This window comes from Phaseolus vulgaris, chromosome 6 (genome assembly GCF_000499845.2).
Source record: "Phaseolus vulgaris cultivar G19833 chromosome 6, P. vulgaris v2.0, whole genome shotgun sequence".
Lineage (NCBI taxonomy): Eukaryota > Viridiplantae > Streptophyta > Magnoliopsida > Fabales > Fabaceae > Phaseolus > Phaseolus vulgaris.
The window spans coordinates 18,133,159-18,421,516 of NC_023754.2; the positions used below are offsets into that span (position 1 = coordinate 18,133,159).

A 288,358-nucleotide genomic window follows, 5' to 3' on the forward strand; every position below is an offset into this window, starting at 1 on the left:
TTTTCTATTATCCGAATATATATATTTTTTTTTATATTTTGCAACGTATATGGGGACGTGTTTTTTTTCTATTTCTTTTGTCACAAGTCTTAAACATAATTATGCGAACTTAAATGTAGCTTAACCTAGTGGATTTCACTTAATCATCTTCTGTTAGTTAATTATTGCCAATTGATGAGTAGTGGAAGTAGTGGTAGAGAGCATCACATAAGTATTCCTTTTGCATCAAAATATTGGGGTTGAGTGCTAGAATATAGCAACTTGGTTTAATATTCATTTGATTATCATAAATTATTTTTTCTAATGATTTAAAATATTTACTGAAGGTTCATAAATTTGTAACTCAATTTTTAAAATGAATTAAAGGTTTATTTATAATAATTTTTGTTCCAACTTCACGTATGAAAGATAATATTGTTAGATCAATCTCCGCATTCGAAGTATGGTCTGTTTTAGAGGTCAATGTTTTACTATAATTTTATCCTTAAAAGACACTCGAGTGAGTTGAAGAGAAAATGAGTATATAAACCACCATTAATTATTTTAAGATCGAATTTAAGATGAAAAAAAAAACTTTAAAATCGAATTTACTTTATTTTACATTAGTGACTTTTAAAACTCTATTAGCATTCATTATACTTATATAAATAATGCATGGTTACTCTTCTTGATATATAAGTGGTAGTTGTTTATTGTGACTCTTCATTAATTTAGGAGTCATGATTGATTTACATATAACTTGGTGTTTTACTTTCATGGCTGGTCTATCTAAAATTCTTAAAAAAATAATAAAAATTAATTAAATTTTACAAAATGGATTATAAATGAAGTTTGTACAGACTTAAATACTATAAAAGAAATTATTTGTGATCAATATGAGATTTCTATCAACAACCTTAATTAAAAAGGATTATTTGTTCTTTTATTATAGTCATAATTTCTGAATCTATGTTGTGAGTTTTTCATGATATTAATAGTTTTTTCCTTTCATGATTCCATAAATCAAGATTTTCGTGATTATATAAATTCGTACCAAAGGTTTTATTTAGTTAGAATTAACACTAAGGTGTATAAGGTCCCACAATGTTCGCGTACCGCAAGATAATAATTGTTAAGCCATCTTTAAAATATTCGAACAAGGTTATTTAAACACTCTTATTAATTTTATCTTGAGGGTTACAATAACCTAAAGGCTAAAGAGAGAGAGAGTAAAGACTAGAACTAAATATATTTATTATTTTATTCATGTTGTCATAAAATCTATATTTAGATGAAAAATATAATAAAACTTTGAAATGTTAAAAAATTGATTTTTCTGTGTTTATAAATATTTTATAGTGAATAAATCAATTCAAATTTCTTATATTTTAATTTCCTAGTTTACTTTGTGTAATTTAAATTATATTACATAGTAGTTAGCTTCAAGTGTATAATGTTAGAGTAGAATGAAATATGTAGACGTGAAAAATAAGAGAATGTAAATAATTCAAAATTTACTAATTTATAAAATTGTAAATAATTAAAATATTTTCACATTTTATATATTTTATATATTTTACTTTTTTTAATTTCCAATTTCAAAAAGTATTTTAAATTCTTTATATTATCTAAAAAAGTTCATCCAAACCATATAATTGAACTTAAATTTTTTTTCTGTAAATAACACCTATGGATGTTTTGGTTACTTGAAATTAAATAAGTAATTAAGTTAGAGAGCTAAAATACACAAAAGTTAATAATGAGAAATTTCTCCTTAAAAGCTTATAAAAGAAAAAAAAATGAAACTAACTTTTACACATTAATAATAAAATTTTAGAAAAAATTATGCAGTATTCTCATCTCTAGTTGAATGTTTGATCTCCAACACATCATAATAACGACCCGATAGCGGGTGACACGATAGACCAACAAACACTCACTAAGATAGGTTTTAAATGACTCTGATACTATATTACGAAGTGAACTTTAAGTCTAACTCAATCCATAAAACCGGCTCATGGGATGAGGTTTGCACTCACTTATATACAATGAAATATTCTCATATTTAGTCGATGTGAGATCTCCAACTTTTTTCTTATAATTTTTTATAAAGAAACTAAGTTCAAACAAATTTAAAATAACACATAAATTGTGTTTTTTTTTTAATTTCAATATTCTCAATATTATAGATACCCATATGACATCACATTTAAGAAGATAAAAAAAGGAGTATTTATGAAAGAAAAAAAGAAAAGAAGAAGTAAACCTAAAGTCATTGTCCATAGAAGTCATCTACATAGAATGGAAACAATGGCTTGAGAAAACAATGTCTTATTTTGCATACAAATCTTACTGACTTTTAGAGGTTACAAAGAGTTGTTTTTGTTCTTAGTTACAATATACTTTAGGACTTTCGGTATCTCCGTAAGGTCGTGCTTCCATTGTTGTTTTTTTGCTATTTCCTAATCTACATAAGTGTACAAATTTCATTGACCATCACTTTTTAATAAAGTCATCTTTAAATTCTATAAATAACACTACTTAGTGTTTTTAACTAAATCAATAGTAAATATGTTTGTTTCTACTTACTTTAAAAGACCTTTGTATTCTTCTTCTTTTTTCCCTTGTGCATACAATACTATTCCTTAATTAACTTTCTAATTAACCAGTTTCTATTGAAACTATTTTTTGTGAGTATTAAATATTATACTCTCTAACTAAATTAAAGTATAATTAATTTAGTATCTCAATATACATATGATTGTTATAATTGTAGTTAAAGTTCGTTAGATGATTCTTAGGATTCAAACTAAAATGTTCAATGTGTTTTTTCATTCATCCATTTATCTATTATTTATAGGTATTTTAGTTTATTATCATTTTGATTTATTTGTTCACCATTTTATGTATATTAACCCTTGCTTATTTTTAAAGAAGCTCTCTAAACCTTTTCTCATCTTGTTGTTTAATTTTTTTTTTCTAAAAATATACAAATCAATAAAGACAAACATATCATTATAATTCTTAGAGATCATGTCGATTAGAGATAAGACTAATTAATAATATATATATATATATATATATAAATAAGTGTGTGTAAATCTCACATTACAATTAGTTTTTGTAAAATATTTAGTCTCACGTACGGGTTGACAGTTTCAACGTGAGGAGAATGAGTTGGAAATCCTATATTGATTAGAGATAAAACCAATTTATAATATATAAGTGGGTACAAATCTCATCTTACAAACTGATTCTGTAAAGTTTAATTAAACTTAAAGTAAACTTCTTAAAAATATTTTCACAAAAAATATGCATAGATCACTATATTTTTTTATTAAAATACGCATAAATAAATATAATTACTACAATACTACACATTGATCTCAAACTCAAAAAAAAAAATATAACCCTAATATAAGAGTTATAAAAGATATGGAAATAGATATACTTACTATAACGTTACAATTATTGTTAGTTCTAAACGTATTTGATTATATTATTGATTATACCATTAGATTCTAACGATAAATGGATTATATATGTGAGAAACTTGTTGGGGGACACAAATAATTTAATTTGGGATGGTCCTACTAATTATTGAAGCTAATGAGACAAGACAATGTTTTTTAATTAAGACACGTTAATTATTTTAATAAATCGTGTAATCTTCGCCTAAATAAACTACTACATAATCGCGATATCGTGAATAAAAGAAGCTAATACAACATATATTACTAACTCATCATGAGTGCATAGTTAACAACTACTTTTTAATACCATAGTTAATTAGTATATTATTTTTATTTAATTTTATATAGTATACAATTAAAATTAATTATGTAAGGACAGAAGCAGAAGCAAAAGATACCAATGACGGCTTTGTTGACCTAACCTCCAACACAAGGAACTCAAAGAAACAGGTACACCTCTTGGGAAACCCGTAATTTCCTCACTTGTTGATTATTTTTCCTTTTTTTAATATATATCATAATAATTTGTAAAATTAACATGTTATAGAAGAATCTTTTAATCAGTAAATAATAAATAAAATGAAAATAGATACTTTAGAGTTGTCTCAATCATTATACATAAAATGATTAGACCAACCTGTTTAACAGCATCAAACTCTACATATCAACAAATCAATTCCAAAAATACAAAATAGGTCACATTAAACGAATTCAACAATCCTTATAAAATATTGTCAAACTTCAATCAAAAGACACACAAAAACAACCTCTAGTAACAACCAAAAACTCACTATAACAATACTCCATATTATAAGATAATCACATACTTTCATCCAAAAACGTTTTATTCCTATGAAAATGTTTTTTTTTTCTGAAAAATGACCCTCTTAGGGATTTGGCTTCTAAAAATTCTGCATGAAAAATACATCGAATAGCAAAAAAAATATGTATTATATAAAATGTAAAATAATACCCTCTTAGTTAGCTATTGTACAGTACGATGGAATGAATTATTTAAAATAAAATTGTCGAAATGACATGATATTCATATTTTAACTTAGCTAATCATCGAATAAAAGTTCTATTTAAGAAAGTTTAAATAGACAAATTGCAACACCCATTTATACTTTGCTTGAGTCGGTTGAGAAAAAATAGAGAATAAAAAGTAAAATTTGTAATTGAAGAGAAGAGAAGAAAATAAAAATAAAATTTATTTCTTTATTATTAATTTTTTATATTTTAGTTTAATATTATTTTTATTATTTATTTTATTACACTAATAATATATATGTTGATTTTGGCTTAATCCCAAGTCCCACATCGGTGAGTTCATTGTTTGAGAGGAGGTTTGAGGGTTATAAATTAAACTCTCCTCCTTCACCGTTAAATATCCCAATTTGTAATATCTTCTCTCATAATAATAAAAGTGAGCTGTTTTTGGTTTTTGCTGTGCTCGGAGATTAGGCTAAACAGGTCGAACTCCGTTAACAATTTTCGGGTGTGTTTTTTCCTCTTTATCTATTTTATTATTCCGCTTTATTTATTCAATATTATTTGTCGGGTAGCTCTGTTAGGGTTTTGTTTTAGTGGGAAAATTACCCGTTTTTCCCAACAAGTGGTATCAAGAGCCGAAGGTTCGCCTTGGGTTGTTTGAAATTATTTGTAATATTGAATATTATATTTTGAGTTTGTAATGGCAAATCAAGAAGAAGAAGCGAAGAATGTATCCAGAATGTCGGGCTCCTCGTCATCATGGTCGAGGTTCCCGGTGACCACTTTGAAATTGGCGGTGGAAATATTTGATGGCACTGGACATTTTGGCATGTGGCAAGGAGAGGTCTTGGACTCTCTTTTTCAGCAGGGTCTTGATATTGCTATTGAAGGAGAGAAACCAAAAGAGATAGAGGAGAAAGACTGGAGCATCATCAACCGGTTGGCATGCGGAACTATTCGATCCTGCCTGTCCAGAGAGCAGAAGTACGCTGTAAAAAACGAGACTTCTGCACACAAACTGTGGAAGGCATTGGAGGACAAGTTTCTGAAGAAGAGTGGTCAGAACAAGCTCCTGATGAAGAAAAGGTTGTTCCGATTTGACTACCAACAAGGTACTACTATGAATGCACACATCACTATGTTTAATCAATTAGTAGCAGACCTGTTGAATTTAGATGTGAAGTTTGAGGATGAGGATTTGGCTTTGATGTTGTTATCATCTCTTCCTGATGAATTTGAACATTTAGAGACTACGCTCCTTCACGGGAAGGAGAATGTGTCGTTAGATGCTGTTTGTTCTGCTTTATATAGTCATGAATTGAGAAAGCAAGATAAGATGAGAACCAAATCAACGACATCAGAAGAAGCATTGGTGGCAAGAGGTCGTCAGCAAAGCCAAACAAATGAGAGAATAGGGATGTCTAAGTCTAAAGGTCGAGCCGTTGCCAAAGATGAGTGTGCTTTCTGTCATGAGAAAGGACACTGGAAGAAAGACTGTCCAAAACTGCAGAAGAAAGAGAAGGTTCCGCAAGATGCAAATGTTGCAGAATGCAAAAGTGATGTGGAATCAGATATCTCTTTAATTGTCTCGCTTTCAGCATCATCGTATCCAGATGAGTGGATATTGGATTCAGGTTGTACTTATCATATGTGTCCCATTCGGGATTGGTTCTTTGAATTTCAAGAACTCGATGGCGGAGTTGTTTACATGGGTAATGATAATCCATGTAAGACATTCAGGATAGGTTCAATCAAGCTGCGGAATCATGATGGATCCACCAGAATTTTGCGGGATGTACGGTACGTGCCAAAGTTGAAGAAGAATCTCATCTCATTGGGGGCTTTAGAATCTAAAGGCCTAGTCGTGACGATGCGAGATGAAATTCTTAAAGCAACTTCAGGAGCACTGGTGATGTTGAAAGGCGTGATGAAGAATAATTTGTATTACTATCAAGGTAGTACAGTGGTGGGGACAGTAGCGGCAGCAACTTCTAGCTCTAAGAAGGATGCCGAGGCAGCGAAGTTGTGGCATATGAGGTTGGGACATGCTGGAGAGAAATCCTTGCAAATTCTTACCAAGCAGGGATTGTTGAAATGTACGAAGGCTTGCAAACTGGAATTTTGTGAGCATTGTGTTCTGGGAAAACAACGAAGAGTGAAGTTTGGCACTGCAATTCACAATACCAAGGGTATTCTGGATTATGTGCATTTAGATGTGTGGGGACCTGCCAAGACTCCATCAATCGGAGGTAGGCATTATTTTGTCACTTTTGTTGATGATTTTTCCAGGAGAGTTTGGGTGTTTACTATGAAGAACAAAAATGATGTGCTTGAAATTTTCCTTAAGTGGAAAGCTCAAGTTGAAAACCAGACAGGAAGGAAGATTAAGGTTCTCCGAACAGACAATGGAGGAGAATACAAGAGTGATCCGTTCCTGAAGGTATGCCAAGATTGTGGCATAGTTCGGCACTTCACTGTTAGAAAAACACCACAGCAGAATGGGGTGTCAGAGCGTATGAACAAGACACTTGTGGAGAAAGTTCGTTGTATGTTGTCTAATGCTGAGTTAGGCAGAGAGTTTTAGGCTGAGGCTGTGACATACGCTCAACATTTCGTCAATCGTTTGCCATCATCTGTTATAGATGGCAAAACCCCGTTAGAGGTATGGTCTGGAAAACCTGCAACTGATTATGATTCTTTGCATGTTTTTGGTTCTATTGCATATTATCATGTGATTGAATCAAAGTTGGATCCACGGGCAAAGAAGGCTCTTTTCATGGGCTTTAGTTCTGGAGTGAAGGGATACCGTTTGTGGTGTCTAGAGGCAAAAAAGACGATTATCAGCATGGATGTTACCTTTAATGAATTTGCCATGTTAAGGAAGGTAAATCCAGAAGGAGCTGATAGTACTTCACAACAGGTGGAGTGTGCCCGGAAGCAGGTGGAGTTTGAGCAGACAGTGGTGATTCCAACACGAAATACCACAAGTGACTCTCCTTTGGCAGAAGAAGAGTCAGATGAGGAAGAGGTTCCTACCCAAGAATCTCAACAACAATCAGCGCCAATTGCAGTTAGAAGACAGAGACGAGATATTCAGAAGCCTGCTCGTTTCATGGATATGGTTGCCTATGCACTTCCAGTTGTTGATGACATTCCATTCACTTACCCAGAAGCCATTATGAGTTCAGAGAGTGGTAATTGGGCGGGTGCGATGGAAGAGGAGATGCAGTCTTTGAAGAAGAACAAGACGTGGAAGTTGGCACAATTACCAAAAGGTAAGAAGGCAATTGGGTGCAAATGGGTATTTGCAAAGAAAGAAGAATTTTCTAATAAAGAAGATGTTCGCTACAAGGCAAGGTGGTTACAAGGGCCAAGTTTGAACATTGTTTAGACTTGGTTAATATTTTGCACATTTGAAGTTGGCGCCCGGAGGCGCAAATCTGAAGAACTGCAAAGTTTGTTTTGTTATGTTTTGAGAAGATTTGTATTAGGTGGAACTTGAAATTAAGCCAAGGTGGAGATTTGTTGATTTTGGCTTAATCCCAAGTCCCACATCGGTGAGTTCATTGTTTGGGAGGAGGTTTGAGGGTTATAAATTAAACTCTCCTCCTTCACTGTTAAATATCCCAATTTGTAATATCTTCTCTCATAATAATAAAAGTGAGCTGTTTTTGCTGTGTTCGGAGATTAGGCTAAACAGGCCGAACTCCGTTAACAATTTTCGGGTGTGTTTTTTCCTCTTTATCTCTTTTATTATTCCGCTTTATTTATTCAATATTATTTGTCGGGTAGCTCTGTTAGGGTTTTGTTTTAGTGGGAAAATTACCCGTTTTTCCCAACAAAATATATATATATATATATATTAATAAATAATTAACAACATAATCTATTATATGTTTATTTAGATATAATAAACTATATTTGCCTACAATTTTTTTATGTCAAAAGTTTGATATTTGTAATCTTTTATATCTTTTTTAATAATTACATGTTTTATTTATTTTTTAAACTTTTTGTCTCTTCATTTTATAATTCTTCGTTATTTTATATTACTTATATATTATATCACATTCTTACATTAAAAATTAATAAAAAAAACAATCAACCGATATAAAACATAATAAATTATATAAACTATTTTTATCCCAAAATTTGTAAATCTTTTTTTTTTAAGTTTTCATGTTAGGCATCACTATGCAACTTGACATCTCAGCTAGGCTGACACATCTCAAGTAACAACAATCATCTACCATCTCATGAAAAAAGTATTATTAAAAAAAATGAAAAAGAAAGAAAATACAAAAATATGGGGGGACTAGACCAAAACCCACATGTTAACAAAAACGATACATAGGTAGACTATACCTATTCATAAAGAATTCTAAGAACAGACTAGATGAAAGTCTATTATACCAATGAAATGATTATCTATGAATGAACCCTAAATTAGCCAACTTATCAGCACATGCATTTCCCTCACGAAAAATATGAGTAACCCTAAACCTGATTGACCTACAGAAATTAAGACAAGTATTTCATCGATTACGAAGCATCCACAGAACATTAGTCCTAGCAGTAAACGCAGCACAAACCAAGACAGAATCACATTCAAGCCAAACATTAGTAAGTCCCATCTTTTGAGCTTCCTCCATAACATGTATAACTCCATAAAACTCAGCAACCAAAGCAGTCTGAACTTCAAGAAACCCTGAAAAAGCATCAATAAATTCTCCCATACTCCCAAGAAAAATACCTCCACAAGTAGCAAGACCAGGATACCCCTAGCAGCCCCATCAGTGTTAATTTTAACCCAGCCTGATGAAGGAAATTCTCATCTAACAGGAAGAGGACGAAGAACTTTCCCACTACGAGTCTTAATACCAAAAAACTTAATCACGTTGAAATCCAACATATCATTCTTCATTGAAGCTTTAGACGAATTTCCCACTAGACAAGTTAAATCTTTAATTACCGAAATAGCCTTTGAAACCTCAATCTTATCCTGAAATCTAGCATAATTCCTCATACGCCATATCATCCATATAGAAAATGTTGTCACAACAAGCTTAATCAATTTAACCAAAGGACTACCATCACTCTTAATCAAAGAAAGAAGATCATCCTTATTAGAGAAATGAGAAGTAAGAAAAATATGTTGAACCCAACTCCAAATATGTAATGCATTAGAACATTCAAAAAATAGATGTTGAATAGATTCTTCATGCTTTTCACAAAGCGTACACATAGAACATATATGCAAACCCTTATTCTGAATATGCAGATCTGTAGGAAGTCGCCCATGAAAATTTTTCCAGAGTACTAGAGTTTTGGAAGGCGGAATAGATGAAGACCAAATGAACTTACCCCAACCACATGGAACTCCTGGTTCCAAGAAAAAAGTCCTAGCCGATTTAAGAGTGAAACGACCAGACTCATCTAGAATCCAATTAGGAATATCTTGTTCTTCTCTAACCATGATATGATTAAAAAAATGTGGCATCTGCTGTAAAGATAAGGGAATATTCCAATCATAACCTGACCAAAATTGAGAGACTGTATCCGGAATGCTAGCCCCATCAGATAACCCTGCAATATTTGCTAAAGAAGTAGTAGAACACCATTTATCATTCCAGAGATTAATAAAAGAACCTGTACCAACCGTCCAAGAAGTATAATTAAGTATGATAGAATAAAATTGTGTAATTCCAAGCCAAAGAGAGGAGGATCTATCAACCATTCTAAACTCGTATTTTGATTTAAGAACTCTGGCTTTTAAGAGTAAAGACGCTATAAGCAAAGTTCCAAGCAAGCTTAAGATATGCATTATTTTCATGATGAAGATTAATAATATTCAAGCCTCCATCCTCAAGAGATGAACAAATTTTCGCCCAATTAACGGTAGCGAAAAAATCTGTAAATCCTTTAGTGCATATGAAATGAAGCAAAAATTTGTTACATCTAAAATATTTTGAATAACATATCTCACTGTATACTAAAATCTAACTTATTAGAATCATATTCTAAATTCATTTTCAACTTTTCTTATGTTAAGGTAGTTGATGTACTTATTTTGTAACAAAATAATATATAAATCTTTTTTAGTTTCTTATAAAATAATCAACGTAACCTAAAAAATATTTTAAATAAATATAACCAATCATTTTTAAATATAATAAATTATTTATAAAAGTATAATTTTTCATATTGCAATGAAGTATTTGTAAAGTTGTGAAAACTATTTTTTACCAACATAATAGATTATTATTAGAACTAAACGATTAATTGTGAAACTTTAAAAAAACATATTTTGATTAAGATAATTGATTATTATGTGTGATAATTGATTATATACAAATTAATTTAAATTCAACTTTGGTCTGTTAGATATAATCAATTATGGACTTAACATATGTTCATAAAAAATAGGAAAAAATATTTTTTATATCAAATTTTACTCAAGAAATTTTTAATTGATTGATTCATTTTACATTTTAATTAATCAATGGAAAATGTAATAATCTAACCATAAAGGGGTCAATATAAGGATCAAGAAAATAACCTTAGGTAGCAGTGGTACATTTTAAATGACATCTGAATATTTTATTATTAAAATGAAAAGAGCATATAAATAGAAAAATCAGTTATTCAGGTTTCATTTTAAAAGAACCACCATCTCTCTATATAAGTTTCATTTTCCCTTTTCACTCTTTTCTCTCCAAGATTTTAACCTCTTCGCTCATCAGTTTGACGATCGGAGTATGCCATTGGACTCCTGGAAGCTAAGACTAGAAGACTACCGATCAGAATCTCTAATGGACTAAGTTCATTTTTGTTCCTTTTTTCCTTTCCTTCTCCTTCTTTCTGAGTTTCTAACCTTTTTGCTTATCAGTTTGACGACCGGAGTCTGCCATTGGACTCCTGGCAGTGAACTGTACAAGATTGTCCGATCAAAATCTCAAATAGAGTAAGTTCATTCTTGACTCATTTTCTTAATTTTGATCTTATTAGGTTTGTCTTTGTCTATGCTTTGCATATGATTCTTTTAGTTTAGCTTCAGGGTTAATCTATGTTAACTCAAGGTCCTAGTTATATAGTTGGATTTTGATTAGGACTTTGTGGTGCAGGTTAATTACCTTTAAGCTTCTGGTACATTTGGAGCTCTTAGTGAGCATTTGTTATAGTTCAGGTAAGGAAAGTTAGTCTTATTATTTTCAATAAAATCCTAGGTTAGAAGATTCCGAATGTGAGGGTGACGTGGTCACTAATTCCAATTGTTTTTGCTTGCAAGATTGTCTCTTTTGAATAGTAAAGTAATATATTAACTGAAATAGTTGATTTTGAATATTTTATATTAATTTTAAGGTGAATAAGTTGTGGTGAATAAGTTGTTGAAGGTGTTTGTGATTGAGAATTGAAAGTGTTTGAATGAAAATATGAATGAGTTGAACTGTTTTAGAATATTTTGTTGAATTACTTAAATGAGATGTTTGATGAGAAATGGTTGTTTGATTTTAGATGATGAATGATTTAGAGAGTATATATTTAGAACTTAGTTATGTGTTTAAGTGAATTTGAGATATATTTGGATTGCTTAGAAAGTTTAAAATGTGATGTGATTGAATGGTGCATTAATGTGTTAAATGATGTATGTAATGAGGTGAAAGTGTGATAAAGACATAGTATTTTCAGGAAAGAAAATACCGTATTGAGATTGTTATTAGGGTGTATTGATTTGTGATTGTCCTGTGAATGAGACGATCCTGACTCTACTGATATAATGATATAATGGAATCACACATGAAGTTATTCAGTTGGTGAGAGTCGAAGGAGGTTCATTTGGCTGAGTCTGAGGTTTGAAAGAACTAATCAGAGCAAATCAAATGAATTTACCCTGTCATATGAGATGATGAGATATTGAGATTGATTATGCGCATGACTGTGTGGATAGTAGTATGACAGGTGCATGTCTTTGGATGATAATTTCAATACACGAATCTTCCGAAAGTAGAGTCAAGTGTCTGAGTATGCGAGTCAGTAGAAATATGACAGGAGTAATGTGGATGATGAACGTGATAGAACCTTGAAGAACTTGTGAAAATGTGTGAATATTGATGCTTTATGCTGATATTTAAAGTTTTATATTTGAACTTTTAAAAATATCTAGCTTACATTGTGCTTTGTCTTGTGTTTGTTTTCTATAATCTGTGATGATCATGTTAATTTACACAGGAGCAAATGAAGTTGCAGGTGATAGAGCTCTTCAGTAAGCAGTGAGATGAACAAATATTTTATGTTGAATGTTTTGTTTGTAAACTTTTGTGTAAATATTAAAATCCCTATGAAAAGGGATGTCTTTTTTAGATACAATTATGAGATAGTTGTATATATTCATATGTTAATTAGATATTTCTTGTTTTACTTTTATTTTATTATATATGAGTAAAATTAGGAATGTTATTCATTTTAATCATACATAAGTTCAATTATACTTATCAAAATCAATTATAATTGGTGCAACTTGATTTACTCTTCCTCAACTTCATAAGATCCTGGTTTAACAGGGAAAGGAAACTATCAGAAATTTGTGCTATAATAAAAAAATTGTATAATGAAGATATGACTTCTATTTATAAATTGCGTTTCCTATTTACTTTAAAATTTAATATTAAAATATTACAATTTTACAATAACAAAGTTATAATTATAATTAATCTTGAAATATGTTTAACATAACTTATTAATGTATATTATAAAAAAGTAATGAATGTACATGTTAATAAATATTCATGGAGGTTTACTAGTATACCAACAAGATATTAGTACAAGTAATACTAAATTCGATATTTTTAAATAAATTACTGTAATTTACTACGTATTTATAAGTTTATACGTGAATCAATAAATTATTATATATCATAGATTCGATTCCTTTTTGGAATGTACATTAAAATAATGTTTTACTAATATATATTAATATATTTCTTTAAAGGAATGAGTCAATAAACTATAAATAAGATTTATAGTATATATATATCCTTTTTACACCATATGTCACGAAAGGACTGCTTGAATCTTATGCAGGACCTAAATTTTAGTTATTCTATCTGTTTCGGAAATAGATGAAAAGAAAAAATGCTTTTGTTAAATTGAAAAGAACACACTATTTTTTATACATTTTGATCGGCTCGGTTAAATTTTAAAAAATATTTTTTAAAATAATTAATCAATTATTTTAAAATCAGATAAAATTTTCTTATTATTTATTTTTGAAATAGAAAATTAAATTAATAGGTAAAAAATAAAAGTTGTTTATTTTTAAAACAAGTACTTTATTGAATTAAATACAAACAAACTATAATCTATAGAGAAATAATTTTTTACATCTCATTTTAAAATATAGAACAATTTTCAAATTATATTACACTTGATCACATCTATATAATTTTGAAATTTTGAATTTGTACTTTGCATATCACAGTTATATAAAGTGTACATTTTATTTTATGTTGTGTTGTTTTAGTAAAAGAAATAAAAAATAAAATGAAGAAATATAATATTTGACAGGTGTATGGGGAAAAGATTTTATCCTAATCCTTTTAGTGGATATGCACTGTTTTCCTTTTTTCTGATTTGACATAGTTGAAGTGATGAACTCTGGTCTTACACGATTTTCCATACAAATGACAAAACAAGTACTTTTGCTTTGCATTTATTCCATACAAACAAATCCCCTACCCACTCCATCAATAATTTCACTCTATTATTCTCTCTTTATCTTTAAGGATAATCTTTTCCCAAACTAATTCTTTTTTAAATTAATACTCATAATTTACTTAATAAAATCATGTTTTTGGACAACTTTCTAAAACCAATTCCATAATGTAGTTGTTGTCTTTTCATAAAAATTAGTTACTAAGAAAACTCTTATCAGGTGAACTCGATTTTCAAGACAATCTTGTTAATGAATAATAAAATATGAGTGTTTAATGTTTTTTTCAATCTTAGTTCCCAAAACCAACACATCTAAACTTTTTTAAAATGAAAAAGACAATTCTTATAATATATGGCATTATTTTTTTAATCTAATATTTATCTGTTTCACTTAGAATAGTGAGAAAAATCCTTTATATAGCTGGTCTTATCAATTTGTTGTCCTCAGGAAGGACATGTGGTACAGTTACGTATGACGTGGAACATCACATTTATTAGCGTCATAAATACATGGATTTCACTAATGGTAAAAAAACTCATAAAAGGGATAAAGTCAAGTAACAAAATTTTACGGTTTAAATTCAATCTAATTATTTTAGTTTCAATCTATTTAATTTATAGGTTTATGAATCAATCCATACTTGTAAAAATAAATGTGTATTTGCGTGTCTGTCTGTACTAAAAAATTTGCTGATAAAAAAATGTCTGTATTAAAATATTGTAATTTGTAAAAATACTATAAATAAGTTTGTAGGGATAAAAATTGAAGATTTTGAGTTGAGTAGTTAAACAGTTAATTTTGAATTGAGATATTGTAGACGTATATATTTTATTAAATGATAAAATTATTTTAATTAAATAAAGACTAAAACAATATACTACAAAAGAAAATTATTAAATAAAAAATATTTTTAAAAAAAAATAATTAATTTTAATTAAATTAGATATTAATTTAAAAATTAAAAATATTACTATTTAAAATAGTTTCTATTATTAATAAAATTTAAAAATTAATTTTTAAATTGATATCTAATTATGTATCAAGATTTTATTTATCAATTATTTTAAATTCTAAATTTGATAATTAAAATTTGAATAATTAATTAAGATTTTATTTATCACTTATTTTAAATTTTAAATTTAATAATTAAAATTGAATAACTAATTAGATACTAATTTAAAAATTACTTTATAAATTAAAAATTATTTTATATATGGATAATTTTCTAATTTATAAATTAATATTTAATTTAGTCTGACTAATTATTTTTATTCTATAATTAATTTTTATTTAATAATTTTTATAATTAAAAATAACATAGAAATATCTTAAAAATATTTTTTCACGTAATGGTATTTATGTTTTTTTATATTTGATTTTCAGTGACATTTTATTGAATATTTGTTTATTTAATTAAGTGACTCAAAATAAAATATTTTGTTTAACACACATACGTGTATATATATATATGTTACAATTTATATATCAAATTATTATATTTAAAATTAAAATTGATTTCATTAATATAACTTAAATTTAAAAAATACATGTTTTGGTTTAAAATTTAATTTAATTTAGTGGATGAAAATAATAAGTTAAATTTATTTAAAATATGAACGAATACAAATTTATTATCCCGTGGAGGCATTTGACAGGTAACATGACATGCTCTGTTTTGTGGCCATATTTTGTTGGCTTCTTTTGAAGTGAGCTTCAAACAAAATGTGTGTCTGAAATGAATGAAAAGTAGCAAATAATGAAGAACATGCATATTCATAATTGCTTTGGCCAGAACAACCAAGGCATGGCAATATAAATAAACAACCATATCCCAATAACCCTTATGCCTCAATTATTTTAACTTATCCTTCATTCCTTTGCAACTTTTTCCCATTCTAATCCAACTTAAAAAACACAAACTTTTGTAGAAAAATTATTGAATTTGCAAGTTATGAAAGCACATTTGAAAAGGGGAAATAAATAAGTGAATTTGGTTTATTTATAATCGTTCACCTATGGTGATCAAAGGTGTAATTCCAAAGCATCAAGTGTGGCATCATTCTTAGAATAAAGCTATCAAAAATGGGATTTGATTATTGGAAATTGATGAGATAGTAGAAAATGAGGAGGAACCCAACTTGCAAAGTCTAATTGAAAGCAATGTGAGTGGAGTTTTTGGTTATGCCAAGAAGAACTTATCAATCTTGACATGTTCTATTCTGTTTTATATATGCCTAACAGGATTTCACCAATGAAGCTTGTTACTATAATAAACAAATAGTAAAGAAGAAAGTGGTTTGTGTGAATACTTGTAACTTTCTCTTTCGAATCAAAGATACTATACTATGCCAAATCCCCAATAATGGAGCACCTGGACTCTTTTTTTTATTTTATTTTAAAATGTTTATAAAAAAAACTAATAAACATCATTTTATTTACACTTATTAACTTTAATAATAAATTATTAGAATGTAATAATAATAAATAACTCCATTATTTTAATTAAGATTCATATAATTGAATTTATTTGGATCTTAACTATTATTTATGATAATTTTGTATTTTTAACTCAATTTAGTTTTTTTAATCAAAACAAGAAACAATTTGACATAAAGAATTAGAGAAATAAATCTGAAAATATCTCAGAAAAAGAATTGAATACAGATTTTTAAAGGAATATTCTCTTAAAATGTTGTTTTATTTTAGACCTAGTTTTTTTTTATTATTATTATTGAATACAAATTTCTAAAGAATATTCTCTTAAAATCCTGTTTTATTTTAGACCTAGTTTTATTTTCTTTTTTGTATTATTCTTGTTTTACCTCTGTAAGGAAGACTAAACCTTTTTTTTGTTGATTCCTTTGTAATTCTCCATTGAGTTATGAGGTTTTGATCAATAAAAGTTTTGTTTTTTAATTCTCTATAATAGTTGTTTTAATATTCTAATATATTGGAAAACTAAATTTTTGTGAGAGGTTGTACTTGAACGCTTGATTGAAAGTCTTCCTTATCTTAAACTTTTGTTTCTTAGTTAGTTCACATTGTCCTAATTATTTTCTTAGGCGCATGATTGGAGAGAAAGGAGATAAGCATTCTCATGAAGTATACGCATGAAAGAAAGTGAGTAGTGATTAAACCAGTAGACACATGCTTTACTAGTGAGTTTCAAGTTGAATTATGCATGTTCAATTTGATTTAGTTTTGTATGAGAATTGAAGGATGATAATCTTTAGTTTACCTATTGATGAATTTCTACAACAAATGCACCGTGTTGTTAAAAGTAATAATTATTCCTAAGTACAAATATCGATCTGACAAGAAACATTGAATTATTCTTTCTAAAATAGATTTGCAAATTTTTTTATAAAAATAGATTATCACATAATTTCCAAAAAAATCAAGGATGGATTAGTCAAACTTCTTTTCATCTCTTTGAGCAATAAATATATTCACCAAGTCCCTTTCTTACGGTGGCTTGAAGAATCTCCATTCCAAGCTTAAAATTAGAAATATCTACTGTATTAGTTTCTGCTTTTGGGCAGGTTTCAGGTTTTAGTTGTTTTGGCCCTTGCATGTTTTTTATTTCTATCTGTCCTTACACAACAATCAAAGAATAAGCTTTCTTTTTCAATCACTCTTTCTTTCTCTCTTTTGTGACTTATTCTCCTTCACATAACTTTGCTTCTAAAGTTTTTCATCATGCAGGTTATTGGTACCACCTTTTCTTGCAGCAACCACTATGTTACCTATAAAAACAACTTTATTCAATAAATAAGAAGAATATCGTATTATAATTAGAGAACATAAAATTTATTATAATTTTAAATGTAAGTTTATTTATGCATAATAACCCATGTTCCAAAAATCATAGATACTGGACAAATTGATCGAAAGGCTAATGAAAATTAAACTGGTCTAACACCACTAAATTATTTCTAGGAAATTGAACTAAGTTAAGCAAACAATAATAAAAGTACTGATTGTAAAATTTTGTTTTATTCATAAATTACTGAATTTATTTATTCATTTTAATGTAAAAATTCACTTACAATTATTATTAGAAGTATAATAATTATATATATAGCAAATACTTTTTGTAAGTTTTGAAAAATATTATATGAAGAATGTGTTTTATATAATATTTTTAAAAACTTAAAATATATTTACAATAAAAAATAATATATATATATATATATATCACTACAAAAAAATCATGAAATAAAAACTAATTTGTAGAAACCAAAATAATTAGTTGCAATAGTAACTAAATTAGAGACCATTTTAGAAACTAAAAAGAAATTTGGTTTCTAAATTAGTTTATATTATTGTTAAATAATTTCTAAATTGGTATCTAATTAGCAACCAAGGTTTTTGCTACCAAATTTAGAAACTAAATAATTTTTAGTTAAAACCTTGGTTTTATGACCACCATGGGGCTTTTTTTTCGTTTTTACTAAAATGGGGTCGTTTTCAAAAAAATTACAAATATGGGCAAGTCGTGCCAACTTGACACGACTTTGTCACGTGAGCCTGAAGTCGTGCCAAGTTGGCACGACTTCTGCCACGTCAACCCCTGAAGTCGTGTCAACTTGGCACGACTTTGTCCATATATATATATATATATATATATATTTATTTATTTATTTTTTCTTGTAAAATTTTCTTATTTAGATATTGACTAGTAAGTTATGTAATGTTTAAAATTAATTTGATACATAATTTTCTAAGGGTGTTAGTTTTAAGCAATAAAAAAATGAATAATTGTGTATGGATCATGTTTGACGATAATGTAATATATTAATTTGGTTATTAGATTAATAAAAAATATGAAAAAAAAAATGTTCATATTGCAGAACCGAAGGTCACAATAAAAGTAATTGTCCACACAAACAAGCTTGATAATAAAATTCAATTTCTAAGTTTGATTATTAATTTTCTCATTTTCTTTACCTAAGTATTTATACCTTCATAAAAAAATTTATTTATCAAATTAATTTCAAATATTACATAACTTATAATTATAATTATAATTAAATAATTATAATATATATTTATTTTAAAACAAAAAAAAATTAAAAAATATGATGTGGACAAAGTCGTGCCAAGTTGGCACGACTTTAGACTGACGTGGCAAAGTCGTGTCAACTTGACACGACTTCTACATATGAAGTCGTGCCAAGTTGGCACGACTTGCCCATATTTTTAATTTATTTGACAACAGCCCCATTTTGGTAAAAAAAAAAAAAAAAGACCCCATGATGGTCATAAAACCTAAAACCTTAGTTACTAATTAGATACCAATTTAGAAACTATTTAACAATAATAGAAAATAATAGAAACTAATTTAGAAACCAATTTTTTTTTTAGTTTCTAAAATGATTTCTATTTTAGTTTCTATTGTAACTAATTATTTTGGTGTCTAAAAATTACTTTTTATTTCATGATTTTATATATATATATATATATATGAGTTATTCAAAATGAAATAGATAATATGTTCGTGCCCTAACTTGGTTTTAAACGATTAATTATATTATAATCTCATTTATCTCATATTAAATCCAAATAAATTAACTAAAACAATTATATAATGAAATATAATGTATTTTTAACAAATATCTATAACGGCTTAAAGATATCTAAAGAATCACATACATATCCCTAATATCACATAGATCTAGGAATTATAGATAGATGTTCCTAACATCTATGAAGTCACGTATATGTTCTCATAAATTTAGAGAAAGTAAAAAAACATGTAGGAAATATTCTAAAAAATAATTTTATAAAATAATTAATTTTCTAATTTACATACATAAAACACAATTTAAAAATTTAAGATTCATTATTCAAAATTAATTTTCTTAAAGTCATGAAAACCATATTTTTACGAGAAGTAACAAAAGAATCAAGGCTAATGCTAACTCTAACTCTTTTATGGAAATTACGTGACTAAAATTGATACTAACTACAATTAAACTATGAAGTTATGTAATTTAAAAGAAATTGCTTTTTTAGCGATTATGTCACTTTAAAATAGTTTATCATCTATGTTTATATAATCAAGATTTGTTTTTTCATTCTAGAAATAAAAAACAACTATCTCACGTACATTGCTTGAAGAAACACAATAACTAATACTTTAAATATCTCCTTCTAATTATTTTGATGCGATTAAATTAGTGAATTTGTTTTTTAATGTTTTTGGGTAGTCGGTGAAATAATTTGGGAACTCTAATAATAGGTTAGATCGTATAAAACCAACCGTATAACGATATGTTGCGTAAGAAGATGCATTCCTTGTCATTGACAATTATATATATTTTCATATAAAAGAAAATGAAGTCATTGAAAACGAAATCCTTATATTTTTTTTTCTTTTTTTCCTTTAATATTTCCCCTCTTTTGTTACATTTATTATTTAATCTTGTTCTCTTTTTGAATGTGATGACCACAAGGGATGTGTTTGCACAAATTCATTTTTAATATATAAAAATTAAAAATATTATATATATTTGACAATTCTGCACATGTAAAGATGAAATAATTTTAATATTGTATTATATTACATTATAATTCAAATATATTTTGTTCATGTAAGGGAGATGAATCTAGAAAACTATTGAAGGTTTCGTCTTGTTCCTTCCTTCGGACAGGTTGCTAAAACTTTATTGTGATCCTTTTGGTTTTCGTGCTATGCCTTCGGCTCTCAATCTCTCAGTCTCGAGTGAATGGCAAATGGAGGAGGTACCTGCAGAAGACACTCCGACTCTCAAGGCAGTAAAAAGGGTATTCGGCACTCGGGTGAGTATAATAATAATGACGTACCTTTCTATTTGGAATGTGCGCTATTTATATTATTTTAATTAACTTACCTTATTGGTCCCGATTAGTAGAATAAATCACACTTATGATTAGTAGAATAAATCACACTGACTTTGGTTTGAGCGTTAATTGGTATCAATCGACCTGGTCGTCTGTGGGTATCAGTCAGCTCGGTTAGAGAGATCAAATCATGATAGTTACCGGTCAATAATACCAATACATATTTAAATGTGTATTGTAAAAAAATTATTGCTAAAAAAAACTAGAAAAATTGGTTGGTTTGACAAACTCCAAAACAATCTCTCTCGCATGGATCAATAATTCTACTAGCGTGCGGCGACACGATGCAGTTGCGTGAGCAAAACCACTCACATCACTCAAAAACATTGTAAGTAGATTAATTAGAGTTTTCCCTTTCTTTGTCCAAATACTTTTAACAATAGAATATAAAGCTATTCATGGTTACGTTAGATAACCCAATAGTGGGTGGTTGAAGTTCAACATCAACTTCATCACATTTGCTCTTATTTCATTAATTAACTCATCGTGACTCTTAAATAATTGACACTTGTGTGGATTAGATTGGTTAAGGTTTCTAAAGTATTGTATTAATAACTTTATTAGTGGAAAGGAAACAATTACTTAATTAATTGACAACAACTTCAATTATACTACACATCATGTTTTCCTTATTAGAGACCGTTTAATTGTACTTCTGTTCTTGTAGTAGGTTGCACCAAGATGCTCAAAAAATTGTAATATGTAATTCAAATTTGGATTATTTAAACGTCTTTTCGGTTAAACTAAATTATGTCATTTTCGATACCATTAACTCTTGTTTTGCTTGAAATAAGTTATATTTTTCAGAAAAAAATTACAACTTTTGATCTAAAACTATAAACTATTACAACACTTTTTACAACTTTATAATTTATTACATTTTATTTCGATGAAAATAATATTTTGATATTGAGATCCAAAGTTTTATTTGCTTTAAATTTAAAATTTTCTTTATGTTATATACGTATTTCTTTTTACGTCTTATCGACGTATTTTATTTAGATTTTTTTACAAGATTCTGAATGTTGTATAAGTATCTTTCACTATATATAAAAAAATCCAAATTTGAACTTAAAATTTCAATATTATCCATTATTTTAGATCTATCAATATTAAAATATAAATTTTAAACTTAATTTAATTTTATAAAACACGATTTTCAAAATAAATTTATATCTATTTATATATTATAAAAAAATTTATTTTTATTTGGTATGTGATTTTTAGCACATATTTTTACATTAAAATTGTCAATTCATATATAAAATTATATATTTATATGTGATAATAACAGGTTAACTTCAATAAATTATCGTTAAAATAATTTTTAAATAATTTTAATATTATAATAAAAAATAAACTTTAAATATAACTTAATTTTATAGAACTAAAAAGTAAAATTTGTATCATTTATATATATATATATTATAAAAAAAACTTGATCTCTCGATGTGGATTTTTTAAAAATAAATAAAAATAATTGGAGACTAATTTGTTTGGAGATGAAAAAACATGTGAAAGTAAACGCTCTTTTTATGAACCATAAGTATGTGATGCCTTTATTATATAACCTATAAAAATGTTTGGATAAGAAGGTTTGAAAAGGATGTTGAAACAATAATTCAACATGGGAGGTTTGTGCATGAGTTCCAGAAAATAAAAATTCTTGGAAAAATAAGAAGACATTATTATTGGTGGTATTTTGGAGGATAAGGTCAACATTTTTGGCTGACGCAATGCCCAACACTTTCTACTTTCTTTTAGATTTTTTCATTAATTGGTGTTGCCTGAGACAATTCACTTCAATTTCCAAATTTTAATAATTTTGACCACTCTTTTGGTTCTCAATGTTTCTCTGCCATGCATGTATATGAGTTGAAAATGCGTTTAGAATTATGCAAACCAAGTTTAGAAAAAAAACATATTGGATATTCCACATAAAATACCAAGGATACTTATTTTGTTTTCTTCGCTTCAAAGTCAATAAATTAATTATTTTTAAATTGGTTTATTTTTCTGCTATAAAAATAAGAGGAGTATCTTATTCACACTTAAACTAAAAACGATGATATAAATGATTTTTTAAAAGCCTTTAAATGATTTTAAAACAATTAGGCATCGTATAGTTTCTTGTTTTTATAGTATTTTTGTACCCTATTTATTTCAAGCTCTTTTTTTTGTTATTGTGAACTGAAAATGCCGAGTCGGTCCATTTGACAAAAAGATAAACATGTCAGCTCAAAATAATTTTAAAAGTATCTTTTTACATGATTTTGTCGAGAAGATTTTTTATTGATAGAATCTATTTTTTTTAATTATACAATCCATAAATTATAAGTTATAAATTGTGTAATCTATAATGTATTATTTGGTCTTTCAAATTAAAAAATGGTAACTACAATTTTTCTCTAGATTATATAATTTAAAATAATTAAAAGCCAGTGAAAAACTCACTATTATTTGAAATATATTATAAAAAAAAACACTAAATGCTTTCAACCTTTTAAAAAAAAATTATCTCCAACAACACAAAAGTAGAGTGTTTTTTTAGCTTCAAAGAAATATAAAACACACAGCACGAAATGGATATTTGAAAAAAATGGGGCTGTAGAGGAAAATACAGGGGTGTAGAAAGAAATAATCTATTAAGAGATAACAAAACTCAATCCAATATATACAGAAAACCCAACAAATAAATTAGCCAAAAAAAAACTTTGTTGACAAAAATGCTGTGGAGTGAACATAAAACCTACACATGTTAGACATTAACCAAAGTTCACACAAGTAAAAGTAACTTATATTTCCTAATATTTGATTTGTGTTAATAATATTTGTAGTATAAAATAAATTATGTTAAGAATGAAATGCTTATTTTTATGGTACCAATTATAGTAAACAAACATATAGGAAGTGAAATAGTTACTTTTCCTTTTTATAGTTACAAAAACAAACCATTAACCAGAGAAAAATATGTGTTAATAACATATCTTTAATATTTTTCATCCTGATTAAATTTTGTATTGTATATACTTTTATTTATTTATTCATAGGAATTTAACATATGTAGAGACTTCATAAAAATTCACACGTATGCTGAACCAGCTGAACTAGCATGGTGTATCTGCTATTTAATTATAAATTATGATGTATGATAATAATTTTATTTTTAAAAAAATAGTTCAACGAACATATTAATAAAAAAAATAATTGATTCACCACATAATTTTTTATACTAATAATACACATCAAATGAACTGTAAACTTATCCAAACATTAAAATATCTTAAAAATCTCTGTCTATATATATATATATATATATATATATATATATATATATATATATATATATATATATATATATATATATATATATATATATGACAGCATTAAATAAAACAACCACTTTAATAATGAACCTTTAATATATTAGCCTAAATTGTTTCGTTCATGATGGTTATATTTTTTTTATTTTTGTAAGCATAAAATTAATATTTAAAATATATTCAGAAAATAAATAAAATATCTACTCGAAAAAGAAATGTCAAATCTTTCGTTTGGGCCGAATTAATAATTTAAGAGAGTCAAAGCCCAAATGAGTTGGTTTGGTTAGACCCAAATATACGAGTTCTCTATATAAACTATAACTCGTCCCTTCAACAACTTCAACTCAAATTAGGGTTTTATGCGTCTCACCTTCTGTGCTTAAATCTTTTTGTATATTACGTTTGGTCTTAGTTCAATTTTAGCTGAAAATCCAAAGCTTTTGTGCTTTTTTTGTCTCTCCGAAAAGCCTTTTTGTTCTTCTTCTGTTGTTTTGGGCATCTCTGGAGCAGTTAAATTTCAATTTTAATTTCTGGGTTTGCATTTTTTTACAGATTGATGAAATGGGTGTTCGTTATTTTCAATTGTTTTTGCTTGGCAAATGTGTATGACTTTGTATTCTTTGTGTTTAATATGGGTGTGATGTTGTTTATGGGTAGCTTCAAATTTGATATATGTTTGTTCAATGAGATTTGCAAATGTTTAGAAATCGTGAGGTTATTAATGATTTGGGATCAATATAATTTAGTGATTGAGACTAGTGTTTTGAAACTCTTGACATTGAGTTCTTACTTATCAGAAGAAGATCCAATCATCCTTGGATGATTTCTTGAATGCTAGTGTGTTAATATTTGAGATGGGGTATTAAAGTTTTGTTTTGAAATACCATAGCCTTAGCAGATTGTGATGAAGCAAAGTATATAATCCAACACTTGATCTGAGATATCTCAGTGATTGTAAACCATCCTTTATGCTTCTGAATCTACCTGGTTTTATACTCTCTTTTTTCCTTTTTTTAATCTCTTTGATTCTCTATATTTGTAGCAGATAGATTTGCTTTCATGTTGCTTGTTTCTTGCATTTTCTATTTCAGCTCATGAAGTGAAGTGGCAACAAATTTTAAGGTTCGAAACTGATATTTTTAAAGTTTAAACTGATATGGGTGCAAGGAGAATTTGCCTTCAAACTATTTAACCATTCATCAAGGTAAAATTGCACCTAGTTCTCTTATTTAAATTTTATAGGTCCAAAAATGTAGTTAGAAAAGAAACACTTCCCAAATTATCGATGACTTCAAACGATCAATAGTTTCTTACAAGTTTAAAAAGTAGTAGGTAACAAATAACTTAATTATAAAAAAAAAAATCATATAATTTAGATGTGGATTGAATTCAACTCCAATTTATATCACTAATGTGCCTATAATTCTAACACTTCCAGTCACATAATCAAAATGTTACGCATTGCCATCATATACAATAAATAAATATAAATTAGGAAAAATAAAAGAAAAATAAGAGAAAGAAACACTTGATCCATTAAAACACAATTGTCAACTTCATTTAAAGTATGTGAAGGTGTAAAAAATAACAACATAAATTGTTTAGAGTGTAATTGATGAGATCAAGGTGCTGATTTATAAATTATTTTGAGCAATACAAAAGTGTTTGGTAAGATACCTTAAAACTAAATTAATTTTGGAATTTTTAACTTATAAGCTACAAGCTAGGTATGATAACGGAGGACAAGCAAACTTTTCCTAAATCTTAAATTATAAATTAATCCTAATCTCACATTTCTAAATAATTCCTTAATGCAAAGATTATTTTCTTTTTTAGTTTTGTAATCTGTTTTTACACCTCGCTAAATTATTTTTTTTGATTTTGTGAGTTATGAAAGAATGACAAAAAAATTAATAAGATCGAATGTTGATTTTTTTCTCAAATTAATAATAAAAAATATCTTTCTATTTTATTTTATTCAATTTTTATATTATTTAAAGATAAATAATTTTAATCAATATTAACTTATATTTTTATGACACAAATTAGCTCAAATAACTTAATAGTCTTATTTAATTTTTTTTTAATATTTAAACATAAATAATATCAAACAAAAAAATTAAAAGAAAAAAAAATTAAATATAACATTTTACTAACTATTTTTTTTTATAGAAAAAATTATTTAAGACATTTTGAGTTTTTAATCTCTTTTTATTTATATATATATATTTTTTATTAAAATAAAATTAATGTAAATTAAATATTTTGTTTATTTTAATTTGTGTTTTAATTAAAGAATATTATTGAAATTAAAAAAAATACGGAGTTACAAGAAAATGTAAGGAGCAGGAGGAAGATTTACCTCGAGGACTCTTAAGACACTCAAGCATGTTAGTCTCTACGCCTAGCTTGCATTTTTTATTTATTATTATTGTATAGTATGGTATCTCTGTTAAATATGTTTAAATATTTTTATTTATTATTTCATTAATATCATATATCTAAAAGTGTATACTTGCAGTAAAACATTACTTTTGTAGCATACTTTTGAAATTAAAAGATTACAAAAAGAAGTCTTTTATATTTTTCTAATTTATGTGCAAGATGCAAACTTTGAATTATGAGAGAAATACAAACTTATCTATACTTGTTACAATTTTAGGTAGCACAAACAAAAACTTTTGTCATGTCTAGTTGTCACGTTTTTAAAAAAAAAAATTAAAAAATCATATTTATCTAAAGAAGAATGTTTTACACGTGACGCATTGTGAGACTTCATGAGTTTTTGTGAGAAGCAAATGGATCAATGTTTCAGCTGGTCCAAAACGAGGGAATCGGCTCAATATGCGTAGGTGGTTTTTGAAATAGGGATTTTGAATATGGTTTTTCCTTTCCGTGTATGGCTGTGCAATGGTGATTTCAGCAGATATTGCATAACAATGATAGAGCACCCCTTTTGGTAATGGTTTTGAATTTGCGATTTGTAACACTTTTTTTTGCTATATATACGATGTTTGTGGCATGGTGAACCTCCATTCGCATTGCATTCAAATTCTTTTTTGTTTGTTCACTTCATTTCTTTATTGGGTTTTGATGATTTTTTTAAGGGTTTTCTTCTCAAACTTGCTTGCTTTTGCCTTTTGTTCACAGTTTCAAACTTTTATTTTTTTTCTCTTCATCTATTTTACATTAATTTTCTCCACTTTTCTTGATATATAATGAATTAGAAAGAACAGGAAGGTGGGGTTGATGTGCGGTAAGTCAATGTCAATGTTAATAATGGGCAAAATACCTTGTAATGGGAAAACACTTTCATGGAAGATGACATCCCGACTTGTAAAAAAAGTATCTGCATCTATATCAAATAAATTGTATGCTTTTTTATTGGGAGGATAACCAATGAAGATGCACTGTCGAGCACGCGAACGAAATTTTTGCTTAGGTGAAACAACAGTTGCATAACAGAAACAACCAAAAGTTTTTAAGTGAGAAAGTGAAGGTGGACAATTATATAGCATCTCAAAAAGGTGATTTATTTTTTAGTAAAGGTGTTGACAAACTATTAATGATATATGTGGCGTTTAAAACGCATTCTCCAAAATTCTAATGGTAAATGGGGCTGAAATAAGAGGGTTCGTGTTGTGTTTAAAATATGTCTATGTTTGTTCAGGAGTGTAGATACAAGTGCGTTGACATTCAATACCTTTTTTGAGAAAAAAATTATGCATAGAAATAAATTTCAATCTGTTGTCAACGCGAATGGTTGTAATAGATGCCTAAAATTGATTTTGTGTAAAAGTAATGAATGTTTATAAGAGATGTTGGGTTTTAGACTTCTTACTGATAGGTAGTAAGGAAGATGCAAGTTGTAGACACGCCGAAGGATGTCCGAGGCGCTTGTGCCAAATCAGAGTCGGTCGAAATTTGACATGCGTGAGCTTTGTTTGGAAGAGTGGACATGTAGTATAAGTCTGTGTGTTGTTTACCCGAGCCAATCATCTTCTAGTAGCGAAGTCCTGCAAAACGCAACCATGTGGAGTAAAAACGACACAACAATTTAGTGAACTGGTTATCTTACTCACGGACATGAGATTTTTAAATTAAAAGAAGGAACACAAAGAATATCTTTGAGAGTGATTTTGTCATTGAATTTAATTGTGTATGTAGATTAGATGGGCGCAGTTGAGTCTGTGGGCAAATTAACATTTGGAATAAATGATGATGAAATGTGTGTGAAAAATTGTGAATAAGATGCAATGTGATCGGTTCGGTTGCTCCGCTATCCAAAATCCATGGTTTCATAAAAGCAGAATTAGAAGACGAGTTATGGGCAAGCAAACCTGCAGAGCTAATGTCACTTTTACCGTTATTGTTGAGCGAGTAAATAGCCTTTTTCAATTGCTGAATTTGTTTGGCAGTGAATCCTTGTACATATCGGACTCGTTACTGATGTCTTCTTTGTCAGACATTATCTTTTATTTAGGGGATTAAAATTGAGAGGCTATCAGGGCACCAAGATCGGTGTTATGATACCATATAAGAAAAAAAAATTTATGTGTATGAAATATATACTAGTGTATGGAGACTTTCTCTATCCAAATTACAATCTAATTAGACAGGAATTCACTCTGTCATGAGATTCTATCATTATTAAATTAATTACATATAATTAGATATAATATCGAATTGCATACAATAATTGCGTGTAATTTCATAATTTATTTTCTTAATAAGATTTGTAGTATAGGTTGTTATTTGTGCTTTTATAGTATTATTATTATAGATTACATAGAAAATTATTATATTAACATCATGAAAAGTTGTAGGAAATTGTTAACAAATGTTGTAATTTTATACTCAATACACCTCTTCTATACTTATGATAGTCAAAATTTATAAAAATCGAAAGATTCGTCATGAATTTTTCTTAATGCAACTGTGTTTGATTCTCATTAAAATGTTTGATTTTCATATTCAAATCTTCCCTCTAAATAGAGTTTATTAAAAAATATTAAAACATTATTAGAATTCCTATTATTATGAGTTTTAATTTAAATAAAAGGAATTATGAGTGATTATGAAATTTATAGGTAGTTTTATTTCTTATTTATTTTTTAATTGATGGGTGGAATTATAATAAATTTTTAGCTATGTTTTTTTCTATATTTAAAGATTGTCAATATCAAGTGTGTAAACATTTTCAACTTTAAATTCTTACGTATCAATACCTAATTACTCATGATAATTTTGTTTTATCAGTATCTAATTAGTCATGATAATTTCGCTGCAATCTAATTTTTAAAATAATATATATTTATTTTTTTATTAATAAATTACATATTTAGATGTAGGTCATTATATAATTTCTAACAATAATTATCTCTTCAATGAAAAATTATTAGAACTTCTATTAATATTGTTATGAGGTTTAACTATAGGAATTATTAGTGTTAATAAAATTTATCGATAGCTTTATTTTTTATTTATCTTCAAATTAATTGATAAAATTATTATATTTTTTAGTTATATTTTTCCTTATTTAAAGTTTGTCAACAATCCAAATAAATTGTGTGAACATCTTTGAACTTAATCATCTGAATAAATTGTCTTCATTAAATCTTACTGATCTAGTTTATGAATATCATGAAATTTTTTTATTATGGCAATCAAACTTAATAATATTGGACAACAATAGAATAACTGTAGCAACCAATTTAATTCCTATAATTAAATTTCAATATTTTAATGTTAAAATAATATATTGAATGGAAATATAAAAACAAAATCTTAAATTATTTAATGTCATACTTAAATAAAAAAAATTACACTAAAAACCTCTTAAACTATTTAAACTTATAAATAAATACAAATCCTAAATTATTTAACATTGTCCTTAAATAAAAAATAATAAAAAATAAAATAAATAAATCGTTTAAAATTGTAATTATAATCAAATACAAGTCTTAAATGTGATCCCTAAATAAAATTTTACAATGAATAAAATTTTAAACAAATAAAAATGTAAAATTATTTAATGTGATACTTAAATAAAAATTTCTCAAATTATTCAAAATTATTTAATATCGTACATAAATGATAATTTGAAATAAATATATTTTTCTAAAATATTCAAAATTGTAAATAAAGACAAATCCTAACTTATTTTATGTCATATATAAATAAAAAATTTAAATAAATAAATTTCAAAGTTTTTAACTATTATAAGTAAATAAAAAAATCTGAAATTATTTTATTTCCTACCTAAATAAAAATATTAAATTTATAAGTTTTTCAAAATCCTAAATAAATGAAAATCAAAAAAATTGTAATATATTTTTAAATAAAAATAGAAAATTAATAAAATCCTTAAATTATTCAAGATTCTAAATATATCCATATCCTAAATTATTTAATGTCTCTTGGATAAAAATCTAAAATTAATAAAATTTCTAAGTTTTCCAAAATCCTAAACAAATACAAATGCTAAATTATTTTATTTCTTACTTAAATAATAATCTAAAAAAATAAAATTTCTAAATATTTTAAAATCCTAAATAAATACAAAATATAAATTATTTAATCAAACTTTAATAATAATTATATTAAATAAATACGTTCGATCATTTCATAAGATATTGTTTTTGAAGCAGAAATTTTTTTTGAAGCAAAAGTTAACGTAAAAAATAGTGAAAATTTATTTTTTTAAGTCCTTTTTTTACATAATTATTTATTCTAACTTATTTTTCTCAAATTTTGTTTGAATTTGTTGATACTTGAACAATTTATTTATTTATGTGTATTATTTATGTTTATATTAATTTTAGTATGTTTAGTTTTTATTTATTTATTTATATATATTGATTTTTATTTCTTATATTAATATTTTTTTATAATTTTTTTTATTTAATTCCTTATTTACATTTACACTTTTATATATATATATATATATTTAATTATGTAAACTGTATTTTTATATAAAATAGTGAATGAAAACGTGACAAATAAATTAACAAGTGTGATAGAATAAATCAAATTAAACTTAGAATGTGATGAAGAATTTAAGTTTATGAAACGATTTAAAAAAAACAATAAAATTATTTTTGAAACAGCAGTAAACATGCCAAATAAAAAAATTTGAGTTATTTACCTTTTAGGATGAATAATTTTTTACATAATTATTTATTTTTTAGTTACTATTCTTAAAAGATACCTAAACAAATTATTTATTTATGTGTATTATTTATATTTATATATTATTTATATTAATTCTAGTATGTTTAATGTTTTATTTTTCGTATATACAGATTTTTAATTTTTATATATTAATATTTACTATTTAATTTATTTATTTATTAATAAATTAATAATATTTCATAAATAATTAATATACAACATTCCTTTTCGTTTTCATGTATAGCACGGGTCGAAAACCTAATATCATTTCTATCAATCCCTCTTAATCCGTTTTTATCAGGTCAAGGGTCAAAATGTGAGACATAAAAAAATAAGATAGTATAATACATTGTTCAGTCTGTTTTTAATGCAACATTTTAATACAATTCTTTATTATCACATATTTTTGCTGATAAAAAAAAACAATTCTTTATTATCACCATCAATACAGTTTAATACATTGTTTTGGGTGTTTTCAATGGAAAGTTGAGAGTAATTTTAACATTTAAAATATTCAATATTTATTTTAATTATTATATTGTTTGAATATTTGTTGCGTTACATTTTAATTTTTTATGTAGTTCAAATTAAGAATATTTAGATTTTTAAAAATAAATAAAGCCAAATAATTTAAATAAATATTTTTTCCATAAAAAACATGCAACTCTTATTAAGATAATGAAAGTATTAAAAGTTTACTTTTTTTTAAAATCTAAAATTATTTGTACAATAATACTTTTTTTTCTAAAAGTTAAATTTTGTTTATATAAAAAAATTGATATAATTGCATTCTTTTATGCCGTATTACATTTATTAATTAATTAATTGTTTGATTGATTTATTAATTCATTCATTAATTAGTAATTATGAAACACCTTAGATTTATTAAAATTAAATTGTTAATAATAAAGTAAATTATAAAGTATTTTTCCATAAACACACCTGAATATTTGCTTGGTGCAGATGTGGTATCAGTTCAGAAACATTAATATAAAGCCACCACTCTAACTCTCAGTGAATTGAAACAACCATTTCTCAAAAAAATTACAAATGGCTGCTTCACGTTTTTTATTGCTCTGTTTCGTCTTTGCTTTTGCTGTTCCTTGCTTTGGTCGTGCCATTCCCACAGGTCTTTTCTCAACCTTTTCTTTCTCTCTTTCATTTACTATAGTAACCTATTTTCTTTTTAATCTAAAAAAACTACAAAAGGTCTTCAATTTCTACGGATATTATATATAACTGAATATAAATCTTATTTTATAAATTTCATATTATAAGTTTGATTTTATATGATTAAGTTTATTTTATTTTTTTTATGAACTTTCTGAAATTTTAATGTTTTGTATAAACCTATGAAGACACAGAGAAGAACAACCCATTGCCTCCAAGCATGGAGCAAGATCATCAATTGTTAGATGAGGAAGACAGAGTCATACACTCAATTCAACCACGTGTCAAATTTTCTGGTAATTCATTACATATTATTTTTAATTTCTTTTAATTTTTTTTTACCTTAACTACAACATGTGTTAGATTTTTAAAAAAAATTAAAAAAATTGTACGAGATTTATATCACTACAAGGAAATCATGAAATAAAAATCAAATTTAGAAACAAAAAATAAATAGTTGTTATAATGACTAAATTAGAAACGAGATTAAATAAATTTTTGGTTTTTAAATTAGTTTCTATTATTGTTAAATGTTTTCTAAATTGGTACCTAATTAGCAATCAAGGTTTTTCTACCAAACTTAGAATCTAAAATCTTGGTAGTTAATTAGATAAAAAAAAGTATTTAATAATAATAGAAACTAATTTAAAAATCAATTTTGTTACTTTGGTAGTTAATTAAATAAAAAAATTATTTAATAATAATAGAAACTAATTTAGAAATCAATTTTGTTTTAGTTTTTAAAATAATCTCTAATTTAATTACTACTGCAACTAATTATTTTGGTATCTAAAAATGGATTTCTATTTGATGATTTTCTTGTATATATGTAGTTTCTTTTGTTAAAGTATTTAATCCTAACTAAATATTTAAATAATATACTAATAAATAAGTTGAATCCTTAGATAACACTTTATTAATTTTTTAACGAAAAAAACATTTTGAATTTAAAAAAAAAAATACTAAAATTGAAAGTACAGAGTAAATAATTCCTCTTCTTTATCTTGTGCTCTTAAGTTTTATTTATTTATATTTGAATTTAAATGTCTATGTTAATATTGATTTTTTTTTTCATTGTGTGTTCATGGCTAAATGGCGTGAAAGTATTAAATTCGATTCATTAAATATATTTTAAATTACTTTGAAGAGTAAGCATTAAATACCCTTTTTTATGCGACAGTTTTTTTTTCTCAAAAATCATTTTTTTTATTCTAATAACGTACTAATACATATTTAATAGTTTAAATCATAAAGAGAGAGAAAATAAAGTTAAAAATAGTTTTATATTGATGTAAATAAGAGTACTAGTTATATTTATCACGCATTAAGAGTACTTTTTTAGAGAATGTTTGATACAACAAAAAAAAAATTTTATATGCATGAATTACAATTCCAGAAATTATAAAATCTAAAAGTTATAAATTTTAAGGAATAACTAAAAAAAAAATCGTTGGAGAAAATATTCATTAGTAATGAAATTTTTATACAGAATAACTTTTAAAACTTGAAAAAAATACCACTTCTCTCCCATAAAAAAAACATAGCTAATAACTAGTTTTTAATCACATTGATAGTTGAGAATGTGATTTTTTTTAAAAACCAAAAATTATACACCTTTTTTCTAATGTTAAATTTTCAGAAAACTTTTTCCCCTCTAAATATAGCCTTAACAATGGAAGGCATTGACTTAAAAAGAAAAAATAAAAAAAGGAAGATACTACATAACTTATTCTAAAATATTAGTATGTTTCTGCATTAAATAACGTTTCTTTTAAATCTTGAAATAGGTTAAATTAATCAATAGTTCTTTCAACTATTTCAAAGTTTTTAGTTAGATTTCTAAACTAAAAACAATCGATTAAATATGTTTTTTAACCCACAAAATTATGAATTTTGTATTAAAGATTTTATATTTGATATCTAAAACAAATTATTTGTATTTCATATCTACTATTATGTTTTTTATTTAAATAATTTCTGAGTTGTTTTAGATTTATCTTTTGATATTTTAGTTTTTAATCATAATGATAAAATATAATCCTGAATTTTTTATTATTAAAGTATTATTTTTTAAAACTAAAAATGTCTCCATAATCTTGGATTATTCGGCCCATGGCTACAGAGGATTGGGCTGGATAGAAGCTAGCCCAAACTGTTTCTACCGAAAACTCCTTTCTAAAGATTTCTTTATTGACTCCCATGATATCTTCCCGCACCCCATACTTTTAAAATTACCAAAATTATTTATTCTGGATTTCATAATCCATATTACAAATTTCGTAATAAAAAATTTATATTTCTTACAATATATTTGTAGAAAAAGATAAATAATATATTTTACAATAAAAAATTGTTTTTAAAATATAATTTACCATCTTAAACTCTTCTAAGTTGTTTGTTTTAAAAAAGTTCACATATTTTTATTTTTATTTTTTTGCAGAAAATTCAGAAGTGAAGATAGAGGGTCTAGATCTAGACTATACTGGCGCACATAATCACCCATGCCCACCAGATCACTGCCCTCCTGGTCAAAAGCCACCAAGTACTGTATAGTACTAAGCCCAATACTTTGTCTTCTTATTATCATGCACGAAATAACAGAATAAAAACCTATTTCTCTTTCATCATATTTATCTCAATTTTTTAATTATCTTAATTAGAGTTTCACTCTTCAATTAAATTTTGAGGTATTTTTACAAGTTAAGGTTTTTTGAATCAACTGTGAAACTATTTTTTATTTCTAAATTTCATGATTCCATCTAAAATAATAATTTCTAATTAAAGATATGGTATATGAAAAAGCAAACTAAATTTCTCATATTGTGGGTTCAAATAGTAATAAAATGAATATTTTTAAGTAAAATATTAAGTTGAATTGCTATAAACAGAAAGAATAAGATCTCATAAAAAATAATCAATCAGATTTTTTGAGCGAGATTTTTCGTGTTGGTAGATATTTCATCTTAATAAAAAAATCTTAATGATTTATTTCTAATAATAGTTATATAATATTTGGATTTTTTGGTTTATTAACGAGAAACTCCTACTTATTGAAACGAAATTTAACCCAAAGAGAAAATAATTAATATTCTGAAGGACAAAATACTCGAGGTCAATATGCTACATAAGCTTGTTTATTTTTAAAGCTATTAAATTTAAAATGTAAGTGTTTTTGTTGATAATGATATTAAATTAATTTGTAGGTTCTTAATGTTTTGTTAAATTTCTATAATTTTTAAACTTTTAACTGGATCCTTAAGATTATAATTTTTTAAATTAAGAAAGATTTATCAAACATGTTGTTAGTATCACGTTGATTTATATTTATTTTAAATTCATAAAAATACATGATTACGGTAATTTAAGTGATTATAATTAATCCTACATAAAAATATTTATTTTTGTATAATGTTAGTAATTTTTAAGTTTTGTGATCTTTTTTATAATATTTCATCTGTCCTTCAAACTTTACCTTTTAAAAAAAAATCATTTGAAGTATAAATAGCATGTCTTTTGAATTTATTATATAAGACATAATATAAGGAATTGCAATTTTAAATTTTGTTAGTCTTAAAGTATGAAAAAAATTGTCACATCATGCATAAGAGAATATTAATATATACAAACCTTTATCCAATTATTTTACTAAAAATACAATCAAAGTACGTGATTGAGTCTAATGAAAATCAAAATATTTTACTAAGAAATTTTACTTTGACAAGGAAGAATATGTACTTGCAAAAATGACCGCGATATTATAAAAAAAATGGTTAGATAATTGAACGTGAATGGGTAAAATCAAAGTTCAAAAAATCAAAATCCTTCACTTTTAAATAAGTTGATATCAAATTTTTAGTGCAGAATTAATCTCCTTAAGTACATGGTACTTTTAAAAGAACTTTCAACGAAGAAGAAGTAAAAAGTAAGAACACAACGTAAAGAAAGTGAAAGATAAGTTTATTTTGAGTTAAGGGAGAAAAAGTAGAAAATCAAATAAAACTTTACTGTAGATTTGTTTGATGAAATAGTTTATTGTAGATTTGGTTTATGTGATAAAATAAATTTGGTTGTATATTCGTATATTTAGAGAATAATTTATAAAATAAAATCTTAAAAGTAATTTAATGTAAAAAATAAATTTTCAAATATGTAAATTAAAGTTAAAATAAAATTAGAATTACAATACAAAATTATTATAAAACTTTAATAAATAAAAAACATATTTCAAGATAAAAATATATTAAAATAAATTATCAAATTTGAAATTAATTAATCATACTTTATTTATTATTATAATATTTATTTTAATTATTTATTTAATTTAATATAAAATATATATTAAAAAAATATTAAAAAAATATTAAAAAAATATTAAAAAAATATTTTAATAATTATTTAATAATTTATTTATTATAATACTAAAATATATTTATGCATATTTAATTATTATTTAAATTTATATATTTTAATTTAATGTTAAAATAAAAAAATTATTATTATATTTTATTTAGTTTTAATCGATTAACTTTTTTTTTTGAATTAATTATAATTGGCTAAACACTACAAAAAAAAATCACTTTTAGCGACCACCAAATTCGGTCGCTAAAAGCACTATAATTGGTGGCTAAACGTATCTGCGACCGAAACAGTCACCAAATAAAGATGGAAGCGAAAACCCTAGTCGCAAAGCCTTTAGCGACCGAATTATAAAGTGGTCGCTAATTTGCAACCGAAATTTCGGTGGCTAAATCGGTCGTAGAAAATTTGGTCACCAAAATTCAGAAACCAAATTAGCAACCGAAATTTCAGTGGCTAAATCGGTCGCAGAAAATTTGGTTACCAAAATTCGGAAATCAAATTAGCGACCAAACTTTTATAAACAAATCGGTGGCTAAATCGGTGGCTGAAATAAAAGGTGATAGCGACCACCATTTTCGGTCGCTAGTGGATTAATTAAAAAAAAAACTTTTGGTGGCTATTTCGGTGGCTAAATGAAGACCCCTATAACAACATATTTGATTTCGATGGCTAAATATTATTTTTAATTACAACGATCAATTCTTTTTTAGTAGTTAAAAATCAACTTTGTAGATATAGTCACAAAATCCGTTTCGGTAGCTATTTTTTTTATGTATTATTAATATCTATTTAAACTAGTATTTTGACCATTTTATAAAAAAATTCAAATATGCTTATAGATACTTGAAATTGTGGGAAGCTAAATAGGAATGAACTTCAAATACATAATTTAAGAAATGAAATGAAATTGATTATTTATATATATATATATATATATATATATATTTTTGTTGTGTAAAGGAACATTTAAAGGAATTAAAATGTTTAAAAATACAAGTATTCAGTTTTAATGGTCAATTTTGTAATAACTAAAATCATGTTAAGTCTTCATGTTTCAATGGATAAGAGATTATGCAATGTGACATAACAACAACACTAAAATAGTATTAATAAATCCAGGTTCCATATTTTTATACAAACAAGAAAGAGAAACCTAATTTGGATGATGAAGAATTACAGTGTCTTTGTATATAAAATGAACCAAGGCCTAATAGATGCAAGAAAATAATTAGATAATGAAGAAAAATGGTATGAGATTACACATTAAAACTGAATTAAGTAGCAATGCTACCTTTAAAACTCTAGACTCCATGTCATTGAGAACTATCACCCTATCATCTTTCCCTAACCCATTGAAAAACAACAGGAAAAATAAAACTGGATGCCTCACACTAACAACATTCTTCACCAAAAATAATGCAGGTGGCTTGTACTTCTCAAACATAAGCTCTGTTGTCCTGCAATAATAAAATCCAAATTATACGAACTGACACTTTAAGATGAGCTCATAATTCTAGACAATAAATTATAATAAGAATACCTTTCTCTCTGTTATTGAGAGTTTGAAGAAGGCTCTGCAAGGATCATAGGATGCTCTTTAGGATCAATAAGTAGGCAATCCCTACCAAAAACAGAAAGCATGGCCGATAAATAGGCACTCTCTACCATAAAAAGAATGTGAACTAGTGACAAATAAAATAATTTGCGGATTTCATAGTGACCATGCATGAAACTTGTTTTAAAGCATGCTATTTAATTAGAACCATTTGTCTAGACACCCCAAGGTAAAAATTGAAGCAGCAATTACCCTATTAACATTCTAGGGTAGGTTAAAAATTCATCACAATCTTAAAATGCAACAATAAAAGAATAGTAATGCATATTATAGAACTTGGCACCTGTAGAATTATATACATGAACAGAGTCATAGTAGCTGAGAGGATGAAACTAGCCTAAGGGGGTACTGCTGCTCCCCCATGGCATGGACCAGCAGGTTTGAGATCTGGAACTATAGAAAATAAGGTCTGTATATCATGTAATATGAAGCATGGCCTCAGTAGGATGGAAGGGGAAATGTGTCCGAAGCAACTACCAAACCAATGTTAAAGCAAAATATAAACTTATTGAATGAGGGGCGTGGTGCAATAGGGATGCAAAACCTATACATGCTTCAAAATGCAATGTGAACAATCAAAACTACATCTAGAAGAAAAAAAAGCATTATTGTTGAAAATAAGCATTACATGGAAGTTAGCCTTACCTTTAGTTGTCTCTGCTGAAAGAACAATTTAATATTGACAAGGGTCTAAATCTACAACTACAACAAAGAAATTAAAAAAAAAAAAAAAGAACCAAGGTAGCAAAATTGAAGTCAATCAGGAAAGCATGAGAGTAATTATATTAGGTTTAACCTATGAAGCTATAATGGGAAATAGTTGGTAAGAAAACCCAAATGATGCAATTGAAAGGTGTAAGCAGAGAAAATGTCACTTGGCATCAATGTTCATATTCAATATAGTTTATAATAGTCATAGATTAAATAATGTGAATGGAATCAGAAGCAAAGAATGGTGGCAGAGTAAACTTGCTTCTAAATGCAGGGTTTAGACAATCCAATTAAAGCTAACACATCAATGTCTATAAAAAAGATTCATTATTATTAAGAAAACTAAACATGAAATAAAGCTTCAACTATTATCTATGTCATTCCTTATCAATTATAGGAGCATACGATCCCAAAACTATTGTCACTGGTAAAGTTTGTGATACTTTAGTTATAGTTATATTACAAAACCAAAGCAACACCAGATAATAATAACTAAAAATATACGAGAAACTAAAATTAAAATTAAAAAAAAAATATTAACTAAACCAAGATGTTGAAAATATAATTATTATACAAGAACAAACACTTCAGAATTTAACTTGAATACCTGCAAGTTCATATACGAATTAATAGAAACCAGATAACCTGAAAAAAATAAAACAGTGAAGACAATAAACAAAATGAAATCCATGTAGTATTTGACCACCTTAGGAAACTAAAAGGAAGCATTTAGAAATGAAATAACAATAGAGAAAATTATCCATAACAAATCATCATACCCTTGTACTCCATTCTCCACTTGAGTTTCACAATTACAGGCTTCCTGGTCAAATTATTCAAGACAGGTTTGGGATTAACTGGTATAGTCTACAAAACACGAGGTAAAAAATAAACTTAAAAAAATTAGAAAATAAGGCACAATCAATCACACACTGTGATCTTTTATACTCAAAGAACATTGGCTAGTTCTAGATCTACTTCCATTACAACTCTTTCATTCCGATTAAACATCAAATAAATGCACCACAGTTCAGAAAATGCAGATCGGAGATCTAGGGCGTGAGAAATGGGAAAAATGAAAAGCAATTTTAAGAAACCAAATCGGGGCAAATTGAAAACGAATACCAAATAAGAGCTTCGATTGAGATGATGGAGCTTCGATTGAGAGATGAAGTAGCTTCGAATGAGAGATAAAGATTAGAATATATGGAGATGAAAAGCAAACAACTACTGTGTGTATAAAAACCACGAAACCCTATAAGTCTGTAAAAAACTGCGAGAAGTGTGTAAGAATATGAGAGTGTGTCACGGATTTGCGTCATTCTCGTTCGCGGCGCAGAGGCCCTAGAAAGAGAGAGAGAGGTGGGGGAGCAGTGTAGCGAAAACCTAAATCGTCGGCGTTCTCATCGTCGTCGTCGTTGGCGTCACTCTAAGAAGCCATGACCTGAGCGAGGCGCTGAGCAGCGGCTTTGCTTGCAACATTTAGAGTCCTTTTGACGGTTGAAATTCTAGTTGCAGTGAGGGTGAGTGAGGAAGAACGAGAATGGTCATTCCCTTTTTCCTTTATTTTATTATTATTATTAGTAGTAGTAGTAGTAAAATAAACATTTATATTTAGCCACACAAAAAAAATCGTGACTAAAAAATAAACATATTTGGTGGTTGATTTGGTGGCAAAAATAAACCATTACATTTAGCGACCAAAAGAAAATCGGTGGCTAAAATATAAACATATTTGGTGGCTGATTCGGTGGCAGAAATAAACAATTACTTTAGCGACCAAAAGAAAATCGGTGACTAAAAAATAAACATATTCGGTGGCTAATTCGGTGGTAGAAAATAAGCAATTATATTTAGCGACCGAAAGAAAATCAGTGGCTAAAAAATAAACATATTTGGTAGCTAATTCGGTCGCAAATATATTTTTTTCAATTTATTCAAAACAGCCACCACTTTAGCGACCGATGCTTTTGTGACTCTCATGTTCGATCGTTGATTCGGTCGCAAAACTAACTAAGATCATTAACAATTCATTCGGTCACTATTTCGATCGCAGATTTATCACTGAAGGTATTTGGTGGCTATTTCGGTCGCAAATTGCAACCACTTATTTTCAGTCGCTAAATTCGGTGACTAAATTGTTATTTTCTTGTAGTGAAAAGTGACTTTGTTCATAAATGAATGTGGAAAATCTGATGCAGAAACTTTTTTTGTTCTAGGTAATTTTATATTTCCTTTTCAAACTTTAATAACTTTTTTTTTATCTGTTTAATCAACATGAACATAACAAACAAAGTGCAACTAATGTAGTTCTATTTTTCAAGATATGCTGATTCAGGTTTAATAGTTCTTTCATAATTCTCGCATGCAATAGTATGATATCCACTACCATTCGCTCTTTTTTCTTTATAATACAATTTTTTTTTATAAAAGCTTTTATGTTTGACATTTTTTATCGACAATAAAAAATAATAAATATGAACCACAATGATCAAATTCTTATACATGAATTCAACCATAACCTCTTTCACTAGATTTACTATACAAAACTCTCATAGTTACCTAAAAAAAGACATTTGGGACAAACAATCATACAATTTAAATGAGATCATCCTCGTACAAAGCAATGGATCTATGCACCAATCAGAAAAGGAAAAAATACGAGACTGTGACTTGGATGTAACTTATGACCAAACCTTTAATTAAAACAAAGCAAAAACTTCGAGTAAGGGTTTTATGTTTTGCAATAACACAAATCTAAATATTTTGGATAATATCACAATAACATGTTGATTAGAGATATGAATTTTTTTCATAATAATAAATAAGTGGATGTAAATCTCATTTTATTAAGTTGTTTATTTCTTAATATGGTATCAGATTCATCTCATATAAGGTTTATTATAGCGATAATTTGTTGGATTTATTAAATCTATTACAAAGTGGACTTTAAGCCTAACTCAACCCCATAAAACCGGCTCAATGAGGTGAGGTTTGCACCCACTTATATACTATGAAAGACTCTAATCTCTCTAGTCGATGTGGGATCTCCAACAAAATCACCCATCGAACTACTATTAAATAATTCATAAATATCTAATTTCATATACAAATTTACAGGTGTCACTATGATAAGGTGTATTAAAAATATCACATTGACTAAATATAAAAACTTTTTTATAATATATAAGTAATATAATCTCTTCTTAATTATAAACAAATTTTATAAGATTAAATTAAATTTAAAATTTATTTTTTACAGATTTCAATGAATAAATAAAAGAACTTTTAGTTAATTAACTGTGTGAAAGTATATAATAAGATATGAATGATAAGTAATTTCTTAATGAAAATGATGTGGACTACACTGAAAGTTACAAAAAGTTGTGGCTTACTCCAGGTATGCCTAAGCAAGCTCATTCCACAGCTGGAATAAAATAGAAAGCCAAAGATTAATTATACACATTAAATTATAACTAGGCACATAGACATCGATGACTTTTTCATAAACAATAATAACCCAGTCAAAGAAACAAACAAATTCAGCAAAGGTAGTGATAGAAGTGACGGAGGAAGTTGGTAGCTAAGGGGTTGTCATTTGTGACGTTAACGTTGGGAATCAAACACTAAGTTAAGAATGTTTCATAGCCAAAAGAACAATTGAAAGTTTTACGTTGGAAAATGTCCACGTCAGTGGCCGGCAGAATGAGTTTGGAATTGACCTTGGCAACAGGAACCAACCCCAAACAATGGTTTTCACACCCAAAAAATAAATTTAGTTAGCCAACAAGGCAGTGCTTAAGTCAATTATCCAATCTAGAAAAAAAAAAGTGTTACTATAATTAATACACATTCAACACAATTTTATAATTACTATTCTTAGCCTCTATTTTTCTTCTAAAGAATTTGTCACTTGTTTCAGTCAACGTTTAATTGTTCACAGATTTTGATGCCGGTTTACATGCAATCATGCAAACCACTTTTTAAATTTCCAGCACTACTATTAGAAATTTAGTAGGCCATGCTTAACAATTCAGAGAGTTCTTCTTAATTTATTGCCTCTCTCCATTTTTTGACCAATTCTTGCCTTCTTAATTTGTCATCTATACTTTTTTGGGCTGTTTTCCTATAATGTTTTTTTTCTTTTAAAATTTAAACAGTGACAGGTAATGTTAAAATAGCAAAAAGTTTGCTATTTCAATGTCTCATTTCATCCTTACATGAATATAGTAAAGTACTCTTTGGATTAAAGATTAAATATAGTCAAGTACTCTTTTATATTAAAGAGTAAATTTAAGGGTTGAGGAAAATGATGAAATTGTTTGGATTAACGAAAGAAAATGGAAAGTAAATTTTCTTTATAAGTGATGTGATAAGTATAATTAATAAAATTATGAGATTATAAATTTATATTTATAAGGAAAATTAATTTAAAATTAAATATGATTAATGATTTATATACAGAAATCATGTATGATCAAATTACTCTTTTTACTATAATCAGTAAAGTTATTTAAAAGAATTCGGATTATGTAATATTACAGATCTAGATACGCATAAACAAATATTTTTGTAAATTAAAATAAAACTATGGTTATTATTAATATTCCATAAATTTATTTTAATTATTATTAAATTTATAATTTATATTTACTTTTATCATTATTATTATTTTAAGAATTTATTTTAATTATTATTCTTTTTTATAATATTATTACTTTCTTATTTATTATTATTTTATAAATTAACTTTAAATATCATTATCATTATTTTTATTAATATTTATATTATTAATATTGTTAGTTTATTTTATTATTATTATTATTATATAAATTCATTTATATTATATTATTATAATATGTTATATATAATATAATTGATATATTATAAATTTTATAACATCAATTATGCATAACATATAGTTTTATTTGTTATAAATATTTAAACCCTATAATATATAATGGATTCTATGTTATATATATAAGCAATTATATGTTACAAATTTCATAATATAATAGATTATGTTGTAATTTTTTTACAGTGATTATTTTATATCTCTATATTTAAATAATTAATAAAATTGACTTTTTAATATTTATTATATTTACTTTTTTATTTTTTTTATCATGTAGAAAATTGTTTTTATCTTTCTTTTTGTAATTTGGTATTTTTAAATCTTTATGCAGTAACAGAAACAAACATACTTACTTATCTCTTGTAGTTCTATTTGGGGAAATAGTTTTAAATCTTATTATTTTTAATTGAAAAACTTGAATAGATCAATATACTTTTTTTTAGGAGATTAGTGTGATAGAATTAATCGCCGACTTTGACAGCAGAGCATAAATAAGAAGAGGTCCATAAGATGGTTGTGTTGTGTATTGTGATGAATCAAAAAATCTAGAAAACCGGCCATACAAAAAATCTTAAACCATTGATGCCACCAAAAAGATGTGGTCAAAGTGTCAAACATCAAACACAGTTTAATGGCTACCTAATCTTTATTTTTTTATTCTTCTAAAATCTAAACTTATTAATTTTACCTAACAATAGATTTTGATTTTTGTTTGTAGATTCTTTTAATTTTCATTCTTCAAAAGTCTGATCTCGTTATTTCCAATTTTAATATTTGTTTAAATATAAAAGCATTAGAAATTTCATTATTCCATCTAAAACTGACATTTAACCATTCATTAAATATACAAATAAATAATATGGTAACAAAATTAAAAAAAAAGAATTAAAAACATTAAAAAAATTGCGGATTGACTACTAAAAAAATGTTTTCTAAGTCAAACTAAAAATAAAATCCTAAAAATGACTATTTAAAAGATATAAATTGCATAAGAAGAATATTAGTAATATATAGAAACAAAAAATTGAATGATCAAAAGAGTCCCCCTTTGACCCATCTTCAAGGCACACTCATTCTCTTCTTTAAATACCCTCTGTCCTTTCTCTCTCCCTCATCGTAACCCAAACAAAACTCAAACACAAAACACAAACTCAGTTTTCTGGAAGAACAGGAACAAGAACAAGAAACTCCAGTGCTAACGTTGTTATTGCAATATGTCTTGTTCCGTGGCAGTTCCCACTTCCCCCGTGTTCTCTCTCTTCAACAACACCACCAACAACAATGACTCTTCTTCCATGCCAGAATCTCTCATGCTTTCTCTTCCCATTCCCTCTACGACACCCTCTTGCTCCTCTCCACCTTCCTCTCCCATGTTGAAGCGAAGAAGACCTGCAAAGCTCGACATTCCCGTCGCTTCTCTTGCTTATACGCTCTCGACGGCGCCCGCGCCGTCTTCGGCGAGGGACGCGGTCGTCGAGCTCGACGAAAGCGGCTTTTCTGTGTTCTGCAAACGAGGAAGGAGGCACCACATGGAGGACCGTTACTCCGCTGCCGTTGATCTTCACGGTGAACCCAAACAGGTATAGCATCAAGTTTTCTGCAATTTCTTCCAAGATTTTGGTGTTGGGATTTCAACAAAAACAATGTTTGTTCCTGGGTTTGTTTGGCATTCACATTAGAACCACTTCAGAAAATCAATAAATTACAGAACAAATTTAGTGACCAAAATTGTTCTTTTTCACCAATTTTAATGTAAAAAGATTTATTGACAAAGCTTTTAGAATTACTATAAATAGTTGGTCAAATTAGTTTATTTTTTTGGCGACTTAGTTCTTAAGAATTTATATTATAGCAAAATACAAGGAGAAATAAAATAAAATAATTTTTTCATAAGTTAAAATTAATATTTTGCATTTAAAATTAAAAATTTAGAGAAAGTATATGAAATTATTTTCTAAAATTAATTATATATAATTTAATTTTAACTTATAAAAAAATCAATTTTTTTTAATATTTTTCTCATCTAAGTGCTTTTATAAAAAAAATCATTCAAACATAAAATTTGTCGTTTATTAATTAAATCTTAGGGGTCTTAAAATTGTTATATGTATGATAACTTTAAGCAGCTAGCTATAAACTAATTTTCAGCATCAATTATTTTCATTAATTTTTTTATAATCATGCAATAGTTATAAAATAACCATGAAATTTGGTAATACTTAAGTTCTTTATGAAAATTTGGCTATAGCAACTTTAGTTTGAAAATTGTTTTAATATTGTCATTAATTGTAATTTTGTTTGAAAATGAATTTTGCTTGATATATATGCTGATGGAAGTGCAAGAAGGAGTTTTTAACATGGAGTTTCTTTGTTGTTTATTTTTAGGCTTTCTTCGGCATATTTGATGGGCATGGGGGCACAAAGGCTTCGGAATTCGCTGCACATAACTTGGAGAAGAATGTGTTGGATGAGGTGGTTAGGAGAGATGAAAGTGACATTGAGGAGGCAGTGAAGCATGGTTACCTCAACACGGATTCTGAATTCTTGAAGGAGGATCTTCATGGTGGCTCTTGCTGTGTGACAGCATTGATAAGGAATGGTAACCTCGTTGTGTCTAATGTTGGGGATTGTCGTGCTGTGATTAGCAGAGAGGGGGTGGCAGAAGCCCTCACATCTGATCACAGGCCTTCAAGGGAAGATGAAAGGGACAGAATTCAAACTCAGGTAATTGATTAATCAACCAAGTTATTGAATTCTCTTATAATTTGAAAATTTTAACTATTTAACATGTATTGAATGGTCCAAACCGTGAACATGTGATAGTCTAGTTCTTCATTTGACATTAATTTGTATGTAGGGTGGCTATGTTGATGTGTGCCGTGGTGTGTGGAGGATTCAAGGGTCATTGGCTGTTTCTAGGGGAATTGGAGATAGGAACCTGAAACAATGGGTGATAGCAGAACCTGAGACCAAAGTTCTTAAAATTGAATCTCTGCATGACTTGTTGATCTTAGCTTCAGATGGCTTATGGGAAAAGGTATACACACATGTGCAGTGATTTCATTTTGCATGGTATTCTACATTACTCAGCTATTAATACTAAGCTTCTATTTTGAATGCTGTTTGATCAGGTTAGCAATCAGGAAGCAGTGGATATTGCTCATCCTTTTTGTGTAGGGAACAATAGTCAACAACCTTTGCTGGCTTGTAAAAAGCTCGTGGATTTATCTGTGTCGAGAGGCTCTGTGGATGATATAAGTGTAATGATTATCAAGTTGCAAAACTATGTTTGAAGTCTCATTGCTACAAGAAGAAGGTTGGGAGGGTAGTTAGTTCTTCATTCTTAGCCATCAACAGTCAGAAGATGATGATGAATGTGATTATTATGGTTAAAGGATAGAAGTTGGTAACCTGAGATTAAGAGTTTAATCTGTATATATCCGACGAATAGCAGAGTTCGTTGAAGATATTAGCACTAACTTTAAGCAATTTTTTGGTAGAATATTGATCTTCTTGCAATCAGCATCTTTTGGGTGTATAAAAGGGTTGAATTTGTATCCGATCCTATTTGCAAATTATCTTATTTATAACATATGTTATATCAAGTGTTCATTTATTTGTATAATTCATGTTTTCTCTTCAACTTTTACTACATTCTTTCTGTGTACATAGAGTGCATATATAGTTGAAAACAATAATTCAAAGAGGAATTAACAGCAAAATCAAGTGATCCTACTTTTTTACCTAACTATGTATCAATGACCTTGGACTATAATATTTTTTAAATCTTATATTATTTAATTTTAAAATTCTGACGACGTGATCTTTAATATCTTTATATTTTAATCTTAACTAATATTATTTAACTGTTGAAAATTCTATGAATTAATTTCAAGTATCACAAAGATATCCTTTTTTTTTTTTGTTAATTTTATTAATAGATCTTATAAAAGACATTTAGATAAATTAGATTATCTTTTAATAGAAAATAACAATAATTATTAAAGCTATAATTGAAAGAGTTGATGTTTTTTCACACTTTTACCATGTAGTTTTGTGTATATTTATATTTGATTGGTTTTATATCACATGACTAATTCCCTCGTCTCTTATAAGCATAGTCTTGTTTATATAAAAAAAATACTTTGGCTTTTAATGAAGTTGGCTCAATTAACAGGACATTGACAAAAATAAAATATATATATCGTTGACTCGATATACTTCTAGAAACGTAACAGATTTTGGAAAACAAAAATAACTTGGTACATAATTTAGTATAGTAAAATAATTCTAAAGCTTAAAAAGGCAGATGAAAAGTGTCTTGTATTTTGGTTTTTGAACATTGGATTGAAATTTTGGGAATGTGAAATTTACATGACAAATGGCTTGTGATTGCATCTTCTGACTTTTGTTTAACTTTCCCTCTCCCACGTAGGAGTTGACTTCGTAAAGCGTTGAAAATAGGAAACAATGTGATACACACATACAGTTAGGTTTTGTTTGGGTACGTTAAACATGCAAAAAGAATGATGAGAAAAATAATTGTTCTAAAAAGTGACGAGAAGTGGTGGGAACGCGATTTTAGAAATCATAAGCGTTTTTGTAAAAGGGATTGACCAAGTTTGTGGCATTTAGAAGCGTAGAAAATGTCCATTAACAACACCGAATAAAGAATAAGAAGTGATCAAATATGTTAAAAGGGAATCTGTGAATTATATTTTTTATCGCACTACTTATTGATTAGAAAAGTAATTGATTTTATTTTTACTGTCAAACAAGTAAATTTCGCAATTGTTTTTATTATGTAACTTATGGAAAAAAAGTATGTTAAACATAAATTTCACAAATTGGATCCTTAATTTTAACATGTGAATACTCATTAACATCATAATAATTTTTTATTTAATAAAAAATATGTTATAAATGTATTCATACATAAAAAATGACTCACCACTTTTTGTATGTATATGGAATAATATGGTAGAAAAATAATTATGTTTTTAAGTACGTAAATAGTGATAATTTTGAGCAACCATGTATATTGAATGAATTCGAATTTTAAAATAAATCTTAGTATTGTAAGAAATTAATTTATAACTTTGAATAAGAGATATATATGTAAGTTTTTTTTTAAAAAAAATAGTGGACAATGATGAAATGATGATGGGAATATGATATTTGGTACGGTTTGACTTGAGGTTGACCTAAGTTACATGAATATTTTCTATTTTATTATTATTTAATATTATTATTATTAACAATCTTAACAATTTGGTGGAGGAGGAAATCGACTAAATTACGTATAAAACATTTTAATTTTAATTATTAATACTAAATTTTAATATTAATAATAATTTATATATAATATTAATAATGACCTATAACAATACATAAAATAGATTCCCTTTCTTGGTGTACACTTTTTCAATTTTATCCTTTATAATATTAAAATATAATAAATTTTAAATTAAAATTTGAATTATAAAGAATACAAAGAATCCAATTCTTATAATTTTACCCTTTAAATAATTTTTTTTTTTAAATTCAAATAATTTTTCCCAATAAAAAGCAACCGACACAATAAAAAAATACACACAACAAAATGAAAAAAAAAATATTTTTATAATAAATATTCTTATAATTTAATAATATATTTCCTTTCAATAATTATTATAATAATAGTAACTTTTTGTCAAAAGAAAAAAAGTATAGTTAGTCATCTTTTAAAAAAATTAGTTATTTATTTAATAAAATAAATAATGGAATACTTTTTTATTTTAAAATAATTAAATAACTTTTTTTTCTATAAATAACGTTATATGTATAATTTTATCTTTTAATATATATAATTTATCCATTGAAAATATAATAAAATTTAAAATTAGTGTTTTCATTTTTATGTTTATTTTAATTTTAAAAAGTTATAATTATTATTAACATATAATGAATATGAGTACACAATAAAATTTTAAAAATATATATTTAAAAATTGAAAATACATATGTATTTTCGCTAGTTTAAAAATATAATCAGTATAAGTACACAATAAACTTTTAAAAATATACATTTAGAAAATGGCAAACACATGTGTGTTTCCGCTAGTTTAAAAATATATAAAGAGAATTTATCTTTAAATTAATTTTTTTTAAGTACACAGTTTTTTTTTATCTTATTAATTTATTTAATTTTATTTTTAAAATTTTAAAATTATAAGAAGAGACATTTCGTATTTTTAAGAAAAAAGAAACAGATTTTCATAAAGAATTACTTAAAAATAAAATTATTTTTTTAATTTTTTAAAACTAATATTATGGTCATTTTAACTTGTTTTCTTTTCTTCTTTTCTTTCTATAATTCTAAATCAAAGTTCTCTTATTCATGTTTTCTTTTTTCTCTCTCAAATTCTTTCTCTTTTAAGGATTTTATTTTTCTTTACTTCAAAATTAAAGTTCTGCTTCACTGGTATGTTTGTTGAATCCTCTATATTCAATATTTTCAGGTTGAAAAAAATTGTTTCACAGTGAGAAATTGAATTTCGTGCAGAATTTATGTTTCTGATGTTACTGAAGTAAGTTAAGATTGTAGAATCTAAATTCAATTTTTTAAATTTTTTATATAGGATTTTTGTTATCATAATTGGTTCACAATCACAAGTATTAAACAATGCTAAAATTGTTAAGAACCATAAAACATGGTAAAACACATAAGTGAAATTTTTCATCAAAAGTATATATGTAAAATCTTACTAACATAATCTTTGGTAAGATTATTTTATATCAAATTTCTGAATTATTGTCAGTATTATTATAAAAGTTACACCTCCATTATTATTATTTCAAAACATGAGTTTACTTGGTAAACAAATCCCAAATGTTTCACCTCTCAACCCAATTCAAAAAATAAAAAAATAAAAAATCCACGCACAACTAGGAAAAAAAACTAATAACCAAATAAGAAAGACCCACACAAGATTAATTGATAATTGATGGGAGAGAAACAATGTATAACTTTTTCATTCTCTTTTTTAATTTTTTTTCTAAAATAATAATAACAAAATCAAAATAATATCTTGTGCCCATTTCTATATGTTTTATTTTTGCTCTCTTTCCTTTCTCATCATCTCAAACTTTCGTTACAACTTTATTCAATTTTTTAAAAAAAGTTTTTTTTTGTCATATTTGATTACTTTTTAATTTTTATTATATTTGATTACATGAAGAACAGGATTTTAAGAATATACTATTTAAAATATTACAGTTTTTTTTTATAAATTAATTGCAAACACGGTTTAATTGTGAATACGATTTAAAGTATATAATGATACATAAAATTAACACTCAAGTTAAAAATAGGGCGTGTAAGTGTAAAAAGTAATTAATACCCGTCAATCACTAAAGGGAAATTTTAGATTATAATAACGTCTGTCGGAAAGATTATTTGAACTTTAAAAAAAGTAGTAGACATTATTGAAATGATAAGATAATTTGGTTGATATACTTCAACTGGTTTTTTTAAGAAATCTGAATGATTTAATTTTTAATTTGAATGTTATAAGAAAATTTATTTATGAAATTGAAATGGGTGGAGATCGAAATAAGAATGAGAATAACATATAGGTAATTGGTGTGTGGTTCAATTTAGTATGTGAAATGGTTTCGGAGTGGATAAATTTTTTATTTTTATTTTTAATTAGATAATTTTACTTCTTAATAAATAAAAAATAATTTTTTTTATATTTTAAAATAACTATATAATTTCTTTTTTTAGAAATAACGGCTATAAAACATTTTAATACTATTTTTTACAAAATTATATGCATATATCTATATATTAAATTATACAATTTTTTAATTAATTATTTATAAAAATAATTAAATTACAAAATTAAATATATTTTAATTTAATAAAAATACAAATACACGTACGTTTTTACTAGTATTAATGATATTAATAAAGATAATATTAATAATATTAATATTTTTAATAATATTATTGTTATAATAATAATATTAATAATATTATTATTGGAACATCCCTAAATTTATTTATATATAATAATATATTATGCATGTAATATCTCATTAACATCTAAATATATATATAAATATCTCATATTGTATCTCAAAATATAGGGATTTTAATATATACACAAAATATTAGAAACCAAACATTCAAAATAAGAACATTTCATCATCTAACAGCTCAGTGAAGAACTTTATCACCTTAAATTTTATATGTTCCTATGTAAACTAACACAATCATCACAGATCAAAGAAAACAAACACAAAATAAAAAACATGGTAAGCCAGTCATTTTTAGGAATTCTAATATAAATTTAACTTTTAATAATAAGTATAATTCATTAAATTCTCATAATTTGTACAAAGTCATCAATTGTCTATCAAATTCATCATCTACATTACTCTTGTCATATTTCTAGTGACTCACATACTCATACACTTGACTCTACTCTCGGAAGACTTGTGTATTAAAATTAGCATCCAGAGACCTACACTTCAATGAACCCCATTCGACTCTCACCAACTAAGTAACTAATAACTTCATCTATGTAAATTGCATTATATCAGTAGAGTTAGAATCGTCTTATTCACAGAACACTCACAAATCAATACACCCTAATAATAATCTCAACACGGTATTTCCTTTCTTGAAAATACTATATCTTGATCAAACTTTCACATCATTTCATACCTCATGTAGCACATCTATACATTTAATCACATCATATTTTAAACTTTTCTAAACAATCCAAATATCTCAAAATTCACTTAAACATATAATTAAGTTCCTTTAACCATATTTAAAAATAAAATTTAGAATTTTCACTTAAAAACAATAAGCAATAATAAACTAGGTTTTCATAAGCAAAACTAAAAATTTAACTTTTTTTTACATAGGGTATAGGTTGAGGGAAAATTTACTCGCTTGGGTGATACCCATCATTGCTTAAGTAAAAAATCTCTTGCTTGAGCGAGATCCAACCCGAGAGCACCCATAATTCATCCTAGATCTCATTTGAGCGAGATTCCTTCTCGCTTGAGCTAAAAGGGACACGAGAACACCTCATTTTTCATTTTATACTCGCTTGAGCGAGAATTGTCTCACCTGAACAAGATAAGGAGAAACATTTGCATAAACTTGTTATATTACTCCTGTTATATTGATGAACTAAATTGTCATTCAACTCATAATTTTAATAATCTACACATTAAAAATGACAGACCTTATACATATATACTTTCTAAATCAAACATCGTCTAAAATCAAACAACCAATTTCCATCAAATATCACATTTTAAGTAATTCAACAAACTATTCAAATACAATTCAACTTATTTATATTACCATTCAAACACTTTCAATTCTCAATCACAACACTTTCAATAACTTATTGACCTTAAAATCAATATATAATATTCAAAATCAAACATTTCAGTCAATATATTACTTTACTCTTTAAAATAGACAATCCTGCAAGAAATTTTGAGACTGGTGATCACGTCACCCTCACATCCAGATCTTCTAGCCTAAGGTTCTATTGAAAATTTAAAACTAGCTTCCCTTAGCTGAACTTAAGCAGATGCTCACTAAGAGCTCAAAATCTACCAAAAACTTAAAGGTAATTAACCTGCACCACAAAGTCTTGATTAAAAATCTAACCATATCTCTAGGATATTGAGCTAACAAAGATTCACATTGAAGCTAAAAGTGTCACATGCAAAACATAGATAGAGACAACTTAACAAATTCAAAATTTGACTCAAAGAGAAAAGCAAAAAAGAACTTATTCTATTAGAGATTCTGATCAGGCAGTTCCTTAATCCTCGTTGTTAGGAGTCTATTGGAGAACTTTGGTCGTCAAACTGATGAGTGAGGAGGTTAAAATTTTAGACAAAAGGAAGAAGAAAGAAAAAAAAACTTCTAAAGATATGGTGATTATTTTAAAATATAACATGAATAACTGAATTTTATATTTATATGTTCTTTTCATTTTAATAATAAAATATTTATATGTTATTTAAAATATACGACTTCTAGCCTAACATTATTTTCTAGATGTTACAATTATTATTAATATGATTGCTAATATTAATATTCACAATAACTTGTTGCTAATTTGATTATTTATAATTAATTAAGGAGAAGGTAAATTATATATATATATATATATATATATATATATATAATGCATTCACAACAACAAGTCATTGTTCATGTCATAGAGATTAAAATTGATAAAATACAATATAAGTAGCAATAAAATGATAAGTTGTTTAAAAATTTATATTTGAGAAGTTTAGGATTAGTTGTCACCCATTATACTCTTCTGTAACCTTATTATCTCATATATACATTGATTAGTCCTTTAGTATATTATTAAGGATGAAATTGAGTCACTTTTAATTTCTCGATAATGAAATTCTAAGTATTTTCCCAACAATATCAATTCCTTACACATTAAAGGGAAATTTGCAATAGAAATCATTTTTAAAATAATGATCTAAAAATACCCTCTTACTTAATTGTCACGTTACTATTTTTCAAAATTAATATTTAAAATATTCTTTTTCTTAAATAATGTTGTGTCATATAACTTAATCTTATCCTATTACACAATTGAATATGACATTTTACAACTATTTAAATTGTAATTACCTTATTGAAACCTTCATCGATTAACTGGTTGTTTAAAATGCAACCATGATATCTTTTTTCTAGGTGGTGGATAAAAATTTCACCCGTTAATTTCGTAAACTATATATAACTTTGATCCTTTATAATTCTTAATCCACAACTTTAGTCCCTTTATTTTTGTTTTCCACAGATTATTGCGTCACACAACATGCAAGTCAAAGTCATTAAGCACTTTACTCAACCCTCCTAACAACAACCTCATCCAAACCAAGTATGTATATCATACTTTTCCTAGTGCATATTCCAAACATATTCCATGTTATTTTCTTCTCCTTTTCGAACTCACGTGAAAGCCAAAATAAATGATAATCCAAATCATTATTAAATGGTTACTTACATAAGTTATTGAATGGAATCTAATGAAGTTCGTTTTCAAACTTTGTTTTCCTTTTGGATTTATAGTTTTTGTGTCAAAAGGCATGTTGTGTGGATGACCCTTTCCCCTTGGTTTCTCTTTCCCCCTGCGTAACGTTGTAGTTCATTGTTTAATAATGTTTTGGGTCAATTCATTCTGAATGTCATTTCCAAGCACCCACACCATGACAAGTGGCGCAATTACAGTACTTTTAAGCCACTCAACTTGAGTTTGCATGCACAAACCAATTAGCGCAAATAAAAACAAAATCATAGAAGGGCATGCTTATCTCCCTCAGTTACTACTTTTATTATAATTTGTCAAGAGGGAAAATAGGAACCTTGAGTGCTCCATAATGCCATCTACAAGGCTAAAAAAATACATGAAATTGGTTCAAATCAAAGCCATATTTAATGTTCTAAAACAATAATATTTTATGATGACAGGAAAAGTAAGTAAAGAGTGATACCGAGAAGCAAAAGTAGTGTTCCAATAACGTTGTCCAGGAGAAACAGAGAAGAGAAGGTGTATGATGCATCCTGGTTCAGATCTTAAAAAAGATACGAGTAGATTTTGGGACCTCGCCTAAAAATTAAAGTATCCACATGCACCAAAATTCTCATAAAAAATATTTTTGAACTTTGTGTGGCTAAGAGCAACAAGCATAATGGGATGGGCATCTTCTCTACTAGCCTCACTTGCCCACTTCTCTTTTACTGTCTTCTGTTCCATTCCCTTTGCCAAAACCACAAAACACCACATTCCTCACTGTAGCCACATCTTCTAATTCATACATAACATTCTTTACAATAAGGAACAAAATTTAATTCACTTCTCAATCTCGGTGGTTTTACTTTTTTTTTTTTGTAATTTGGGTTTTGATAGTTATAACTTCATTTATTTAGATTATAGTTCCTATAATTCTATCATATTTAGGTTCATTTTTCTTAATACTGTTGATTTCAAATATTACTTCTTGAATGGTACTTGACGTATTGTTGATGGAGTGGAGGCTGAAATAAATATATAGAAACTAAAAAGTTAAATCAATTAATGATAGAAATTAAAATTAACTATGAGAAAAAAAGGTGTTTAAGTCAAATAGCAAATATTTATCTGATTATTTATGCATCGATTATCATCCATAATAATTTCAACTAGAACTTTATCATTCTTTTTATCAATTAAGGTATATGTTATGTTTTGTTTTTATCAAATTAGGTTAATTACAAAAATTAGTTAAATTTTAAAAAATTATTGAAATGAATAAGTCGTATTATTTATAGCTAAATTTTATTAAAATTGTGTCATTTTAATACTATTTCAATTTAAATATATTAAAATCATGTCACAACATAACTTTTCCACAATTAAATCATACCAATATAATACAACTTATTTAAATAAAATTATCTCAAGATAACACGACTTATCTATTTTTATAATTTTAAAATTTTATTAATTTCAATAATTAACTTATAAAATTATTATATTTTAATATAAAAAAATATCAAATTCTTGATTTATGTTATACAGAAACAATATTAAATATATATAATAAAACTCATGAAACTTTAAAAACAAGTGAAATAATATACTTTCAAAAGTTTTTTTTTTTTCATTAGAACACATAATTAATCACATCTTATCACTCAAATAGATAGTTATACTCTTTCATGATAAATGCCTTTCTTCTATCTTGATAAACTTAAATTAGTTTAAATTACTTTAATAATTTAAATGACAATTAAGCTTTTATCTAAATAATTTATCTAACAAAAGTGATAACTCACCTAATTATGTTCCAAATATAGTGAATCCAATCTGGTTAAAATACAATGAAGGTCTCAATCTAGATCCTAAGCTAAATTTAGTTCAAATACATGGTTTTGGCTCTAGTTAATTCCAAATCAACTAGCTTAAATGAGTGCTATTGGATAAGCATCTCACAATCTTATTTTTGTATGCATACCATTAATAACAAATAATTAAACCACAAAAGAAGTAAAATGGGAAAAGTTCTTCAAACTCGAATAATAAAATGGATAACGATTAAAACACCCACAAAACAAAAACTCTTCCTTCCCTCTCTGTCACCACAACACACCATTTACGTCACTTCTTGCGACTACTTTCGTTAATTATCCACTTCCATTAATTCCACGTAGGACCCAAAATAAAGAAAAAAGGAACAAAATATATACGTTTTAGTGCAGGACCAAACAGCAAACACTCACTCCACTATATATACTCTCAAATGCACACTCAAAAACGCACTCTAAAATGGTTTCTACTTGGGTAAGAGGCAAGTGCATAGGTAAGGGCGCGTTTGGCACCATCAGCGTCGCGCTTCGAAAGCTTGAGGCTCAAACGCAAATTTTCGCGGTGAAGTCCGTGGATATTAAAACGGGTCTTCCGGGTCAGCTCGAAGCGTTGGAGAACGAGATTCGGATCCTCCAACGCATGTCCTCGCCGCACGTGGTAACCTTTCTCGGTGAAGACACCACGTCCGAGAGGCGGAACCTTCACATGGAGTATATGCCAGGTGGCACTCTCGCTGACCTGGACGCCGACGTGGAAGAGTATTTGGTGAGACAATACACGTGGTGCTTGGTGAGTGCTCTGAAGCACGTGCACGCAAACGGCGTCGTTCACTGCGACGTGAAGGGGAAGAACGTCCTTATTGGAGACGGAGCCAGCGGCTGCAGCTGCAAGCTCGCCGACTTCGGATCGGCGATGGAGTTCGACGGTGAAGGTCTCCCGGCGGCTTCGCCGCGCGGGAGTCCGCTGTGGATGGCGCCGGAAGTGATACGGCGGGAGTGTCAGGGTCCGGCATCGGACGTTTGGTCGTTAGGTTGCACGGTGATCGAGATGCTCACCGGAAAGCCGCCGTGGGAGGGGAACGCCGTCGACGCGCTCAGTCGAATTGGCTTCTCCGGCGAGGTGCCGGGGTTTCCGCGCCGGTTATCGGAGCTCGGCCGGGATTTTCTGGAGAAGTGTTTGAGGTGGGAGCCGCGGCGGCGGTGGAGCTGCGATCAGCTGCTGGAGCATCCTTTTCTGTTACCGTGTGGTGTGATCGTGGAATCTTCGCCTCGGTGCGTTCTCGACCGAGTTGACTCGGAGTTCGCTGAGTTCGACGAAGAAGATGAGGAAGAAGAAGAAACAATGAGAATTGAAAACGAAAATTTGGCGAGGGATAGAATTGGAAATTTGGCGATGAGCGTAGGGGTAGACTGGGAAACGCAAGGATGGGTGATGGTGAGGGAATTGGCTTTCGATGCGGAACCGGTGGCGGGAGACAGTTCTGAGGACGTTAGAGAAGGGATAATTTTGGAAAGTTTTGAGTTTTCGAGGGTAGAACGGGGAATTCAGGTAGGGACAAATTCGGAATGTACAAGATTGGAAAAGAAAATGGAAAAAATTGGAATGTGGAGTTTGAGTGGGAGGGAAAATGTTGATAAGAAAAAAAGAATGATAATGAAAATGAAGATTTACAAGTTGTACTGTAAATTATTGAAATCACATTGTTTGTTTTTGAAGCATTTAATCATATATTTATGTTTTGGTGTTATTGGGTGGATTAATTTTGATGGTATTATGAGTAAAGTATATTTGTAATCAATCGAGCACAACGCATGCATGACGCAACCATGCAAAGCAAGGAAACATCGATGAGGTTGGGATATTTGCGTGACCATCTACATAACTCAAACAATGTAGTTAGAGAAAAGAAAAGAAAAGAAAATAAGATAAAAACCTCATTTTAACTGGACCTTAGATGAAGGCTTTCTAGCCATTAATTGGGATCAGACACTCTTGCTTGTCCACACGTTATCCACAAGATACTCGAACACACCACGAAATGATCAATGACAACAGTCGTTAACAAAAATTAAAATCATCATTCGCAATTAATTAATTTACTAATGTCTAAATGGATGGCCTGGGCCTACCAGGCCCAAGGCCCACCTCTTCCTCCATCTTTCAGGAATCAAAAACAGCAAAAACAATTTTAGAAAGGATCCTTCCATTGTTCCATTTCCATTTCCATTTTCATTTCCACCTCGTTCGTTGTGGTGTGTTCCTTTCTGTTCCTTCCACACATTCTCCTTATTCTTCTCTCCCTCCCCTTTCTCTCTCTGTCTCTCTCTGCACTGCTTCAGATCTCGCAGCGCGCCACTAACACACCATCTCTCACTTTCGAATTCCCTTGGATCCACGCCCGCCATGGCCGCGAACGCCCCCATCGCCATGCGCGAAGCCTTAACGGTCCGCGTTCCCACACTATCCCGTCGTTTTTCCCGCAATGCCTCGCTGCATTGTCCATTTTCTCCTCGTTTTCTGACTCTCCGATACGTTCGTCGTTTTTGCAGTTGGGAAGCGTCGGCATCAACCCGCAGTTTATCACCTTCACGCACGTCACCATGGAGTCGGACAAGTACATTTGCGTCAGGGAAACCGCGCCGCAGAACAGCGTCGTCATGATCGACATGGCCATGCCCATGCAACCGCTCCGACGCCCAATCACCGCTGATTCCGCTCTCATGAACCCTAACGCCAGAATTCTCGCGCTTAAAGGTAACCACTCGCTGTCCGATTGCTTTACGTGATAGTGCGACGATTCCAATTCGATCAACGAATGTGACGGTTGTTCTCCGTGCAGCTCAAGTTCCGGGCACTACTCAGGATCATTTGCAAGTGTTTAACATTGAAACGAAAGCGAAGATGAAATCGTATCAAATGAGCCAACAGGTGAGGATTTGTAATTTTTTTCAAGATTTTGATTGTCGCACAATCTGTCAGTTTTTATCAATTAATTAGTTTATTAATGGAGATGTTCTTTATTTTCCTCAATTTCCTTTAGGTTGTGTTTTGGAAGTGGATAACTCCAAAGACGCTAGGCGTAGTGACTCAGTCATCCGTGTATCACTGGTCAATTGAAGGTAATGTAGTGCTGTATCATTTTACTGCTTTCTGTATGAGTTGGACTGCGGGTTATCTTATGCTCTCTTTTTGTTCTATTGATGGACTTTTTTTGGGCTGTGAGTTTAATGTTTTTATGGTTTCTCTTATCTAGGTGATGGTGAGCCGGTGAAGGTGTTTGACCGGACAGCTAATTTGGCGAATAATCAGATTATCAATTACCGTTGTGATCCTACGGAAAAGTGGTTGGTTTTGATTGGAATTGCCCCTGGTTCTTCTGAGGTATGCGTTTTTTTTCCTCTTACAACGTCTAGACCTTGCCCTTAGCAATTCCCCTTGTCTTATTCTTGTATTTGTTGTCAGCTTGCTGTCACTAATAAGATGCAAAATTTGTCAATTTAATTTCATAGGCTGGTTGTGAGTATTTGAAGGAAGACATTATAATAGTTTCTAATATAGTCAATGAGGTGCTATCGTTATACAATCACCTGTGTAGAGATTTTAACAATTGCAAGGTTGTAAGGAAAAATACAAAACCTACAGTTGGGTAAATTTTGATATTTTGATTTGGATTATAATGGATGAAGGCCCCTTAATGAGTTTTGGATTGTTTGAAAATGTATGTAAATTCAAAAATCAAATCCATTCATGCCCCATTTAATAAATAATCCAATCTATATATTTAATTTTTTATAGAAATATACTATATTTAAGAATTCATTTATACCTTTTTCACCCATCAAAGTTTCTGTTTAAAAACTTGTCTGTTCTTGTCTGGAATTTTGTTTTTTGCCACTTAATTTTCCTGTTAGGTTAAAGCTTAGGTTGCTTAGTTTACTTTGTTTTTTCTGTTTGCGAGAAATGCTACATATTAAGTGAAGGTTTGTCACTGTTTATTAAGAATCGTATTTCTGGATATTGCAATGGCTTTAGTACTGTAACACACTGTAAATTGTGGCCTGGTGGTGCCCATGCTTGGTATGAATTATTTTAGAGTTTGGTTCAAATATGTTAGCAAAATTCTCATACACACAACACAAACATATATATATATATATATATATATATATGTGTGTGTGTGTGTGTGTGTGTAGACGAAAGATACTTTTTTATTAACAGCTGCATAAACACGTTTTTTTATTAAGAATTGTATTTGTATACTGCAATGGCTCTAGTGCTGTAACATACTATAAATTCTGGCCTTGTTCCAATCCTCATTATGAGTTACTTTTGGTAGATTTGAGGAATTTGTCCAAATATGATAAGAAAATTCTCATATATATATGTATATATATATGTGTGTGTGTGTGTGTGTGTAATGTACACTGTGAGGAAGTCATTTTATATGAGTTTGGGTCATATACATGGAAGGTCCAAATTAAAAGTTTTTTACAGTCTCGTTGCTTAAACAATTCATATGACTGTTTATAATAATTACATGACTTTTGGGTATCTTGATTGTTCATGATAAGATTTAATGATTTTATTTGTCTCATAAAAAGGCCTTTTTTACTAGATACATGCCACACACACATATAACATTTTTTAAGGGGGTTAGATGAAGACATACTAACCCTTAGATCTTACATGAATGATTGGATTAAAACAATTATATGATATGAGTTTTTTTAACAAGTCATGACTTTTTTAAGTGGTCACTTGACTTCAATTTTGACCATTCATGTATGGGTTCCATATAACCCAAATTTACTCCTCTTTGCACATAAAAATGTCTCTTTCTAAGCACATCTGTGTGGGGCTGTATGGAATGCATTTAGTGAGAGAAGTAATAGTATCATACGGTGAGAGGTGGGGAAGAAATAACAATCATTCATGAACATAGTTAAGATTAAATTGTGAAGTCGTGTGACTTTTTTAAGTAGTCACGTAACCTTTTTAAGTAGTCACTTGATCATTGTTTATGTTCGGGAAAGATTACTAGTAGGAAATTAAGCTGATTTTGGGATAAAAAACTGTTTGCAATTTTAGTTGGATGTTAAGGATAATGGTTGAAATTTGTTAAACATTTTTTTTTCTGAAAAAATCAGCTATTTACCTTGTAAGCTTCGTACTCATTTTTTTTATGTAAAAGCGGACTTTTGTTGCTTCTAAACGATTTTAATTATTTTGAAACTATTTTTCAGCAAATTTACCCAACCAGAAACTGATTGTGATTATAACATTAGTATATAATATATTATACATACATATAACTGATCATTGAAATGATTCTATTTTCACAACTATCCCAAAACAACTTTTAATCTTAACCATCTATTTATGATCTAAATCTAGTTCTCTTGTACTACTGAGAAATAAGGACTATAAATCTGGGCCTATATACATGTGATTTACAATTACACACAGAAGCTGTCAAGAGACACAACATATTAATACTTCCTACTGTTAATTGTTAATGGTTTAGTCATTTAGTTTTACCTCCATTGTCTTTATTTCTGGTTGGTACTAGATTAAGATAAATAAATGTCAAAGTTTTCCTGATGAAATAAACAAGTCCTTGATTTTAATTATTCAATTGATGGTTCAAATTTTATATTTTCCTGAATACTTTTAATTTTTTGTATTATTTTTTACTTCTATTTAGTATGTATATTGGATACATTTTAGAAGGTTTTCCTTGCTATGTGTTGTAAATGTGAAGGTTTATAACTTAGGTTTAGGGTTACTCATGCTTTTCAATATTTTTGTCAAATGTCATCCTCCTTCAACTTTTTTCAATGCCTTATTAATGACAAAATGTTTTACAGAAATTAATGTTTTAAACTTATATTGTATGATTACAATTTTTTCTGTTGCTTTTTATATGAGAGGGGGATTAGTGAATGACCATCACTTCATATTTTTTATTGCTAATGATCAATTCTTCTGAAATTATTATTTGTTGAGTGATAGTATTTTGTTTTGTTGGTTACAGAGACCACAACTTGTGAAAGGAAATATGCAACTCTTCTCTGTGGATCAACAGCGGAGCCAGGCTCTTGAAGCACATGCTGCATCATTTGCCACATTTAGAGTAATTCTGTCTTCTTTGTGATTAGTTATTATGTATTTCAGCTGTTTGGCTTGTAGATTGAATACTGTTTGATATTTTTACTTTGAAACATGTAGGTACCTGGCAATGATAAGGATTCAACTCTTATTTGTTTTGCATCCAAGAGCATGAATGCTGGGCAGGTTGCATCAAAGATGCATGTCATTGAACTTGGCGCCCAGCCAGGTATAAGCATGTCTATATTTTTCCTTTATCAGCCAATAGACACGTCACCGCTCATTAGTATATAAACCCTAAATCCTAAATCTTAAAGAAAAATAAATTTTCAATATCAATTTAAGTTGTTAATAGAAGAGGAGATTATAGTATATAAAGTGATTAATAAGTTGAATAGGAGATAAACAACAGAAGATGTAATTATGGGGCTTCAATAGAGTGTCTGCTATTTGTAGTATATGTTCTTGCTACTTATGCCTTACTGGCTACCTTCTGGTATATGTGGCATTGGTTATCAGGCAAGCCATCTTTTTCAAAAAAACAAGCAGATCTCTTCTTCCCTCCAGACTTTGCTGATGACTTCCCTGTATCAATGCAGGTATAAGTGTAGACTTTATGATTCTCTATTTCCCAATAAACATTATGTTGAATATCTGACTTGTTTCATTGTGCAGATTTCAAATAAGTATGGTTTGATATATGTTATCACAAAACTTGGTCTTTTATTTGTCTATGATCTCGAGACTGCCACTGCAGTTTATAGAAATCGAATCAGCCCCGATCCAATATTTTTGACAGCAGAAGCCTCAACAGCAGGGGGCTTTTATGCTATAAATAGACGTGGCCAGGTGTTGCTTGCTACTGTGAATGAAGCAACCATCGTACCTTTTGTTAGTGGCCAGGTATTTATTGCTTTGTATCACGTTTTTGGCTCAGCGGACAGCTCTTTTTCTATCTACTTTTAATTTTTTGCTTGTATTTTTGACAGTTAAATAATTTGGAACTTGCTGTTAGTCTTGCTAAAAGAGGAAACCTCCCTGGTGCAGAAGAATTGGTAACTTGTGCTGCATATGATAATTTTATACTTCTATCTGTATTTTTAAAGTTCATGAACTCCATGCATTTAATTTTAAATTAGCTGACATTTTATTAACTGATGGATACTTGACTAGAAGATTTATGTTTGTATGCTTTTGTCTCAGTAGATTGTAGTTGTCATAAAAGTATTTCAGATGTGTCATCTAGAGTATCAACAAGACGACAATTAGCACAAGAGTGTGAGATGATGAGGAAAAATGATATTGTTTCTGTAGCATTTGTTTGGATATATGTTTTATTTTTTGACAGAATACCAGAATGAACAGGTAACAGTTTGTAAGCTGTAATTACTTGAGGCCCGAGGGGATCTTGATTAGAAGTATGTGCTGAGAAGTATAATGTTGATGTGAACATGGCAACTGTAACTTTTTATCCACTTCTGATTCAAAGACCATAAACTGGAGTTATTTTGGCATACATTTTTCTCGAACTATAATTCTTTTCTTCCTTGTTGATTTGATAGGAGGGAGGGAAGCTTGAGTTTCTTTTCAATTTTAAAGTTTATTTATTTTTACCCATTGTTGTTATGCTTGTCTTTTTTCTCTCAGGTTGTTAAGCGTTTTCAAGAATTATTTGCTCAGACCAAATATAAAGAAGCTGCAGAGCTTGCTGCACAATCACCACAAGGAGTACTTCGAACTCCTGATACTGTTGCTAAATTTCAGGTGTTTTATGCATCGAAATGCTGTTCCATTAATATTTCTTGGTTTTGTTAAGTTACCAAATTAGGGGTATGCATAATCACATTAATATATCGATATGCTCTTTATCTTAAGTTTTGTGTTGCCTTTGTTAATTTGCTTTCAGAGTGTACCTGTACAAGCTGGGCAAACGCCACCGCTGTTGCAATACTTTGGAACTCTGTTAACCATGGGAAAACTCAATACTTTTGAGTCACTGGAACTGTCACGACTTGTTGTAAATCAGAACAAAAAGAATCTTTTGGAAAATTGGCTGGCAGAGGATAAACTTGAATGCAGTGAGGAGCTTGGTGACCTTGTGAAGGTCCTGACAGAAATTTAATGTGTTATCTGTTTTTCATTTGAACTTATTTATTAATTTTATTTTATTGATGGTTTGGGGAAGAAAAATCCAAATTGTCTATTCCTTTTAAAGAAACTCATGGATCTGTTCCCTGATTTGTGTTTTGCACTTGTTTCCTTTGTTTTTCCTAATTTTTATGAGGCTTGCATATATGCAGACAGTGGATAATGATCTTGCTTTGAAAATTTATATCAAAGCTAGAGCAACACCGAAAGTTGTTGCAGCTTTTGCAGAGAGGAGGGAATTTGACAAGATCCTGATATATTCAAAGCAGGTAATTTTTTTTATTAGTTTAGTAGAATCATAAAACTATAGGTGTTGTTATTAAATGTTAGTATGTCTTTTGTTAGTTTTTTTACCACTACTATCTTTGTAATGCCATTCTTCTCTGTTCCTTTGATGAAGGTTGGATACACACCTGATTATATGTTCCTTCTTCAAACAATTTTACGAACAGACCCCCAGGTGAGAAGGTTTTGTCTGAACAACCATCTGATTCAATTTTATCTCTGACTTGCTTGACCTTCATGATGTACTTTATTTTGTTCGGAAGTCCGAGCATAGCTTGCTTAAAGTAGCATCACCTAATGAATGATAGTTAATGCATCCAAATGGAAATGGTTTCCTCATGCTTATGTTGCTTTCATTTTAAGAATATTTTCATACTGCTATTCTACACTCAAATCTAAATTGTTTATTTTTCTAGCATCCATATTTTTTTTGGGTTTATGTATATAGAATAATTCAAAACTTTTTTATTGCAGGGTGCTGTAAATTTTGCTCTGATGATGTCTCAAATGGAAGGAGGATGCCCAATTGACTACAACACAATCACTGATCTATTTCTTCAGGTTTACTTGCAGTTTACCCTTTGGATTTTCATGATACTTTGTTCTTTGGGTTCTCTTTATTTATTATTCAGTTGCAATTTTCAAAGACAGTATCATGTACATTCTTGTTTCCCTTGAATCTCACTGCGTTCATCCTGTATCGTTTTTGAAAATTTAAAATGAAAAATAATTATTATTATGTGAAAACAAATCTTCCTTGAAGTTGATTTTGATAAGGCTTTTTGATAACTTTCTTGCTTAGGCTAGTATGTTTTCCTCTAACTTATTCAACTAAAAATAATTTGTTTAAACTTTAATGTAGGAACCAATTTCATGCTCTTTTTGGTTATTTGTGAATTGGAACTCTTGTTTATATATTTCTTCTGTTACTTTCTAGAGGAATTTAATCCGTGAGGCAACGGCCTTTTTGTTGGATGTGCTGAAGCCAAACCTTCCTGAACATGGATATCTTCAAACAAAGGTTCTTTTATTTTATGTTTCATTATCACTGTCCCTGAACTGGATGGTGATATATATGGATTTTTTTATAAATAAAATCATATTTTTCTATGTGTTATACTTAGGTTTTGGAAATTAATCTGGTAACCTTTCCAAATGTCGCTGATGCTATATTGGCCAATGGCATGTTCAGTCATTATGATCGCCCACGTATTGGACAACTATGTGAAAAGGCTGGCCTTTTCATTCGGGCTCTTCAGGTTTCTTTGCTTCTTAAGTTCTGATGGCAGTATAATGTTCTCGCATTAGAATATATCCTGGGCCTTGTCTGTGTATCCTGAACCTTGTCTGTGTATTATGCAGCATTATTCTGAGTTGCCAGACATCAAACGTGTCATTGTGAATACACATGCCATTGAGCCACAGGTTTTAATTGCAATTTCTCAAATGATCCAATCTGTCTTAAAATTGTTTGATATTCTGATTTCTTACCGTATAAAATGATGTATTTCAGGCATTAGTTGAGTTTTTTGGTACCCTTTCTCGAGAATGGGCACTAGAGTGTATGAAAGATCTTTTACTTGTCAATCTTAGGGGCAATCTTCAAATAATTGTTCAGGTACTGTTTCTGGATAATGTTGCCGCAAGACTTGTTTTTTTTCTTCTTGAATTCCATAATTAATTTCTCTGAGAATCTTACTGGTACATGATTTGCAGACTGCTAAGGAATATTCTGAACAGCTGGGTGTTGAGGCATGCATTAAACTATTTGAGCAGTTCAAATCCTATGAGGGACTATACTTTTTCTTGGGTGCATACTTGAGCTCTAGGTATTTCTTTCTTATTGGGGATGGAACATGACTTCAGTTTACTCTTCGGCCAGCTTCCCTGTTCTAGTGTTTGCTTTTTAATTTATTATAATTGTTTTTTTTTTGTCTTGTAAAGTGAGGATCCTGACATTCACTTCAAGTACATTGAGGCTGCTGCTAAAACTGGACAAATTAAGGAGGTTGAGCGTGTGACCAGGGAATCAAACTTTTATGATGCTGAGAAGACAAAGAATTTTCTTATGGAGGCCAAGCTTCCTGATGCACGACCATTGATTAATGTCTGTGATCGTTTTGGATTTGTTCCAGATCTCACCCATTATCTTTATACTAGCAACATGCTTCGATATATTGAAGGTTATGTTCAAAAGGTAAATATGGGTGTCCTTCAAATCTTTCTTTGCAAATTTTAGAACCATGACCAAAACTTTGTACTTCTTGCTCTTAGGTCAATCCTGGAAATGCTCCTCTAGTTGTTGGACAGTTGTTAGATGATGAATGCCCTGAAGATTTTATTAAAGGTCTTATACTTTCAGTTCGTTCTCTTCTGCCAGTTGAGCCTTTAGTTGAAGAATGTGAGAAGAGGTGTGCTAGCTTTATCTCTATCTTTCATCTGCAATATCAAATTCATGTTGACTTCTAATATAAATTCTTATGCATAGGAATCGTCTCCGCTTGCTTACTCAATTCTTGGAGCATCTTGTAAGTGAAGGAAGCCAGGATGTGCATGTACATAATGCTCTGGGTAAAATCATTATTGACAGCAACAACAATCCTGAGCATTTTCTCACAACCAATCCATATTACGATTCTCGTGTTGTTGGTAAATATTGTGAAAAGCGGGATCCTACCCTTGCTGTTGTTGCTTACCGGAGAGGGCAATGTGATGATGAGCTTGTTAATGTTACTAATAAAAACTCCTTGTTCAAACTCCAAGCTAGGTGCGTACTTTGACCTTTATCAGGAAGTTTTCATTGTATTCCATAATGCTACTAGTCTGAGACACTCATGTTATTTTCTGATGTGTGTCAGATATGTTGTTGAAAGGATGGACTCTGACCTCTGGGAGAAAGTTCTTAATCCTGAGAATGAGTTTAGAAGACAGTTGATTGATCAAGTGGTGTCCACTGCTTTGCCTGAAAGCAAGAGTCCAGAGCAAGTTTCTGCTGCGGTGAAAGCTTTTATGACTGCCGATCTTCCACATGAGTTGATTGAGCTTCTTGAAAAGATTGTGCTACAAAATTCTGCATTTAGTGGAAATTTTAATCTGCAAAATTTGCTGATCCTTACTGCAATCAAGGCAGATCCTTCAAGAGTTATGGATTACATTAATAGGTTGGACAACTTTGATGGACCTGCAGTAGGGGAGGTAGCTGTGGAAGCACAACTATATGAAGAGGCATTTGCTATTTTCAAGAAATTTAATTTGAATGTTCAAGCTGTTAATGTCTTGCTGGATAACCTCCAAACTATTGATCGTGCTGTGGAGTTTGCTTTTCGGGTTGAGGAAGATGCTGTTTGGAGCCAGGTGGCTAAAGCCCAACTTAGAGAAGGCTTAGTGAGTGATGCAATTGAGTCCTTCATTCGTGCAGACGATTCAACTCATTTCTTAGAGGTTATTAAGGCTTCTGAAGATGCAGATGTATACCATGACCTGGTGAAGTATCTTCTCATGGTTAGGCAGAAGACCAAAGAGCCCAAGGTGGACAGTGAGCTCATTTATGCTTATGCTAAGATTGACCGTCTTGGAGAAATTGAAGAGTTTATACTGATGCCAAATGTTGCCAATTTACCAAATGTTGGAGACCGCTTGTATGATGAGACATTGTATGAGGCTGCAAAAATTATATTTGCTTTTATTTCTAACTGGGCTAAGTTGGCAGTCACATTGGTGAAGCTTAAACAGTTCCAAGGAGCTGTTGATGCTGCCAGGAAAGCAAACAGTTCAAAAACATGGAAGGAAGTCTGTTTTGCGTGTGTTGATGCTGAGGAATTCCGCTTAGCTCAGATTTGTGGTCTCAATGTCATCATTCAGGTGACATCATTTTCTAGTTTATATTTTAACATTTGGAATTTCTACTTGTATGGAATGATTGCCCCGTCCTCACTCAAAAAAACTGCACTGATGCCCCCTCCCTTCCTCATAATGGAAATCCTTTAAAAGGATCTACTAGCAAAGTACTAAAAATAAGTGACAAAAACAATTGATTTCTTTGTCTAACCTTTTTGCTGCTCTCTGACTACTTACTATCTGCTATATATGAAGGTGGATGATTTGGAGGAGGTTAGCGAGTTTTATCAGAACAGAGGATGCTTCAACGAACTCATATCTTTAATGGAAAGTGGGTTAGGATTGGAGCGTGCACATATGGGTATCTTTACTGAGTTGGGAGTTCTATATGCAAGATATCGAGAGGAGAAGCTAATGGAACACATTAAGTTATTCTCAACTCGGCTTAACATTCCAAAGCTTATTCGGGCATGTGATGAACAGCAGCATTGGAAAGAACTCACTTACCTATTCATCCAATATGATGAGTTTGATAATGCTGCAACCACTGTCATGAATCACTCTCCAGAAGCATGGGACCACATGCAATTCAAAGATGTTATAGTTAAAGTTGCAAGTGTAGAGCTCTACTATAAGGCTGTTCACTTCTACTTACAAGAGCATCCAGATGTAATAAATGATATGTTAAATGTGATTGCTCTTCGTGTGGACCATACTCGTGTAGTAGATATCATGCGGAAGGTCTGCAATTTTTATACCCTCTTTACAGCTTCAATCTTATTTAGTGATGTAACTTACTGGTTTCAAATGTCATTCTGTAATAATATTGCTTGTTGCTTGGATTTTTTATTGTTAGGCTGGCCACCTTAGATTAGTTAAGCCGTACATGGTTGCAGTTCAAAGCAACAATGTATCTGCTGTCAATGAAGCTCTGAATGAAATTTATGTTGAGGAAGAGGACTATGACAGACTTCGAGAATCAATAGATCTGCATGACAACTTTGATCAGATAGGTCTTGCACAGAAGGTGAATCTCCTTATTTCTTGTCTTATTTTGACAATTAGCAAAATTTGAGATCATAATGTTACTGGGAAATTTACCATTTTCAAATTATCACTGATTGAGATCAACAATGAGCATGTGCAGATTGAGAAGCATGAACTTCTTGAGATGAGGCGTGTTGCTGCATACATTTACAAGAAAGCAGGAAGATGGAAGCTATCCATTGCTCTGTCAAAGAAAGACAATCTTTACAAGGACTGTATGGAAACATGCTCTCAGTCTGGTGATCGTGAACTCTCAGAAGATTTGCTTATCTACTTTATTGAGAAGGTGTTTATCTGTTGTCCTTTTTTTTTAAAATATCCAACTCTGGTAATATAAGATTAGATACAAACTAAGCCCCTTTTGGTGCCAGTGTGCAGTTTGACCCCTGCTTCAGTTAGAAATAATTTTGCTGCTCCCTTTTTCATTTCCAGCACCAGTTCTTTTGTCTTAATTAACAAAGGGAATATATTGATTTCAGGGAAAGAAAGAGTGTTTTGCATCATGCCTCTTTGTCTGTTATGATATTATCCGGCCAGATGTTGCTCTTGAGCTAGCTTGGATGAACAACATGATTGATTTTGCTTTCCCATATCTCTTACAGGTATGCTTTTGTTTGTGGCTCTGGTATAATTATATTCATCAACAGACGTAGTTAACCATTTTAAATATTTTTTTGCTTGAAGTTTATTAGAGAGTATACTAGCAAGATGGACGAGCTTATCAAGGACAAAATTGAAGCACAAAACGAGGAGAAAGCTAAGGAAAAGGAGGAGAAGAATGTGATTGCTCAGCAGGTAACCCTTTTCCGAACCTCCTTTTACGGACAATCATATTGTTTATGTGATCATTAAATTAACAGTGTTTTCAATAATCTCCAGAATATGTATGCCCAGTTGCTACCGCTTGCTTTGCCGGCACCTCCAATGCCAGGAATGGGTGGAGGTTATGCCCCTTCCCCACCTCCAATGTCTGGAATGGGTGGAGGCTATGCCCCTTCCCCACCTCCACCACCTATGGGTGGAATGGGGATGCCACCAATGCCTCCTTTTGGCATGCCTCCAATGGGGGGCGGCTACTAATACCCCAATCCACATCAATGGAGAGAATTTTGCGATTTTTTTTACTGGTGAAGCTAGATAGTTTAGAATATCTCATTTTTTGCATTCAAGGTAACTATTTCTTAGGGTTAAAGAATTTCACGTGGTGGCACCAAGCATCATCCTTCAAGCCTAGCCTAGCCTGATACTACTTCCCAATGATTGCGGCTTTCTACAATGAAACTTTTCTGCACTACTTATTTCTTTTCCGATTGTGTCCTTTTGAGGCATTGGCTTGTTGCGACCTGTATAGTTTATTTTCTCTAATTATTTGTTTTCGTAGTTGTGAAGTCATAAATGTTTATTGATTAGGACTTAAAGTTCTTGTTCTTAGTATATAGACTTTCATATAATATTTTAAATGATCTCTTACTGTATGTTGGTTTCATTCTTTCAATGATATAAATTAGCCCATAATTTTTTAATTCGATTCCATAAATCTTGAATGTTCTAAACTAATCCATTTTAGTTTCAGCTCCTTTTTTGGATACCCATGCTATTAATTAGTTGCAGCACTTAAAATCTGAAGTTTAGTCATTACTTTTGACGAACCCTTCAGAGACCTTTGTTTGAGAAACAGTGTTTGGCATAATACGAAAGGTTGGTGCGTTATTGCCACTTAATTCACAGTGGAGTAAAGACGAGTGCTAATTGGCTGTATACTGGGCTTTTTCTTTGATGGAAAATAAAATAGGTAATGTTTAGATTAAAGACAAGGGAGAACAAAAAAAGTAAACAGATTGTAATCAACTGAGGGAGAACAAGGACCGGATAATTGATTTGCATACTATACGTGGACGTCACTTATCAAAAGAAAATGAAGATAATCAACTAATGATTGAAGATATATTGAGCCTGTCATCATGGATTCATACGAACCCATAAGTAATCCTGATTTAAATTTGTCTGAATAGAGCAAATCTAGATAGTAAATAAAATTACGGATGTTTTCCCCAAAATAAACCAAATTAAAAAAAGAAAACTTCAAATTGACCTCTCCACACTTTATTTCCAAAACTATAGTGTGCAAGCTTAAAATTTGATTTTCAGAAAATCGAATTCTTAATTTTGAATAATAGAAGCTGAATTCAAACTTGTTTTTTATTCTATTTAACTTTTTTTATCTATTTTTGAAAGGGAGGAATTTTAAGAAAATGTAATAAATATAATTTTGGATTTCTGAAAAATAAAATAAATATAGCATTTTTAAAATAAATATTATTTCGGGTTGTATAAATAAATGTGACATAAATTTTTATTAATTTAATTATTTTTTCAATTATCTATGATAATTAATTTTAACTTTTTGATGTTGAAAAATATCTGAAATGAGGTTTTAAAAATCAATAATAATAAGTCTTAAGAGTTTGTTATCGTAGTAAAATTGTTCTGTAATAAAATTCCAACAAATGGATGATAAAGTTGAAGTTTTCATTCTAATACTTTAATTTTTAAAAAATTCTTTGAAATAAAATTAAAAATTAAAAATTTCAAATATTTTATTCACACCAAATTAAATTAACATTAATTTTTAATTTAATCCTTAATCTTAGTTATATTTACATTAATTGGTTTTATACCCATCTTTTAATTTATAATTTTTAAATTTATTATAATAAAATTGTTAAATAATTTAATTCATTTTAGTAATATATTAGTGTTATAAAAACAATGATATAAAATTTTATATTTTTTTCTCTCTTTCATTATATTTTTGTACAAATTATAATAATAGTAAAAATATTATTCTCAATTATATTACAAAATCAAAAATTGGAATTATACTCAATTTTTTATAAAATTGATTTATGTTGGAATTATTTTTTATTTGGTTGTTTTCCCAAGTTAAATTAAAGTTAATCTCAACATTTTAATTAATTATTTTAAATCATTTTTCTTTACTATAATATTTTTTTAATTTATAATTTTTTTCTTTGCCTATTTAAAAAATTGGAAAAAAAGAAAAACATGTTAGAATTTGGTCGAGGGAGTCCAATTCTGACCTGTCTCATTGTACCAGAAATCACTATTCACATTTGAGAATTCGATTTTTCGGAAATCGATTCTCAACTTACACCTTAAACAGATCTAATTTGAAAAGTAAAGTGTAATGAGTCTATTTACTGATTCTTTTTAATTGGGTTTTGTACCGCGACGACTGATCACATGTCTCGGATCGATTAATGTCATGATTCACATCAATGGATCGACTGACATCTTAAATCTAATTATGCTTAAACATAATCAATGAAGTTAATCTGTGATTAAAAGCTAGGTAATGTATCCATAAAAGCGGTCTTAGCTCCCTAATTTGACCCAATAAGATAATATAAATAACACATATTCCAAGAATCAGGTACATCATCATATACAATAAGTGTCATATGATCGACCGATAAAGAAAGAAGAAGAGTGATCTCAATAGTTCTCTGACCTCAACCCCGTTCGAAAACAGATTTATTTTGAGAAATAGATCCAAAATTGTGTTGAATACCTTAACAAAATGCAAAGTGTAAACACAACGTTAGTGAAAGTGGTAAAAGGAAAAAAAGAGTGGAAAACTGAAACTGCAATAGGTTACTTATGAAACTGCATAAAACTTGAAATAATCCTTTGAAAGGAACGTTACTATATCTAACTTACCTTCAGTAAAACTGAGTTTAAATATTCCACCGAAGATAATTGATGTAAGTAAGAAGCATGCACATAAAGTAGACATTAACATCCTAACATTTTAATCATTGGGATAATGTGGTTGGCATTCTCAAGGATCATAATTCACAAGAATTTCCTTAACAAATTTCTACTTTTATCTTCTTTCAAACTGGAGCGGTTTCTCAAAATGATTGGAAACATTTTCCAAATCTTGTCAATGCATTCTTCACCAATCTAACCTTTGAAGGAGAGACTTTAAGGTCTCATGCGAAATGTGTGAACATGATCATTACTCCAGATGTTTGGACTGTAATCCCATAAGTTGGTAAAGGAAACACCAGTGATGTTGAGGATTTCAACAAGGTTTAATTTTTCAAAAATTGCTTAAGAAGTTTGAATTCATGTTGGGGTCTCAAGATAAATGAAAATATTTTTATCTTCATTATTGCATGGATGCTCACACCACAAGGGAGAAATCATATTGTGTTGATCAAAGAAGATCTTGTATTGATGTACTACATCATGACTAAAGTCAATGTTAACTGGATTTTTTCATGAAGGATCATATGCTGAAGTAAAACATTACGTATGACTACAAGTTTCCTTATGTTTCTAATTTATCAATATTTTGAAGTTAATATTGATAGGGAGTTCTACAAAATTGTAAAGTTAGGGATGATGTGACCAATGTGACTTTGAATAAGATGGATTTCTAAAAGTTGAAGAAAAACGGATGAGCATAGATGATGCAAGAAATTCATCTGGCCTAAGTAGAAATATTGAGAATGACGATGTTCATGACTAACGATAAAATAGATCACTATGAGTTCTGTGCTATCAGGTTTAACCACTTAGATGATGAAATTGATGTTGTTCATGAGTGAAAATATTGTTCGTATTAATCTTAGATTATCACAACTTTTTTAAATTAATCCCATTTTAACCTGACAACACAGATTAATTAAAACATTAATTAATTTTTAATCATTATTTAAACTAATTAATCGTTTTAGGTTGTCGAGATGATCTTAGTCTCAAAATATATATATATATATATATATATATATATATATATATATTACATCAACTACTATAAATTTAAAGTTCAGGATGAGATTCTTGATCTCTGTACGAGAACCCTAAATAAAATATAGTACAAATAATTGAAAAGAAATCACAATCAACATACCAACATAGTTTCCTAAAAATCTAAAAGTTGGAAACAATAAGTAAAATGGATAATTGTCTCTATTCCATCAATATTAGTTTTATAATCTTTCCTCCGCAGCATATAAAATATAGTATAAAAACTAAAATCAATATCTACTTTCCATTATATTTTTATTAGTAATACATTTTCTGTTCAATTGAATAGTTTGAACGAAAATTATGACTACATGATTTGAAAACTACACTCAAAATAATATATAAAAATCTGGTAGCATACACACAAGAAATATTATTAATGTAATTTTATTATTAATATATTCTTTAAAAGTCAATATACTTTAAAAAAAACTTAAAAACATATTTTAAAATAAGTTCTAAAAAGCATTTTTTACAAAAGATTATTTGTTCATAAAAAGTAATTAAATTGATATTTCAAAAGTAAAACTAAAAGTAAAGAATCATGCAAAATAATAGATTACTAAATCCTCCTTTTGCATAATAAATAATTTTTAAAAAAAGACTCGGACATGATTCATGGATATCCAAATGAAACATTATGAAATTATTGTCAAAGAAAAATAGAAAAGTCAACCGCCCACATTAAGGGTGAAAATCATATTCAAGAAGAGAAGTGTTTTTTTTTTTAGTTTTAAAAATGAATTACAAAACCTATCCCTGTTAACTTTAAATTGCTTTTGGAGTAGTAGATATAAAAAAAAAATGAAGCAGTTAGTTCAAACAAATAAGAGAACAATACTAAAATTAGTATCTTATTTATAAAGATAAACGGTGGAAGCATTGGATATGAAAGACTCTCATTATTTCTAGCAATTGAATTTGAGTGTTACTTTCTGAAGATTTAATAGAAGAAAAGTTATATGCGAAGACTTTGTTTTCAAGAAATAAACAGTTTTGTTATTCATATATAGCCTTTTTACTAGGGGTAGGAATGTTAAGTTGAAAATCAAAGAGTTAGATGCAATCACACACGTTTTATTTTTTAATAAATCATGAGTTAATTTTTTCATTCATTTGATAAAGTTGAGAGAATTTGCATATTTAGTTTACTAGTTAGAGAAGCACCACCTCCACCAAGGCCTTCTTCATGAACCAAAGACATTCAGTTTGCATTTCAAGAAGAGAAAATTGGCAATACTAGTATCATCACCCAAAATTAATCAAAATAGTTCAAATGGTCACATATGAGAATCCTAAATTGACTACACATAAATTGACTACACATTTAATTGATATGTCCGTAATTATATTCGGCTTTGTGTTTCATAAAGCAAGTTTTTTAAAGATAACTTTTAAACACCATTACTATTTATCCACAGCAATTTTTAACACTTTTACATCAACCCGCTAAATTCCTGTTCATTTTACATATCACTGAAAAGGAAACATCCTTTTAAGGTTGATAAAATATTACACTGCCAGTAAAACCAGCATTTCTAAGGTAGTAGTAGAAGTGATTAAGCAATGCATCAAAAACATCCTCCAAGGCTATTAGCTTAGTGCAGGAAATCTTTCATTGGATCATCATGGTGTACTTTCTTCATTCTGTACGCCTCCATGTCCTCCTCCGTAACCTCATCGTTCCATCTGACATTATACTTGCGTTTCCTCTCATCTTTCTCTTCCCTTTTCCTTAGATCTTCCTGTGAAAGTCAGAAAAACACATCAAATGACTAAATGCTCCACAAAAATATATTTTACACAAGAAACGAACATGCATGATGTAAGCCATATTTCTTACAAGAAATTATATACAAAATATAGTTTTTAAATATGTCGTGTGTCCTTGGTAAATTAAGATGGACAGAACTATTGGCAAAAAATATAATTAATTCCAGTGGGTACAATTACGACGCAGAATGACACTAACAAACATCAAGTACAAACCCGATCAAATGAGATTTACCTTCTTGAGTGCATCAGCAAGCAATTTCTCATCTAGAACTAGATCATCTGGGACATCAGTACCCCATGAAGCGAACTTTTTCTCCTCCACAGGTGCAGCATCCTCTATAGGTTCATCAAAAAAAATAATGATTAATAAAATAAAGACATGCTAAATACAATCAAACAAAAAGTAATTACAGAAATGGGAAAGAAACGAGGTAGGGGTAGAGACACAGCATAGATGTGGTGTTTGTTAGCGAACGAACCTGTAGCAGCCTCCTTACGGGCAATGTTAGCCTTCATAAGATCACTTGCAGCTTCAGCAGCCTCAATACCAGCAGCACCAGTGCAATAGCTATTTCGTATTGTTTGCTTGCAGCACTTAAAGCCCCACTGGTGATCCTTCCACCATGAGCCCCACACAGTCGTGTGGTTGTTAATGTAAACATCTTCTTCATACTTGCTCCTGGGAAGAGCTGCTTCCTGTTGGAAGCATCACATAAATAACAATTAAAGTCCCACTACCATGAATATTTAAGATTTATAAGAAAATTACAAACGCTACTCTAAACAGATTTAGAATGCATCTCACCTGGCCTTTTATTATTCTTCCAGCACGATCATACTCAACTTGCATTTCAGTTTGGCCCAGCAGAAGTTCTCTGGGAGGTTTGTCCTCATCAGCAGCATTTCCATACTTCTCAATAATGGTTTTCTTTGTCTGATGCTTCAACTCCTCACTCCGGATAAGGAAACTCTTATGGACTAATTCAGCTTGTGATGGAGCTGCTTGCATGTGAACATCTTGTCCCTTTTCAAATGCTTCCCAAGCATGGATGTTCAACTCCTTAAATTCCAAAGCTTGTCCACTATTTCTATATTGGTTATCACCCTACAGTACAAAAGCAGGTTCAATCTAAATATCTAAATACAAGACTACATGTAGCACTAGAAACAAGTTAAAGTGTTTCAATATTATAGAGACCATACCAAATAAAACTTTTCATTTGGATCAGCATCTGGAAGTGGATCCTCACGCATGGACCTGGTCTTGGGATCATAATGTGCAGAATTGACATCAAGATTAAGAAGATACTTTGCAGTATCCTCTCGAATACGTAGGTTCCTGAGGGAAAAAATATTTCAGCTTCAATTCATCTAAAATAAATAATGAAATAGATAACCTTGAATATAGACCAATTAAATTGGTCACATCTAATAAAATGATGGTAATTACCTCACAGTTCCTGTACTCCCACCACCTGTTGTACGTACACGCTTCTCAACCTTCGCAAAGTCCATTTGTTTGCTCTCATCAACCTTTGCCTCATCTACCCTTAGATCATCTTCCTCTTCATCCTCATCACTTGCAGCATCAGCAGCCTCTTCCTCACCATTTTGGTTGCTCTTCTCCAATTTCTTAAGCTGTTGTTCTTTCAGGTACTTCTTTCGTGCTTCATCCCTAGCTTCATATCTCTCAATGACTCGAGCATAAGTTGACGCATCATAACCATTCCATCTGTCCCGTTTGCCATCATAGTCAAGCTCAAAAGTTTCTATCTTTTCATCAGGGGCAATGTGAGTGTTTGTCCATTTTGCTCCCACTCTTCGTGGTCTTTCCATGCATGACTTCAAATCATGTGTCATAGCTCCACAACTGTAACAAGAAGATTGGAGTAGTCACTAAATAATGTAGTTTACAGGGCTTGAAAGATAATATTTAAAAAAATGTCTTAATAACCAAACATATCAAATAACATATTCACATACTCGTAAGTAATGAAGTTATAACGTAAAAACATAAACAACTAAGTCATCTGTAATGTTAAATAGAGTCCCACTCCCATGCATTATTGTGTAGCTTAAATAACAGTACAAAAACCAATTAAAATATTCAGACTTCGAAAACCAAAAATACACATTGAATAGCAGCACCAATTACCCAGTCAAAAGTTACACCTGGATACCTCTTAAATTCGAGAGGAAAATCAACTGATCATGCGAGTGTTTACTTAATCTCATTAGTTTGAAAGAGAATTTACCAGCAAGTAAATGTGATCTTTATTTATTATCTCAAAACCAATAAGTAGTACAAGTTAATTCAAGAGTTTACAAGTTGTTTGTCATACAAAGTGTATAAATCAAACACAGAAGTGCTCAAATATTTGACAAATAAAGATGACTTACTTTTCGCATGCACCTTTCCTATACTTGTCTGCCTGGTGGATTTTAGCACCTCTATCGTACCATGATTTGGTGTAATTGGGATCAGATTTCCATTTTCTTTGATGTTTCAAACTCTACAAGGGACAAAAGAATAAGTTAATTTTTATATATCAAACACCACAAATTCCTACCGATCTCAATAACTCTAAAAAGTAGACACACTTACAGGTCTCTCAGCATTAAGATACCAAGGTGCAGATGACATATACTGGGGAATATGAGGGTTGATTTCCTTTCCATCTTCATCAAGTTCAGCTGGCGCAAGCCCCGCTTTCCGGGCCTCCTCCAACTCAATCTGTTTGCGATGGTCCTCCCTGGACTTAAATGCCACTGAAATTCATGCCAAACAAGTTTAAAAAACATTGAGGTATATAAGGCAAATTGAGAAAAACATAGTCATGTTTAAAATTCAATTAAAATTTTAAAAAAATGAAAAATGGTGCAAACAGTCGCAAACCAATTAACCTAAGATCTATGAAGCAAACAGTACTTCAATTTTGTACACGTCCCTACCCAATTCGGATACTTGCCAACAATACCAAACTAATATGAGAAAAAAAAAATACCACATGCTCTCTAAACCTTGCCAAAAATACCATCATGTTTCTTTATCTATTAATTCAAAATGATGAGTATCGATTAATAGATTTGAATAATGATATCTGATTGGGACCTGGACATGAATGAACGAAACAACAGCAAATCCCGAATAAATAAATAAAAGTCCCGCATGCTCTCTAAACCTTGCCAAAAATACCATCATGTTTCTATCATCTATTAAATCAAAACATGATGAGTATGGAATTGGGATCAAATTGGGATCTGGACATGAATGAACGAAACAACAGCCAATCCCGAATAAAAAAAATAGAAATAAAAAGAGCGCTTCGGAATCAAAACATTGAAGTAGCGCATAGAAATCAGCAGGTTTAGGAAAACGAAATAAGAAACGAACGATTTAAGGTGGGACTGATATCAGAAACCCTAGAAAATGAAAATGTCCAGAAACCCTAGAAAATGAAAATGTCGGAATTGGACGGGAGAAAGGAGTACCTGAAGCGGTTGCCATGGTGTGAAGTACGCAGAATTGAAAATCAAAGAGGAAACGAAGAAGAAGAATCGAAAGTTAATTTGATTTAGGTATTTCTGCAGCGAATCCTTTTCTCCTGTTGCTGAAGGAATCTGAAGATGAATAGATGATATCTCGATAATAATCTTATTCTTCACTTCTTTATATAGATATATAAAGACTCTTAACTAAATAATCTTACTTTTTATTAAATAAAAGATATCTTACATATTTATTAAATAAAATAAAATATATAGAGGGGATTTCCTTTTTTTTGTACACAATTTATTTTTTTAATTTTATTCTTTATAATATTAAAATTAAATAAATTTAAAAATTATTTATTTTAAACTGAAAATTTGATTTTTAAAAAATTTAGAGAAATTTGAATTTGAAAAACAACAAAGAACCCATTTTTTAATTCAAGTAATTATTCTCAATTTTGGATTACTGTTTGCGATTTGTATTATAGAGTTATTGAATATTTTAAAAATATAAAAAAGTTTTTTAAAAATATTTTTTAATATTGAAAATTTGTCAAATAAAGAGATATGTTCATAATTTAAACTTTCTCTTATTTTAATAAATAAATTATATACAAATTTATTATTATGTTTTAATATGTATAAATATAAATGAACTATGAATTATACTATAAAAACAACATTAAAAAACCTACTAACATATATTTATTACCTATTAGCTAATTTCTTAACAAATAATATTTTATTTAAATATAATAAATGTTTTAGTTTAGATCTTTTATCTTAGTTTGAACTAAATAATTGAGTCTACAAATATATAGATAAAATATGTAAAAAGAATCCAGTTGTGATTAATTTTTAATTTTGTATATCTATAGTTATCCTTTTTAGATTGGTTATTTGAAGGAACCATTTAGCAAATTTGTTTATGATATTCTCAAGTGATTATTTTAAATGCAAAAGCAATCGTTAAAAATATTTTCATCACTTTTTTTTAGCTGGTTAATCATAAAATAAAATTTAAACAAATTAAATAAAATATATAATCTTAAAATTACTATTCATTTAATATATTTTACACCAGGGTCATTTTATATATTATTATTATTATTGAAAATCTTATCCAAACACAATTATAGATAAGTGTCCATCTAAATCACACTATTATACCATAATAGAATTGGAAAAATCAATACTCTTAAATATCATGGTTAAAAAATCATATATCTAGTAATAATTTTATATAAGATATCTAATTAAAAAAAATATCCTAAAAACTTTTAAATTAATTTGAGATTGAGTTTTGTATAGTACTAAACGTTAAAAATTGAATATTTTGTTTTTGTACAGGGTGAATAATGTTTTCTTTTTTACTTTGTTAAAGTTTGTGAAGTTAAAACTTGTATTTGATGAATCCATCCCATTTGTAGAATGAAGATCATATTGAAGATTATATCCTTGTATCATAGGATTTGTATATTTCTATAGTTTGTATGCTTCTTTATATCAAGGTAAATAATTCATGAGAATTCAAGAATAGTGTTAAAATATTTTTTTTTAAATTATCTATAACTTATTGTCAGTATTAAAAAAATTTCAATTAATTGAAATTTTGTTTCAGTATGTTAAAATTACTTAAAACTAAAACTAAAAAGTTATATAACCGTGTTTAGTATTTTAAAACATGTTATTTAACATATTGAATTATCTTCATTTTTATAATGTTGTTATTTGTTATGTTTTTAACAAATTAAATATTTGAATTAATCTATTGTTTTAATTTTAAGTGAAATCAATGGGTTGAATCAAATTTTTAATCCATTGTTTCCTTCTAAAAAATTATTTTGAAAATTTTATTAAGATCGAATTAAAACTAACTTGACCGTTGGAGTGTCTTTGCAAGTACATTCACCTATTGAAACTGAGATTTTCAAGTACTAGAACCCATCGAGACCGAAATTCTAGAGGACGAGAAACTACCAAGATTTTGATTATTAAAGCTTAGTAAGAGAAGTGATTTTATTAAGGCTATCACAAACTTCCAAGTACATCCTTGGCACCCCACCATGGGGTTCGAACCCACAATCGCACGGTTAAGAGTCAAGCATTGCCAACAAAAATACAAAAAGACCTTCTAAGGGAATCACATTCTCGCTCCCAATACCATTAACATCCCCACTACCAGCATTAGAAGAAGAAACTCCCTCATCTTCATTAGGATTTCCTTCATGAGAACTAACTTCTCGTTCAACATCAAAGTCACCCGGATTGATAGGAATCTTGTAGAAGTACGTGACTTACTATGGAGCTTTCAAAAAACCAAGCTCATGCTAATTAAGAACAAATTGTTGAGCCTGTTGTATGTATTTCTTCAACCACTCATTCCAAATCTGCTCGGCATGATGAGATAAAGTCATGTCAGTCAGGCTTTGCTTGCAATTCCACATGGAGCCTTTTTTGCTTTGCAGTCAACCTCACCACCTTCTCTAGCAATGCCTGCTTAACGAGATCGCAACAAGAATGCTCATCTTCTAAAGTCTCCACTTTGTTTCCCAACAAAGTGTTTGCATTCAAAGCCTCTTGTAGAGAGCCCCTCGATTCCGCCAACTCCTCTTTAAACCTCTCTTTCTTCTTCGAAAGAGCCCTCATTAGACACCTTATTCCCTATTTGTTTCTCTCGACAACATTGTCCGAGAGGAGCTCCATGAAAGTGTTTATCAACTCCCTATAGGAAGTTGACCTGTACAAATCTCGCTCAACCAACCTAAGCTCAGTTCTAAATAACCTTCAAGGAGTAAAGTAGATGTCTCTTCAAGAGTGTGATACTCCTTTTTGAATAACATGTTAAGGAAGACTTTTTATCGGTCACTTATTAAGTACTTACAAGTTTTACATTGGATTTATTGACCTAACCACGCATTATCAAAGGTATTTGAGTCTTGACCCCACTTATACACGTGAATCCCTCCCTAAAATACTTAATAACATCGTACTTAAGCAAAATCAGGACACTAACCAAAATTATCACACTAATACCATAATAAACTATGAGCCATAAAATATTTGGACTTGTAAAAAGCTCACAAGTACAAATCAATCTCAAAATAATATAGAAAGGACATGATCCACTATAAGTAAAGGAACATTTTTCCTTCTTAATTTTTTTTTGAAATGATTGTTAAAGTCAAACTAAAATTAGATTCTTTTACTAAAGAGGTTTAATTTCACTTATTAATTGTCAAAATGAATAAATTTTAAAAAAAATACCAAAATACATAAAACTTACCGTGTATTTAAACTGTGTAATCAAATCTCAAGTGAAGTCATACCACTTTGATAGGACTTATACATTATGATAATTTTTTAAAATTTTACCTATTTCGAGAATAAACGTGTGCAAAAAATTCCCTAAAACTAACTACATAAGTACCTACGTAAATACTCCCACCTATCACATCCAAAAATGAGAACTCAGCAGGACTGAAATTCCAAAGAACAAGAAGCTACCGAGACATACAGATTTTGAAGATGAAAACTTAGCAAGAGAAGTGATTTGATTAAAGCTACTGCGGCCTTGTAAGTAGAATTAAATACATGCACTTGATTTGATAAAAACAAGGGATGCCTTTATCCAATTGAACAGTGAGTTCATCATTGACAATGTTGATTGATCTAAGTAATTTCATGATAGTTTATCACACTATTCATGGATGAAAAATAAGTATATACTATTTATTTTTTGATGATGAAAGAAGGACGGAGAATCTGCATCAAAATATACCTTTTTTTTCAGGGAGAATCAGTTCCTAACGACTTACTGGTTGTGGTGCGACTTAGAAAGGAAATTATAAACATATGTGAAAACAAAAAGTACAAAGAAAGATGCAATTCGTTGAGTAACACGTGTAAATGTGATCTGATCACATAGACATAGCCAAAAAAAAGTGGCACACCCAAAAAGCAGAAGAAAGGGAGAGGTATAAAAGGTCCAAGAGCAACACACGACATTCTCTCTCTCTTGCATTTTCATTTTCCAATTCCCAAAACTCTTTATCCATATCACACCAAACCCAACACATTACATACCCATCCCTTTTCTTCTACCTATCCATTAATCCATTCACATCCACACACACCACAACAACTTTCAAACACACTTTTTTGCTTTTGCAGAATCATCGAAGGAGGATTAGCGCAGAGATATGGGAACGGGGACATCGAAGGACGAGGAGGAAGGGGGCAAGGAAGAGAGTGACAGGCTCGACCAAGCGGGTGGACAACTCTATGTCTCTCTCAAGATGGAGAATCACAAGCTCACTGGAGACCTTGTTCCTCACGTTTATGGCTCTCTCCCTCTCGTCGGCTCTTGGGATCCTTCCAAAGCTGTAATTTTTGTCCCTGCCCTTTTCTCATTTCGCATCATTTTCTTCTGGGATGTCTTCTTTTTCCTTGTTTCTCATTCCTTTTTCGGTTTTGGTGTTAGCTTTTCATGGAGCGGGAATCGGTGTCAATGTGGGAACTTAGCTTTGTTGTCCCTCCTAATCACGGTAATACCTTTTACTCTGTCTTTTGTTTCTGTCTCTGTTTCCCAGTTTTTTTCTTTTAGTTTGATGGTCATCCAGTAAAATCAATTTTATACTATAATTCAATCATAAATTACGTTATCGAATACTTTTAAGTAGATTTTGTAGAAGTTGATAAAGAGCAATTTAGTATAATCTCATGGGGCAATCCCACAATTACTATTTTTCTTCAAATCTGCTTGGTAGTCAGTTACTGAACCATATTGCTAGAGCTTGAAGAGTTCAGCTTGGTCGTTTTCATAGGAGGGGCCAAAACGATTTTCCAGAGACTTAGTGAAAATATCCTAAGTTGTAAACTGGGAATTGTGATGCTTCTATTTAAGCCATCTGCTAATATAGAGGGAAGCCATATGAAGGCGTTGTTCAAGAGGAACGTGATGAAGGGAAAAAAACTATTCATCTTGAAATGAATAGTCAAGAGGTTCCGAGCCACCAAAAGCCACTAATTGCAGTTTTGGAGAGCGGAATGAAGGAGAAAGGGTGTGTGTGAAGAGGGTTGAAGGGCATAGTCAGGAAGGAAAAGGTTTTGTGGCTGTTGGTCGAGGAAGTAGGGGTGCAAAGGATGCATGAGGTGAGTGGTGAAAAGGGGCAATGGTCGTGGTAACATTACAGGAAGGAGGTGGAGGAGGTAGGGGTTGACTAACCATGGGGAGATAGTAAGTGGGGTTGTGGTGAGAGGTAAGGATAGGCCAATATTTTGGAGAAGGCATAATGGTGAAGAGGTTGTATTGTAGTGACGATGATGAACTGGGGTGGCGAAGTGGGGGTCATAGCATAGGTAGTAGAGAGGGAAAAACCTGGTTGGTGAGGGAGGTAATGAAAGCTTGGAGAATTTCATAATGGTTGTCTAAGGTTTGTTAGAAGCAAGAAATGCTCATCTTGGGCCTCCAAGCTAGTTTGTAAGGAAGTAAGCATCTCATGGACGGCTTTGAGAGGATTATAAGGATCCTTGGATGAAGATTTGGGAGGCATGTCAATAACTATGAAAGCACCAAAGTTGTTAGGCGACTGCTACTATATTCTAAGAAGGAAATGCTTTGCAGGGAAGATAGTAAAGAAAGTACATAGACAATTGATATTTTTCATTGCTCTAATTTTGTAAAAGTAGTCCTACGTATATTACTGGGTAGGATTGCAGTAAAAGGGTCCAACATATACAGCTCATAAGGGTTAAATAACCGACAAAATCCTATTCTAAGATAAAGTCTTTTGTCCATGGTGGTCTGCGGGCTTTTCTTTTAGGTGGTACACTAACAGATTTCTGATTGATGACTCAATATATAGAACTTTTCTCTCTTATTCCTCCCATTCAAATGTTGCACTTTCTAATCAGCTTCATTTCTATGCACTGTCAATTTAAAAATGTTTTACACTTTTAATCAATCTGAAACCATGTAGGACAAAAAGTTATCATAAAAGTCCACAAATTAAGCATATAGTCAGTTTCTAATTGAATGACAGTGTAAAGTATATATTTTTTCATTTTTAATAATACATTGACTTGACAAAGTGTGCTGAGTAAAACAATAGATAATGGTTAAGATTATTGGGGGGGGGAGAGAAGAAATGTTTGGCTCTCAGCAATGGCTTTGTTTCCATCACCGTATTAAGGTGTCTTAGTAATATTGGGAAATGAATTGATTTTGGTTATGGAAAGTGTGTTGTTCTTGATTGTGTAGTGAAATTAAAGAGGTATTGGTTTTTGAATTATGTGTGGGTTTAGCTTGGTTGTTCTACAATCAGGATAATGCTTGTTTCCTTTCCTTGCTTTGTTTGCTTTGAGTTACATGTGCGGTTTCTAAGTGTTTTTGCATTCAAAAGTTATAATTTTAATAATTTGTCTCTTGCTTTATGAATATGTATGTGTGCATGGATCTGGGATGTAGGAAGATGCTGGATATTGGAAGAAGGGAAAAAGTTAGATAGTGAGGGACTAAAAAATCAAGCTTCTTTAGGGTTTGTTTGGACAAACTTCTTTATAAGCACTTTCAGGAGAGAAAAATAAGAAGAAAAATTGAAATTAACTTCTCCATAAGTTAAAATTAGCTTATACATATTTCTACAAACTCTGTCATGTAAGTTCTCTAAATTTTATTTTAAATTTATGTATAAGCTAATTTTAACTTACAGAAAAAATTATTTTACCTTTTGCTTATTTTTCTCTTCTAGAAGTACTTGTGGAGAAACTCGTGCAAACATATCCTTTAGAATATTAAAATAAAAATTGTGGAAGTGCGTGCAATGAGATGTGATGTAGTCACCTCACCAATTAGTGGCAACTAGGAAGCAAAATGCAAAAGAATGAATAAAAGGACTATTTTAAAAATAAAGGATAAAAGGTAAAAAAAATGAGTATATTGTATGGGACTAAAATTTAAAAATAATGTTATTAACCCTTTGTCCCTTTCTTTTCCATATCCCATCCCCTTAACAGAAGTATGCTTAATAAAATAGTACATAATGTCTTAAGATTGAGAGTTTATTGGGAAAAAAAGGAAGGATGACGTGACTCTTAGCAATGGCTTTGTTGCCTTTACCATAAGAAGGAATCCAGAATTAAGGAGTCCTGGCAATTTTGTGAATGAAAGGAGTTAGGTATGGAAATTGTGTTGTGCATGATTGTGACATTACTGAAATTGAAGGGGTGTTTAGATTTTTGAATTATATGTGGTTTCAGAAACCTTGGATTTCAAATTCCTGTTGAAGCCCAAGGACAGCAATGCACCTTGTTTTGTTGAGGAGGGTCCAAGCCACCTGCTTGTTGGGGGAGCATTGCAAGAGGATGCCAGGCTTGCATTGTTTAGGCTTGATAGCGGTGAGGTTCTTGAGTATCAAGTGTTTGTCAAAGCAGACAGGGTTTCTCCATTTGACCTTGCTGCTAGTTGGAGGGCTTATCAGGATAATTTCCGTCCATCATCTGTGAGATGGATTCCTGATGTCAGCATAAATTCAGCACCTCAGACAGGTGGTGAGGTAAGATGAAACAAAAAAAAAATCCTTCTTAGCACCTTCATTTTTCTTTGTAATCCACTGTTTCACAGAATGTTAATTTTGTTCTGAGGTTTGAGATAGTATGCACATTTGGGATGTCTTGCACTTATTAAACCTCACCTTTTTCTAAACAAAACAATATTTTTCAAATAGTTCAAAAATATTGGTCAGTTTGATATTCCAGTTAATTTTTCCTTTGATTGTTCAATATGTGATGTGTAATCAGGCATTATCTTCAATTGCAACTTTGTTTGTGGTATTTTTCTAATCTGAGGGGGATTCTACGTGCAATGTTTATTGTCAAGCTTCAAGTGATTTAGGCTTACTTTATTTTTTGGTCCAGAATTGTTCTTCTGTGGGTTTGGAACTTGATCTTGAGCATTATGTTGTCCCAACTCCAGTAACTTCTGCAAATACAGCCCATGTATATTTAGCTAACTTGACAGAGAATCCGAGGTCACCAGTTAGTGGGTCTGGCAGCTATTCATCTCCCATCAAGGTTTTACTTTCAAAACTGCATTCTATAATTATTTTATTCTTTCTAAATGAACTATTAGTTTTACAGCTTATTGTTGTGAGGATAATTGACTAATTAAAAACATAAATCAGTCCATTGTTATCCCTTTACTAAATTTTTGCTGCTTACTTTCAACCTGTTCATTTTTTCACCATGAATCCTCACTCTTTTTTTGTAATGTATCTGCAATTGGATGTACATAAGAATTTAATTGGTTCAAGATTGAACATGTCTTCTGCGCTACGTTTTTTTTATTATCAGAAATATGATATTATAATAATGTGCAAATTTGATGCTTTCTCATGAAGTTTTATTTTTCTGTATTTGTAGTGGATATGTGATTGTATTTACATAAGATTTATGACTAGCAGGCAGATGATTAACTCTACTTGATTTGACTCTCTCTCTCTCTCTTTGATATATATCTTTTTATCCTTATGAGTAACAAATAACAGTGTATGAGATGTTTAAAATGAAAATTGGCACTTCAAACCTTTCTTTTTATCCTTATGAGTAACAAATAACAGTGTATGAGATGTTTAAAATGAAAATTGGCACTTCAAACCTTAGAGGAAATACATAAGGAAGTGAGCTACTAGGTTACTATTAAACTCTGGGGAAGAGAAAAACATTAAGCTGAAGACGTGTATTTCTAAGATAATAGGGGTGCTTTATAACAAAAAGGAATTAATACAATATATAGGGGAGATTTGATATCTCTAATAATAAAGATATAATATGAGATTAAATAAAAAATGTTATATATATATATATAATCTAGATATTCCTGATTATATAGAATCAACTCCTTGTTTACATCATTATAAAAGTTACATTGACTCTTGCTCCTGCCACACGTAATTCATTACATCTAATAGGTTATGCTGATGTTCCAATCAGGAGATGGAGGTTATTGTGCCTGATCCATCTAAGATGTTTCAAAGTTCTGGAATGGTTGAATCCAAGTCAGTTGGAACATTTTCGCCTCTGCAAAGGCAAGAGAGTCAGAAGGGACTTTTTGTTGATAGAGGTGTTGGATCTCCTAGACTTGTAAAATCTTCTAGTTCAAATATTTTCTCTGCTGATACTAAGGTTTGCATAAATGATTTCCATTTCTTGTTTATTGTTCAAATTTATTGCGTGTTAAGTAACTTATCATGCTGTGAGATTTCACAAATAATGTTTCTGCTCCTTTGCCTTTTTATTGATAGAATTCAATGCCAGCTGCTGCTGGAGCTGTTGCTGCTGCAGCTGTTGCTGATCAGATGATGGGTCCCAAGGAAGATAGACATTTGGCAATTATCCTGGTATTATTCTGGCATGATGAGTATTTAGTTACCGATTCAAATCTTGGTAATTAGTTTCTCTTTTGTTATGGGATGATTTGTTTCCTTGTTTCTATTTTGTTATGAGATAACTAGTTTCTATATTGTTTAGTTTCCTTTTCTATGTTATTTTTCCTATTTTCCTTTCCATTATGCATTCTACTTAAGCCTTTGACCTGTATATGCTTAGGAGCAATCTGAATAATATTTCATTGTTTCATATCAAAAAAATTCTTGAATTGTTCATTACTGTGCTGCACTATTTACCCATTAATATCCATAGTTTTTTGTAATTCTCGGTCACTGTTTTTTATTGCTTCAATGTGGAGTTCTAGTTGTAAGTTACTTTAGAATATATGCCAAAAGCTTGAATTTGGAAATTACTTTAATGTAGGTGGGTCTGCCTGCCCGAGGGAAAACTTTCACAGCAGCTAAACTTACTAGATATCTTCGTTGGTTAGGTCATAATACCAAACACTTCAATGTTGGGAAGGTTGTTCACATTCTTAAGACCATTCATTTATTTAATCAATATACTGTGACCTATTTATAAGCTGGAAATACATTAATTGTCATGTATGAACTTTGAAGATTAACAAACTTATTTATTTATGTCACAGTATCGTCGCCTTAAGCATGGAGCTATTCAGGTAATGTTTATGTGTGAAATCATTTATGCCTTCTCCTTTAATGATTATCTGCATAACTACATATATTTAATAGCACAAAAGTTATCATCATTGCAGAGAAATGTTGTCTCACTTACGTATTTATTATCTCTTTCATTGCTGTCCCTTTGGTAGATATTGATTTGTATTTGTGAGCCTTAAACCTAGGGAGAAATGTGAATACGAAAATGAGCATAATTTTGAAAGAAATAGCCCACGTGTTTCTATAGAAGAAATTGGAATTCAATTGAATAGTTGACCCAGCTCTGCCACCAATGAAATATTGTGTAGGAATGTGACATTTTGTGCCTAAATGGGTATGTTCGCAGCATTACTCATTTGACTAAGTGGGTCTGAAGGAAATCTGGTTTGAATAGCTAGGGAATTTACATTACAGAGAATTCCACAGTTGTTGATGCTTAGGGACTTCATGATGATTTTCATGGGGTGCTGGTTTTTGTGATTTTTATACCTAGTGGAAATAAGTGAGTACAATGCCAAAGGGTCATGCATAGGTAACATTTTACATTCAGACAGAAAAAATGAAAGTAATGATCTGTTCTATTATGTTCTCCTCTGTTCCATCCCTTTTTGATGGAACCAAAATGTAGGACTTACTAACACTCAAAACAAGTATAAATTGTTAGGACTTTAGCACAGGAGGAGAGCCCAACCCAAAAATAGACCTTTAGGTAGAGAGCCTTAAAGTTTAAGTACCACATCAGGAAGCTCATCCTAATCAATGTGGAGCTCCTAACATGATTCCCTTTCTAAATGATATGTTCTAGAAATCAAAATCTTGCACCATTAGCCTCAGGTTTTCTTGGGCAATCTAAATCATGTCATTCTTCTCTGCAGTCTGCTGATTTCTTTCGAGCTGATAATCCTGAAGGCATGGAGGCACGCAATGAGGTAGTTTTTATCTATTTTTTATTATTATTTAATTTTAGTAGATTAACTGCAAGTCTGTGATAACTGACCTAGTAAAACCTATAGCTTGCATGCTGGGCCATAATTGTTTATTATTGCTAATTATTTAAAATTCTGTGATTGTTTTGCTACTATATTTTGTTGAATCTTTCCATGGGACTATATTCTTTCTTGAATCTTTTTCATTTTACAAATTATTTTGTCATTGGGCGAGGAAACCAAAATAACTGTTTTTGTTTCCTGAATCATCCATGCCACTGTTTACTGGATAAAAGTAATATTTATCATGTTCGACTATTCTATATGATTGTTAAGTACAGCATATTGCAAGACCTCAAAAAGGATGGGAAATCAGACAGTGAAAAACAAGGGGTTGACATAGTTTAATCCTTTTTTCTATGTACAAGGGTTGATGTTATAATGCTAAGACTGATTTATTTTTAACAAGTTCGTTAATATAAGGTAAGATCAACCAGCTAATCTAGAATAAATGAACCAAAAGAAAAAATCATATTAGGAGGCATCAACATGTTTAGACCGTGTTAACCTTCAATATAATGTTACTTCAAATATTTGATTTATAATGTTTCTCATAAAGTTGACACCACGTTGACCCTTTCTCTGTGTACATAGTTTTAATATATCACGTGCCATTAGGTAGCAGCACTGGCTTTTGAAGATATGTTCTCTTGGATGCAAGAAGGTGGCCAGGTAAGTTCATTTTTATTGTATATTTTTGTTACTTTAATGTGTTCTTTCATATTTTATGCTAAGTTTTAATTTTGATTTAGGTTGGGATATTTGATGCCACAAACAGTAGCAAGGAACGAAGAAATATGCTGATGAAATTGGCTAAAGGAAGATGCAAGGTAGTCAAAGATGGAACTGAAATAAGAATACGATATTTAATTTTGAACTCTTCTGATCCATAGTTGTTTTCATTGTAGATAATCTTCCTTGAAACAATATGCAATGATGTAAATATAATTGAAAGGAATGTTCGTCTGAAAATTCAGCAAAGTCCTGATTATGCAGAAGAGTAATGTTTCTTTTAAAACCTGTGATATTTTGATGGCTATGTGTACATATGCAATTAACTTTCTTTTGCAGGCCAGATTTTGAGGCTGGATTGCATGACTTTAAAAATCGTCTAGCCAATTATGAAAAGGTACATGTATACCATACTGTGTTCTTTTAATGACTGTCCAAGCTGAGGTTTTTCCTTAAATAATATTGATTCCATGCACCAGGTTTATGAAACTGTAAATGAAGGATCTTACATAAAAATGATTGATATGGTCAGTGGACATGGTGGACAAATACATGTAAGCTCAATGTTTATTCCTTTGTTTCATCAAACATAATCCTTTTACGTAGTTGATTGTTGAGTTGCCTAGTCATAGATTGCATTTGAAAGTTTATTGTCCGTATAGTGGCTGTTATTTGATAGTTGAAAGTGATTGAATGAAGTAATATCATACAAGAAATCTGTGATGGGATTAGCATTGTAGATAATTGTAGAAAATGCAAAAATGTTAAAATATGTGTAGTTCAGCAGCATATTGAATGTGTTCTTTCCCTTTCCTTCATTGTGTTCCCTGTATGATTGGACATAACTGGTTTGGGAACCGGCTCTGTTCAGTCAGTGACTTAGGTCACGTTAGTAAGTATTACCAGACTCTAATAGAACCTAGATGTAAATTGTAGTTGCAGTGACATCTTAATCACAGCATCTTGGAAATTGAAATGGTTTAGTTTCACCCATATCTTTAAATCATTATATTCTTTTTTTTATTTCTCTTTGTCTTATTTATTTATTCCATGGTTGACTGAAAGCACAAAATTCAAGATGTGCTTGTGCTGTGAAGAATTAGTATTTGAAAGGAGTATTGCTATCTACAACAGGTCACTTAAAAGCACTAATTCAGAACGTTTTGCTTGTCTTAGAATTGGTTGGTTCTTCTTACTTTTGTGAACACTTGCTGAGATTGAATGTATAGTTTACTCGTGTGCATGTCCTTGAGTTTTGCTGGCTTTGATTTGTTAATTGTTAATAACTTCTGTCTTTTGGTCTAGGTGAACAATATTAGTGGCTATCTTCCTGGACGAATTGTCTTTTTCTTGGTAAGTTTTTTTAAATGTAGTCAAATACCAAAATTACAGTCCAAGATTGACATACATGCACAAACAAAATAAACAATTAAGTTGATTAATATATTCACCTGACCCAAATATTGACAAAATGTAAATGACCTATCACTCTGAACTTTTATCCTTCGAAGGTACAAAGTTCCGTAAAATTAACCCACATTATGTGATGTAAATAATTTGGTTGTCTTATGAGATTAAATGCATAATTGAGCTTTCACAATTGGCCTCTTGAAAAGCCAGGGTTATTTTAGGGTACAATGCTTTGTTTTAGTGGCCAGGGTCTGACTTTATCGTTTATATCAGATGCAAGAACAGAATCTTCTAAAAATCAAGAGAACATTTCTATGATACTTTCCTTATAACTCCTCAAATACAAAGTTCTATTAGCTGAACTCAAATCCTTACTATTCTACTCAATCTGAAAGAAAGAACAAAGTGTCTTTTGTTGACTGTGGAAAAGATGGATAGCTATTAATTATAAGCAGGTATTTCTTAAATTTTGTTTTAGGAATAATGCTGGCGACATGATGCAGGAAAGTAAAATATTAAATTTAATAGGCCAGGGTTAGGAATTATTTACCAGATTAAGGTAAAATATTATCGAATAAAACCATTGTATTTTATGCTTACATAAGGGAGGTTTACAATAATTAAGACGTAGCTAATATAATATCCAAGTTGACTCATGTTAACTTTATGGAACATGAAATACGCAAAACCCATGGATGCTGGAACTAAGTTAATTAACTAGTTTTTTATATTCAATCATAAATGCATGTGTATTTTCCTGAAAAATGTTACTGAGCTTATTGCACTGCTCAATCTAAATTTGACTTAAATGGACATGTTTTTCTTGGTGCATGGTTATGAAATGAAAATGGTTTTTATAGAAGATTAATGATAGTTGAAAAAGTTATATATTTTAGAAAACTAATATCTACGAACCAGAAATGGTAACTTTGTATTTTAGATTAATGATAGACTTTGTATCAATGGTAACTTTTTATGAATAGCCAGAAATTTTCTTCTATTTAATTTTCATACATTTCTATGAACCTCAATTTATGTGCTGCAGGTAAATACACATCTTACTCCACGCCCAATATTACTTACTCGACATGGGGAAAGTCAGGATAATGTGAGAGGAAGAATTGGAGGAGATACTGCAATAAGGTATTTTCTTAGTTTTGGTTTTTGAAGTTTCCATTCAATGTAAATATGAAGTTGAGGGTGATATTTTTGATGAATATAAATCAGTATACGAACAATCTGGCCACTGTTTTGTTTTATTAGCAAATACATTGTGGAAAGTGGGGTTTTATTATTTGAAAACCTTTAAGATTCCCTGTCTTCTTTTTCTTAAATCTCCCCCTCACCCCTTTCAATTGTAGAAATAAGGCTTGTGACTTCTAGTGTAATTTCACATTTGGTTTCCAAGGGAAGATAAAGCAAAGGGTTGTTAGATAATAAATTCAAGGACTTTCATGGATGTTTGAAATGGTAAAATAGTTATAATGTTTGATTGTTGGCTCAGTACTCTCTTTTCTATGTGACATCTGGCATTTTTTAGATTCAATTTTAATATTTGGCTGAATTCTAGAGCTCTATGCAATTTGTTGTTATAGTGAGGCTGGGGAACTTTATTCGAAGAAACTTGCTAAGTTTGTCGGAAAGCGTCTCAAATCAGAACGAGCTGCTTCTGTAAGCTTTATCAACTGTATAAATTTATTCTCTTTCATTTTCCTTGAAATTCAATGCTCAAACAGTTTATGCATGAAGCTATTGTCCTTCTACACTTATATGGCTAAGTCCTTGTCTGCTAAATCTGCATATAGCATTTATGTTGAATTGTGTTCTGGTGTCAATGATTATAGGAATATGCTAAACAGCATGTATAATAAGCAAGTTTAAAGTGATGGATGGTTTGTGATATTTTGTAACTGGTTGTCTAGATTTGGACTAGTACACTACAACGAACAATTCTGACAGCAAGTCCAATTGTTGGGTTTCCCAAGGTAAGTGTCAATCTTAAGCTGATTTTTGTGTACTGCAGTGTTATTTATTTCACAAGAAATAGTTTCTCAAGTTTACACATTATGACCTACTATCTATATGTTAGATACAATGGCGTGCACTTGATGAGATAAATGCAGGGGTGTGTGATGGTATGACATACGCTGAAATCAAGAAAAACATGCCAGAGGAATATGAGTACGTTGCAAACTCGTACTCTCTTTCTTCTTATGCAGCTAAATATATCAGATATCAAATAAGCACAGTGTGAAACTTCTATTGTTTTGGGGTTAGAAGATAATCAAGTCATGGCTATTATCCCACCCCTCTTTTCATATTGCAGGTCCCGCAAGATGGACAAGCTTAGGTATCGTTATCCTCGTGGCGAGTCTTACTTGGATGTTATTCAAAGGTGCATTTTATGTTATGAACATTATTTAGCTCCTTGCTTCAATTTGCTTGATACAAATAACTCCATTTTTACTAATAATACAGGTTAGAACCTGTAATTATAGAGCTTGAGCGACAACGAGCACCTGTTGTTGTGATATCTCATCAGGTTGTACACAAGACATTAAGCTAAATCCCTGCTTCTATGGTTCACTTGTTCTAATCACTGACGTTTTCAATACTTTTCTCATTGCAGGCAGTTTTGAGGGCACTATATGCATATTTTGCTGACAGGCCTTTGAATGAAATTCCGCATATTGAGGTTAGCTGAACTTCTATCATATATGTTTACTAGATAATTGACTTGGTTGCAAATATTTAAAGAACAACGAATAAGGCCTCACAATTCTTGATAAGAAAAGGAGAAAACACAATATCATTAGTCTTGATGTTACTATTCTCCAATCAGATTTGGAGTTTTATCTAGGTAAGTGTATTATGGAAGTGGAACTTCAAATTTGATTGGAGAACAATGGCTTATATTGCTTCTAAGTTTTCTTTATACGAATTGATGCATAGACACTTGTGTGCTACAACATGGCTAGAGAGACTCAAACATTTCTATCAATGTATACAATCTCAAGTATTAGACAGAAGAGTTTACAAAGCATAAACTACAGTTTCTGGTTGATAAATGGAATGAATATTGCCTTACTTTCTTATACTTATATTTACTTTTTGTTTACAAATTTTGGTGATGTTCATCATATCAGTTGGATAAATGATGAGTTGGTGAATGATGATGAATATGGTGAAGATATCTAATGTGAGATTTGTGATTTCCAGGTTCCTCTTCATACGATAATTGAGATACAAATGGGAGTCACTGGTGTCCAAGAAAAAAGATATAAACTAATGGACTGAAATGAATTGAAGAAAAGATGCTTTCCCTTAGAACCAATTATCCATTCTTCTGATTTCAATTTATTGGCAAAATGTAATATTGCCCTTAATGGACTACTTTGTTCAAAATTACCATTTTGAAGGCAATTTATGCTCTTCAAATTCAATATTGTTTCACTTCAACTGTAAATGACATATCTTTCACAAATATTATACACACGCCATACTATTATAAGTGTAATGTGATAATTCTTTTTTGTTGTTGTAAATACCACTGGGAGGAGGAATAAATGTTATTCATTTATGTTCTAGTTTTAATATTATGGGACATGTTTAAACAATTTTCTTTATATACAATTTTAGTTGAAAAAATGAAATGAATTTCTTTATAAGTTAAAAATATTATGTGAGAGAATTTTTTATGAATTAGTTTATAAATGTAAAAGTTTATTTCATTTTTCTTTTAATTTCTTATTCTAAAAGTGCTCCTGTTGAAAACCTTGAGTCCTTTAATAGAGTATTGTTCCCAGTTTTGCATATCTCCCTCCTCTTTTGATATGAATTTGTCTCCTCTAAACTAAAGTACTTTGCAATCTTTAAATGATTTTAAATCAATGGTTGATTTTGTTTGTATATCTTTAGTAGTTTTATATGGATTAAATATAGTAGGGATGTAGATTTCATTTTTTAATCATAAGCGTTAAAATAATATTTTTATGATATTTTTAGAGGTTAATATATTATCTTTTATAAAAAATTATTTAGTTAATATTTAAAGTAGTACATGAAGGTTATATTTACTCCTTCATATATACAGAAATAAGATACAAATTTCACACATGACAATAATTAATATGAATTTTTATTTTTGAGACAAAAAGAATATATCGTGTATCCCTAACTTCTATATATTATTTTAATTTTGTGTCTATTCAAACTCTAAACAATTCATTAATTACTATTACAAAGTGGACTTTAAGTCTAACTCAACTCCATAAAACTGACTCATAGGGTTGAGGTTTGCACCCACTTATATACCATGAAAGACTCTAATCTCTAGTCGATGTGGGATCTCCAACACACCCCTTACGCCGAGACTATATATTATGGGTGGTCCGATAGTGGCCCGATAACGGGTGACACGATAGGTCCAACAAATACTCACTAGGATAGGTTTGTACCCACTTATATACAATGAAAGACTCTAATCTCTAGTCGATGTAAAATCTTTCTTTTTCTTAGAAAAATGTTTTCACACCTATTATTGTGTCACACAGTTGGCACTCCCAGCACATGTGACGATGAAAAAAAAGTAATAAAAAAAGAAAAAAAAATGAGATTTTTATTTTCTCTTGTTTACTATGGTTTAAATACTCATACGATGAAAAAGAGAGATATGTAAAAACAGAAGTAATTTGGTCTTTTAAATACAACAAAATGTGTCCTTCTCTTTTGGAAAAATATTATTTGACAATTAAAAAAGTATGAATTTAAGAATAATTTTTTTTTTCAAGTTATTAATAACCAAGAAAAGGAAAGTAACATTTTTTTTTGCTTTCTTACCTTTTTCACTTTCTTAAAGATAATTGGTAAAAAAATTAAAAAAATAAAGACTTCATCTTATTTTCATTGTTTTGTTTTCAAATGACGAAGATCCTTTCCACTCTTCTCATCATGATGAGTTTGGTTAATCTGACAAATATTAGTTTATCTTATTTCTCATTTATTTTTATTTAATTAAATGTTTTTAATTTGACTTTATTTCTCATTAATTTTACTCATTATTTTTTATTTCACCCATCATATTTCTCTTCTCTGAATTGTGAATATTCCATACATACCCTTTTGCCACATCTGTAAAGACATGATTGGAAGAGTAGAGTGTAGCAAAGCATCTACCTACATCTTGACTTCTATGTTGTCTGCTCCCATCAAACAATGAATTCTTGAACTCATCCCCATCCTCACTGTCACAACACAACCTAAGACCTAACCCACCCTTCTCATCACTCCTACCATGCTTATATTTTTATCTACATAAATCTTAACCTATCCTTTCAAAATATTATTTAAACAATTTTTGTTTTATTTTTTAATAATTAATTTACAAATCATTATGTGTATCACATTTTTAATTAAGTTTCTTGAAAGTAATTAAAGTTACGTAAGTGGTCGAGAAGAACTTTACACACACTATTTGAAGGTTGAACACGGATCAAACATTTAAAGATAAATATCGTGTTAAGACCATTAAACGAAATATATATGTACAAAATCTTCTTTTAATCACAATATTAACTCAAAAAATCGTGTCATATACTGACCCACCTGATATTCGTATGAATACACGTTTACGTATATAAAACAATAATTAATACTCCAATCACTATATACAAAATTATAAATTCTGACTTTAACGTGTCTTTTGTAGGTACTCCACCTCTGACTGAGATCGAAAATTGTAATAAAAAATCAAACTATCAACAATTGTTTGAGAGACAACTCTTTTTTCTATAACAATATATTGTAAATATAGAGAGATCAAAGAAAGAAAGAATAAGAATAAGAGTGCATTAATATTAAAAATGCAGTACAATATGTATGGAAAGTAAACTAAAAGCACATTAGAGAATAATGAGTAGAGTGATGATGAAATAAGAAAAAGAAGTATGCAATAATTTTGAAGTGCATGGGAAGAGGTCATAGGTCCCTCTTGACATGATACAATAATTACATGGTGGCAGTTTGGGGTACGTCAGAGTTCACGAGCCTTTGTGATTGAATATGAACATTTCACACACACAGCATGGCATGTCTAAAATGGTGGTCGGAAGCATGCAGCATAAAATGGTGGAATCTATGCAAAGATATCTACTGTTGTTGCTTTTGTCATTTAGCTTCCGTTGTAGGGTGCTCAAGGTGTGCCAAAATAAGTGTAGAAAACAATGCCTCTCATTTCCACTCACATGGGACCCTTCAACATCCTTTATCCTTTTTAAACAATAATGCTCACCCCAACCCCAAATTCTACTCAAACAAATATCTCCTTATGTTCATATATTCCAAATAATTAAACATTATTCACACTCTCAAATATATGCTTTTCTTTTCCAAATCAAGAGGTCTCATTTTACATTTAGTTCATTCATTAATTCTCACAAGCCTCACTAGTGTCAACAAATTTTGTTTCTAAGCAAAAAATGGATGAACCAAGGTTACCTTTCCTTGGTGTACTTTGCGTTTGGTGCAACTTCTTGCAAAAATCTAAAGAATCTTGACTCGGAATTATATGCCTTGGTATCCCCTAAATTCGCCACATTAGTGAAATTACGTATGGTCCATTCTATTACACCAAAAACTTAATAAAATAGTAAGAAATTTTGATGAGTTTGTAGAAGGATAATTGATGAAAGAGTTAAAAAATGAGAGCACCGAAACCATGGTCTAGAAAAACCTATGTAGTATAAAGTATTAAGAAGAGTACACTGCTCCACATGAATATAATAAAATTCAGGCACCATCTTTCTGCTGCCGTCGCCTTCACGAGTCCTTCATTTCTGCACCTTTTTCTCATCACATCACTCTCTCGTCCTCGGCTATAGGGATTCTTCTTTGACTTCAATAACACCCCTTTCTAGTTTAATATATACAAAATAATGCATCAGAACACACAAATTTGTTGCTAACCACTACACGCAAGTGTATCATATGCAAGAGGCAACACCCCTAATTTATTCCATCATACAATACTAGCTTCACTCTCACGTAATCACTTTCACATGACACTAACAAAACACACCAACAACGCCCCCAATCTACTACTCTATTATGTATATTTTGTCTCTACAAGTGTCATATTAAAGTTCATAAAATTTGTTCTGTAAATTCAGTTTGTAAAATGCTTAACATGATTGTTTTAATAAGATTTTATCTTTCTCAAAATTATCTGCAAAATATTCAGTATCTGGTATAGTTTTTTGGAACAAAAATATGTTACAGAGTGTATCTAAAATACATATATATCCACCCACCCACAGAAAACAGACACCCTTCAAGTCCAAACCTTTGAGCCAAAACCAAACACCCTTTTGGCCACTCTTCACAATGCCAACCCAACCTGACTCACCCAACACGTTGACCCAAATGTTTCAGAACATCTTCTCAGACAACAGTAACATTATGCTTGCAGCCATCATTTCCCTTCTCCTTGTCATCCTTTTTGTCCTCCTTCTCCACCTCTATGCCAAATGGTTCCTTGCTCAGGCACAGGCTCAGGCACACGCCCGCCGTCGACGCCGCCGCCGACGAACGACGGTGACTGTCTCCGACGTCCTTGGCCCGGCAAGGTTCCACCACTTCCACGGCTTCAACATAGAAGACTCCTCACCCCTCTCAACCAAAGGCCTTGATTCTTCCACCATCAGAGCAATTCCTCTCTTCATCTATGAGCATAACAGGGCCAATGAAGATGAAGAACTTGATTGTGTGATTTGTTTGAGTGCCTTTGAGGGTGGTGAAGTGGGAAGGTGTTTGCCAAAGTGTGGCCATGGTTTTCATGTGGAGTGCATTGACATGTGGTTGAGTTCACACTCCAATTGTCCTATTTGTAGAGCCCCCATTGTAGTAAATGTTGTTGAGAGTGATTCTTCTCAGGTTGTGTCTTCAAGAGATCATGGTGATGAATATGGTGGTTCTGATTTTGAGATTGTGATTGATGCTGGTTCTGATGAGAGTAGAGAGAGTGAGACCGGGAGTGGTAATGGTAATGGTAATGGCAACGTAGGAGCAAGAACAAGTGTTTCTGTGTCAGAAACTTCTTTCTCATTTTTTGGGTGCTCTTTGGAGAGAATGCTTGGCAAGGTTTTCCCATCCACTAATTAATGTAAATTAATTAATCACTTGCTTGAGATGTATATTCTGCAAGATTTACCATGAAATGAGGATCATCAACTACAGTTCTGTACAGGTTTCTCTGTTTCATCCCTCTCAGAAATTATTCTAGGCCTTGAAGCTGTCAAAAGTTTTTTTTCTTCATGTTTTTGACTGCTTTTTTCTGCATTTCACCATGTTATACTATTAAATAGGTTGTTGAATTTCATTAAGAGCATGTTTGGAACACTGACCTCACTTCATATTTACTAAAAATGTCAAATCATAACAAGCTTAGTGCATGTTTAGGTTATTGTAAAAATTCTTGCAACACACATCCCAATGTACGCTTAAAGCATAAATTAAGATTGGGTTTTTTCTGAAAATGTAAATCTGGAGCCTCAGCATATTTAGTCAAACAGTTTTAAATGATGCAAAAACTACTTCTTGTTGCTTTTCTTTGACAGTGGACTATCTGAGTTGCAGAAGAAACTCCAACATGAAACATCATTTGTATTTTTATTTAGATTTGTTCTATGTGATACATTACAAAAACTTGTACAAATTTAATTTGATCTTAATTATTGTTTCTTAAACCATACTGAAAACTTGTACAAGGAACACCTATTGATAATTAGCCAACTAAGTTATTTAGAGCTCTCAATTTTTTTTTTATGGGGTAAGTTGAGCTGGCTGGTACTACCTGCATGCTTACATCATAGGTCAGTTAACTTTCACTGCTTAAGAAATCTTTTTGCTTAGACTAAATCCATGGCAATCTATGAGCATCACTTTATGCTGCATTGTATTTAAGAGCAATGCAGCTAGGAACTAGCAACCACACTCTATTGCTTCTTTTGAACATAGTAGAGGAGGAAAGTAACAAAGGTTCACACTAGGGTAGGTGCATAAACCAAAGGAAAAAGACAAAAGACAGTACTTACTAATTAAGCACTTAACTGTGCTGCATATATATATATAGACACACCTTTTATCAGCAATTGATTGTCCTGAAGACTAGAGTTGTGTTGTTTTCTGTCACTATCCTCTAGTCCAAAAAATGTGGCTCGGTTCATCATTCTGTCCTATATCATTTATTCAACAATTTAAACCAAATTAGTTCAGATAATTTGAATTTGAATTTAACTTTGTTTCAAGAGTCATGAATAATTAGTCATAATAACCTTGTCATTGTGTTTTAAGCAGAGAGTATAAAGTAGTCTTACTCATTTCTATACAGACAACTGTGTGCACTGTACAGGCTTTGATGATTTGTTGTCAGTGTTTGATTTGTTTGAATAGTTGTACAAGAAGCCAAGGGTGGAGAGGGTCAAACAAACTGTGTATTAAAAATGATGTATGCTTCACACAATTTAATGCACACCTCGGCCTGACCCAGAGAAAAATGTTTGGTCAATACTGCATACAGAAAACAGAACATGACTATATATACATTCACAGTTGGCTTCTTCTGCCCATGCTTTTCCCTTTCATAGCTACACTGTTTTCATATCCAAATATATGTTTTAAAATATTTTTAGTTTTGCAAGATAATTGACTTTTATTTTTCCTTTTCTTTTTTTTATATCTCTAACTCTCTTTTTTTTAATTTTTGTTAAATAATTTTTTATTTATTTTTGAAAAATATTTTTCTTTGATTTTCATTCTTACAAATTCTGAAGTTGTTATTTTTTTTCTTACATATAACATTCATATTCACGTTAATCTAATTTTTTTAGGATTTTTTTTAATTATTAAAATAGACAAAGTTTTAAAAATTAATAAAATTGGTAAATCATATTACATATTCAGATTTCAACTAATTTTACTGAAGTCGTGTTGTATATATAACTTCAATTGAAAACTAATTACATTTTAGTTGTATTATCTTCACATAATTTTTTTACAATAAATCGTGTCAATTTTTGACACGATTTATTCGTTTTGATAATTTTTTAAAATTTAATCATTTTATAATTAACATATAAAATTATCTTATTTTAATAAAATAAAAAATCAATCTTTGAGAAGTATTTTCAACCGTAATAATCTCACTTTAAGTTAAACACGTAACGAGTGTTATATGAGGAAATGGAATAAAAATGACAAATTTCAGTGAAATAAAAAAATATAAAGAGATCAGAACGTACTTATTTCACAGTGAATAAAATCAAATTTAAACTGTTTATATGTTTTCATTATAAATTAAACTTGATGTGAATCTAGAATGGTGTGACATGTATTTATTTTAATTTGTGAAAAAAAAATTACCCTTCAAAGCTGTTTTAGTTTTTATAGTATTTACTCATTAGTGATGGAAAGATGGTTGACTAAATTCGATGATGGGTTGGGGTTGGATCTTGAATATGTGGTTTTTTCCTTCAATGCATTTAATGGTGTATGGCCATGCCAACAACACATCACTAATTAATCTCACCCAGATGCCAAAAATATTTAATATAACACTCTAAGTTCTATTTTATCTATTCTTAAGCACTAATCAAATATAATACACTATGCAGTATTATATAATATAACATCTTGATAAAAAAAAACTATAATATACTGTGATACAATATTATTATAATATAATAAGATATATTTATACTTTGCAAAGGAGTGTAAAAAAATTCTGTGTTAGTTACTTTTAGTTCCATTATCAAGTACTCTTCACCAAATTTTCACAAGTCTCTTTGAATATACTTTTTATAAAAAAAATTTGAAAAAAAAATATAATAAGCTTCTCAAAAAGTTAAAATTAATTTATAAATAAGCTAGTTTCTACAAATTATCTGGTTCATTTTCTTAACTTTTTTAAAACTACTTTTTTTTTTTTATAAAATGGAGCTCATCCAAATATTCTTATAATAAAATTTAGTAGTGAATTTTTTTATAGATTGAATTTCACTTTTGCTCTTTAATTATTTCAAAATATCAAGAAAGAAATGGAATTACATAAATTGATTTATAATTGTTCTAGTACAGGTATCTAATATCAATTAGAGTTAATGTTAAAAGAAGTTTATATATATATATATATATTTTAATCTATAGAAATGTATTTTAAAAATAAAATTGTAACATAACACCAACTTTTTTAAAATAGAGAATATCTTCCCAACATGCATATGAGATGAACACTCTTAAAAAATATTCTAACAATAACATCAAATTAGACATGAAAACATTTCAATTTGTGTATTATCATACTATTATAAAATGCTACAATTATATCACTTGGTTGTTTTCTAAAATTGTTTTTTACTAGATGTTATTTTACCAATTAAAATAGAATTATATTATTTTATGCCATTATCAATATTCTATATACAAAACAAAAATAAAAGACTGTAATTTTCTACCTTAATAATTGTTTATTTATGGAAGTATGATTTTAAATTCTAAAAAAATTATTTCAGATAGGACAATTCCTCCCTTTCTATTTTATTTCTTAAAAAATCCTGAAACAATTTTAGGCTACTGATTGCTAGTTAATTTCTCATCTAAAAAATCTATCTATAATTATAAAATTAAGAGAAAGTATATTTTTAGTCTGAATACTTACGATAAAATTGATTTTTGATTTTGTCATATTTTTAAATTTATTTTTTAGTCTCTTAACCTTGAGAGACATTTAGCCACTATTTAACTTTGGAGTAGTAAAAAACCGCAATTTCTAATCATGAAAAGCAATTATTAAAAATTGGAAGACTTAATTCATCCACTTAAAAGTAGAGGAATTGAAATAAATTTTAAGAAAAAATATATTAAAACATATTATTTTTCTAAAATTAATCATTTGATAAAATCCTGTCCAAAATTGTTAAATAATTATTTGGTTAAATAAGTCAACGATGCTGTAACTCATGTCGGGGCCTTGGTTGAAAAAGCAACTGCAGTATGGGACCCAAAGTCGTGAATGAGAGTTGAAGTTTTTGGGCCTCTTTTTAATTGGGATGGGCCTCTTTTATTTTACTTTTTACTTTGTTTGTTCTTTTGTATTGTTTAGTTTCATTTTTAGTTGTTATTATTAAAAAGTAGAATTAAAATTTAACCTAATTCTAACAAATTGATTTATAAAATGAGAATTATATTTATATAAATTATAAAATATCCTAATTTCTAATGGATATAGAAACTTTAACATCTTTTCACACCTAAATTACGTATGAGATTACATGTTATAAATTATACTATAACAATCTGATAAAAGATAATTTCACATAAATTCTAACTCACTTTATTACCATACATTGATTATAAATATTTCAGCAAAAAAAGTCCCCTTCAGAGTCAGTCACGTCAAGTATATAAATACAATGTTAGAAAAAATATGTAGTAATTATTATGGAAATTAAGTCCTGTCCCTACTATGAGATTTCTTTAATGAGAAAAAAAAAAGGTTAGGTTTGAATAGACTCATCCACAATAATTTTTATAGGCAAAAAACTAATTCTTTATAATTAACTTAAAAATTATTTTAGTTACAAAATTTGTATAACTTTTTATATGGTGTCCTTTTAATTTTAACTTAGGAGTATAAATTAATTTTGTAAAAATATTTTTTATATATTTTATTCTTTTGAAAAACTTATTTAAACTAGTCCTAGAATTCAATTGAAGTACCTCAGTGTGATATATTTGTCTCTTCTTTAGAAAGATGTAGTGTTGGAGAAGATTAGAAAGATTTAGTAAGAAGAAATGAGGGAAAATATTATTATTATTTGTTGAGATTTTGTCTGACATGGAGTGAGGCCCTGCAGAGAGGACAAGAAGGGTGTGCAGTGAGCCACAAGTTTAAGCAGTGAGAATGAAAGACATGTTTACATTGAATCAAGACCTTCAAGTTTTCATTACCTTGGAAAAGACTCAAACATATGCAACATTCTTCTTCCTTCTGAAAACCAAGCATGGTGGTTGAAGATGGTAGCATGATGTTGTTTGTTAGCTCAATTCCAACCCAATGAAGATCGGGTGGGGGAGAGAGCACTGTGGTTGGTGTGGAGCTTCTTCCATGACGTGAGAAACAACGGCGACAGAAGTGGATGCAGAAGAAGAGCGAAGGAACAAAGATGAGAACAGCAAAAAAAAGGAGCAACAAGAACAAGGATTGGTGATAGGAGTGAAAAAAGGTTGAAGCATTGAGGTTGTTGTGAAAGTGCATTTGAATCAAGTGTTGTTGTTGAGAGGACATGTTTGGTAAGAGATTGAGGTGTGTATGAGAATAGTGAAATGAGATGAATGGTGAAATTAATAGTGTAAGATGAAATTAATACTGTAAGGTGCTTGTCAGCATTTCTGATCATATATCTCTATCTTACCAGATAGGAAAATACCATCTTCTATTCTACCTTCAAAAAAATTAAACATAATTCAAGAACATACTTCTTCTTTTTTTTAGGTTTTTTCACTTCAAAATAATTTTAAAACTAAAATCTTAATAATTAACTATAGTTTATAAATTTTATTAATAATAAAAACTAAAATAAATATTTTCTTAATATGTAAAATAGTATAGTCAATAATTAATTATTTTTTTCCCTAAAATTTATTTTTATTTAATGTTTTTTTTGTTAATTTAATTATTTATCTAATATAGGTTTTTATTTAATGATTAATTTATTCTTTTTTATTACAAATTTAATATATATAGAATGAGTAATTTAGAATGAATTTATTTTAGTCAAAGAGTATTCTTGAATTTGGATTTTAAGTATATAATTAGGTTAAATATATTGAGAGAAAATTTGTTACTCGTAATAATTTTATTTGATTTAGAATAAAAATGTCTTTTAATATATATATATAATCCTATCTTATAATAAATTAAGCAGGTAAAATAACTATCTTTAAATAAATTAAGAGACCTAAATTTATGTGTATGTTAGAAATTTAAAGATTTATATAAGTAAATAAATAATATAAAATATAATATGACCCTGCTTGGTGGTTTATCGTATTTTATTTGTTTAAATAGGTTAACTTATTTGATGTGAAAGATTTATTAGTAAATAGTAATACTACTATTTTTCTCATTTTTTGAAGTTTTACTTTTAAATGGGAAGTTGAATTAAATACTTTCTAAAAAATATAAAATATTAAGCAGTACAATTTTATAAGAAACTTTCTGAAAAGAGTTTAGTAGTTTTTTAAAAAAATTAAGTTCTTATCTCTTTCCGCATTGCTGTCTTTCTCTGTATTCATTCTCATCTCTTTCCCCTCTCTTTTTGAAGAACATATCTTTGTTCTTGTTCTTTCAATTTCACATGGCTTTAACTAAATGTATTTTATTTAAAAAACGGGCTTAGTCTATTCAATACTTTAAATAGGTTATTGAAATTTAAATAAATTATTATTTTATTATAATATAATATTTTATTTTAAAAAGTGATTGTAAAGTGTTTGTTTTTATTATTTGTAGTTTCAAACAAACTTTATTATTCAAAATTTGAGTTTAAATAACTCATAATATTAATATTAAATGATAATTAATTATTTTTTAGGAGTTTATATGTTATGAAAAATTTGAATGCAGTTAGTACTTTTTATGTTTATTTTTACATTATTATGGAATATTTTATATGAATGCATCATTTAAATATTAAGCATTTTGAAGGCTTGATTGTTTAATTTATTTTAAATAAAATATTCAATTGATTAGATAAACATTTTAAAAAATTGCATGGATGAGAAAATTACCAGTGTATATTACATGGAGAATTAAATTTCGTTTTTAAATTTATATATATATATATATATATATATATATATATATATATATATAATGCTATGTATGGGCATGTGGGGCTATTAGAAATTTGGTATTGGATGAGGCATGGCATGGGTTGGTGTGGTTGCATGATACTAAAGCTAATTTTAATTGACTGCATGATAGTAGTTGGTGGATATTTGTTTTAATGCTATTTATTTACTAATATTTTATATCATTCTTCTTGGAAAAAATGTTTGAATTAGGGTTTGATATTTAATGGTTGGAAATATTAATTATTACTAAATATATATATTTATTTTATTCTTGAACATATATTTATAAGAATAATTGTGTATATGAATTTCGTGTTGACATAATTTATGAGTTAATTTTTTTATTAAGGAAGAATTTTGTATATTATATTTAATTAATTATCTTAAAATAAAATTTATCTTAGACTGATCTGTGTTGGATTTACAAATGACAATAATAATAATAATTATTATTACATATTGTTTGATATTTAGAAAAATGATCATATAGATGCTTTTACTCCAAATTTGTTTCAAGGCTACACAGAAATTTTAGAGTCAAGAAATAAAGAAAAAAGTACGAAAGATGATAAATAAAAAGTAAAAAAATAAAAATAATGAAAATAAATTAACATATTAAAGTTTCAACATAAACGTGGAAAAATTTGTGTATAAAAATAAAAATCAGTTATATTTTAAGATATAATTAATTATATTTTTTTACATAATTTATTATATTGTAGATATATTTATAAAATTTATGCAAAACTATGTCAAATAATTAATTAGATTAAAAATATAATAATTATGTTTGGCATGTCATTAATATTTTTCTTACTATTTATATTTGTAGCCACTTAGAAAATTAATTGAAATGAGACTTAAATATTTATAATTAAGTTTATATAAAATTATTTATTTATGTTCTATTTTCAAATTACTCATGTTCACTGTTAGAATTATACGCTTTGATAATTGATAAAGGAGTTGAATTTGTCTGAAAAATATTTTTTCTTCCAAAGGCATTATTCATAAAATAAAACTTGCATAGAAACACCGGAACAAAATGGTATTGTAAAACGCAAACATCAACATATTCTCAATGTAACATGTGTTTTGCTTAATCAACCAAGGAGGTCCACTCGGATTAGGAGAACTCCAACCTACCTTAAAGAATTTCATACATACTTGTCATCAACACATACTATAAGTTCTAAGTACCCCATTAATAATTTGTGTCATATCATGTTTTATCTTCTAATTTTAAACACACTATTGTTTTTTTTTTCTTCCTCCATTGAACCCCATAACTATAAGGATGCCTCCAAACATGACGGTTGGAAATAGGCAATGGCAGATGAACTTGCTACTCTTTCTACCAACAACACATGGACACTTGTGCCTCTTCCTTCGGGAAAGAAATCTGTTGGATGTCGTTGGGTGTACAAGGTAAAACACAAATTAGACGACACCATTGATTGCTACAAAGAACGCCTCGTCGCAAAAGGCTACACACAACTTGAAGGTCTAGACTTTCTCGACACCTTCGCTCATGTTGCCAAGCAGACCACCCTGCGCCTACTTCTTGCCCTTGCTGCATCAAATAACTGGGACCTCAAACAACTGGATGTTAACAACGCCTTCCTACATGGAGCCCTTCTTGAAGAAGTGTAAACGAAACCACCTCCTAGAGTTGTCATCCCTAATCCACACATCGCCTGCACACTACAACGCTCTCTCTATGGTCTACGCCAAGCTGGTCGACAATGGTATGTCAAACTATCCCAGTTTTTACTTACTAATGGTTATATTTTATTCGTTGTTGATCACTCATTATTTTTAAAAACACATGATGTTCACATCACTGCTCTTCTTGTGGATGTTGACGACATCGTTCTCATTGGAAATAACATTGAGAAAATCACTCACATAACCACATTGTTGCACCAACACTTTAAGATAAAAAATCTAGGTGATCTTACTTTCTTTCTGGGATTAGAAGTAGCTCGAAGCAGTGCTGGAAGTATACCATGGATCTTTTACACGAGACAGGGATGCTTGACTGTGCTCTTGTCCCAACACCTATGGTCCATTCTTCGTATCTTTCCAGTAACCAAGGTGTCCTCTAACTGATGCAAACTCTTCTTCATACCGCCGACTGATTGGAAGAATCATCTATTTGATAAACACCAGACCAGATATTGTTTTCAGCGTGAACAAACTCAGTCAATTCGTTTCAGCGTCCACATCAACTCATCACAAAGCTGTTTTTCGTATTCTTCGATATCTCAAGAATGCTCCTGGTCATTACGGATGGCAAAGCGGGCCAGCCCGCCCCGCAAAGTGAGTGCGAGCTAGACTTTCCCTCCCGCCCCGCATAAGGGCTGACCCGCGGGTTTGCGGGCTAGCCCACATTCAATCTTTTTTTTATTTTATTTAGAAATTCAATGATTTTTCTTTTCTTTTTTTTACCTTTTCTCTTGAAAAATTGTTATAAAAAACAAAGGCATTAGGATTAATACAACAATAAACATTAATTGAATGTTACATAATCCAAATATCAATCTTATAATATTCTTGACTTACCCACTACCTAACATATTAACTATTATTTATTCCAAATTACATGAAAGATATCATATCTGTATTTTCATCTCCAAAACTAGACCAAAAAGGAGTCTTAAGGAAATTATAACTTCAATGACCCTTGTAATTTTCTACCCCAAAATGAAAAGGAAGAAAAACAAACATTTACTCCACTGCTGCCAAAGTTAATTTTTTTTTGTTTGCGAGCTTGCAGGTCAGCCCGCCCTGCCCCGATGTTGGCCTGCGTGGACTGCGAGTTATGCGGGACAGGCTAATGCGGGTTAGCGGGTTGAAAAGGTGAGCCTGCCCCGCTTTTCCATCCCTACTGGTCATGGTATCTTTCTGTCAGCAACAAGTACTCGTAAACTAAAGGCGTACAATGATTCTAATTGAGCCACTTGTCTCGAGACAAGAAAATCTGTCACTGATTTCTCTATCTATCTTGGTGAGTCACTCATTTCTTAGAAATCTAAGAAGCAACAGACGATCTCAATAAGCTCTTTAGAAGTCGAGTATAGAGCACTAGTCGCCACCATATGTGAGATCCAATGGCTTAGCGATTTGTTACAAGACCTCCATATCCATTCCATCCAACTTGCCATCCTCTACTGTGATAACCAGTCCACCATACAGATTGCATCCAATCAAGTATTTCATGAATGCACAAAACACATTGATATAGACTGTCACCTTGTACAGGAAAAACTCAATGTTGGACTCCCAGCTTGAGGGGGGTAATAAATTATTGTACTTTGTATTTTTATTTGGGCTACATATGAGCATTTATTTTATGTTTGGGCTTTTCTATTTGGCGCCTTTTTGGGTTGCCTGTTATTTTTCTGCTTTTTATACCCGCTTGTACCACTTGTAATACACACTGAAATTCAATATTCTTTTTCTTGTCGCAAGTTCCTCTTACGTTCTATCATATCTCTTCTCCATTTCTCTTTAATGTATTAGGGTTTTATGAATTCTTGGTTCTCCTCTTTTCAATCACAGAGTGCATTATTCTTTCTCTCTACTCTTGCTTCCATAGAATCGATCAATCACTACCAAAGGTCCGCAACTACTTTGTTACTATTTTTTTTTGTCTTTATACCTAAAGCCTATTCATTTAACTATAAATTAATAAAAAAAATATATTTTTCTCTTTGTTGTAGTCAAGGTTATCAGACTCGAGAGTCTACTGTGACTCGTGGGAGCCCAATAAACCCAACTTGTAAACTCGACTCGTAGACTCGTAAGAGTCTACTTCAAATAAAAAATTTAACAAAAAAATAATAATTTATGATACCAAATCCATAATATTGAAATAAACAAGTTCATACACCAATAAAATAACTAAAACAACACAAATGTTATAGTTTAAAAGTCTCATTCATCTAATCCTCTAAGGAAAACATCTCCAAGATCTTCATGATCATCTCCATCTTCATCACCATGTTCATCATCATCATCATCATCATCTTCATCACCATCAACATTATCATAAAAAACTATCTTGTTCTGGCAATATGATGTTTGAATCTGAAAATTCATCCATTAAATATTTTTTACCAGTAATTACATTTCATTTTTTTTTCGTTCCCTGAAGCATTAGTACCATGCTTTCATCCAATATCTGTTCTATTTCCTACAACATTCTTACTTCTAGGTGGTAGTGGAAATGTTGAATTTGAACCAATTCCAGACATCTTATTATATGCCAAATTTTTTATAAAAAAACAATAAATTAGCCAATATGCCCTAAAATTAAACAAAGCAGTAAAAAAACTTCAAGATGCCCAAAAATCTGCCCCAAACCCAACGAACAAAAAAGTCTCAACCCATTTTAAAAGCTCAAACCTAATTTTAAAAACCCTAACCCAATATGTTTGAATTTGTTCTCACCGCAGTAGAGGACATACCTATTAAAGTGCAACGAGCATCGCGGCGAGGTGCCAAAGAAAAGGAGCTCGAGCCCATTTCTTTTTAAATTTAAAGACTAAATAAGTAAAATAATTTTTATTAATATAAAAAAAAAATTATATTCACTAATTTGGTCCCGGCGAAGCCGGGACTCGCGAGCTTCGGCTCATAAGACCAACGCTCTAACCAACTGAGCTACGGGACCATTTTATTTAAATTTAAAAATAATTAAAAATTACAGAAATAACTTTATTTGTGTTATTTTAGTTTTAATTCAGTTAAAATTAAAGAAGTTAATTTTAAAATTAGCAATATAAGATTTTATAATTTTTTATATAAATTAAAGTGATATTGTTTTATTAAATTTAAAAGATATATGTCATCATTTACTTTTGTCAATAATAGTTTTTGTTTAGTAAAATTTATTAAAATGCAATTTTAAACTAATTCATTCCTAAAATCAGCTTGTAACATAAGAATTATTTTTATTTATATATTATAAATTAATTTTGTTTATAGTTATATAAGATTTTAATACATTTATATAAGAGACTAAATATTTTTTCAGTGATTCGATAAATTCGTAAATTTTTTATTAAAATAAATTTTAATATTATATTAAAAATAAATTTAACTCTAATTTACCCTTAAAAATAGTATATAAAATAAATAAAAAATTATACATTTATAGATTGATATTAATTTATAATATAAGAAGCCTCACTCAACCTCATAACCAACTCATGAAACATGATTTAAGATTTACGAATGAAATATCTTTTTGAAGTCATAGATGCATATACAAGGTTGGAGATTAAACTGGATACCTTAATTAAACTATACAAACATTAAACTGCTTATGTCACAAACTTTTGCTTTTTATCACTTTTTTTTAGCTAACCTGCTTCTATGAAAGACTTAGGGAAATGAAAGTAGAGAACACAACACATTACTTTATCTAAAATATAGGTCATCAAATAAAAGGTTTTCAAACTAATTTAAAAGGGTAGATGGTGGAATCAGGAATCTGTCTTCATGCTTTATAGAAAGTTTTAAAGAAATTGAAGTGCAGAAAGAAAAAAGGTTTGAATACAATGGAATGACACTTCAGAATCCATTAGGATGAAGTGGCACAGAGAAATTTCAAGTGCATTCAAATGCATTTAACTTGAATTCGTTAAAGGTGAAGTTTTAAAATTTATTATTTGACAGATAAGTTTGTATATTTTCTATCATTTTTTAACATTAGTCTTTTTTAATATTCTGAGTGAAAAATAAAGTTATATCTTTTAATACATGTACTACTCATACTAGGCTTTAAACAAATACTATTTTTAGAGTCAAACATGAAATATATTAAGGTGAATAAGTTAGTTAATAGTTTATAAAGTTAATTTGATTGATATAAAAGTATATGATAAATATTTTAAAGTAATTTATTTTGTGATAACAAGGGTTGGATCAGTCCATTTTTTAGCAAGGCTGACTTAGATTTCAACACATTTCTAATCTCCTTGTTTGATACTTTTATTGTGATATGATACTAATTATTTCATTATGTATTTACAATTAAGCGATTATATTAAATGACTTATATTTGTAATTCCAATGGTACTATACTACGTGAGACTCTTATTTTTTAATTTCTAATTGAATAATATTTAGCTATCTTAACATTATTGTTAAAAATTATAATTTCAAATTTTGGAGGAATGAAATATTATGTTACAAATACCAAAAAAAAAAACATTAAGAAATTACATTAATTTTTTAATGGAAAATTATAAAAAATTAAAACTTATGTTTAATCCTTTGGTATTATTTTGCTTCTTCCTTTCTCAAATTCACATAGGCGGGGATAATGCAAAGCTGGTAAGTTACTAAGGTGGAACACAATTTGAAAAAAAGATAAATGTTTTGGAATATAATTTTTTTAAATGTGTGTCTTTAGGAACAAATGTAAAAAATAAAGATAACTCAATAAATAAATCACTAAATATGTTTAAATTCTAAAAGTATTTGATATTTTCTCAAGCAATTAATAAAAACAGGGTTAGTATATATATCCCTGAAAATATCATGATTTTAGTTTTATTTCTTATCAAAATTATATTTATTTTTTCATCTTTATGTTTAATAAAATAATTAATTTGGTTAGTCTTTCAACCATACAAAATGTAATTAAGTATTTAAGTAAAAACTTTATGGAATAATAATTATTGAATGGTAAAATGTGTAACTAAATCTTAAATAATTTTGTTTATTGAAGTTTAAAACCAATGCACCAAATATAAAAAGAAGTTTGAAAAGAAATAAAGTATAATTAGGAGCAGAAAGTTACTTCCTTTTAGTAATATTGTATTTACTCTTGCACAATATTATTTGACACAGGGCAAAATGTTTCAAGCCCAAAGTGCTAGAATAGACATTGAAGCAGAGCCAAGAGTTAATGCAAGAAAAGAGAGTTTTTTTAGCCACAAATTTGAGTTCATAAGCTTGTTATGAAAGAAATCAACTGCTATGAGGTCAACAAGAGCCATGTAAATTAGTATCCCTGAAGAAACTGAACCCAGTAACCCTTCCATGATCAAGGCTTTAGGGTTATTATCATCATAACCAGTCACTGAGAATAACACCATCCCCAAAATTATCCCCATTGGTGTTGTCACTGAGAACATGAAACACATGTATGCAGTTGTTCCAAAGCTAAACCCTGCCTGCAATTGTAACCCCACACAATCATAATCAACATCATTTCTCACCACTCATTTCGCAATTTTGATTAATTCATCATTAAATATTTTATCCACACCCACTTGATGTGACCACATATTATGTGAATGATTCATAATATCAGAAAACAGAATACTATTCTGTGAAGAATGATTCATAAACAGATGCATTAGACTCTCTACAATCCTCTATTGATTTGTTAACTAAAATAGCTAGCTTTGTAGATATGAATATAAACATGTACTTAACTAAAAATAAACGTGAATGGTAAAATTTGAGAGATTGATTTACCTGAGCAATGCAACCACCAAGACCCAAGCCTTCGAAAATCTGATGAAATGCCAAAGCAGCAACGAGTGGGCGAATGGAGCAAATATTCTGTGACATTCCCATAGTGACTCCGATGATAACAGAGTGAAAGATTATCCCTATCTCCAACACCTGCGACACCAGCTTCTGCTTCAACCTCGTCAATTCTTCAACCCTCTCCACTTCACCGCCACCACCACCACTAACCAGCTCAATACTCAACGAGCCACCGCCACCCTCCTTCTCCTCCGTTTCCACCGGCGTGTAGTGCGTATGCTCCACGTGAGAGCTCGCAACAGTGTCCACCAGCAGAGCCAACAGAACCCCACCCAGAGTCACCTTTCAAGGCATGAGAACAAAGATTCAACCCAGTATTTAAAAACAACAACTTTTTTTGTGTCTAAGTGAAGCAAAATTACCAGGCCAGCAAAGGGAAAATCCTTCCAGGGATGTTGCGACGCCACCTGGCAATCGAAGAGCGCGGCAAATGCATCCGGCAACACATGAACCAATGAGGTGGCAAGAATAACACCAGCAGCAAAACATTTGATTACCAAGATAGCTATATCATAGAGAGACTTCCCTTGAAAATATCGTGCAAGCATGACGGGCATTGACACACCCATCACGCTGGTCACAAAGATTGTGAAGATGGAGATCACTTTCAAATGTGCTGCAGCGATACTGTTGCGGCACATAGCAGCCTGAGCCATGTCCGTTACACACTCCACCATGGTGTGAGGGAAGAGATAGGATTAAGAGTATTTTACAGAGAGATGAAAGGAGATGTTTGAGTTTAGGTTTTGTGTGTTTTCCTTTAGTGAAGAGGTCCCATGCCTTCAGTCCTCCACCAACACTGTTTTGAATTGGTGGGTGCTTTCGTGTGCTGACTCTGAAATCCATCAAGCTTCATGGAAGTGCATGCCTTTTATAAACTGTTCACTGTTCAATCTTTCGTCACGCATTTTAAAGGCTACACGTAAAGATGGAGATTACCAAAGTTGTAACTTGTTGGTGCTGGTAGCTAGTGCTGTGGTGGTGATGTTTTTCAATTCAAACCCCACATTTCTTAATGCATGTATCTTCAACGAGAAAAGCTAACTAGAAAGAGAGAGCAAAAGTGAAACTCATACGGTAGGAAAGTTGGAAAGGTTTAATGATAAAAATCAAAATGAAGATTTTGTGATTGGAAAAATAAAATAAGCAAATTTATAGAAGTTGTGTGTATAAATTCAAACACACACCAAAGTTGGTTATAAATTTAAAAAACAATTTTATATATTAAAGTGAAGTTTTCATATGATTTGAAAATTAAAGATTGAAATAAAATTTTAGTCTCAATTTCGATCTTCTTATTTTAAAATTGAGATTTTGGTTGTTCAATTTTTTGTAAAGATAGTTTAGTTCAACGATTGAAATTAAAATTGACTCATCTGTGATATACTGTGATTGGTGTTATTCATTATATTTAATTTGTTGTCACAAAAATCAAAAGAAAAATGATGCTAGCAAGTGAAAGTTAACGTTAAAATAGTTATATGAAAGTAAACAAATAATCTTTCTATAGACTCAATTATATTAGAATGTCATATATAGAAATCACCATTAAAAATATTGAAAAACTAAATGCCTGTATTTCGGAAGTAGATCCAAAATTGTAGCTTAAAAAAATAGGAGAATTTTGATTTTATTTTTCAAGTATTTCTATTTTTTTATTTATTTCTGTATCTCATTTATCTACACCAAACAAGCCAAGAAAACTAGTCTCAATTATTATCTACCTTTGTCGTCTACACTCTTTTTTGTTTCTTTCTTATCGCGCTGCCATTTTTCCATCATGTTTCGTTTCTATTATATCCTTATCCTTTTTATCCCTTTTATGTTTTTCTTTTTCTTTTTTCTTTTGTATTGAACATTCATCATTTCACCTTTTATCTTACTCTTTTTCTTCATCACATCCTCTTATCTTTCTTTTTCTCCTTATTACAAACACCAATTTGTTGTTTTTATTTCATCATCCTTCTCACAACTTTGACAAAAATAGAAATCATTCAACATGATTAATCCATTTGTCAAAGGAAAACAAATAGATAGAAAAGATAAATGAAATAGGTAAAAAATTCATATTACAATTGCTAGAAATTCATATGATTATGTGATGCGTTATGGGTTATAAAGATCAATATGTATATAAATGTTTATTCATTAGATTAAAACTCTTTTGACAAAAATTGGTGTAGAACTAAGTAGTTTAGGATATTTGATGAGTAAAAATTCAACTGAGTTTTTAAATTCTGAGCAAGTTCAATTATTTAATCATTAAACATAAATACACAAAATAAAAAAAAACAACCGATTCAATTAGAATAACATAAGTCTATTTTAACTATTTTTAAAAAGGTTGATAACTCCATATATGGACGTGCCTTACATAATTTATGTAAAATACTTGTCTAAAACTCAAGATAGCATCAATAATCTTTCATAATATATAGGTAGATGTAAACCTAACTTTATGAACTAATTTTGTAAGGTTCAATTAGACTTAAAGTTCACTTCTAATTCTTTTCTCGGTTCTTTTACCATTGGGGGGATATTTTTTTCCTTTTTTACCAAAATGGAATCCGTTTAAAAAAAATACAAAAATGGGGCAAGTTGTGCCAACTTGGCACGACTTCATATGTGGAAGTTGTGCCAAATTGGCACGACTTTGACACGTCAACTTGAAGTTGTGTCAATTTGGCACGACTTTGTCCATGTCATATTTTTTTTTAATTTTTTTAAAATAAATATATATTATAATTATTTAATTAGAATTATAATTATAAGTTATGTAATATTTGAAATTAAATTGATAAATAAATTTTTTACGAATGAATAAATACATAGGTAAAGAAAATTAGGAAATTAATAATCAAACTTGGAATTGAATTTTATTATTAAACCTGTCTGTGCGGACAATTACTTTTATTGTGGCATTCAGTTCTATAATGTGAACATCTTTTTAGCTTATTTGGAATTGAATCATCCACAAAATAATTCTCAAAAACACCCTTGAAAAATTATGTATCAAATTAATTTTAAATATTACATAACTCACTACTTAATATACAAAAATGACGTGGACAAAGTCATGCCAAATTGGCACGACTTCAGGTTGACGTGGCAGATTCAGGTTGACGTGTCAAATTCGTGTCAATTTGGCACGACTTCGGCATATGAAGTCATGCCAAGTTGATACGACTTGCCCCATTTTTGTAATTTTTTTGAAATGGACCCCATTTTAGAAAAAAAAGCCCCACTGGGGAAAAAAAACCTATTTTCTCATATTGCATGAACAAGATAAAAACAAAGAAGTAAGAGTACAAAAGCAAGAAAGAAGTGAAAATAAAATACAAAAGAAAAAGAAGGTCAGAAAGTGCAACAAAGCTCTTCAAAAGAATAATTTTCATACCATAACAGAGGCAATCACATAATAAAACGATTAATTCCATGAAACAACCCTGTCATGAAGACAACAACAAAAACAAAAGAACAAGAAGTAAAGAACCCTGATCAGTTAAGGAAGAAAGAGGTAGAAGAATCAAGAATATGAGTCATAGAAAAGAAAGAAAAAATTTCATTAAGCATTTGCAAGTATACATTGGGGTGATAAAAAAAAGTGTTAATGTCAAAGAGATAATCTGAAGTGATATAAAATACAGTCAAATTCTATCTGCACCTCCATACTTTTTTTTAATTCCAACAATATGTTTTTGAATATGGTGAAGAGTCTGGTGCTTTCTTTTTCATTTTCAAGTGGTGGTGTTGGCAGTGAACGTTGGTAGTTAAGATAAGTTTTGTGGTGTTTTTACTGGTGATGACTCTATTTTCATTCGCTTATTGTACGATCCATAAGCCACAAAATCCAATTTTTTTTTTATCTTCACATTATAGAAAAAACTTTTGGTTTCGAGAGTTCACAATTTGCTTCAGGTTGTAATAACAGTCAATTTCATGGAATCGTTGCAAGTGCAATAATAATAATTATTTTTTTTATAGAATTTTTGTGATTTTGCCCGAGGAAAAAAATTCTAACTACAAGAGACTCAAGCCCTCAGGTAAATGTAGATTTATCTTATGCAGTAAATTAAAACATGTCAAATAATGAAATTACTCTATCAAATATTGCGATTAGAGAAAAATGTAAGTGTTGCCTAAAATACATACAACATTGGGCCAGAAAATAAAAGGGCTCAGAACAGAAAAAACAGTCCAAAAGCAAAAAAACATAAAAATAATCTCATATTTTATCATGGACTCTTTCTTCCTACACCTCCATACCTTCTTCTGCCACCCCCATACTAAATGTAAAAATACCGTTTTCTCCTTTTTTGTGCCACCTCCATACATAATCTGGAAGCCGTTATTGAATCCAGAAGTGCTCTTGAGATTTATAAAATCCGGAACTCTTTTTTACATTTGAAATAAGCCTATGTCCCGGAAGCTAATTTTATGTATAGAAAAGACTTCCGGATTATGTAATCCGGAAGCTAATCACAAAAGGCTTCCGGATTACATAATCCAGAAGCTAATTCTGGATCTAGAAAAAGACTTCCAGATTATGTAATCCGGAATATTAACAAAGGGTATTTTTGGAATATAAAAAATATATGGGGGTGGTACAAGAAGGTATGGAGGTGCAGGAAGAAGCAGCCTTTATCATGTTCATGGTTATCTCCACCATATCCATTCAGTCACCGTAATAAGATGGTTGTTTCTCCCTGCACCTTCATAGTTTCTCCAAGCACCCCCATATGTTATTCAAAAAAAATGTTTTGTCCTTAAAAAAAAATTTGGACTCTATAATTTGAAAATGTTATTTTTTCTATTTACACCTCCCAAATTTTACAATTCAATATATATATAAAATCATTATAGATTGTAGAATTTGAAAATAATTTTTAAATTGTAGAATCTAAAATGTAATTATAAAATGTATTTCGGACAATGTAAAAGATATATCTTAATCTATAATTACCTTCTGGATTTGAACAATCCAAAATATATAGCAAGGATGTTACAAATATTATAATATGGTATACATAGAAAAAAAAATTACTCATGGTTGAAATTAAAAAAAAAATAATAATAGTAAAAAATATTAAAAAAATTAAAAAAAATAAAAATAAAATAAATATATATATATATATATATATATATTTCAATGAAAATTGAAATCAAGAGTAAAGAGAGAATTATTGGAAATAAAATCTTAATTAAAAAAACTATATTTTAGAAAATATAATTCATTACGAAAGTAATTAAAAATATTTTTATTACTTATAAGTTCTGTTTGCGAAATTATATAATGGATATTGAGTAATCTTTAATCATTGGATGAGATCTTTAAATATTCTCTTATAGCAATTTAGTCTAACATTTGCGTATGTAACAAAATTATTTTATAAATAATAATAAAAATTTATAATTAATAAACCGAATTCATTTATAATTTTTTATTTGTTCAATTTTCTTTTTGCGATTTTCAGTTTTTAAATTTGATTTTCTGGGTTTAAATAAGGTGAGAATTTAGTTTTTTCATGCGAACAAACGACACCGTTTTTTTCTTCAGGTTGGAGAATTTTTACCCTTTCAGTTCGTTCAATCAAAGAAACCCACAGTAGCATTAGCACCTGCTCCTTCATACATACTCCGTGTTGCGCACTGTTTTGATTCTGTTCCAAGGCGCACTCTTTTGATTTTGATTCTCTTGCAAGGTACTCTAATTGCTTTCCGCTATTTGATATTCTTTTAATTAATTCCTGTTACTGTTCTTTTTCATCTCTGTTTCTCTGCATTTATTCGAACACCGAAGTTTTCACAGATATTCAAATTGTTTTTCTCTTTTTCTGAGTGATTTTTCTGAACCCTAATTGTGTAAAGTTTTCTTTTTTTAATATTGAATGCATTTTGATTTTCGAATTTTATTCTTGGGTATAAAGATTTCAGAAATGGGAACTTTTCTTGAACGGAATTCTTGCTAATGTCGTTTTCTTTATTCTTTTGTTTGAATTTTGAAAAAAATTATTTCTGTTTCTGCTCTTGATTTTATTTTTCAAATAATTTTGATTTTTTTATACATAATTCTGATTCTTTATTAATTGCAGGCTTGTCACTAGTTCTTTCTTGTACTTGTTAGTTTTTTTCTCCACCATCGAAGTTATGGCGATTCATGGAACTATCTTATCCTTCAATGTAAATTGTCAATTTTCTTTTAATTCAAAAACTAACTTATTTATTATTTTACAAATTTTCATATAGAGCATTTATGTGTTGATCAATGTCATATTAGATAAGAATTCTGAATTACTTACTACTGGACACAGAACTTCGGAAAGCAAATTTTCATATAGAGCATTTGTGTGTTATGTTTGCTTAGATTGATTTCTAACTCGGTTAGAAACTGATATATGATATTTGTATGCGCTTATATTTTCTTCTACATTCTTGTAAATAAGATATACCATGGATTCCATGAATTCAGCCTACAGAAATCGACTTTATGGATTGGTGAGGAGTGAGGATGAAGTTATACTTTTCCTCGTTTTTAGTAGATTGTAACATAGTGCATTGATTTTTTTTTTTAATGTAGGGACTTTTTTCTACTACCAAGGAGTTCAAAACGAGATTGTAGTTCAAAACGAGATTAACTGACAATTATTTTTTTTCTGCCTCATGACTGGTCGGTTCAGCATTGACAATAATGGAATCGATAGTGAAAAAATTTCAGTCAAAATTTAGAAAAGTTAGGGAAGAGATAAATCGATGGGACGAACTTCAATCTTGCTTAATTTCACAGTTTAGGAACGCTTCTCATATTGTTGATAGGTTTCAGGTTATTTGAATTTCCTTATACTTTTACTGTATACTTTTATTTTTTTTCTACCCTATTTATTACTGATTTGACCTTGATATTGCCAATGTTGTAGTTGCTTCAAAATACCAACAATCATGGTGTTCTAAATTGTGTCAGTGGCATGAGAGATGCTCTTTTGGACAAGCAGATTGAATCGCTCAGCAACATTTTGGTTTCCATGAGAAAGACTTTGTAAGTTTCTATTGTTATCTAGTGATATGTAAAACTGATGGGTATTTTAATTTAATTTTATGGCTAATGCAATCATGTTTTCAGTTTGGAATTGTTCCCTATTTTTTTTATTTTTTTGAATGGCATAAGTAGCAAACGGTTGTTTAAGAGTGTTTAGGATAAGTTTTTCCTTAAACATTTATAAGAGGAAAACTTAAAAGTAAAAATGAAACAAAATTTCCGGATGGCCAAAATCTTATGCAGATAAGTTTAAAAAAAAACTTTTAGCATATGGAATATTTCATTTTACTAGCAGCTGTTGATATGGATTGATTATATCACTGTATCAAGTTTAGCCTGAGAATGCTGTGTAATGTATAAATACAAGTTACATATGATATCTTTTATATGAATGAACCATAGAGATTAGATTAATGCATAATGGTTTTTTTTTTATGATGTTGATGAAATGGTAATTGTCTTGGTTTTATTAGTTTTTACTTACTGTGGTTTTATCCTTCTTTCGGTCTTTAGGTGTACTTAATAAAAATAAGAAATTATGAAGTGTTTTTCGTTCAGCTTTTATGATCAAGGTTATGAACATTGATGTAGGGGATGGTTTGTTTGTTTTGGTGACTAATTTCTTTAAATTTTCAGGGAAGAGTTTCATTGTATTGCCTTATCTCTTGACAAAATTCACCGAGACAGTAGACAACTAGTGAATGGCGGTTCTTCTCACCTGAACAGGAAACAATTGCAGCAGCAAGTTGGCATGAAACCCAGTCTTATTTATTGCCTTGATAGCCTGATGTTTATACATGAGATATATAACTCTGAGTAAGGAACAACTTTTTCTTAATGTATATTATTGTGCTTCTTGATTAACCAGAAATGCAATTACTCTGCTTCCTTCACTTAATGTTTGTTCTGCATCTACTATGGATACTGTATATGAACATATGGCTTATTTCTGACCAATTAAACTAAGTCTCGTTGCTGGGCAAGAAGTTCTTGAAAACTAAAAAATGTAACAGCTCTTCTGTTTTCCTTTCCTTTTAGTCAAGATTGTTAATCATTAATCTTTATTATTTGTTGGGTGAAACGACTTCTAAACTCTCAATGTTATTGATGATGGAATGCAACTTTTTCCTTTTAAAAGCTTTTCTGTAGAAGTGTTTTTTTCCCCTTTGTTTCTACTTCGGATAACACCATGTTGATCTGGTAAAAAAATATTTACTATTTTTTTTTCTGTTGTATTAGGTATTTATTAAAATCATCAGTGATCTCCGCACTATCAGAAATTGCGTTGAAATCAAGGTATGAATACCAATGGTACTGTTTAGATATTCAAATGTCATAATTGTGTATGTGTATGACAGTGTGTCCATGGCCACACATGCGTTTGTGTATATTTTGTTGTTTTGATCATGTGTGTGTGACTGTCGGAAAGTAAATGAGATGGTGTTGTGAGCCTGGAACATTTAGAAGCAACCTCAAGAGCATGTAAAAGAATTTTGTTATCCCATTCAAATCAGGTGGTCTTTTTTTCAGTCAAACTTTAAACAAAATCAGTCGCAACGTCTTAGTTAACTTAATATACCCAGAAGTAAAACATTCTCAAAGGCTTCATTATTACTCCTCCAAGAAAAAGATGAGTCGTCAGTGAAATGAAGATGTGAAACCTCAACTTCCTTTAAACCAACTTTGATGCCTTTAATGAGCTCTCTACTAATGTTACAGAATACAAAAGTAAAAACCATTCCCAATACCTAAATTCTTATTTTTTAATTTCCCTAAGCCAAGATATACTTTTGTTGTTATTCATAGTCATAAAAAGTGTAGTAGGAAATCTACCTTCTACATTTAACATCAAAATCTTTCTATCAAGGAAAGCAAAGGCAACGATGCAAACTAGTGATATGTTTCTGCTCTTGCATCCAATTCTATGTACATTGAGATAGCTACATTAATCATGTACTTTATTCATGAAAAAACTTGCCTTCATTTTCCAATGCCTGTACTTATGTTACTAATGTTTTATTTTGTACTTTGCATTTACTGCATTGCAGTGCCAGTGACCTTGGTGCACTTCAGCAACTATTGGTTGATCAACCCAATATCCAAACTGAGGAAGGTATGCTAGAATCATCTGTGAGGTAGTAAAAGTGATGTTTTGGTCATTAACGATAAAAAATGTATATGCATGTCAACACCATTAATTTCATGTAATGTAATGCTTATGATAATCATTAGGAATGCTTCATTTTGAATTAGACCTCCGTATGCTTCTGGGACCTCCTATATGATCTTTAGATCAGTGTTGGAGCATTGCTATTGATTTTGAATTTCACATTTACTCTGTTGTTAATGAATAGAATATACTATTATACTGTCTTTACTTAAGAAATCTGGATTGCTTTATTTAGACATTATAAGATGTCAAATTTGATTCAATTGTTTTAAAGTAAATTGGGGTTCGTTAAATTTCTGAGACTTGGGTAACCTAACTTGGCCTGCAAGTATAATTGTTGTGTGGAACAAAGCTGTTGATTACATGAAAGCTCTAAAAGAACTTGTCTCTTTAAACAAAGTTGTTTATCTTTTCTCTCACCCCCCTCCCCCCTTCCTTTACCACTTGAGAGGACAACAATGGGTTTGGTTTGAAATAGTTTATACTACGGAGATTTTACATGGTTTTGTTTAAAGAATCTATAAACTAAAACTCTACAAGCCTGGTGGTACCCCTTATTTTTAGGAAAACTAAATATGTTAAACTAAGAGATGGATATTTTATTAATTTGTTTAGATGATCTAGTTTCTGGGGTGTTTATAGCACATTCTTTTGGGGTGGGGGTGTGTGAGGAAAGGGGAAGCAAGAAAATATATAGATACTCTAGTAACACAAAACAATTTAAATTTTAAGATACATTGTCTTTGGTGTTCTATAATGATAGGACAACAAGATAACTAAGGTGTATGTAAGAAGAATCTGGGTTATTCCTTATCTGAAAGTAATCGCTTGAGATACTGATATCTATTTGAGAGAGAGTGACTGGATACTGTCAAATTACCTAGAGTTGGTTTCTTGTTATTTTTTTAAGCATTTTCTGCGTTGTTTTAGAAACACAAGACCTGATATCACCTTGATGCAGGCCTGAGTTTTTCCTAATGATATATTACTTGGGAGTTGTGCACTTTTTATTCATTTTATTCTCGGCTAACTATCATTTAATCTGTATGTGGCAAACACATGATATGATGATAGTATGAAAAAGTTTTTACATTAATCATTGCCGAGTGACACACATATACTAATGTCATTTCTTGCTGTTTGACTTTTGGCCGCAGTTCAATATGTATTTGATATGATATTTGCCGAAGAACTGAGTTGATGATCCTCTCTAGTATGGATGTTGACTAGGAACAGGGTTATGCCTGAGCTTTTTATATTTTATCTTTATTTAATTTTTTGTTGACAGTATACTATCATATTTGGACTTCCAAATTGCTTAATTGATTAGGATTTTAAATTTTGGAAACTAATATAACATCAGGATTTGGGTTAAATATTGTTTCCAAATATAAGGAAGCAAAAGAAGACAGTCTTTTTGGGGATTAAAAGAAAGTATTTGTATATTTAGATTGACTAAAAATATAGCTAATCCTTGAAATTTTTATATTTGATTAAGGTTTCTTTAAGATTATCACCTCCCGATTTTGTGGTCCCTACACGGGTGTTAATTATAATTTGTAAACAAGTAAAACAAATATTACTAGAGTAGTCACATATGATAAATTAGTTCTATGGAGGACTATCTGGTTGAAACAACAAACAGTTATTATTGTCCAGATACTGCAAAGCAATAATTGAGATATACACCTGATCTACTAAAGCTGATAAATACACTTACTGCTGTGATAAGGACAATATGATAAGGCTGGTGAGGAGCAGTGAAAAATGTAGCAGAAAAAACTGGATGTCCATCATGTGTCTTGCAATCTTCCCACATCTTTATCTGTAACATTTGATTTTAAGTGACAAAAAAAATTGAGACATCTATAATAAATTAAACAAATAAAAATGCAGCACAACATAAGCATGCATGAGAATGTTACTGATAGGAACTTGGTTATTATGGGATGCCCAAGTCCCACATTGAGTAGCATGGGATGTTCGGCAGAGTATTTAAATGTTTGGTTCTTCGTCTCTGACAGCTACCTTTGAGAGTGGGTTCCACAAATGTTGGGTACTTATCAATTACTCACTCTTATAAAGAGAACAGTATGTAGTTTTCTGTTGGTATTTTTTCGGAGTTTCTAAAATATATTTCGGATGATATAATTAAAAGATATTTCTTGATTTAAAATTACCTTCTTAATTATACAATCAAAAATACATATTATAATAAAATGGGTTACAAATCTTATAATCTAATATACAACAAAAAAAAATAAACAAATAAAGAATTCTAATATATATTCATAAAGGTATGATTGAAATTAAAAAAAAAAAATATAGAAATGTGAAAAGAAGGTATAGAAGTGTAATTTGCCTTATCGTCATCTTCAGTATCCAATAATAGAGCCCTTCACGTACCGACTTATATATCCATGTTCATAGTTTCTTTCTGGTCAATTAAAAATTTACTTAATATTATTTTATTCTATAAATCATTTTATAAAGTTATCGTTTTCTTTAAAAATTGACATCAAGAATAAAGAGTGAATTATTGAAAATAAAATCTTAATACACTTCTATACCTTCTTTTCACATTTCTATATTTTTTTTTTAATTTCAATCATACCTTTATGAATATATATTAGAATTCTTTATTTGTTTATTTTTTTTGTTGTATATTAGATTATAAGATTTGTAACCCATTTTATTATAATATGTATTTTTGATTGTATAATTAAGAAGGTAATTTTAAATCAAGAAATATCTTTTAATTATATCATCCGAAATATATTTTAGAAACTCCGAAAAAATACCAACAGAAAACTACATACTGTTCTCTTTACAAAAGTGATTAAAAATCTTTTTATTATTTATAACTTCTGTTTGCGAAATTATATATATGTGTGTTAAAACCTAATTCTTTAACTGAAGGCTTTATATTATATGCCTTTTATATTTTACTTTAATTGTTTTATCTAGATGTGTATGTTTTTTGTCCATTTTTTTATATTATTAGATGAGTTTCTCCCTAACCACTTTGGGGAAAGAAAAATAAGAAGAAAAAAATTTACTTCTTCATAAACTAAAAAATAAAAAAGTTAAATAAATAATATGAAATAAATTCTATATATGAACTTATACATTAAACCAATTTTAACTTGAAAAAAATTAATTTCATTTATTTTTTATTTTTTCTTCTATAAAGAGCTTAAACAGAAACTTGTTAAAAAGGAGTCTCTTTAAATATTTTCTTATAGCAATTTAGTCTAACATTTGCGTATGTAACAAAATTATTTTATAAATAATAATAAAAATTTCTAATTAGTAAACCGAATTCATTTATAATTTTTTATTTGTTCAATTTTCTTTTTACGATTTTCAGTTTTTAAATTAGATTTTCTGGGTTTAAATAAGGTGAGAATTTAGTTTTTTCAGACAAACAGACGACACCGTTTTCCTTTTTTTTTCTCTGAGATAGGAGAATTCTTACCCTTTCAGTTCGTTCAATCAAAGAAGACTACAGTAGCATTGGCACCTTCTCTTTTATATATACTCCGGGTTTCGCACTGTTTTGATTCTCTTCTAAGGTACTCTCTGATTGCCTTCAGCTATTTGATATTCTTTTAGTTAATTCCAGTTACTGTTCTTTCTCATCTCTGTTTCTCTGCGTTTCTTCCAACACCGAAGTTTTCCACAGATACCCAAATGCTTTTCCCTTCTTCTGATTGATTTTTCTGAACCCCAATTGTGTAAAGTTTTCTTTTTCTAATATTGAATACACTCTTATTTTCGAATTTTATTCTTGGGTATAAAGATCTCAGAAATGGGAACTTTTCTTGAACTTGAGAAAGAATTCTTGCTAATGTCGTTTTCTTCATTCTTTTGTTTAAATTTTGAAAGAATTTACTCTGTTTATGTTCTTGATTTTATTTTTCAAATAATTTGAATTTATTTTTTATATATAATTCTGATTCTTTCTTAAGTGGAGGTTTGTCACTAGTTCTTTCTTGTAATTTTCAGGATAAGCATTCTCTTGTTAGGTTCTTTCTCCGCGATTGAAGTCATTTCTCTAGTTCCGAGTGGCTTAAGCATCTTGAAGATTGAACTATGGCGCTTCAGGGAACCACCTTATCCTCCTTCAATGTAAATTGTCAATTTTCTTTTAATCTAAAAGCTAACTTAATTATTATTTTACAGAATTGATAAGACGCCTTCTTTAGTTCTTGGTACATTTTCAAACAAGAGCATGATCAATGTCATATTAGATAAGAATTCCGAAATTGAATCTCGATTTACTTTAAATACTTGACACAGAACTCCGGAAAACAAAATTAGGCTTTGTCATTGTATTGATTTTTGACTCTCTTAGAAGATGATATATGATATTTGTATATGCGTTTATATTTTCCTCTGCATTCTTGTAAATAAGATTTACCATGAATTCAGCTGACAGAAATCAGCTTTATGGATTGATGAGGAGTGAGGATGAAGTCATACTTTTTCCCTAAATAATTCTGTAGTTTTTACACAGTGCATTGATTTTATCTTAGGGAGTTTCTTCTACTATCAAGGAGGAGTTAAATGTCTTGCCACATTCATTCATCAATAGCTTTCAGAAACTGCATCATGTTTCTTTTCCTTTCTGTACTCCAAACAAGTTAGTTTGGAGCAGAAGTTTTGGAAGAGGAAATCAAATATGTCTTTTTTATGGTCCATTTCTCAACTTGCAAATGGGAAGATTCAGTAAGTAATTTCTCTCTTTTAGATTTTGCTTTAGTCCAATCTTTTTGCATCTATGCTCCAATTTTTCAATACATATTTTGCTGAATTTAACCTTTCCATGTCTAAAAATGCCTTTGATTTCTATCAGTGGGCACACTGGGAGTGAAAAGTGAAGACTCAGATGGCACATTGAACAGCGAGAGCATTGTATTGGATGAAGAGACTTTGGAGGAAGAGCTACAGAATGCCATAGCGGAAGAGGATTATGCTGAAGCAGCAGTAATAAGGGATACTCTGAAAAAACTTCAGAAAGATAGCAAGACAGCAGTATTTGGAACAAACAGCCGGTTTTATGAGTCATTCAGGAACGGTGACCTTGCAGTCATGCAAACCTTGTGGGCGAAAAGGGATGAGACATGCTGTGTCCATCCTGGTTTGAAGGGAATAATTGGTTATGATGATATCATTGAGAGCTGGAATTTTGTATGGGCTAACTACGAGTTTCCACTAGAAATTAGGCTAGAAGACATTAAAGTTCATGCTAGTGGGAATACAGGATTTGTTACTTGCATGGAATTTGTCAAGACAAAGGGAGGCAGATGGGGAGGACAATTTGTAACAAATGTGTTTGAGAAGATTGATGGACAGTGGTTTATCTGTATCCATCATGCTTCCCCAGTAGACCTATAAACACATCAAAGTTTGCAATATAAATAGGAAGTTCATCCTGAATTGCTCTTCTCCTATTCTTCTCTTTTTCTATGTTTGTATCCGCTTTCGTTATGTTTGGTGCTGAATCTTAATTTGTCTCCAAAGATTCGCAAGTTTAACATTACAACTGCACAACAAATAATATATAGAAGCTCGGTTGAGGATTAGAAAATAAAATCAATTTCTTTATGTAAAAGTTTAGGTTCTATTAATTCCTCAAAAATCTAACTTTTTAATTATGCAGAAGTTAATTTAGAGTCTAAAAAATAACAGGTTGTTGGTGAGATATGTGTTAACCCAATAACAATTTAATACACATAAATAATATTCTATTGTTTTCTATCTCATGACTCTTTGTATACTCTAACATAGAAGAAAGCATATAGTATAGGTAATACTAATACTTTTATCAGATGTTTGAAGTCAAAATACAGAAATGGAAGGAGAGTATAAACATTCATTTAACATCTTTTTTATAGTCACTTATTAAGTTTTTGAAAATTATTCCCCAACCAAATGTAATAGTGTGAATAAGAAAGCAAAGTCCATCCATATAAAAAAATCATTAATTAAGCATTTTTGTATGAAAGCCTATATTGATACAATTTCTAAAACATACCAACCTGAACTCATACACAAAACACATCATGTATCTATCATGGTTTTAAATTAAACTACAACTGTAATTAAACTGCAGTGTACAAGGTTTTTTGACTTTGTGGTTGCAACCATCAACTCTATTTATCTCTTATTTTTCACTATGCTCTTGACAAAATTACAGACACTTTAGAATTATTGGAAATAAAATCTTAATTAAAGAAAAAGTATAATTTAGAAAGATATAATTTATCTATTTTTTTTTTCTTTTATACAAATTTTAATGTTAGGCATCAACTTCACATTTCAGTTATACTGATACCTCAATTAACAACAATCATATGTCATTACATGAAAAAAAAATTATTAAAAGAAAGAAAAAATAAAGAAAATACAAAAATATGGGAACTAGATTAAAACTCAAATATTAACAAAAGTGATACATATATAGACTATACCTATTCATAAAAAAGTTTAAGCTTTAAAGAAAATACAAAAATATGGGATACATATATAGATTATACCTATTCATAAAGAATTCTAAGCTTTTAACTCTTTAATTTTTTTAATATATATATATATATATATTGATAATTTGATATTTAAAAAATACAAATACACATATATCTACAACTCATTTAAATAAATATAAATATATATGATAATACATATCTATACCTATATATAAATTATAAGTGAGATTTTCATTATAACCCTTTTTGGTATACATAATTTTTTTCCTATTTTTTCTTTATATCAATATTTCATTTTATTATTTTATTTTGGTTATTTTGTCATTTTATAATTACTTAAATTTAAAACTAAAAAAAGTTAATATTAAATTTAAAAAAAAACTGTTTATGTAATTAATTACTAATTTTATTTTTAGTTACATATTTAGTTTTAGTATTTAATTTTTAATTGTTTTTTAGTTTTTAAAATATAATAAAGATTTAAGTAAAACTCCATAAATATCTCATTAATATAATTTATTTTTTTATAAAATTAGTAAATTTAAAATTTAGTTTTATTAATATTAATAGTTATTTTTTTTATTTTTTTTAAATAATTTCATTTTTTTTCTTTGAAGCGCAAATACATAGACACTCTTGTGTCTGTGATGTTGCCGCCAGTCCGCTAGTAATTAATAAACTGAATTCATTTATAATTTTTTATTTGTTCAATTTTCTTTTTACGATTTTAAATTTGATATTAAACAAACGACACCGTTTTCCTTCTTCTCTCAGATAGGAGAATTCTAACCCTTTTAGTTCGTTCAATCAAAGATTTAGTTCCTTTATATACACTCCGTGTTGCAGTTGCGCACTGTTTTGATTTTGATTTCTTCCAAGGTACTCTATTTGCTTGCCGCTATTTGATATTCTTTTACTTAATTCCAGTTATTTTTCTTTTTCATCTCTGTTTCTCTGCGTTTCTTCGAACACCGAAGTTGCACAGATACCCAAATTGTTTTCCCTTCTTCTGTGTGATTTTTCTGAACCCCTATTGTCTAAAGTTTTCTTTTTTTAATATTGAATACATTTTGATTTTCGAATTTTATTCTTGGATATAAAGATCTCAGAAATGGGAACTTTTCTTGAACTTGAAAGAATTCTTTATTCTTTTGTTTGAATTTTGAAAGAATTTATTTCTATTTATGTTCTTGATTTTATTTTTCAAATTGTCACTAGTTTTTTTTGTTGTAATTTTCAGGATAAGCATTTTCTGGTTAGTTTTATCTTGAAGCTTGAACTATGGCGATTCACGGAACCAGCTTATCCTTCAATGTAAATGGCTAAATTTCTTTTAATCCAAAAGTAATTTATTTATTATTGTACAGAATTGCGCATCTTTACTTCTTGGCAAATTTTCATATAAGAACATTTGTGGGTTGATAATGTCATATTAGATAAGAATTCTGATATTGAATATTGATTTATTTTGACTACTTGACACAGAACTCCGGAAAACAAAATTAGGCTTTGTCACGCATGATATTTGATTGTGCTTATATTTTCCTCTGCATTATTGTAAATAAGATATACTTGACTTTATGGATTGGTGAGGGGTGAGGATGAAATTATACTTTTCCATTCTGTATTTTTCTAGTAGATTGCAACACACATTTATTTTATCTTTTTTAATGTAGGGACTTTCTTATTCTATCAAGGAGTTAAACGTGTTGGCATACTCATTCATCAGTAGCTTTCAGAGGCATCATGTTTCTTTCCCTCTATGTATTCCAAACAAGTTAGTTTGGAACACAAATTTTGGAAGAGGAGACCCAATATGTCTTTTTCATGGTCCATTTCTCAAATTGCAAATGGGAAGATTCAGTGAGTACCTTCATTTAAAACCTTATAATTCACATTGTCCTTTTCGAAAATATGTTGAGTAAGGCTAGTGCTTTAGTCCAATCCTTTTGCATTTATGCCCCAATTTTTTCCGTACATATTTTGCTAAATTTAGTCTTTCCATGTCTAAAATTGCCTTTGGTTTCTATGAGTGGGAATACTGAGAGTCAAAACTGAAGATTCAGATGGCACATTTGATACTGAGAGCATTGTATTGGATGAAGAGACGTTGGAGAAAGAGCTACAGAATGCCATAGCTGAAGAGAATTATGCTGAAGCAGAAATAATAAGAGATACTCTGAAAAACCTTCAGAAAGATAGCAAGACAGCAATAGTTGAAGCGAACAGTCGGTTCTATGAGGCATTCAAGACTGATGACCTTACACTCATGCAAACCTTATGGGTGAAAAAGGATGAGGCATGCTGTGTTCGTTCTGGTTTAAAGGAGATAACTGGTTATGATGATATCATCGAGAGCTGGAATTCTATATGGGCTAACTACGAGTTTCCCCTAGAAATTAGGGTAGAAGACATTGAGGTTCATGTTAGAGGGAATTTAGGATCGGTTAATTGCATGGAATTTGTCAAGACAAATGGAGGTAGATGGGGATTACAAGTTGTAACAAACGTGTTTAAGAAAATTGATGGACAGTGGTTTATTTGTATCCATCATGCTTCCCCAGTAGATCTATCAACCCATCAAACAACATAGATAGGAAGTTCATCCTGAGTTGCTCTTCTCCATTCTTCTCTATTTCTATGTTTGTATCCATTTTTGTTATGTTTGGTGCTGAATCTTAATTGGTCTTTCTATGTTTTTATTTATGTTTGGTGCTGAATCTTAATTCGTCTCCAAAGATTCCGCAAGTTTGACATTACAACTTGACTGCACAACAAAAAAATATGTAGAAGCTGTGTTGAGGATTAGAAAATAAAATCAATTTCTTTATGTTAGAAGTTTTGTTTCTATTAATTCCTCAAAAATGTAACTTTTTAATATAGAAGCTGTGTTGAAGATTAGAAAATAAAATCAATTTCTTTATGTAGAAGTTTTGTTTCTATTAATTCCTCAAAAATTTAACTTTTTAATTATGCAGAAGTTAATTTAGAATTAAAAAATAATAGGTTGTTGAAAGGATGGTGTTGGTGAGATATGTGTTAAAACAATTAATCAGACAAATTTAATTGTTCAAATGTTGTTGTGTTAAACAAAAACTATTGGGTTATTTTGGGGTTTGAGGAATGCATAAAACAACAACCCTAATAGCAATGAGAAAGATCAGAGAAAAGAGAGAATAAAAAAAGCGAAAGTGAGAATGAATTGTATTCTGTAAAAGTGTAAAACTGATTCAGTGTCAAATAGAAAAATACAGGAGTGTATATATAGAACAGTAGTACCTAAATAGTTGGCTAAGAAATAGAAAAATAATATGGGCCCAATGGAGGCCCAAAAGCTTTAACATCTCCATAATTGCATTTCATAATTTACGATTTAAAATACATTGTCTAATATGAAAATGCATTTATGATGATACAATTTAAAATACATTTCCATATTATAAAATCTAAAATATATTTTTAAATATGAAAACATTTTTTAGATTGGTAAACTACAAAACACAATTTTAGATTATAAAGTACAATTCAAAATGCTTTCAAATTACACACAATACAAAACTCAAGAACAATTAAGTATTTTCCAACATACTGTACAGGAGGAAACCATCGGGTGGAGGAAGAAAGAGCCTTCCAAATTATGGACCAATGTAAAAAAGTTTGGACCCTAAAAAGTTGTAGGAAAGGTTCCATGAACCTAATGTAAATAAGGCTGAAATAAATAAATAAAAGAGAAAAAAATAATATACAATAATACTTCAATCAGGGCTCATCATTTATGAGTAATTAATACTACGCATTAAATTGTAACCATACTCTTTTTCTCTCATCACATCCCTTAAAAGTTAAAACGAATATGTAGGACATTTCTTCCTGTACCTCCATAAATATTTTGATTCCAAAACTACCCTTGTCAAAAGGTATATGATCTGTAATTTTATTTTTAAATTATAAAATCTGTAACTTTATGAATTCTATAATTTAAAATACAAAATTGCATTTTGAATTCTAGAATTCGAAATGGATTTTCAAATTGTATTTCGAATTTTAGAGTTTAAAATTTTAAGATCCAGAAAAAGTAGAAAAGAGTAGTCAATAATAAAAAAAAAGAATAAAATTATCATTTCACAAAGCCATGAAATGTCTTTGAACATAAGCAGGAACCAAAGTGAATGACATAAAATTGTTTGCGAAAACTAAAAACAGCAAACAAAGGTAGCTTCATCCACTTGGCGACAAGCAACTCCAAAACATGTGACCAAAATTTTGATCTGTGTAACCCTTTTGGATTTTGGCTTCTATGGAGATAACTAATCAAAGTGGTCCTGAGAGACACCTTCAAGTTCAATGTTTCTTCAATTTCTTCACTTTCAGACCCTTCTTTTTCAGGTCAGATATATCAATCTATATCTAAGGTATCTATAGGTTTATTTCCGAGGACTTTCGGCACCCTGGTTTTGTAGACAAAGGAAGGACAATGCATGGCCCTTGGTTTAGAAAATTTAGTGTGAAATGAAGGAAACCTTTCTTTGCTCACAACCAAAGGGGTCTCTATATCTTTATTTTATCAAATGTGGATAGAAGAAGTTTAAGAAAAATAAAGGAACACCACTAGTGACGCAATATTATAAGTTCAGTTTTAGTTTCACTTTCATAAAACTAGTTAGATTTTCAATAATTTTCGGTTTCTTTCCCCCTTTATCTTGGAACAGAGTTGTCTAACTCTGACTTAGAATAATCGTTACTTTCATGATCACACTATATATAAAATGGCTTGAAAGTAAATTTTTTTTCTTTTCAGTGATGACATTCATGTTACGGAGATCATATCCAAATGCGATGCGACAAAGTGAGTGAGGAGGGTCCAGCTAAAATTTTTACCTGAGGTGAAGGAACAAAGTTTGGACCACCGTGGTAACTGAGTAGTCAGAGTCATTAAGCACAAGATGGGAATTGCTAAGAAGGACACCAAAGTGTGGCACCAAAATTATGGATATCTTTTGAGATTTTGTGTCACCGATGTGAAAGGAACGAGAGAAAACCCCCCAGCAAGAGAGATGGATGAACTTATCACACAATACATGAGGTGGGTTTTGGTTCTTAGAGAAAGCTAAGGAAAGAAAAGAAACTAAATTAAGGTGAAGATATTTTCAAAGCTTTTTCTTGTCTCCCCTTTTATTACTTTTTTTAATATATGTATTTTTGAGACCATGCATTAAACCTCTCTTGGGTCTACAAAAAGAGCTCTTGTTGGTGGCGTTTTGGTTAATTCATGGAACTTGTTATTTGTCCCTTCATTTTTCAATGACTTTATGCACCACAAGTCCTCTGGGCACGAGAGCAATTTCCAATGTGGAATATGATGGTTCAGCTCATCTCTTCCTCCAACTTCACTCACAATGATCTTGCAATTATCATCCTTGGATTCAGCAGCCATGTTGTGTACAAATTGGCACAAGGCTCTCACTAGCTTCCCTGAGAATGGACCTTCATGGTGCACCCCATACATGAAATAGAACCCAAATGGGTTGAAGAAATCAGGTATGGTTGGCAATTTCAAACATGGGAACACTTTATCAATCAACCACCAACTCTTGGTGCATAGCAAGCAAGAAAAAGGTGCTTTTCCAAGCCTTAGCTTGAATATCTCCCCACTGTTCCATACACTCAGCATAGCCCAACTGTTAGGGACTTGTCCATCTGACCCAAAATCCCCCCAAGCAATATCTCCCTTGAAATAGGCCACCCATGTCCCCAAACTTAGCTTGTTCCTAAGTATGTTGCCTATGTCATTAGGAAAAAACTCTGTGGACCCCATGAATCTTCTATAGAGGTATTCAGCTTGGTCAACCTTCAACCTTGCTATCTCAATGTTGGATGATACTTGAAAGCAATGATGGTTCACCGGGTTCACAAGAATAGCTGGAGTCCTAAACTTGGTGTAGCCAAACTTGTCCATAAAGAGACTAACCGAGGCTTGGTTGTCTTTTTCTGTTGCCATATATGCATAGTCCACATCCTTGGAAGTGAACCATTCTTCTAGCCTTCTCACAAGGCTTGAGCCAATCCCTTTTCTTCGGTGATGGGGTGATACCCTTAGGCCAAGGACATATCCTACCTTTGCCAAATCGTTCGGAGGATGACCATGAACCGTCACCAGCTTTATAGACCCTTGAATCACACCAACCAGTTCATTCTCCAACTCTGCCACCTACAACCAAATTGAACAGTTAGCGGACATGATGATCAAACAAGAAGAATATGAATAAGGAGAAGAACAAGAAGAGGTGAAAGACACAGAAGATTAAATTGTGGCACGTACATAATGAGAATATAATAAGAAAGTTTTGAAGCCATGAAGTTAGTGCCTTATAGTGGCTGACATAGCATGCATATCACTTACCAGCATCATGTACATTGGACTGTTTCGAATCCTACAAATGGGGTCACCCATAGTGTCTGTGAAGAGGAACACGCTTTCTGATGGCCCTACCTCGCATCTTCTCTCAAGATCTTCCACTTGAGCCCTATCATATTGCCTCTCATAGCTTCTGATTCTGAACTTGTTGAATTCCATACCCAAAAGAAAGAGATTTCAAGGATGATGAAGTTAGAAGGAGTTTTATGTGTGATGATTGAGCGAAACAAAAGTAAAAGGAAGCTCAAAGCTTAAGAAGTTACACAAGATACAAATAGCAAGACAGTGCAACCAACGAGAATTAATACTACAGTGGTTTCATAGACTTCATTATGATAATGAATTATACGCAGGAGATGGAAAGAAAAACAAAATACAAAAACAGTTGGTCGAAAGAGAGAGAAAGAAAAAGGAAGAATGAAGTAGAAAGAGAGAGAGATTAAAACTATGAAGAATGTTCTTTATCAGATTCATGAATAACCTAGGCTTCAATAATAATTGTAGACAAAAGTTTAGATTAATAATGGAATGTGTTTTCTAGTTTTTTGTGTCCATTCCTCCTATTTATATATAGGTTAAGGTAATGTTATTTTATATGTATAAATATTTAATTATAAGTTTACCCTTCATTTTATTTTTAGTGACTTATATACTATTTCTTAGATTAAATGCTGATAAAAAAAATCTCTTAGATTAAAATTCCACGTAATAAAACGAAATAAAGATTACAATCTGAACTCCACGTTACTTTTTCTTTTTTCACGCATAATTATGAGTCCAAATTCATCAAGTATGCAAGGTACTATGGTCCAATTTTGATTGGCACTGTTATTTCCCTAGCAAAGCAAGGTCCTAAACTGAGTTGAACTGACATAACCTTATGCCTTTTATATTTAAGAGACAGATTTAAATAAAATAAATATTCTTAATCATATCAAACACAATTTCAGAAAATTGTATTTACTTGGATTTATAAAATAATTGGTTTATGATATGTACTGTAAATTTATGTTTTTTTTATAACAATGGTAATAATTTATTGCAAATAATGTAATAATTTTATGTATGAAATAATGAAATAACTACTATGAATAATTCCAAACAATTTCACCTATTCTCGTCCAAACAAAGCAATAGTTAAACAAGAAAATTAGTGGTTCTTTCAAAGAAAAAACACTTATTTTGCCAAAGAAAAAAAAAAACTACAGTTTAAACAGGAGGAGGTTCTTTTGTGGTGCGTGATAGTGTGGAAACACTGTTGCATTGTGATGATTAACTGACCAAACCCTCTGCAACTTTTTCTGACACGTTCTTACCGCTTCAGATTCTGCCTGTATTTTGTTTATTACAAAATCTTGTTCCTCAATCACCTGCTTTCTTTATACCCATATATCACTAATTATTGGTACTTCATATCAGAAAAATGATGAAGGTTCTTTCAATTAAAATGCACATTCTAATTAAATAAATATTTATGTAACTAAAAAAGCAGTTTCATTTCGCCCACAAAAAAACTACTTTTTTACTTTTATTTTAAACTGCATTTAGTAGTAAATAAAATGAATGTGAGAAGTGTAAAACAATGCATGCATGTAGAGGTGCAAAAAGAAAAGTAATTATTTATATATTATGATAGCAGAAAGTGTGGGTCCAATGTGGAGATGAATTAGAAGCAAGAGAGGTATTGTATTGGACGGTGGTGGCTCTGCTTCGTAATCCTTTTGTTAAAAAACAAACAAAAACTACACAATTCGATACACATCAACACCAATCATCATTGCATCACAAATCAACGTCACACACATGTTCTACTTTTAAATTTAATATATTAATATTTTTTGTAATAATATAAATAATTTAACCTCAAATTCGAGATATAATATTTTTAAGGTTAATGTTACAGTTTTATCTTTAAAAAAAGTTTTGATAGGTTGGAGAATAAAGAAATATATAAATTGAGTTTCGACTCTGAAGCGATATGGGATATTGGGTGTACTAGAACAAGCTCCCTAGTCGAGGTTTAAGGAGAGGATTTTTTTTAGCTGAGCGGCTTGGGACAAATTTTCATTCTCACATATGGCATCACTGTTCCGACCTCAAGTCCGGGAGATAACATCACTAGTATCAATCACCGCATCTGAGATACTGTCTGTTTTGGAGGTCGATGCTCCATCACGGTTTTGTCCTTAAAAGGTGCCTGAGTGGGTTGGAGAATGAAGGATATTTTTTTTATGATCAACAATAAAAATTATATACATATGAACCACTTCAGAAGTGATTCAACCCTTATACAAAAAGCAAGAACGACCTGACCACCTAACACCTTCCAAACAACTATTAAAAATATTAATCCTGACAAAAATGAACTCCATCACCAAACTAAAGCGAGTAAAGACATAACAGAGAGTCGAGACACCAATCAGAGAAAAAAAAAAGTAATCTGAGGGGAACTTAAACGTAATCCAAGACCAAATCTTTAATTGAGCAAGAGAAAAGATCTCAGAAGAATCCATAACTATGGAGGAGGAAAGATATAAACTGTCATTGACAGCGACTCCTAAGCTATGTAGAACTATATTAGGTGTACCGGAACAACATTACTATTCTGCACAAAACTCTTTAATAAATTATCTTGGTATGACTATGTTTTTGAAAGATTGTTTTCCATTTATCATTTAAGAAATTGTAAGGCAGCAGTTACAGTAACATCCCTATATTTTTTTCACATCTAATATTATAATATGCGTGAATTTCCAATTTCAATGGTTCCACTACAACGTCAACATCTGATCTTGACGTGTCACATCTCTCAATCTCACCTCTTTGCTACATAAGCAACACTTGTAATCCTAAGGTGCGACTTAACGAAAATTACCAATTTTTATATATTTTAAAAAAGATAAAGACCAAATTGATTTTTTTAAATTACTGAACTACATTAAATATTAATCATAAATATATGAACGAATAATGTAATTATACTAAAATATAAATATTAAAAATAGATAAGATTAACATTAATCAGACCAACGCTAATTTCATTTTTAAATAATTATTTTCGACTAAGTCAATGTTATGCTAGTCTCTCACTAACATGAATATTTTTCCCTTAAAAAGTTAAAAAAAAAATAGTATCAACTTAGAGTGTCCTCAATCAACTCTATTAACACCCAACATTAAATGGACTGTAATAAAGTAGACTTAACTAATAATAGTTTGAGAATAACATAAATATTTATTTATTAAAAAAATTAAAAACAATTAGTATCATCTTAAAATTGACTAAACCAACTCTATCAACTCTTAAATCATTTAAAAATTATTTTACACTTTTTAACTTTTAAAAAAAAAACTAACCTTAACTAACCTTTTACATCACATTGTAATCAACTAATATTTGTAAGCTATTTTTTATCTTGTTGTAATAAAATTTTATGTTATTAAGCCGGCTTGGTAGAATTGAATTATTCACTAAACTTAAAGTCTACTAATAAAATGATATTAAAGTTTATTAAAGAATCTTAACAAAAATGATTCAACCTATTGTACGATCAACTATCAAATTTTCGATGTTCCCAATGTGTGAAGTTAGTTTTTTTCATCATGAAAAAGTTATCTTATAGCCGAGTAATGATCATGCACAATATAGTATTTCTTTTAATTTTATTTTAATAAAAAGAGAAACACTTTAAGTGTGAATAAACAAACATTAAAATAAAAAAATGAAAAGAAGTGTTAAATCAAACATGATGCTACTAACTTTGTTCGAAAGTGTAAGAATGCAGAACTCATACACAAAACTTAAGCATTTTGAAGCCCTCATCCTTTGGTCTTTTTCTTGGCTTTTCAATATAGCCTTTACGTACAGTTAGCTTTTAACCCTTTTGCTTCTTCCAACTACATTCCTTTGCTCACTAATCATAAGATCCTCCATTGTTAATGGAAAAGACACGTGTTCCAAGGTCCTCCAATGGGGAAGTTCACACTGTAAATGAATGGGTTGGGTCCCACCACTGAATTGGAAGAAGGAGAAAAAAAATGGTAGTGGGAGGTTCCCTTAGGTTCATGATTGTATTCTCCACAACAAGTGTACCACCTGCCTTGTTGTGCCTTTCTTTGCATGCATTATGGTGTCCTCCTCTTAACTCCTTTGGATATGCTTACTTTTGGAGTTTGCATTCACAATGTGCCCATGAGTCCTAAATAGGGACCCACTCTTCCTCTTCTCTTCTCAAACCCTAAGTGGGAAAGTGGGTCTCATCCAATTCCAAAAAATGTTGTTTTATTTTTGGACTCTTCCTCATGCTTTTCCTCATCATCCATCTTCATTATTCATCATGAGTTTCTTCTCTTTTCTCTTTGATTTTCCAAACTTAAAAAAAAGAACAAAAAAACATTCTCATTCTCTTTCAATCTCCACTTCTTCTTTCTCCCACTCTTGTTAAAAAATAACTTTAAGTCTAACTCAACCTCATAAAACCGGCTCAATGAGATGAGATTTGCACCCACTTATATACTATGAAAGACTCTAATCTCTAGTCGATGTGGGATCTCCAACACACACCCCTCACGCCGAGGCTACCAACTCGTGCGTGGAGATATATGTTATGGGTGGTTCGATAACGACTCGATAGCGGGTGGCCTGATAAACCAACAAATACTCGTTAGGATATGCTCGAAATGACTCTGATACCATGTTAAGAAGTGGACTTTAAGTTTAACTCAACCTCATAAAATCGGCTCAATAAGGTGAGGTTTGCACCCACTTATATACTATGAAAGGTCTCCAACAACTCTCAAGCTTCATTTTCAACCAAACAAAAATACAAGAGTACTATTGCTTATTGCTTCTTGTTGGTTGATTGATGGCTTCCTTTATTTAATTATTGTTACAATAAATTTTTTAATTTCCAAATAGACTTTATATTGCTCATAAAAAACATTTGTTTGGATCATGTGATGTGTAAGAAAATCAAAATGAGGATTTTCATGAAAAGAATAGTTGTGGTTCCTTGCATGTAAAGAGAAACACGAGAAAAATCATGTTAATGAGTGTAAAATGACTAGATTACTCTTCCTTTTTTTACATGCATGTTAGAGATTCTTACAATCAGATATTTTTGAAATGGCAAAGGATTAGGGATTCGTTTGTTAACCATGGTGAAGGATTAGGATTAGGTTTGAACATTCCATTAAAAACCATGAATATTATCTTCGATTCAAACTATTTGTTGTTAATTCTTCTTCTTGCTTCATGTTTGTGTGCTTGGTGCCACTTGAGTTCATCGTTGTTTGTGTGAAGAGAAATTGAGGTGGTTGGTTGGTGGTGTTGTGTTAAAAAGCTTCGTTGGTGGACTAGATCTGAAGAATGTTGGTAAGTTCTTCACATTTGTATATGATATATGAATATGCATCCATGGAGTACTGCAACAACCACTCTAATTGATTATGTGCATAATCGATTTCCTTTACATGATAATCAATTAAGTGTTTTCTTTTTAAACATAATTGATTATCCATGCTCATAATCAATTAGTAAACCCTTTTTCTAATATGTGTGAATGAATACATACATTTTTAACCATGTCATATATTATAGGTACTTGATTAAAGTAATGTGTTCTCCTTGCTTTCATTTTGACTTCATTGCCATAATCGATTTTTGTGTCATTTCCTTCCCGCATTGTTATGATAATCTCTTTGTTTGGCTATTGTATGACTTGGAGGTAGTTGAAGTTTGACCTATATGATTGTTGATATAGGCACTTTGGTGGAGGAATATATTAGTGTGGTATTGTACATGACTGAAACATCTTTTGTTCAGTTCATTGCATAGATAATCAACAAGTAAGTCTTAAACATTATACATAAATGTTTGGTCCTTTCGTTGAAAACATTTTTTTTTTAATTTTTCACATATATAATAAATATTTGTAATATATTTTAATTGATTCATATTATTACGATGGAGTGAAAGTAAAATATCCTCATAATTAAAATGAAGTAATATATTTTTGTTTGTAAAAACTCTAATTACTTATTTGTATATCTTTTTATTGACAATAAATTGCAAAAATTGAATGTTATGTTACATAATTATTATAAAAACAAACAAATTTAAATATATCATATGATAATTCATATTATTCTTATTATTATACTTCATTTTATTATAATAATTATTACTTTCTTTTATTCTTACTCTTCTTACTTTATTTTATTATAATTTAATACTTTATTTTATCATAATTATTACTAATTTATTTTATTATAATTATTATTACTTTATTTTATTATAATTATTATTGGTTTATTTTATTATGTAATTGGTAGTTAAAATCTTGGTTGCTAATTAAATACCAATTTAAAAACCATTTAACAATAATAAAAACTAATTTAGAAACCATCTTTTTTAGTTTCTAAAATGGTCTCTAATTTAGTTACTTTAACAACTAATTTTTTTTATCTCTAAAATTGGATTTTATTTCATGTTTTTCTTGTAGTGATTCCAATTTTATTTCCTTTTAACAAAATTCATTTTCAACAATTTTGCATGAATCCACAATACTCGATAATTCGTATTATTTTTTAATTGGAGGTGAGGGACCGTAAGAAAAATAAGTAATCATATTTCATTTTAAATTAATTTTAAACATAAGGACAAAATTATAATATTATAATTTCATCAATTAATTTTTTTTTTATGAATCACACTAGTCATTTTGTTCACAAATTTTTTATAAATTTTTTCTTCATCTTCCTTTATTTCTTTACATTCTTTTCTTTAATCCAAATAACTTCATTTTTCACTTTCCCCCCTCAAATTTATGATTTCCTCTTACATAAATCCATCACTCATTCCAAACACATGGCATAAATTCATCCCTCATTTTTTTGCTTTAATGACTTCCCCTATTTACGTGTACAAAAATAGATAATCTTACAAATACTTCAATCACTTTCACACTTATCTTTTCCCATGATTTCCTCTTACATGTCGTATAGGCCCTCACTTTTTACTATCCTTTATAGCTGGTGATTGTTATTCTTCCTTCATGAACAATTGTGGTACTTAAAGGAAAGGAAATAATAGCCATATAAAAGAAAAGTTATCTATCCATTATCTATTTTTTTTATCAATAATAAAATAAATAAATAAATAAATAGGGACTACTTCAGGAGGAGTGGTCCAATCCTTATACAGAAATACTTCACACAGTCTCCTATCCATTATCTATTATGCAATGTTTAAATATTTTCAATCTTTTAAGGTTCTCTTTTCTACTTCATATATGCCATTATATATATATATATATATATATATATTAATAAGAGTTCAAACATTCATAAACTTTTCTGTTTTATTTAATTTATTTTTCATATATATATATATATTTTATACTTCACTTAATTGTCCAATCAAATTGGTGAGATACTGTATATAAATATAAATATAGTATGAAATATAAAGTATAAAGTAACGGTTATAATAGTTGTGCTAATGTAACAATAGATTCAATTAGAGGATAGGGACCAATAGTGTATAAATGTATAGTTATACTTTACTATGCCTTAAGACTTAAAATGTATTACTATATATGTAGTTTACATAATGCTTTTTAAGGGGGGAAATTGTATTCGAGTATGTACATGAAAAAAATGTAAATGTGTATAAAATTTCCATTAAAAGTGGTAAACAAATTTAAAGAAAATGGATAAAAAAAATTACATAAAGGCAAAGAGGGTGGAACAGGTAAAGCAAGAAGAAGACATAGGGCACATAAAAAGCAATGGAAGCAGTTAAATTAGTACGGAGTACACAGATCACGTCTTTAACTTTTCTCATTTATCAATGGCCTTTGAGCAGTAATAATAACATCTTCACCAAACAGAGATTTATTTATTTTTTGTTATTGTTTTTTCTATGTGTAGGATACAATATAATGTTTGCTTTCGTGAATAGACAATAATTGTTGGTTGGGTTGGTTGTCATCTCATACATACAAAAGCATCATATTCCTACCCAAACTTTTGTTCCTTTTTTTTTTTTTTTGAGTTTAAAGCTGTTTGAGCCAGTACTTTTGTTGTCTTGTGGTCCGTATTCGTTCATTTGATAACATATATTATTCAGATGCTGAGAAAAAAAAATAGTATTCAGTTGATCGAATGGGATATTCATGAACCTAAAGAAGGCAAAAATGGAGAAGACAATGATCAATGATTGATTGATACGTAGGCTAGCATTTTGAGCTACACAAATTTTCCTTCCTCTAGATTATTTGTAAAGTTTAATGGATGAAAATAGTTTTCAATACAAGAAACCAAAACTGAAAATTCATTCTAAATTTCAAAAATGAAAAAAATACTGACACCTTAAAAAATAAAAGCATTCATCTGATATATATTAGTATTTTAAATTAAAAAATAAAACAAAATTAAAAATATTATTTTATTAAACTGATTGATATATAACTATTTTTTGAGTCTCAAAATATCAGCACCCAATTAAAATATAGTTAAAAACATTTGTCTGAGCATGCTTGATATAAATGTTTGGCATAAGATGCTGCAGAACTTAGCAATTCGATGGAATATGTTATCTGATGATGACAATTACCTAAATGTAAGATATTGAAAACTAGGGTTCTCTGAATGTATATTTGATAGCGAAGTTTTGAGGAAACAAAGGGTTTCATTAGGGTTTTGGAAGCTATTCGAAAAGGGAAAGCATTTTGGATGGTTTATGATATGAAGACGATTTTTAACCCTTTGCTTCATTGGTATCCTTTAATTGCTAGCAGCAGAACTTGACCTTATTTATTAATGGAAGCGACCCATTTGGTTTTCCCTCTCAGATGTTGTCTTCAACATGAGAATGGCAATTCTTTCACAGGAATAACAATGCACTGCAAAATTTCTTGTTTTACAAAGTGTGCATGTTATGATCTTACCCCTGTCATGAGTCAAACTACGTGCGTTGATTATTGCACCGAATTCCTCTTCAACTCAAACTTCGCTTTTGGAACCAACTTTTACAAACTCGTGTGAATGAACATGTATAATAATTTGGTCAGGATCAGTTCACTGATGCAAAATCAAGTTCTTTTTATACAGTCAAATAAGTAATCACAGTGTTGTTAACTTTAACTCTTTTTATGGATAGCAAAAAAGACAATACATACAAGATTATACATGAATAGAAGCTTATATATAAGATATTTATTAAAATAATAATTTTTTAGACTTAAATGTATTATCGAGATAGTTTATTGTAATGAATGATACATAAAATGAATAATTTTTTATGTAAAAATAATTAGTGTACAAGTTCTATAATTGGTGGTGTGCTAAATTATGAATAATCCAACTTCTATTTACATGGAAAAAGCCTAAAATGTGTATGGTGAAATGTGGATTTGTGAAGTGTGTAGAGAGGAAGGACAAAATTTGAGTTAAGTTCTTGGGTTCTATATTGTACATATTTATTTTGATAATCATAATAATAAAGAAGCTAAATTCATCTCCTAATGGCTGTAATGCATCTCCATCATTAATTATTGATTCAGAAGATTTGATAATGGAGGTCGTTTATGGCAACACGTCATGTTTCCATTGTAAGAAATGCAAGCAATCCATGGAAGAGTGTGACATTCAGAACTGATATTCCCCAAAATTAGAATCCTAGTGGGCAAAGTTAGTGTGTATATATTGCTTCAAATTGAAATGAATCACTCTATCATCCCCTCCAAGAAAGAGTAGAGATTAAAAGTAGTGGACACATATATTTGTCTCTACCATTTTTGGTAAGAAAGAGTAGATTGGAATGTGATTAAAATTAACTCTGTAAGGATTGGGACACAAGAATTGGCACCATTGAAATGTCTCTTTTAATTTAATTAATTACCGATAAAAAAAACTCTCTTATTTTTTAGGCTTATCCAATTATACATGTTAATTTTTTTTATAAGTAAAGAGTATAAAATAAAATGAGATATTTTAATAACGTTTCAACTCTTATAAAAAAAAACTTCAAACTAAATTTTTTGATACCCAACCAACTGAGAATCCAATCGATCCTACAAAACTTTAACCATAGTGACAAAGATATGTCAAGATCGATAGGAACATGATTACGACAGAATATAAATACATCATTTATTTAAATGAGTCATGTTCTGGCACAAGAATAGAAGTTAAATAACACCCAGAGATATAATCTTTACTAGAAAGCAGAAGAACCAAAAGAAATAAATATTAAACCAAACCTGCGAACATAGTATTTCTCTTTTTTTATTTAATAATATTATTTTAGTTAAAAACTATATAGTGGATAAAACACAATTATTATAAAAAAAACAATATACAGCTTAATATGCTTTTTTTAAATTAGTTGCTGGTAAAATAATGAATGCAATCATTTACAGTGCACTTTCTTTTATCTATATTAATATATAAAAATGGTATCAATTTTGAATAACTTTTTCATGTATATTATTTTCTTATAATTTTATCTTTATTATGATAACGTTCGGATAACTATTAGTGTTTCTGTAATTATAAAATGTGTTTAATATTTTCCTTGTCTAAAAGTCAAAAGCTAGTTAGGTTTTTTCATTTCTCTTTTGTTTAAACGCGTATATATAAGAACGTAATGTTATAAAAAAAATGTAGGATATTGTATTTTGGTGTAGAGTTTCTTATAATATTATGGACATGATATCTCAATGTGATGCGACAAAGTGAGGAAGGAGGGTCCAGCTAAAAAATTTACCTCAGGGGAAGGAACAAATTTTGGACCACCATGGTAACTGAGTAGTCAGAGTCATGAGGCACAAGATGGGAATTGCTAAGAAGGACACCAAAGTGTGGCACCAAAATTATGGATATCTTTTGAGATTTTGTGTCACCGATGTGAAAGGAACTAGAGAAAAACCCCCACCAAGAGAGATGGATGGACTTATCACACAATACATGAGGTGGGTTTTGGTTCTTAGAGAAAGCTAAGGAAAGAAAAGAAACTAAATTAAGGTGAAGATATTCTCAAAGCTCTTTCTTGTCTCTGATAGCTGTAGTTTTGCTGTCAAATTAATATGATTCTAGCGTAGACTTGTCTAACACTAGAGAGATGATAGTATAATTGTGGACAAATGTCCCCAAGTCGTCTCCCAATCAGTTGATCAGGATTTAAAATCTATCTGCAAGCAATAAAAGTTAGCAATAACAATAAAGATGAAAAGGGGGTTTGAGATAGTTGTGCAAAAATATAAAAGAGATTAAAATAACAAATAAAAAGCGGTTGATCCCAAGTTCTTCCACCATTGAATTGAATTCTTCACAGGTTCTCTAAAGATTAATCTTTTCTCAATCCTCCAATAGAGCTAAACCAGATTTAACATGCGCCGATCTGATTCAACTGAAACTCACTAGTAAAGCATGCGTCTACTAGTTTAATCAATACCCACTTTGTTCCATGCGTATACTCCATGGGAATGCTTACCTCCTCTCCCTTGAATCATGCGCCCAAGAAATTAATTAGAACAATGGAACTAACTAAGAAACCAAAGTTTAAGATAAGGAAGACTCTCATGTTCAAGTACAACCTCTCACAAAAACCAGTTTTCCAGGAGATTAGACAATAAAAACAACTGTTATAGAGAATTAAAAATCGAAACTTTTATTGAACAAAACCTCAGAACCCAATGGGGAATTACAAAAGAATCAACCAAAAAGGTTTAGCCTTCCATGCGGAGGCAAAACAAAAGAATTACTAAGAAGAAAATAAACTAAGAAAACCCTATGAAGCTCTCTTCTTCTCCTTGATGCTTGTGTCCTAGGCTTTTCTGCTCCAAGGATCTTGGGAAAATATTGTAGTTTATATTTTGTTAACAGTTTCCCTTTCCATAATTCTTTTTATTTTGTAGAAGATTTGCTTCCAATTCTGTTTCTGAGATATTGTAGATTTTATTTTCTCTTTCTTCTCCTCAGAATTTGTTTTCTGTTTTGGTTCAAGAGCAACTTGGACTTTTGCATATTTGGCTCATTCACAAAGGTAGATGCTTCATCCGGATAATTTACTCTAAAAACAAAAAAATTAACAATAATAATAGTTAAGGCCCAAATAAACCCAATTATAAAAATATTAATTAAAATAATGGATTTATTTATTATTATAGTCCAATAATCTATGAATAAGGCTAGTAAGTGTGAATAAATATATGCTCATCAGTCTCCCCTTTTATTACTTTTTTTAATATATGTATTTTTGAGACCATGCATTAAACCTCTCTTGGGTCTACAAAAAGAGCTCTTGTTGGTGGCGTTTTGGTTAATTCATGGAACTTGTTATTTGTCCCTTCATTTTTCAATGACTTTATGCACCACAAGTCCTCTGGGCACGAGAGCAATTTCCAATGTGGAATATGATGGTTCAGCTCATCTCTTCCTCCAACTTCACTCACAATGATCTTGCAATTATCATCCTTGGATTCAGCAGCCATGTTGTGTACAAATTGGCACAAGGCTCTCACTAGCTTCCCTGAGAATGGACCTTCATGGTGCACCCCATACATGAAATAGAACCCAAATGGGTTGAAGAAATCAGGTATGGTTGGCAATTTCAAACATGGGAACACTTTATCAATCAACCACCAACTCTTGGTGCATAGCAAGCAAGAAAAAGGTGCTTTTCCAAGCCTTAGCTTGAATATCTCCCCACTGTTCCATACACTCAGCATAGCCCAACTGTTAGGGACTTGTCCATCTGACCCAAAATCCCCCCAAGCAATATCTCCCTTGAAATAGGCCACCCATGTCCCCAAACTTAGCTTGTTCCTAAGTATGTTGCCTATGTCATTAGGAAAAAACTCTGTGGACCCCATGAATCTTCTATAGAGGTATTCAGCTTGGTCAACCTTCAACCTTGCTATCTCAATGTTGGATGATACTTGAAAGCAATGATGGTTCACCGGGTTCACAAGAATAGCTGGAGTCCTAAACTTGGTGTAGCCAAACTTGTCCATAAAGAGACTAACCGAGGCTTGGTTGTCTTTTTCTGTTGCCATATATGCATAGTCCACATCCTTGGAAGTGAACCATTCTTCTAGCCTTCTCACAAGGCTTGAGCCAATCCCTTTTCTTCGGTGATGGGGTGATACCCTTAGGCCAAGGACATATCCTACCTTTGCCAAATCGTTCGGAGGATGACCATGAACCGTCACCAGCTTTATAGACCCTTGAATCACACCAACCAGTTCATTCTCCAACTCTGCCACCTACCACCAAATTGAACAGTTAGCGGACATGATGATCAAACAAGAAGAATATGAATAAGGAGAAGAACAAGAAGAGGTGAAAGACACAGAAGATTAAATTGTGGCACGTACATAATGAGAATATAATAAGAAAGTTTTGAAGCCATGAAGTTAGTGCCTTATAGTGGCTGACATAGCATGCATATCACTTACCAGCATCATGTACATTGGACTGTTTCGAATCCTACAAATGGGGTCACCCATAGTGTCTGTGAAGAGGAACACGCTTTCTGATGGCCCTACCTCGCATCTTCTCTCAAGATCTTCCACTTGAGCCCTATCATATTGCCTCTCATAGCTTCTGATTCTGAACTTGTTGAATTCCATACCCAAAAGAAAGAGATTTCAAGGATGATGAAGTTAGAAGGAGTTTTATGTGTGATGATTGAGCGAAACAAAAGTAAAAGGAAGCTCAAAGCTTAAGAAGTTACACAAGATACAAATAGCAAGACAGTGCAACCGACGAGAAGTAATACAAGTACCACAACGAGAATGGTTTGGCATAGACTTCATTATGATAATGATTTATATGCATGAGATAGAAAGAAAAACAAAATACAATAAAATACAAAAAAAAAGGTGGTGGAAAGAGAGAGAAAGGAAAAGGTAGTAGAAGTAGAAAGAGAGAGATTGAAACTAGGGAGAATGTTCTTTATCAGATTCATCAATAACCTAGGCTTCAATAATAATAGTAGACAAAGGTTAGATTAATAATGGAATATGTTTTTTTGTCTCTAGCTTTTTGTGTCCACTCCTCCTATTTATATAGGTTAAGGTAATGTTATTATTGTATGTAAAGTTAAAATTTCATCATTGATTTTTTTTTTCACCCTTCATTTTATTTTTATTCATTTACACACAATTTCATGATTAAAATTAAATGTAGTAAAACGAAATAAAGATTACAGTAATACAATCGCCTCTAATATCGATTTGCTCTAAAAACCAATTCATTTATTTTTTAAGTAGAATTGCTTGATTAATTTGGAATCAATGTTATGTCTGACTTGGGGTGGCGTAAGTAAATCACATTGATTATGTTTTATATTTCTTGCATTTTAATTTGTGAAATGTCCTGATCTATGTAAACGTCTGTTTGGAAAAATGTTTGGTTTGTAATTATTGGTGAAATTTGGAGATATAGGAATAAACACATCTTTAAAGGTGTATCATTCTGAAATTTTTTCTTTGGCTGAACTAAAGATTTGGTCTTGGATTACAATTAAATTTGCATCTGCTTGTTCTTTTTTGTTTTTATTTTTTTTATTGGTGTCTTGATCAGTTGACTTGTTTGCTTATAATAAAAGTTTTTTTATGGTTTATTAGCTTAAGTAAATTGGTTTTATGGTATTGTTCTTTTTAAGGTTTTTTTTGTTGGTTTTAAAGTGACAGTTTTTAGAAAATTTGCAATGTCTCTTCTTTAAGAAAATAATTATTGGTATATATAAGAATTTCCCTACCCGTGAAAGGAGTAAAAAAGAGTATTATTTCCCTCGCCAAAGCAACTGGGTTGAATTGACATGAGAATGCGCATTTTAATTGAAAAACACTTCATCATTTTTTTTATATGAAATACTCTAATAATTATTAATAGAAAAATGATAGGTTGAGAACTTCAAGAATTGTATAACTATATATAAATTTAGAAATAAATATATAATAAAAAAAAGTTATAATTAAATAATATAAAAATATATTAAAATAATAATATTAAAAGTTGTAATAAAAATTTTGGGTTGTGGAAATACTCCCATAATTACTGATATATGGATGTATAGAAAACAGGTTATTGAGAAGCAAGACTTTGAGAGCAGCAAAATACAGGCACAGTCTCGAGCAGTAAGAACGTGTCAGAAAAAGTAGCATAGGGTTTGGTCAATTAATAATCAGAGTGCAACACACAATCACGCACCACAAAAGAACCTCCTTGAAACGGTAGTTTTTATTTTCTTTGGCAAAATAAGTGTTTTTTCTTTGAATAACCCACTAATTATATTCCTCTACTATTGCCCTTTTACTTAAATAATATAATTATGCAAACAATTTTTTTTAAAGTGTGGAATATCTATTAATTTTTCTTGCGCTTCAAAAATTTATAAAATTAATGTAAAATATAGAGTTCCAACAGTTCCTAACCATCATAAATCATATATAGATTAAGAAAAATAATTTCGAATTTCAAAATCTAAACTTAAATTAGATGTATTTAGAATATAGTTAAGCATTACAAATGTTTGAGAGATTTAGCTATGTAATTTACACTAAAGCTATTTAAGAGAGAGGATAATTCTTGAAAGATGATAATGATAATATATTTTTTCTTTTAAAATACTAAAAAAAATATGTTTATTTAGCTATAATAAATGGACGCAAAAGTGTAGTTATCATTAAAATTTAGAAGCTAATATGCTCAACATAAAAATAGTGGACATAAAAATAGTGGCGGGTGTGTGAGACACAAGTGGTGTGTTTTTTGTGTAGGCCTAGCCTACATGCTCTCCACACAAAATTATATTTTATATGGTTTATTTAAAGAAGTGTGAATTTAGCGTACATGGTGGCCACACAATTTTTAAACTAGAGTGGGCTTAACCTTCATAATTTTATTACATATTTAAATTTAATTTAAATATATATATATATATATATATATATTATGTTTGCGTAGGCTTAACCTACAAAATTTTAAATTATTATTATTATTTATAGTTCCAGTTGTCATCGTTTGACCCACACAATTTTTTTTTTCTTTTTTTTAGTTTATGTCTATATAACCCACGCTTTATTTTAATTTTTTTAATAACAAAGTCTTAGTGGACACTAGTTAGGTTCCTAACATCACATTCACTTTCTTTTGCAGCTAATTTTACTTTTTGGTGTAGTAAAATCAAGTTGTTTATCTCAGAGTTTTTTTTATTAGTAAAAAATTAAATAAATAAAATGAGGGATTTCAAAAATACCCTAAAGACCTTTATAACATACAAATCATCCTACTAAAATTGTAAACTCACCAAATAAAAAAGGCAATTGATATACATAAATCCTAACCTTGCTATCTGTCTTGCAAAATATTATTTCTGTAATTCACTTCTAACACTACCTTTGCACTCATGCTCCATGGCTTAAGTTGTCTTTGTTTAGTCTCACAATGTCTTTTCTGCATCAAATACTCTTACAATTCTTTACAACTACTGTCCCAACTCCCTTCTAAATGGTGAACTATGTTGATGCAGAATAATTACTCCAGGTGCATGAAGTCTAAGTACTGCAGTGTCATATCTGCATAAACTGCAGGTTTGTTAGCTTTTTAAGAACAACTCATTTTAGTTTTCACTTTCTACACATTTTTATGTCATTTATGAGACCAACTATTTTGAAAGCAAGATGGGTTTTCCTAAAGTGACTTTTATTTCTTGTTATATTTTTATTTTTTTTATCAGGGCAATGAAGTGAATCTCTTTCATAAGGAATTTAGGGCAACCTTTTTCCAATAATTTGGAAATTCATAATTAGAATAAAGCAAAGCATGGTTTAGTGGGGGTTTAACTTTCACTTTCGAATCTAATGCCTAAAGACAAAGGGGCCACCCACGGCCACACAACACAACACAGACAGAAACATATCTCAAATAAATTAACACTTAAAAAATGGAAAAAAAAGCCTCAAGTGTTGCTTTGTTAATCCGATAACGACGTTCCCCAATCCCAAAACCCTCATTAAATTAATCTCCTATCATTAACTTATGAATCCCTAATTCCACTTAATGATGTTGCTTTAGCTAAACACACCCCCTTTTCTTCTTTGGTCAACACGTAACCCACCCATAAGTAATCTTAAATGTTTAATTAGGTTTTGATGGACTTTTCTCCTATATAATATAGGATTTTTTAATTTAATTAATTAATTAATGAAAGAATCGGTGCTGTTAAATATGGTTGATTAGTGAGTAGATTCTCGTTTATGAAAGATATTTAATAACCTGCCGACTTGTACGGAACGGGATTAAAATTGCAGATTTCTAGTCAAGTCACGCACTTTAGTTTATAAACTCTATTCATTTACAGTGTTTGAAAGTGGAGAAAATAAATATATAAACGAAAATAACAAAATAGAAGTTATTTAATTTTAGAAAAATTAAAATTTTATGTTATGGCTTGGAGTGTCGTCTGTTGATAGTAATGATGTTGTTTCACATTTTTTTATTTTAACTTATGCAACGTTCCAAATTATGTTTATTTTGTTTGGGGTAAGTATTTAGATTGCAATTATTGGAGAGATCTGGAGACATAGGAATAAGTACATTTTGTAGGAGGAGTGATTGATCATCTAGAGATTTTTTTCTTGGTTCAATTAAAGGTTTGGTCTTGCTTGACTTCCAAATGTGATTATACTTGTTTTTCTATTGCTTGATTCCAAAACTTTTTTGTTTTTTTATCAATAATAATTGTTAGTTTGAGTAAGTGGTTTTGTGATGTTTTCTTATAATAATTTTTATTAAATTCTGAGATATTCTTTTTGTTTAGAGTTTTATAAGGGTTGAATCACAGTTATCTTTATTTATTTATTTCTCTTTGCGGATAAAAAATGGTTTTATTTCAAGAAAAATATTTTTATTTATTTATACATACAAATTTTGAAAATTTCAATTCATACATGATCAATTACATTAAAAAAAAATATTGGTGCGACTATATACGTGTCTACCTCGTATTTAACAGACACATTATAATTAATTTCTTTCATTAAAATTACCCGTAAATTAAAAGAATCTCGCATTAATTAATTTAGTCACTCAATCATGGTTTATATATAGCGCTTAATGATATTAATATTAAAAATGAAAGAAAAGAAAAGAAAAAGAAATAATGTTTGTGATGGGATAGGGGAGATTTGTTGGATAGTTTTGTAATGAATGGAATTGACTAAGGAATGAGCGTCAGCATCGTACGAAAGGCGTGCAGCGTGGCGTGCGTGAGCCTGAGGTTAACCTAACGTCGATCCACACAAAAACATAATAATACCATATCTTATTTTAAAACTACTTTCACTCTCTTTATTTAATTTATTTTTTTATCAAAAAAAAAATAATAAATAAAATGAAACATTTAGGAGTAATACAATTCTTATACAAAATAACACTTTAAATTATTTTTTTTTCTAAAGATACCTGCTGAACATACAAAACCACAATACTAACAAAAAAACGCACACATAAAATATCAAAAAGTCATCTTCGTACAAGTCACCGAATCCAAGCACCAATCAGAAAAAAAAAAAAAAATCCTAAAACAAGATTTAGAATAGATCCAAGACTAAACATTGACTTGAACCATAAGGAGATGTTTGTAAGAAGAATTACTAGTGTCCAAGTACAGAGGTTGGAAAGATCTTAGGATTAGTAGGAGAAATAAAGAGAATCCTTAAGGTTGAAGCATTTAAAGAGAGTCTGGGCATTAGAAGAGTGAGAGAATAATTTTGAGGATAAAGTTACTTGGGAGATAGGTGAAAGAAAGAGTATTATGTTTTGGGAGGATAAATGGGTTGAGAATGGTGTTTTAAGAGTTTTGTTCCCTGGGATGTTTAACATATCCTCGTCTAAGATGGCGAACCTGAATGAGGAAGGGGTCTGGTATGGAAATCTTTGGCAATGAAAGTTGGATTGGAGAAGGCCCCGGGTTGAGTGGGAAAAAGGTGATGAATGTCAGTTGATGCTACAGTTTGAATGGGAGAATCTGGTTAAGGACACTTAGGTTTGGAAGGAGGATGAGTCTTTGGTATTTACAATGCTTATAGGATATTAAGGAATGAAGCAAATGGGGAGCAAAGACAATTTTACAAGTTTTTTTGGAGTATAAAATCTTTACCGTCAACACAGCCGGTTGCGTGAAGAGTTTTAAGTGACAAGCTTTCGATAAGGAATAATTTGGTGAAAAAAGGGATAGTGTTGGAAAGTAACTTGTGTGTAATGTGTGGTGATGAAGAAGAGACGACTAACCATTTTTTCCCAAATGTAAAGTAGCTTGGCTAGTATCTAGCAGAGGACAAGAGATCATAGATTTAGGTTGATTCATTCTTTAGTGATAAAAGAAATGACTTCTGCATTTTGAACATAAAACACCAACCACTATTTCATGGATCAAACTTGTCATAAGAAACTCCCTAATACAACCATGCAAACCATTGTTGATTTATACTCCAACAACCTTAAGGTTGGGTTAATGTAAAAGTACTTTTCACTTTTTTTCTAAATACTCTTTTACTTTGAATTTGAATACAACAAATCTCACATATCACTTCAAATTTTTTAAAGATCACATCAATATTTTTAAAGAAAATAAATAAACTCTCTATAAATTCTCTAAAGTCTAAACTTACATAAATGTTAATAATTTTGTTATCCAAGAATAGAAACCCATATGAAATCAGTTTTCTATTTTCAAATTATGATATTTAAAGACCAAGTTGATATTGTTTTTTATAATCCAAGTACTAGTTGAACAAATATCAATCTACTGTGGTTTGTGGTTTAGGAAAGTATGATTGATAAATGTTATTACTTTAGTGAAATTTCATAAAAAAAAAAGTTAGATATTTATTGATTTTTTAATTGTTTATTAAGTTATGACTTAATCCGAATTTGAAAATTTATTTTAATAATATATTTTAGAGTTATGCGATTAATAGAATTATTTATTTTTAATTTTGTGTTATTTTTTAGGAATTTAAAGAAAGATCAATCAAAGAGATATATTATGAATAGAGATGTCACTTAATCCAAGTCCAATTTGGTTAAATAAGGGACATAGAAAAAGGGGAGTAAAAACTCTAAGAGACGATCGTCAAGAAGAAATGCTCTAAATTTTCTTTTTTTTGCTTTCAATCATCTTTTGGTGCATGCAATGGCTATCATGAGTGGCTAATTCCTTTCTTTTGGGATTGAATGTAATCATTTCAATTTCCTATGTATTGAGTTGATATTTATATATAACATTCTTCTCTTATTTGATATTGTTATTTTCATTTTATGCTTAAAGCTTGAATTTTTATTCTTGATTTAGATTATTGGAATTGACTAGGAAATAGTTCTGATGATCTGACTTAAATGAAAATACTTGATGTGTTTTAATCCAAAGAATAGATTATTATATATATCAAATATTTTATAACATTTTTTCTTAATGATGAGAATTTTTGTTAAATAGGTTAGGAATTCATGTTTAGGAGATGATCTTAATAATTTCATATGTGAGTAATCAATTGAATGACTCTTTTTGTTGCATCAATATCAATTAAGTAAGAATGTTATATATTTTTATCTACCAAAACACAAACCAATGAGAAAGATTAACTTCAATATTTCTAATTCTATCAATCAACTTTTAATAATCATTACTCTGTTTTTATTTAAATTACGAGAAAAATTTATTTAAACAATACTCATATACATTGAATTCATTTCAATATCCAGTAAATGTTATACATTGAGATTTTAATAGAAATGTTTCTTATGTGTTTGATATCCATATTTTAAGACAAATTATTACTTCTAATTCGTTACACTTATCAAATTAGGTCAAAATTTTTGAAATGTTACGACAAAGAAATCTGTAACATTTTGTTTTATTAAAATACTAAATTAATGTAAAAAGAATTTATAGTAATAATACTTATATCTTTAAATGATCGAAATAGAAATTCATTCATATGACAGTATACATGCTCGTTGAAGGATGTAATTAGGGATAAAAGAAGATATTGTTAATTAAAATTAGTTTAATGAAAGTTGAATTTAAATTTCGAATAAGTTGTTTTATATCATTCAAATTCATCTTGCTTTAAACTCACCAACATGTAATTTAATCATTAGTACATGTCAATAATTTCATACATAATTTAATTCATTTTTGTTTAGTCCTTGCATAGAATCAAAATTAATTACAGTTTCAAATTATAATTTTATTTCAATTCATCTAAGTAGAAAGTATTTTAAATCACAATGTGTTAAATTTTAATTAAGTGTGACCAATGAATAAAAATAATTCGATTGGGCAGAATGGTTTGTAACAAGTAAGAGTATATAATTACCGCCGCAAATTTGCATGAAAGTTGTCAATACAAAAAAAAAAAAAACTTATAATAACATGCATGCATGGAACTAATCTACCTTTATGCCTTTTCTATTTTTAATTATATCTCTGCATTATATGCATATAAATACAGAAGAAAAAATTCATTGGTTTTTTCCTTCTTTTTTTTTCCTTCCACTTATAATTTAACTTCTGTTGTGTAAGGGCTTGCAAGCAAAAAAAAAATGAAAACTGATGAATTAAGCTCCTGCACATATTGTTGGTATTATTATTAATCCAGAAGGTATGTTGAAACTATCATTGAAAGAGGTTTTAATCGGCAACTGCTATTTTCTACACTTTAGATTGATATTTTGAATAAACGTATAGTGCCACTTCATGTACAATGTTAAAAAAAAAAACAAATGAGGTAATTTTATTTTTATAATTATTCACATTAAATACTAAATATGATCCATTAATAATATAGTTCATTATAAATTATATAAATAAATATATCACACAAAATAAAAGTATCTTATTATTTTAGTAATCGTTGTATTGAATACTAAATACTTACTCGAGCTACCTTCTACAAGTACATTCCTGATCCAAAGTCAAAATTTGAGATTTAGGAGCATAGGAAGAAGTGAAGATAGGGGTGACAAAACAAGTCAGTCTAATCTGTTTTGGCCCAGGTTGCCAAAAGTAGGGTGGGACTGGCTAACCTACTAAGGGGATACGAATTGAAATTAGTAACGGCCCCGCTAGAAGGTGGGTTGGCGAGTTGACCCGTCATCTTTTCAATTTTTTCTTTTTTTGTTATTTTTTTAATATTTTGAATCCATTTACTTGGTTATAGTCATTAACTTTTTTTGGATAGTAAAAATGCAAAGAAGAGCAATAAAATTGAATCAAACTTAATATTTTAATAAAAGAAAGTTTAATGCCAAAAAAATAAATATCAATAACAATTTAATAAATCAAATAATTTATAAAAAAATTAATGTAAATAAAATTATATATAAAAGATGGTTCACCACCAATTTTAATTCCACACATATTAAATTATTCTTTAAAATTATAAAAAAAACGGTGTTTCTCTTTGACCCATCATGTTGATGAGATGAAAAAGATTAACTAATCCCGTCTAAATAAAGAGAAACTAACAAGTCAATCAGCTTTTCTATCCCAAATGAAAGTAAATAAATAATTCTTCTACCAGAAATTCTTACTTTATTAATCCTTAGTTCCCGTGTACAATGTTCAAATAATTGCACTATCTATTTCGGAAAAAATTATCAAGATTGGATGAAACAACTAACCTAGAAAATCTATTTAAAATAAAACACCACAATAGTTCAAATAGATTGTTGCCTTACTTGATCTGTAATTCATTAAGTAGATGTTAATTAAGATTAATGAAGATTTATCAAAAGTAATGAGAGTGACTTCATAATTTTTATCTTAGCATGTTGACAATATTAATAATTTTACTTTTAACTGGAATTAAACATGTGATAAACAAACACTTTACGAATAAAAAAAAATCTTAGTATGAATTAGGATTGTTGCTGTTATTATGAAATTTGGTCTCCTATTGTTATTGTTATTATTACATGAGTAGAAATTAATATATGTTTTATTATAATTTTATTGAAAACGGTATATTAATTTTTAATATTATTGTTTTATTTATTTTGAAGTAAGTATATTATTAATCAACCTTTCTGTGACAGTAAATTAATGAGACTTATATTATTATAATAATAGAAAATAATAAAAAAATGAAATTAATGAATAAATATTTATTTTAATTAAATCTGTCTCTTAAATATAAAAGGCATAAGGTTATTTTAAACCTTTAAATGGCTTATTAAATATGAAAAAATTAAAAAATAAAATATTAAATAAATATTTACGTAACTAAATAATCAAATGAATTTCGCCCACAAAAAAAACTATATTTTTTTAATTTAAAACTGCATTTAGTAGTAAATAATGAATGTGATAAGAGTAAAACAATACATGCATGCAGAGGTGCAAAAAAAAACTAATTATTTATTGTATATAAATGATAAATTATTATGATAGCAGAAAGTGTGGGTCCAATGGGGACATGAATTAGAAGCAACAGAGGTATTGGACGGTGGTGGCTTTGCTTCGTAACCTTTTTGGATAAAAAAACAAACAAAACCTTCACAATTCGATACACATCAACACCAATCATCATTGCATCAAAAATCAACGTCACACATGCCCTACTTCTAAATTTAATTTATTAATATTTCTATAATAATATCAATAATATATTATGTATGTATATACACATTTTTTTTGTTATTTTTTATTTGATATCTCTGCAAATATGTAAATTATTATTTTTTATTTTAAAATTGAGTTCTATAGCACAAATCAATTTGAAAGAAATCGATATTTATATTTATAATTTTTTAAATTTAAACAAAAAAATCATATTTGGTAAATATAATTTATATGCAAATTTTATGCATAAATTATTTCATACTAAAATTGTACATAAGAAATATGAGTTTGACAAAATGTTGTATTACCTGTTTATGATTAACGATTTAAAATTGTACCACTACTATTAATTTTCATGCATTTTTTTCAATCAAAATAACACAATTATATTTTTCTTTTTATTATTTTTAAAAAATAACAAATTTTCTTTAAAAAAATTATTAAATTGATTTTGTATCGAGTTTAGAACAATATGATACAACTGAAGTGGTATATCACAAATACGAATTTAATTATACAACATTTCAAAAAAAAAAAATTCACATATGATCTCAACATAATTATCTACTATTTAAAATATAATTTTTAGAAATGATTTACCCATAAAATTTACACAAAACACGTATTTACTAGATATAACTTTTTTGAAATTTTAAAAAATCATGAATGTGAATGACAATTTTTTCAAAATTAATTCGTGCTCAGGGTATACGATTTGCCCATTCTAAAATAAAATAAAATATTTTGCACATTTACGAAAATATCAAATCAAATTACACTAAAACCTATATACACATTACTTTTCTGCATAAAACTCTCAAAATCAATTAATCTTCTTTTACTATTTTTTACTTTTTTACAAAACTGCAATAATTTATCTCTTCCCCCTGAATGTGAATTTATGTATGTAATATAATAGTTCTTCTACTTATCAACAATAAATAGGTATTTCTACTAAGATTATGACATTATGACATGTGGTTTATATTTTTTAATTGTTTTTATAAAAGGAAAACCTCTATAACTCATCATTTTAAGATTTTGAATTAGAAATGATACTAAAATTTATCATATATAAAATAATTCATGATCTAAAAACTTTAAAATTTCAATCTCCTAAATTAGATACTCTTATCAATATTCACTCGAGAAATAACGTTGTAGATTAAAGTTTTGAATAATATTCGTTCGAGTTTAAATTTTTTTCTACGTACATATACCTTCTATTCTTATAATAAAATTATAGGTACGAAAAGTGTTAATAATAGAAGATTGTTTCAACAATTACGGGTAGATTATTACGTAATGATTGAAACTCAGATTACAATTTACACGTTTAAATCAAAATAAAATTACATGTTAATCGTTCATGTTATTAGACTTCTAAAATAAAACTAATATTAATTTTATCTTTTATAATTTTTAGGTTTTTTTTTTACTTATGTGTTGTCTTTAATTTATGTTTTCTTATTTTAATTTTTAGTAACTTTTATTTTCCATTATCTCTCTTTAATTATATTTAATATGAATGTATTACTAATATATATTCAGACTATTTGTTTTATCTAAGTAAGAAAAAGAAAATAAAAGAAATATTATTTTTTATATCCGTTGCCTTCCTTTTTTTCTCCTTTGTTTTATCTCATTTCTTTATTTATAATATAATTTTTTTTAACAGCAAGAAAGTATAAATAAATAGGAATCACTATAGGGATGATCTAACCCTTATACATACCACAAGAGACGTACATGACAGGTCCAAAAACCCAAATCCAATAAGAAACTAACACCTACCAACAAACCTAGAACACCTGGAGTAGCCTCCAAACCAGACAATCCAAAACAAACACCAAATAAAAGGAAAACACCAAACAATAAATCCAAAAGCAAATCTCCTCAAAAACCAAACATCTCACAAAAACACCATACAAAGAACACCCTTATAGCAAAACAGAAACCACCCCGACATTAGCAACCCACCAACCAACAAACTAAATCAAATACAAACATACTAGGAGATCAAGACATCAATCTGAAATGAAAACACAAGTAGATGGGACTTTGGAAGTGACCCAAGACCAAGTCTTTAATTAGACCAACGAAAATATTTTAGAGTGATCCATCACACCACCTATGACACCAAATATCTCTTACCACCGCAATCCACACATTCCCCAAACTTAAATTAAAAGTTTTAGAAGAATTACAAATATTAAACTGTAGGAAATGTGAGTGAGAATCTTGGGGGGCAACCAACGTCAACCCTAACCACACAAAACAAAGATTTCAAACAAGCCAATAAAATCTACACCTAAAAAATAAATGATTAGTGGACTCCTCTTTTTACCCGCAAAAACAACAAAAAATACTAGCCAAATTAACTTTAGAAGTAATATTGTTTTCCAGCACCTTCCAAACTATAACACGGTCTGAGGGTAAAGCCTTAATCCTCCAAAAAAATTTGAACATACGAGAGCTTTCTCCTTCAATCTCACCCTTTAAAAGACCATAAGTTGTATTAACCGAAAACTCAAGTTTGGTATAAACCTCAGACTTCTCTTCCATTTGAAAAAAAGATCCTATATGCAAGTTTAACAGTGTAATTTCCCAAACTCACATCTTTCCATACCCATTTGTCCTCTTTAACATGATCAAATTGTTTTTTGTTAGATGTACCATTTCATATGACCAAAATTTCCTCCTAAACAAACCAAGATCTTCTCTAACTCAGTCTCCAACACCATAGATCTTCCTCCCAAACACCGAATTGACCTATGAACATACCATTTTGGTTTGAATTGGCATCTAGTCACGGGAACCTGTCTTTCAAGGTAGTCTGCCCTATTCAAGTATCTTCTCAAAACAAAATTTTATTCTTATTTCCAAATTTTCATGTGATATAATCCGTATTTAGACCTAATAATGTTTTCCAACATTCCTTTATCTTCCCTTCCCAATCCCCAAACCCGCTTTGTTAATAAAGTGATGTTGAACATCTTAAGATTTTAACTCCTAGACCTCCTTCATGTTTAATCTTACAAGTTGTTTCCCACTTAACCCATATAATTTCCCTCCCTTCCTAGCCCAACCACATCACTTAATCTTTAAGTGTGAATAAGCAAACATTAAAATAAAAAATGTTAAATTAAATATAATGCTACTAACTTTAATCGAAAGTGTAAGAATGCAGAACTCATACACAAAGCTTAAGCATTTTGAAGCCCTCATCCTTTTGTCTTTTTCTTGGCTTTTGAATATAGCCTTTACATACACTTAGCTTTAACCCTCTTTGTTTCTTCCAACTACCTTCCTTTTGCTCACTAATCATAAGATCCCCCATTGTTAATGGAAAAGACACGTGTTACAAGGTCCTCCAATGGGGAAGTTCACAAGTGTAGATGAATGGATTGGGTCCCACCACTGAATTGGAAGAAGGAGAAAGAAAAATGGTAGTGGTAGGTTCCCTTAGGTTCATGATTGTATTCTCCACAACAAGTGTACCACCTGTCTTGTTGTGCCTTTCTTTGCATGCATTATGTTGTCCTCCTCTTCACTCCTTTGGATGCTTACTTTTGGAGTTTGCATTCACAATGTGCCAATGAGTCCTAGATGGGGACCCACTTTTTCTCTTCTCTTCTCTTCTCAAGTGGGAAAGTGGGTCCCACCTAATTCCAAGAAATGTTGTTTGTTTTATTTTGGACTCTTCCTCATACTTTTCCTCATCATCCATCTTCATTATTCATCATGAGTTTCTTCTCTTTTCATCCTCCAAACTTAAAAAGAAAACAAAAACATTCTCTTTCTCATCCAATCTCCACTTCTTTCCCCACTCTCAAGCTTCATTTTCAACCAAACAAAAATAGAGTACTATTGCTTCTTGTTGGTGTGCTGCTTGATGGCTTCCTAGTTGGTTGTTGTTATATATAATAATTTGTTTAGTTTCCAAAGAGACTTTATATATATATAATCTTTCATGGATCGTGTTTATCCACTTAGATCATCCCTTGGTGCAGCGAATTCAATCATGCCTATATGTGCACAAAAGTGTTTGAAAATTAAAAAATCATGCATCTTAAAGTGGACCTAATGAAATTGTTGGTTTCTTTACGGGGCCATAGTGGAAGATTATGGATTTAGTTACCAAAATTCATTATCTGTAATACAGGAGGAATGTAAATGGAGATAAGAACATTTTATAATATTAAATTAAATTTAAAGTAAATTTTTTAATATAGTATTAAAATAATTTTAGAGTCTATTTTAAAAAAAAAGTGTGTGGAGTTTACAATTCATTATCAGATCATCCATAAATATATAGTCTAACACATGTTGACATCTTCGGCATGAAGAATATGTGTTAGAGATCCTACATCGACTGTGTTAGAGATCCTACATCGACTAGATATAAGATAAAATTCACTTCCCAATAAAAATCGTATCTCATAAAGAAATTTTTATGATAAATTCATGTTTCAATTTATGGAAATTTATTCAATGTTATTTGAAATTAAAAATAAAAAACTGTATCTTTTTATCTTAATTTTTATTATAATTTTGTATGTTTTGTAAAATAAAAACGTATAAAGATAATTATTATACTAAATGAAACACATGAAATATCGTAACTAAATATGAGTATAGTGTGTTATCCCTATACAAATACATTTACAAAATTATGCAAGAATGTTTGTGATATTCTATTACTTTTACAATTTTTTCTTTAGTTCATGTGATATTATCTTATATAGTGGGATCTTATACTGTCTGAATATACCATTTCAGCAATATATCTTATGAAAATTAAACTTTAGTAATTCAACTGTTAGATTAAATTTTTCTATGAAAATATAATTTAGAAAATAGATTGATACTTCATCAACACAACTTCATTATAGTATACTCTATACTTAAAATTGAAATAAATAGATATCATGAAATTGTATATGTTTATCAACGAACTATAAAAAAGACAAAATAGGTTGATTTACATGATCATTAAAATGGTTTATTGCTTTACATTTATTAAATTTATACTTTACAAAAGCTTATTAAATATATTGCAAATTTGCCAAGGATCATACTTTGAATTACTAAAACTTTTAGGTAAATTTTACATATTATAGAGGCTTATTAATATAAATGAATCTTTAATCAATTAAAGTGATTAAACTTATAATTGTTCCGTACACATGTTATAATTATTTAATTTGATGGAGGGAGGTATATGGAACTTAAAAGAAGGTGGCATTTTGTTGCTTTAATGACTTTGCCTATTTAGGTGTCCAAAAATAGATAATCTTACAAAGATTTCAATCACTTTCACACTTATCTAGATCTTTTCTCATGATTTCCTGCTACACAGTCCTATTTGCTTTTCACTATCTTTTTAGCTGGTGATTGTTATTCTTCATTCATGAACAATTGTTGCACATAAAGCAAAGAAGAGCAATATAAAAGAAAAGTTGTCTATCTATTATGCCATGTTTAAAGATTTTCAATCTTTTAAGGTCCTCTTTTCTATTTCATATACTTCACATAGATTCACTTATCAAATAGCTAGGGACCCTTGTTATAATGGTGTATAAATATATATAGTTGTACTTTACTATGCGTTAAGACTTAAAATGCATTACTATAAGTAGTTCACATAATGCTTTTTGAGGGGGAAATTGTTTTCCAATATGTACATGAAAAAAATGTAAAAATGTATAAAAAATCCATTAATAGGGATAAACAAATTTAAAGAAAATGGATAAAAAAATGACATAAAGGCAAAGAGGGTTGAGCAGGTAAAGTAAGAAGAAGACATAGGGCAGATCAAAAGCAATGGAAGCAGTTAAATTAGTACGGAGTACACAGATCACGTCTTTAACTTTTTACTCGTTCATCAATGGCCTTTGAGCAATGATATTAATACCTACACCAAACAGAGTTTTATTTATTTATTTATTTATTTATTATTATTATTATTATTATTATTATTATTATTATTATTATTATTATTTCTTCTATGTGGAGGATACAATTGTTGGTTGGGTTGTCATCTCATACATACAAAAGCATCATATTCCCTACCCAAACTTTTGTTCTTTTTTTATTTTTTTGAGTTTAAAGTTGTTTGAGCCAGTATTTTTGTTAGCTTGTGGTCCTTCCTTCATTTGATAACATACATTATTCAAATGATCTAATGGGATATTCATGAACCCAAAGAAGGCAAAAATGGAGAAGGCAATGATCAATGATTGATTGATACGTAGGCTAGCATTTTCAGCTACCTGTATTTTCCTTCCTCTTCATATTATCTGTAGAGTTTAATGAATTGAAATAGTTTTTAATAGGAGAAACCAAAACCAAAAATTCATCCTAAATATTTTATTATGGGGGTTATTTACTTGTCTTAGCTGTACAAGGAGTAAATGTTAGGTCATTTGATGATAGACAATTTTTTTTTTAGATGTTTAGTTTTTTTTAAAAGTTATACCAAACTCGTATTTATTTGTTTGTAATAAAAAATTTTGTTGAACATTTCAAAATATAGTTAAGAACATTTGAGGTGTCAAACAAAAAGATGAGGACAAAACACAACTAGTGTCTGAGCATGCTTGATATAAATGTTTAGGTATAAGATGCTGCAGAACTTAGGCTTTCGATGGAATAGATTATTGATGCTGACAATTACCTAAATGTAAGATATTGAAAACTAGGGTTATCTGAATGTATATTTGATAGCGAAGTTTTGAGGAAACAAAGGGTTTCATTAGGGTTTTGGAAGCTATTCGAAAAAGGAAAGCATTTTGGATGGTTTATGATATGAAGACGATGTTTTAACCCTTTGCTTCATTGGTATCCTTTAATTGCTAGCAGCAGAACTTGACCTTATTTATTAATGGAAGCGACCCATTTGGTTTTCCCTTTCAGATGTTGTCTTCGACATGGGAATGGCAATTCTTTCACAGAAATAACAAAGCACTGCAAAATTTCTTGTTTTATAAGGTGTGCATGTTACGATCTTGCTTCTGCCATGAGTCAAACCACGTGCACATGATTATTGCACCGAATTTCACTTCAATTTCTCAGGCTTTGCTTTTGGAACCAAATTTCACAAACTCATGAATCATGTTATTGATGCAAAATCAAGTTCTTTTTATATTGGTCAAAATAACTAATGTTAACTTTGGCTCAAGGGTTAGTCACATTTATAAATACATAGAAGATATATAGTACATGAATAGAAGCTTATGATGATAAAAAACAAATAATGAATAGAAGCTTATATACAAGATTTTTATGATGATAATATTTTTTTAGATTTTAAATGCATAATCGAGATAATTTATTTTAATGGATGAAGCGTGTACGTTCTTCAGTAAATAATTTATTAATTTTATATGATATATATAGATGATGGGATCATTTCAAAAAATTAAATATTTAAGTGATGTTATATATTTTAAAGATGTAAAAGTGTAAAATTAATTTTTATCGACAATAGGAAGTTAAATAAATAAAGAAACACTTGGAATGCTTGTAAAGTGTTGAACTTTAAAATATAGTATCATTTTTTGTATGTAGTTAAAACTACTTAATAGGATAACATTTTTATCCGAAAGTCTCAAACTACCTAATTGTAGGTAGATACTTTTCAGTCGGCGTTATTTCTAATGAATTATAAAAATTAATTAGTGTATAAGTTATATAATTGGTGGTGTTAAATTATGAATAATCCACCCTTTAATTTAAGATGCAGATGATTTTTTATTAGTAAAAAAAATAAATAAATAGGAACGGTTTAAAGGTAATGTGACTTTTATTAAAAAAAAATAAAAATCACACATCCCTACTTGTCCCAAATATCCGGTAAAACATAGTAAAACACCATACAAGACATAAGTTTGGGATATTCATAACTCACATTAAAAAAAAACATAAACAACCACTAAAATAATGAGACCCATTTACAAATAATTCCACACATGATTCAGAATAAGTGAATACTGCGGGTTTTTCTTTGCATGTGATCCAAACCCAGATTTTTCTTTTTACCACTGCAAAGACCTCTAAATAATCAACTCTCTTATTCTTAAAAACACTTCTATGTTTCCATATTTCACCTACAAAAGCAATTCACACTCCCAAACTCTGAATAGTGAACCAGTCACATTAAAAGGGCAAAACATCATGAAGTGTACCTTAGCATCATAGTGATTCACCAACAGACAACCCAACCAAGACAAACACAATTCCAAAATTCTCCAAGCAATCTTACACTTAAAAAAGAGATGACTAACAGTCTTCTCTTCCCCACCACACAGCCCACACAAACTGCTTACCAAGATCACTCCTTGCCTCAACAGATTATCCTTTGTTGTTATACTATTTTGCAGCACTCTCCAAGCTATAACTTGTGAAAATAGGAGGGACTTAACCTTCCCAAACCAACCTCTTGAAAAGGACCCTATCTCCACCTCGTACCTCTTTCTTCAAAGAATTATAGGTAGATTTCACAGAGAAGCTAAGTTTTTCATTATCCCTCCAAATCCATTTATCCACGACGCTCTCCCCCTCCGCAACTAACTTCTTATAGTCCAAAAGACCCATCAATTGAGCAACCTGGTCCTCTTTCCACTCCAACATGTTTCTCCTCCATGTTATCCACCCACTTATCTTCCCATAACCTTACATTCTTCCCATTCCCTAAAACCCACCCAATTTTATCTTCAAAATCACTACCCCAACCCTCTAATTTCCAAACCCTTTTTAAGTCTCTCCACCAAAGAGATTCCTTATTACTTGTGACTTATGTAGCACATACACTGATACGATACGGATATGGATACGGACAAGGAGATACGTATAATCTCTAAAATGTAGGATACGGGGACACATATCTATATATTATATAATTATGAGTTATATAAATTGACAATAAAGATTTATGTGCACAAGTATATTTTAATTTTTTTTGTAGCAGAAAAATGTTTCTCATGGCTGGTTCAAAAGGATTTGTTCCTTATTTTTGTATTTCTCCTTTTTAAAATTGTACCGATACGTGTTTTACAAATGTCGTATGAGTATCAGTGTCTGATATAGACACACCATTTAAGAGTAGTGTCTGAGTCTCATAGTTTGTGACTGAACTCTTTAACCTCCGGTCGTCATACTTATTAAGATGTAGATGTTGTGAAATGCATAGAGAAAGGACAAAATTTGAGCTAATACTATAAAAAAATTATTAAATAAAAATTAATTTTAGAGATAAAAATAATTAATTACTATATTAACTAAATTTAATATTATTTTATAGACTAAAAAAGTATTAGTATTTAAAATAATTTTATTATTAATAAAATTTATAAAATAATTTTTAATATCAATTTAAAAATTAATTTAAATTTTTTATTAATAATAAAAAATATTTTAAATACTAATAATTTTTTTAGTCTTTAAAATAATGTTTAATTTAATAAATATGATAATTAATTATTTTTTATTTTTAAAGTGTAATTCTAATAATTTTTTTGAAATATAAGTTATTGAGTTATATATTATACATATTTATTTTGATAATGATAATAATAAAGAAGCTAAATTCATGTCCTAATGGCTGTAAGGTTCATGATTAATTATTGATTCAGAAGATTTGATAATGGAGGCGTTTATGGCAACACGTCATGTTTCCATATGTAAGAAAATGCAACCAATCCATGGAAGAGTGTGACATTCAGAACTGATTTTCCCCAAAATTAGAATCCAAGTGGCCAAAGTTAGTGTCTCTATATTTCTTCAAATTCAAATGAATCACTCTCTCATTTTCCAACCAAGAATATATGATTACTCTCTTTTTTAATCAGTTGCTGGTAAAATAATTAACTTCAGTTGTCCTAAAAATAAATATTTACAGAACATTTTTCACTATAAAAAAATTATTAAAAAATAACTAAATTTATAGATAAAAAAATAATTAATCATTATATTAATTAAATTAGATGCTATTTTAAAGATAAAAAATAATAAATATCTAGAATGGTTTTATTATTAATAAAAATTTATAAATTAGTATCTAAATTAGTTAGTAAGATTTTAATTACTAATATTTTAAATTTAAAATTAATTTATCTAAAAATTTAATAGAGACTAATTTAAAATATAATGTAGTTAAAAACTAAAATTTTGATAATTAATATCAATTTAGAACTATTTTATAAATTTTTATTAATAATAAAATGTATTTTTAAATACTAATAATTTTATTAGTTTATAAAATAATTTTTAATTTAATTTAATAATTAATTATTTTAATATCTAAAATCAATTTTTATTTAATAATTTTCTTATTTCATGTCAACATTAATGTATAAAAATGGTACATCAATTTGAATAACTTTTCGTATATAATTTCTTATAATTTTATCTTTTATTGTGACAATGTTCGGATAATTATTAACGTTTCCACTAGTGTAAATAGTGTTTTTGTAATTTTAAAATGTGTTTAATATTTTCCTTGCCTAAAAGTCAAAAGCTGGTTAGGTTTTTACTTTTTTTAAAAATGATTTAAACCACTCTATAAGAACGTAATTATATAAAAAAAAAGGTTTGTTTTAAGAGTTAGATAGATTTAGGTTTTATTAGTTAACAAGAATCCGTTGTAGTCTAGTTGGTCAGGATATTCGGCTCTCACCCGAAAGACCCGGGTTCAAGTCCCGGCAACGGAATCTTATTTTATTTTTTTCCACAATAATTTTTTTTTCACAATACTTTTGTTTTTCACAATAATTTATTTTTCACAATACTTTTGTTTTTCACAATAATTTTTTTTTCACAATACTTTTGTTTTTCACAATAATTTTTTTTTCACAATACTTTTGTTTTTCACAATAATTTTTTTTTCACAATACTTTTGTTTTTCACAATAATTTTTTTTTCACAATACTTTTGTTTTTCACAATACTTTTGTTTTTCACAATAATTTTTTTTTCACAATACTTTTGTTTTTCACAATAATTTTTTTTCACAATACTTTTGTTTTTCACAATAATTTTTTTTTCACAATACTTTTGTTTTTCACAATAATTTTTTTTTCACAATAATTTTTTTTTTCACAATACTTTTTTTTTCACAATCCTTTTTTTTTCACAATCCTTTTTTTTTTCACAATACTTTTTTTTTCACAATATGTTTTTGAAAAAATAAAACTCTCATGATATTCATCTCAAGATTTTCTCTACACACGTTACACCTTATCCATGAGTGATAGTAGATAGTTCCAGAAAACATATGTATGATAACAGTTGGTAAAATTATAAATAAATTACAATAGGAACTCACTGAAAAGTAAAGTTATTTTGTAAAGAAGGTATACAACATAAAGGAAACTGTTATACTATATGTTTAGGTCCAAATTGTTTGAAACATTATTTTGAAACACATAAAATTGAACTCAGGTATTATCTCCAAGCTAAACAGGTTGAAGGTGTGGCATAAACCCTCCATGCTAGCCATCACACATGAACTAGTTCATCATGACTCCAGTGTTCCATTTGAGTGTTCCTCACCTGCAAAAGTGGAGGTTCCATTTGCCAACCGGTTCATGCTGTTGGTAGAATAATTTGAATATGGTGAGTGTGCAGAAACAGGACTGCTTCGTGAATACCGGTTCTGCGCGACTGTGCTGCTCCTGGTTACTTTCAGACGAGCCTTCCTACCCTGAATGAAGCATTCAAGCATTTCCATGGTAGGAAAATGACACATGTGAGAAAACCACAAGGCTCAAATGCATGCATGTTTGGAGATTAAAAAACAAATAATTTCAACTTTTAATTAGTGTACATGGATTAACCAATAACATAATATACTGGTGTAAATCAAGTCATTGATTTCCATGTTTTTCTCAACAGTTCCAATTGTAGTTTTTCTTGATCTTAGTCTAACAGCAAGACCCCTTTTTGATCTTTCATGATATTCTCCGCTTATGCTACATGGTATTATGAATATATATAGGACTAATTTGTTATAGAATTAAAGAAGTGATTTTTTTAAAGATTACAAAAAAAGAAAGAAAAGATAATTCATGTTTATGTACAATCATAAAAAACGCTTTCAAGAAAGAAAAAAAAACAGCTGATTTTATGAGAAACTATTCAAAATAACTTCTGGTTTTAATTTAATTAGATTTTAGATTCTTTTCAGTTTCTGATTATTCTGAAAAGCTGAAATCAATGAAGGGAAAACTAGAACATTTGAGGAAATAATTTAATAAGACAAAGAATTGTAGAAGATAAAAGAATAACCTTCCCCATGCACTTCTCCAAATGAGGAGCAAATCTCCCAGCCATGATTGATCGACCACAATTCATGCACTGAAATATTTCATTTGCCACAGGAGGATGAGTTTGTCCGAATATGTCAACCACATACTTGCCATTTGCTTCACTACTATTACTAGGATCAGCCACCCTAACCCTGGCTTGTGCTGACAGCTTCAATTCTTCATCTTCTTCTTCCAAATTAGAATCTAGTCCAAGCCTTGCCACTCTGTGACACTCTGATGCCACATCAACTATGATGGAATCAAGGAGATCCAAGAGAAAATGAGATGAAAGCTGCAAAACATCCCAATATAAGCAAATAACCATAAAAATATATATAATAGAAAAAAACGTGTACTTTAAATGTTTCAATTCACTGAGACATAAATAATTACTTTAGGCACATGCATGTGAGAGTTAATCCACAATAGAAAGAAATACAAATATGATTAAGGTATTCTACTAAGTATCTAGCACCACTTAGTGTATTTGATTTTTTTAAGGAAACAAATAAGGGGAGAAGAGCGGCATATACTATTTCCTCCATCCTTATTCTAAAAGAAAGATATTATATCAGACACATAGGTTCGATGTTCAAGATAGACTCCCCACTTCATGCATCATCGAACCATCTTTCTCTGGAAAAGAAAACAAAAAAACAATTGATGAATTTTGCAGGAAGTCCTGATGAACATATTATGATGCACAGGGTCTGAAAGTCATGCTCTGCAGCACAATATAACGAACGTGAAACAATTTGATGAATTCACATCTCTTCTTGCTTTATTAGACTATTGCTGTCATCTACATGAAAATGTCAGTTTTTTCTTTTAATCCAAAATTTCTTCTTCCATTTCATTATTGATCTTATTATCATCTTTATCTTGTTGATCATAACCACAGGGGAAAAAGTATCATTCATAGGTATGTTATGTTTCAACATTATATTTTCAGCAGTTAATTTTAAAGGAGGGGAAATAAGGAACAGGAAAAGAAGAACGAACACAAAGTCGTAGAACGGAGTTTACTCATCAACAATTTCTTTTTTGAAAGGGATTCCTAAATTATAACTACCAGTACAACCCCAAAACTTTTCAGGAGAATGTAAACTGAAAGTTGAAATGCACCCAAACATTGTTTGCAACAAAAGTTAGTTGGAAAGCGAAATGTTCTAGGAATTTGCATAAAACTCTATCATTTAATTATTGCTGCACTCATAGGAGCATGTCTACTCAGAATTGAAGAGCACACCTGGGAATGTTGCGACAAGTCTTCCTCCTTAGGAACAGACATGAGTCTTGAATAAGGCTTTTGGATCCTAATTAACACCAATTGCTGGTGAAAGTCAAACGACTACAAAAGCTTTAAGAAAGTATAAAATAAATAAGACAAGAACTGAAGAGCCAAAATAATAACAAAAGGAAACAATATGACATCTGCGTGATCTGAACCTATTGTTAATAGATAATTTGATTTTGATCTTTCAAAATATGCCAAGACATCATTGAAAAATTTCTAAAGACAGTAAGACATTGTACATGCTTAAGAAGGCATGGGCTGGTCCTGAAACACAGTGATAAAAATTTCAGTGTAAAGTTCAACAAACAGACTCTAGGAAAATAAGAATCATGATGAAAAGAAAATACAATCAGTTAAAAGAAAAAGTTGCGACTTCAGGAATTATATTGAAAATGTATCATCTAGATATAATCAACGAGGATAAAAAAAGAAACAAGGATTACTCCGAGTAATTTGAGTATGAAGTGATTGACAAAGATAGTCATAAAATTTGATCATCATCATTGCTAAGTCTCTATACACACAAAAAGTGGTGGAGGATTTAATTCAACACTGACAACAAAATACAGTTACCATAACCCTGGAATATGTTCATCATATACATTATACATCCTTTGTCTCAATTTCAGCCAAGGTCTCTGTATTAACTTTTGTCCCTTTCATTATTCAGAGTTAGAATGACCTATCAATTTCCAGTTTTTCACAAAAGTATTCATTCACAAACTTAAAATCCACAATCTTGAAATTCTTCTGAATCATAGAATTTGGGTTTGAATCAAACTAAACTCTACAAGATCAACTTTTAAGGTAATGGTTGGCTCTTATATACTTTAATTTGACAATATTACTAGTTGATATTGAATTTTAAACACCCCTCTCTTATTTAAGGACTTATGTTAAGGACTGAACATTTCGACTATAATGTTTGTAGGAATGGACATCAATAGATGATCTGATGACACAGGTAGTTTGATAGGCTCAACGACAATTGGTTTGACAAACTCTTACATCACCTTAGAGTTTCAAGTTAACCTTTGAAAAACGGTCTGTGAGTGTTAACCTCCACTTACATTAATTAGTCTATATCATTAATGTGGAATCTCTAACACTGATCTCCACTTCAACGTAATAAACCACAAAAAAAAAGACCAACATCAACAATCACAAATGGAGAAATATCTTGCAATCTGTGTGATCCAATGTAATTTCAATTCACTTGACATATTCCATTTCTTTTTTAACTTTACTTATGGGACAGAAAGAGGTCAGCTATTTCAATATCTCAACCAGACAGAATTTTCTTTCGCAATTACATGAAAGAACATACCCTCCACATTTTTCAATCTCTCTGATATCTAGTTCAACCCCCAACACGCGATCACAATTTTAACATTTAAAATCATAAATTGACCATTGCTTCCTAACATGGAGGTGACAATTACACTCAACAACCAAAGTGATGCATAATTGATCACAACAAAAATTAAAAAGATAAAAAAAACAATTACCCTCATACCAAGAATAACTAACTGACACCAATCACCGCCAAAGTGTTCAAAAAGTCCAGAGCAGAATGATACATTCAAGAAATTTCCAGAAACCAATTAAGAGTGAACTGCAAAAGGTGTAAAAGATTGCAAAGAAACAAGAAGGAAGAGCGTAACTAGAACAGAAAGAAAAAAGAATAGAGCTTGAAGTGACAGATGAAGCAAAGTTTGAACCTTTATGATCGTGGAGAGAGAGACAGAGAGAGATCACGGGGAATCGTCGAAAGGAGAAGCGAGGGCTAATGGTGATTCTGTGATTCACAGTACCAACCCCTCAACTGGGCTCTCATTGGGTACAATTTCTAAAAAGTCAAAATTTGAGGGCTAGAAAATAAATTTTGAAAGTACATTATAAATTTAGTCCCTCAAATTTTATTATTTATTCAGCTCGTTTTGAAATAACTTATTTTGTACCGTGAGATGGTGGATTTTTTTTCACAGTAAAGATGAAAAAAAAGACATTAAATTAGATAATCTTACCTTTTTTAAGTCACTGTTCTTCCTGAAATTCTAAATATCTCCCTATTTATTTTAATTTTCTTCACCTAATTACTTTTTTACTTCTTTATTTTCTTTCTCACATCATTAGTAAAATTGTATAAATAATTTTTTATCCTTTTAAATCTAGAATATTTTTCAGCTTAGATGGTCAGAATAATCTATTTAGTCTATACTCAAATGTATTTAAGAAATTTATTTCTTTTAACATATACTTTTCATAAAAAAAATAGAGATTTAACTTATTTAAGAGACAAAATTGTATACCAATTATGACACATTATGTAAGTTATAGTTATTAAAATAATGAATATTCGTAAATATATTTTACCAATGTTTAGTAAGTAATTTGAAAAGTTTTTTTTATCTATCTATATTCTGGAAAAATATATTTATAAAATTATGATGTGATGTGATGATGGTAGTTGTGGTGATGATGATGGCAATAACAATAATGGTGATGATAATAATGATGATGGTGAAGATAATAATGATGAGTTGTCATCATTTTTATCATTGTCTTCATTATTATCATCGTTGTTTTCCTTTAGTTTATCACTATAACATTTTCTTTCCATAACCCAAGCATATAATAAAGTGAATGGAACCAAAAAAAGCAAAAAAAATGAGAACTTATTTAGATCAATATTATGTCATTCTATCCTGATATAAATTTTATCACCTATGTAGCAGAATACTTGGTTAACAAAGTAAAACACTACACTATACTAAGATAATTTGAAGTATATATTTTTAGTTAGATAAAATTTCTAATAAATTAAAGATGAACATTAATATTTCTTGAGAAAAATACAAAATAGTAGATAATGAATTAGAGAGTTTGATTCCCTTTCTTAAGTTCTCGTATTTATAATGACATTGGAAGTTTAGTTACAATGAATGAGAGAAAAGAATAAGAAATGTCACAACTAGAAACTAGGTACAACATAAATCACATAATATCTTTTCAATAAAGTATATTTAAGATTTTCTATTCTAATATCCTCCTCAAGTTAGAACATACAAATTGTATGTACCAAGTTTGGAAGAAATAAATATAATTTGAGATCCTTTCAAGGATTTTGTTAATGCATATGCAAGTTAATCATTGCCTCCAACAAACTTAGTACATATTTCTTTGGGCAATAACTTTTTCCGAATAGAATGAGAGTCAACTTTTATGTGTTTAGTCCTTTCATAGAACATTGGATTGGAAGCAATGTGGAGAACAAGTTGGTTGTCACAATACATCTTCATTTGATGAACCTCACAAAAGTTTAATTCTTGAAGGAATTGTTTTACCCATATAAGCTCACAAGTGAAAGATATCACTGATTTATACTTTACTTTAGTTAGGAAAGTACATTTTGTTTCTTACTTTTTCAAGAGATAATATTTTCTCTAATGAAAACACAATATCATGTAGCATCTATCCGTAGGAGAACTCGCCCAATCAACATCACAATATCTATAAATTTAGATATTGCCTTTATCTTCATATAAACCTTGTCCTAGAACCTTTTTTAGGAACCATAGAATGCAAATGACAACATTTCAATGATCAAAACAAGGATTTTAAAGGAAATGACTTACAACACCAACTACAAAAGATAAATTTAGTTTAGTAGTGGTAAGGTAGGATGGCTTTCCAATCAGTCTTCTATATCTTTTAGGATCAGAGAACACTTCTCCCTATTTTTCCATTAATTTTTAATTTGGATCCATAGGACAATCCACTAGTTTACAATCAATCATACATGTCTCTTTTAAGATATCTAGAGCATGTTTCCTTTGAGAAATTGTTACACCTTCCTTTGCTTCGACTACTTCAATGCCCAAAACATACTTGATACTTCCAAAATCCTTGGTCTGAAAATGATTGAATAAATTTTCTTTTAATTGAAAGATTTTAGCAGTATCATTCACTATCATGACTATATCATCAATATAAACTATTAAGTACACACATTTTCCAGGGAGCTATGATACTAAAAAATAAAATGATATGCATCACTATGTTTCAGTCCAAATGTTTGAACAATGTAGTTGAACTTTCCAAACCATGCACGTGAAGATTTCTTGAGGCCATAAAGAGAGACATAATTTACAAACCAGACTACACTCCCCAAGAGCAACAAATCCAAGATGTTGCTCCATGTAGACCTCTTCCTCAAGATTGTCATGCAGAAAAACATTCTTAATATCTAATTAATGAAGAGGCTAATGATGAATGACTGCCATGGTAAGAAAAAGTTTGTCATTAGTTATTTTGGTTGCTAGAGAGAAAGTATCACTATAATGAGCCCATCGACATAAATGTATCCTTCTAGTACCAATCAAGCTTTGAGGTGAGCAACATTACTACTAGGTTCAGCTTTTATGGAATAGTCCCAACGACGACCAACTGTATACTTTTTGGATGAAAGAAGAACTAACTCACATGTATCATTATGTTTAAAGACATACATTTCAACAATAATGACTTGTCGTCATCTAGGATGATCAAACCCTTGTTTCACATTTTTAAGAATTGTAATAAAAGATACACAGAAGATAAAAGAACAATAGTAAGGAGACAAATAATGATAACTTAGAAAAATGTAAATATGATGAAGGTTGCCTACGTTTGCATATGACAATAGGCCAACTAGAATCTTTATTATTAAGATTCATAGTATGGAATGATGATGGTGAAGGACTTGATGACCTAGGTGAACTGGGTTAATGATAGGAATTTGGATTATTGGAACAAGTTGGAATAATGTTTGGAATTTGATACACAAGTGGCTCATCTAAAGGTATATGCAAAACATGTTGGATAGAGTTAACATCTTGTGTGGAGGAAAAAAAGAAAGGAGTTTTTTTAAAAAAGAAATAACATTTTTAAACATGTAATGTCTTTTAGTGTTATGGGAATAACATCAATATCTTTCTAAAGATGAGAATTGTGACATCCCTACTTTTAAATAACTATTATTTATTTTACCTTTAGCTTAAAATAAAAGTTAACAAATCTTACACTCTAATTCATGATTATATTTTCATTTAAAAATATTTAGTATTCTAAATAAAGTTTAAACGTTACAAAATAAATCAAGTAATCTTTAAGAAACATAAATTTTAGGCTTAAAACCTGACAAACATAAATTAACATTAAGTGAGTGGAAATGTAATCTCCATGAATTATAGATTTCAAATATCTTTTCAAGTATCTAATATAAAAGGCAGACTATCATAATTTTTTCAACGACAACCCCTCGCTTATCACATGTTATATTGAACAGCTGTCACTGTTTTTCTTTCCAATTTCTTGTCTCTTCTATGAAGCATGTGGCTTTTATCTTTTGCTCCCTCTCTCTATCTACAATACCAACGTATAATATGTGAATCTCTTCATATATCCATAATATTTGACACTAAAAAATATGAAAAATATGAAATAGAAACAACTTTTAACGATTAAAATAATTAATTACTAGAAACTAAAAAAATAAAAATTTTAAATTAATTTATATTATTATTAAATAGTTTTTAAATTATTATCAAATTAACAACCAAAGTTTTAAATTAGTTTATATTATTGTTAAATAGTTTTTAAATTGTTATCAAATTAACAACCAAAATTTTAATGACCAATTATTTAATTTCTAAATTTGGTAGAAAAAACTTTGGTTGTTAATTAGATACCAATTTAAAAACTATTTAACAATAATAAAAACTAATTTAGAAATTAATTTTTTTTAGTTTCTAAAATGATTTCTAATTTTAGTATTTAAAAATTAGTTTCTATTTCATAATTTTCTTGTAATGTTATTATTTATATTTCACGTCCACAGTTTAATACAAGAACGACTAAAATAAGATAATTTTTTAGTTCCTAAATGTCAGTTAAATGTGAATTGAATGTAAAAGATACTTGATATAATTTTAATTGATTTTAATTTTAATTTAAAGATTAAAACGATTTTGTCTCAAGTTTTTATTATAAGTATTTTTCTTAACACAGTCAAATATCTTTTTTTATTTCAGTGTCGGTCAGTCGATAACTAGAAAATACACGAAAAAAGATGTGATTGTAAATGTATGGAGCATAAGCATCTATAGTGGTCCTTCCATGTCTCATTCGTATTTAGGACTGTTGGCACATGACAATTAATTTATTTGTTTTTTTAAAATAGTAAATATTAATTATTGTTTTTGAAAATATACTTATCATTAATTTTGCTTTTATACATGTTTAAGATCATTTTCATATCTAAATATTAAATTTATAACATTTTATTCTTTTTAAACAACGAAAATACGAAAATGGATAACATACCTAACTCGACTCAGTTTAGGGACTATTTATTGATGTAACTGTATTTGTTGAGTTTCTATACTGGAATTTTATCTTAATTTGTAGTGTAATGTTTGTTGGATCCTTAGTTGGTAGGATGTAAAAAATTTGTTTTTGAAGTTTTGTATAAAGATTGGTAAACCCCTAAAGTGTTTTATTTTATTTTTTATTTTTTATTTATAAAATAAAAGACTACTTATTAGAAATATATTTTGTTTAGTAATTAAATTGAAAAATTATTCATTTGTTTACCGCAGTGTAGATATAACATTACTTGTACGGAAATTAAGAAAATGACGAAAATGTACACATATTTTTGTTTTTTTTATTTGTCGTTACACATACATTGCCCTAAATGTAAGTAAAGAAAATAGCAGTTTGAATAGTCAAAAGAGACTAATTTATCCACTTTTTTTTGCAAGAATATTACTTTTTTTGTGAGTTTTAACAACAACTTTTACCTAGTTTGAGTTTGAGTTAAGTAATATCTTTAGAGACGTTAAAGTTTTTTCTATTTTTTAGTTTTAGTGCAATTATAATGTTGGATTTAAAACCCAAGAATAGTCCTTTGTTTTGTTTTTAATGTATTAAAATTAAAATTAAAACATTATCCATCTACTCTTATGCAAAAATTTAATCATCATTAGTGTATTAATTAATTATATCAATATTTTTTTCTCTGCACCTTTTAAAGATAGTCCTTAATCATTTTAAATTATTAACTTTTATTTTTTCTAAAAAAACACTGTTATGTTCGATATTATTATGAAAATTGTTCGATAAAAAAATTATTATAAAAATTAATAAATCCTAAACTCTAAATCCTAAATCTTAAATTTTAAATTCATAAGTTTTCAATAATAATTTATTACCAATGAAAAAAATATTATTTTAAAAAAAATGAAAAAAATTAAACCAAAAATCATAAAAAAAATCCCAAAAAAATTATACTTAAATAATTTATACTTATATTTGGTTTTTCTTAATAATCTCTATATATATATAATCAATTAACATAATTTCATAATAATATTTTTAAAATTGTTCATTATAAATACAAAATATAATTATATAAATATTTATATACATACATATAATAATAATTTGTCTTATGTAAACTGACTATCTAAAATACTATTCAATAAATTAAATGAATCTAATGAAGAGTATATTATAAGAAAATCATGAAATAGAAATAAATTTTTAGAGACTAAAATAATTAGTTAAAATAGTAACTAAATTAGAGACCATTTTAGAAACTAAAAAAAAATAGTTTTTAAATTAGTTTATATTATTGTTAAATAGTTTCGGTATCTAATTAACAATCAAGGTTTTAACTACCAATTATTTAGTTTCTAAATTTGGTTTCTAATTAGATACAAATTTAAAAACTATTTAACAATAATAAAAACTAATTTAGAAACCATTTTTTTAGTTTCTAAAATATCTATAATTTAGTTACTATTGCAACTATTTATTTTGATATCTAAAAATTGATTTCTATTTCATGATTTTTTTTTAGTGGTAATCACAGTTTTAGTTGAGTAATGAGTTTTATGTTTTAGTTGAGTAATGGGTTTTATAATTATATGATACCCATCAAAGACAAACAAAATTAATGTTATATATAGTTTTGTAATGTTATTTTACATATACATAGTTAACCCTTTGTTAAATACACGTGATTTAAGAAACTGCTATTATACAGTTTTTAAGTTTTTCAATTTTATAATTTTTTTGAATACGACATCTCCCCAAAAAGTACTTTTTGGCCATAAAACTGATGCAATTCAATGTAGTTTTATTAAATACAGTTTATCTAGTTAGCTTAATCATGAAGGCTATAAAACAAATTAAAAATATTAATCTGATGTTTAACCCATATATTTTTTATTAAAAAGAAAAGAATATAATGATAAGAGGTTTGAACATCGTGAGTTGGTTATATTTGAAAAACTTGTGTTTTACTGCACTCAATTGGGTATCATATTATAAAACAAAAGTTTAATAACATAAATCAAAACTAATACCATCTGATATCATTAACATAGAATCATATTTTTCTAAATATAACAAAGGTTTAGGGATCAATTCCCATATATTTTGATGAAACAACATAGGTTAGTGTTTAAATAGATACTTCTATCTCAAAAAGATTAGTTTCTATAACATCTTGTACAGTACCAAGTATAATAAACCAACAAAGATTACTTGTTTTATCTCTACATGCAAAAACTTCGCTGGTAAGAAGCAGAAGGCAAAGGAAAAAAGTGAAAACAACAAAGAAACCATGGGCCACCCTGCTTCTGCAGCTACTAATTAGCCATCACCAACTGCAACTGTACCATAAATATTCTCCAACACCAAGGAAAGAAGAAAAATACAAAAAACAAGGGATGAAAATTGTTCATAGGCATCCATGAAAAGCAAACAAACAAATTATAAGATAGGAAGAAAATATCCAAAAGGAAAAGAAAAGAGTGAATGAGAAGGTTTGGTGCAAAGCCGATGAGAGTGACCATTTGGTGCATTCTCGAAAGAGTCAAATGTTTCATACCTCCATTCCAAAAACTTGTCACAGAAGATAAATGGTTTTATATATGAAGAAAATATTATCATCCTTAATTATTATCATCATTATTTACTTGCCTTTCTACCCTTATTGCTATGATGACCTCTTACCCTAGCACTTCTTTCAGCCCTCAACAAGAAGATGAGGTTCAGTTCTCTGATGACAAACACTTTGCCCTACATGGGAAGATCTTGCTTCTGGTTTTTATCTCTGTCTTCTTTCTTCTCTTTATCTTCATCCTCATGTTACCCTGGCTGAGGAAACGTAGGGGTTCTCATGATTCAGGAACAGATGAAGATTCCAATATTGAGGCCCAGAACAACCCTTCTACTCCTTCACACAACTGGTTCAGGAGAAGAAGAAAAGAAGATGTCACACAACATGTAACAGAAGAAAATTAATTCTCCTTTCATGTGAGGAATTGTTAGTTTGCTTGAATTCCTTGAGAATATATTATGTAATTTTGGATATATGATTCATCACTTGTTGTTGGGTTATGTTGGTAATTACCAATATTTGTGGTCTTTGTCACTGACATAACACGTTATTATGGTATATATAAAAACATGGAGCTAATCATATCAACATCTTTTTGCTGTATTTACTTTTTAAGCCTTGTGATGTAGGAAACCTAGATAGTGTATGTATAGCTGGGTAGTTAACTCGGTTTAGCAGTTATCTGTTCTAGTCTTGTATTGTATTCTACTGTTCCTGGAATGCTATTTTCTGTTTTGTTGTATTTTCTTCAAGAAATCACTGCTGCAACGTAACCCACTTTATTTACACCTTTGTTACACTGTTTAAGGGAGAAGAAAAAAACAAAAGTGATATTTGAAGAAGATGCGTGTTGTTTTTGTTTTAGCTAAGAAAAATCTAGATATATTTTAACAAAATATTCTTTTTCTTTACCAATTTCTTTTTTTTAAATAAAAAAGTGTAAAAAATTGGAAATAAGCTCTATTTTTTACAAAATGTGCATCTCATCTTTTTCTTTTTTTTTTACAAAACTTGGTGTCACAACTACCATTCCAACAAAATGTCACAAACTTATTATGGACACAAATTTCAAAAGATCTTTTGAAATTAGATTAAATTAAAATTTGATTAAAATAAAGACAGTGAAAATTTAATGAAACCATAAATCAGATATTTAAAAAATAATATTTATTTTATATACTTTTTAAACTTGATATGATCCGTTCTTATATATAAGCTATGGCTCATAATATATATAATATTAAGTTATTAAAAATGGAAGGAATTTCTTTTAAATAATTTTGAGGTTTGAATCTTTTGAATAAATAATGTGGTATTCGGAGAAAATAAATATTATTTTATAAACTAAAAAATTATTAGTATTTAAATTAATTTTTATTATTAATAGAAATTTACACTAGTATAAAAAAAATAGTCGTGTAAAGACTATTTTTAATCACGGTTCTAGAACTGTCGTTATAAAATCACATTAACGACACATGTTAAAAACTGTCGTTATTCTACTAAATAACAATAATTTTTTTTAAAAATACACTTATAACGACGATTCTCCACTAGAATCGTCGTTATAAATGCTTTTTAAAGACAATTTTAGTTGAGAACCGTCGTTATAAGTGTATTTTAAAAAAAAAATATTATTATATATACTCTAATCTGCATAAAATATCAAATGTCTAGAACAATAATGTATAAAATATCATAATTAAAATATGAAAGTCTACAAAAAGTTTTATAAATATATGAAATTTTTTTACGTCATTCTAAAATGTTATACATGGTTACTTTAATATGCATTCAAGTGAGTTTCTTTGCATTTTCACTTGCACTTCTCCCCCCACTCAACATGTTATATCCAGAATAAGTTCTAAAATAATAAAATTTCATGTTAGAACATACATATAACATTATATTAATGTAACGTATGAGTAATAAATTTGTGAATGTAATATAATCATAATTGTTTGATAAATCTCTAATTTATACTAGCAAATATCATGCACAATTTCGGAATTTTTTGACAAGTGTAAGTATGAGAACTAAAACCTCAAAATACTTGAAAAATACCTAAATAATACTTAAAAATAAAAAATAATAGTAAACAATGGATTTTTGGAATTTTTGGTGGACGTCAATCCCCTTCGAAAATTGGTCATGTGATTTGTTACCTCATTTCGAACAACTTTCATTTTTTACGCGTCTCCATTCGACTTTTCTATCAAAAGTTATGGTCATTTAATGTTTTTTCGCACTAATTTTTGGCAACTCCAAATCTATCACTTTTCTCCTCAATGTCAAGATTCCTCCATCAAATATACATTAAATGAAACCCTAAACCCTAAAAAATCAACACATACATTCAAATATTTATTAAAAAATTTAAAATCATAAACCCTAAAAATACTAACCTCTTATAGTCTGTGGTGGCAGCGTGTGATTGAGGTGCTGACATGGTGTGTGGGCGTGCAGAGGTGAAAGGTTAGCACGCACGAAGACGAAGGCAGTTGTTTGCTTGTGTGCATTGCTGAAGGTCGGACATCCCCAAACTCATAATCAACACATCGCATTAAATTTATTAAAAAAAGTAAAAAGTATTAAAATCCTAACTTGCCGGAAAAAATCGCGTGAATGAGTGGTGGTAAGATGGAGTAGAACTAGCGGTGCGACAACAGTGTTTTCCTTCGATGGTAGCGCGCAGTTGCATGAGGGAGGCTTGTGAGCGTAAGGGGCGGGATTGACGAAGAAGCGCTAGTGCGGTGTGGTGCAATCGGACGTGTGATAAAGGTGAAGGTAAAGGTGGGAGTGAGAGTGAGGAAGGTGAAGGGAGTGAGAGGAAGAAGATGAAGTGAGTGGAGAGAGTGAGAGTGAGAGTGAAGGTGAAGGGAGCCCGTGCGGAAAATGGTGCTTCAAGAGTCATTTATAACGATGGTTCAACAAGGAACCGTCGTTAAAAACACTTAAACACATATATAGCGATGGTTCAGGCGAGAACCATCATTATAAACACCAAAATTTTGCGAAAAACTATAAAAATATCACCGCCTCTTTTATAACAGTTGTTCTTTACGAACCTTCTTTATACAGAGTCGTAAAAATCATATTTTGTACTAGTGCTATAAACTAATTTTTAAATTGATATTTATCATTCATTACCAATAATTTAGTTACTAATTGCTTTATATTCATTTTGATATATAATTAGTTTAAAATTATTTTTTTTAACATACATTCTAATATAAGTCTGAAACACAGAATATATTTAAGCATTTATAATACATTTGTATATATTTAATGAGTTTATAAAAAAAAAATTCAAAATACTAAAATTAAAGTAAGTATTTAACTTACATTACTTAAATTTTTTTATCGAAACATTATTTTCCTATTAGTTTGCACATTGATACAAAGCACATTATTTATTTAAATAACTTATATATAATATATAGTTAAGGATGGAATACGTTAAATATTCTATAAGAATTTACTATATAACTTACATAATAACTTATTAATTTAGTTAAATAAATGGTAAGACTTGGAAATTTTAAAATTTTACTTAACAAAAATCATATCTTAAATCTTATATTTTATATTTATTATAGTTATTATTATTATTAATTTTTCTTCATCACCACTTTGGATACTTCTCTCTTATTATAATGTGCAACTTTTTCCAGAAAAATTGTATAGAAACTGTCATAGAGTTAAAGTGATTTCAAAACACAAAGTATTTAAGTGTGTGCATCCTAATTTAGAGTTGTCTCGTATTTATTGGGATCATAATCATAAAAAATGCAACAGATAATATTATGAAACACAGATAGTTTTTGTCTTATTACTTTGATTCTTACCTCAGCCTGTTGTATCGTGTGCGAATAAGCACGTTGAAGGTAAGATGATGAATGAGTGCAACAGTGTATTTGAGATCAGAAACAATAGTTACCAGAAAGTGACGAAAAAGTGGAGACAATGAACCTCGTGGCTACTGTGTATGGAAAAGGACTTGACTCATTTAATTTGAAGCAGTTAAATCACTTCAAATTAAGGACTTTACTTTCTCAATTCATAATTTTCTTAATTTTCAAAAGGAGCTAAATCTCAAATGTATGAACTATAGAGTAATGGAATGGGAAGTAGCTTTAGTCTATTATCTGTGTCTCAAAGTGCTCCATTTGCTTGATTATAGCAGTGTAGGGGAACAATAGTAAAAGAAGTAAGAATAATTTTAGTTTTGAGACATGAAGATTTGATCATGAATTCATTGTTCATTTTGACTTTATTTGGTAGAAGTAATAAATGTGAGTGGATTTATTGAGATGAATTAGAGAAAGGAAGAAGTGATAAATCCCATGGATAGAAATGCAGATAAACTAATTTAAAATTCACTTTAAAAATAACCTTTCTTTTCAATGGTAGAAAGCAATTGTTAGTATAAAAGATCAGTTTTTACTGTGCATCATAGAATCTATTGTAGACACATTTTATCAATTTATTGGATTTAAAATTAATAGTGATATAACACAATCTCATTTTAATATACATTTACATCTCGCCAAAATTCATTCACATTATTATATTATTATAATATAGTTGTTTTAGTTCTTCAAAGTATTATTTAACAAAAAAGATAGTTGTAATAAGGCAACGATGGAAGTGGGGTGAGTCCAACAGCACATATATGTGCTAGTGATGTGACTGGTCTGGTGGGGATGCAGGTCCTTCCATTGGAGTTATTAAGCTCTAGAGATGAAGTACAGTTGGATATGTTTCATAGTTGAGGTGGTTGGAATGAGGTTCGGTGTGATCTCTGGCTAGGTAGGGGCCTAGTATATGGGTTATAGAGATTTTGGACATAGGAGTGTGTTTTGTGCAAGTTTTCTTGCTGTTGGCAGAGGAAGAGATGTTAAGTAAACATTTCACATTTTCCAATAAGGAAACATTAAAAGAGTTATTATGTAATGGTTATAACCAGACATGTTCAAAAAATACTCAGCTGAATTGTGAACCAGAAAAAAGCATTCATCCATAAAAAGAACACAAGGCAGAAAATTGCCCTCTATGCATTATAGCATTGATTGTGAACATACACTACAAGTATCAGTCTGTTTTTCTGTCCCAAAAACAGACAACTTTTCTAACTGATGGGAAGATATAGAGAATTGATATCTAGTGCCTCGTGTGTTTTACTACAATATGCTTCATATCAGAAAATAACAGTGCCCAGCAATATGGAGGTGAGGGGAACCGTGAGGTTGTCATCAAGCTCTGTGCTGATCGGAAGGGACTCCACAAATGCTGTGCCAATAGACACTAGCAGAAAACTTAAAACCAATTTCCAGCTTCCCTCAATATATCCAAATGAGGAAAAATACCACATATACCTGCCAAACACTAACTGTTAAATAGGATCGTGGATCAAATAGGTTATCACTTTTAAGAGCAAAATAAAATAAAAACAACAGAAGCCCACTGAAAGTTACCCTATAGAAGCTAAGAATCCAGCAGATGCCATTGCAATTGAACCCGCATAGGACTTGTCTTTGTTGTAAGGTATCTTTTCACCACCAAATCTTCTTCCAACAATATCAGCCATGCCTGAAACAACATTAAGAATAAAAAATCAGATACACTCCTTGTTAGGAGTAACACAATGAGGTTTCTCTACTCCTGATAGGGATGGAGAGGTGATTCTTTCTTTCTTTCCTAATTTAATACTTTTAAAAGAACACCTGGTGGTAACATTACCATCTCCTGCACACAGATTACATATTGCAGCAATGGAGATAGGGGAAGTTCTCCAGTATATTATGGATGCCAAAGTAATAGTCGTAGCATAATACAGAGGTCCTTTAAGAAGTTCCCTGGTGCAAAAGAAGAACTGAGAACCAATCAAGAAGAAATGAAATGATATGTGATGAATTACCAATCAATGGAATTTCAAATAAATTGTTTACTTTTATTCTCAGGAAGGACATCCACAACCCAAATATATTTGGCATGGCTTATAATTTATACCATTACTCAAATCTTGATTTTTATATACCATAGTAAACAGTCAAATATATCTGTTTTGTTTGGTTTAGATTGATCAGCATCAGCTTAACCATTTGACAATATAACATATACTTTTATAGACAGAATTAAATGTAGAATGAGCCATGTTTTAATTGTTTCACAGATTCAAATATTTCTCATTGGGACTCAAGAGAACAATATTGCAACCTGTGATCTCCAAATCTACTCATTGATTTCACTGTGGCCTCATCTTTCACTAGTCCAAGTCCAGTAACAATCATCCGAATTATATTCACTCCCGGAATTAGAGCAGCAAAGAACGCAGCCATATTCCCAGTACTGTAATGAGTTAAGAAAGGTCATTCAAGAAGGGAAATTGCAACAGAGCTTTGAACAGGCTCCATAATTCATACACTATAGAATTACCTGAATAGTGGCCAGCAGAGCATGAACATCAGCCCAATGCTTAGATGTACAAGTTTCCTATTTAATTTCTAAACATTAAAAATAGTTCATGAGAATTCTGCTAAAGCAAACAAGATACATTAGAAGCACAGCAACTCAACATCTATTTTTAAATCACAAACAACATTCAAAATACTCATGAGACTCTTCAAAAGACAGCATAGCACAATGAAAATGAACCAAAATACTGCACAACTCACTGCTTCTAGATGCATAAGACATCAATCTTAAAGAGAAAAAAGCAAGATAGCAATAAAGCATTTCTCTTAAAAAATTACCATGGTCGAAGGGGATAGCAACACCCTTTGGAACAGTAAATCGTATACAGTTGATCTATTAGTCCCTATACTAGAGAAACAATAAGTCCTTGGCCTATTTTTCTGTGGGTCAACAAAGGATTAATCAACATGGTTAACAAAAGCATAGGCTGAGAGCACTCAAGTAACAGACGAAAAGATTTATACTGGTGCTTCCTTAGTGTAGGCACCAACATGATATGATGACATGTGTCAAAATTGGAGACAAAAATGATGCCTAAGGAGAGTAGCCATTCCAACATACAATAATAATTTAAACTTTTCCCGGTTCTAATATTCTTTGTGATCTCTACATTTCTTCTGCTTCAATATAAAAAAAAAATCCCACTTTTCATCAACTTCATAATGGCACCCATTAACTAAAAAAGTAAACTTAATTTTTCCCGATTCAAAAACATGGAAAACACTCCACTAAAGCATTGCAAAAACAGTCATTTCACACGTCAACACTAAATTAGCCAAAAATTCCAAAGCCCAGCATCATTTTCTTCAACTTAACCCTACCCCAGAAGCAAAAACACAATCTTCCGACCCACCTGGTCGAATATGCCTCGTTTTGCAGTTTCTTGCCACAATCTGAGTAGGGACAAGGCGACAGTGGCGGAAATGGCAGTGGCGTAGATGTCAGAGACAAGAGGATCGTGGTGCAGCATGGTGGTTCGTGGAGGGGAAGTGAGAGCGAAGAAGGAGGAGGAGGAGGTGAAGAGGGAAGTGGGTTTGAGTTTGAAAAGAAAAGGGGAAGATGGAGAAAAGAAAGTGAGTCTCGTGGTAGGTGCGTGGAGAGGAGGTACAGAAAAATAAGTAACTCGGTCAACCATGTGGAGTGTGGTGCTCCTAAACATGACGCAACCGGAAAACATCATGCGGGTGTGGCGAGATGGATTTCTTGTCAAACACAAAGGAACTTTGATTTTACCAGCCTTTTAGATCCCATTTTCAGGCTTCATTTCAACTCTGCTACTTCAACAAACTCATTACGGCTACCAATTAAGTAAATATTAGTTACCTAAATTTATTGCAATTTTTTGACAATGGTGAAATAACTTTGTTAGTTTCAAAAGTTTGAATATTGCCATTCAATTGTCCAAACAAATTACATTAGATGTCATGAAATAAGTTATTGGTTCACCAATAAAAACACACTAAAACCAACAAATTTGTTATTGTCCAAATTGACTCAGTCAACATTGATTAGGGATATTTATTCATGCACCCCACATTTTTCAAAATAAATATCATAATTATCTTTTTGGGTGATTATGGAATAGGAGTTTTCTAAACAAAATATGTTTTTGAGAGTTTGTAAGTAAGCAAGGTGTGTTTTCTAAATAGGAAATTCAGAAGGTAAAAAACCATTTCAGAATATATTTTTTAACATATTTTTTTTAATTTTTAAAATGATAAATCTAAAATTCATAAAATATGTTCTAGAAAGTATGTTCTAGAATATTCTAAAAATATAATTTAAAAATCATTTTTAAAAGGACTAAAATTATTTTTTTCGAAAATGATAAGGTGCAAGAAGCCATTTGTTGGGAGTGTAGGGAGAAACACTCATTGATTAGTCATAGTTAGAGTGCATCGAGAATTCTAATTTATTTTTTTATAATTTTTACTTTTTAAATACATATTAAAAACACATCTAATTATGTGTTTTTTTTAAATTAACTAATTAAATTATTATTTTATATATTAAATTATTTCATTATAATTAATAATTAGAAATTAACAGTAAATATTAATTATTTAAATTACAATGTTTTAATATCCTTCAAATAACACGATACAAAAAAGTAATCTTTCAAAATATCTTTATTTTAACTTTTAGTTAAAAAATATCAATTTATCTTCTTAAATTAGTGGTAAGCCAACCCCACTTTATTATACCTAAACAAGACATATATATATTAAAAAAAGTAATCTTTCAAAATATCTTGAAAACAGGTTAAAAATATCATATTAAGAAAATGTATATTATTAAGGATTTAAATTTAGAGTTTTTTATTTTTATTTTCTAAGTTCACTTAGACATAAAAAATATTATATTTCTGATGTTTATTTTAAAAATTTATTTTCTAATGAAAAGTTGTATTCAAATAAAATTTAATTTATTGAATAAAATTGTTAATATCATTTTACTTATAATACGTATGTATCGATCGCTTATAATAGACAGTAAATAAGTTTTAATTGAAGACCTTAGATTTAAATATGATAAAATAGTGTGAGTCTAATTTGCATAAATAATAATTCATGATTTTTGGTTCTGACACTTGAATATTTTTCATTACATTTTGTTCCCTATATAACATGTCAGACTCTCTTTCACCAAAAAAGGAAGTTCCTTTTCCACTAAGAATTGTTTCCGTTCAACCTTTCTCTCTAAAGAGGAAGTCACGCATTCAACATGTTAGTTTTTTTATCATAGTTATATTTATTTAATATTATAAAGTATATTTTGAATACTTAATACAACTTATAGATTACATATTTTATTTTATCTTAACCTAAAATTTCAAATTTAAGTTAATTATACTTAAATTAATTGCAATTATTTTTTTAGATATAAAATTTTATTATATATTTAACATACTTTTTTTTATACGAGATTATGAAATGATATATCGATGGTATTAGAAATTAAAGATAAATAATAATTATGTAATATTTATATTATATTTATAAATATTATATATAAATTTTTTTACATGATTAATTCTTATTATTAATTTATTATTATTATAAAATAAACGTGATTAATTATATAATATAATAAAAATAATAAAATATAAAATATTATTATTATTAAAATAATAGTAAGGTGTTAATACTAATAAAAAAAAGTAAAAAAATAATAAATTTATAAAACACTACAAGAAAACAAGGATCTAACATGGGCCAAGAACGGACAGTTATACGTTGGATTATACGTTGGATTTTCGTTGGCGTCGGCAAACTCGAATCCAAATCCTCCCAGTGACAAAAAAGTTTTAACCAGACAAGTTCTTTTGTCATATTATGATTTTTATTATACTTATTATTATTATTAATATTATTAATGTGGGGCATGTGGAAATTTTCTTAAATATGTAACTTAAATATAATTTAATAAAAATTATATTAAAACTTTCAAAAATTCAATTTATTTTATTTTAAATTTATACAACAAATAAATAAATCTAATGTATAAACAACTGTATATAATTTATAAAAAAAATTCTTTAATTTATACAACAAAAAGTTATTTTAAAATATATAACAAATAATAATCTATATTGTTTAATTTATGTATGAAAATATATAAGTAAAATAAATTTAAAATAAATAATTTTTAAAATAATAAAATATTTTATATAACATTTAAATAATTTAAGTACATCTTTTCTTTTACTCAATTAATTTTAATTCAAACACTTAATTAATTTAATAAATTTAATTTAACTAATTTATATTAAAAATTGATAAATTAAATAATTTATTATAATATTAAAGAAATAATTTTAAAATAAATACAATAAAGAATTAAATATTAAAATATTTGTTATACATTAAATAAATTTAAATAAATAATTTTAAAATCCAAAAATATAAACATGCATGGGCCGTGGCGGACGCATATGTGTGGGTCGCGGCCGACGCAAACTGGACTTTTAAAAAAAAAATTAAATCCATAAGTGCATCCGTTTTGCGTCGAATGTCATTGTTGCGTTGGTTTTTTGCCATTTTAGCCGACGCTAGTAGCGTCCGTAAATGGCCCACGCAAAAATTTGGAAGCTAATTGTTTATTTTCTTGTAGTGAAATAATAATAATAATAATAAGATAATTATAAACATAAAATAACATAAATAATAAAAAATAATAATAAAATTAAAAATAGTAATAATAATATCTTTTAATAATAATAACAATAAAATTATACTTTATTATTTAATTAAAATTAATTTATAATATCATTTTATAATATTTTTTAAATTTATTATATCAATCAAATCACTCTAAAACTTTCTTAAATTTTCATAAATTTTCTAATCACTTCTTATTTTATTTTTCTTAATTCAAACAATATCATTCTGCTCTCACTTCTCACTCTCACAAATTAAAAAAAAATGACTATAAAATGCTGATAAAATATGTACTTATACTAATTTTAGTTAACATATTTTTTTTATTATTATTACAATAATAATAAGAATTTAAATTTTATTTTAAACTAACAATAAAAAGTTGTTTATTAATGAATTGTAATATAAAATACATTTCAATTTTTATTGCATCAAATAATTTCATTAATATATTTAATCATTATTTTTATTTATTAAATAATTTTAATTATGTATATTTGGTAATAAATAATTATATAAAATTATACTATTTTTTAAAGTCATAATGCATAATTTGTTTACTTAAAATTTTGTATACTTTTACTTTAATTTTTTACATAAAATAATTACTAAAATATTATTAATTAACACAAATTTTCCATACTTGGTTGTGAATGCAGAATCAACAAGAAAAAAATTGTAAACAAGATAGAAAAACTAACAAGAAAATCATAAACAAATATCAACAATTACAAATTGGAGGAAAAAATTATTCACAACAACCACAAGATGTGTTGATGTTTAAAATTTTCTAAGATACACATAAAATCCCAATAAGATACATGAATAACATTCAAAATATAGTGAAGTTGAGACAATTTGGTGTTTAATGAGGGTGAGACGATTCTACATTCAAAATTATGAGATGATTTTGTGTTTTAATGATAACTATGTGATTAAGAACAATGAGTTGCAAGGGAGACGATTTTGAGAATGTGATTTTGGACTTTTAGGAACTAAGTATTTTTCTTTAATAAGTTTTGAGAAAGGGGATATGTGAATTAAGATAAGTTTTGAGAAAGGAAAAATGTGAATTGGGACGGGAAATAATGAAATATTAATTAACACAAGGTACTAAAAATTATATATTTATTAAATGATAATTATAAATGTAGTATTTAACGTAAGAAAAAGTGACAGTTTAATAAATTTTTTATTATATGGAGGATTGTAACATTTGGGTAAAATTACGGTTATTCACGTATTTTTAAGTATTAATTATAAATATTTATTTCAAACTATTGTGGCAGTTTCTATAAGTCCTATATTAAAAAGTTGTGGTTATTAACATTTCTTAATGTTAATTATTAAATTTATTTTGAACTTCAAACTTTAAATTTATCTTATTTTTATAAGTTTGATCTTTTTATTTAGTTCACCTATGAGATTAATGAAAGTAAAATTTGGAGAAAGATGGTTTTTACCATATGAGGATTCCTAAAATGAGAGAGCATTAGAAAATAAAACATGGAATAATAAGAATTGAGAAGATATAAAAAAATATTAATATCCATAATAAAAATTCTTTTAATGATTCATTGAAGGTAGAGGAATAAATTCCTACATGATAAAATTTTAAGACATGAGAAAATTAGGTTGGTATATAATACAGTTCACTATTACTTTAATTCAAAATTACAAAAGCGGCCAAATTTTTTTTTTCAGAAATAAAATGCATACAAGAGTGTCCTCTAAGGTTTAGAGTATTATTGTGAATTTTATTTAAAATGGATAAACATTATGAATTTTGGATTATTAGAAATATTAAAAATTTAATGCGTATATGAAATATTAATTATACTTGGTTATGACTGACTTTTATTTTTAGAAGATTACTATAGAATACATATACTTAACAGATGTTTGTCACAACACATTAAAGAATAGTGTGTCTAGTCGTTCATTTGATTATCACAATTTTTATGGAATTATTAAAAGAATGGACAAAAGATGGTGAATATATGATTTGAGATGGATGGGTCAAATATTCAAATCTTTTACTTATAAAAATTCTTCAAATGTCATCCCATCATATAATTATGAACAAATAATTAAATATTTTTTATATATCAATCACAAATTTATCAATACTATCTTTATTTAAAGTGAAGAAAGATGAAGTAAAAATTAAATATAAATAATATAGCACATTACAATATAATTTTTATTTTCAATTAATAAAAAATTATTTATCAACTAAAGAAAAAAATTTGAAATCTAAAACAATTGGGACCCTAATGCTTCATAGTCTTGGGTGGTTGTTAGAAAATTACTTAAGCATGTTTTATTTACGTTTCTCCTATTATTGACATGTTAGAAATGGGTTAGGATAGAGTAAACTACCACAAGGAGAGAAAGTTAAAGTTTTTTACTTTTTTTCATTTGTTTTTTTTCCTTTTTTTAGAATATATATATATATATATAAATATATATATATAATAAAAATCTTTAATTGTGATAAACTCTTTTTGCATGCACTTTTATTATGAATTACTTAAGGAGGTTTTATTTACGTTTCATCATTGACCTGTTAAAAACGGATCAGGATAGTGTAACCTACCACAAGGAGAGAAGAAAGATAGAGTAAAAAATAAATATAAATAATATAGCACATTACAATATAATTTTTATTTAATAATTTGAATTAATAAAAAATTATTTGTCAACTAAATAAAAAAATTTGAAATCTTACACAATTGAAACCCTAATGCTTCATCGTCTTGGGTGGTTGTTAGCAAATTACTTAAGCATGTTTTATTTACGTTTCTCCTATTATTGACATGTTAGAAATGGATTAGGATAGAGTAAACTACCAAAAGGAGAGAAAGTTAAAGTTTTTTACATATTTTCATTTGTTTTTTTTTTCCTTTTTTTAGAATATATATATATATATATTAAAAACCTTTAATTGTGATAAAATCTTTTTGCATGCACTTTTATTATGAATTACTTAAGGATGTTTTATTTACGTTTCATCATTGACCTGTTAAAAACAGATTAGGATAGTGTAACCTACCACAAGGAGAGAAAAAAGATAGAGTAAAAAATAAATATAAATAATATAACACATTACAATATAATTTTTATTTAATAATTTACATTAATAAAATTTATTTATCAACTAAATAAAAAAAATTGAAATCTTACACAATTGGGACCCTAATGCTTCATAGTCTTGGGTGGTGGTTAGCAAATTACTTAAGCATGTTTTATTTACGTTTCTCCTATTATTGACATGTTAGAAATGGATTAGGATAGACTAAACTACGAAAAGGAGAGAAAGTTAAAGTTTTTTTACTTATTTTCATTTGTTTCTTTTTCCTTTTTTTAGAATATATAAATATATATATATATTAAAAATGTTTAATTGTGATAAACTCTTTTTAAATGCACTTTTATTATGAATTACTTAATGATGTTTTATTTACGTTTCATCATTGACCTGTTAAACACCGGTTAGGATAGTGTAACCTACCCCAAGGAGAGAAGAAAAATAGAGTAAAAAATAAATATAAATAATATAGCACTTTATAATGTAATTTTTATTTAATAATTTAAATTAATACAAAATTATTTATCATCTAAATAAAAAAACTTGAAATCTTACACAATTGGGACCCTAAAGCTTCATAGTCTTGGGTGGTTGTAAGCAAATTACTTAAGCATGTTTTATTTACGTTTCTCCTATTATTGACATGTTAGAAATGGGTTAGGATAGAGTAAACTACCACAAGGAGAGAAAGTTAAAGTTTTTTACTTATTTTCATTTGTTTTTTTTCCTATTTTAGAATATATATATATATATATATATATATATATATATATATATTAAAAATCTTTAATTGTGATAAACTCTTTTTGCATGCACTTTTATTATGAATTACTTAAGGATGTTTTATTTATGTTTAATCATTGACCTGTTAAAAACGGATTACGATAGTGTAACCTACCACAAGGAGAGAAAAAAGATAGAGTAAAAAAAAAATATATATAATATAACACATTAAAATATAATTTTTATTTAATAATTTAAATTAATAAAAAATTATTTATCAACTAAATAAAAAAAATTGAAATCATACACAATTAGGACTCTAATGCTTCATAGTCTTGGGTGGTGGTTAGTAAATTACTTAACCATGTTTTTTTTATGTTTCTCCTATTATTGACATGTTAGAAATGGGTTAGGATAGAGTCAACTACCACAATGAAACAAAGTTAAAGCTTTTTATTTATTTTCATTTGTTTTTTTTCCTTTTTTTAGAATATATATATATATATATATATATATATATGAAAAATCTTTAATTGTGATAAACTCTTTTTGCATTCACTTTTATTATGAATTACTTAAAGGATGTTTTATTTACGTTTCATCATTAACCTGTTAAAAACATATTAGGATAGTGTAACCTACCACAAAGAGAGAAGAAAGATAGAGTAAAAAATAAATATAAATAATATAACACATAACAATATAATTTTTATTTAATAATTTAAATTAATAAAAATTATTTATCAACTAAATAAAAAAAATTGAAATCTTACACAATTGACACCCTAATGCCTCATAGTCTTGGGTGGTGGTTAACAAATTACTTAAGCATGTTTTATTTACGTTTCTCCTATTATTGACATGTTAGAAATGGGTTAGGACAGAGTAAACTACCACAGGGAGAGAAAGTTAAAGTTTTTTACTTATTTTCATTTGTTTTTTTTTTCCTTTTTTTAGAATATATATATATATTAAAAATCTTTAATTGTGATAAACTCTTTTTGCATTCACTTTTATTATGAATTACTTAAGGCTGTTTTATTTACGTTTCACCATTGACATGTTTAAAACATATTAGGATAATGTAACCTACCACAAGGAGAGAAGAAAGATAGAGTAAAAAATAAATATAAATAATATAGCACATAACAATATAATTTTTATTTAATAATTTAAATTAATAAAAATTATTTATCAACTAAATAAAAAAAAATTGAAATCTTACACAATTGGGACCCTAATGCTTCAAAGTCTTGGGTGGTGGTTAACAAATTACTTAAGCATGTTTTATTTACGTTTCTCCGATTATTGACATGTTAGAAATGGGTTAGGACAGAGTAAACTACCACAAGTAGAGAAAGTTAAAGTTTTTTACTTATTTTCATTTGTTTTTTTTTTCCTTTTTTTAGAATATATATATATATTAAAAATCTTTAATTGTGATAAACTCTTTTTGCATTCACTTTTATTATGAATTACTTAAGGATGTTTTATTTACGTTTCATCATTGACCTGTTAAAAACAGATTAGGATAGTGTAACCTACCACAAGGAGAGAAGAAAAATAGAGTAAAAATAAATATAAATAATATAGCACATAACAATATAATTTTTATTTAATAATTTAAATAATAAAAATTATTTATCAACTAAATAAAAAAAATTGAAATCTTACACAATTGGGACCCTAATGCTTCATAGTCTTGGGTGGTGGTTAACAAATTACTTAAGCATGTTTTATTTACGTTTCTCCTATTATTGACATGTTAGAAATGGGTTGGGACAGAGTAAACAACCACAAGGAGAGAAAGTTAAAGTTTTTTACTTATTTTCATTTGTTTTTTTTTCCTTTTTTTAGAATATATATATATATTAAAAATCTTTAATTGTGATAAAATCTTTTTGCATTCACTTTTATTATGAATTACTTAAGGTTGTTTTATTTACGTTTCACCATTGACCTGTTAAAAACAGATTAGGATAGTGTAACTTACCACAAGGAGAGAAGAAAGATAGAGTAAAAAATAAATATAAATAATATAGCACATAACAATATAATTTTTATTTAATAATTTAAATTAATAAAAATTATTTATCAACTAAATAAAAAAAATTAAAATCTTACACAATTGGGACCCTAATGCTTCATAGTCTTGGGTGGTGGTTAACAAATTAGTTAAACATGTTTTATTTACGTTTCTCCTATTATTGACATGTTATAAATGGGTTAGGATAGAGTAAACTACCACAAGGAGAGAAAGTTAAAGTTTTCTACTTATTTAATTTGTTTTTTTCCTTTTTTTAATATATATATGTATGTATGAAAATTCTTTAATTGTGATAAACTCTTTTTGCATGCACTTTTATTTTGAATTATTTAAGGATGTTTTATTTACGTTTCATCATTGACATGTTAAAAACAGATTAGGATAGTGTAACCTACGACAAGGAGAGAATAAAGATAGAATAAAAATAAATATAAATAATATAGCACATTACAATGTAATTTTTATTTAATAATTAGAATTAATAAAAAATTATTTATCAACTAAATAAAAAAATTTGAAATCTTACACAATTGGGACCCTAATGTTTCATAGTCTTGGGTGGTTGTTAGAAGATTACTTAAGCATGTTTTATTTACGTTTCTCCTATTATTGACATGTTAGAAATGGGTTAGGATAGAGTAAACTACCACAAGGAGAGAAAGTTAAAGTTTTTTACTTATTTTCATTTGTTTTTTTTCCTTTTTTTTAGAATATATATATATATATATATATATATATTAAAAATATTTAATTGTGATAAATTCTTTTTGCATGCACTTTTATTATGAATTACTTAAGGATGTTTTATTTACGTTTCATCATTGACCTGTTAAAAACGGATTAGGATAGTGTAACCTACCACAAGGAGAGAAGAAAGATAGAGTAAAAAATAAATATAAATAATATAGCACATTACAATATAACTTTGATTTAATATATGAAATTAATAAAAAATTATTTATCAACTAAATAAAAAAATTTGAAATCTTACACAATTGGGACCCTAATGCTTCATAGTATTTTTTGGTGGTCAGCAAATTACTTAAGCATGTTTTATTTACTTTTCTCCTATTATTGACATGTTAGAAATGGGTTAGGATAGAGTAAACTACCACAAGGAGAGAAAGTTAATGTTTTTTACTTATTTTCATTTTTTTTCCCTCTTTTTAGAATATATATATATATATATATATTAAAAATCTTTAATTGTGATAAACTCTTTTTGCATTTACTTTTATTATGAATTACTTAAGGATGTTTTATTTACGTTTGATCATTGACCTGTTAAAAACAGATTAGGATAGTGTAACCTACCACTAGGAGAGAAGAAAGATAGAGTAAAATATAAATATAAATAATATAGCACATTACAATATAGTTTTATTAAATAATTTAAATTAATAAAAAATTATTTATCAACTAAATAAAAAAAATTGAAATCTTACCCAATTGGGACCCTAATGCTTCATAATCTTGGGTGGTGGTTAGTAAATTACTTAAGCATGTTTTATTTATGTTTCTCCTATTATTTACATGTTAGAAATGGATTAGGATAGAGTAAACTACCACAAGGAGAGAAAGTTAAAGATTTTTACTTATTTTCATTTGTTTTTTTCCTTTTTTTAGAATATATGTATATATATATATATATTAAAAATCTTTAATTGTAATAAACTCTCTTTGCATGCTCTTTTATTATGAATTATTTAAGGATGTTTTTCTTACGTTTCATCATTGACCTGTTAAAAACAGATTAGGATAGTGTAACCTACCACAAGGAGAGAAGAAAGATAGAGTAAATATAAATATAAATAATATAGCACATTACAATATAATTTTTATTTAATAATTTAAATTAATAAAAATTATTTATCACCTAAATAAAAAAAATTGAAATATTACACAATTGAGACCCTAATGCTTCATAGTCTTGGGTGGTGGTTAGCAAATTACTTAAGCATGTTTTATTTATGTTTCTCCTATTATTGACTTGTTAGAAATGGGTTAGGATAGAGTGAACTAACACAAGGAGAGAAAGTTAAAGTTTTTTACTTATTTTCATTTGTTTTTTTTCCTTTTTTTAGAATATATATATTAAATATCTTTATTTGTGATAAACTCTTTTTGCATGCACTTTTTTTATGAATTACTTAAGGATGTTTTATTTACGTTTCATCATTGACCTGTTAAAAACGGATTAGGATAGTGTAACCTACCACAAGGACCTGTGAAACAGATTATTCTCATTTGTTTTTTTTACTTGTTTTACAAAATATATATATATATATATATATTAAAAATCTTTAATTATGATAAACTCTTTTTACACACGTTTTTATTATGAATAGATAACTTTTGTGTAGATGATATTCAATTTGGTTGTTTAGTCTTTTTTATCGTTTTGTGTACTTGTTTTCATTATGTCATCTACTCTAGATGTTTTTAGTCGACAACTTTTGTTGGGAGATTGGTTTATGATGGAGTGTAAAGTCTTTTCTTATTTTTTTTATTTGTTTTCGTATAAAGGTTTGATCACCCGTGAAGTAATCCATATTTATTTATTATTTCTTGTTAATTAAAGAAATCTCATCTAGATGTTTTATATTGGATTGTCTGGTCTGCTGACAAGTCACCTGGACCATCTTGTCTCTCTTAATTTATTCTTTTATTTCATTTGTGTTAGTGTGTTGCATATTTTGTTGCATATATATCTACACTGTCTCCTCTTTCTAATGCTAATGAAATAAGTTTTCATGTATGTTTTGACCTCTTCCTTTCCTTTTTTGTTGTGATTTCCTATCATGAAAAATTCAATAAATTTTTTCAATAGTTTCACAAGCGAGTCTGTCACGATGTCATGTTATTAAATAGATAATTAATACTTTTAATTCAATAAATTAAGAAAATTATTAATTATTAATTATTAATTATTATTATATGTTATTTTGTTCAATTATAATCTGTAAGAAAATTTTATTATATAAATATTAATAATTTAAATTAAAATATTATTAAATATTTGTATCATTGAAACAATATGATACAAAATTGTAAGATCATATCTGGTGTTCGTTCTTATAAGTACTGTATTGGAGTTTTTAACTAAGTCTAAATGTGATTTGTTATCCTATTTTATTTTTAAACAACTCATATCAAATTCTAAATATTTACAAGTTTTGTTTGAAAATATAATTTTTATATACACTCGCTTTTATCTTTTTTATTTATTTACACTTCAACCTTTGAAAATTAAAAATTAATTAAATTGTTCTAAGTTTTTTTCCATTTCTCTTTTTATACACGGTTTTTGCTAAAACTTTAAAATCTCTTATTAACATCTAATTCAGTTTCAGTTTAATTTCTTATAAAACACCATTTTACGTTTTCTTTTAAGAAATGAGGTCCAAGATGCTATATATTTTTATTTAATTGTAATAATTAGCGTGATGATTACTGTTTTTGTGTTATTTTTTTCAAAGGAGTACATTAATCTTTGTGAATGTCACTAACTTTAACAGTGATGTTTTCTTCTATACAAAAAAAAAAAAAAAACTTCAGTTAGAGTTAATTAGATGCCATGAATTATAAATAAAGTACTCATTAACAACGGAAAACATCTTTAATCAAACAAGGACATTGAATAAAAACCTAACACTTATAAAACCACTATGCAAACAACATTTATTTTGTTCAGAGACTACATATGACTTGAAGAAGAAGATCCATGAAACGGAAATCCTATGCAAAAACATTGTCTCATCCATTTATTTCATGCATAGCAGCTATCCCCATCTTCCTTGCCTTACGAAGACTGCGATCCACTTCCTCCATCTATAAACAAAACAAAGAAAGCAAAAGGAAATCTCAGTTGAAAAATAATGACTGTTGCAACACAAAACAATTAACACACTCTGTGTTGTTACCTTCAAATGAGGGTGGTTCATTGAACTCTGGATCAAGCGGATCAATGTTACACATAAGCAATTCCTCTTGCTCCATTTTCTGGTGCTCCCTCAGCATATTCATTCTGTTCATGTTCTTCTCATTTTCAGCTATAAAGATAGTGCCTTCATGTTAGTGAAGAAACAAATATTTTGAGCATGCACCCACATAAAAAAAATTCAAAAGAAGAAACAACTTTACCTCTCAGCAATGCCTTTTCCTGAAGATATTGCATTTCCTGGAGCAATGCCTGCTCTTCCTCCATAAGATCATACATCTGCTTTTTCTGGCTCTCTGCTATTGGTTTAAGTATGTCATGGAGATCCTTCATATGAATACATTATATGAGTTCAATAATAGCATAGACTTTATCTGAATAACAGTAAGACTCACCACATACACCATAAGATGCTATTCAACAAAACCCAAATCTTCACATAACATCTCCTGTTACATTCATTTTATAAAAATTAATGACACTAATCACCTGCAACATTTCAGTCCGTGCTTCCAATTTTTTGATAGTTTTCGCCATCTTTTTCTTCCTTGATTTTTTGGCAGAATGATTTGAGACAATTCTGCAAAAATAATTAAAAACATAAAATAACATGTATGTTAAGCAAACTCCCAATGTAACTATAACTACAAATTCAAATAAAATAGCCTACCTTTTGGAATTAGGATCCGATAGGTTTTGTTCCACGTTAGGAACCTTGTCATGCTTTTCTGCTTGGAATTCTTCAACCTGTTTTGAAGAAGAATCCATATCAAGATCCATCTTTTCTTTTGTGTTGCCTCCCTCTTCGATTTTCTCCATCAAGAAATGGATTGATTGCTCAGGAAAGAAAAGGGAAGAGGCAATTTGGTGAATTGAGGTTTCTGTAGCATCCTTTATATAGTGATGCTGTTCATGTGAAGTTGACCTAAAGCAGAAATTAAGGGACTGAGTTTAACAAGACAACAAAAGTATGCGTTGGCCAAATTAGTATAGCTGCCTCATGGAGCATGCAGAGGATAAGAACACCCCTCACAAAAAAAAAATCACTATATTAATTAAATTAGATACTATTGAGACTAAAAATTGATTTGTATCTAAATTTATTTTTATTATTAATAAAAATTTATAAAATAGTTTCTAAATCAGTATTTAAATTAGTTCTCAAGGTTTTAACTACTAATATTTTAGATTCTATATAGGTTTCAATTAGTCTTTTAAAGACTAATTTAAAATCTAAAATATTAGTAGTTAAAATTAGTTAATGGTTATATATCAATTTAAAAACTATTTTATTAATAATAGAAACTACTTTAGATACTAATAATTTTTTTAGTCTCTAAAATGATCTCTAATTTAGTCCAATAGTAACTAATTATTTTGGTTTCTAAAATTAGTTACAATTTGATGATTTTCTTGTAGTGACATTGAAACTACTCCTCGGTAAGAACACCTTTTACACTAATATGTGTTGGCCGAATTATGATGAAAAATATTATTTTGGCAACTTCATAATGAAAGTGTCAGTTTATAACTGAGTTGTAACACAATGTAATTTTAAAAACTTTCCATGTGCGGTCTATACTTTAACAAAAAAAATATTTCTCTCTCTAATTGTAATCTGGTGTAGGGTTGCTAATATATCATGCCAGCAAAGAGTCAAAGGAGGTATAAATGCGTTGGCTTAGGGCCACCATGACACCTCTGATTACTTCTACACCTCATATTTATCTTGAACGTTAAACTAGAAGAAAGCTATAACGGATGACATAAAGTTTAACATCTTTGTTAGGATAAACTCTTAATGAATGATACCATTTTAAAAGATAGAATTGAAGTCCAACACAATCTTACAAATTTAATTATTAAGATAAAGTTTAGTTTACATTCATCTATATTATTATAATTATCTTATCTCTAGAAAACGTGACATCTCTAATATATATACTCTATACGAATTTTTTTTAAGAAAGTATAATTTGTTGGAAATTAAATATTGAAAAAGTATGTATATAAAGTTTTTAAATTAAGATAAAGAAATATATTGAAAAATATAATACAACACTACAAGAAAATCATTAAATAATAATTAATTTAGATAAAAAAAATAATTAATCATTATATTGATTGAGTTAAATATTATCTTATAAACTAAAAAATTATTGGTATCTAAAGTAGTTTACATTATCAATAAAAGTTTATAAAGTAGCTTCTAAATTAATATCTAACATTAGCTCTCAACGTTATTAACTACTCAATTTAATTAAATAAAAATTTAGAATCTAAAATAGTTAGTAGCTAAAACCTTGGTAACTAATATTATATACTAATTTAGAATTTACTTTATAATTTTTATTAATAATAAAAACTACTCTAGATACCAACAGTTTCTTAGTTTATAAAATAATATATAACTTAGTTAATATAATGACTAATTATTTTATGTCTATACATTACTAATTATTTTATGTCTATACATTAATTTTTATTTAATATTTTTCTTGTAGTGCAAATATAAGTAGTACTTGTATATAAAGTATTATAGAGATACTTTAATATTTTTTTTACTACCAAATTTAGAATATAAATAATTGGTAGCAAAAACTTTGGTTGCTAATTAAACATCAATTTAGAAACCATTTAACAATAATAGAAACTAATTTAGAAACAAAAAAAAATTTAGTCTCTAAGATGGTCTCTAATTTAGTCACTATAACAACTAATTATTTTTTGTCTCTAAAAATTGGTTTCTATTTCATGATTTTCTTGTAGTGTTATTTTCACATAAAAGTTTAGTGCTTGCATAAATGAATATTTTTGTATTTTCTTTCTTTTTTCTTTTTTTTAATAATATTTTTTTTCATGTGATGACTGATGATTGTTGTTACTTGAGGTGTCAGCTTAGCTGAGATGTCAAGTTGCATAATGATACTTAACATGAAAACTTTTTATAAAAAAAAAACAAAAGAAAAAAGAGAACCAACAAAATGAAAGACTAGACCAAACTCATGTAAAGAAAGAACACTCTAAGCAAAACGATACATAGAAAATTTATACTTATCATGGAAAAAATCTATGTAGAGACTAAAGTACAAACAAACTCAAATTTATTAAGCAACTCTAAAAAGGTAAGCTTATCACCACAATTATTATCCTCTATAAAAATATGAGAAATTTTAAACTCAATCTCTTTACAAAATGATAATCATTTATTCCATCTACTACGCATGAACCCAAGAATAAGATGCTTAGAAAAGAAAACAAGGCAAATCAGGATAAAATCATTTTCCAGCCACAAACATAATTTTTAATCTTTATTTACAAATTATTTTTACTCTATTGTTTGACTAAAATATGTAAAAAATAATGTGATATCTGAACATTCTATAGATGCTAAGGGAGAAAAAATGTTTCTAAAAATAGTTAATTATTAAGAGAAAAATTAACATTATAACTTATTTAAATAATAATAGTTAACATTTTTTCATTTTGTATATATTTCATATTTATATTTATACTAATTGTATCTTAAAATTACAATATTTTAAATATTATATAATAAAATAGAAAAAATGCACAACATCAATGGTTTATCATATGTACTATAAACAATGTCAGGATTTAATATTTGGGAAGGTTAATTCATTAAGAAAATTCAAATTTATTTAATAATATAGATAATGTAAAAAGTACAAAAACTATTTATAATTATGTTTTGTAAAATAACTTAACAATATATATTAGAAAATATATTTACATAAAAGACAAGCTAATTATTTTCAAGACTCTACATTACAATTGAAAGTCACTAACTTTGTATCATAAAAAATCTTTATTGATTCATAATTAAAGTTGGTAAGCACGTTTACCACTAATTGTTAAGAAAAAAATAGTTAATAATTATATTAAAAATCTATTATATGAGACTATAACATATATCATTGAGAAATTTATCAATGAAAAAAATTACAAGTAATATTATTAATATTATAACTCTAATCTTGAAAAAAAAATCATGTAAATGATAGTTACACACATAAATACACAGACAAACAAACACACATACACACATGCATCCACGCGCACACACACGTTCGCATACTCACATATATGCATGCACACACGCACACACAAATGAACACATGCACACACATACACATATATTTTAAATGATATTTCAAAAAAACTATATAAAAAAATTAATAAAACTTTTGTTAAAAAAATATTAATGATAAAAACTGTGATGGGAAACTTCACTCTTTTAATATTGTAAAAATCACATAGTGATAGATAATTTTCTTTTTTCGCAAAAATTATACATATAACATTAAATTTAGAATATTATTTTGTTTTAAATTTTGATGGGATAATTTTTCACAAAACTAAGTCTTCTTTAATAAATATATGATTTTTTTTAAAAAGCTTTTATGTTAGACATCACTATGCAACTTGACATCTCAGGTTGACACCTCAATTAACAACAATCATCTGCCATCACATGAAAAAGTATTATTAAAAAAATACAAAAAAAATGAGGAACTAGACCAAAATCCATATGTTAACAAAAACGATACATAAATAACTATAAACCTAGTCCCTTGAGGAATGTCCAAAGAAACTTTAACCATTACACCAGTCAAGTTTTGTCATATTATGATTATTATTATCCTTATTAGTAAGATTATCAATATTAATATATTAATAATATAAAAATTATTAACATTATTCATATATTTAATATCTTTAATATTATTAAATATTATAAGTATTATTAAATATTATAAGTATTATTAATATTATTAAATATTATAAGTATTATTTAATATTATTAAATATTATAAATAGTGTAAATATTATAAATAATATTAATTTTATTAATAGTATTTATATTATTAATATCATTAATATTACTAATTTTATTATTAATATTATTTATATTATTAATATAATACTAATTATATTATTATATTAATATTATTATTTTGTAATACTAATAATATGTATACTTATTAGTTATGATTATTATTATTTTTATTTATGTCATATTATGATTATTATTATCCTTATTAGTAAGATTATCAATATTAATATATTAATAATATAAAAATTATTAACATTATTCATATATTTAATATCTTTAATATTATTTAATATCTTTAATATTATTAAATATTATAAGTATTATTAAATATTATAAGTATTATTAATATTATTAAATATTATAAGTATTATTTAATATTATTAAATATTATAAATAGTGTAAATATTATAAATAATATTAATTTTATTAATAGTATTTATATTATTAATATCATTAATATTACTAATTTTATTATTAATATTATTTATATTATTAATATAATACTAATTATATTATTATATTAATATTATTATTTTGTAATACTAATAATATGTATACTTATTAGTTATGATTATTATTATTTTTATTTATGAATATTATTTATGATTTTATAATTATTCATATTATAATAATATTTTTAATATTATGTATATAATTATTATGATAATAGTTGGTATGTAATGGAGATTTGTGGATAATAGTTGGTAGATAATAGAGATCCGAGGATAAAAGTTGGTAGGTAATTACGGATTCAGATTTGTAGGTAATATCCGTAGGTAATGCTGAATTTACTTACGAATTCAAATTCGTGAGTAAAAGTCCGTAGATAACACATAATTTTTTTGTAGTGAAAATACAAAAAAAAAATATGGGGTAATAGACCAAAACTCATATGTTAACAAAAACGATACATAGGCAGACTATACTTATTCATAAATAATTATAAGAACATACTAGATGGAACCCTATTATACCAATGAAATTTTATGAATAAATCCTAAATTAGCCAACTTATTAACACATGCATTCCCTTCACAAAAAATATGAGTAACTCTAAACTTGATTTTTTCCACAATAATTAAGCAAGAATTATATGATTGTTTTAGACTACTTTGACAAAACATTTGTCATTTAAAGAACAAATGTTATTAAAAAAAAAAATTAGTATCATTTAAAGTAAGATAACACATGTTTTAAATGACATGATTATGTCTCACTCATTACTATAAAAATAATAAATAGTGATCAAATTTAGTAACCCAAAATAGTAATGAAAATGAATGGTTAAATTAGTAATCAAATTTTTTTTTTAAAATTAGTGATAAGTTTGGTGACTGAATTCTCAACCTAAAAAAATCAGTGACTAAAACTGTCACTATTATTAAAAAAGTGATAAATACTGAAATTAGTGACTAAAATGGTGGTCACTAATTTTTATTTAAATACTAATATGTGTGTGAGACTAAATACTCACTAATTCCAGTCATTAAATCAGTAACTATATCGATTATTGATTTCAGTAACTAAATTGATCATTGATTTTGGTTGCTAATTCAGTCATTAAATTGGGCTTTTCACATTAGTGACCAACATTAGTTGTTCACTAAATGGGTCATTACTTTGATTAGTGAAATTTTTTTGTCATTTGATAAATTAAAAATTTGATCACTATTTCATGTCTTTCTTGTAGTAACTTAAAGCCAGATAAAATATATGAGATAGTTTTGTTTAACGTGAGATAACACGTGTTTCACTCGAAACATTAAGTGTTAGTCTTTTAGAGTAATAAAAAAGTGCTTTAATCGATACATGAGGTATTTTTCACTTGGAGTGACCAACAAACGTTTAAAGTGATAGTGACAATGTTTGTTATTTGAAGTGTGCTTTTGTCGTTCAAAGTGACCTCTATTAACATGGTCACTTAAAGAAAAAATTCTTAAGTGAAAGTAATATATTTCTATTGTTCTTCTTTATTAACTTTTTTATTTAATGATAAACAAATATATTAACTCCAATCATCTTTTAACCGAGTTTTTCATAATTAATATATATATATACATATATATATATATAATGTATATGATTAACATCAACACGCAAGTAAATATTAAAGAAAACAAAGTACATATAAAGTATGTCGTTTTTCATGCGTATCCATTGTTTTGCATGTATTAGTATTACACATCACAAAGTTTAATGAACTATTATTTATTATCATGCTCCTCTTATACAAGAAGAGGTTAAACTTGTGTAGAAGGAGATGAGACTAATGAAGATATTTGACCAAGTATAAAATTAAGCATAAATTGTGTCATTTGTTCTAAAAAGAAATGCAACTCTTATTGGGATGCAATTATTATCTCCTTCAAGTACTTATTTTCTTTAGTTAAGTTTGATATTAGATATCTCATTTGTCCATGTTTACCTAATGTGATGACATTTAAAAAACTTGTAGAAGTAGGAGGTGTGAATCTTTGGCCCATCAATCTCAAGCCATGTACTCATCCCTTTTTTCGGTTCTTCTAATAATACAATAAAAGTTTTGTCTTCATCAAATGAACGACTATACACATTAAAAAATGAAATAAATTTAAAGTTACAAGTTCAAAATAAATATAATAATTAACATTAAAAAAAATGTTAATAACGACAAATTTTTAATATAAGAGTCAAACGAAACTGCTACAATAGATTAAAATAAATATTACAATTAATATTAAAAAAAATATGTTAATAACCGTAGTTTTACCGTACTGTTACAATCTTCCTTACAATAAAAAAAATTCTCAAACGGTCACTTTTTTTAATTCAATTCTTTCATATATTTATACTTTTATTTCCTTATCTAGCACTCTTTTGTTATTATTTATCTATCTAGCACCATTTTGTTTTTATTTTCCTATCTAGCACCATTTCAAAAGTAAAAAAAAAAATAATAATTTTTTTTGATAATTTTAATTTTGAATACATTAAAAAAATAAATATTTTTAATGTTTTAAATAGTTAGAAATATAATTAATGAATAAAAAAATATTTTTTTTACAAAATTAAAAATGTTTAGTTTAATTTTTTTAAAATAAAGAAAATAAAAAATTAAACCCTACAACAACATTAAAGTTGAATCTATAAACAAAAATTAATATTTATTTATTATTATTGATGATGTAATCATGTTAATTTCAAGTAAAAAAATATAGGACATAATTATAAAAAAAAATAAAGTCAATTAGTATTAATTAGTAGTGGACACAAAGATAATATTGAAGTGTCTACTCATTTAGAAGACTAGGATAAGGTAGTTTGTTCCTAAGCTTGTTTTTAGTCTTTGTTGGCCCTCTTTTTAGTATTTGTCCTATTAGGAAGTTAGTAACAAACTTATGGAGGGAGTTGTTATTAGTTTTTGTGTGGTTTTGTACAAGAATTTGATCACTCTTTAAGTTATTCTTATTTTTATTTTTTTTACTATTGATAAAAAAAAAGGCAAAAATCAATTATATTCTTCGTATTTAAAAAAATTCAATGTCACTCCAATTTTTTTTTATGTTCAATTTGATCCCATTTTTTATTAAAAAGTTTGATATGGTCCAATTATTTTAAAACAATTCAATGTGGTAGTCTCAATTTTTTTTTAAAAAAAATATTTAATGTGGTAATAACACATCTAATTCATTGGGCATTGGTAGGATCGCTTGAGTAAATATGTTTCAAGGAGTGCAATATAATAAAAGAAATTACATTGAATCATTTAAAAACAATTTGGGACTATATTGAAACTTTTTAAAATATTAGAACTGAATTGATTTTTAACTCTGAAAATAATGACAAAAAGGATAATTAAGCCTAAAATAATTCTCATCATTTTTAACATTATTACTATATTTTTATAAATTATAATTATTATTTTAATCACTCTTGTGTATTATTGACTAGAAAGAGAGAAAATAATATTTATCTTTATTTTAACCAAGGTTTTGTTGTATTTGTTTATTCACAAAGAAGATATTAAAGTATTCCTATAATACTTTATATACACAAAGTACTTGTATTTGCACTACAAGAAGGAAGATCATTAAATAATAACTAATGTAGAGAGAAAAAAATTACTACTCATTATATTGATTAAATTAGATAATCTTCACAAACTACAAATTATTGGTATCTAAAATAGTTTTTATTATTAATAAAAATTTATAAAGTATTTTCTAAATTAGTATATAATATTAACTATTAAGATTTTAGCTACAAACTACTTTAGATTAAATTATTAATATTTAATTAAATTAGTGACTAATTTATAATCTAAAGTAGTTCGTACCCTTGGTTGCTAATGTTAGATATCAGTTTAGAAACTACTTTGTAAACATTTATTAATAATAAAAATTACTTTAGATACTAATAGTTTTTTAGTTTATAAAATAATATGTAACTCGATTAATATAATGATTAATAATTTTTTCTCTAAATTAATTATTATTTAATAATTTTCTTGTAGCATTGTATTCTTTTTTTGAATATATTTCTTTATCTTAATAAACAAACTTTACATACATACTTTTTCAATATTAATTTCCAATCAATTTTTTTTTATAGAATATATATTTTAGGAGTGTAACGTTTTGTAAAGATAAAATCTACTTATAATATATAAATGAGTGTAAACTAAACACTATCTTAATAATTAACTTTATAAGATTGTGTTAGACTTAAATTTCATCTTCTTAAAATAGTATCAATCATTAAGAGTTTATCTTAACAATGTGTTAAACTTTATATAGTCCGTTATAACACAATACGAGACGGAAAAACAACCAATGAAGTAAGGGTGGTCCTAAGCCAACACATTCATTACTCCTTTGACTCCCAAATAATTTTTTTTCTAAAATATAAACCCACTTAAAAAGATTAAATAATTTTAAAATTATATCGTGTGACAAATGTCAATGTGAAATTGTCCAACGCATACTTTTGTTGTCTTGTTAAACTCAGTCCCTTAATTTCTGCTTTAGGTCAACTTCACATGAACAGCATCACTATATAAAGGATGCTGCAGAAACCTCAATTCACCAAATTGCCTTCTTCCCTTTTCTTGCCTGAGCAATCAATCCATTTGTTGATGGAGAAAATCGAAGAGGGAGGCAACACAAAAGAAAAGATGGATCTTGATATGGATTCTTCTTCAAAACATGTTGAAGAACTCCAAGCAGGAAAGCATGACAAGGTTCCTAACGTGGAACAAAGCCTAATGGATCCTAATTCCAAAGGGTAGGTTATTCTATTTGAATTTGTAGTTATAGTTACATTGGGAGTTTGCTTAACATACATGTTATTTTATGTTTTTAATTATTTTTGCAGAGTTGTCTCAAATCATTCTGCCAAAATATCAAGGAAGAAGGAGAAGGCGGAATTTATTAAAACAATGGAAGCACAAGCTAAAATGTTGAAGGTGATTATTGTTGTTATTTTTTATAAAATGAATGTTATAGGAAATGTTATGTGAAGCTTTGGGTTTTGTTGAATAGCATCTTATGGTGTATGTGGTGAGTCTTATTGTTATTCAGATAAAGTCTATGCTATTTTGCACTCATATACATATAATGTATTCATATGAAGGATCAAGTTGCCATACTTAAACCAATACTGGAGAACCAGAAAAAGCAGATGCGTGATATTATGGAGGAAGAGAAGACGTTGATCCAGGAAATGAAATATCTTCTGGAAAAGGCACTGAGAGATGGTAAAGTTGTTTCATCTTTGAATTTTTTTATGTGGGTGCATGCTCAAAATGTTAACTATAGTAGATATATAGTTTCACTAACATGAAAGCACTATCTTTTTAGCTGGAAATGACAAGAACAGGAACAGTATGGATATGCTGAGGGAGCTCCAAAAGAAGAAGCAAGAGAAATTGCTTATGTTTAAGATTGATCCAGAGTCCAATGATGCACCCTCCATTCAAGGTAACAACACAGAGTGTGTTAATTGTTTTCTGCTGCAACAGTCATTATTTTTCAACTGAGATTTCCTTTTGCTTTCTTTGTTTTGTTTATAGATGGAGGAAGTGGATCGCAGTCTAAGTAAGGCAAGGAAGATGGGGATAGCTGCTATGCATGAAATAAATGAATGAGACAATGTTTTCACACATAGGATTTCCATTTCATGGATCTTCTTCTTCAAGTCATATGTAGTGATGGCCCTCTTCCATCATGTAGTCTCTGAACAAAATAAATGTTGTTTGCATAGTGGTTTTATAAGTGTTATGTTTTTATTTAATGTACTTGTTTGATTAAAGATGTTTTCCGTTGTTATAATGAGTACTTGGTTTATGATTCATGGCATCTAATTAACTCTAACTAAAGTTTTTTTGTATAGAAAAAAACACATCACTGTTAAAGTTAGTGACATTCACAAATATTAATGTAATCCTTTGAAAAAAACAACACACAAGCACTAATCATCACGCTTATTACAATTAAAATAAACATATATAGCGTCTTTGGACCTCATTTCTTAAAAGAAAACGTCAAACGGTGTTTTATAAGAAATTAAACTGAAACTGAATTAGATGGCAATAAGAGATTTTAAAATTTTAGCGAAAACCGTGTTTATAAAGAGAAATGGAAAAAAAATTAGAACAATTTAGACTTAGTTAATAACTCCAATACATTACTTATTACGAACACCAGATATGATCTTACAATTTTGTATCATATTGCTTCAATGATACAAATATTTAATAATATTAGAATTTAAATTATTAATATTTATATAATAATTTGTTTTTATTGACTATAATTGAATAAAATAACATATAATAATAATAATTAATATTTTTTTAATTTATTAAATAAAAAGTATTAATTATCAATTTATAACACGGTATACATACACACTCACTTGTGAAATTGTTGAAAAAGATTTATAACTTTTTTCATAATAGCATATCGCAATGAAAAGATAAAGGAAAGATTGAAAAATCAGAACATGAAAACTTATTTCATTAGCATTTTAAAGAGGAGTAAATATATATAAATCAAAGATGCAACACATTAACACAAACGAAACAAAAGAATAACAAATTAACAAAACAAAAGAAGAATAAATAGAGACAAGATGGTTCAGGCCACTGGTCAGCAGACTACATACTCCTATATAAAACATACAGACTAGATGGTCTAATGAAAGCAAGTGGACAAGACGATAAAAAACGACTAGACAATTAAGTTGAATATTGCCTACACAAACGTTATCTAATCATAATAAAAACGCGTGCAAAAAGAGTTTATTACAATTAAAGATTTTTAATTTAATATATATATTCTAAAAAAACGTTAAAAAAAACTGATGAGAATAAGTCAAAGACTTTAGCCTTATCTTCTTGTGGTACGTTACTCTCTCCTAGCTCATTTTGAACACGTTAATAATGGGGCAAACGTAAATAACACGCTTAAGTCATTGTGCTTGCCACCACCCAAGTCTTTGAAGCATTTGTAGGGTTCAAATTGTGTAAGATTTTAGTTCTTTTTATTTAGTTTTCTTTTTAAAGCTTTCATGTTAGGTATCATTATGCAACTTAACATCTTAGCTAGGCTGACACCCCAAGTAACAACTATCATCTACCATTACATAAAAAATATTATTAAAAGTAAAAAGGAAAAGAAAGAAATTAGACTTAAAAGAATGACCAGTCAAATTTTGTTGTCATATTATAATTATTATTATACTTATTAGTATGATTATCAATAATAATATTATTCATATGAATTTTTTTTTCATTACCATACCTTTGTTTTTCTTGTGTGTTTGAACTTCGATGACTGTACAATGTACACAAGCAAATAATCACACAGGTGTCGGATAGTCTGAAGAGCTTTAGGATGTTGTTTTGAAACTTATATGGTAAATATTTGTATTTCTATAAACTCTAATCATGTATTAGGAAAAAAATTTAAAAACTCTAAAGCTTATATAGAAATATTTAGAACTTGTATTATAATAATTAGATGTGTTTTTTGGTGTTAAAATTAAGAAATTATTCCAATCCTCTTTATAATAAAAAAAATTCTCAAACTGTCACTTCCTTACTTTAAAAAATATATTTATAATTCATTTAATAAATATCTCATTTTTAGTACCCTGTGTTAATTAATATTTCATTCTTTCCCATCTCAATTCCCATATTAAAAAAAAACTTAGTTCCCAAAAATCTAAAATCACATTCTCATCACTCACCTTCTTGTAACTATTATTTTTCTCTCTCAAAACTTCCCATTCTTCAAATCCTATCCTTAGTAATCCAATCCTTTCATTATTACTTTCCAAAAAAAAAAAATTCAAAATCGTCTCCCTTACAATTCATTATTCTTAATCACATTATTTTCGTTAAAGCACAAAATGGTCTCATAATTGTTAATATAGAATTGTTTCAGCCTCATTAAGCACACAATTTTTTCATTTCAATGTATTTTGGATGTCATATTCATATATCTTGTTGGGATTTTATACGATGTTAGGAAATTTTGAACATTAGTGCATCTTGTGGTTGTTGTGAATAATTTTTTCCTCCAATTTATAATTGTTGTTATCTCTTTATCATTTTCTTCTTGTCATTTTTTTTATCTTGTTTACAATTTTGTTCTTGTTGGTTATGCATTCACAACCAAGTATGGAAAATGTGTGATAGCTAGTATGGGTACAATATAATCTATCATAATCAACTTAAAATTCACTTTCTTCAATCTAATCAAGTAAAATAAAATAAAAAAAGAATTTGGAAATTGTTGAAAAAGATTTATGAAATTTTTCATGATAGCAAATCACAATGAAAAGATGAAGGCAAGATTGAAAAATCAGAACATGAAAACTAATTTTATTAGCATTCCAAAAAGGAAACAATGTAAATATATATACAATCAAAGATTCAACACACTAAAGGAAACAAAAGAATAACAAACTAAAACATAAAAGAATATATAATATTATAATTTTGTATCATATTGCTTCAATGATACAAATATTTAATAATATTATAATTCAAATTATTAATATTTATATAATAAATTGTTCTTATAGACTATAATTGAATAAAATAACATATAATAAAAATTAATAATTTTTTTAATTTATTAAATAAAAAGTATTAATTATCAATTTAATATCATGGTATACATACACACTCACTTGTGAAATTGTTGAAAAAGATTTATGAAATTTTTCATGATAGCATATCACACTGAAAAGATGAAGGGAAGATTGAAAAATCAGAACATAAAAACTTATTTCATTAGCATTCTAAAGAAGAAACAATGTAAATATATATACAATCAAAGATGCAACACACTAACACAAACGAAACAAAAGAATAAAAAATAACAAAATAAAAGAAGAACAAATAGAGACAAGATGGTTCAGGCCACTTGTCAGCAGACTACACAATCCTATATAAAACATACAGAGGTCTAGTGAAAGCAGGTGGACAAGAAGATAAAAAGACCAGACAATCAAGTTGAATATTGTCTACACAAACGTTATCTAATCATAATAAAAGTAAGTGCAAAAAGAGTTCATTACAATTAAAGATTTTTAATTTAATATATATATTGTAAAAAACCGTAAAAAAACTGATGAAAATAAGTCAAAGACTTTAACCTTATCTTCTTATGGTAGGTTACTCTCTCCTAGTCCATTTTGAACACGTTAATAATGGGACAAACGTAAATAACACGCTTAAGTCATTGTGTTTGCCGCCACCCAAGTCTATGAAGCATTTGTAGGGTCCAAATTGTGTAAGATTTTAGTTCTTTTTATTTAGTTTTTTTAAAGCTTTCATTTTAGGTATCCTTATCCAACTTAACATCTTAGCTAGGCTGACACCCCAAGTAACAACTATCATCTGCCATCACATAAAAAATATTATTAAAAGAAAGAAAATACAAAAAAAAAATAGGGAGATTAGACCAAAACTTATGTTAACAAAAACAATATATAAGTAAATCATACCTATTCATCAAAAACTCTGAGAATAGACTAGATGGAAGTTTATTATATTAGTGGAATGAATCTCTATGAATGAATCATAAGTTAGTCATCTTATCCGCACACGCATTCTCTTCACAGAAAATATGAGTAATCCTAAACCTTATTTTCCCAGAGTAATTAAGACAAGTGTTCTTTTTATTTAATTGATAAATAATTTCTTATTAATTTAAACTATTAAATAAAAATTATATTGTAATATACTATACTATTTACATTTACTTTATACTATATCTTTCCCCCTTCTAAATAAAGAGACTATTGGTTTGTATATAATTTAAATTTGATTGGTAAATTTGTGATTGATATATTAAAATTAAAGATGTCTCATTTGTTAATATTTATATTATGTGATGAAATTGAACAACTTTGTAGAAGTATAAGATTTGAATCTTTGGCCCATCCATCTCAAGTCATATACTCATGCCTTTTGTCCATTCTTCTGATCATAATACTACAAAAATTGTTATCATTAAATTATTGACTCAATATATTGTCCTTATTAATGTGTCATGTGAAAAGCCTTTATCAACTATAAATATTTCATAATAATCTTCTAAAAATGAATTTCAGTCATAACCATATATTGATTTATAAAAAATATTTTGGTAAATATATTGATAATCATATTACACTTAACAATAGTCCCTTTGCCGATGATTCTTTGTGCATTAGATTTAATCTGTATCTCTAGTGGAAAGTGAACTTAAATCATTAAATTTAAAATAATAAACAACTTTTAATATTTTATTTAAATTCTAACAATAAAAAATTATGTAAAAATTCTTAACTTTAATAATATGAACATTTTAAGAAATTTATACTCCACTACAAGTAAGCAAGCATTATATCAAAAGAATATATTGTTTTTGAAGGGTATGAATCGCGTATCTGAAATATTATTAACAACACTTATAATTAAATTGATGAAAAATAGTGTTTTAAATTAAAATTACCCAAATCTTATATCTGATAGTACTTATGTCAAAGAGTACATTAATTTCTTATTTTATATATTAAGAATGAAATATTAGACCCACCTAAGTATAAAATCCTTTTTAAATAATTTTTTATTGAAAAATTAAAAATTAAAAAATATATTAATTTAAGATTCCAATATTGCTTTAGAACTTAAAAAGTAATAACTCAATATGAGATTATTATGCCTTGATGGTTGAAGGGTTTAGAAAAGGAGTGGAAGATTTAGAACAAGAAAACACTTTAGAAAGCTAGAAAAATGTTGAGTCAAAGTGCAAAAAGAGTTAAATTTGAAATGTAATTAAGAAGGATAATGTGACATTAAGAGCAAAATGAAAATGAATCAAGTTGTTTAAGAGTAGAAAGTTAAATTTTTAAAAAGTAATTTTTGGGGCATTTAGACCTCTATTAATCTTTAAGTGAAAGAGTAATATATTTCTATGGTTATATTTGTTCTTCTTTATTAACTTTTTTTATTTATGATAAACAAATATATTAACTCCAATCATCTTTTAACTGAGTTTCCCATAATAATATATATATATATATATATATTGTATATGATTAACATCAACACGCAAGTAAATATTAAAGAAAACAAAGTACATATAAAGTATGGCGTTTTTCATGCATCCATTGTTTTGCATGTATTAGTATTACACATCACAAAGCTTAATGAACTATTATTTATCATCATATTGCTATTATGCAAGAAGAGGTTAAATTTGTATAGAAGGAGATGAAACTAATGAAGATATTTGACCAAGTATAAAATTAAGCATAAATGGTGTCATTTGTTCTAAAAAGAAATGCAACTTTTATTGGAATGCAATTATTATCTCCTTCAAATACTTATTTTCTTTAGTTAAGTTTGATATCAGATGTCTCATTTGTTCATGTTTACATGATGTGATGACATTTAAAGAACTTGTAGAGGTAGAAGGTGTGAATCTTTGGCCCATAAATCTCAAGCTAGGTATTCATCCCTTTTATTCGATTCTTCTAATAATACAATAAAAGTTTTGTCATCATCAAATGAACGACTAGACACATTAAAAAATAAAATAAATTTAAAGTTACAAGTTCAAAATAAATATAATAATTAACATTAAAAAACGTTAATAATGACAAATTTTTAATATGAGTCATACGAAACTGCTACAATAGTTTAAAATAAATATTACAATTAATATTAAAAAATACGTTAATAATAACCGTAGTTTGACCATACTGTTACAATCTTCCTTACAATAAAAAAAAACTCAAACGGTCACTTTTTTTAATTCAATTCTTTCATATAACATTATTTATACTTTTATTTTCCCATCTAGCACTCTTTTATTTTTTTTTATCTATCTAGCACCTTTTTATTTTTTTTATCTATCTAGCACCCTTTTGTTTTTATTTTATCTATCTAGCACCATTTCAAAAGTAAAAAAAAATTAATTTTAATTTTGAATACATTAAAAAAATAAATATTTTTAATGTTTAAAATAGTTAGAAATATAATTAATGAATAAAAAAATATTTTTTACAAAATAAAAATAAAATAAAAATAAATTAAAAATGTTTAGTTAAATTTTTTTTAAATGAAGAAAATAAAAAATTAAACCCTACAACAACATAAAAGTTGAATCTATAAACATCAATTAGTATTTATTTTATTATTATTGATGATGTAATCATGTTAATTTCAAGTAAAAAATACAGGACATAATTATAAAAAAAACCAAAGTTAATTAATATTAATTAGTAGTGGACACACATATAATATTGAAGTGTCTACTACTTTAGGGTAGACATTTTAATATTATCTCTGTGTCCACTACTAATTAAACTAATTGACTTTGTTTTTTTTATAATTATGTCCTATATTTTTTACTTGAAATTAACATGATTACATCATCAATAATAATAAATACATATTAATTTTTGTTTATAGATTCAACTTTTATGTTGTTGTAGGGTTTAATTTTTTATTTTCTCCATTCTTAAAAAAAATTAAACTAAACATTTTTAATTTATTACTTTTTTTTATTTTGTCAAAACTCATTTATTTATTCATTAATTATAGTTCTAATTATTTTAAACATTAAAAATATTTCTTTTTAAATGCATTCAAAATTATTTTTTATTTTCTTTTTTACTTTTGAAATGGTGCTCAATAGGAAAATAAATAAAAAATGCTAGATAAGAAAATAAAAACAAAAGAGTGCTAGATGAGAAAATAAAAGTGTAAATAATGTTATATGAAGAATTGAGTCCACTTTTTTTTACGTTAAAAAAGTACTTTAAAACAGACAAATTATCAAGTCACAACAAAATTATAAACTAAAAATCCTATATAAAACATACAGACTAGATGGTCTAGTGAAAGCAAGTGGACAAGACGATAAAAAACGACTAGACAATTAAGTTGAATATTGTCTACACAAGCGTTATCTAATCATAATAAAAGTGCGTGCAAAAAGAGTTTTTACAATTAAAGATTTTTAATTTAATATATATATTATAAAAAAACGTAAAAAACTGGTGAAAATCAGTCAAAGACTTTAACCTTATCTTCTTGTGCTACGTTACTCTCTCCTAGCCCATTTCGAACACGTTAATAATGGGACAAACGTAAATAACACGCTTAAGTCATTGTGCTTTGCCACCACCCAAGTCTATGAAGCATTTGTAGGGTTCAAATTGTGTAAGATTTTAGTTCTTTTTATTTAGTTTTTTTTTTAAAGCTTTCATGTTAGGTATTATTATGCAACTTAACATCTTAACTAGGTTGACACCCCAAGTAACAACTATCATCTACCATTACATAAAATTAAAAGTAAAAAGGAAAAGAAAGAAATTAGACTTAAAAGAATGACCAGTCAAATTTTGTTGTCATATTATAATTATTATTATACTTATTAGTATGATTATCAATAATAATATTATTCATATGAATTTTTTTTTTCATTACCTTACCTTTGTTTTTCTTGTGTGTTTGAACTTCGATGACTGTACAATGTACACAAGCAAATGATCACACAGGTGTTGGGGAGTCTGAAGAGCTTTAGGATGTTGTTTTGAAACTTATATGGTAAATATTTGTATTTCTATAAGCTCTAATCATGTATTAGGAAAAAAATTTAAAAACTCTAAAGCTTATATAGAAATATTTAGAACTTGTATTATAATAATTAGATGTGTTTTTTGGTGTTAAAATTAAGAAATTATTCCAATCCTCTTTATAATAAAAAAAATTCTCAAGCTGTCACTTCCTTACTTTAAAAAATATATTTATAATTCATTTAATAAATATCTCATTTTTAGTACCCTGTGTTAATTAATATTTCATTCTTTCTCATCTAAATTCTCATATTAACAAAAAAAAAGACTTAGTTCCCAAAAATCTAAAATCACATTCTCATCACTCACCTTCTTGTAACTATTATTTTCTTTCTCAAAACTTCCCATTCTTCAAATCCCATCCTTAGTAATCCAATCCTTTCATTATTACTTTCCAACAAAAAAAAAATCTCAAAATCGTCTCCCTTACAATTCATTATTCTTAATCACATTATTCTCGTTAAAGCACAAAATCGTCTCATAATTGTTAATATAGAATTGTTTCAGCCTCATTTAGCACATAAAATTTCCATTTCAATGTATTTTGGATGTCATATTCATATATCTTGTTGGGATTTTATACGATGTTAGGAAATTTTGAACATTAGTACATCTTGTGGTTGTTGTGAATAATTTTTTCCTCCAATTTATAATTGTTGTTATGGTTTTTTTCTTGTCATGTTTTTTATCTTGTTTACAATTTTGTTCTTGTTGGTTATGCATTCACAACCAAGTATGGAAAATATGTGATATCTAGTATGGGTACAATATAATCTATCATAATCAACTTAAAATTCACTTTCTTCAATTTAATCTAATCAATTAAAATCCAAAAAAAAAAAAGATTTGGAAATTGTTGAAAAAGATTTATGAAATTTTTCGTGATAGCAAATCACAATGAAAAGATGAAGATAAGATTGAAAAATCAGAACATGAAAACTAATTTCATTAGCATTCCAAAGAGAAAACAATGTAAATATATATACAATCAAAATGCAACACACTAACACAAACAAAACAAAAGAATAACAAACTAAAACATAAAAGAAAATATAATATTATAATTTTGTATCATATTGCTTCAATGATACAAATATTTAATAATATTATAATTTAAATTATTAATATTTATATAATAAATTGTTCTTATAGACTATAATTGAATAAAATAACATATAATAATTAATAATTTTTTTAATGTATTAAATAAAAAGTATTAATTAAGAATTTAATAACATGGTATACATACACACTCACTTGTGAAATTGTTGAAAAATATTTATGAAATTTTTCATGATAGCATATCACACTCTGAAAAGATGAAGGGAAGATTGAAAAATCAGAACATGAAAACTTATTTCATTAGCATTCTAAAGAGGAAACAATGTAAATATATATACAATCAAATATGCAACACACTAACACAAACGAAACAAAAGAATAAAAATTAACAAAACAAAAGAAGAACAAATAGAGACAAGATGGTTCAGGCCACTTGTCAACAGACTACACAATCCTATGTTAAACATACAGATTAGATGGTCTAGTGAAAGCAAGTGGACAAGACAATAAAAAAGACCAGACAATCAAGTTGAATATTGTCTACACAAACGTTATCTAATCATAATAAAAGTAAGTGCAAAAAGAGTTTATTACAATTAAAGATTTTTAATTTAATATATATATTCTAAAAAAAAACATAAAAAAACTGATGAAAATAAGTCAAAGACTTTAACCTTATCTTCTTATGGTAGGTTACTCTCTCCTAGTCCATTTTGAACACGTTAATAATGGGACAAACGTAAATAACACGCTTAAGTAATTGTGCTTGCCACCACCCAAGTCTATGAAGCATTTGTAGGGTTCAAATTGTGTAAGATTTTAGTTTTTTTTATTTAGTTATTTTTAAAGCTTTCATTTTAGGTATCATTATCCAACTTAACATCTCAGCTAGGTTGACATCCCAAGTAACAACTATCATTTGTCATCACATAAAAAAATATTATTAAAATAAAGAAAATACAAAAAAAAATATAGGGAGATTAGACCAAAACTCATATGTTAACAAAAACAATATATAAGTAAATTATACATATTCATCATAAACTCTGAGAATAGACTAGATGAAAGTCTATTATACCAGTTAAATGAATCTCTATGAATGAATCCTAAGTTAGCCAACTTATCCATACACGCATTTTCTTCACGAAAAATATGAGTAATTAAGGCAAGTGTTCTTTTTATTTAATTGATAAATAATTTCTAATTAATTTAAATTATTAAATAAAAATTATATTGTAATATACTATACTATTTTACATTTACTTTATACTATATCTTTCCCCCTTCTAAATAAAGAGACTATTGATTTGTATATAATTTAAATTTGATTGGTAAATTTGTGATTGATATATTAAAATTAAAGATGTCTCATTTGTTAATATTTATATTATGTGATGAAATTGAACAACTTTGTAGAAGTATAAGATTTGAATCTTTGGCCCATCCATCTCAAGTCATATACTCATGCCTTTTGTCCATTCTTCTGATCATAATACTACAAAAATTGTTATCATTAAATTATTGACTCAATATATTGTCCTTATTAATGTGTCATGTGAAAAGCCTTTATCAACTATAAATATTTCATAATAATCTTCTAAAAATGAATTTCAGTCATAACCATATATTGATTTATAAAAAATATTTTGGTAAATATATTGATAATCATATTACACTTAACAATAGTCCCTTTGCCGTTGATTCTTTGTGCATTAGATTTAATCTGTATCTCTAGTGGAAAGTGAACTTAAATCATTAAATTTAAAATAATAAACAACTTTTAATATTTTATTTAAATTCTAACAATAAAAAATTATGTAAAAATTCTTAACTTTAATAATATGAACATTTTAAGAAATTTATACTCCACTACAAGTAAGCAAGCATTATATCAAAAGAATATATTGTTTTTGAAGGGTATGAATCGCGTATCTGAAATATTATTAACAACACTTATAATTAAATTGATGAAAAATAGTGTTTTAAATTAAAATTACCCAAATCTTATATCTGATAGTACTTATGTCAAAGAGTACATTAATTTCTTATTTTATATATTAAGAATGAAATATTAGATCCACCTAAGTATAAAATCCTTTTTAAATAATTTTTTATTGAAAAATTAAAAATTAAAAAATATATTAATTTAAGATTCCAATATTGCTTTAGACCTTAAAAAGTAATAACTCAATATGAGATTATTATGCCTTGATGGTTGAAGGGTTTAGAAAAGGAGTGGAAGATTTAGAACAAGAAAACACTTTAGAAAGCTAGAAAAATGTTGAGTCAAAGTGCAAAAAGAGTTAAATTTGAAATGTAATTAAGAAGGATAATGTGACATTAAGAGCAAAATGAAAATGAATCAAGTTGTTTAAGAGTAGAAAGTTAATTTTTTAAAAAGTAATTTTTGGGGTATTTAGACATAACGAATACACAAAAGTGGATAATGTTGTGAAAATGCAGTTTATTCAATTTTCATTTTACTTACCTTAATAAGAATAAAAAAAGGAAATGCATTTTTATGACACCTCTTAATGAAAATTTTGGTTATTTATACCTATATAAAGGAGATTCTTCATTGTAACCATTTTTTATGTTTACAAATTTCTTTCGATTCTACCCTTATGTACAATTTTAATAAGCAAACTGATTCTCCACTCTTTCTTTAATTTATTATTTTAAGGCAACAAAAGAAAATGAAGAAAGAGAGAGTATACTCTCACATGTTTCTACACAAAATCTCACATATTAAATAAAATAACCTTAATTTTCAATCACTCTCTTTACTTTGTTTCAAACAACTATATTCTTTGGTAAAATCATTATTCTTTTGTATCTATCATCAAATCAATCATAACTTTAACGTAAACATCATCACACACTCCGATCCCAAAACTACAATCTAGGAAGAAGACAAAAAACTTGAAGAAGAATAGAGACTCAAACTGAAAAAAAATATTATTTAATTAATTTATTATTTTTCTTTTACATATTATTTTTCATTTTTATTCATCTAAATTTATTTCTATTAAATTTTTATCCTCTTAAAAATTGAAAAAAAAAATATAGAAATATAGAAGGGTTTTGTTCCCATCATGTCAAGGATTATAGTTTCTATATTCTTTTGAATGAATGTTGCGTCGGAGACCACAAGCATAATTTGTAGTGTTGTTATTAACAACACGTTCCTTAACTTTTGTTTCACAAGGATATAGAGTAAACCAACTTCACATCAGCAACATAAATATTAACAATGCTCATAAACTTTAATAAGCTAATTATCCCACCTAATCACTCGGATTAAACATTGCCCTTATAATGTAGTTTTTTTTTTACGATTTATATTTTTCTTCTTTTGATTTCTTTTGCATACATAATGAATAGATAACTGTAATAACTACTTTAGAGTAAATAATTTTTAGTAATTATAATAAAAAATTGTAAATTAAAAGGATAAATCTTTGGAGTAAATTTGGTAATGGATATTGTATATAGTATTCCTACCGGGAAATGTCAACATAGAGAGTAGCAGCAAGAATCAAGCAACTAGCGAATTAAGCAATGAAAAATTTGTATTATCTGCCATTGGATCAAATCTCGGTGTTCAATAATTTTACATCTTTCGTAATAAAACAAATCAAAGTAAACAGGACCAATATTTTAGAACTTTTTTTTTTTGTTTAATAAATTTGGTTGTACTCTGCTTTAATTTTTATTTGTAACTAATAAGTCTTTCTTTTTTTTTGGACTAATTGTGAAAGTGGGTCGGTCTCTTAACTTTGTTATAATTGGGCGGACTAATGAATGTATTTGCGAATTACTTTTTGCATCCTATTTTTTTAACCTGCACCCATCCTTTATAGGAAGTGACAAAAATGTTCTTGGCAACTTCTTCCTGCACCTATACAAATTTCTTCCTGCACCCCCTCAATTTCAAAAAAGACTGTTTTGCGCTCTTTAGAAAATGACTCATATTCTTCTTTTCGAAATATTTTCGAAATGTCTTTTCCAGAACATGTTCCAGATTGATTTTTTGTCTTCTGGATTTTTTATTCTGAAAATATATTTTGCTTACAAAACTACTATTCCAAAAATACCTAAAATTGTAAAAGGTAATTTCGGTATTTTTTTAAGAATGTAGGGTGCAGGAAGAAAAGTGTAGAGGTGCAGGAAAAAACAACCAATGTTCATTTTCTAATTTTTAAATAAGAGAAGTTATACATCTGAAATTGATATTCAGAAATACATCTTCAAATTTGGATTTCCGTAATACTTGATTCTAAAATTCCTTCACCAGAACTTCAGAATCCTTCTTCTGAAATTTTTTGAATTTTTGTTTTTTAGATTTTTTTTTCTGTAATGTATTTTTTATTCCAAAATTGTCTTTTCAAAATGAAATTTTAATTTTTCAATTCTATTCTAAAATTTCATTTTTGAAACAAAAAATCTATTCCAAAATATATTTTTTAATTCTGAATATTTAAGAAAATAATTTTAGAAATTCAAAAGTTAATTAAATCCAAGTGAACAATCATCATATGCCTTTCAACACTCTAGCCGTATCGATGAAATATTTGTCTTAATTACTGTGGGAAAATCAGGTTTAGGATTACTCATATTTTTTGGGAAGGGAATGCGTGTGCTGATAAGTTGACTAATTTAGGATTTATTCATAGAAAATATTTTCATTGGTATAATAGGCTACCATCTAGTTTGTTCTTAGAATTTCTTTATGAATAGGTATAGTCTACCTATGTATCGTTTTTGTTAACATATGAGTTTTGGTCTAGTCCTCCATATTTTTGTGTTTTTTATTTTTTATTTTTTAATAATATTTTTTTATGTGATAGCAAATGATTGTTACGTAATGATGTCTAAGATGTCAAGTTACATAATGATGTCTAACATAAAAAAAATTATTTTAAAAAAATAAAATATTAATATAAAATAAAATAGGAAAAAAATTAATATCACTTAAACACAAAACTTTATATAATATATAGGTATACATTTAGTAACAATGAAAATAATCTTTAATGAAACAAAACATTAAATGCAAAACACAGTTATAGAAAATCATAATGAGAGCAACAGAGTTTGATGAAAAAGAAATGGCTAATTGGGATTGAGAGCAGTTGCCCTTGCAAGATCCGTCTGATGTCTATTCGCCACAGCAGCTATCCCAGTCTGCCTTGCCTCTGGAGCTCTTTATGAAGACTGTGCTCCATGTCCTGCAACTTTATACTCAAAATACAATGTATAACCAAATCTCAGCTCAGAACAAATTCATGACTGTAAGAGAAAAAAAGTTAATAATCAAAACATATATTCTACAGTTTATCATTTTTGCTATATTATTATTGGTTGTGGGATTCAAGTGTCTTAAATAACCAAGCTTTTCTATTAATGGAACGAGTAAGAACATGTTTGCGTTTTATTAGAATGCATGTACTGTTAATTTATTCTATATTTAAGTAATTTTTTTTAATAAAGAAATTAAATAAAAGGCTCAAACAACACTTTAACTTAAGATGATTTCATTGGGTTTTTTTTTATCATGATGGGGTTATTTTTTTTTGTTTTTACCAAAATGGGGTCCGTTTAAAAAAATTACAAATTTAGGCAAGTCGTGTCTAATTGGGACGACTTCATATGCAGAAGTCGTCCCAATTAGGCACGACTTCTGCCATGTTATACTAAAGTTGTGTCAACTTGGTACGACTTCTGTCATGTCATACTGAAGTCGTGTCAACTTGGCACGACTTCTGCCACGTCATAATTTTTTATTTTTTTTAATTTTATTGTTTATATATTGGGTAGTAAGTTATGTAATGTTAAAAATTAATTTTTTTTCATCATTACGTGTTCGGTAAAATCATTATTTCTCAAGCTATTTATTTTGCAAATTCACAACAATAATTCTCTATTTATTTTCCAAATATAATAATTTTTCATTTATCTATTTATTTTCAAATTCAATAATAATTTTCTTCATTTTTTAATTAATCAAATAATCAAGTTATTGTATTACATTACCGTCAAACATGATCCATACACGATTATCCAATTTTTTGTTCCTTAAAACTAACACTCTTAGAAAATTATGTATCAAATTAATTTTTAACATTGCATAACTTACTATCCAATATATAAACAATAAAATTAAAATAAAATAAAAAAAAAATGTATGACGTGGCAGAAGTCGTGCCAAGTTGGCACGACTTGAGTATGACATGGCAGAAGTCGTGTCTAATTGGAACGATTTCTGCATATGAAGTCGTGCCGAATTCACACGACTTGCCTAAATTTGTATTTTTTTTAAACGAAACGGGTTCCATTTTAATAAAAACCAAAAAAAAATAACTCCATCATAATTAAAAAAAACCATTTCATTGGAAACATTAAGAAAAAGAATCTCAGGAATATACGTTAATAAATTATACATACATATGAAGACCAAAGACAGGAAAGCGTTGCCTTCTACAGAAAGTTAGGGTTTCATGCAACAACGTCTGTTCTTCTATCATTAAACTGTGCAATTGATTTTGGTAGTAAACCTGTTGTGGTTGAAGATGGACTAGTAGATCCTGAAATGTGAATACACATACCATATGAATGAGAAAACAGCATAGAAATGTTTGAAACTGGTCAGCTATGTATACAGTTAACTCCAAAATAAACATAGATATGAACATATATAGTTTACTCTAAAATATATAGTTTCTTCCTCACAACTATATATGTTACCATCAGAATTTGCTTTTGAGATGATCTAATGATAAGACAAGGATCTTACCATTGTGGTGAGAGCCACCTTAATAATATTACAACTGCAACAAATAAGTTCTTACCTCATTGAATAAGATTGACTGCACAGATCATATGATGCTATTCAATTCAACTGAAAAATTAAATATTGAGATAACATTTTCTATTACATTCATTGTAAAAAAAATAATAACAATAATCACCTGCAAAAATTTGGCCCGTTCTTCCAACTCTTCAACGTATTTCATCTTTTTCTGTCTTGATCTTTGGGCAGAAAGTCTGTTTGAGAATAGTCTGCGGGGAAATTAAAGAGAGGTATGTTAAAAAAAATTCCATTGTAACTATCACTAAAAATTCAGATAAAATAATTTACCTCCTTAGTTTAGGATCCATTAGGTTTTGTTCCACAGGAACTTCATCATCTTTTTCAGCTTGGGATTGTTCAGCATTTGAAGAAGAATCAAGAACCTTCTTTTCCTTTCCCTTCCCTTCACTTTGCTCCATCTGCAAAATGATTTGGAATGCATTCAATAACAATTTTGATTTTCAAATTACATAATTTAGAATAATTTAGAACTGTAAAATTATATTCTGAATTACAAAATCCATAACACAATTTTTAAGTTTTACATTGTGTAATTCAAAAGTGAAAATTGTGTTTAGAATTATATAATCTGAAATAGTATTTTCAAATTCTAAATTATACGATTTTAAAAGAATAAACTTACTTCACCTTTTTTTCTTATGAATTGCACACTTTGAACAACTAAAACAAGTTAAAGTTCAAGGATTAACTCACCGTCCAAAGGCTTAGCTTAGGCCATCTTTATACCAATTTTTTAATACAAGCAAGTTTATGTTATGTCTCTCATTCTCCTAAATAAATACTTCTCTTGACATGCTATTTAGAAAGGAAAAAAAATCTATTGTATTGTATATATATAAGAAAACGAGTTTAGGAAACGTATCTTTTATTAGATATTAAATATTAACTTTTTGTTTCTCTTTTATGTTGTATAGAGTCATAGAGTCAGTTATATTAATTTTAACTTGAAGCTAAAATATAAAAATATTAATAAAATTAAATATAATAAATTTAGCATTAGTTATTGACATTAACTTTATTTCATTTAAAAATTTATTTATTTAAAATAGTGCTTATTAAGCTAATATTAATCTAACTTATTTTAATATCTATTTAAATTAAAGTTGAATGAAAAAAAGAGTTAGTGCTAGTTAGAATAACATTTATTTAATTTAATTTTAATATTTATATTTATTTAAGTTAGTGTGGATGTTATATACTTTATTTTTAACATTTATTTATTTTAGTGTCATTAAGAAGACACTAATATAGTTTATTTTTAATATTTATTAAAATTAGTGTAATTTAACTAGCCTCAATCTTATTTGTTATTTAAATTAGTATTGTTAATTTATTTTCTTAATATGTATTTAATTTTTTGTATGTATACAAGGAATTTTTAACCTCATCTTTTTTTTTATTAGGATTCATACATTCCTTAAATATCTCAATTTATCTAATTTTATTGATAAAAAAATGTTCAAATCAATAATAATACAAGTTTTAAATTTTTATCATTACATCGAGATATTCAACACTCTTACAATCTATATATCTTTATTTTATTGTTAAAAAAAGTTCAAATCAACAATAATACAATCTGTAAATATTTATCATAGGATAGACATTTTTTTTATCAATAGTAAAAAATAAATAAATGTGAAATGATGGTTAACTCTTATACAACTCGAAAAGAACCTCCAAAAACTTTTCCTAAAAAACACTCCAACAAACAAGGAAAAAATCAATAACTCAAACACAATACTAAATCAATTTCACACAAACTAAAGGATCAAGACACCCGTCAAAATATGAAAAACAAGTTGAGATACCTTGAAAGTTATCCCATTATAGCATAGACATATAGAATGCTCTTACAATCCATATGTCTTCATGATATAAAATGCGTAAACAATTCTTAATTTAAAAAGTTATATTTAAACATGACAAATATATGCTAATTCCCATGAATCTAATGAATCTAATGAGAGTTTGAGATTTTTCTCTCACACTTTACAATAGAAATATTCTTATTCTCAAAAATATTTATCACTTTTTTTTCTCTACATACATGAAAACTACCTTTCTCATTAAGAATTCTTGATCTTTAGTGTTCAACTTTATTCTCAAGGAGGAACTCATGCAACAATGTGGGCAACATACTAGTTTGTTAATATAGTCATATTATTTTAAGCATCAACAAGAAGTATAATATTATTATACATATTTTACATTTATCTTTGTCAAAAAATTAATGTTATATTATTATTATTAAATTTAAAACACTAATATTTTCACATAAGTGTTCGTTAGTTTTTATATAAAAAAAAAAACATTTCTTAGCATAGGTTTAGAGTAAGCCAACTTCATTTGTTTTTTTATAAGTAAAAAATACTTATACATAATGCACTAATCATTCCTAGTGTCTAAGTTGTGAACACATATCAATACACATTGTACATATAGCACTTTATGCTTAACAGAAAACTTACTGAAGCAGTCCAGCAGAGAAACAATCCTCAATCCCCATACAAAGACTAATATTATTGTCTCCTCTTACCCTTCTCAATACATTACAAAACATCTTAAACTTTCACTCTATTATCATTCAAAAAAATCCTTCAGATTTGAATAACATGTTGCCTCAGAATACTCCTGTCCCCGTTCCACATCTTCTTCCAAACTTTAATCAACTTCAACACAAATACATTGACGGAATGGACCTTATACAACCTCCTGCAAACTTTATTTATTTTTTTATTTTATTTGTTATTTAATTTCGGTTTAAACGAACAAGTCTTCAAAAAATTTAATACAAATAATTCATTTAGTGTACTTTGCTTCAACCAACTCTATTAGCATCTTCCATGTAATCAATGCAAATTTTCCGCAGATATTCGTGCTGATCTATGTAAAAAAAACTTTTGCAAATTATTCCAACATGAGCATCTATTGCAGATCTTACTTGAGTAAACGCCAAGGATAATGGTTTCAACCAAATCTAATTTTTTTTGAAATATGCATATATATGGAAAGAAAACATATCAGAAGAAAGTTAAAGAACTTATACTTAATTAATATCCTTAATAAGCGCAAGTGTGTATGTCTTAAACGATATGTGTGTTAAGCCGTAGAACTCGATGTCAACAACAACGGTTAACATTTTTTTTTTATCAGTAATAACAAATATATATAAAAAAAATAAATTACTGTGAAACAACCTTATAAAAAAAAACATAATCCAACATCTACCAAACCTTTCAAATCCATCAAGCAAAAGCACCAACCACTCTAAAAACCTAAATATCATTAAATAACCAAACGCGTGCATTCCAAATATTTCAAACACCCCTAAACCCTAAAGAGCCAACAAAGCAATACAACAATCATCCACCATCCATGAAACTAAAAAATTTCGGAGTTCTTTATGATGACTTATATACCCAGAGAGATATGTATAAATTAAAAAAGTAAAACAATTTATTTTATAAATAGTCTCTTAAAAACAACCATAAACAACATTTAAATCCAGGATTAAATAACAATGGAAATCGTCTTTAATGAAACAAGAACATTAAATGCAAACACAGTTATAGAAAATCACAATGAAAGCAGCAGAGTTTGATGTAAAGAAATGGCTAATTAGGGATTGGGATTGGGATTTTGAGCAGTTGCCCTTGCAAGATCCGTCTGATGCCTATCCGCCACAGCAGCTACCCCCATCTGCCTTGCCTCTGGAGCTATGTATGAAGACTGTGCTCCATTTCCTGCAACTTTATACTCAAAATACCAAGTATAAGCAAATCTCAGCTCAGAACAAATTCATGACTGTAATAGAAAAAAAGTTAATAATCAAAACATATATATTCTACAGTTTATTCAAGTACCTTAAATAATTAAGCTTATTCATTAATGGAGCGAGTAATAAGAACATGTTTGCTTTGATTAAATATAAAATATTGTATGTACTCTTAATTTGTTGTATATTTGTGTAATTTGTTTTAATATAAAATTGAAATAAAAGGCTCAAACAAAACTTTGAACTCAAGATCATCATTTCATTGGGACTGACATTAAGGAAAAAGAATAATATCAGGAATATACGTTAACAAATCATACATGAAAGACAAAAGACAGGTAAGCTTTGCCTTCTACAGAAAGAAATGAACATTTCTTTTCTAGTAAATAGTAAATATTTTAAATGCAAATGCGTGCTTGTATGATAGAAAAATACATAATTATTAAAACTATGATTTTAAATTTTTATCCAATCTGTTTATATATTTTGATCTGCTAGTGTATGGTCATTATTAAGTCCAAGCAGCTATCTAAATATGCAACAATTGGCACGAAATAGCAGTGTTCATTTAACAATTACATAAGCAACAAATGTTTAATTAACAGTAGTTTTCATGCAGTTAAAATTATTGATAATTAGTACACAAGCTTTGTTGCTTTGCTACCTTGATATGAGGATGTATCAAAGGACACTCCAGCCAATGGATCACTATTCAAATGAAGCAATTGGTCTTGCTTAACTTCCTCTAGCATACTCTTTTTGTTCCTGTTCTTCTCATCTTCAGCTAAAAGGACAATGCCTCAAAATTAGTGACACTATATCTCCATTAATGTTTTGCCAATTGGCCTAATGAAACAGCTTTATGCAGAAACATGCAAACATATATTCCAAAGAGGAAAACAACTTTACCCTCTCTGAGCAAAGCCTTTCTCTTAAGATATTCCATTTCATGCAACATTGTCTGTTCTTCCATCATTAAATTGTGCAATTGGTTTTGGTAGTAAGCCTGTTCTGGTTGAAGTCGGAGTAGTAGATCCTGCGTATGAATACACATACCATATGAATGTGACAATAGCATAAAAATGTTTGAAACCGATTAGCTATGTAGCTACTCTAAAAAAACATAGATCTGAACATAGATAACTATGAAAAGTTTCATCCACCACAACATAAGACAAGGATCCTACCATTGTGGTAAGAATTACCTTACTAATATTACAGCAGCAACAAATTGATTATGCAGATCATATAATGCTATTTAATTCACTTCAAATATTGAGAGATAACATTTTCCATTACATTCATTTAAAAAAAAAACATCAATAACAATAATCACCTCCAGAATTTTGACCCGTTCTTCTAAATCTTCAACAATTTTCTTCTTCTTCTGCCTTGATCTTTGTGAATAAAGTCTGTTAGAGAACATTCTGCGGGGAAATTGAAGACGATTATGTTAGAAAACTTCCATGTAACAATCACTACAAAATTGAAATAAAATAACCTACCTCCTTAATTTTGGATCCATTTGTTCCACAGGACCTTTATCATCCTTTTCAGCTTGGGATTGTTCAGCATTTGAAGAAGAATCCAGAATCATCTTTTCCTTTCCCATCCCTTCACTTTGCTCCATTAGCAGAATGGATTGATTTCTAAGTGAAAAAAAAATGCTTTTGGTTAAAGGGGGAAGGAGGTAATCAGGTTGATTAAAACTTCTATAGCATCATTAATATTGATGCTGATTATGTGAAGTTGGCTTAATACTCTTGTGATACAGAAATGAAGGAACAGGTTTTAACAAGACAACAAATTAGTGTAGCTGTCTCCTGCAGCATGCAAAGGAGAAGAACACCCCTCGTATTTAAACTACTCCCTCGCCTGAAACCCTTCCTCATTTGTATGTGTTGGCCCTATGATATCCAAACTTTTCAAATCACATGCCCGCATGGACGAATGAATGCTTTGGCTTAGTGACCAATGAATGCTTTGGCTTAGGGCCACACTGACCCCACTACTTATATATTTTTATAAGAATAAGGATAATATACGTTTAGAACTCACATTTTTTTATATAATTACCCAATTACAACTTTTAATTTTATTATTTTAATATTTTTTATATCATTTAATTTTAAATTTATTTTTTATTATATTTATTTTTAAACTCATAACATTTGTATACAAACTTTAAGTGGTCAAAATATATCATTTTCCTAAGTTTTGTTTATAATAAAATAATAATTTTTTTAATAGTTAAGTAGATGAAATGAAACTGATGTGAACGTATTATTCTCTATTTTTTATTGAATAATTATTTTTTACACTCTAACAGTAAAAGACAACCATTCAACAATTATTTTTGAAATAAAATATTATATTTATAGTAAAATAATATTTGTTTTATGTCAAATAAATGAAACTGGTGTTAATATGCAGAACTCACCTTATATAATACAAGTGGATGCAAACCTCACCTTATAAGTCAGTTTGATAAGGTTGAATTAGACTTAAAATTCACTTTTTAATATGGTATCATAGTCATTTTGAGTCTATCCTAGCGATTGTTTGTTGGGCTTATCAGGACACCCGTTATCCGTCTGTTATGCCATAATATATAGTCTCACACGAGTTGGTAGCATCGGCGTGAGGAGGTGTTGGAGATCCAACATTGACTAAAGATTAAGACATTTCATAGTATATAAGTGATCATAGTATATAAGTGGGGCAAACCTCACCTTATAAGCCTAGAGATTAAGACATTTCATAATATATAAGTGATCATAGTGTATAAGTGGGTGCAAACCTCACCTTATAAGTCTAGAGATTAAGGCATTTCATAGTATATAAGTTATCTATATAAGTGGGTGCAAACATCACCTTATAAGTCGGTATTATGAGGCTGAGTTAGGCTTAAAGTGTACTTATTAATACATCCTTTAATACTTACAAGTTTATGTTATGAATAAAATTTATTTGACACTTTAATAGTAAAAAACAACTACTTTATAATTTTAAAAATAAAATATTATATTATAAGAAAATAATATTTTTTTCAAATATTAAAGTGGATGAAATTGTTGTTGATATATCATTATCCTTATGTTTTGGCTCTCATTCTCTCTGGTAAACAATTACTTCTCTTGACCGCCTACACTTTTTATTAGGAAGAAAACATTACAATAAAATTATTAAATAAAAATTAAATTTAGAGACAAAAAATAATTAGTCACTGCATTAACTAAATTAGATAAAGACTAATTCAGAATACGAAGTAATTATATACCAATTTCAAAACTATTTTATAATTTTTTATTAATAATAAAAACTACTTTAAATATTTATGATTTTTTTAAGTTTATAAAATGTTTCTAATATAGTCAAATAGTAACTAATTATTTTAATTTTTAAAATTAGTTTTTAGTGAAATAAATTCTATTGTATATATTTTATAAGAAAATGTTTGATGAAACGTAAAATTTATTGGATATTAAATATTAACTTTCTTTTCTTTTCGTTGCTGTTCTTTTTTTTTTCATCTTTGTATTTCTAATCTTTACTTTTAAATTTTTATTATTATATTTTAACATTTTCATTCACTATAAGAAAATCATGAAATAGAAACCAATTTGTAGAAACCAAAATAATTAGTTGCAATAGTAACTAAATTAGAGACCATTTTAGAAACTAAAAAGAAATTTGGTTTCTAAATTAGTTTCTATTATTTTTTTATTATTGTTAAATAGTTTCTAAATTTGTATATAATTAGCAACCAAAGTTTTTGCTATCAAATTTAGAAACTAAATAATTGGTAATTAAAACCTTAGTTTTTTTTTATAAAGTTTGGTAATTAAAACCTTAGTTGCTAATTAGATACTAATTTAGAAACTATTTAACAATAATAGAAAATAATATAAACTAATTTAAAAACCAATTTTTTTTTAGTTTCTAAAATAGTCTCTATTTTAGTTTCTATTGTAACTAATTATTTTGATATCTAAAAATTAGTTTTTATTTCATGATTTTCTTGTAATGATAACTTACATTATATTATTATTCTAGTAGTTTTACAATAAAATCGTTCTACTTTTCTTCTCTAGCAAGTTTTATGGCGACAGTTTTTTTTCTTTTTGTAAAAAGGTCCACATGTTATATAGAATCAGTTTTAAAATTTTTGAATGAATATGTATTTTTCTTTTTTAAGTGAAACCTATATTTCTAACCCATGTACATATAATTAGTTTTTAATTTGGTTCTTACATGTAAACATCTATTAGTTAACTGATTTTCTTTCCTGTATTATACTCTATTACATTTCCATGTGTTTTTTTTATCAGCAATTATCTTTCCATGTGTAAAGCACCAACAATTGTAACTGAAATTAAAAGGATTCAAAAAAAAAATTATTGTGGGGTTAGGGACACAAAACTGTAATTAACGTCTGAAATTTTGCAATGCAATAGTTTCCTATTAAAAGTATACTGTTTACAGATATTTTTTCCTAAAACATGAGTGAAAAAAAATAAAAATAATAAAAGGTATTAATTTAATAAATAAAATAAGATAAAATTAATTTGATGGGAAAGTATAAGTTTTGTGCAGTAAAAGACTAAAAAAATAACTAGAATGAATGCACTAGAAGAAGAGATGAGCCCGGGTAAGAAAAGACCTTCCGCTGCAATTTAATGAAGCTTAATCTCTTTGAGGCTACAGATAGGGACCACAATGAAAAAAAAAAAAGAGAGAGAAAAAAAAAAGGGAGAGTAGAAAATACTATTAATGAAATCATTAATTTTAGTATTTAAAATATTTAATACTATATTAATTAAATTAATTATTATTTTAGGGATTAAAAAAGTTATTACTTATAATAAAGTTTATAAATTTATTTTTAAAATGGTATTTAATTTATCAAGTATTTGCTAAGTAATTAGTAGTTAAATCATTAATAACTAGTTAGATATTAAAAGATAGTTTATAAATTTTATTAATAATAAAATTTACTTTAAATAATAATATATTTAATCTATAAAATAATATTTAATTTTTTTTATAAAAGCTTTCATTTTAGGTATCACTATTCAACTTGATATCTCAACTAGACTGACACTTCAAGTAATAACAATTATTTGTCATCACATGAAAAAAGTATTATTATTAAAAAAAGGAAAGAAAATACAAAAATATGCAAATATGTTAACGATACATAGGTAGACTATACCTATTCATAGAGAATTCTAATAACAAACTAGATGGAAGCCTATTATACCAATGAAATTATACTCTATGAATAAATCTTAAATTAGCTAACTTATCAGCACACAGATTCCACTCACGAAAGATATGATTAACACTACACCTGATTTTCTCAGTAATTAAGACAAGTATTCCATCGATTATAAAACATCCACAGAACATTAGTCATACTAGTAAACGCAACATAAACCAAGGCAGAATCACATTCAAGTCAGACATTAGTAAGCCTAATCTTTTGAGTTTCCTCTATAGCATGTATAACTCCACCATAAAACATAGTAATCATAGCAGTCTGAACTTCAAGAAACGCGAAAGCACCAATAAACTCCCTCATATTCCCACGAAAAATACATTCACAAGTAACAAGACCAAAATACCCCTAGCAGCTCCATCAGTGTTAATTTTAACCTAGCCTAGTGAAGGAAACTTCCATCTAACAGGAAGAAGACGAAGAACTTTACCACTGCGAGTATTAATACCAAAAAACTTAATCACGTTGAAATCCAACATATCATTCTTCATTGAAGTTTTAGACGAATTTCCTACTAGAAAAGTTAGATCTTTAATTACCGAAATAGTCCTAAAACTTCAATCTTATCCTGAAATTTAGTATAATTCCTCATATGTCATACCATCCAAATAGAAAAAGTTATCACAACAAGCTTAATCAATTTAACCAAAGGACCATCACTCTTAATAAAAGAAATAATATCATCCTTATTAAAGAAATGAGAAGTAAGAAAAATCGGTTAAACCCAACTCCAAATATAAAAAGTATTAGAATATTCAAAAAAATAAATGTTGAATATATTTCTCATGTTTTTCACAAAGCATATACATAGAACATATATGCAAACTTTTTGTCTAATATGTTAATCTGTAGGAAGTCGCCCATAAAAAATAATATTTAATTTAGCCAATAACTAATTATATTTTTCTCTAAAATTAATTTTTATTTTGTAGTAGAAGATATCATCTATATATATTTATTTAATTTATTAATTCATTTTTTCATTGATGTAATCTCATTTATTTTATTTATTTCAGTTATTATATATTTGTTTTGTTTTATTTACTTCAAATATTTTATTTATCTCTAATTGCTAGTCCATTTTATCTATTTTATTTTATTTATCTCACTCCTTTATTTTATTTTAGTTGTCATAAAATCATAATTTTGCATTAGTTAGAAATGTACATCATTTTGTCATCAAAATAACAAACAAGTCTTAAAAAAAAACTATCAATTTTTAAAAAAATTAACAATCATTGGACTAATTTCAATCATTTCCATATTACAAGTGTGGATAATCTAAAATTTGAACCAAGAATAAAAATTAATTTAATGAAAAAAAAATATATAACCAAACTTAATATTAAATATGTTTGAAATTAAACATATATTTTTTTAAACAACCAAAGTAATTAATTAACGGTATCAAATATTTCATCATAATTAACGACACATGGAATTTCTCTTCATTTTTTTCATAAAATTTTAGCGATTAAAATCATTTTTCCGTTGTAAAGTAAATATATCGGTTTACAGTTATGTGTATGTTCACACATTCATACATATACAAATGTAGATCAAATAGTGAATTCAACAACAACTTGCTTCCTTTCAAAACCAAAACAACATTTCTATCAAAACCACAAACAATTTAGATTGGAGGAACAACACACATCGTATGATAATATTGAGATTATTTAGAAAGAAATACTGAACAAATAAGGTAATTTACACTACTACTCCAACTCTAATCCCCAGCATTTTGTCATTTTTTAATAAATGCACCAGTTTTTTTTAAAACTTTGGACTCATTCATTTGGCCCAACATTTTTAGTATTTGTCATCCACTTTTTACATACACAACCAACAACAGTTTTTTGTGATAAACAAAATAAAATTATTAAAGAAAACTGGTACTACATTTATACATCTAAATAAATTTTAGATATTTGTATGACTTCTTTCATCTTATATTTAATAAAAATAATCATTTAAGTATTTGTGTGATTATGGACACAATCTTATACTCAATATCTCTTCTTGAAAATTTATTAAAAAAATTTTAAATAAAATTTATGCAAATCATGTTGAAAATCTCACATCGACTAGAGATTAGAGTCTTTCATAGTATATAATTGAATGCAATATGATTAATATGATTCATAAGAGTATTAATCATAGTCACTTACATTATTTTATACTCTAATGAATGTGAATCATACAAAATGTAAATTTTTTAAAATATAAATATTTTTAAAATTAAAAAATATAACAAACAAATATCTCTTTGACTTTAAGAGCTACATGATACCTAATTTTCTATTGTGAATGGAAATATCTTCGGACAAAGTAAATGTTTGTCGGATTCACTTTGACTTTTAAAATTGCGTAGTCCCTAATTTTTTATTTTGAATGAAAATTCTTAGGAGTAAGGTCATTGTAGAGTCCAAATAAAAAAAAATATTTAAAAATATTTTATTTATCTTTCACATATGTTTTTGTTGCTATCTTTTGAAAAAAATAAACATTCTAAAAAATAACAATTTTTAACCTATTTAATTAAAGGTGTCGTTTCAGGATGAACGTTCTAAGGTGTAATTCGCATACTATTTATTTTTTTTAGATTTTTTCGTTGTTTTTCTTTTTAAACTATGGGTGAACACTTCCTCTATTTTTCAAAGATTTTTATCATTGTGCCCTCGTGATCCCAATTACGACACTATTGCTTATGCTTTAATAGTTAAAAATAAATATTTTGAAATAAAATTACAATTGAAAATAGTAATATTAATATTAATTTTGGAAAAGGAACTTAAACATAATTTACGATTTATATCATTTTTGGAAAATAAAAATAAAATAAAAATAATACAAGTTATTGATTTAGTTAGAAAAAAAACATTCATTAGTTGAACCGAAAAATGATCACTAAAACTTCCATACAAATTGGTCATTAAATTTGTCATTCATTTATTTCGGTAATTACATAAAGTCACTTAATTGTTTACTCATTTCAGTGACTAAATCAACTATAGATTTCAATATATTTATTTAAAATGTTAAATATAGTTAAGGATTCATTTAAGTGTCTAGGTGAAATAGCAATATCAAAAAATTAATAGTTTACTATATCTTGAAAAGGTAAATATTTTGAAATAAACTAGCAATTAATGGTATTAATTTTTAAAAAGAAATTAAAAGTTTAAAAATATAACAATAATTTATCAAAGTAGGTTATTTCTTGAAAAAGTAAATTAAAATAAAAAATAATACAATCAATAATTTTTTTTTAATATATGATTTTTGATATAGTTTATATATATATATTTTATTTTAATAATATTTTTTTATATGGTAACAAATAATTGTTATTATTTGAGTTGTCAAGCCAAAATGTCAAATTTTATGCCTAATATAAAAGTTAAAAAAAAATTAATAAGAAAAAATAGGTTATCAAGTTGGATAAAATATTGATCACTAAATAAGTCATAAAAAATAATTATTGATTTCGATCACTGATTTATGTGACTAAATCATTAACTGAATTATGTAATTAGATGAGGCATTATACGTATATGATAAAAAAAATAGTGATTGATCACTTAATCAGTTACTAATTTTATTTGTGACTAATTTTTAATATTTAGACCAAAATTGTAATTTTTATATATAATATTATTTTCTATTTCTCGAATTATCTACCTTGATCATCTTGCAGATAAACTTGTTTTTTAAAACTGTGGGTCTGCCAACGTTTTAATAGGCTTATTTGAAAAGGATTTTCTTAAGTATTATATCAATTATTTTATAAATACTGTATACTTTTTTTTTCATTTAGACGTTTCTAATCACTATATTCAATGCTTTATTAATTTATCTCCTTGAAATATTGGTCCAGCATTTAAGATTTTTTTAATTTTGTCTTAATTGGAACTAATGTTGAGAAGCTAGAATTCAACTTAATATAAGTTATTAAAACTTTATGTGAATCGTACGTTTCGAATATATAAAATAAATGGCAAATTTTCCCACACATCCATAACTTTGTCCAACGTCTCCATATTTTTTTTATTCCAACAATATTTTACATTTTCATACCTTTTTTAATTTTAACAATATTTTTGTTTTATAAATAAAATTCATGTTAGACATCACTATGTTATTTGACATCTCAGTTAGGCTGACACTCCAAGTAACAACAATCATTTGACATCACATGAAAAAAGTATTATTAAAAAAAAAAATACAAAAATATGGAGAGACTAGACCAAAACTCATATGTTAACAAAAACTATACATAGGTAGACTATATCTATTAATAAAAAAATTTAAGAATAGACTATATGTAAGTCTATTATATCAATGAAATGATTCTCTATGAATAAATCCTAAATTAATTAGTTTATCAGCACACGCATACGAAAAATATGAGTAACCCTAAACTTGATTTTAACAATATCTTTTTAAGAAGTATGATAGAGTTTGGTATTTTTTTTTCTTCATTTTCAAGTGATATTAGTTGTTTATGGTGATTAATGATAAATGTTTATGATTAATATAAATTTTATGATGTTTCATTGATTGTGGTTGAATTTTTGTTTTTTTTAAATTACAGAAGTTCAAAAGAAAAACTTACAAGATATAAAAATGGATTATAAAACTAAAAAAAAAAAAAATCTCAGACGATAGTATAGTTTCAACGCAGTCGGAGAAAATTGAAAGTGTTACAACCGAAAGAGAAAATTGAAAGTGTTACAACCGAAAGAGTGATATGTTGATGCATATGAAGTTATTTAAAAGATAATATTATATTTCATCTAGAGTTATTTAAGAAATTTAAAAAAAATAAAACTACTTTTCCCAATTTATATAGAAATGCATGAAAAACATAAGATGGAGAAAGAATTTGCCAATATAAATTACATCTCTAAAGTGATATTTTCAAGCCCTATGTGTTAATAAATGGGCAAATTTATGGGCCCAGCCAGAAAACATGATAAATTTATAAATTTGGATTTTTTTTTCTTTTATTTATTAAAGATAAATCTATTTAAATAAATTATATCAAATAAAATGTAATTCCTTTTTCTAGATATTTAGTTATGTAACTTTTTTATTTTAAAACATCAGTTTCAAGTGTGGAAACCACCTTTTCAAACTAAGTTTGCAGAGTTTGAGGATTTAACAGATCAGACCTAAAAATTGTTCGTCAGTATTTAGGTTTAAAATAAAAGGATTCGTTATTCATGTATTCAACCTTAGTTCTTCCTATCTTCTCATATTTTCACAACATATATTCTAACATAATATCAAATGTTTCATATTTAATATTAAATTTTATTCTTTTCAAATACATTATTAATTTAAATTTCAAATTTAATATAATTTTTTAATACACTAATTAACTTTATTTTCAACTTAAATTCTCAAAAATAGACTTATTTGTTTATAAGTTAAATTTTAATTTATAATTATTTCAAAAATCAATATACATAATAGGATCTATTTTCAAATTAAGTTAAAAATACATTGTGTAAGGGATAAAACAATTTTGAACAAAATGTAATTGTCAAACTTAACAAATATGAGATTGAGTTTAAAGGGATATATTTCTTTGTGTTACATAGTTTATAAAATGTTACACGTAACTCCCAAAATTTATAATAATATTGTCTAAATATAATGTATTAAATTAAATTAATTTTAAATAATTATTAGTTTTAAAAATATTATATGATCAATATTTAATAACAAAATTAATAATTAATAATAAAAAATTTAAAAATAAACTTATCTCTTCGTAGGAAAAGAGATAAGTTAGAAATAAAGATATCTCTTTCTCCATTATTACATATATTAAAAATAAATAAAAATAATTATTTTTTCTATAGAAAATGGTGAGAAATAGTATTATTAAAACTAATGTACCTATCACTACAATAAAATTATTAAATATAAAATTAATTAGTTACTATATTAACTAAATTAGATATTATTTTATAAATTACAAAATTATTGATATCTAAAATAATTTTTATTATTAATAAAAAATTATAAATTATTTTTTAAATTAGTGTTTAATTAGTTGCCAATATTTTAATTATTCACTACTTTAGATTCTAAATGTTAAATAGATATTAATCTAAAAGTAATTTCTAATGAATGATCTTATTGTGGTATACAATCTCAAAAAGTAAGAGAAAATTCATTTTATTTTATAATTATTTTTTTCTCACTGAATTGTTTGTAGTTTCATTTCATTTATTTATTTGTTAATTTTATAACTATTTATCAAATAAGGTCTTGTTAATCTTATCTTATTTATTTAGTTATTTATTAATCTTATGACTACTTTTGTTCAGTGAAATATACAACCTTATCATGTTTATCTAGCTACTTTATAATTATATTTGTCTGGTGAGGTATCCTGGACTTCATTTATTTATTTAATAATCATCATTACTTGGTGGATGTTTATAATTAGTCTTCTTTAATCATTTATTGTTATTTAATTTATATATATATTACAAGAAATTAATTAAATATTAATTAAAGTTAAAAATAAAAATAATTAGTTACTATATTAATTAAATTAGATATTATTTTAAAAACTAAAAAATTATTTGTATTTAAAATAATTTTTATTATTAATATTTTATAAAGTAATTTTTAAATTAGTATGTAATAATTAGCTATTAAAATTTTAACTATTAATATTAAATTGAATTTGATATATTTTTATTTTAATATACACCTTCTTCGTAATATACTGTCATTTAAGTGGATTTATGTTATAAATTTTAATAAAATTCTAATTTATATACTTAATAATTGAAAAGATCAACTTATGGCTACAAAAACCAATCAAGTAATTAAGTTAGACGTCAAAGGCCCAAGTTCACATGCAAAACAAATAAGGGCATTTCTTCTTCCACCCCTGGTTTAATCCTACACCTCTATAGAGATGGTGAACTTATCATTTTCATTTTTCTCATCCATTCTTCATCTTTTTCATTATTTCTTTATCTTCTTCAACTCCTTTTCATCTTATTCACCTATTTTTGCTTGTAAGTCAATGTGGTTAAAGGGTGTGTGAAATGTCGTGATTATACAAACATTGTTTCATGCTTTTGGAATTTTTTTCCTCCCACTAAAACGAAAATGAGTTTATTTCTTCAAGCTTCATGATTTGGAATATAAATACATAATCCTTAATACAATACAATTTTTGTAATATGGATTGCACAATCCATAAAGTTTTTGGCTTCCACAATTCAAAATTTTAAAAAAAATGAATTCAGAAAAATATTTTTGGAATTTAAATAATTAAAAGGGTGGGAGAAATTATGAGGGTGCAATAAGAAATTATAGGGGTGCAGGAAGAAAAACTATACAACACCTAAGTTGGATTGAGCCCATCATGTTTACATGTTTAAGGGGACTGTTTCTTCCTACACCTTCATATGTTCTTCTGTCACTCCTATACAAAATATGAAAATACATTTTTATCCTTTTTATGTCACCCCATATTTCGGATTACATAGTTCGAAAGTTAATTTTGAATTTGGAAATAGCTTAAAAATTATGTAATCTATAATATATTTTAAAAAAATTATATTCTGAATCATATAATTAAGAGTTTGGATTTGAGAATAGCTTTCGGATTATATAATTCAAACATGTATTTAAAAAAGATTTTCGGATTACATAATCTAGAAACTAATCTCATATTGAAAAAAATTCTAAATTATGTAATCCAAAAACTAATCATGCATATGAAAAAAGGTTTATGAATTACATAATCTAGAAGCTAATTACGAATTTGAATCCAAATTATATAATTCAAAATATTACATAAGAACATTTTTAATATAAAAAAATTTATGGAGATAAGAAAAGAATATATTGAGCTGCAGGAAGAAACAGTCGTTTAAAGATTAACATGTTGGATTTGTTCAACAGTCATGTTGCTACTGTGAAAGCGAGTATGAGAAAACTCATATTCACTGAGATAATGGAAATGATAATGTTTGATGAGAGATATTGTTAATGTGAGTATATTTTATTCTTTTGTTGTTTTTATTTTGTTTTAGACATGAACATATGTCTTTTTAGGAAGAATTCAATTTTAGGGTACATAAGAAATTCAGTTTGACAAAATTATACAAATATGAAGATAAATAAATAATATGTATTTAAAACAAATCTTTTAATTGAAATTATAACTTGAAATCAAAACAAATTAACATACCTCCTTAACTTAGAATCCAACATATTTTGTTCTATATTAGAACTCATAAAGTCCTTGGAATTGTTTAGCATCCTTTAGACTAGAATCCATATTAGGAACATTCTTTTTCATTCAGTTTTATACCATCTCACTTTTCTCCATCTATTCTTTTGCAAGACAGAAAATCATAAATGGAATGATAGTTAGTGGAAACAAATTTTTAATCAACAAAATTACATCGTTCTTATTAATGAAATTAAACGTTCATCCTTTATTTAACAATCCAATTTTCATTGTATATTTTACATAAAAGGAAAGATGGCTCATAGTATGGATTCTGCTTCAAATGATATATATATGTTAATGAATATTTTTTGGTTCTTTTTACTATCAAGGTAAATTAATATTTTGTATCATTTTTTGCTTGAAATTTTCTCAAACATTGTAAATTTCTTAAAAAATTAAAATCAAAAGATGCAAAAAAGAAAATCTATCCTTAATAAGAATAAAAGGACAAAACAAAAAATATTTTGCTGGCTTTTCTTTTGAAAACTTTGGTTGTATATAATGAAGGTTTTGTTCCCATCTGGCTAAGGATCAGTTTCAAAGTGAAGGAGTATTCTTCTTAGTGAGTATTGAAATCTAGATAAATATCATAGTTTGTGGTCTTGTTAATATGACCCTTAATTTTTGTCACACATGAATATTCAGGCAAAGGATCTTCACATAAACAACATCAATATTAAGAATGCTATAGAAATTTTAATTAACCAAGTTGCCCTATTTAATCATTCAAATTGAGGATTTTCTTGTCATTAACTAATATAATTGTTTTTTTATATCATCTTATATTTTTTTTTCTTCTGTAGATTTCTTTTGCATACATAATTATAATAAATTAGAATAAATTAATTCATTATTTTATTTTATTTTTTTAAAATTAAAAATATATTATAGTTATAAATTGGTAATGGATCTAATATCTAGTGCATTTGTTTCACATAAAATAATATAAGAAATATTGTTGGCAACCCTATAATTCATAGAAAGTAGTATAACTAAAGATGGTGGTGATTAAGAGAATTATTACTTTTCTTCTTAGTTGGTGGTCAGTTGTCTTCTGTCTTTTCTTCACCTCATTGAACGACTTCCTCCTCTTCTCTTGTTGTCCTCCTCTCTCTCGCAAACTTTCAGTTCATATGGTATATGTAAAAGACATTTTGATGCTCAAGTGAGATTTCGGTATTCAATGTTGAGTGTAATTAATGCGTGATGATAACGTACTTTTTCCCTTAAACTTAAGACTATTTATATGATTATTATGGATTCATTGTTATTGGACCGGATTAGTGTTTGGATCATGATTAAGAACACATTACCTAATGTTTAACCACTACTTTAGACTTGTTAATCCTCTATTGGACTTAATGAATTTGGTCATGTCGATCGACACTAACCGGATGCTAAAACTTTCATCCTTCATTCCATACCGATCAGTACAAATTCTAATTATTTTGTTTTTTAATTAGATGTAACCAACTAGAATCCATTTGTCTTTCTTATTTACCAAATAATAAAGGAAGAAAAAATAAAACGAGAAGAAATAAATAAAAAATGGAATAGCAACATAGTTGATAATAGAAGTCTTCCACATCAAACTTACAAGGTGGAGACCCTCCAACTAGAAATGAATTTTTTTAGTGTCATTCTGGACAAAGCTTGTTGAACTATTCCAAGTAAAAAAAATGATAAAGACCTTAATAGATATAAAAATATATTTGATCTTGAGCTACAAAGATAGTTTTTATTTGATTAATTGTTAAGAAGGTAGGTTATTTGATTTAAATTTTTTAAGTTATAGTATAAGAAGAAGGTTTGTTTTTCATATTTTTCATTAATTTATTATCTTTATAATATCTTTGTAATATCTATCAAACCCCATTTTGTCATAAGAAAAATGCAAAATAAGGTGAAATTTGTGAAAACATTAGAAGTTCAGGCCAAAACTTGGAGGTGTTAACGTTATTAATTTTTCAAAATTAGTGTAGTATACTAGATTTCTATAGATAGCCTAAAGAATGATATTTTCAGTGAGTTCAATAACGTCGCATAATTTATGTAATTTATAAGGAGAGTCTTATCACAACCATTTGATCCTTGTCTTTTTTAACTTGATTCTCAAATAATGTTTTTTTTTTATAGCCTTTATGCTTCTGGAAAGTAAACTATATATAATCTTTTAAAAAAATTATTTCTATAAGTTGTATTTTTATCCACAATCAAAATATTAAAAAAAATGTGTCTTTTATAAAAAAAATTAGTCAAATGTAATCACTAACGATATTATTATTGATCTAATTCCCATCCTATCTATTATTGATGTCCTTCCCATCTTATATTATGAATATGATTTTTATTATGCCATTCAATAGTCAATACTATTGTAATCGATTTTGAATATTTAGTTACTATACACTAGTTTTTATTCAATTCATACAATAAAATTATTAAATAAAATTTAATTATAAAGATAAAGATTAAAATAATTAGTTATTATATTAATTAAGTTAAAGATTATTTTATAAATTAAAAAAATATTAGTATTTAAAATAATTTCTATTATTAATAAAAATTTAGAAAGTAGTTTTTAAATTGATATTTAATCATTAGTTATTAAGGTTTTAGCTATTAACTATTTTATATTTTAAATTAGTTTTTATTAACTTTTTAAATACTAATTTATAATCTAAAATATACTAATTATTTTTTATCTTTAAATTTAGTTGTTATTTAATAATTTTCTTGTTTTTTAAAAAGAAATATTTTGATCTAAATTAATAATAATTATTTTTAATTTTTGAAAAAGAATATTAAAATAAAAATAATAAATAGTGATTGATTTAATAATGAAAAAAACATTAACTAATTTCACAACAAATTAGTCACTAGTCACAAAATTCAGTGAAGTTCATCGTTCATTGATTTTAGTAACTAAATTGCTTATACTTTTAGTCATTAAATTAAATTGGTAACTCATCTCGATTACTAAATCGCACAATATTAAATATCAATATTATTCTGTTTAATTATTTAGAGAAATATTAATATTGAAACATTAATAATTTTCTATCTTATAAAAATAAGTATTTTGAAGTATTTTTTTGCTAATTGAATTAAAATAAATATATATATAATTTTAGGAAATATTTTGCGATGAAAAAACAGGTTACTTATTTGGACTAAAATGTAATCATTAAAATTAGTCATTGTTTTACGTCATTAATTTTTTTTTCTTCACTCATTCCACAATTGATTTCTATTACTAAATTGAGTAGTATATAGCATTGATCATAAGAACAAAGACCTCTATTATTTTGAGTTATATGTTTTTGGTAATCTTTAATGTTGCAAACATGTTTTTACTGGGACGACCTCCTACCAACCTTTACTATACTTATTTGAAAAAAGAATTTTCCAAAGAGTTTTATGAACTCAAATTTTCTTTTAGAATGTTGTATATATTTATAAAAATAGTTAGGTATTTATTTTATATAATATAATGACTTTCTTTGATAAAAAATATTTAATGAAAATGTTAAGCATGTTTGTAAATCTATTTAGTATTCACCTTAAATATTATTATTTAAAAATTAAAAATTTATATTTTTTAAAATAAATATTTTATAAATTATAATATAATTTTTGGAAAAAATTAAATGTAAAAAATTATTAGGTAAATTATTTTTGGAAAATCAAAATAAAAAAAAACAATAAAATTAGTGACTAATTTAATAACTAAAACATTGCTCACTTAGATAGATGAAAAGTTTGTCACTAAACCAATAACAAAATTGGTTGCTAAATTTGTTACTATTTTTGTCTCTAATTTTTGTCATTCAATTAGTCACATATTTTTATAATTAAAATCAGTCACTGATTTTTTTCTCCAAAAAGTTACATTTTGTCACAATATCAATCATTATATGTTAGTAGTCTAGGAAATGGTGATAATCTCACTCTTCTTATATGACCTCATTATTTATGAAAATACTGTAAACTTGTTTTTTTTAAAGCTATCATATGACCTTCTAACAACTTCATTAGATTTTTTTGAAAAAAAAATCCAAGTTGTTTTATCAATTCTATTCAAAGTCCCACCTTTTTAGCTAATTTTGTAGTGGATATCAAAGTCAACTTCTTAAGTTTAGTTATTTAAAAGAGTTTGATATGTCAAAATGACGTTCATTCTAAAGAAGATATCTTGGACACCAATGAAAAATTAAATAATGAACTATTAAAACCATCATTTCAAATTTTAAAAATAAAGATAAGGAAAACTTCTTTTTTTTTAAAAAAAGTCAAAAGCTTTAGAGAAAATACATATAAAATAATCATTCTCAAATATTAGATGACCAAATTTTAGAAATAACAATCTTATAAAAATCATGTTGATGGGGATAAAAGATTAAACTTATTATTAAGATCATCTCAAAAACACTCTTAGACAAAAGAGGATTAGACCATGAAGAAGATAAAACAAAATCTCATACATTTTTCGTTTGTAATGTGAGAGGTGCATTTAAGACATCAAAATCTAACATGAAAAGACCCAAGTTTAATTGGACACCTAATGCAAAAGTATTCATATTGTAGGCATGGTAGGCATGGTTAGTCAGTAGAAAAAAAAAATACATTTTGTCATGTTACCTAGATAGTGGGTGTTCATGTCACATGACACAAGAAAGATCGATGTTTCTAGATGAGAAAAAAGGAGGGCAAACAATATTTGATAGAAACCAAAAAGGAAAGTAATATGTATTGGACAAATATGTATGAATTTTATTCTCTATATTGAAAATATTGTTTTGGTAGATAATATCATACATAATCTTATTAGCATAAGTCAATTATGCGAGAGTTAATATAATATTTTTTTTTAACAAAAACACGTGTATAGTTACAAATGACAAGCCTACTATCTTTTATGCTAAGAGACAAGGTAACTTGCACAAAATATATCTAAATTAATTATCATTTCAGAAGGTCTCTTATCTGACCTTTTTCAAGAAAGATTATTGGGTCTAACTAAAAATTATGGTCATGCAAGTTTGACACTAATCTCAAAGCTATAAAAGCTTGACTCGTGAAAGTGTTGCCTAATACGTTTTTCAAAGACATTATTCCTTGTGAGACATGAATGAAGGGCAAACAAGTTAAAATATATTTTCAAAACAATAACAAAGTTTATTTATAAAGACCTTTTAAGCTAATACATACATATGGTCTTGTTATTGTAAATGACTAAATGAACATGAGTTAAAGTTAGATTTCTTACCCACAAGCATGAAACCTCCAAGGCCTTTTGTAAAATTCATAAAAATGTTCAAAAATAAAAAGACTTTGTGTATTGCATCTATCAAAGGTGACTATAAGGGAACGTTCACAAACAAATGCTTTGAACAATTAATGATACTTGTATTCATCATAATTTTTTGACTCCATAAACATCACAACAAAATGGTGCAATAGAGATTAAACACGTCATTGAAAGAAATGACTATACTAATGTTAAATTCTAATTCATTTTCTACACACTTATTGACAGAGGTAGTAAGCATAACTTGTTATTTTTCAAAACAAAATTTACATAAATAAGCCTTCGAATATGAATTGTGGAGAGGTATAAAAATCAATATATCATATTTCTATCATTTTTAATGTTAGTGATTCATCTTGAACAAGAAGGACAATCTTGGAAATTTAACTCCAAAAGTGATAAATGAATCATGTTTTGTTATTTTAAAACTTCAAAAGCCTACAAACTTTACAACTTTGGGATAATGATAGTTGAAGGAGTCATCCATGTGTGGTTTAATGACTACAATTCCAATAAGGAATTATAGAGTTAAACAATGCATTTTCTAGCAAGCATATAATGAAAAAAAGATGAAGGAAAAAAGCACATATTTACACTCTAGTTAAACATTGTTGGTGTACATGATCCATGATTAGACAACATTAAAGGTACATCTAACACAACATTTGGCGATTAAGTTGAAAGGTGTGAGTCAACAAACAAAAACACTGAGATGATAAAAAATCATTCATCCTTTATGTTCCAACTGAGAAGGTTTGAGTGAGATTATGCTTCAAGGAAACTCAACATTCATCCATCAATTGAAATCTAAAATGGTCAATGAATGTTAGATAATCAAAACTAAGTACCTTCCATGAAACAAAAGCTTGATCAATTATTGAAGAATGGCCTCTTGAAGCTTCTGAAGTTGCTAAAGGACAAGAAAGTTGTTGGAACCTAGTGAGTCTTTTACAACAAGCTTGATGAACAATGCAATGTTGCGAGGAATAAAGTTATATTAGTGGCTAAAAGGTACTCAAATCAGGAAGACAAAAACTATACAAAAACCTATGCACCTATAGTAAAATTAGAGGCTATAAGCATCTTATTGGCATTTTTTTCTCATAATGATATGCAACTCTATTAAATAAATGTTAATTCTTCAATAATGACATCATGAAAACAACTTATGTGAAAAAATTCCTAAGATTTTGATAGTACAATTTTTTTCCACATGTTTAAAATAAGTAAAATAATATATATAGTTAAACCAAGTTATTAGAACATGGTACGAGAAGTTTAATTATTTCTTTAGAAAATGGTTTTACAATAAGAAAAATCAATATCCATAATCTTGAACAGAAAATGATTTTACAAAGAGGATTAAGCAATGAAAAAATTCGTGAGTTATTATTAACATGATGTTAATTATTGAAACGACTAGTAATTTGATATTAAGAAGTTTAATACATTTAAACCTTCAACAATCTTATTTGTTCTATTTATACATGTCTTATCGTACGTATTATTTTTGTTTATATTTATTATTGAATTTCTCACCGTTTAGAAATAATACTTTATTTATTCATTTATTATATATATATTATATAGATAAATATAAATTTTATTAATTATTTTATTACTTGTCAATATCAATATTATAAAAGAAGTAAAATAAATTATTTAATTAGTTTTATGAATGTAATTAATAATAAGAATATATAAAACTAGGTTCTAAATTTAGTTTTTAATATTATAAAGTTATGATATTATGTTTCGATATTATTCATATGTTATTGATTTATTATCATTATTTTAATTATTAATTCAATCTTAATTCTAAAATTGATTCATTACAATTTTTTTTATTAATTATTTTAAAATTATCATCCTTTAATTCTTACATAAATATTATACTTAATCAAATAACCATCAATTAAATCTAACACGATCTTATTAATAATACAAGTGATCTACTTCTTTATTTTGAAGTAAATTTTACAATGGCCTTTTTTTAAATTTATCCATTTATATAATTTCTATCAAAAGTACACTCAAAGTTGACAAATTATATGTTTGTACCTAAAGTTGTCTCCCTCTTTGCTACATTATCAATATCCTATAATTCCTTTGGTCAATGATTGTACACTATCAACAAACCTTTAATTTATTTAATAACACGTTTTTTTCTCACAGATTTAATAACACGTTAAAGGTACATTATCATTGTTGAAATCAATATGATAATAATGTATACCAAATAACATATGAGTAAGCACCTTCTTCTAATCTTTTTTTATATAATTTTGACAGATTTAATAAGCAGTGAACGGTGAATGAGAACTGTGTCGTAGCGTTTGGTACACGTATTCTCAGCCCATAAACCCTCTCTCACCTTAGCAGCAACCAAAGCAAATTGCAATTGCAACTTCTGCTGTCTCTGTCTTTGTTTCAATGCCAAAGGACACATGCGACCTCTTTATTTTTCTGTTTTTTTTTTTTCGAATTTTGTTCACTTAATCTCTTTCTTTGAGATTTTATGCCAATAATTATGGCCCTTCAGTTTTCTTCTCTCTTGCTCGCAAGTCACTTTCTTTCTTCTTAGTTGGATGGATTAAGTTTCAGTGCCATCTTGTTTGGATGCTGAGAAAATTGTGGGAAAATCAGGTTTTTTATTCTCTCTCTCTTCTTCCTATTCTGTCCTAGGGCTTAAATTCACTTGAGAATTCGCTGAACCCGGAAACAAATTTTCAATCTTTTCCATTTTCCCGTTATTATTATTTGTAGGTTGTTCATGGGCACTTCTCTGTACCACTGAATTGAATTTACTGAAGTACAGAGAGAGAGGGGGAAGAAAAATGGCCTACGCTCAAGGTTTTGCTCCAAATTTCAAATTGGGTTTTGTGTTTTCTTCTGGTTCGCCATCACAACAGAGATACCCTTTGATGTTTCCTGCAGCACACTGTGGATTTTCCCTCAAATTCTATAATGGGGTGTGTGCTAGATCCTTTAAGTTCCAAAACCCCTCCATTGTTGCTGCAAAACACTGTTCAGTGAGGGGTTTTAGGGTTCTGAAGTCGGTGGAGCTGGACCAGTTTGTGACCAGTGATGATGAGGAGGATGAAATGGGTGATGGGTTCTTCGAGGCAATTGAGGAGCTTGAGAGGATGACAAGAGAGCCCTCTGATATTCTTGAGGAGATGAATGACCGTTTGTCTGCAAGGGAACTGCAGCTTGTGTTGGTGTATTTCTCTCAGGATGGGAGGGACTCGTGGTGTGCATTGGAGGTGTTTGATTGGCTGAGGAAGGAGAATAGGGTGGACAAGGAGACCATGGAGCTCATGGTTTCCATCATGTGTGGTTGGGTGAAGAAGTTGATTCAGGAGCAGCATGGTGTGGGTGATGTGATTGACTTGCTTGTGGACATGGATTGTGTCGGTTTGAGGCCGGGTTTTAGCATGATTGAGAAGGTGATTTCCTTGTATTGGGAAATGGGGGAGAAGGAAGGTGCTGTTTTGTTTGTGGAAGAGGTTTTGAGGCGCGGAATCCCTTATGCTTCTGAGGACAAAGAAGGGCATAAAGGAGGGCCAACGGGGTATCTTGCTTGGAAGATGATGGTAAGCATTTGATATTTGATTTTTTTTACTTCGTTGGATAGTTAGTTAGCTCTTGTTTGAAACATTGAATTTAGTATTGAGGAAAGTCTTAGTTGAACGACTCATTGTGGGGGGTTATTTATCATTTGGTTCCCTTGACTTATATGATGTGTTAATTAGCTTGTTATTCTCATAGAATTGGTGTTTTTGGGTTTTTACCGTAAGTATCTATAATAGTTTGTTTTGGGTTGTTTGCTGATCTTCCCTTACTCAAATATACTGCCAAATTCTATTTTCTTAGTCATATTTGGGGCAAGAGCTGTGTGTGACTGGTAGCTGATTTTTCTTTTAGTGTCATAAGCCTATTGTGTCTAGTATCCACTTTACGTAGTTTTATTTACTCTTGGCGCAAAGATGTTTAGGGAATTTCTTTTCTGATTATCAATTATTTTACTTAGCCTGGATTGTGGAACAATATGAAGATTATGATAATTTACTGCCCCATTGTTTATAAATCATAACTCTTATTGGATTCTTGTTACGGTTTCATTTCAGGACTATCTTCGGATGTGTTAATTGTGAGTGTTTTATTTTGCAGGCTGAGGGTGACTATAGAAGCGCAGTAAGATTAGTGATTCGATTTAGAGAATCTGGTTTGAAGCCAGAGGTCTATAGTTACCTTGTTGCAATGACTGCTGTGGTTAAAGAACTGAATGAATTTGCCAAAGCTCTGCGCAAGTTGAAAAGCTTCACAAGGGCCGGGTTGGTGACCGAGTTAGATCTAGAAGATGTTGAGCTTGCTGAGAAGTATCAAACCGATCTATTGGCCGATGGAGTGCGGTTGTCCAATTGGGTGATACAAGATGGCAGACCATCACTATATGGAGTGGTCCACGAGAGGCTCCTTGCTATGTACATTTGTGCTGGTCATGGAATTGAGGCCGAGAGGCAGCTGTGGGAGATGAAGCTTGTGGGTAAGGAAGCAGATGGAGATCTCTATGACATAGTTCTTGCCATTTGTGCTTCACAGAAAGAGGTCAATGCCACAGCAAGGCTGCTGACACGGTTGGAGCTTGCAAACTCGCCACAGAAGAAGAAAAGCTTGTCATGGTTGTTAAGAGGCTATATAAAAGGCGGGCATTTTACTGAGGCAGCAGAGACTGTCATGAAAATGCTTGAGTTGGGATTCTATCCGGAATACTTGGATAGGGCTGCTGTATTACAAGGTTTGAGGAAAAGGATCCAGCAATATGGAAATCTAGATACTTATGTCAGGCTCTGTAAGTCCCTCTCTGATGCAAATCTTATTGGACCTTGTCTTGTACATTTGTATATAAGAAAATATAAGCTTTGGGTTGTGAAAATGCTCTAAGACTGTGTATGTATGGATTGATAGATAGGAACAAAATAGTGTGAAATGAAATGGGATGATAGTACTTGGTTCCACTATTTGGATTTCCTAAAATAGGTGGAATGGAACATTAAGGAATATGTTCCATTCCATTACATCAAAAGTACCCCTTTTTTGTTTCCTTATTCATTTCACTCCATTGTGTTCCATCACTTTCCATATCAGCAGATGGAAAATGAACTGTTACTATGCCAACCCTCTGTTCTTGAGCCACATTTGTATACCTGGAGCACTGATTTTCCTGGTGCTTGCTTACCTATATAATTTTGTATAGTTTTAATGTCAAATGGAACAATACCAGTGGAAGAACAATATTGTACTGTATATGATGATCTGTATCTTCTCTGGAATGAATTACCTGTGTATTTGATGGATGATGTCATAATATTTTGGAGAGAATTACTAATACATTGCTTTTAATAAGTTCTTTTATTTATTTGAATTTATTGAAATCTAATAAAAAAATAGAAAGTTCGGTGTTGAAGCAGTCACTGTCATATCTTCTTCTTGTATGTTATGTCTTTAATTTTTTTCTTTACTTATAATGAATCATGTTATTGAACCAACCATAGTTCATTGTTGAAATGCAGCACCTTCTGGTGTAATTTCTTTTATGATCATCTTAGTTTGATTAATGCTTTCTTTTTATGATTTAATTTGTTTGTACTGATTACAATTTTGTGCTGATTAGGGATGAATTTTATATTTCTTAGAACTTCTGTGGAATTTGATATCTATACAATTCCTTGACTCTTTAGAAGTATGGTATTTGTTATTTCCTGTGGTGGTTTAGGAATTTGATTTTTTTTTTTTTGGATTTTCTTTCCAATAATGTTTTCTTAAATTTCCTTATTGACGAATAATGCTACTTTTGTTTGAGACTTATTATAATGGGAATATTTCGTCATATTTAGTTTATTTTCCTTTTGATCATATTTTTTAATATATATATCTAAAATAAATTTGATTTTACAGGGAAGGGAAGAACTAGAGGATAGATAAGATATAGAAAAGTTTGTAATATAATAAATATATAATTGTAATTGTGCAAACTAAATTAAAGAATTCATAGAGAAAACACTTTCTTGTTTGATTTATGGAGAACATTTTTATATCATACATGTCTATATGTTTTTTTTTTATAGTTTTATTGGATATAAGTGTTTTAGTTGATATTGGACATTTGACCAATATGTATTGGTATTAGAATAGGGAAATAATTAAGAATACAATTTACCAGTTGTTTTTTACGACTAATTCATTAAAAAAAAATTGGAAAATGTTTTATCTTTTCAAAAATTTGGAACATTAAGTATTTTTTTCCCTTTAATTTCTCATTTTGTTTCTGGGTTATAAGCTTTTGGGCTTTGTTAATTAGACACAGCTGCATCTAATGATTTTAGACCTCAACTCAATCAACTTTTGAAATTAAAAAATTATTCCTTATTTAAAAATTGAAAATCAAGAATTAAAAAATACATTCTAAAAAATCCGGAATTTTATGTATTTTAAAAAATGAAATTATGACTTAGAATTAGAAAACCAAAATCTTATTCTTGAAAAAACAATCCCAGAATACACAAAAATAATTATGAAAAAGAAATTCTGGTAAACAGAATCCAAGAATATATCCTGAAAAATTATTCCAGGAAACTAAAGAATGGCATTTTGATAATTTCACCTCAGTAATTAAAACATTTTGGTCATTTTATCTCATTAATTGGGTGAATGTCTAAATTTGTTGGGTGCTGGAAGCAATTGTCCTTTGACACATTATGTATCTTTGTGTAATAATAGGCTTTGGGTTGTTAGTTAGACACACAATAACAAATTCTTCCTGCGTATCCATTGTTTTTTTTCTGCATCTCTCTCTCTATATATTTTTTTTAGTTTTAGCAGTACTTTTTTTTTTGAGTAAGATGAGAAGTGTGATATATTTTTTTTTTCAAGTGGTGGTAGATGCTTGTGATGGTCGGTGGTGAACGTTATTGATTGAGATAAGTTTTATGGTATTTTCACTAGTGTTGGTTGTGTTTTGTTCGCTTATTTTTTTGAAAGCTACAAAACAAAACAAAAACTCAGTGAGGTGCAAAAATAGAGTACAAAATTAAAAAAAAAAATCTTCGCATTGAAGAAAGTCGAATACAACGGATTTTCTCGTCAACCATCTTACACACTCAAGTGATGAAACTGTTATCTCAAACATTACCGCTAAAGAAGAATGATGCTGCCGCTAAAGAAAAATGAAAGTGTTGCGGTTGGAAGAGGTATGAAATGCGAGGGACAACTAAGATTATTTTAAAAAAATGATATTATATTTTATTTAAGGTTATTTAACATTTTTTAAAAAGTTAAAAATGCTTTTAACAGTTGATGATATGGAGGTGCTAATAATATATGTCTAGTATCTTTGTCTAATAATATGTCTTGAGCTTTGCTAGCATGGGTATGTTATTTTCACCACAGTTTTGTCTATTCTCACTTCTCTTTTGAAATACATAGCAAAACTATATACTCCATATGTATAACCATAATATTCATAGAAAAATGTATTTTTTTTGTATTTAAAAAAAAAGACATTGTTAACATATATATAAGGAAATCTTGCCGATAAAAAAAACATATATAAGGAAAATATGTTTTTGCGGAGTATCTCCACAAAATTTTGTTAAAGATGCATAATTGAAATATGTTTTGAGGATATCTTAAACAGAGGGAAAAAAAAGGGGCAGTTTCTTCCTGCACCCCAACGGTTTACTTCCTGCACCCCCATATTTTACTTCCTGCACCCCACACTCTTATGCAAAGATTAAATTGTCCTTATTAGTTTTTAAAATTCTAAAAATATTCCTAACCTAAAAGAATCCTAAAGAAGACGGTGAGTGGTGTTCTTGCGCAACGGGAATCCTGCCACCAATGTGTTTCTTCATCTTCCACTAGTGGTACCTCTAAACCATTCTCCTTTCAATCTCACACATTTGTTTTTCGTGATTTAGAGTGCTCTTCACAAATGTAAATAATTTTTTTTTGTTTTCAGATCTAAACATCCATTTTTTGTATGGATTTTTGTTTTTGTAAGTGCTTTTCCACATTCAAGATTATAGAATCCGGTAGAATTTCGCATCACAAAATACGGTAAAATCCCAAATTTATGCTTCTGGTAAAAATCCGGATCCAACAATCCATAATTAAAAAAGACCATTCCGGATTCAGGAATCTATAACACAAAAAAACAATTCCAGATTCAGAAATCCATAATGCAATTTAGACTTCCGGATCTACCAATCCGTAATACAATTCAGGCTTCTAGATTCAGCAATCCGGAAAACAACAATTTATGATTTTAACTTCTAGAACACCCCCTCATCCGGAAAACACAATTTAATCAATTCTGAATTCATGAATCTGGAATACATTACTAGATACCGATATCCGATAACCCCATCCATAACCACCATGTTCTTAAAAAAAAACTTAACTCTTACCTCTACAACCCAAACAATAATTCGGCAACGTTGCGTACTCCTCCACCTTGCTCCAAACAATTACAAAGATCCTCCACAGTAGTTGATATTCAATGATGAAGATGAACAATAACAATTGAAGTCCAGCACCGTGCCCCTTTTTAAATTATGGGTCAACGTTAATTTTGGGATATTTAAAATTGTGGGGTATAGGAAGAAAAACGTGGGGGTGCAGGAAGAAGAAGCCGAAAAAAGGTTATTTGTGAGAATAACAGCCCAAGTATGTAAGTGGAATAGATTTTGGGCTCTGGTTACCAGGTCATAAATATGGCTTTTGCAAAAATTAGGGTATTTCAAAAATACGGGCGTGTACGTAGAAATTAAGGGGTGCAGGAAGAAAAAGCTCATATGTATGTGGTGGGAGTTCCTTCTTTAATTTCATTAATTTCTTAAGTCACCCTTTTATTTATTTTAGAATAAAATTTTCGGATGTAAAAAACACAATGACAAAAGTTTATTAAAAAAGAAATAAGAAGTGACCAAGAAATAATGGATGTGTATATTTTTTTTTCTCCATTGGACTTTGGGGACTAAGAGGCACCTCCTTAATTAGGCAATTTTTTTGACTTTATATTTTTTTTCCCACTACACTATGAAAAATATTATAAATATTTTTTAATGTGATTTTATAGAGAAGATTATAAATAAATAATAACAATAATTTAAATTACACAATTTGAAAGTTAAACAAATTAAATATTGCATTTTTGATGGCACATCATAACATTATGAACTAAAAAGAAACACAAAAATCGAAAGAAATATAAATCATAATGAGAAAATAGGTGGTGCTACAACAAAAATTTATGTTATTTTATTATGTGACATGTGACCTTTTTTCTCGTGCTACTATCATTGCTTGTCTATTTATGCTTTTGAAAAAATGTGTTGCTCCATCAAATTGTACTTTGTTTTATGAAGGAAGAAGAAAAACAAACTTTTTAATAAAAGCATTGAAGTAGACAATTTTTTAATTTGGTGCAAAGTCCTGTTAACTCAACTGTATTCTACTATTGATTCCACACCTCACTTTCTTGCATTTACTTCACATTCATTTCTACCTTACCACTCCACTTCAATTATTTCAATCACACTACTTCCATTACTACTTTCTTTTTCTTATTCCACTTGCAATCTTCATATTTACTTTCTTTAATGTTATAAATAAATGTAGTTTAATTGAAATTGAAGTTTGAGTAATAATATGTACAATCAAAATTTATATTCAAAGGCAAGAATATAGTTGAAGTACCAAGTACTTCTCCTGAAAATATATACATAACCAATTATATTAATATTCTTCTTTTATTCTCAAATTTTATGATCATCAATCATAAATCTACTTCTGAATATCTTTGCTGCAAAGGCGAAATAGCAAAGAAAAACAGGAAAAAGAGATGAACCCAATGAAAAATGAAATAAAAAGTATTATTTAGTTGAATGAAAATGAAAAACAAAAGATACATAAAAAAAAGTGTGGGACCACAATTTTTATATTTCTTCTCAAAGAAATACAAAAATGAAAGTTCATGAGTTAATACTTTGTGGGGGAGTATCTCTTTTAAGGGTTTTAAGCTAATAAGAATTATATCTATTTTATAATAAATTGTTATATTTACTATTTTCATTTTTAAAGTGTGTAAACTAAGAAGTTCTTTGTTTTTCTTTTTAGTCTTACTTTTCTAGCATATCTCTTTTCTTTATATTAAACACTACTATAATATATTTTTATTTATGTATTTTTACATAAACATTTTATAACTTTTAATGATTTGTGTTACTAATGCTAATATAATTTTATATCGTTTAAAAGTCGAGATAAGTGACAGTTTATATATTTTTTCTCTTTCAATCTATCAAAACTTTTTAAGACTTTTTAAGATTTTTTGACAAAATTGTGACAAAATATTATCTTTAAAACAGACAATAATTAATAATTTAACATAACGATGTTATCTCTCGTATTTGAATTCAAAACAAATAGTAAAAAAAAATACAGAAAGATAAGATTATGTTTAACCGCAAATAAAATTTGTTTTGCACTAAACTTTCACCCCAATAAAGAAGAAATACCCGATCATGGCATTAGTACTGAGAAGCAAAGACTGACACATCAAAGGTGTGATGAAATTAATGAATTGAAAGTCCATTCATGCTCAAACCAAGAAACTGCAACTATAATCAGATTGACATCATGAGTGCACTTCTTTATCATCACGTGATCATGTACTACGTGTTCAGTTTCTTGGCAAAACAACACAAGACAAAGAAATATATAGTGATGCTAATTTGTTAGTGGCTATTTATTACTTATTCACCGATCCTTAAATTTGGCATCTACTGTTCCTGTCTCTGCAGACTATGTCAGTCAGCTCACCTATGCAGATGCAAGCTTCAGCAACATCTAACTTTGAAAAATAGTTTTTTCTTCTAAAAATACAATGAATGATGAAAAATAATTACATGAAAAGAAAATTAAGATGGAAATAAAATGTAAGAAAAGTTGGGTGAGTGATGAAAATACTTTTTTCTGCACATGTTTACTCATCTGTAAATATTCTTAATCTCTCCACTTAGAACAAAAGAAGCTTACAAAAAAAATCATTATGGACTCTCCTCTATTAAAATGAGATTAGTTACACAGAGAAAAGAATGATAAAATTTTCTCCAGTTTTGCTTTATAGTAAAATGTTAATGTAAGTTAATACTAGATGCATGCTTAGCCTCTTTTCTTTTAACTCTTATTTTTGTAATCTGAACACACATAACCATGAATTTTCCAAGTTGTGTCAAAAGCTATAAGATACTCTCAAAAAGCATTGACCAAGAGGTGCTGCAAACAAAAAGACTTGAGTTCTGTGCCACACAGGAATTAGCAACTATCCAGATTTGCATAGATTTTGAGGAATTGTTTCTTATGGAAAGAGATTCACTTCATTTTTTTTTTAATTTTATAAATATGAACTGTTTTCTGTAATTGTGATAAGATAGAATGACATGGTTTCTAACAGAATGATAAGTAAAATGTCTGAGGTATAACAGTGATATTTGATTATTTTTGCTTTTACTTAATTAAGGTTTTTTTATACAGAGGCTTAACTGTGCTCAAGAATCATTCAATACAATGCATGTGGGAGTGTGAGATAGATATTCAGAGTTTTTTTACTACAACTTTTTATGAAAGCCAATTGAGTCATTTTCCACAATTTGCTTTTAAGTTATCCTTGTGGGGGCAACACTGGAGAAGAACATGCTTCAGTTGTGTCACATGGTGATTCTAGTGGTGTGTGATAGTTTTTCTTGTCATTTTGTTCCCTTGAAATGAGTAAATATACTCCTACTTGTGTTGACATGCAGATATTATTCTTTTGTACATGCATCATATATATACATACATCCAATTATTGCTAGAATCTCTATGCCAAAGAACCCTCATACTTAATGGTTGAAAGTTAAATAAATATTTTCCAAAGGCTTAAATCTACCATCTTCCTGACCCATCAATAATTAGGTGCCCCAAGAGTAGCACCAGTGGCTTATGTATTCAGATTTGATGTTTTTTTACCTCTTAATTTATTAAGACGTGGCCAATCATATCCTCCAAATTCATGTGCCGTGGAGATGTAGTGGACCTTTTCAATTATTTCCAACACATAATATTATATGTTATGCATTTTAATTGGATCATATGTTGTACAAATAATATACAATAAATCACCTTATATCTTTCTCAAGGGAAAACAAATAAAGAACCACACATGAATTGGACATTCAACCAATATAAACAAGATAACTCATAGTGATTATGGTGATTAGATCAGAGAAAGGGTAGTTATTTAAAGGAAAATGTGAAATTTGAGTGCTTTTTCTGTTATTATACAATTATCTTTTGAGGAGGGGAGAGGGGTATTTTAAAGAGTGAATGCATGTTTGGTGTTGATAAGACCACCTAACATAAAAATAATAATTGGATTGGTTACACAACTCACTCCACCTTATTATGCACTTTGCTTGGCATGCAATTCCATCTCAATCCGAATATTTGAATAATAATGATAAATTAAGGTAAAGGTGCGTAGGTAATAAAGAAGAAATCTGTTCATCATTAAGGTAGGATTCACTTTGATGGTGGAATAAATAAATAACCTGTGACTCTGTGTCCTACTTTTTTAATACAACAAAAAGAAAAGAAAAGGAAAAATGATCATGGAACCAGTTGACCAGATTAGCATGCTGGTGTCCCAAATTGGAGTGGTTCTTCTCAAGGATCTGTAACTATGTGATTCTCTCTCTCTCTGTGTGTGTCTCTTTTTGTGTGTGAAGTCACAAGTGGAGTCAGTTAATGACACTGGTTTGAGCATAGCAGCTTCACCTGATCACACCTAGAAATTGAACTACTAGTTGCTAACTTTGTTTATTTACACCACAAAGACACCAACCTTGTCATTCATTCAGTGTGTATTGAGTCCTATTCTGATTCTAAAAACATACATTATCCAAAGCTGGAAAATTCCAATCCTTTTTAGAAAAAAAGGAGATCGCTAATTCAGTTTAGGCCATTGCTCTTCATCATCACCCATCTACCATCAACAAATACCATTCCCTTTCTTCTTGCAGACTAAAACTCTGTGGCCCCTGTAACCTACAAACTCACCTCTCCCTTTTTAGCTATGTTGCTCCAGGCCTGCAAGAAAAAATTACAAAATAGCAAAATGAAGTTTCTTTACTTAAAGGATCGCACCCAATGTTTGTGTTTATTCAAAGCTCAGAACTTGAGCTAAGGGCGTTGAAACCAAAGTACATACAATTCATCAGAGATGCGTGGGCTCAAGATCACCGAACGTTTCAAGAGCATTCAAGTTCATGCTCTCAGTTCTACTTCATCAGAAACAAACGGCGGCAATAGCAACAAAGGCTCGGAACCAATATGTGGTAATAGCAGCAAAACCAAACCTCACAACAACTTTAACAGGAACCGAAGCATAATACCATCATGGTCAAAAACCAAATCCAGCACCAACAACAATTCAGCCTTATTATTTGCAAACCTGGTCCCTCTTCACCTCCCTTCCACCGACACCATTGAACCATCCATAGAACCTCACTTTAAGCCCATAAATCTTGTGGAGACCTTATCAGAGTTCTATCAGCGCATGGAGTTTTGTCCACAGTCCACCAAAGCAGTAATGTGTGTGGAACAGTGCTCTCTCTTGCGCGGCCATGGTGATCAGAAAATACTTAGAAGATGTCTCAGGACAGCATGCCAAAATGCTGAGGATGTGCTCTCCAAGGTTGTGTTATCAGCATGGTTGAGGTTTGAGAGGAGGGATGATGAGCTTGTTGGTCTGTGTTCAATGGATTGTGGTGGTTATGTTCTTGAGTGTCCAAAGAAGAATTTGGAATCCGGATTTCGTCCTTGTTCAGTTAATGATCACTGCCAGTGTCAACAAGAGCTAAATCAGGAAACCTGTACTGAGAGTGTGTGTGAGTCAGATGAGGAAAGTGATGTTCTGTTTTGTGTTGGGAGTGAAGAAATCAGTTGTGTCAGGTGCAGGATAGCTGCTCTTTCAGACCCTTTTAATGCTATGCTCTATGGTGGCTTTGCTGAGTCCAAAATGAGCAAGATTGATTTCTCGGGAAATGGGATATGTCCAAAGGGAATGAGGGCGGTGGAGTTTTACAGCAGGATCAAAAGATTGGACCTCTTCTGCCCAATGACAGTTTTGGAGCTTCTGTCCTTTGCCAATAGATTTTGTTGTGAGGAGATGAGTGCTGCCTGTGAAGCCCATTTGGCTTCAATTGTTGTGAATGTTGAAGATGCATTGGTGCTTATTGAGTATGGATTGGAAGAGAGAGCCACCCTTCTTGTAGTGGCTTGCTTACAAGTGTTTCTCAGGGAGCTTCCAAATTCTCTGTATAATCCAAAGGTGGCAAAAATACTTTGCAGCTCTGAGGCACAGGAAAGGTTAGCCAATGTGGGGTGTGCCTCTTTCTTATTGTACTACTTCCTGAGCCAGGTGGCAATGGAGGAAAGCATGGTGTCTAAAACAACAGTGATGTTGCTGGAGAGAATGGGAGAGTGTGCTACAGAAAGATGGCAGACAGCCCTAGCATTTCACCAATTGGGGTGTGTATTGCTTGAAAGGAAAGAATACAAAGAGGCTCAGCACTGTTTTGAGGTAGCAGTTCAGGAGGGTCATGTTTATTCATTGGCTGGGGTGGCCAGAACTAAGTACAAGCAGGGCCAACCATATTCAGCCTATAAGTTAATTAGTTCTCTCATATTTGAGTATAAACCAGCTGGGTGGATGTATCAGGAGCGTGCACTATACAATATGGGAAAGGAGAAGAGTTTTGATTTAGATGTTGCAACAGAATTGGATCCCTCCCTTTCATTTCCATATAAATATAGAGCACTAGCAAAGGTGGAGGAGAAGCAGATAAAGGAAGGGATTACAGAGCTAGATAAGTTTATTGGATTTAAACTCTCCCCTGATTGCCTAGAATTGAGAGCGTGGTTGAATGTTGCACTTGAGGATTATGGCAGTGCAATGAGAGATATTCGGGCAATGCTAACCATTGAACCGAATTACATAACTTCACATGGGAAGATCAAAGGGGAATACTTGCTCCAACTTCTAAACCGTGGAGTTCAGCAGAAGAGTCAGGCTGATTGCTGGATGCAGTTATACCAGCAATGGTCTTGTGTAGATGATATTGGTTCTTTGGCTATTATACATCAGATGCTAGAGAATGAGCCTGGAAAGAGCCTTCTAGAGTTTCGTCAGTCTCTACTCCTATTGAGGTTAGTATATCTATAACTGAACTACAAATATCTCTATGACTTTCAATTCTGTGTGTTTATTGTCACGTTATCCTTAGGACTAGAGTCCGATCTGAATGTTTCAATTTGACTAGCTTATTACACTGTGAAATGTCCATAATTTTGTTACAATGTAGCTATTTTTCAGTAGTCAAATTAGTTATATTTTGTAATGTCAAGAGAAATCCTCACATGTATGAAATTCACAGATTAAACTGTCAAAAGGCTGCAATGTGCAGCTTGCGGATGGCTAGAAACCACTCTAGCTCAATGCAAGAGAGGCTAATTTATGAAGGATGGATCTTGTATGACACTGGCTATCGCGAAGAAGCTTTGGCGAGGGCTGACAGATCCATTGCAATTCAGAGATCATTTGAAGCTTTTTTTCTAAAAGCATATGTGTTGGCAGATGCAACTCTGGATCCTGAATCTTCTTCCTACGTTATTCAGCTTCTAAAAGAAGCACTTAAATGTCCTTCAGACGGTCTTCGCAAAGGACAAGTCAGTGATCTCTTATACTAACACTATGTCTATTGCAAGTGAAGTGAGTGTTGTGCAGTTATTTGATTATCTTGTGCAATATTTTGCAGGCATTGAATAACTTGGGGAGTATTTATGTGGATTGTGGTAAGCTTGAGCTTGCAAAAGAATGCTACAAGAGTGCACTTGCAATTAGGCACACAAGAGCCCATCAAGGTCTAGCACGCGTTTATCATCAGAAAAATCAAAGAAAAGCTGCATATGATGAGATGACCAGGCTAATTGAGAAGGCAGAGAGCAATGCCTCAGCATATGAGAAAAGATCAGAATACTGTGACCGTGAGATGGCAAAGATTGATCTTGATGTTGCAACTCAACTCGATCCTTTAAGAACCTATCCATATAGATATAGAGCAGCAGGTACTTTCTCTTATTGCTCACTCTCCTAACTGTAATTTGAGTCTACTAATTAACCACATTCAATTTAATTATCTGTATTTAGATTATTACTTAAGAAGTTTGGATAAATTAACAAGTTTATAGAATCTGAATTCCTAAAGGACAATTTATCTACTGTCCTTGCTTTTGTATTTCAAAATCTATTTATTAAAAGTGAAAACAGAAATTGAAACAGAAATCATTTTCTCAAAGTAAATTCAGTTTCTTCCATTTCTACCATTTTCCAACCTCGTATTTTTCAAACCTCTCACATGTATGACCAGTGATGATGGATGAGCAAAAGGAAACTGAAGCAGTAGAAGAACTCAGCAAGGCCATAAAATTCAAGCCTGACATGCAAATGCTTCACCTACGAGCAGCATTTTATGAGTCAATGGGGGACCTATCATCTGCTCTACAAGACTGTCAGGCTGCTCTCTGCTTAGACCCAAACCATGCAGGCACACTTGATATATATCGAAGGATACGAAAGTTGAACTTTTAATGTTTCAGTATGTGAGCATCAGAAGGATAAAATGTGGAGGTCTTGATTAGACAACTGATGGGGAATAGAGAATTTCCAAATGATTGATATTTTACATCAGAAATCTCGGAACAATCATCTAAAAACAAAGATAGAAAGGGATGGAGGATATGGATTGTGGAAACAAAAGCAAAAAGCGATGCAATTTGAATGGATGAAGAAAAAGATGGACAAATGACACTTAAGTTATTATGTGTTATATTATCGAATAGTGAGGATGATTCAGGTGTAAATCACAAGAATTTCAGAATAGTAAATCACTTGATTTGATATGTATCTCTGTGAGCCATATTTATAGAATCTGTCTCACTATTTAAACATCCTCTTGTACGGTTTACAGGGTTTTAAAGAGGTTCATACCACTTGTTTCCTGCCTTTTTTTGACAAATGAGAAAGAAAGAACGAATAATCACTTTTTCCTTCTTTGAAAGTAGTACACCTTGCAACTGGGAAATTCACATGTCCCTTTTGAAAGAACGTGACAGACCAAATGGGAGGGTGCACACTAAAGGTTCCTTTGAAACTATCTTCTCGGTTTGTTGTTATCCATGGTCCATAGTACTTGGTACATCAGGTACACTAAGAATAATACCCAATGGAAAAGATGAGATAATATATATCTTATCCTAGGTGGCATAACTATATCCCAATGGAAGTCTTGAATTTGTCTTCACATGACAAAAAAGTGGGACTTGTTTCTTTCTCATTACAAACTAACATAGTTATCTTGCACCTGGCCTTTTTCACACTAAAGAAAAGCAAAATTGATTTATACAAGCATAAAAACAGATTCATTCCTTAACTATTTACAAAATGAAATTGTTCTACCAAGACAAAAGTTGTTTCTTCTGTTCATCCTACTTCAGTTAGCTTCAAAAGAACAAGAATCTAAAACATAACTTCGAAAATAAAAATTAAAAAATGGCATCAAACTCCAAATTCAGAGTTGTTTCTCAGATTATTATCCCGAAAGAAATATTTTTCATTTGGAGTTATGGATTCACGTCTGAACTTAAGTCAGTGGACATAATTTCTATTTCTGCCCACCAAAGAGGAGATGCTTTTGGAGTTGCTCCATCAGGTCCTATGGTGGTGATTTCCTTCAACTTAGAAGTAACCTCCCTCATAGTTGGTCGTTTTTCTGGATCAGGATCTACACAGCTGTTAATCACTTCTTCCCATTTCTCGATTTCATTTGCTTGCAAAGAGTTCAGGTTTGAATCCACCACGTCTCTCAAGGGTTGTCCCTTTATATACTCTGCTGCCCAATCTTCAAATAAGCCATTCTCCACTGCAAAGGGAATTCTTCCTGTAATCAATTCAAACAATAGTACTCCAAATCTGTAAACATTGGCCTTGATATATTCTGGAGCAGTTTCTACGAGCTGTGCGGCTTCAGAACTCTTCTTTGTAGAGACTATGTCAGTCCAGAAACTGAAGTCTGATAATTTAGCAGCATAATCTTCAGTCAGATATATAGAGGAAGATAGTATATTTTTATAGGCAATGGGTGGTGTCAGCTGATGCATGTGCTCCAGACAGTAAGCTATTCCCATAGCTATCCTTATTCTCATTCCCCAGTCTAGTCTTTCTGCTTCTCTAACTGCAAGACGTGCATGAATGCTATCAACACAATTATAATTGCTAGTACATAAACTCAAAAAACTTTCAATGTGTCATAGAACTGATTAGTAAGAAATTGATGATAAGCCATGTTAATAACTTCTTTCAAAGTATCAAGTAATATGAGAAAGATACACCATAAAAGATGCATGCTAAGTTGCGATGATTCTTAAAGCACATGCTCGTTTATATAACCATGCAAGTAAATTTTGAACAAAACAGCACTCACTGTGTAGATGCTCAAATAGAGTTCCATTTGGAGCATACTCAAAAACCATCATCCTTGTAAATGGCTTATTCTCTTCACAATATCCAATTAGATTCACAAAATTTTTGTGGTTAATTCTTGACAACATCGCTAGCTGAAATCATGAAAAAGGAAAAGGTTGAGAGCTAAAACCAGGCAAGTGTGGCACATTTTCTACCTTTGTTGCCTGCCTACCTTCTTTCGGAATTGAGTTTCCAGATTTTTGGACCAGTTTTGGGATAAAGTCACTGCAGAGGATACTACAGCTATCTCAACTCCACTGGAGAGAGTCCCCTTATAAATAGTCCCATCAGGCAGTGAACCAATAATGTTGCTGAAATACTCACAAGCTACTTCAAGTTCTGTTCTTTTCAGACTCGGAACACCTGAATCAATACATGCTCAATGAGTACACCATTTCAAATAACAAAGTACTTGTAAAGGATGGAAATGCTAGAACATAAACTTTATTGTTAGTAGTTAACAAGCATTTTTCAGTTTGAAATCTTTAGCTGAGCTGGTCAATGATGTAGTAAAGTAAATATGAGCACCGATTACCTGTTAAAAATGCTTTCTGAAGCTGGCCACTCAACCCTGTGGCCCAAGGTTTTACAGTGACAACCTTGTTACTTCTGAAGAAAAGAAAAACAATGGCTGACACCAAAATCAAGGAGAAGCACCCGACTGTGGACCATATAATCACATTGTGCTGGTTTGTGTTTGAAGTGTTTGCAGATGAAGCAGGAGAAGGCATTGAAACCCAATTGGACTGTGGTGGTGCGGACACAAGCATAGGTGGATTTGCCTCTGGAGTTGGTGCTGCCACAGGTGAAGGTGAGGGTGAAAGAGAGAAAAAGAAACTGGAGAGAGATGGAGATGGTGAGGGGGATAGTTCTGGAGATGTTGGAGAATCTGAGGGACTCTCTGATGGTGATGGTGAGAAAGGCTCTGAAAGTGGTGATAGTGTAGAGGGCAAAGGTGATGGTGATGGTGAAAGAGTGTCTTTGTCATCATCACCCCTCTCAGCACCATTTGCTGCTTGGAGAAGTTTCCTTATGTGTGCTGTGTCCCCATGTTGGCCAATGTGCCTGTCACAAGCAGGCAATTTTAAACATAATCTTATGCATCAAGTACCCAACAGTTGATGATGACACCTAATCATCACTACATTAGACTTACAAGAAAAGAAAAGAATCATATAAAATCCATGCTGTATATAGAAGCTATGTAAAGCAAAAGCAAAGTTTAATTCAGCCACAGGCACATGACTAGTCTTGTTGACGCAAAATCTGCAACCTTTTCTGATTGCTGCATGATTGCTAGCTTACCTGATATTTGATTTGGTAACACATGCTTCTCTAGAGGTAGCACTAGCACCAGTAGAAAATCTCTCGAGCTTATACACTTCCGGAGTTAAGTAAGCAAGATGGTCATTGTTGTCCAATAAACTGCAGTACAAATTTGATAATTTATCGACTAACAAGGTAATCAAGGATATACATAAATAAAATATATGTTTTGCATGAAAGTTTCAACATACAAGGTAATCAAGGATGGATTGCTGCCAAGTTCTTCAGATGGAAATGGTCCACTGAAGTTGTTATATCCTAAGTCAAGAACTTCTAGCTCCTCTAGCTGTAGTATTTCCTTAGGGATTTCTCCATGGAAATGGTTGTTGCGCAAAATACTGCATAGTGATTCCAAGGATTGTTGAAATTTTCCTAATATTTAGTCATGGTTCATTTTGGCAGGTACATATGTTCTTACATTGATTTTATGTGAACTAGCTTTCCAATTTCTGGTGCTAGTGTTCCCTGGAGACATAGATCTTTCAAGTTCCTGCGAGATGAATAACTCTTGAGGCAGGAACTGGAAATAAACATGTATATTTCTATAGCCACTCAATTCAAGACATTGTAAGTGTAGACTAATTTTAATAACTTTTCACACAGAAGATTTTTTACAATGGTGAATATTATTTATCTTTCTGTTTAAATGAAGAATTAAGAGAATAATAGACTTTTTTAGAATAAAAAAATAAAATTTTAAAAATTTATGTGAATATTTTAATTGTTTAAAGTTATAAATTCTAAAAACATAATTTTTTTTTCATATTCTCTGTTTATCTCCTCGTGAACTCACATTTTACTAAAAAAATTATTTCCTCCTTCTACGTTGTAACATAAAATAATTAACTATTTATTCTTTCGTTACAAAAAAAATCATATATAGAAACCAATTTTAAAAACTAAAAATAATTAGTTACTATAATGACTAAAATAGATACCATTTTTTAGACTAAATTTTTTTTTGATTTCTAAATTAACTTCTATTATTGTTAAATGATTTCTAAATTAGCTTCTATTATTGTTAAATGGTTTCTAAATTAGCTTATATTATTGTTAAATGGTTTCTAAATTAGCTTATATTATTGTTAAATGGTTTCTAAACTGGTATCTAATTAACAACCAAAGTTTTGCTACCAAATTTAGAATCTAGATAATTTGTATTTAAAACATGGGTAACTAATTAAATATCAATTTAGAAACTATTTAACAATAATATAAACTAATTTAGAAACTATTTCTTTTAGTTTCTAAAATAGTCTCTAATTTATTTATTATAATAACTAATTATTTTTTTATCTGATTTCTATTTCATAATTTTCTGATAGTATTTATTTATCTTACCAAAAATGGTACATAAATGATTTGATCATGGAACTAATTCTCAATATATCATGAATATATAACAAGTCGTTCTTTGACATTTTTGTGTGTTATTATTTATATTTAAAAAATAAAAACAACACTAAATTGTAGATTAACCTAACAATAATATCTTAGAAAGAAAGAGTAAATATAGCATCCTTAACTAAAACCATCACCAAGGAAAATATTCCATGAACATCAAATGTAGGATTAAATTACTATAGCATGCATGTTCTTAGAAAGTACTGTGAAAAATAAAAAATTAAAGAAATTTTCAAAAATTTAATTTCAACTAAGTTGTGGTATGAAGCTTAATTCTCTTGAAATGTTTTTCATTATCCAAATACAAAGTAAAGAGTTTGGAAGAGGTGAAAAGCAAATTGATATGAAGAGAAAAGGTAAGAGGTTGCATACAAGGATACAACATTGCCATGGGAGCACTGTACTCCAAACCAGGAACAGTGATGAACCACTCCTCTATTCCAACTCCATAAACCACCCAATGGATCTCTCACCACTTTCTCCCTCATCTTTTCCAGAGCCAACCCTGCACACACACATCTTCACTTTATCAGTTTTTTTTTTTCTTAGTTTCTTCAAAAGTAGAATATTTGAAAGCCGTTCTTCTAGTATGTGTACAATCATGTCTTAATCATGTTAATTATAAAAAATAATATTTTTAAATAGGCTACTTATAAAAGTTAATTCGATTTTTCATTTTTTTAAAATTTAATCTCAAAAGTAAAAATTAAAAGCTTCATTTTATCCATTAAAAAATTTCTGTTAACTCAAGTTAGTCATATGTCACATCACCTAAAATTAACATTTTAATATAAAAAACAGGCAAAAATATAATTTGATCTTAAAAAAAAACTTAAAAGAGAAACCATCAGACAGTTATGATATATATATAATTTCCATTTATGCATAATCAACTTAAATTTTTTGTATTTTTTTAAGAGTTTATACAAGACTTTCTAATGGTTTCTCCATTTAAACTTGAAACAGACTGGAAAAAGAAAAAAAAAATGGAAAGAGAAAAAGTACTTCACCTAAAAATGAACTTTTGATACATTCACAAATACTTTCTTTTCTACACCCATTTTTATAAACAACAATATTATTATTTTAATAATTTCCATACCATTTAATTATAAATATATCTTTTATTATATATATTTATTTTTAAATCCATCACATTAAAATTTTTATAATAGCCTATAAATTTTCAAAGAATCATTTTCGTAAAAAACAATATCAAAACCCATCTCATCTGATGAATCTCGAAATAACACTAAAAAAAATACTTTAACACTCTCAATTGTTTTTCACTTTCTTTACTCAACCAAATATATTATTATTTTATTTCAAAACAAATTATATTAATTTTTATTAACAAAACATAATATTTTATTATTATAAAAAGTTGTAAAATGGAAATGAGAGAAAAATAAAAATTTATTTCCTTTAAAAAAACATGCAACAACCTTAAGAAAAGAGGATCAGCAATGATTAGGGCGATAGTGCATTGAAATTTAGAGTCACCTTCTGAGTTGAGAGTGGAACACCAAACAGGTTCCATGGTGAAGGAGAATAGCAGAGACAGCAACGCCAGAAGCACGCGTAATAGCTTCAACCAAGTCATGAACCTCCACCGTTCTGAAACAATCAAACAGTATATGATCTTCTAAGTTCACTTTGTTTGAGAGAGAGAAAGAGTGCGTGGAGAACAAAATGATTGATGAAACTCACCGTCACCGACGCAAGAATGTTAACGAAATGATGAAAATGGAATGGAGGAAATAGGGAGTGTTTGGAGGAAAACAGACACAGTCCAAAAAAACGGCTTCTTATGTTTTACGAATCAGCGTTTGGCTTTTCGCGGCGAAGAAGTAGTGTATGACGGCACCGTGGATTTGTTCATGGTTTGGTGCATTGAGTTGGAGAAGTCGTAAACGCATCTATTTTATTTATACAAACTACTCTCAACCTTTACCATCACCTTCTATACAAAAGCACGTTGCTCTTATATTTTATTTTATTTTTTATTTTTTATAAATGCATTAATTATTTAAAACAAATTAATTGATAATTTCACTTTATAAATTATTTATAATAAAATAGTCACATAAAATTCCCATTTTTTCCCAATCACACAATATATGCACGTGTAAATTATTTAATAATTAAAAAATGTAAATATATAATTAGGAAAAGATAATTAATGTTATTTTTAATTTTATAAAACACAAATAAATAAATAAATAAATAAATTAAACTATAACACTCTATATTTCATTTTAAGTAAAAACACATGGTTTCCTATTTTAAAATGTTTAATCTTTAATTTTGCATATGCTTTTTTCTTATATATATATTTTTTTATTCAATTGAACTCCAAACTTAATATATTTATTTAAATAATTATTAAAAACTGGTTTAATTTATTAAAATATAAACAAAAATAAACAAAAGTAAAAATTAGACAAAAATTGTAGATATTTTAAAATAAAAAGACATCTATTATTAAAAATAGGAAAAATCTAATTGTTGATTAATAGGGAGAGAGATAGACACACATGAATAGTGTGCTCAATTTATTGTTTGTATCAGCCTAATTGGAAAAAAAGTGATTTTACATTATCCTTTGTTGATTAATGTCAACTATTTCTAAATATTTTTAATGTTTTACTTAACTATTTTGTATAAGTCTTATTAACTAATACACACTACAAGAAAATAATTGAATAGAAATTAATTTTAAAGACAAAAAATAATTAGTTACTATAATAACTAAATTAGAGACAATTTTTTAAAGATTAAAATAATTTTTGATTTCTAAATTAATTTATATTATTGTTAAATAGTTTCTAAATTGGTATCTAATTAGCTATCAAGATTTTAACTACCAATTATCTATATTCTAAAATGGTCTCTAATTTTGTCAATATAACAACTAATTATTTTTTATTTATAAAATTGATTTATATTCAATGATTTTTTTACATTGTAATAAAATTTATATATTAGTTTTTAAATTATTATTTAATTATCAAAGTTTCTATCAAAGTTTTAATTAAATACCAATTAAAAATTAATTTATAAATTTTATTAATAATAAAAACTAATTTAAATACCAATAGTTTATTATTTTCTATAATATTGTTTAAATACTAATTAAAAACTAATTTATAAATTTTATTAATAATAGAAACTAATTTAGATACCAATACTTTTTTTTATTCTCTATAATACTATTTAATTTAGTTAATATAGTAACTAATTATTTTTTATTTTTAAAATTAGTTTTATTTAATTATATTTTCTAGTAATTCTTAACATCACAAAATAATAATAAAATTGAGTGATAAAAGTTAAACAAACTAAAATTCTAAGATATTTATGTTTAGCTAACTATCAAGATGGAAAAATAAATAACATGGTAGTTAGAAAAGGTCTATAAAATGGATTCGGAAATACATTGACTTTATTCTAACTAAAAATCAAGTTGACAGCAGCATTAGTAATCTATAATGTCTTCTGTTTATGAACTAATATTATGTTTAACATAAGTTCTTATTTTTTTAATACAGAAAGTATTTATTTTCTTTTATTTTTTTATACAATCTTTAGTTTCATTTGTAATGAAAAATAAATAAACTTTTATTTTGTTAGTATAATTCCCAACTCATCGAAAACGGAAAGTAATATCAAATTATTACATTGTTTGCCAATAATATTTTCACTAAGAAACTAATTAACCTAGTTTACAAAACCCTACCTTCATGGCTATACTCAAGCTACATCACTTACTGAGTTGACAAAAGATTTTCATATAAAATAGGAAAATTATAGTAAAATATGTTGTATATATTAGAATATTAGTCTTGTGAAAAAAAAAAGTATGATTTTTATTGAGATTGTGGTATATTTAATTGTTGAATTATTTGTAAAGGAAAATTTTATAAGTTTCTCCGATTGTTAACTGTGGTTTTTTTTATGTGTTTATTTATATTTTTCGCAATTTGATGTGTTAGTGTACTCAGCTCTTATTAAGGTTGACTTTTTCTGAATGTGTTGGTTTTTTAGATAATGATTAGTTGGTAGATTTTGTTGGGAATTTATAATAGATTAGAGTGTGAGATTCTATATTAATTTTATTTATTTATTTTTTATAAGGTTAGATTATTCCTTTAAGTTATTCATATTTATTTATTGTTTTTTATTGATAAAAAAATATATTGTATATCTATTATATTTTCAACTAATTATACTATAAAAAATTAACATTTTAACATTAACTAAAAATCTAAACTAATTAATATTAGATTAGAATATAAAAAAAAGTAAACTTATTAATTAATCCGGTTCACCACTAATTCAAATTCGAGCCGGATTAGGTTAGACAAAGTATAATTTTTTTTAAATATGTATCAAATTAAATTCGACTCTTGAAAATTATACATACAAATGTACTCTAGGCTAAACCAACTTTATTCGTTAGTTGATTTTTTTTTCCTGTAGAATAGTGTTATAAAATTCATAGCAGTACTGTGACTTTAAAAAAAACAGCACGAAAGTAATATAGGTTTACGGATTCAAACGAATAAAAATATTCATATTTTTTTATCGACCTAAAAATATTTGAAGTTTTAAAAATATTCATGTTTATCAATTATTTTTGAAGTTTTAAAGGCTACACAATCATTATTATTAAGCTAAAGATAAAAAAAATAAAATCATATATTTAGCATTTGACTTTTGCTAAAATTTAATCTCACGCTTTTTTTTTCTTTGCCTTTTTCCCTTGCACCAAGTCTTACCTTTCTATTATAATTATAGTTAATGGTATTATATTATTCAGAAAATCGTCTACCTATACGAATTTTTCTACGTACGAAAATTGACTGCTTATACGTCACTCATACATGGGCCAATTCGTCATTTTGAAAATTTGTACACAAGCATGCAATAGATGTTATAAGCCTAACTTTTACAGTGATGGCTAACTTGGTATCTAATTTTTGAAGTGTTGAGTTGGACCATCAACACCCTTCTTCTATAAGTCTATACCTAGAGACATAACCTTTCAACCTTATAAAGTTTTATAATATTCTAGTAATTCACATAATCTTGCAATTATAAAGTAACCAAACCAACATTGTTTATACCATACATATCTTCAAAACTTAAATAAATTTTTAGTTTATACAAAATTATTTTTTTATAAAAAATGGTTTTCATTTTTCAAAAAATTAAAATTTTGTTTTAATCCCTCCTATTATTTATATAATGTTTATATTTATTAATAGCTTATGTGTTTAGTTTATCTTTCTCAGGTAATATATGTTTATGATACTGAAAAATAAAATAAAAGCTATTTATCTACTCTAAAATGAATTTTAGGAATATTTTTTATGGGTAATAATTTTTTTTAAATAAATGGAAGTACTTCAATTCATATAAAAAATCATAATTCAAAAAATTATTTAAAACATTATAGTCTTACCAGCTAAACAATACCAGCAAAACTACATAGAAGAATGCTATGATCGAGAACATATAGTGTTTAACATTTTAGGGAGATATTAATATTAAAAAACTCTAAATTCACCTATTTGTAAATGAAAAAGTCAATAAATTTAAATTTTAGAAGAATAAAAATAAAGGACAGAGACCAAATAGAGATGGAGAGAAGATAAAAATATAGTTAAATTATTATTTATTAACTAAATTCGGACTTACATATATGGATGATAAGCATTGATGGTAGCAAAATGTGTGGATGAATTTTTTAAAATATGAAAAAGAAGTAGTATTCCATCATTAAGGAAAAACAATAAGAATAAGGAGAACGAAATCCAATCTTCTCTGAATGTGACCCAGAAAACGATGAACATCATTCCTTATTGTTCACTGTAGTAGGCAAAAATAATAGATATTAAAAGTTTTTTTTTCTTTTCTGTTTTATATTTTTTTTCTTTTATAAGTAAATATTTGTTTACATTAAAACGAAATCAATTATCTTAAAAATAACAAACTTATCCACTAGCTTTTAATTAATGAATATTGTTTTTAATATTTTTGGGCAAACATATGACATGTAATAACTGTGAGCATGACACCGATTAATTAAAACAAATAAACTTTCTTTAATGCCGAAGAGCCATCTTCACAATGACATCAGAATTACCATGAAATTGATGCTCCACCCTGTAAATTAACTTTGAGTAATTAAGCTATAATTAACCTCTAAATGAAGGTGGAGATGCCATTTTTTTCCAGGATTAAATGGACCGTATTTTATATGTTTCTATATGTAGAAAATAATTTATATTTTTTAATTTAAAAATGTTTTCTCTGTCTAATGTATAAGTAATTAAAAGTTGACATCGTAAACAAAAGTTAGAGAAAACAAAAATATACGTCATTAATAATAAGACGAAATCGACAATATTTACTTATACTTAGGTTTATCATATATAATTTCTTTTTTTATTGTATTTGAGTTGAAAGAGAATATAAATTTTAACATATGTAATTTTTTAAAATAATGAAATAAAAAGCTATTATGAAGAGTAAAATTTTCCAACGAAATATTTAATGTAGTTGTGGATAAGTAAAAGTTGGAGTAAAATTGAAAGTAGTAATACAATCTGGAACTAATAAATCCAGGAGTTATAACACGTGCACTTTGTGAGAGGCATAAAATTGAATAACATGAAAATTTGTAAGTGGAGCGTGGTTTAATTAATTAATTATTGTACATGTTGAAGACCTAAGTGGACCTAGGTTCGTATCCTTTACAAGCAAATGGACAAGACAACCTCCTTAACCAACTCTTCTCAACGCGTCAGCGTCACGCTCAGCTACCTCCACTTCAACTCCTTCTTCTTCTTCCACACCTTTGAGAGAATACATGAATTTATATATATATATATATATAATCATATCAAAATCTGATCCGAACAATATTATGCAGGCTTCAACCTTAATTAATTTCCTTACTAAAACGCAAATTAAAGACTACTTTAAGATGAGTATATATTGAGATCCGATTCCCACGATTCTAAGTTTTATTTTATAAATCGATTTTATAAGATTGAATTAAACTTCAAATTCAATATTCATATAATATCAAAATCATTTAAAATCTATCTTAATAAGATATATGGTTCGTACTCATTCATATATTATGAAATCTCAAATTAACATGGTTCGTACTCATTCATATATTATGAAATCTCAAATTAACGTGAAATCTTAAAAAATAAGAAAAAGAACTTATATATATTACAAAATTTGTTTATTTATAGGTAATGTTGAATCTTCCATTATCGAATTGTAGACAACATAAGTGTTGGGTTTAGCCTAAATTAAAGTGTTGAGGTTTAAATTAAAGAAGATTTATATTTGGTGAGTAGTGTAGGAAGGATGGATGATGGCAGTGTATGGCTATAGCAGTTGATGAAAGAGTATGGAAAAGATTCTAGGGTGGAAAGATGAGCGATTTCATTTTCAGGATAGGTACATAGTCACCATAGCACCACACTGAAACTTCTAGGGGACTCGAACTAAACCGGTAACATACCCTTTTACGAAATTTATAAGTTTTGAGGCCCACATTGGCCACTGATAGGAGGTAGTGGTGCCTGAGGTTTGAAATTGGCTAGCTTCATGTTTTAGGGGTTCTTCTGACTGAACAAGGTTTGTTGGATTCACATAACTACTTCTCACACTTGTAAGTCTAGAGCTGTTTAGAAGGCATTGCAGGTAGGTACCATGGTGGGAGTGATGGTCACAAAAAGAACTATCTTGTGATGAAAAACAAGCCAAAAGTTGAAGAATGGAGACAGAGTTAAACCAAAACTTATGATACAGATTGGAGGTACAAAGTTGAGGTGCTAAAGGAGAAAATCTAGGATTAAGACAATATATTTTATACAACATTTTCTTTCTCTCTTTTTATCTAACTATGAATCTGAACGTGCACAAAAATTGAAGCAACGTTTATATCATGAAAAAATAGTGTTACTTTAACTTTTTATCATCTCTTCCCCTCATTAAAATGGGGCATAAATATCATCACACAAAACACTTCTCTGACAACAAAATAATTAAAACATGTTCAAGAAAAACGACAACATGGTAATCTCAACAAATCAAAGTTTTCACATGACATTACAAATTCTGAACTATATCCACAAGTGATGAGTAAGTACCCACAACAGCAATAAGAACCCCAATCACTATAATCATACAGTTGATTATCATTTCACACCCGAATCTCTTGTAAGCTCCTGAAATCTTCAAGTAGCACACTGATGGTACTAAAATTGAAACTAAAACACTTAGTAATGCCCCAGCAAGACAGATAATGGATCCAAATAAGGGAATGGCCACGGCTACAATAAGAGTGCTAATGAGCAAAGAGGTTCCAACAAGCATATGTGTGAAGCTTTTGCTGTATTTCCATGAAATGTTATTTCTTATAGCAATGATGGTTGGAGAAAGGTTCAATGCATATTTGGTTATAGGATTGATCAAGGTAGTGTATATTGCAACATATGAACTGAACTTGCCTCCTGGGAGGTTCAAAGTTACTTGTGATTTCACATCTTCTCCAAACATTAAGTATCCCAAAACAGCCACTGCTGCATAAAAAAGAGTGCATGCTAAAAAACATGCAACTAGGACCTGCAAAAAAAGGAGGATTTCATATCATGAAAAGGGAGAACAAACAACTATTCAAGTTTAAATGTTTCTCTAAATCATATAAAACTACAGAAATTGGTTTGCACTTACTTTAGAGAACTGAGTTTTATTTCTATTGGAAATGTAGAGACTGGGAATGATTGGATGAGCACTATAACAAAAGGTATATAAACTGACAGCAGCAGGTATTCCACTGAATTTGAAGAGTGTTCCCTTTGCATGAAATCCTGTGCCATCAATGGTGCCATTCCATAATAGAGAGATGAGGAAAATGGAAGAAGATAAAATCCCACAAGCAGAGAGATAAGATAACAGGCTCAAGTCCTCTAACAAAACACTAGGCAAAATAATAATGGCAGCAATTATGGTGAAAAGTGTTGTGCCACCAATTGTTAACCCTGCAAGGTTAACTTGCATGTTTGGTAGTAATTTGTTGAGATTGTCACCCTCCAAAATCAAGAAACCTGTTACAGCTAGATAGATCTCACCATTCATGGCAATTGACACTATTAGTCTACCCTTGTCTCCAAATGCACGTTGACCTATGTCTCTAAACATCTTCACATCACTGTCCATATCCATGCATCTCTTCACCAATATGCCAGTGTAAGTGCAAGTGATGGCAATCACAAAGAATAACAATATGCTTAACCATCCCCCACATGCTAGTGCATAAGGCATGGATAGTGTACCCGCTCCTGAAACCAACCAAAGAGAGAAACACAGAGAGAGAAGATCAATTTTTATTTTTATAACAGGTTGAAGAAGTGAGCATGAAAATCTGTATCATTCCCCCTTGGTCCTAAAATAACTATTTGAATCAGGTATTTCACAGGGGAAATTTTCTATTTGATTTTTCATCTTTATGTGTTGTATTTACTCTTAATAACACAAATAGATATCGTTTTTTGCAAGGTGGGAAAATTTTGTGAACAAAAAATGATAGTGAATCTAGGGGTGTGTGCGTGTCTATTCTGCATTATTTGAGTCATCACTTGGATAAGGTGAAATATGTTAAAAAAATAAATGTGGAGTTTCACAATAAAAATAAAGTTGAACAACTAATAATGAAGAAGGACTTATAAGTACATTGTTTTAAAGTTTTTTTTTTGGGTTATTGAGAGAGATGTGAATGCAGATAAGAATGTCGAAAGTATCATAACTAAAATTATTAAAAAATAAAAGACAAAAAATAATTAGTTATTATAATAACTAAATTAGAGACTATTTTAGAGATTAAATTATTTTTCTAAATTAATTTCTATTATTGTTAAATAGTTTTTAAATTAGTATCTAATTAGTTAATTTTTATTTTTTTTATTTCATGATTTTTTTTAGTATTAACAATTTAATCTAAAAGTACATTAAATTTATGGAGATAAAAAAATATAATTATACGATTTCTTATTTTATGCAATATATAATTATCATTACGAGAATATTATTAAATAAAAATTAATTTTAAGCACAAAAAATAATTAAACATTATATTGACTAAATTAGATATAAAATAAAAAAAATTATTTGTATATAAAATAGTTTCTATTATTAATAAAATTTATAAATTAGTATTTAAATTGTTATTTAATTAGTTATCAAGATTTTAATTACCAAGATTTTAAATTCTAGAATTGTTAATTAACTAATTAAATATTAATTTAAAAATTACTTAAATATCAATAATTATTTAATCTATAAAATATATATAATTATTATTTTTTTATCTAAAATATATTTTTATTTAATGATTTAATAGTGTAAATCACACTTAAATATATAGAAAAAATACAGTGGTTTTACAAATGTAGTTTAACAGCAGTTTATAAATTATTTATTATTTATACTACGTTTAAGTGTTGCCCTTTAACATGTATGGATTAAATAACAAAGGCCTAAAAAGTAAACATTACAACACTTTTACAAATTTCAAATGTTATATGTCTTGATTTGATTTTCATTATCGAACACGTTTTCAAATTTAAATCATAAGTTTTCATTTACAAATTAAAATTCAAACGAAACATTGATTCCAAAATAGAAATCTAAATTACTGATATTATTTTATTATAAACAATATTATTATTAACAATAATAATAATATTATTTATAATAATAATAATATTAACTCACAAAATCCGAGTTCCATTATCTGTAATATTGTGAATAATTATATATTTTGTGTATGCATGTTATGTGTGTTTGGTTAAGAATGAGTGTGAAAGACATGAAAAAAGAGAATTACCTGAGAGAGCATTAATCAGATGGAAGGAAGTCTTAAAAACAGAGGTGTTACCCACATTCGATGTGTGGACATGATTACAAGTTTTGGCCTTCAACGCCTCACAATCATTTACTTGTTTCACTTTTTCATCACTCACCAGAAGGGGTATAGTGATGGAGGAGCATCTACCACCCTCTTTACCACCCATGCTTCTCTTTCTCCTTCTCTTTCTCTTTCTCTTTCTCTTTCTCACTAAGAACCCTCTCTGTAACTCAGACTTTAGTGTGTGTATATATATATATATATATATAATTAAAGATATATTTTAAAGATAATCGACAACCAACTAAACCAAATATCTTCTCATTTGTCATCTTATTCTACACGTCTTTTTATTTTAAAAAAGATAAAATTAATATTTTTAATTAAATATAAATGAACAATATTTACGCAATATTAACCTATATCAATAAAATCATAAACTATTATTGAAATATGTTATTAATTATTTCATTTTTAAATAATCTAAAATTTAAGGTTTTAAGTTGAAGTGCTCCTATTATATTATAAAATCAATTTACTATAATGTTATATGCTTCTAAAATCTATAACTTTAGACAGAGGTGGAAAATAAACTTGTATAAGTTGGAGAATTAATTTAAATCCTTCAAGTAAAATACTAAGTTTGCCTTTTGTAAATAAAATAAGTATAATTAAAATATTCTACCAAAATCTTATTTTTTGTGATCTTTCCCTACCTACTCTTTGGTAGTTATAAATAATAAATTTTATATTTAAGAACTTTTTTGAAAATTAAGAATTAAAAATACTTTTAGGATATATACAAAATAATATCTTTTTGGAGCATCATTTTCATCTTCTATATTATGCCCTACCTCCATGTGAAATTCAGCATGCAGAGCCACCATTGAAGCTAGCATTCCACACTACAATAGGACTTTTTTGTCTCCCTCCTTAACCCAACTGCATTTTTTTTTCATTTGATTTTAGTTAAATACTTTTTCATTTATATATATATATATATATATATTCATTTTGTTTATAGACATTAATCAGAAATTCAACACTGCGTCTTAAATAAAACTATGGTTCAGGTAATCAATAAGTAAAATTTAATAAAAAAATTATTAGAAAAATTTGATGCTATATATGAACTTCTCAGATTATTATCACAATCTTAGTTACAAAATCTCCGATTTCACTTCATTTAATAATTTTACTATTTATTATATATTTATTTTTCTAAAATTATCAAATCAAGAATTATATACAAGTTTAATCAATGTGAAAGTATAGTTATCCCTTTTTGTCGAAACTCATGAAATAATATAGCATTGAGCTAAGTGTTTTGAAATATATAAATGA

The 288,358-nt window shown here is 28.5% G+C and overlaps 22 protein-coding genes and 2 non-coding genes across 42 annotated transcripts; 14 read left to right on the forward strand and 10 right to left on the reverse strand.

Moving 5' to 3' along the window:
* The first annotated feature begins 25,260 nt into the window (after positions 1–25,260).
* Positions 25,261–25,349, forward strand: LOC137833798 (small nucleolar RNA snoR31). Its single transcript, XR_011084846.1, has one exon. It is a non-coding gene; the product is annotated as a small nucleolar RNA snoR31 (small nucleolar RNA).
* Positions 25,350–45,258: 19,909 nt separating this feature from the next.
* On the forward strand, positions 45,259–47,874 carry LOC137831490 (probable protein phosphatase 2C 25). The gene is made up of 4 exons (XM_068639179.1): positions 45,259–45,828; positions 46,634–46,972; positions 47,106–47,285; positions 47,380–47,874. Exons 1-4 carry the CDS (start codon positions 45,463–45,465, stop codon positions 47,539–47,541), a joined length of 1,047 nt encoding a protein of 348 aa, XP_068495280.1. The 5' UTR covers positions 45,259–45,462; the 3' UTR covers positions 47,542–47,874.
* Positions 45,589–127,063, forward strand: LOC137831492 (uncharacterized protein At5g43822-like). Of its 4 annotated transcripts, XM_068639186.1 has the most exons (9): positions 45,589–45,592; positions 64,886–64,898; positions 121,910–122,054; positions 123,030–123,172; positions 123,267–123,385; positions 124,022–124,201; positions 124,625–124,681; positions 125,434–125,498; positions 126,713–127,063. In XM_068639186.1, the coding sequence occupies exons 4-9, from the start codon at positions 123,041–123,043 to the stop codon at positions 126,754–126,756; spliced, it is 597 nt and encodes a 198-aa protein (XP_068495287.1). In that variant the 5' UTR covers positions 45,589–45,592; positions 64,886–64,898; positions 121,910–122,054; positions 123,030–123,040; the 3' UTR covers positions 126,757–127,063. The 4 variants fall into 4 exon arrangements, with proteins under 4 accessions (XP_068495287.1, XP_068495284.1, XP_068495286.1 ...); XM_068639183.1 differs by lacking the exons at positions 45,589–45,592; positions 64,886–64,898 and having other exon boundaries at positions 121,897–122,054; positions 122,930–123,172; XM_068639185.1 differs by lacking the exons at positions 45,589–45,592; positions 64,886–64,898; positions 123,030–123,172 and adding an exon at positions 122,445–122,532 and having other exon boundaries at positions 121,908–122,054.
* On the forward strand, positions 57,570–59,045 carry LOC137831489 (mitogen-activated protein kinase kinase kinase 17-like). The gene has a single exon (XM_068639178.1). It carries the CDS (start codon positions 57,603–57,605, stop codon positions 58,935–58,937), a length of 1,335 nt encoding a protein of 444 aa, XP_068495279.1. The 5' UTR covers positions 57,570–57,602; the 3' UTR covers positions 58,938–59,045.
* LOC137831486 (clathrin heavy chain 1-like) lies at positions 59,168–72,091 on the forward strand. The gene is made up of 30 exons (XM_068639173.1): positions 59,168–59,588; positions 59,693–59,897; positions 59,983–60,071; positions 60,184–60,262; positions 60,397–60,524; positions 63,178–63,276; positions 63,372–63,480; positions 63,771–63,850; positions 63,927–64,154; positions 64,241–64,306; positions 64,899–65,015; positions 65,158–65,355; positions 65,552–65,668; positions 65,800–65,859; positions 66,159–66,245; positions 66,622–66,705; positions 66,809–66,943; positions 67,047–67,109; positions 67,198–67,302; positions 67,401–67,513; positions 67,629–67,881; positions 67,959–68,095; positions 68,173–68,451; positions 68,543–69,545; positions 69,777–70,262; positions 70,378–70,548; positions 70,669–70,854; positions 71,048–71,170; positions 71,253–71,363; positions 71,448–72,091. Exons 1-30 carry the CDS (start codon positions 59,547–59,549, stop codon positions 71,646–71,648), a joined length of 5,154 nt encoding a protein of 1,717 aa, XP_068495274.1. The 5' UTR covers positions 59,168–59,546; the 3' UTR covers positions 71,649–72,091.
* Positions 76,632–80,891, reverse strand: LOC137831488 (pre-mRNA-splicing factor SLU7-A-like). The gene is made up of 9 exons (XM_068639176.1): positions 80,676–80,891; positions 79,789–79,952; positions 79,584–79,696; positions 78,634–79,053; positions 78,387–78,522; positions 77,989–78,288; positions 77,663–77,879; positions 77,416–77,519; positions 76,632–77,152 (listed from the first exon to the last, which is right to left on the reverse strand). The coding sequence occupies exons 1-9, from the start codon at positions 80,689–80,691 to the stop codon at positions 77,006–77,008; spliced, it is 1,617 nt and encodes a 538-aa protein (XP_068495277.1). The 5' UTR covers positions 80,692–80,891; the 3' UTR covers positions 76,632–77,005.
* On the forward strand, positions 84,679–97,457 carry LOC137831487 (6-phosphofructo-2-kinase/fructose-2,6-bisphosphatase-like). 2 transcript variants are annotated; one of them, XM_068639174.1, is made up of 23 exons: positions 84,679–85,060; positions 85,159–85,222; positions 87,936–88,231; positions 88,593–88,748; positions 89,667–89,858; positions 89,978–90,073; positions 90,486–90,584; positions 90,712–90,741; positions 91,618–91,671; positions 92,347–92,400; positions 92,481–92,558; positions 92,637–92,728; positions 92,800–92,857; positions 92,940–93,014; positions 93,766–93,813; positions 94,916–95,013; positions 95,466–95,541; positions 95,793–95,855; positions 95,960–96,051; positions 96,197–96,265; positions 96,349–96,412; positions 96,500–96,565; positions 97,090–97,457. In XM_068639174.1, exons 1-23 carry the CDS (start codon positions 84,878–84,880, stop codon positions 97,165–97,167), a joined length of 2,181 nt encoding a protein of 726 aa, XP_068495275.1. In that variant the 5' UTR covers positions 84,679–84,877; the 3' UTR covers positions 97,168–97,457. The 2 variants fall into 2 exon arrangements, with proteins under 2 accessions (XP_068495275.1, XP_068495276.1); XM_068639175.1 differs by lacking the exon at positions 87,936–88,231 and having other exon boundaries at positions 84,991–85,060.
* LOC137831483 (RING-H2 finger protein ATL63) lies at positions 101,060–102,242 on the forward strand. The gene has a single exon (XM_068639171.1). The coding sequence runs from the start codon at positions 101,137–101,139 to the stop codon at positions 102,025–102,027; it is 891 nt and encodes a 296-aa protein (XP_068495272.1). The 5' UTR covers positions 101,060–101,136; the 3' UTR covers positions 102,028–102,242.
* On the forward strand, positions 110,110–112,074 carry LOC137833486 (uncharacterized). The gene is made up of 4 exons (XM_068641833.1): positions 110,110–110,429; positions 110,759–110,846; positions 111,560–111,625; positions 111,811–112,074. Exons 1-4 carry the CDS (start codon positions 110,110–110,112, stop codon positions 112,072–112,074), a joined length of 738 nt encoding a protein of 245 aa, XP_068497934.1.
* On the reverse strand, positions 115,577–117,199 carry LOC137831484 (zinc transporter 6, chloroplastic-like). Its single transcript, XM_068639172.1, has 3 exons — positions 116,715–117,199; positions 116,278–116,634; positions 115,577–115,970 (listed from the first exon to the last, which is right to left on the reverse strand). Exons 1-3 carry the CDS (start codon positions 117,027–117,029, stop codon positions 115,656–115,658), a joined length of 987 nt encoding a protein of 328 aa, XP_068495273.1. The 5' UTR covers positions 117,030–117,199; the 3' UTR covers positions 115,577–115,655.
* A 1,913-nt stretch (positions 127,064–128,976) lies between the features above and the next one.
* LOC137831491 (uncharacterized) lies at positions 128,977–130,997 on the forward strand. 3 transcript variants are annotated; one of them, XM_068639182.1, is made up of 4 exons: positions 128,977–129,143; positions 129,544–129,686; positions 130,094–130,286; positions 130,414–130,997. In XM_068639182.1, the coding sequence occupies exons 2-4, from the start codon at positions 129,651–129,653 to the stop codon at positions 130,953–130,955; spliced, it is 771 nt and encodes a 256-aa protein (XP_068495283.1). In that variant the 5' UTR covers positions 128,977–129,143; positions 129,544–129,650; the 3' UTR covers positions 130,956–130,997. The 3 variants fall into 3 exon arrangements, with proteins under 3 accessions (XP_068495283.1, XP_068495281.1, XP_068495282.1); XM_068639180.1 differs by having other exon boundaries at positions 128,990–129,130; positions 129,564–129,686; XM_068639181.1 differs by lacking the exon at positions 128,977–129,143 and adding an exon at positions 129,174–129,292 and having other exon boundaries at positions 129,564–129,686.
* A 1,790-nt stretch (positions 130,998–132,787) lies between these two features.
* Positions 132,788–134,750, forward strand: LOC137831494 (uncharacterized). Its single transcript, XM_068639187.1, has 4 exons — positions 132,788–132,925; positions 133,287–133,360; positions 133,723–133,909; positions 134,080–134,750. The coding sequence occupies exons 2-4, from the start codon at positions 133,328–133,330 to the stop codon at positions 134,637–134,639; spliced, it is 780 nt and encodes a 259-aa protein (XP_068495288.1). The 5' UTR covers positions 132,788–132,925; positions 133,287–133,327; the 3' UTR covers positions 134,640–134,750.
* A 2,438-nt stretch (positions 134,751–137,188) lies between these two features.
* On the reverse strand, positions 137,189–138,951 carry LOC137831495 (probable N-acetyltransferase HLS1-like). Its single transcript, XM_068639188.1, has 2 exons — positions 138,447–138,951; positions 137,189–138,254 (listed from the first exon to the last, which is right to left on the reverse strand). The coding sequence occupies exons 1-2, from the start codon at positions 138,618–138,620 to the stop codon at positions 137,259–137,261; spliced, it is 1,170 nt and encodes a 389-aa protein (XP_068495289.1). The 5' UTR covers positions 138,621–138,951; the 3' UTR covers positions 137,189–137,258.
* An 11,638-nt stretch (positions 138,952–150,589) lies between these two features.
* Positions 150,590–152,248, reverse strand: LOC137831496 (probable N-acetyltransferase HLS1-like). The gene is made up of 2 exons (XM_068639190.1): positions 151,925–152,248; positions 150,590–151,732 (listed from the first exon to the last, which is right to left on the reverse strand). Exons 1-2 carry the CDS (start codon positions 152,096–152,098, stop codon positions 150,737–150,739), a joined length of 1,170 nt encoding a protein of 389 aa, XP_068495291.1. The 5' UTR covers positions 152,099–152,248; the 3' UTR covers positions 150,590–150,736.
* Positions 152,249–172,741: 20,493 nt separating this feature from the next.
* Positions 172,742–172,814, forward strand: TRNAE-CUC (transfer RNA glutamic acid (anticodon CUC)). Its single transcript has one exon. It is a non-coding gene; the product is annotated as a tRNA-Glu (tRNA).
* A 549-nt stretch (positions 172,815–173,363) lies between these two features.
* On the reverse strand, positions 173,364–177,593 carry LOC137831497 (SAGA-associated factor 11). Of its 12 annotated transcripts, none has more exons than XM_068639199.1 (5): positions 177,428–177,568; positions 177,223–177,321; positions 175,659–175,725; positions 174,390–174,701; positions 173,364–173,805 (listed from the first exon to the last, which is right to left on the reverse strand). In XM_068639199.1, the coding sequence occupies exons 3-5, from the start codon at positions 175,698–175,700 to the stop codon at positions 173,620–173,622; spliced, it is 540 nt and encodes a 179-aa protein (XP_068495300.1). In that variant the 5' UTR covers positions 175,701–175,725; positions 177,223–177,321; positions 177,428–177,568; the 3' UTR covers positions 173,364–173,619. The 12 variants fall into 12 exon arrangements, with proteins under 12 accessions (XP_068495300.1, XP_068495299.1, XP_068495297.1 ...); XM_068639198.1 differs by having other exon boundaries at positions 175,659–175,742; XM_068639196.1 differs by having other exon boundaries at positions 175,659–175,760.
* A 12,089-nt stretch (positions 177,594–189,682) lies between these two features.
* On the reverse strand, positions 189,683–192,419 carry LOC137831499 (probable phytol kinase 3, chloroplastic). Its single transcript, XM_068639203.1, has 6 exons — positions 191,990–192,419; positions 191,098–191,165; positions 190,879–191,010; positions 190,402–190,517; positions 190,137–190,251; positions 189,683–190,037 (listed from the first exon to the last, which is right to left on the reverse strand). Exons 1-6 carry the CDS (start codon positions 192,314–192,316, stop codon positions 189,860–189,862), a joined length of 936 nt encoding a protein of 311 aa, XP_068495304.1. The 5' UTR covers positions 192,317–192,419; the 3' UTR covers positions 189,683–189,859.
* A 12,323-nt stretch (positions 192,420–204,742) lies between these two features.
* LOC137833087 (uncharacterized) lies at positions 204,743–206,046 on the reverse strand. Its single transcript, XM_068641460.1, has 5 exons — positions 205,768–206,046; positions 205,587–205,677; positions 205,301–205,424; positions 205,081–205,209; positions 204,743–204,988 (listed from the first exon to the last, which is right to left on the reverse strand). Exons 1-5 carry the CDS (start codon positions 205,914–205,916, stop codon positions 204,960–204,962), a joined length of 522 nt encoding a protein of 173 aa, XP_068497561.1. The 5' UTR covers positions 205,917–206,046; the 3' UTR covers positions 204,743–204,959.
* Positions 206,047–215,010: 8,964 nt separating this feature from the next.
* Positions 215,011–216,243, forward strand: LOC137833088 (uncharacterized). The gene is made up of 5 exons (XM_068641461.1): positions 215,011–215,217; positions 215,308–215,398; positions 215,566–215,689; positions 215,793–215,912; positions 216,005–216,243. The coding sequence occupies exons 1-5, from the start codon at positions 215,069–215,071 to the stop codon at positions 216,031–216,033; spliced, it is 513 nt and encodes a 170-aa protein (XP_068497562.1). The 5' UTR covers positions 215,011–215,068; the 3' UTR covers positions 216,034–216,243.
* Positions 216,244–235,524: 19,281 nt separating this feature from the next.
* Positions 235,525–237,625, reverse strand: LOC137833089 (bZIP transcription factor 18-like). Its single transcript, XM_068641462.1, has 5 exons — positions 237,296–237,625; positions 237,127–237,217; positions 236,700–236,826; positions 236,455–236,574; positions 235,525–235,764 (listed from the first exon to the last, which is right to left on the reverse strand). Exons 1-5 carry the CDS (start codon positions 237,418–237,420, stop codon positions 235,634–235,636), a joined length of 594 nt encoding a protein of 197 aa, XP_068497563.1. The 5' UTR covers positions 237,421–237,625; the 3' UTR covers positions 235,525–235,633.
* A 19,267-nt stretch (positions 237,626–256,892) lies between these two features.
* Positions 256,893–260,069, forward strand: LOC137831502 (pentatricopeptide repeat-containing protein At2g30100, chloroplastic). 2 transcript variants are annotated; one of them, XM_068639208.1, is made up of 4 exons: positions 256,971–257,306; positions 257,427–257,513; positions 257,598–258,256; positions 258,834–260,069. In XM_068639208.1, the coding sequence occupies exons 2-4, from the start codon at positions 257,498–257,500 to the stop codon at positions 259,605–259,607; spliced, it is 1,449 nt and encodes a 482-aa protein (XP_068495309.1). In that variant the 5' UTR covers positions 256,971–257,306; positions 257,427–257,497; the 3' UTR covers positions 259,608–260,069. The 2 variants fall into 2 exon arrangements, with proteins under 2 accessions (XP_068495308.1, XP_068495309.1); XM_068639207.1 differs by having other exon boundaries at positions 256,893–257,306; positions 257,427–258,256.
* A 7,088-nt stretch (positions 260,070–267,157) lies between these two features.
* LOC137831500 (ethylene-overproduction protein 1) lies at positions 267,158–271,885 on the forward strand. The gene is made up of 4 exons (XM_068639205.1): positions 267,158–269,975; positions 270,203–270,494; positions 270,584–270,893; positions 271,196–271,885. The coding sequence occupies exons 1-4, from the start codon at positions 267,988–267,990 to the stop codon at positions 271,414–271,416; spliced, it is 2,811 nt and encodes a 936-aa protein (XP_068495306.1). The 5' UTR covers positions 267,158–267,987; the 3' UTR covers positions 271,417–271,885.
* A 233-nt stretch (positions 271,886–272,118) lies between these two features.
* On the reverse strand, positions 272,119–278,036 carry LOC137831501 (inactive receptor-like serine/threonine-protein kinase At2g40270). The gene is made up of 10 exons (XM_068639206.1): positions 277,789–278,036; positions 277,582–277,695; positions 276,451–276,583; positions 275,093–275,164; positions 274,866–275,012; positions 274,654–274,773; positions 273,884–274,413; positions 273,521–273,711; positions 273,308–273,440; positions 272,119–273,058 (listed from the first exon to the last, which is right to left on the reverse strand). The coding sequence occupies exons 2-10, from the start codon at positions 277,679–277,681 to the stop codon at positions 272,448–272,450; spliced, it is 2,037 nt and encodes a 678-aa protein (XP_068495307.1). The 5' UTR covers positions 277,682–277,695; positions 277,789–278,036; the 3' UTR covers positions 272,119–272,447.
* A 6,115-nt stretch (positions 278,037–284,151) lies between these two features.
* On the reverse strand, positions 284,152–285,447 carry LOC137831507 (amino acid transporter AVT1I-like). Its single transcript, XM_068639214.1, has 2 exons — positions 284,842–285,447; positions 284,152–284,733 (listed from the first exon to the last, which is right to left on the reverse strand). The coding sequence occupies exons 1-2, from the start codon at positions 285,430–285,432 to the stop codon at positions 284,218–284,220; spliced, it is 1,107 nt and encodes a 368-aa protein (XP_068495315.1). The 5' UTR covers positions 285,433–285,447; the 3' UTR covers positions 284,152–284,217.
* Positions 285,448–288,358: the final 2,911 nt, after the last annotated feature.

Bases quoted from the DNA above. Each gene is read 5' to 3' on its own strand.
- LOC137831490 (XM_068639179.1), top strand. From the start codon at position 45,463: ATGTCTTGTTCCGTGGCAGTTCCCACTTCCCCCGTGTTCTCTCTCTTC. The intron at 45,829-46,633 runs GTATAGCATCAA...GTTTATTTTTAG, and splicing joins TTCACGGTGAACCCAAACAG to GCTTTCTTCGGCATATTTGA. The intron at 47,286-47,379 runs GTATACACACAT...CTGTTTGATCAG, and splicing joins CAGATGGCTTATGGGAAAAG to GTTAGCAATCAGGAAGCAGT.
- LOC137831489 (XM_068639178.1), top strand. From the start codon at position 57,603: ATGGTTTCTACTTGGGTAAGAGGCAAGTGCATAGGTAAGGGCGCGTTT.
- LOC137831486 (XM_068639173.1), top strand. From the start codon at position 59,547: ATGGCCGCGAACGCCCCCATCGCCATGCGCGAAGCCTTAACG. The intron at 59,898-59,982 runs GTAACCACTCGC...TTCTCCGTGCAG, and splicing joins CAGAATTCTCGCGCTTAAAG to CTCAAGTTCCGGGCACTACT. The intron at 65,356-65,551 runs GTCCTGACAGAA...GCATATATGCAG, and splicing joins AGCTTGGTGACCTTGTGAAG to ACAGTGGATAATGATCTTGC.
- LOC137831488 (XM_068639176.1), bottom strand. The intron at 77,520-77,662 runs GTTCGTTCGCTA...ATGAACCTATAG, and splicing joins CCGTAAGGAGGCTGCTACAG to AGGATGCTGCACCTGTGGAG. The intron at 77,153-77,415 runs GTAAATCTCATT...TGACTTTCACAG, and splicing joins TTGCTGATGCACTCAAGAAG to GAAGATCTAAGGAAAAGGGA.
- LOC137831487 (XM_068639174.1), top strand. From the start codon at position 84,878: ATGGGAACGGGGACATCGAAGGACGAGGAGGAAGGGGGCAAGGAAGAG. The intron at 91,672-92,346 runs GTAGTTTTTATC...ACGTGCCATTAG, and splicing joins GCATGGAGGCACGCAATGAG to GTAGCAGCACTGGCTTTTGA. The intron at 93,015-93,765 runs GTAAGCTCAATG...CTTTTGGTCTAG, and splicing joins GACATGGTGGACAAATACAT to GTGAACAATATTAGTGGCTA.
- LOC137831483 (XM_068639171.1), top strand. From the start codon at position 101,137: ATGTTACAGAGTGTATCTAAAATACATATATATCCACCCACCCACAGA.
- LOC137833486 (XM_068641833.1), top strand. From the start codon at position 110,110: ATGGCAGATGAACTTGCTACTCTTTCTACCAACAACACATGGACACTT. The intron at 110,430-110,758 runs GTAAACGAAACC...TTCTGGGATTAG, and splicing joins GGAGCCCTTCTTGAAGAAGT to AAGTAGCTCGAAGCAGTGCT. The intron at 110,847-111,559 runs GTCCATTCTTCG...GCGAGCTTGCAG, and splicing joins CTCTTGTCCCAACACCTATG to GTCAGCCCGCCCTGCCCCGA.
- LOC137831484 (XM_068639172.1), bottom strand. From the start codon at position 117,029: ATGGTGGAGTGTGTAACGGACATGGCTCAGGCTGCTATGTGCCGCAAC. The intron at 116,635-116,714 runs GTAATTTTGCTT...ATGCCTTGAAAG, and splicing joins ATTTTCCCTTTGCTGGCCTG to GTGACTCTGGGTGGGGTTCT. The intron at 115,971-116,277 runs GTAAATCAATCT...TTACAATTGCAG, and splicing joins TTGGTGGTTGCATTGCTCAG to GCAGGGTTTAGCTTTGGAAC.
- LOC137831492 (XM_068639186.1), top strand. From the start codon at position 123,041: ATGGAATCGATAGTGAAAAAATTTCAGTCAAAATTTAGAAAAGTTAGG. The intron at 123,386-124,021 runs GTAAGTTTCTAT...TTAAATTTTCAG, and splicing joins GTTTCCATGAGAAAGACTTT to GGAAGAGTTTCATTGTATTG. The intron at 124,202-124,624 runs GTAAGGAACAAC...CTGTTGTATTAG, and splicing joins CATGAGATATATAACTCTGA to GTATTTATTAAAATCATCAG.
- LOC137831491 (XM_068639182.1), top strand. From the start codon at position 129,651: ATGGCGCTTCAGGGAACCACCTTATCCTCCTTCAAT. The intron at 129,687-130,093 runs GTAAATTGTCAA...ATTTTATCTTAG, and splicing joins CCACCTTATCCTCCTTCAAT to GGAGTTTCTTCTACTATCAA. The intron at 130,287-130,413 runs GTAAGTAATTTC...GATTTCTATCAG, and splicing joins CTTGCAAATGGGAAGATTCA to TGGGCACACTGGGAGTGAAA.
- LOC137831494 (XM_068639187.1), top strand. From the start codon at position 133,328: ATGGCGATTCACGGAACCAGCTTATCCTTCAAT. The intron at 133,361-133,722 runs GTAAATGGCTAA...TTTTTAATGTAG, and splicing joins GAACCAGCTTATCCTTCAAT to GGACTTTCTTATTCTATCAA. The intron at 133,910-134,079 runs GTGAGTACCTTC...GGTTTCTATGAG, and splicing joins ATTGCAAATGGGAAGATTCA to TGGGAATACTGAGAGTCAAA.
- LOC137831495 (XM_068639188.1), bottom strand. From the start codon at position 138,620: ATGGAATTCAACAAGTTCAGAATCAGAAGCTATGAGAGGCAATATGAT. The intron at 138,255-138,446 runs GTAAGTGATATG...ATTTGGTTGTAG, and splicing joins GTCCAATGTACATGATGCTG to GTGGCAGAGTTGGAGAATGA.
- LOC137831496 (XM_068639190.1), bottom strand. From the start codon at position 152,098: ATGGAATTCAACAAGTTCAGAATCAGAAGCTATGAGAGGCAATATGAT. The intron at 151,733-151,924 runs GTAAGTGATATG...ATTTGGTGGTAG, and splicing joins GTCCAATGTACATGATGCTG to GTGGCAGAGTTGGAGAATGA.
- LOC137831497 (XM_068639191.1), bottom strand. The intron at 174,702-175,658 runs GTGTGCTCTTCA...GATGTTTTGCAG, and splicing joins ACTTGTCGCAACATTCCCAG to CTTTCATCTCATTTTCTCTT. The intron at 173,806-174,389 runs GTTATTCTTTTA...TGCTTCATTCAG, and splicing joins TGGAGAAGTGCATGGGGAAG to GGTAGGAAGGCTCGTCTGAA.
- LOC137831499 (XM_068639203.1), bottom strand. From the start codon at position 192,316: ATGATGTTTTCCGGTTGCGTCATGTTTAGGAGCACCACACTCCACATG. The intron at 190,252-190,401 runs GTAATGTTACCA...ATGTTGTTTCAG, and splicing joins TAATCTGTGTGCAGGAGATG to GCATGGCTGATATTGTTGGA. The intron at 190,038-190,136 runs GTAACTTTCAGT...AGTGTTTGGCAG, and splicing joins GGATTCTTAGCTTCTATAGG to GTATATGTGGTATTTTTCCT.
- LOC137833087 (XM_068641460.1), bottom strand. From the start codon at position 205,916: ATGGAGAAAATCGAAGAGGGAGGCAACACAAAAGAAAAGATGGATCTT. The intron at 205,425-205,586 runs GTGATTAGTGTC...ATTCATATGAAG, and splicing joins CACGGACTGAAATGTTGCAG to GATCTCCATGACATACTTAA. The intron at 204,989-205,080 runs GTAACAACACAG...TTTTGTTTATAG, and splicing joins TGAACCACCCTCATTTGAAG to ATGGAGGAAGTGGATCGCAG.
- LOC137833088 (XM_068641461.1), top strand. From the start codon at position 215,069: ATGGAGAAAATCGAAGAGGGAGGCAACACAAAAGAAAAGATGGATCTT. The intron at 215,218-215,307 runs GTAGGTTATTCT...TTATTTTTGCAG, and splicing joins ATGGATCCTAATTCCAAAGG to AGTTGTCTCAAATCATTCTG. The intron at 215,690-215,792 runs GTAAAGTTGTTT...CTATCTTTTTAG, and splicing joins GGAAAAGGCACTGAGAGATG to CTGGAAATGACAAGAACAGG.
- LOC137833089 (XM_068641462.1), bottom strand. From the start codon at position 237,420: ATGGAGCAAAGTGAAGGGATGGGAAAGGAAAAGATGATTCTGGATTCT. The intron at 236,827-237,126 runs GTGATTATTGTT...ATTCATACGCAG, and splicing joins AACGGGTCAAAATTCTGGAG to GATCTACTACTCCGACTTCA. The intron at 235,765-236,454 runs GTAGCAAAGCAA...TTGAGTATAAAG, and splicing joins TGATACATCCTCATATCAAG to TTGCAGGAAATGGAGCACAG.
- LOC137831502 (XM_068639207.1), top strand. From the start codon at position 257,498: ATGGCCTACGCTCAAGGTTTTGCTCCAAATTTCAAATTGGGTTTTGTG. The intron at 258,257-258,833 runs GTAAGCATTTGA...TTTATTTTGCAG, and splicing joins ATCTTGCTTGGAAGATGATG to GCTGAGGGTGACTATAGAAG.
- LOC137831500 (XM_068639205.1), top strand. From the start codon at position 267,988: ATGCGTGGGCTCAAGATCACCGAACGTTTCAAGAGCATTCAAGTTCAT. The intron at 270,495-270,583 runs GTCAGTGATCTC...AATATTTTGCAG, and splicing joins ACGGTCTTCGCAAAGGACAA to GCATTGAATAACTTGGGGAG. The intron at 270,894-271,195 runs GTACTTTCTCTT...ATGTATGACCAG, and splicing joins ATATAGATATAGAGCAGCAG to TGATGATGGATGAGCAAAAG.
- LOC137831501 (XM_068639206.1), bottom strand. From the start codon at position 277,681: ATGACTTGGTTGAAGCTATTACGCGTGCTTCTGGCGTTGCTGTCTCTG. The intron at 275,165-276,450 runs GTATGCAACCTC...TTCATCTCGCAG, and splicing joins CATGGCAATGTTGTATCCTT to GAACTTGAAAGATCTATGTC. The intron at 274,414-274,653 runs GTAAGCTAGCAA...TGCTTGTGACAG, and splicing joins GTTACCAAATCAAATATCAG to GCACATTGGCCAACATGGGG.
- LOC137831507 (XM_068639214.1), bottom strand. From the start codon at position 285,432: ATGCCTTATGCACTAGCATGTGGGGGATGGTTAAGCATATTGTTATTC. The intron at 284,734-284,841 runs GTAAGTGCAAAC...CTTTTTTTGCAG, and splicing joins ATAAAACTCAGTTCTCTAAA to GTCCTAGTTGCATGTTTTTT.